General features: G+C 45.3%; 10 protein-coding genes across 21 annotated transcripts in view; 4 read left to right on the top strand and 6 right to left on the bottom strand.

The window, feature by feature from the left end:
• Positions 1 to 14,647, bottom strand: part of adamts17 (ADAM metallopeptidase with thrombospondin type 1 motif, 17) — a 91,369-nt gene extending 76,722 nt beyond the window's left edge. For both annotated transcript variants that reach the window (XM_053879560.1, XM_053879568.1), the window contains exons 1-3: positions 14,507 to 14,647; positions 14,044 to 14,384; positions 4,625 to 4,811 (exon numbers count right to left, since the gene is read on the bottom strand). In XM_053879560.1, coding sequence (XP_053735535.1) covers positions 4,625 to 4,811; positions 14,044 to 14,384; positions 14,507 to 14,564 — 586 coding nt within the window. In that variant the 5' untranslated portion in view covers positions 14,565 to 14,647. The remainder of the gene's footprint in view (positions 1 to 4,624; positions 4,812 to 14,043; positions 14,385 to 14,506) is intronic.
• A 3,482-nt stretch (positions 14,648 to 18,129) lies between these two features.
• Positions 18,130 to 33,659, bottom strand: cers3a (ceramide synthase 3a). 2 transcript variants are annotated; one of them, XM_053885720.1, is made up of 11 exons: positions 33,478 to 33,659; positions 29,930 to 30,131; positions 27,359 to 27,476; positions 26,168 to 26,286; positions 26,039 to 26,096; positions 25,920 to 25,970; positions 23,823 to 23,915; positions 22,844 to 22,972; positions 21,825 to 21,931; positions 21,557 to 21,710; positions 18,130 to 20,207 (listed from the first exon to the last, which is right to left on the bottom strand). In XM_053885720.1, the coding sequence occupies exons 2-11, from the start codon at positions 30,100 to 30,102 to the stop codon at positions 20,010 to 20,012; spliced, it is 1,200 nt and encodes a 399-aa protein (XP_053741695.1). In that variant the 5' UTR covers positions 30,103 to 30,131; positions 33,478 to 33,659; the 3' UTR covers positions 18,130 to 20,009. The 2 variants fall into 2 exon arrangements, with proteins under 2 accessions (XP_053741695.1, XP_053741704.1); XM_053885729.1 differs by lacking the exon at positions 33,478 to 33,659 and adding an exon at positions 30,198 to 30,262.
• lins1 (lines homolog 1) lies at positions 33,648 to 42,329 on the bottom strand. Of its 3 annotated transcripts, none has more exons than XM_053885688.1 (7): positions 41,982 to 42,329; positions 41,826 to 41,915; positions 41,390 to 41,522; positions 39,444 to 40,004; positions 37,669 to 37,855; positions 35,683 to 36,196; positions 33,648 to 33,762 (listed from the first exon to the last, which is right to left on the bottom strand). In XM_053885688.1, the coding sequence occupies exons 1-7, from the start codon at positions 42,318 to 42,320 to the stop codon at positions 33,712 to 33,714; spliced, it is 1,875 nt and encodes a 624-aa protein (XP_053741663.1). In that variant the 5' UTR covers positions 42,321 to 42,329; the 3' UTR covers positions 33,648 to 33,711. The 3 variants fall into 3 exon arrangements, with proteins under 3 accessions (XP_053741663.1, XP_053741672.1, XP_053741680.1); XM_053885697.1 differs by having other exon boundaries at positions 37,669 to 37,852; XM_053885705.1 differs by lacking the exon at positions 33,648 to 33,762 and having other exon boundaries at positions 35,453 to 36,196.
• Positions 42,330 to 42,364: 35 nt separating this feature from the next.
• Positions 42,365 to 51,339, top strand: asb7 (ankyrin repeat and SOCS box containing 7). Of its 3 annotated transcripts, none has more exons than XM_053885756.1 (5): positions 42,365 to 42,396; positions 43,830 to 43,929; positions 44,942 to 45,153; positions 46,231 to 46,836; positions 48,884 to 51,339. In XM_053885756.1, the coding sequence occupies exons 2-5, from the start codon at positions 43,892 to 43,894 to the stop codon at positions 49,021 to 49,023; spliced, it is 996 nt and encodes a 331-aa protein (XP_053741731.1). In that variant the 5' UTR covers positions 42,365 to 42,396; positions 43,830 to 43,891; the 3' UTR covers positions 49,024 to 51,339. The 3 variants fall into 3 exon arrangements, with proteins under 3 accessions (XP_053741731.1, XP_053741715.1, XP_053741723.1); XM_053885740.1 differs by lacking the exon at positions 42,365 to 42,396 and adding an exon at positions 42,709 to 42,913; XM_053885748.1 differs by lacking the exon at positions 42,365 to 42,396 and adding an exon at positions 42,953 to 43,070.
• Positions 51,340 to 61,337: 9,998 nt separating this feature from the next.
• aldh1a3 (aldehyde dehydrogenase 1 family, member A3) lies at positions 61,338 to 79,153 on the top strand. Its single transcript, XM_053853848.1, has 13 exons — positions 61,338 to 61,450; positions 61,522 to 61,626; positions 63,066 to 63,206; positions 68,064 to 68,193; positions 69,933 to 69,994; positions 71,959 to 72,087; positions 73,403 to 73,516; positions 74,721 to 74,823; positions 74,917 to 75,101; positions 75,712 to 75,876; positions 76,390 to 76,547; positions 78,254 to 78,328; positions 78,405 to 79,153. Exons 1-13 carry the CDS (start codon positions 61,358 to 61,360, stop codon positions 78,472 to 78,474), a joined length of 1,530 nt encoding a protein of 509 aa, XP_053709823.1. The 5' UTR covers positions 61,338 to 61,357; the 3' UTR covers positions 78,475 to 79,153.
• A 1,429-nt stretch (positions 79,154 to 80,582) lies between these two features.
• lrrk1 (leucine-rich repeat kinase 1) lies at positions 80,583 to 132,301 on the top strand. Of its 6 annotated transcripts, none has more exons than XM_053853843.1 (38): positions 80,583 to 80,724; positions 82,101 to 82,184; positions 89,644 to 89,834; positions 91,057 to 91,228; positions 92,481 to 92,660; positions 93,664 to 93,800; positions 93,899 to 94,125; positions 95,920 to 96,047; positions 96,130 to 96,293; positions 98,097 to 98,234; positions 98,835 to 98,947; positions 99,198 to 99,268; positions 100,400 to 100,529; positions 101,778 to 101,890; positions 101,972 to 102,186; positions 102,312 to 102,476; positions 103,441 to 103,613; positions 103,689 to 103,812; positions 108,259 to 108,418; positions 108,491 to 108,669; positions 108,730 to 108,827; positions 108,902 to 109,073; positions 109,134 to 109,297; positions 109,560 to 109,699; positions 110,798 to 111,068; positions 111,562 to 111,731; positions 112,285 to 112,482; positions 112,562 to 112,701; positions 113,801 to 113,938; positions 116,742 to 116,936; positions 117,322 to 117,473; positions 120,877 to 120,994; positions 121,311 to 121,427; positions 122,933 to 123,130; positions 124,076 to 124,290; positions 126,028 to 126,435; positions 127,624 to 127,719; positions 130,527 to 132,300. In XM_053853843.1, the coding sequence occupies exons 2-38, from the start codon at positions 82,121 to 82,123 to the stop codon at positions 130,702 to 130,704; spliced, it is 6,012 nt and encodes a 2,003-aa protein (XP_053709818.1). In that variant the 5' UTR covers positions 80,583 to 80,724; positions 82,101 to 82,120; the 3' UTR covers positions 130,705 to 132,300. The 6 variants fall into 6 exon arrangements, with proteins under 6 accessions (XP_053709818.1, XP_053709817.1, XP_053709816.1 ...); XM_053853842.1 differs by having other exon boundaries at positions 102,309 to 102,476; positions 130,527 to 132,299; XM_053853841.1 differs by having other exon boundaries at positions 108,902 to 109,297; positions 130,527 to 132,301.
• Positions 132,302 to 132,449: 148 nt separating this feature from the next.
• chsy1 (chondroitin sulfate synthase 1) lies at positions 132,450 to 184,200 on the bottom strand. The gene is made up of 3 exons (XM_053853846.1): positions 183,458 to 184,200; positions 174,740 to 175,235; positions 132,450 to 135,431 (listed from the first exon to the last, which is right to left on the bottom strand). Exons 1-3 carry the CDS (start codon positions 183,754 to 183,756, stop codon positions 133,839 to 133,841), a joined length of 2,388 nt encoding a protein of 795 aa, XP_053709821.1. The 5' UTR covers positions 183,757 to 184,200; the 3' UTR covers positions 132,450 to 133,838.
• A 503-nt stretch (positions 184,201 to 184,703) lies between these two features.
• On the bottom strand, positions 184,704 to 187,280 carry selenos (selenoprotein S). Its single transcript, XM_053844380.1, has 6 exons — positions 187,040 to 187,280; positions 186,241 to 186,369; positions 185,957 to 186,063; positions 185,806 to 185,889; positions 185,477 to 185,549; positions 184,704 to 185,162 (listed from the first exon to the last, which is right to left on the bottom strand). Exons 1-6 carry the CDS (start codon positions 187,140 to 187,142, stop codon positions 185,077 to 185,079), a joined length of 582 nt encoding a protein of 193 aa, XP_053700355.1. The 5' UTR covers positions 187,143 to 187,280; the 3' UTR covers positions 184,704 to 185,076.
• A 774-nt stretch (positions 187,281 to 188,054) lies between these two features.
• snrpa1 (small nuclear ribonucleoprotein polypeptide A') lies at positions 188,055 to 193,607 on the bottom strand. Its single transcript, XM_053874452.1, has 9 exons — positions 193,399 to 193,607; positions 192,993 to 193,140; positions 192,000 to 192,078; positions 191,465 to 191,511; positions 191,300 to 191,402; positions 189,899 to 189,978; positions 189,507 to 189,582; positions 188,443 to 188,533; positions 188,055 to 188,285 (listed from the first exon to the last, which is right to left on the bottom strand). The coding sequence occupies exons 1-9, from the start codon at positions 193,478 to 193,480 to the stop codon at positions 188,131 to 188,133; spliced, it is 861 nt and encodes a 286-aa protein (XP_053730427.1). The 5' UTR covers positions 193,481 to 193,607; the 3' UTR covers positions 188,055 to 188,130.
• Positions 193,608 to 198,948: 5,341 nt separating this feature from the next.
• cd81a (CD81 molecule a) lies at positions 198,949 to 220,321 on the top strand. Its single transcript, XM_053852799.1, has 8 exons — positions 198,949 to 199,116; positions 207,523 to 207,637; positions 215,458 to 215,555; positions 215,637 to 215,711; positions 216,425 to 216,541; positions 217,127 to 217,225; positions 217,535 to 217,618; positions 218,602 to 220,321. Exons 1-8 carry the CDS (start codon positions 199,051 to 199,053, stop codon positions 218,662 to 218,664), a joined length of 717 nt encoding a protein of 238 aa, XP_053708774.1. The 5' UTR covers positions 198,949 to 199,050; the 3' UTR covers positions 218,665 to 220,321.
• The last annotated feature ends 3,232 nt before the right edge of the window (positions 220,322 to 223,553 follow it).

Raw genomic sequence — 223,553 nt, 5'->3', positions numbered from 1 at the left:
TGGAAAATGCGCGGCCGCGCTTCCCACTCCTGCCGTGTCGGCGTTGAACTTGTGAGGAGCCAAGCGTGGACCAGGGAAGTATAAAAAAGATCCCTGTTGTGATGGAGCAAGATACGCAAAATATTGCTAAAACACATGGCTGGTATTTACACACTTGAGTTAACACCCTCCCCACATGATAAAAAGAGGTTTCCTCTCCCACTGGCTCCCACAGCCCCGCGCCGCCTGAAGAGGAGGCTGCAGTTATTGCCCCAGTTATGAACATATGGAAGGAATTTATTTCTACAGGTTGTTATAAGTGCTGGTGGTCTGTTGCTGGAGTGGTGTTATGTAACACCCCGGGGGGGGCGGGGCTATACTCCGAAGGTCAGACTGCTCCAGCGAGCGAGGCGTTTGATAGTCTGAAGGGGAAGCTTTGTGGAAGAATGACATTGTCTCCCTGCTAACATCAACATCACGGGCCGTAAAAAGGAGTGATTTACCGCCACAGTACTGAGAGCCGCACTCGCTGAGAGCAGCTTATCCATGAAGAAGGCTGAGCTGTTTCACTGAACCAGACAGTGATGTAGAACATCAGTGCAAACGTAAATAAATCCACTCGCAGTTCTTCACCCTATAGAAAGTCAGGGGCCCTTTGAGGTCAAGTGTGTCTCACCACGCTTCTGGGTTTTGCCCAGCAGCAGATCAGAGCTGGCTTTCTCCCAGTTACGCTACAAACACCAGCCACTTGAGAAGGAAAAGGAAAGGCGGCGAATTCCTTCACCTACACAAATCTATAATCTTGGCCGAGAGACGCCGGAGGTAAGGAAAATATGCACATTATTAATGTGAGCGAGGGGCGTCGGGTAGCAGGGAGACTCTCAGCAGGTTGTGACAAGAACCCGGGCGCGAGGAGATCCACGTTAAATGAGGAAACATCTGCGCTCCCCTCCTACCTACTGCAGTCGGATAAAGATGAAAGGCTGGCGATAGACCTGCTCAGAGACCTGTCATTTACGGCTTCACGCCGCTGCGATGGACAGATCTTGGAGATCCACACGCTGGACTTGAAACCCCATGTTCAAGTCTTTTTCTGAGGCAGGTTTTGAGCACATACGGACTTCAATAACCACAGCGGGGTCAAAGGTAATGCGATGAAAGTCACACAAATCTGTCAATTCCCAGAGCTGCATCGGTCGAGTGATCATTGTGCTGGTCAGACCCCCACACCAGAAACCCCAGTCACTCGAAGACCTTCTCCACTGTCTTACCCGTCCTTACAGACATAGATGGTAGAGGACCTCCTGAGGACTCCTTTCATTTTATTGGAGGCGAACACACAGTGTTGGACTGGTGAGGCTTCATGAAACAGTGTCTTCCCTTTCAGAGCCCACTAGATGGCGCTCTCTGCTCTAAAGTTTCAATGAAACCTCATAACCAAGCACGGCACCTTCGGAGCTCTGAACGTGAGGACACTGTTTCATGAAGCTTCACCAGTCCTTCACTACTTTACAAGCATTGACCTCTTCTGAATTCTAGACGACAGTATTACCAAAGTTTTACTTCACACACACACAAAGTGAACACACACACCAGACTCTATCCATGTCCAGAGCCAGTGTCTCCAGAAAAAGCATCAGCTGACCGTCACGTGATGTGACGTATCAATGACGAAATGAAAATTTGTATGATTTAAAATCTGCCAAATACTGAATAACTATACTATTTAAAAAAAAAAATGCATACATAGTTGAAAATACATTTTTATGCATGTTTTTCGATGAAAGTAAATTGTTAGGTTATTGAATAATTGTGACTTTTTTTATATATATTCCAGCCTTTGTTTTAAAAAAATAACAATAATAAATACAATAATTTTTAAAAGCACAAAATAGAAGGTTTGTTTGGTTGTAATGAAATTCTATTTTTACTTTAAAAGAACTGAAAACTCAAACACTGTATACAGACTTTGAATGAGATTTTGCACTGAAGCGTTGCCATGACAATACTCGGAGCGGGTCCTGCTTGATACTTGACACCGTGGACAACAAAAAAACGATCATTTCCACTTGTGATGAATTACTCCAGTTCGGTCACCAGCCGACCGGGCAGCGAGTTAGAGAGTCGGGGTGTCACCGCTGAAGTGGCACCTCTGAGAATGGTGGAGTGGGTTGCCAGAATTTCATAAGTGATATTAGTAGACACTGCATTCCTTGTTTGTTTAAACCCTTTTATTTCAAAGGGCTGCTTCTGAACCATATTTAACTTCACAAACACATCACTGGTCGTATAAATCATGTCAAAAAAACCTACTTAACGCTGATCTGCACTCATCATTCAACTCAACGCGGCGAGTGGTTTGATTCAGGTGTGTACATTTGCGTGTTCTTTGTGCTGTTTCCCGACCTTTTTAGTTGTTGTTGACTGTGTTGACCTGTATGACAAACTGCTCCATCAGCTGGACCAAATGATCTCCTGTTTTAAATTGCTACTGCAGCACACCAACAAACAAACCCTGTTTCCCATGTAACCTTCAATTTACCAACATGTTTCTGAGGTTTTTCAGGGACAGGGGCGCGAGTGAACTTGTCCTCTTCAGGGGAAACTGCTGATAAAGTCAAGAGTATGTCTCTGCACAGCTCAACTAAGAGTCTCCTGCATCATGGATGTTTGTGGTCATGATGTCACATGTGGTTCACCTGGAAAAGGTGCACGGAAAAAGCTTCCCAAAAAAGTTAATCAGTGTCTGACTTCTTTCTCTTTCTCTCTTCTCCCTTCAGTGGTGGCCACAGCGGATCATCCTCCTCCATCTCCCCCTGTCCTCTGCTTCCTCTTCTCTCAAACCTCCAAACCTCATGTCCTCCTTCACCACCTCCATCCATCTCCTCTTTGGCCTTCCTCTCCACCTTCTGCCTGGCAGTTCCAACCTCAACATCTTCATCTACCAATGTATTGGCTCTCTCTCTCCTCTGTACATGTCCAAACCATCTCCATCTAGCCTCTCTGACTTGGTCTCCTAAACACCTGAGCACATGTGCTGTCCCTCTGATCCTATCATCATCCTGCTCACTCCCAGAGAGAAGCTCAGCATCTTCATCTCTGCTACCTCCAGCTCTGCCTCCTGTCTTTTCCTCAGTGCCACTGTCTCCAAACCATACAACATTGCTGTCCTCACCACCCTTTTGGACACTTTCCCTTTCATCCTTGCCGACAGCCTTTTGTCACACATCACACCTGACACTTTTCTCCAATGATTCCATCCTGCCTGCACCTGCTTCTTCACCTCTTTCTCACACTCTCCACGGCCCTGGACAGTTGGACTGGCCCACTGCCGCTCCACTCTTCATCCACTTCAATGTCCTTCTCACTTCAGCCTTGCTAATCTCTGCTACGTCCTGATCTACGATGACATTCTCCTGAAACTCATGGGTCATGTTTCCTGAATTCTGCAGAATGACTTCATCGCTGTATAGTGACTTCATCACAAAGCAACAAGCTGTGTCCAAACCATGTACAATATTGAAGGGTTGATGAGGTTTCATGAAACAGTGTCCTAATTTTCTGAGGACACCAGATGGCGCTGTCTGTTGTAAAATGTTTGGACTTGCACTTCAGGTTGGACTTTGAACTTTCTCTCTGCTCTTGCTCTTCATATACACACAAAACTGTTTATGAACTAGGTGCAAGAGCAAGTAAATTTATGGAGTCAAATTGCAAAGTGCAGTTTTCTTGTCGTAAAAGTTTGGGGATAAATTGTTTCAGTGATCGTGAAGACAGACCTCTACTCACACTAGTGACTGGCTGATGGGGCTTCATGAAACAGTGTCCTCGTTTTCAGAAGTCAGTAGGTGGCGCACTTGGTTTAAAAATGGTGCGAGGGTTTATTGAAACAGTTGTGTCAACACCCAAGATTTTAGAGCAGAGAGCGCCATCTAGTGGGCTCGGAAAATGAAGCCTCAGCAGCCCATCACTAACCCAAACCATTATCTGGAGTACAGCACTCCAGGACAACGCTCGATCATACTGATGGTGTTAAACCGGTGTCTACCAACCTCAGAGGAGGAAACTCCGTTTGCGCGGCATTGCGTGGCTAACTTCAATTAGCATCATCGACCTGGTTCCTTATATGAGTTCATGGTGTACATCGGCTCAAGTTATTGTTTGATTTGGGTCTGAAAATAAAATTTGCTGTGTCAGTGGAACGTCTTTTTCATTAGTAGCTCAGTTAATATGTTCCTGAACGTATTTGTGATGCCTTCAAGAGACGTAAACAAAAGCCGTCAAGCTGCAGCTGTCCATCAGCAGCAAGCAGTGTTTTCGCTCCGCCGTGAAGGGAGAGCGCAAAAGAGACGCTGATCACTGACGATTTTCTTACGTTAATATCTTGAACGTTCCCGTCTTATTCTGATGACCGCACACGCTTGACCCCGTCTTAAAGGGGACTGCACACTGCCTACCAGGTCACCAAACAGACGAAAAATGCTTTTAAAATACAGGATTTACCGACACATGTAAAATGACGTCAGTTATCGTAGTACATTTCGGTAAAACTTCAGTCTATCGCCCAGTCCCAGAGGACACTACACTGTTGAAGAGGTTCAGCGATATCTGACACGGACGAACGAGCACACGCACTTGAACTCACCATCTAGCGTCCCACAGTACTTGTGCGAGTCAGAGTCGGCGGGTGAGCCATCGGCGGGTGAGCCACCGGCGGGCGAGCGGCGCTGTCGCAGAAGTCTGTGTTTGAGGCCCGAGAAGGACAGCACACGGTTGTCTTCCTGCAGCGGTGAAATAAACAGAGTCTCCTCTCCCATCTGGAGCAGCCCCATCTGTGAAGCAGAGTCACGAATCAGAGCTACGTCGTGCACAGCAGTCATTAAAGGAACATCCTGACGCGCTCATTCACGCGAGGCGCCAACATTTCAAATAGAACATGATTTATTAAGCAGTCACTAAACGGCACTCTTGGAAAGGACCATGGCGTTGAAAGAGAATCCAACATCAGGGTCCCTGTCGAAGTATTGGAGGCCAATTCTCCAGCGCAAGACTAGACTTAAATCGAGAGCTTTTTCTGTCAAGGCTCCTCCACTCTAGAACCGCCTGCCACAGGACAGACCTGCCTTTAAACCCCTTATAAAAACTCACTTTTACAGGAATATTGTAATATTCTCCTAACATTTCCTCAGTTCTCACTCACTGCCTAGACGTGAAAACATTCTAGAAAATGCTATATAAATAATATATAACATCAATAACGCATTATTATTATTATTATTATTATTATTATTACTACTACTACTATTATTATGTGGGAAATGCTACATTATGAATATGTTGAATACATTGGTCAGATTCATGGCATAACCTCATATTTTTATTTCATTTATTTATTTATTTTTATTTTTTTATTATTATTATTACTATTAGTAGTAGTAGTAGTAGTAGTAGTATTATGTGGGAAATGCTACATTATGAATATGTTGAATACATTGGTCAGATTCATAGCATCGCCTCAGATTTTTATTTTATTTATTTATTTATTTTTATTTTATTACTATTAGTAGTAGTAGTAGTAGTAGTAGTAGTAGTAGTATTATGTGGGAAATGCTACATTATGAATATGTTGAATACATTGGTGAGATTCATAGCATTGCCTCAGATTTTTATTTCATTTATTTGTTTTATTTTATTTTATTAAATTATTTATTATCATTGTTTTTCCATGAAAAAATAATCTGGTCTTCCTGCATGTCCTCCTTTAATATGCTTCTTAAAATAATCTCAGAAATCCATTTAATTTTATCAAATGAAAAAAAAAATCTTTTCCATATTTTCCATAATAGTTGTAGCATTTTGTCCATAGTTTTGCTCCATTACGGCTCAGACGTCATGCGCCATGTTTATGTCGGACGCACCACTGAGGTCTTGTGTCAGAATCCGGGGGATCCAAGGTGAACTGAACTCTCCCTGCCCTCACCAAGAACATTGTGTTTCCATCCCTCCAGAACACTCTGACATCACTCCTTGCATCTGTTATCTTTCATGACACAATTATTTTTAGAGGCTTTTTCTCAGCTGGAGTGATGAGATCCTGGTGAGAACGAACGCCTGAGACACACGCTGGCTGCTCTCCCAGGGTTAGTCATGTGACCAAGCGGTACTCGCTCGGTACTCCGACCAGATGTGGACAGACAGCGTCAAGAGCTTGTCATAAGGGCTGAGGCGCAGAGAGCGCGTGCAAACGTGGTGGAAACACGGGACGCCCTCCAGTCCTTGTGGAGCCATTTGTTGAGGAGGATTCTGGAGGATCCCTGCCAGCAGGTTGAAGACGCAAGTCTCCAACACACAGGAAAATTGTCCAAATGACACCGTTGCTGACCTGGCTGATTTCATTGGTGTTCAATCATTGGTGCGCTCCAGCGGAGCCAGAGTCCTTTCAACATACGCACGTATAAATTCACCGACGAGTCCCCAGTGAATTTGCTCCGGCGGCTGCTCTCGTACAGTGACGTGACCATAAAAGGAACCAGCTGGGCTCATATATACTGTATATACATGTATAAACCTCACTCTGAACAGGGTAAATGTACACGCTACACGCAGCTCGCTGGTAGCTATCAGCTCAGGGAGTGTGTTCCGTGGATGTTTCACCAATTCATACATGGATAGGCTTGTGTTTTTCAGTCGCATGAAGGCGTCCACCCACTAGTCAGCAGCAAACGTGTCCGACAACAAACTCTCGCCAACTCTACGAGTTGTCGCATCATCCAAGCTACACGCTACGACTTCAGCAGGTCGCTGAGTCTTGTTGCAGTCATTGTAAGAGGAGCCACGCTGGAGTCACATAGATGTACATACATATGTGTATATAGACACGTAACATCCGACTCACAACCTGCCTTTTTTTTTTTTATTCAAAGTCCGGCAACATGTACAACAGTTACGGCAGCACAGTATCCCAGCATCTCACTCTCACACAGCCATCTACCACTACAGTAGCACCTATAACCCTCGCGTCGGCTATTTTGAATGGCATTTGACTTACGTCCAATCTGACTTACGACAGGTTGGTTGGAACCGATACTGGCCGTTGGATGTGATATATATATATATATATGTATATATATGTATATATATGTATGTATGTATACATATATATATATATAGAGAGAGAGAGATAGATAGATAGATAGATAGATAGATAGATAGATAGATAGATAGACAGATAGATGGCAAGATAGATAGATAGATAGATAGATAGATAGATAGATAGATAGATAGATAGATAGATAGATAGACAGATAGATGGCTAGATAGACAGATAGATAGATAGATAGATAGATAGATAGATAGATAGATAGATAGATAGATAGATAGATAGACAGATAGATGGCTAGATAGACAGATAGATAGATAGATAGATAGACAGACAGACAGACAGACAGACAGACAGACAGACAGATAGATAGATAGATAGATAGATGGCTAGATAGATAGATAGACAGACAGACAGACAGACAGACAGACAGATAGATAGATAGATAGATAGATAAATAGATGGCTAGATGGATGATAGATAGATAGATAGATAGATAGATAGATAGATAGATAGATAGATAGATAGATAGATAGATAGATGGATGATCGATAGATAGATAGATGGATAGATGGATAGATGGATGATAGATAGATAGATAGATAGATAGATAGATAGATAGATAGATAGATAGATAGATAGATAGATAGATAGATAGATAGATAGATAGATAGATAGATAGATAGATAGATAGATACTGTATAGATATATAGCTATATAAAGCAGGTAGGCTGCTGCAATTGTGATACAGTAAAGAACACCACAGGACCATGATACACACAGCTGGCAGTTATTTTGTAGCTTAAGGCAGCTGTCCGTCACTCAGTGGGACTGTGTACCCACACTGAAGGTCTACTGTAACTTGGACTTTCTTTTATATTTTTTTTAAATAAAAAAATAGCACTCAAACATAACAATATATCGCTGTACTTGCAGCAATAAACATTGTATTGTCACTCCTGTATCAGGATACATGACGCTAGGTTTCCACTACATGGAAACAGAATTTTTTTTCCGTTTTAAAGTGGAAATGTCACATTATTCATGTCATTAAAACGAAGCGGAAACAAGGCTTGCACAATCAATTTTGATTCACCCCTGTGATTTCATTTTCATTTTCATTCACATTTCATTTACAAACCAACTGGATTTGCATCACATCTGCAGCTTTCCTTCGTGACTTTATACTCTCAAGCGGCGCTGCAAGCCACTACTTTCTGAGTTCCCACAATGCTCATGGCTTCACCCTGAGCCAATGACGAAGCACCTCATAGTCACGTGTTTCACTCTAGTGATTGGCTCGGCGACAGAGTTGAAACGGACGGAATATGGATGAAAAACCAGGCACTAGTCATGAAACTCTGCCCACCAATCCAGGGTTTCAACATATTAACTAGCGTAGCATGGCAGAGGCGCCACACCTTCGGAACAGTGGTCTCTTTTTAAAGATGGATTCTGATCAAACGTATTAAAACAAAGAGGAAGCATCGAAACAAACTAAGCTAAACACTTAACACATCATGGAGGTGGACACGAACATGACGGTTTTCAGCATGTTTTCACAGAAGAATCCCAAAAGAAACAACATAATGACTGAAGTCATTCATACGTCCGACCGGAATCCACCGGACATACGAAGGGACAGACTCCGTGAAGACGACTTGGATTGTCGACAAATTCACTTCTCGTGATTATAAACTGGCGTTTTCACTGACACCAATTCAGTAAAATTCAGCAAAACGTTTCTGTCTCTATTTCTCTATCACATCTTGATCGGCTGTGTTCAGTTAGGCGCCTCCACAGTTTCAGAAAATCCTCAGCACGACCCACCCACAACTATTTTTCATGTGTAGTGCTGTCAGATATGCACAAGAGGAAGCGGAAACATCGTAAAAAAAAAAAACAGATGACATGAAACGCATCATGGGGTGGACATGAACATGACGCTTTTCGCTGTATTTTAACGGCCTTATTGGACATGAGGCAAGGAAACCTTAGGCTGACCATTGAAATGAAGCCAAGAGAAAACCCCCTTGATTCAAGACAAGATGCTGAAATGAAGCAGTGGAGCTACGTTCAAACATTCCTGCTGTGCTGGGAAACAAGAGCTGTGCGCAGGGAATTAAGACGAACCACGTTGTCCTGGTTAATCCTATTTGAGCTGCTCCACTGATGCAATTGTTGGAAACACACCGCCCAGGTGTTTGGGGTGTCTAGAGTGAGTGTGACCTGAGCCTCGGCCAAGCACAAGCCGCCCCTTTAGACAGTCAAATAAAACGCACAGTATATGGAACAGTTTGCTCCGAAGACAACAGGGAACCTTTGTCAGTGCAGGAGTTCCTGCTCCACTGATCCCACTGATGCACAAGACACCTGGCAGCTAGGATGAGAACAACAACAACAAACATGGAGGAATCATCCCTGAACCAAAGCAAACAAAAGCATCTGTTTGCTTTGGCTCAGGGAGGTTTTTCACTACACAATGACCAGGGTTTCCACTACTCTGAATGGACTTGAAATTCTTATACAAATACTTTCAAGTCATATATATATATATATATATATATATATATATATATATATATATATATATATATATATATATATATATATATATATATATATATAAAACCCTAACAGAAAGAATGAGCTGAGTTTGGTCGTCTTTGCCGTAATTTTTTTTTTTTTTTACTAGTTTTGCAGACAACGCTCACATGGACTGAAGTATCCTGAGGACTGCAAAACATGGAAAAATGGACGCCCAGTTCTTCTCCGTAGGACGCCCTAAATGTCCCATCATTAGTGCCTGTATGGTGCCCGACTCGTCGTGTCACCACTCTAGTTTCAATGTTGAGGTCAGTGTTTTTGCCCATAATATAATCCAAATTTGCAATTTTTCAACACTTTTGCAGCCGTAGCTTCGCCATATTTGTTTTACCAAAAATCGGTTACGAATGTAACCGGTCCCCAGCACACAGCGCTTGGCGAGCGCGAGCAAAATAGCTTAACTGGGATCAAACTTCACATGGTTCTATTTATTTAATCCAGAATCACACATTCATATCAATTTGGTTTGAATGAATGTTTCAATGAGACACACAGCTGATACAACTGTTGTTTATCTTGCATAAAACAAACATTTAGCTTGTAGACAAAACAATCATTATAAAAATATGTATTTTATGACATGTATCAGGGTCAACTGAGTCAAACAGATGCCCAGGAGACTCCTGCATCTGAAAGTGTTTCTGTGGCTGCAGCAGCGTCAGATTTTAGATGTTTCCAGCGTGTTTTTTACAAAGCAAGTTGTAAAGTCAGTCATTGACATGGCGTGTCTGGAGGGGAATGTTTCAACCCTGTTTCAACATCCGAGCTCACACTTCTTTAATAGGAAACAAAGGTCTCAACAGAAGACAACATTTGTCTCAGTTACAGACGGCTAAAAGCTTCACTCCATCCACCCATTTCCTTGGCTCTGCCGCAGTTTTTCAGGTTTGGCAGTTTCCTGACAGATTGTGGGTCAAGATATCGACATTATTTCCCGCTGCCAGGCTGAAAAAATGACCTTAGCACTGGTGTCCTCGCAGTTGAGCCACTGACTGTGAGTGAATGGGAGAACATCAGTTTCATGTGGTGGTGGGGAGCTGAGTGAGCATGAAGACACATTGGTTGGCTTTTTTTGTCTCTGGTTGTTCCTCCATTCTTGACTAAACACCTCCTTGTGAGGACCTTATGGCTGGACCCCACAAGTCCAAGCTTTAATATGAGGAGGAAGACATCAAAATGACTGGGTCATTAGGATGTTTAGGTTTAGGTGGGGAGGCTGGGGAAAGGGTTATGGCAATGAGAAACCTCACAAAGTCCCAAAGTGTTTTTGTAAGCGTGTGTGGGTGTCACCGAGCATTTCAGGTGACCCCGGTGCCAAGTCGTGTGCTCCTTTTCCCGCAAGTATAATTGCCTGCAGCAGCTGTAGGGGCCAGCAGGGGGTCAAGTCAAGTCACCAAAATGTCAGTCAGGGGTGACAAGTCCGTCTGGCTCTCAGCCAATCACAGCATCACTCTCACTTCATGAGAGGTCTCCTTCCTCTGGCAAATGCAGACGGCGCTCTCACACTCCACAGCTCCTCGGTCCAAGTGTGTTTTCAACATTAGCGGGGGAAAGACCAGGCAACCCAAGTCTTGCTCTGTGACTCGTCATTCAACAGATGTTCTCCAGGATGAGTGAGCAGACTGTGACTGTTGTTATGATAAAGCAACTACAGACAGTCACTGCCGGCCTCCTTAAATGACTTGACGGGCCGGAGCAGGCCCCAGGGCCTTACGTTGGACACGTGTGGGCTAATGAAACGGAGGTGTGAGCAGCAGGTCACCCGTCAATTGACCTGGAGGTGCGCATGCTTTTCCTCTGAACAAGAGTCCCTCCTCACGAGTCTCTGCTGGGACCAGGACGACTCACACACTGAGCTTGTTTGGCGCCCGGATCAGGGTTAAGCTAGGCTAAGCTAAGAATTCCAGTCAACAAAAATGGCTGCTCTATGTGCTGCTAAAGTGGATGCTATCCCAGTGAGGATATCTGTGACTCCAAGAACTACTTGTCGACACTTCCACCTGACAGAAAACACAAGTTTAGGGTTCCACACCTTCAGAAACACATCGATCTACCAGGTACCGACAGGTCTTCTGGTAGCAGACATGCTTTTGACGACAAAGCATTTTCACAATATCGAGACCAGTGCTAACTTGGAAGAAACCAAACATGAATGGTGACTCGAGTCAAAGCTAATAGAGAGTCAAAGGAGCTCTGACTGAAACCAGCGGGCAGGGCAGGACAGCTCACCCACAACCAGCAATCTTGGCAGGAACAGTGAAACCACATGTGAGATAAATGGAGCCTAGCTATTGAAGCAACAAAGTTTTTTTTTCCTCCACACTCCTGATAACATACAGCCTCCACTCAGGCAGCTGTTAAAAAGAAAGAAAACAGCTCAGTAGGGCTGAGTATCGGCAGGTATCTTGCAATACGATACGTATCCCGATACAGGAGAGATGATCGGTATCGGTTCAGACCAACCGGTCGTAAGTCGGATTGGACGCAAGTCCAATGCCAGTTTTCAAATGCAGTACAATGTCATGTGCTCTGCATTTACTTTGTCCGTATTTATGTACGTTTCTACAGAGCTTATGGATACAAACCAAACGGAGCAGTACCACTGGAAACCATGGGGGGCAGTGTTTCTGTTACTACCCGATACGTAGCTCTACTGAGACACGGAGAAGACATAACAATGGCGGAAACTCTCCGTCCTCCAGTGGCGATATATTTAACAGCCTCACCGACCACCGCATCCTACAACGCTGCCTCTGTTTCCTCTTTAGTGCGAGAGCTACATGATCAATACTCTTCCACAGTCGCCATGTTGGTTTTGGAGTTTGTTGCTGTCATAAACTTATGACTCTGGGCTGCTCCCCCTGGTGGATAGATTGGTGAACAGCGATACCAACGTAAAGAAGCGCCGTTATTCCTACGTCAGGATTTTCCCAGCGCACAGGGTCAGATACTGCTCAGATACTGCGGAAGCGCCAGGGAGATTTCCCATCTTTTGCATCTCTACAGCAGTATTTTATCCCTCACATAGATAAAAAAAAAAGAAAATTCATCAGCCCAATCATTGATTCTAACTTTATGACAAGGTTTGGACAAGTGGTCGCACTTTTATCACCCAGGCGTGTAGTGCACTGTGAAACTGCAGGGCAACAACAAACTCAGATGTGTGCACAGAATAGTGTACTGCATCGTGTCATTTCCTTAAAATAATTCAAAACATATTGCTGAACTTACAGTATCACCACTGCAGTATCGGGATATGTATGGTATCGCAAGACACCTGCCGATACACAGCCCTGGTAGGCGATAAAATGAGGGAAGCTACAGACGACCTGAGAGGGGGACACATCCCTCTGTGATTTAGAGGATTTTATGGGTGCTCATATGAAAAGGAAAATTATTGCCGCGTCAGCAAAAGTAGAAAAATGTAAAGTGCAGTGCATGAGAGCTGAATAGCACCACATGAGTGATTCAAATGTGTCATTATTGACATGAACAGGTGAATCAGGGTCATACATTTCTGATAACGTCGAACATTTTCTTAAATATGCTCAGAAAATATAGTGTCGCACAAGACCTGCAAAAATAGCACCATAGGTTTTTTTAGACAAATGGATGAGTCTGAGAAAAATAAATAAATAAATAGCCTCTGTTTCCACCCCTTTACTCAGCAACTGAAAAAGGCTCACATGCATGAACAGGTTGCTCCATGAGCGTCACTCAGCTGTTAAAATGAAGAGTGGAAAAGAGCAACCAGGTGGATGAACGTACACTTTACCTCTTAGCTTAGCTTGTTTTAAATAGAAAATAGATGTATGTTTTTCATGTAGGGGACCTCGGCTGTTGGAACTACTATTTTAAAATGGGAAAGAAGGGGGATATGAAAGTTTTATTTCATTTATTCAAGCGTTTGTTTTCTAAAGAAGCGCATCTCCGCAGAGGAGAGTTCCAGATGTGACCACCAAATCTCTGCAATGTTGGGAAATTCATTCATTGACAGTCAGTTTGTTGCTGCAGCCCCACTTGACACACTATATCACAGCTCATAACTTGCCTGCTGGAGACCCGAGTGCTGCTATTTATGATGAAGAAACTCTGTGTGTGCAACAGACAGGAGATGTGAGTGTTCGGGGGAGGCATGGAAAACTCTTGATGTTTATATGTGTGCTACTTGACTTTGATATAAAAGGTTAGCGTCATTGTTTATAATGAAGAAGTTCATAAAAGTTTGTTTAAATTTTTTTTTTTTTTTTTGAATGAACATGTTGGAGAAATTGGTTTTGGACGACCGCAACATCGCAGCCAAACCTCCCAAACTTTGGTGCGTGAACAAGGCGCAGGAGTGATGGAGAGGTATTTACCAGGCCGCCGCAGGTGCTCACCGACACCAGAGAGTCGCGGTGGTTGAGGATCGAGCCCGAGTAGAAGCAGCGGCGCTGCGCGGAGACGGGCGCCGTCACCGCGCTCCCATCCCCGCGCCTCTCTTCCACCACCAAGTCCCTGGACAGAAACGCGGCGTCCCGTGTCAGGTTTAAGCGGAGCTCCGTTCCAAAAGCGGGCAGCGACAGAAGTATGTGGTCGGGGTCAGAGTTGGCGGCCCCGGGGGCGTCCACGGAGCGCAGCCTGCGCGCGGGGCGGCGGGAGGACAGGTGCGCCTCCAGCAGCCGGGGAACCACCTCATCCGCCTCCATCTCCGACTGGACTGTGGAGAGAAGAGCGTCAGAGAGGGGGCCACCCCGCACCCACTCGTGGGCAGAGGTCTCTCGGATCACGGTGCGAGGCATCTCAGCGTTGCCTGCCCTGATTCAAAGAGTCAGAACTCACCACTGAGCGCCATCCAGGCGAGGCACAGCAGCAGATGCGCGAGGCGGCGGAGGCGCATGGTGGGAAGGAAAGACGGCAGCGACTCCGCGGGGGTTGAGGAGGAGAGCAGAGCTTCGTGGAGCTCTGCCTGCCGAGCGCGAACTTTCCTCAACTTTGGAGAAGTTGCACTTATCCCGGCTGAAGTGGCTGGAGGACACGCCTACCGAGACAGGCCCCGCCCACCGCCGCCTGTGATTGGCCCCGAGCGAAGACGCCCTGAGCCGCCATCGGCTCGGACCCGCGTCAATAACGGTCGGGACTTGAAACCCTACACGTGGTTGCATGCAGGAGAAAAGAGGCGCGTGTGTGCGCGCGCGCGCGCTCCAACGAAGCCCAGACGCGTCTGAATTCACGTGATTTAGGACTTTTAAACTTTTGTTCACCGTCGATCTGAGTCAACTAACTCAAGACTGTAACGGAGTTAACCGTGTGATGACTGTCGCTCCGCTTGTCCCTGGTCTGCAGTGGTCAGTACCTGTGGAAAGCCGAGCGAGGAAACGCACTTCAGTTGTCTGTTTATAGTTTTGAATGGTTTGTGTTGGACTACTCCGACCAGATTTAAAGGAACAGTTTTCACCCAAGTCTTGCTTGAACATCCGACCATTGTTGTTGTCAGTGGAGGAGCAGATCTTCAGGCGTGACGTTACCTACAGCAGCGTCAGGGTCATGAGTTGCCTGGGCTCATCCCAGCGGGAATGAAAGCTATGAAGCTGCTGCCTCATGTGACGCGATACAACAGACCTCAAATCACCTCAAATCACGTGTCACTAAAGCATTGCAAGGTGTGTAAAAGCAGCTGAGATGAAGAGTATTTTTGACTTGCTATCTGGCGCAGGAACACACATTACTCACTCTTCTCATAGAAACACCATTTGGTCGATCACTCGGCGCTGACGTTCACGTCAGAATAGCCATAACACATGCAGCAACAGTGGAATAGTCAAGTGTGACTGACTGGCTGTGGAAACACAGGGACTAAGTTAAACAGCCAGAAACAAAAGAGGCAGTAGGTGGCATCCAGGCATTGTCTCTGACAGCAGCAGTTACTGACGTGACTCAGCAGCCAGTTAAAAAAAAATCACATTAAAAATAAGAGGCCTTCACATGATAACACCCACTCTCTGTCATAATCTCACGTAAACAACCGGCGCATTGTTTGTTGCACCCTCATTTTTCACTGCTTTTATTCGCCTGAGCACGATAAGAGGAGATGGCAGGAAATAGCTGGGTGTTGCCCCAAAACGAGCCCAGTGAAGTCAAAAGGTTTATCGGAATAAATGTACTGTTTGGAGCAAGTCGGCCCGCAGGCTTGAACGGTGCATTCAGGTCAGGCAGGAGAAACAGCAGCCGGGACCAAATGTGGCATCAGAGAAGGCAAAGAGCAGCATTCGGATCGGGATTGTCACAGAGGAAACATCTCCAGTGCCAGGACGAGAATATACATGATAATATATACACACCAAGCTACATGATCAGAAGGAAATATAATGAAAGTGGAGACTAGTTTGTACATTAATAAACTGGTTTCTTAGTGGAAAAGCTGGACTGATGTAGACTGATGTTCTCACTGACCCCGGCGCAATGTTGTTTTATCACTGCAAGACGATGCGGGCCATGTTTATAAACGTGTCGACTGGGTGACTCAAAAGTAGTTGGTGAAAGACACATGAGTCGTGTCCTCATATGACCCCCGAAAACAGTTACAACTCGTGATGGGCAGATGAGGCATCACGAAACAGTATTGCAGGAGCAGTGTCCTCATTTTCAGAGGCCACTAGATGGCGCTCTTGGTTTAAAAATGATGTGAGGTTTCATTGAATTCAAGTCCAAACATTTTACAGCAGGCAGCGCCATCTGGTGGCCTCCGGAAATCAGGACACCGTTTCATGAAACATCATTTTGTGAAACAACTAATTCATTTAAACCTCACATCATTTCTAAACCAAGAGCGCCATCTAGTGGCCTCTGAAAATGAGGACACTGTTTCATCAGCCCTGCAACGATGTTTCATGAAGCCTCATCGACTACCACTATATAACACATAGATCAAAGGCAAAAGAGAATATGAGAGGCACTTGTGAATCGTACTGCTCGACCTGGATGAACTGGACCTGAAAAATAGTTGTAGTTATACAAGCTGTGCTGGTGTCGAGAGCCGGCAGGTGACTGAGTCTGAGCACATGATGGGGGAAGCCAGAGTTGGAGCCTCCAGGACAAGGCGACGGCAACGTGGCTCAGAATCCATGTTCGCGCAGGATCACTTAAGTTCGGACCTTTGTCACTGTAAGTTACAGCTTCCCGCCTAAAAGTTCCAATCAAACAGGTTCTCAAGTGAGAGAATCTGAGCTCCACACAGGTGCTGATGGCTGGATTCAGACCAGCCAGAGCAAGTGGTCTGCTGCAGCATCACCTGGACCTGACTGTGAGATCATGAGTCAGGAAGTCAGGGCCATCACTCTCGCTGTGTTTTCTGCGGGAAAATCACTGTTTGCAGTGGAACGTGTCTGTCAAAGCTGGCTGCTGGGGGGGCGTCGGCGCTCAGAGCCATCTGACCACAGATGGCTCTTTTATGAAAGCAGAGGGAAGTGATTTTCCAAGCTGATAGAGCATGGCCATGATCTGCGGCCAGCTCGCGCACACACACACCAGGGCTCACCCTCGCCCCACCCTTCTTCTGTACGGAGGACTTCCGAGGTTGTTCACCGGAGGCTGTTTATTCACTCCCACCCAGCAGAAAGAAACACACTCACCGCTTCCATTCACCAGCGACTGGGCTGCTGAGTGGAAACACAGCTGCTGACGTTTACAGGTCATGCTGTGGACCAGCTGAGCCCAGCGAGACCAGCAGCTGGTCCCACCGTCCCGACTCCGCATGGACAGGAGAAACCCTCCTGAGATGTTGAGTTTGCAGGTGAGAGTCTAGGGAGTCATGGAAAAGAGCCAGTCCGTTATGAAAACATGGTGCCTCGGTTAAGTTAAGTCTTTTCTTACTGACTCAGCCGAACCAATGGGGTGTCTGTTATCAGCCAGTGTGGTGCAACTCTCTTCAGCTGACACCGGAATGGTTCCCCTATCTGAGCAGGATTGGTGGGAACAAAGACTGAGCTACACGGTTTCATATCTTCAGGAAGATTTCAGATCATTCCTGAGACAAAAAACAAGAGCAGGTGAAGGCAGATGATTTGACCTGCACTTTCTGAATTACTTCCATCTCACAACCAGTCCAAAACTAAAAGATAGACGAAAATTACAATATATTATAATATATAAATTATAATATATTATGAATGTATTTTTGTGAAAACACAGGATGCAACTCAGATATGATATATATCATATTCTGTAACTTTCTGGATCTTTTAACCCTCTATTTTTATTGTCCTTTTTAAGATGCTTATGGACGCCATCTGGTGGTCAAGTGTACAACTAAAACGTTTAACGCTTAAATTCCCGGAGCTCGGTGTACGAGCAAGAAAAGAAAAATGGCGTCACGTGTCCTCAAAATAAACAATGTTTTCTGTGATACAACAACTTTACACATAGTCACTTTAATTGTCAAGATAAAAAAAATGATGTTTTATTAATAACTTGTCATTCTTTGGCAAAAACTGAGCTCCAGAAAGAAAAGACACAAGTATCATTTTATCAGGGAGAAAGCAAGTCACCAGCAGCACATCTGCATCAGGAACCACAACCAGTCAACGGCTGTCCAGGCGTCGAGCACAGCCAAGTCATACTGTCAGAAATAACCGGTACATTGCACTGCAGTGAGCTTTGCTTCTTCAGAAGGCGGTTGCTTGGATATTCCTCCGCAGATGTGGCGTGCATGTAAACGTGAGGTCACATGGTAAGACGGGACATAAGGTACGCTCCTACTGTGAGGTGTCCAATCACATTCATCAGCTGTGAAAAATATGAATATATTCAAACAGATACAAAGCGATAATTCACAATGAATATTTTGTCATTTTTCACACAGAACTGGAAAGTCCCACATGATGAGTACCAAACACATTACACACACACACACACACACATCGTCTCGGAATTCGAACAAATCGGACAAAATCGAATCGAACAAAAATTTCGGGATTTTTTCCTTCTGATTTCCAACAAAAATCCAGAACTCAAACGCCCCCGAAAAAAGCCGGAAAAAACATAACATGCGCAGCCTCTGTGTGCAGCTCCGTTTACTGACAGTTCTTTCTTCATATTGAGGTGTAAAACCTTTCCTGTCTCCGCACTGGACCGTGGTAGAGTGTCACAGGGGAGGTGCTGGAGCGCTCACTCCAGGGTTTGATGTCCTGTTGTGGGCTGGAGCTGGGACAGGGATGAGGCCAGTCTGGGACAGAGCGTGACTTGGTTTATGACTTTGTCACAGCCAAACTGCACAGAAGCGCACATTCAGAGCTGGACACGCACCGGGCACCTCTTCACTTCTGGAGAGACGTCACTCACAATTTTTTTTAAAATATACAAGTAACATCCGACTTATGACCAGGATCGGTTCTGACCAACCGATTGTAAGTCAGATTGGAAAGTTATATCGTACGTGATGCTGGGCTGCATCTGCTGGCTGTGGACGTAAGTACGGGTGGACGTAAGTCGAGCAGGTTGTAAGTCGGATGTTACTTGTATATATTTTATTTATTTATTTATATTAAAGGCAGAATTGGCTCAATAAAAATCAGGATTTATACCGACCCCATAGTTTTACACACCACCCCGTACTGCTTACATGTTTTGTCTATGAATGTCATCATTCAGGAGCCAAGGTCTCCATCTGGCAAATTCCCGCAACAATTTAGCCTGATTTATTTGCTCTTGCGTGTTGTTAGATAGAGGGCCGATTAAGTGGGGCTGCAACAACCAATTGTTAATATAAAAAATGGATCTCATTTGCAGTTTGTTATGTTGTGCTCTTCAACAGTGCTGCTGTCATGCTGAGTTGATGTTTACCACCCCGTATCGTGAGGGGAGCAAAGAGAGTCGTGATGGGTGGATGAGGCTTCATGAAACAGTGTCCTGATTTTCAGAGGCCAACAGAGGGCGCTGTCTTCAGCCCTCACTGAGACCTCACATCATTTCTAAACCAAGAGCACCATCTAGTGGCCACTGAAAATTCGACCACTGTTTCATCCACCCTGCAACACTGTTTCATGAAGCCTCACCTGCCCATCACTAGTAGAAAGGTTGAAGTACGATGATGTTTTGCTCAGGTCCTACCAGTCGTGCACAATGTGAATGTTCTGGAGGATCTAAAAACAAAAGTGGAAACAGCACCAGTTTTGCTGGGTGACCCACTGGTTCGTAACCAAGGGGAGGAGCTTAGTGGTGTCACCATGCTCAAGCAGTGCAAGTGTCAGCAGGTTGTTGCGCCGCGGACCTGACATCCAATAAGCAGACCACACACATCTGGAGCGAGAGTGTGGCCCGGCACCTGAGAGTGTGATCTCGTGCGGAGTCAGTCAAAGACACTAGAAACAGTCTTGGACAGACAGAGGTTCTCTGGCATGGATAAACGTCCGAGGCAGCCATTCTTGTCCTTCTCATCCACGGAGACGCCGTTACCCAGCTTGTGCTGATCTTCATCACCATCCTCAGTGAGGCTGCCATCGTCCTCTTCCTCCTCTTCATTGTCACTTCTCTCGTCCCTGGTGAGCTGAGAACACAGTTGACATATATAACACGTTTTCACCACAAGTTAGAGTGACGCGTAGATTTGTCTTCAGCGTCCTTCACTGAGGGCGTTTTCATCATCAGTCCTCACAAGAAGATTAAATGTGAGTTGTTGGTTCAAAGAGACGACATCACCTCCATGTTAGCAACCGTTAGCATGGTTGCTAAACAGACATGCGCAGCTCAACTCAGACTGAACCAGAGGTGGACCTGAAGATACGTACACGCATGCGCGAGTGTTGACTGTGACACTGTCTTGTGCTTATCGTCACGTAGGAGAAATGTTTCCCATACACTCTGTAATGTAGACTATTTAAAAAATGCTAATCATAAAAACTCATTCACAAACTATCGCGATATAACCATGGGTGCATGAGCTCACCAGAAACTTTCACACGTACTGTACGTGACCAACTTCCAGTTCCAGCACCCGAATTTTCCGGACCACATTGTGCAGGCGGACCAGATCGGACAGTGACAAGCGCGACTCCGTGCTTTAGTTACTCTTATTGCTGTATATCATTCCTATGATACGAAGACAACAGTGTTCCCGGAATATTTTATTTCCTTCCGAAACTTGAAACCTGCTGAAGGAAGTGTGTGGCAGCTCCATGACGGCGTTGATTTTCTGAAGTGAAACTAGCTGATCAGTCAGCACGATCACTGTCTACAGAAGTTCAATATAACAGTCTGAACCGGCTCCTCGCTACCTGTCAACTTCCATTGCTCATCCTCTATGATCATAGGAACCAGAGGGACTGAAGAGCTGACAGCGCCACCCCTCGTCACGGAAGTGAACTACTCATAGTTCAGTGATCTCTCCGCTGCTTGTAAACCAGGAGAACATGACGCAATCGGACTCAGCAACGTAATTGAGCTACAGTAATATCGTAGACGGGCTACGCTCAGCATGAGGTCATGCAATTTACATTTACGTTTCTTTAAGTGACATCACCGATGACTCAGTCTCAGGCTGGCAAGTTATATAGTGCATAATGTTACAGAATCTTTTCACCAATAATGTAAAGTGAGGTGAAGTTTAGCATGCAACAGTTAGCTCTTCTAACGTGGAGAAGACTGGCGTGCATGTTTTTGGCAAAAGTTTTGAGTGTTGGAGGAACCGTTTTAGAGAAGGTTTTGGAGTGTGAGGGGTCTAAAAATGCATCACATGACCTCAAAGGCATCTTGTCATGAGCTGGTCTCCATACCACCCAGAGATATTTGGTGTCCTGCCATATTGACAGCATCATCATCATCATTTCAGCCAGAGAAGCAGTCTACTCCATTCACAAACTCTGACCTCTCTGGACTGAAACCTTGGCAGAAACTTACATTGCCGAACAAGAACTTCCTGAGCATGCGGAGGATGAGGTAAGCCCAGAAGGCGTGCAGGCACTGCAGCACCAGCAGCATGGCGTTGAAGAAGTAGTATCCAAAGAAGGCTGGGTAGTGCTGGACCGGGTAGACCCAGGTGCAGTAGATGAGCCTGAGGAATTCATTGAGTCACGCACCATCATGATTTACAGCGTCATCCACTGCACATGTCACTTTTCCTCCACGTGAAATGCTCATCACATTGGTGTTTCTGGTGGTGACTCACCAGAAGGGGAAGATGACCAGCCGAGTGACCATGAAGACCAGAGCGAACAGAACAAAGAGGGCCTGGCAGGTCTTTTCCCACTTGGCGTAGTTGAACAGTTTGGCAGACTGTTAAACAGAAAAGTGCAGCTTCAGAAATACTTCATTTCCAACCATGAAAAGGTCAAGCCAGCGTAAAACAACCGCTGTTCCAGATAATCCTGTTGTTACAACAAGAGTAGCGCACTATGTGATGAGCAGCACTTGTTAGTGTGTGCAGGAGGCATCTGAAATGTCAGACAAATACCACATTAGTACTTCCACAACTCTGTATTTGTGTTTTGGATCCCACGTCACACGTCATAGTCGCACACCCATCTCAACAAACAGTGCGAGTTTTGTGTATCACGACTGCACTTGAAAACACTTTGCATAGCCATAAAATGAATCAAATTTTCATGTTAAAATGTTAAAGGGGCCCTACGTTCCTTCATCATCATCCTACAACATACGCTGAAATGCAGGGTTTCTGCCAGGACTATTTGAAACTGTGACAGAGCCGCCACCGTGGAAACACTGGAATATGAACGATGTTCATGCAGTTCTGATAAATGTAGTCAAAAATCAGGTGCTTTGTTGGAGGAATCAGGTTGAACTATAGTTGTATTTGCAGTACCAAGTGTGTTGGAGAGTCCAGTTAACCAAGTGAGCATGTGGGAGGAAACCAGAGCAACCAGAGAAAAACTGTCCGGCACGGGGAGGAACTCCACGCACGTCCAGAGCTGGACTGGAACCTTCTTGTTGAGAGGTTTTGTTTTTATCCACACATGGTTTAGAACAACTCAAAAGGCTTCAGTCTTTACTGTGTTTGACCAGTTGGTAGCAGGGAGCCAGGCATCCCAACAAACGTGTCATCACCACACCGGTGCTTTTCAAAGAGGCGGCCATGTTTGAAAACCAGATACAGCTTGATGAATTCAAAGATTTACAATGTATTTAGGATGCAAAATAATCTACCTGCACCTGAGCGTTGAGACGTACCTCCAGAAGAATGTCCGAGGCGTCATGGACAAGCATGACCAGAGTTCCAATCCTAATGTAGTTGACACACCAGGAGAATGAAAGCAGTACCAGGGTGGCCAAGTGGTGGATGATCTGCTCCCTGAAGTCCTGAGAGGGAAGAAGCAAAACATGATGTAATTTCAGCAAGTATTGGGAACGTTCAATACATAAATTGCGAAAAATAGCAATGCGAACCAGCACATCCGCCAATTCAACTGCCCCTACATGCTATGTCCGTATGTTCCTTGTGCTTTTACTTCCAGTTTTCTTGTGTTTTCTTGTTTCCTTTTCCTGTTTTTCCTCCAGCTTCCTGAGAGCGATCTCACCTTGACCACACCTTGATGCCAGCTCACGTCGCCAGATGGTTGCTTCGTGTACCTACGGTAACTCCTTCGAAACTCCTTTCTCTAGTGCTTCAGATTCCAATTCTGTGCGTGCTTGACTTTCTTTCACTCGCCTCCTTAGTTGTTGTCCTCACGCCACTCTATTTTGTTTATCACCGCTTGTTTTTTTGCTCGTGTGAGTGTTCTGTTTAACTCACCTTTTTGTTTTCTCTGCATTGTAGTTATTCCTTGTGTGTGTGTGTGTTTAACTCTGCTACCGAGCGCTTTCTGTCATTTGGGCCTTGAGTTTTCTTATTCGCCTGTTTTCTGTTTCAGGTTTTTCCCGACCCCTGTTTGTTCGACTCGCGCCGCGTTTTGGTGCTGACGTCCTTGGTTCCCTCGTTCCTGTTTGTCTTTGTGTCACTATTATTAAACTAGTAAACTCCTCTGTAAACCCTCAACAATTCAGCAACTGTGTCTGAGCCGGGACAATACAGTTGTAGGAATCAATGCAGGATGTGATAAACCCAGTGAATCTAAGAAAAGAAGACTCTATATCACAATGTTATGGGAAGTAAAGTGCTGTGGTGAGCATTTTCTGCATCGTGTCTCCCTCCCGGTTTCAAACCGCTCACCTTTCTCTTGACATCAAAAGTGACGCTGACAAGCAGGGACCCGTAGAAGCTCATCTCCAAGATGTAATACCAGTACTGGGACTCCAGCATGGACTGCAAACACAAACACAGAGAGTTTCACGTAACCTGACGCCGAATCACAGCCGCACCATCTAAGAGGCGCGTCCCTCCGGGGCCCAGCTCTCAGTCCCAGACACAGAAACCGTAGAGGATTCTATTGTTGACCTGGAGACGCGGCTTTCCCACAGACCCGGCCGTCTCTCATGTGGATCAAATAAACCCGACTCATGGGAGCGGGTGACATCATCATGACATCATGACATATAGATGACAGCGAGCCAACACTAGAGCACAAGGGGTCGGTGCCCATGTCTCCCTCTGTGACACGCCTGCAACAAACCAAAACAATATCTGTTGATTCTGAGGATATTCAAGCAATTTCCCAGCAGATGATCACAGGCCGCTGAGGTGCGAGCCAGAACCAGAGTGTAAACACAAGTTATTCAGTGACTTCTCCACAACTCTCCGTCAATTTTCATTCCCGAGTCGTGATCCAAGTCAAGAAAAAAACAAGTTTTGATTAAATTCTATTTGAATGCACAGTCTAAAGCTGTGACATGACACAGTGTAACAATTTAGTGTTGAACTAAAAATAAAACTCTATCAGCAGGGGAGTTTCCAGTCAAACACCTGAGGAAAGTTAAACTGCTTCTGAAGCACCAGGTGCTAAGAGCTAGTGCTAAATCACTAGCTTCCGGGGAGCGACTGCATTCAGAGCTTTGTCAAGGATTCTCATCACAAACCTTTTTTTTTTTGCTAAGTTTTTCTGCGGCTGCGCCATCAGAGAGCAATATTTCCTGTTCCGGTTGCTCGCGAGGAGCTTTTGTTTGCTCCACCATCCATTTCTCCATCCACGTGAAGCGAGCGCGTCCTCTTGCTCTGAGCTCATATATCAGGTAACCAGAGCTGTGTTCAGTCAGCCCATGAAAACAAACAGAGCTGCACATGTGTTGTGAATATAGCTGCTACTCAGCGACCAGAAAAATCTATTGATGTCAATGCAAGAGCAAATCACTTTTTTGAGTTCCGCCCCAACTTTGAGTCCGAGTCGCCCCCTGCTGTGCAGCCTCGCACCTCTGCGCCTCAGACAATGTCCTTTTTTTCTTGGTCTAAGTAGGTGCCCCCATATGTGGGCCCCCAAGTCGACACACCGAGACTCGAGACTGCACACTTCTATCCCTGATGTAGCAGCGACAGAACAGGACAGAGGTCTGTGTTTCAACTGCTCTCACACTGTAGGAATCTTCTCAGTTTATCACTGCTAGGAGACGCAGCGCTAACATATAATAGTGAGCGAGGAGGCAGCAGCGTTGATGCTCTCTGCATTATTGGAGTCAGAAATCAATGAAGAAGCATTTTTAGTTCAGCTCCAGTCGCATTTGGTCATCTAGTGTAACCATTTTTAATGAAGGATGTTTTTCACAAAAGGAACCCCGTGTTTCTTAAGGAAGTCGTCAACAGCCGGGCGACGCTAGTGTCCGAACCTATTTCCTAGATGCCTTATTTCTTCGTCTCTTTTTAACTGTACGAGTCATAGTCACTTCAGATATGAAGTGATGACAGAGCTCCACCACGGTTCTAACAGAATGTGGCGTTTCACAGCCAAAACTAAACATGAAAGAGAGTTATCATGTTTATTTTACAAGGAAATAGCAGGAACAAGATGCGTAATACGGAACATCTTGATTTTTCCACGCCGCTCACACAACACCTTGAACAAAGTCAATGAGATTAAAGAAGATTTTTATCGATGAAGTACAGATCCAGACGTCAAACTTTATCAATGAATAGTCTGCTGATCTTCAGTAACTTCAGAAAAAAATAGTCTTTCCTCCTAATGCAGAGAGCCAGCGCAGAGTCCCGTGACACGAGAAGGGATCAAGGCAGCCGCCAAAACCCAACTCTCTTGTGTTCACGTATCGGACCTTCGAACTGAACGCGCTTTGTCTCGAGAAAACAATCAAGACCTGAGTTCTCCTTGTCTAAAGCCTGTGAGAGAGGATTACGGACAGAAGCTCCTCTGGAACTGATACAAACCTGCTTGGGAAACCCGGTCCAAACTTCACGATTGTCGTAGAACCATTCTTTCTGCGAAGAGACACAGCGTTGGTTGTTTGTCACGAATGCTACACGGCAGCGGTGTTGCTGAGGCTCACGTCTATTAATGCTGCGACACCACCAATGACGGCTGAGAGGTAGAACACGAAACGCCAGCTGCACAGAGCAAACGCTGCTGAAGGCGCTGTGTTCATATGGGCCACACACTGACTGGTTTGGTGACACACCTTGCCTCCCTGAACTTCTTCAGCACGCCTGGACGGTCCTCGCTGCGTCTGCGTCTGAACCAGCGCTCCACTTGTCTGACAGACAGGCTGCTTTTCTTTGACAGTCCGTCGATGTCTGCCTGGGGAACACAGACGTACACGTGCGTCAGGACTGAGAACAAGGTCATTCAAATGGAATTTTCCACTGAAATACAGTCGTTTTGGTGCTTAAAACGGCTCTAAGTGTTCGGTGCCGAAAGATTCAGACAGGTGAGGTCTGGGAAGCGAGAGCTATTCAATCACTCTGTGGAGCGACTCAGTCCTCCAGATAATCGGATCGAAAGGATTAAAGGGACAGGACTGGAGCCAGGTTTGGAGGCTTTCTTTGCCTCTTAAACTGATAGCCGGAAAGAAAGACGAAACCAGGTTCAAACCTCTCAGCTCCCCGTTGCATTGAACACATGCCAGAGTGAAAGTGTGTTTGGGTCTGGAGGAGATTTGAAGGTTTTCAATCGGGTCACAGCACCGTGACCTTTCGAAACACCTTTAGAATGTAGTAATGACAAGCCTTGCTGCTGCAGATGACGGTATAAAGGCATCGAGTTCAGGACAGTTTTAAACGGTCTAGATCCAACCTATGGGACAAAGCTATACAGGTCCGGGCACAAGTGAATTCAAATTAGTGTAGTTCATCCAATAAAAGACAGCAACATTTTTACCCTCCAATGACCCTTAGATTTATTTAAAAAAATTGGTGACCCTGACCTATATAATAAATAAATAATATTTTTCATCTTATTTTTTTTATATATTTTTTGGAAGAAAATTATATATATATATATATATATATATATATATATATATTTTTTTTTTTTTTTTTTTTTTTTTTTTTTTTTTTTGTGATAATAAAAATATATTTTGGGATTTTATTGACTAAATAAATAACATTTATTAAATAAAAATTGTATTATATATATATATATATATATATAAATGTAAAGAGAAAACCGACTGTAGGTGGAAAAATGTTGAGATTTTTGAGGATTAAAATAGTTAATGAAAATAAATGTCACATATATGATGTTATTTGATTTTTTTATACTGGATCCAGAAGACGGTGACTAATAAGTCATGTATAAATGCAAAAAAAAAACAAGATTCATGATTGAAAAATTCTGTCTTTTCTACGCCCAGGATGTTCCACATTATTACCTGCAGAGGACTTCTACTGCGAGTGGTGTAGTACAATTCCAGGATGGGATTGGCTTCCGCCTTCAGACACACTTTCTGTCTGATCCCAGCTGCGGCAGCCAGAGGCGTGGCGATCCACCTGCCAACACCAAACATGAATCATCACGGTGGTCATCAAAGAGCTCCTCTCTCCATACGCTCCGTCATCGGTGGGGAACCGCCGGCAGACCCAGTCGCTAAAACATGCTTGTGCTTCTGCTGCAGTTCAAATGGGAAAAGAAATGAATCAAACAAGAAATTGGCAAGAGAAAAAGACATTAAAAGTCAGTTACAAAGTGTGTCACATCGAGTTAGAGTCATTTACAAAGATAAAAAATGGGGCGAAAAGCAAATCCATATGGTTCGGAAGTGCCGCGCACTGCAGTGGACGCTGTGCATGAAAGGGTTAAAAACATTTGATTTTTTTGTTTTATTTGTGATGGAACGTCAGATCATCATCATGTGTTGATCTCTCGCTCGCTGGGTCAGTTTTAGAATTGTGTCCTCAATAACGTTACCCCACACGTGGACATGCCTTTGGAAATGCAGCACTGTTGTTCTTATTGCTTTTCCACTGTTTGTCTTGAGATTTCCATGCCATGTACAGACACTATCTGTGGACCAATTGGTATTCAAATATTAAACCCACCACACGTAGCCGGCATTCAAATCTAGCATCCAGGGGTGATTGTCTTTGCGCCCACATGGAAATAGTCAAGTTGAAATTGTTAAAAATGAGCTGAGAGGCGGCCCTGGGCTATTTGCATTTAACTTGTCAGGTCGGTCTGAAAAACACACAGAGAAATGAAACTGAATTGCCAGCACTTTGTGGTGAGTGAAAAGCTTTAGCAGCTCTCTATGAACCTGCACATCTTTGCTTCTCTCTTTCAAAATAACAGACAGTATTTTTGGTACAAAGTATATGTTTAGTGCTGTGTATTGTCAGGTATCTTGTGATAAGATACGTATCAAATATCAATGGATTATTTTTAATATTAATATAGCTGACATAAACGAGACAAAATCACTCATTTAACTATTGCAATATTTCAGTGAATTATGGATACACTATCCTGCCATCAAGTATCGCGATCTGAGTGTATCGATATTTCCATACACCTCTATTAGACACTCAGTCAGACGTGTGTCACTCCATACTTTCATGATGGTCACTTCCATTGACAGTGAGGAGGTGTTGAGGAGCAACCAAGGTGAGGAGATGATCTCATGGATTGGCTGCCATTCTTTCTCTCCACTCTACTGTAGAGCTCCAGTGTGTCGATGCGCTGATCTGTCCGTCAGTCAAAGCAGCGCTGCTGTGGTGCGCGGCGCTCCTCTTCCCACACACTCACAGCCAAGAAGCCGCTCACATGCACAACTTCCAGCTGTTTTTAAAGCTGATGCGCCTCTAACTGGACCACACACTTTCACCACAGAACCATGGAGGGAGGGAGGGAGGGAGGGATCCTTGTGGGAGCCGCCACCATGCCAAAGACTGTCTGCACCGCAGAGCTAACAGAGCTAACCTGACGTCTCACTTCAAAACTTTACTGATACTCATGGACTGTCAAAGTTCGCTTGGTGGTTTAAAAGTTGGTGAAAAACTAAATGTACAACATAATAAATGTGCTCCAAAATGTGAAGAGAGAAAGACGAATTGTTTATATGAAGCAAGTTCAGGCAAAGAATGCTAAGGATTTGTCTGGAAATTCAAAACTACAATAAAATCATGCAAAAGAGAAGTGGTCCAATCCAAACAGTTATTTAAAGTCAGTAAATACATCAATAAATGCTGATATATTGTTGCCATATTGCCGCCCCTTCTGGACACATTTGAAACTAATACATTTTCTTCAATTTCTTTCTGCCAATATCCTGGCAAAATAACAAGCAAGTGTCAGTAGCTACAGTGTGTCATAAATGAATAGGGATTTTCTATAGGACTTTAAGCACCAGTGCACTTTGGCCCAGGTTCCTTTGGTGGTGTGACCCGGGATTTTTTCAATGAACCAAAAGTGCCGTGGCTAGAAACAGGTTGGAAAACACTGCTGTAGCATATGTTGACTTAGTCACATGAGTTTGAAACAAGCAGGATCATGAGAGCATTGATAACTGGTGCCAAACCCAAGGCCCTGTAGCTAGTGACGGGTCGATGAGGCTTCATGAAACAGTGTCCTCATTTTCAGAGGCCAGTAGATGGCGCTCTTGGTTTAGAAATGATGTGAGGTTTCATTGAATGAGTTATTCAAGTCCAAATATTTTACAGCAGACAGCACCACCTGGTGGCCTGTGAAAATCAGGACACTGTTTCATGAAGCCTCATGGAGCCATCACTACCACAGTGCTGCCAATAGATTGACCTTTATGATTCCAGAAACCTGCAACATAACGTTGCCATGTTGGCTGCAAAGCAAGGTGCATGTGTAGTAAGAACTTCACAATGCACACTGCTGTCACAGCTACAAGAACTGGATCTGTTAAAACGTTCTGTCGAGTGTTGTTTTAGCGTGACCATTGTTTAAGAGCATGTGAGCGTTAGTTGCCGGATCTCACCTTTCAAATATGTATCTAACCAGCAAGAAGACAAACATGTAAGGAAGCGTGACGTAGAGATGCGAGGCCTTGGCGTAAACCCTTCCGTCCCGGTCCTCCAGGTCGGCCCACGTCAGGTTGACAGGTAGCCAGATCCGCTCCCACCAAAACCACTCGTAGAGCGTCTCGAACATCCCGGCCCCCGTGCAGCACCAGCCGCTCCCTGAAAACAGGATCGTTCCAGGTCACACATGAAAGTTTGATCCAAGAGAAGACAGTCGATCATTACCCTGCACAGTTTATGTAACACGGCAATATTCGGAGAGAGCACCTGCTGTTCTACACGCTACAGTTACTGCCGCGCACATGAAGGTCTGTTTCCAAAACAAATATTGACAGAGCCTCCTCTCTGCTGTTCTCCAGCTCACGTCCCCGCCTGGTCCAACTGCCTGTCTCTCTGAATGAAGAGCAAGACTGGCAGACAGAGGCTCCACACTGACAGCAAGCGCTTGGACCGCAGCCTAGCAACACATTGCAATACAAAGCTCCCAATAATGGAGTCAGTTTGTGCAGTGTGTCCTCCTGGGAATAAAAGGAACATGAAGGCTGCTGACCGACAAGAAGTCTATTCAGAGGGTCTATCTAGACGGAGTTTCTTCAGTCTCCCAAACAACAGGAGCACTCACAGGACTGTTAACATTCTCCGTGGTGGAAACTCACCCCACAGCAGTGGGAAGCGGGTAGTTTCACACAGGCCCTGGACATTGGCAGCGTCAGTCCTCTGCTCCTAGTCTTCACATGACCTCCATATCTTGACAGGGCCATTGTTGAGGAACACAATCATGGAGTCTCTTCCAGTGTGTCGCACATTCATTTATCTTTAAGGAGTTGGGCCTTACACTTGCCAGAACTTCAACCACTGAGAGGCTGGTGTCATGCTGCAGTTCCTCTTTCGCTCTTTGGTGATGATTTTTGAGAGTAAAATACAGACTATAGAGGGCACAGGAATATTAGCCCCAGCCACTAAATGTAAGAAGGAAAACAGATCTTGTTCCTACATGAGCTGCAGCGGTCTATAAGCTGCGGGTGCAGTGGTGCTGTCTGCACCGTAGAAAGGCTTAAAAATGCATGAGGATCACTTCTAAACTAGTTTGGAAAACGGGCTCCAGCATGGAGACTGACTCATGAAACAAACTGGCCAATGTTCTGAACTGGAATCATCAACTCCTCACATCTTTTATTGACATTAAAGCGCTCAAAATGTGTCCCAAGTTCCGACACCACAGCCGGTCTGAACCCGCCCACCTCCCAGTTAGACATCTGTGCTTCACATCAGATCAGACAGGTGATGCGTGATTCAATTTAGTTTAACGTTTCATATTGTTATGATCTTAATGAATACGTGTGTGCGCACATGAACATACCAGTGATTCTTAACCATGGTTGGGCTGCGAGCGTCTCCTTAAGGTGCCTCCTTAAGGTGCCTCCTTAAGGTGCCTCCTTAAAAGTTTTTTTGTTTTACAGCTTTGGGCCATGAGACACCCAGTTTTAATACATGAGCCACATATGGTGGCAGTACAGTAGTGTCTCACTGAATTGACTTGACAGCTGCAAATCTGTGATAGTTACCAACTATGGAGAAGTTCTTGAATTGAAAAAAATGATAAATACAGTGATGTCGTCACCCCAACAGTGCAAACTGTTCTTGAAAACACCTGTTTTGAATGTTTTTTTAAATGTAATCTCCATTACTTGTGTCTTCTTTTGAGTTTAAATATTATTATTATATTTATTTTATTCAGTTTTTCCTATTTTCCCAACAGTTTGCATCAAGTGTATTTTTTTTCCCTTTTTTGACTTGCGCCTGGTTCTGCTGCTGGTTGGACTTTTCGATGACGAGTTTTCGAAAATATCTTTGCAATGATCATAATTCACAAGGTTATGGTTTGTTTACGTGTAAGAAGATTAAATATGGTTATTGATCACAAATGAAATCAAGAGTCTTGAATGGGCCCCAGGCCCAATTGTTCTGGGAGGTGGGCCCCGAGATCCAAAAGGTTAAGAACCCCTGAACTAGACCCTCCGTGGGAGAGGATGCTCCGATGTGTGGGGCTTTGGCTGCGAGAGATTTTAATCTCAGGTGTGGAGTATATCTGGTGAGTGGTGAGGCACTGCGGTTTGACAGAAGAGGGTTTCCTCCTGACCAATCACAGCAGAGTGGGCGTGGTTCGGAGGACGGAGATTTCAGCTCTGAGGAAACAAAGTCTTCTTTGTGGGCGGGGCTTAAATCTTTGAAATCATAGACATCTTGGTGCAAACAGACATAGGTTCAATAGGGGTCTAGTATCATTTGAGAAGGCACTCAACCCAGTGAATTCTTAAAATAGCCATGTCTGTTCTGCAGAGTGGAAGCTCTGTAATAATTTCAACTGACATTGAAAACTGCAGCCACAACTACATGTCAGTGATACTGGTACCACAAGTGATGTGAAAACCATTTTCATGGAGGCCTGTGGAAGTGACTGTGTTCTGAGGGGAGCAGGTTGTTGTGTGCACGTCAGCAAAAGAAGCCGTGCCTGTGCTGGCTGAGCTGCATCAGGGCTCCTGCATGTTCAGCACATCTCAGCCTTTGTTGACCTCTGAGGAGCACAGCGCTTGTTGTGAATACACCGCCGCCACGGCCGACGGACTGAAGCTTGCTGAAGGGATCAGTAGTCAGCTTTTTGTTCATCCACTTTAGCGGCATCGCAGTCTCATTCAGCGCATTACATTGTTTATTTTAAGGTGCAAGTCCTTGAATATTGTTTATATACTATATATATAAGTATTTATTGTGCTAAATTTACATTAAAAAATTGCCCCCTGATGTCAACCCACCACATTTCATCAGTTGTAAAGGTGTCAAATCTACTCAGGTAGGAGGTTGAAGCCTTACCATACCATATCATACCGCTTGGTTTTAGATACCTCCAGGAGCAGCTGCTCAGCTGACCTCAAGGGTTGCGTAGGGGGTTAAAAAGCACCGCGAGGTACTGAGGGGCAAGACCATTTAGAGCTTTAAAAACAGACAGAAGAACTTCCATTCTAAAAGTCAGCCTTGCATCGGGTCATAAGGTCATGAAACCCCTCGCCAGTGTGAAGTGGTATCAAGCGCGTGTCTTGTTGTGACTTGGCTCCCAGGAAGGCAGGTCCTCGAACGTGTCAAGCGGAGATGGAAAACAGTCCCTGAAGATCTTCGTCCCCTTCCACCACTCATCTCAAAGCCAACCTTTTGATCCCAGACCACACATCTTCGATCCCACGGCATCTTTGTGCGGATCTCTCCTGGAGAACAGGGCGCCTATTCATCTCAACCCAGCCGTGACAAAGCTCCCCAGAGCCCGAGAGCAAACTTCCCCAACAGGAGGATATGTCTGGATTAGACGTGCCTCCGCACAGCGCTCCTCGCTGCGGGCCACCTCTTCCAGATAAAAGCAGCCAGGATTGTAAATCTCCCACAAGTGTCACTCATCTGTCAGCTGGGATACACACACACACACACGGGGCAAAGCCAAGGCAAAGGCACTCACCTCAACTGTGGCTTCCTGAAGGTTGGCGCTGCTGGTTCCACTGCACTAGGCTGCTGCCTTTTCTCTGGCAGATGGACATGGATATGAAATCCTCTATCCCTCACTTGGACAGGCGGCCGACCGCACTCTGTTTGTTTGACATTCTTTCAGGTCACACCCAGCCACTATTACCTGGGAAGGTTTCCCTCTCTGCCCTCCAGGAAGTAAAGGTAGACCAGCGGATTGCCACAACACTCATCCACACGCTCCCTCTCTCTGGGCCGGACTGACGTTCTCTTGTTTGTTCTGCACTCAGGTTAGAGCAAAAACACACAGTGACGCACACGTTTACACAAACATATACAAGCAGCGAGTGTCACAGTCACATAAACATATATGAATATACCTGAGAAGCACGCACCACTGCTGAGCTGCTCATCTGCACCCACATCCTTTCCATTTGTCCAATATTATTGTACTATATTTATCTCACCTATATCTTTTTTAGCATTAAATATTCATATTGGCCATGACCTCAAAGGGACAGTATATAGGGCATCTTACATTGGCATTGAAAAGAAAAATACTGGCTGAAAAACAGAGTATTGGCTGAAACTTTTTATATTGAGGTAGAAAACTAGAATGGTATTAATTTTTTTTTTCGTTATATTCATTTTCTCAATGGTAATATTGGTTTTTTTCCAGTGCCAATGTAAGCTGGTCCCATTCTAGCGCCATAACAGTAGGGAAAGGGAGTCAAAGGAATGAAGACGGAGTCATGGTTTTCCAGACTGTAAGGCCCCTGCAATACAGTTACATCCCTGATCCTGGTTTCAACTTTGGGATTCATTCAGGGTTACAAAATCCATGTCACGTTCAGTGTCAGGTCTGAACGCTATCTTAGATTTTTCCTACCAACCTATATAATCTCTGCTCAGATGACTTCTCCCAGGTGAACAAACAGGAAGGAAAACGGTGGTGTCGTGATGGAAATGCCCAGGCTGCAGTCGGACCCTTCTCTGTGGCCTCGATCTGTTATGAATAGAGTCAAACGGACTTGAGTTGCTCAAGGCGGGTGGGATACAAACCTCCATATACTCAGCCTGAAAGCACTAAAAAGGGATCCTGCGGAACACCGACATATGGGGAAAAGAGGCTACTGAGTGGTCCGTGGCTTGGTGCTCGTAACACCTCCAGCTCAGTGTTGTCAGGGTGCCATGAGACTGGGTCCCCTTCCTCAAAGAAACTCCTCACCACCACCAGAAACACCACTAAAGTGCTCTCACATAGACCACACGGACCTTGAGCTTGTGGGACACAAATCAAATAAGTTTGATTCTCCGCTGTCTCCGCTGCATGTAGAGAGCATGACGCGCTCGGACTCAGGATTTTCCTTTTGCAACAGTGAGGCATGAACACCTAAAGCAAGTTACACCAAAAAAAGCCAATAAATCTACGAATGTAATGTGGTCACTTCAACTTCTGAACTACCACATCAGAGAGGTAAGACAGTCACATCGGTCGACTCAAGTCCACCTGGGTGGTTGCTCAAGGCAAGGATGACTCCTACACCAAAGCAAACTGTGAAGTACTAATGAGTGTAACATTAACTCAGCTACCTTCAACCTCGCCGGACCTCTGGTTTACAGTCAACTCTCCTGTGTTTGCTTTAGGTTGGGCGTGAACAGAACAATGAGGGCTCCAAATATGGCGCACAGGATGGATTCTGTTTAGTTAATACAAGTACAGTACAAAAGTACAGTCCTGTTGAGAGCTACAGAATCCAAACACTTTCACTGAGGAGTCAAGTCATCGACTTGAACTCACTTTCTACATTCCAGTACGGACCAGAGGCTGTTCTTTGTGTATGCATTTTGAATTCTATATTCATGACTTAACTTAAAATATTTTTAAAAATGTGACACTCCAACAAACTTGTCCAACTTTGTCCTGAACCTGACAACCTAAGGTGTCTTCTGGACCATCCCTTCCCACTATCTCCATAAAAATCAGAACCAAACTCAGGAATGTCCTTTCATTGTATAAAACTGAGCATTGGTATTTACACAGCAAGCAACCATGTGACACCACCCGCTGGGAGTGTGAGTCCGGATGAAAACGTACAGACGTGTATTATAGTAATAAGCAGTAATTATAAAGTCCTGTTTTATTATGAAACTACATTGCATATAAACTTGAACTGGGATACTATTATTTCTTGCTGACCTCGGTCAACAGCCTGAGGAGAGACGTTGGGTTGTATGGAAATAAGTTCTTCGCGTGCAGCCTGGTCACCACCTCTCTGAGCTGCCACAGACAGTCCACCGTCCGAGCCAATGTCCGACACGAGACAGGGGACGACCCTTGTGAGACCTCCATGACCTCCGCATCAGACTCCTCAGAGCTATCGTACTCCACCAGACGAATCCCTGGATCCACACCGCCGGTTTGCTTGTAAGAGGTGGCGGCCATCTTGACTACAGGCCGAGTCCTGGTGGGAGAATCCACTTGAGGGATCATTTTCCGACACGCTTGGGTAAATCCCTGCCGGTCGCTCAGTAAGTACTTCAGGTAACGCACAAAGTACTCCAAGAAGCAGGTTTCCATGGAGATGAGGAAGTCCAGGAGGATGCTGTGGTCGTAGGAGATGCTCTGGAGCAGGAGCAGGAAGTGGCAGTGCGGGTTACAGCCAGACTCACACGCATCCCGTCCCTCACCGCTGCCCGGGCCGATGGACGTCCTGCAGAGAAACACAGCTGCTGTGGTCAGAGCATCTTCCCTCTCCTCAACATCTTCTGCTATGGCTTATTTTTACCAACATGGCTCTGCATTTGTTTGACAAGAAAATGCAGATTCAAAGGACAAAAACTATGGCACAAAAAATATTGGAACTGGTGGATTGTGATTGGTGGATGTAAACAAACATGGCTGACCTGCAGATCACTCTACAGGCTCTTTCTGACCCTCTACATCTCGACCCTGTGGAACAGATCAGCAGCTACTGTTTTCATTGGCTGTAGTCATGAACAACTCCGCTCACACACTCACAGACCTTCCCCACTTTTACCTCTCAGACTCCGCCCACGCCAACCTCCCTAAGGCTCCGCCCTTGTGAGGAGCTCCATAACAAACCAAGTGCTCACCACACGCTGTCAGCCCAGAAACACCGATCACAATAATAACAAAGATACTTATCTATTAACAAAGATACTTACACTATTTTTTTGAAAACCAATTTACAAAGGACCTTATTTCCCGTCATGTTATTCCAGAACCGGAAATGATCGCAACTTTCGGCACCATTGTTTTTAATCGGCCACAAAATCTGCCGATCAAATCATCTAATCCAATCCTGGAGGGACTGACACAGTGCCTGCAAGTTAAATCCCATGATCTAGTGAGATATATTGAACAAAAATGTGACATTATCAGGGCCATGAAAGGAGCAATCTGGTGAGCGACCAGCGAGCTGGTCTCCTCTGTAAAGTGGCATGGGCCGGACTACAAATCCTAGGATGTTTAAGCAGATACAACACTGGGACAACAATGTTTTTCTGGGGATGAGGTGGATTGTTCTGGTTTATATCTTGCAATGGTTTAATCAGGGAAATCCAAATATACATATACAACATATACAATGCTGTTGTACTTTAACACAGGTGTCTGGTGAATGTACTACACTAAATACATTTTTAAAAAATAGTGGATACTTTGCTCTTTTACTGAATCTACTGCCTACAATGGTAATAATCTGTGCATTTCTCAAAGGCGTTTAAAGAGGCCCAAACCAACTGTGTCAGTAAAAATGATCACACAGCAGTGTGCGTGCGTGCGTGCGTGCGTGCGTGCGTGCGTGCGTGCGTGCGTGCGTGCGTGCGTGCGTGCGTGCGTGCGTGCGTGCGTGTGGAGAAAACTGAAACATTTTGCGAAAATATTAGAAAATGTACGTAAGTCCCGCCCATCACAAATGCTTTGCTTCATGGGAGCTTCCATACCTGTCCACTTCCCGATTGAAGTGGACAGGTTCCAAACCACTGGGTAATTTCCTGATTTAACTCTGACACTAACTTAAGTAGGTTTTTGCGAGGTCATTTTTTATGTTTAATCAAATAAGGTTTTGCAGCACGTCCTCCACCTATGCTGAGCTGAAGACAAACCAGCACTGAGATCCACTTCTGAGAGAGACACCTGCAGTTTGAAGGTAGGAAGTACCTGCAGTGGAGGAAGATGGAGAGCAGCGAGGCTGCCGCCTCCATCAGGTCGTCATCCTGCTCCACGAACAGCAGTGTGAGGAAGCAGCAGCTGTGGCCGACCTCCTGCATCTCTACGCCCTGCTGTCTGAGGAAATGCCACAAGGTCTGGAGGGTCTCCAGGACAGGTGCCACACCAGGACTCCCTGCTGAGACATGAGCAGTGTTTTAGTAGCACACACTGAGCTACGGGGTGCTGCTGAGAGAGACAAGTGACATCTAGAGTGCAGGCGGATGCTCTGGAGAATCTGAGACACCTTCAAGTTCACAGTGTGACAGTAGAAAAAGGTCCTCCGTGGGTTGAATTCTGACCTCTTGGCAATTGTTTTATACCGTTTCCGTGCCTTTTTCTTCAAGGTGCAACCATCTGCACCAGCAGATAAGCTGATAAGCCACAGGGTGAAGCTGAGGGTGAGAGCTACAGATGTTGGGAGAAGTCAGCAGCAGTGTATTGAACAGCACCGCAGATCTGCTGCTCGTGCTGAGGTGACTGAGATGTAGAAGCCAGCGAAGGTCAGATGGAGTGTCTCCATCCATCTAGATCAGGTGTCTCCAAACCTTCCTGGACTGCAGGCTGCTTCCAACAATGCTCACGTGATCAACCCCCACCGTTTTTAAAGAGAGTTTCAAAACGTTCTAACCCATGTTGTACACCGTCCTGAGTCAGACTCGTCCAACTCAGCTTCCTGTCTTAGTGTCAGAGCATTGTCTCTAAACTAAGCTGCTTGCTGTTGAAGTAGAATTATTACGTTCCTAAGTTACAGTTTAGAGACAAACATTAATATGAGAAAATATTGTCTGAAATATCGGTGAGTCAAAAATGTAATTATAAATATTGTCATCAGCTTTTATTTTGTCATGTCTCTTCCTGTGTTCCGCCTGGTCCCCCACCTTCCCCTTGTTTTAGAGTCATAGAAAATCTGCAGTATTTTTCCAAATTTACATTTTTTCTGTTATATTCTCCTTTTTTTTAATACAAATTTCAGTGACAAATAGTGTTTTATCATATTATAAAAACCAGAAATGTATACAAATTAAATGGAAATGTACTGGTGCCGTTTAGAAACAGAACAAAACTGTTTTGTTTGTTTTTTTTTTGCCAATATAGCCAGAAGGTGACTGATACTCTATTATAGGAGGAAACCAGGGAAAATCCTTTCAGACTGGACCTGGGCAGCATTTGAGCAAACAGGAGGTGGGCACACCGGTCCTCAAAAGGTCTGTGTGGTGCAGGTTTTTGTTCAACATCAGACAGACCATCAACTAATGCTCTTCTGAGACACCTGACTGGTGTCGTGCAAGTGAGTTCTGGAACACGACTGCCACCTGCTGTCCTATAGAGCTCACTACAGCCAATGACACTAAATGATATTGATAAACTAAGAGGCTAGGCGGAGGTCTTCGCTCTCCTGAGTGCTTCTCTGGTACATTGTACATTCAGCAGCTGAAAACTTGCTCCCTAAGTATCTGGTGGATATATAGTAGATGGACTCCTCTTCCCTCTGGCAGGAGGCTACGGTCGATCCAGACCAGAACCTCCTGTCACAGGAACAGCTTCTTCACCTCGGCTGTCAGACTGTTGAATTCGTAGTGAGCCTGTTATTTTATTTTATTTTATTTTAAAGCACTATCCTAGTTGGTGGGATCCCCACTGACCATGACAATAAAGCTGATTCTGATTCAATAGTATTGACCTCTGGCCCATGTCATCCTCTCAACAGTGTGTTCTGCCCTCACCTGATGGAGCTCCAGCCTCAATGTGAACCTCAGCGGCCTTGAGAAGGACAACGCTGACTGCTCTCAGTATCACGTAGTCTTTCTTCTGTTCCAGGCTCTGACACGTGCCTCCAAAGAAAGAGCCGGTTCTGACTTCAAGACCCTGCAGCCACCCAGCGGTGACTGCACGCAACACGCTCTGAGCCAGCAGCTGCACGTCCTGAGATCGGCGAGCATTTCTGACTCCTCCTGACAGCCACTCTTCTCCAGGCTTCTGCAGCAGGACTCTCTTCAGGAGCAGCAGCGCTGGCTTTTTGACGCGATACTGTGAGCAGCGGGTGACTGTCGTCAGGAGGGAGGAGGCGTGGACGTGCGTCAGTCTCTGACTCTGGAGGCAGACGTCGGACGTACACAGAGCAGCAGAAGCCGCCAGAGCCTCCAGCAGGTTCAGCAGGGTACAAAAGGTGGTGGACCAGTGCCGGTGCTCCATCATTGGCACTGACTCCTGCTCCAAAGGAAGGAATCGGGAGCAGACAACACAGACGCTGGTGTCGAACATCTCCAGAAGTTTGACTGCAAGATCTGTTAGACAGAAAACACCAAAACTATGAATCCAATTGATGCGACCTTCTGGAACTCTCTCAAATCCGTCCACCTTTTGTGCATTCATTTTTTTGTTTCAAAATAAAATCAAATAAACAAAGTTTTGATTTGTTTTTTGTTTTTTTCGTTTTGAAACAAAACACGGAAAAACAAAACAAAAAGAATTTTTTAAGTTTTTTAAGAAGTTTTTTCCATTTTCCATTTTGAAACAAAAAAAAAACAAAAAAACAAAACAAAAAACGCCATTATGTTTACAAGTTGAAACAGAAAAACGGAGAACGGAAAAAAAGCTACATTATTTTATTTTGTTCCGGTAATACTTTGCTCACAAATCGATCCGGAAACACTGTCCATCGCAAACTGGAGTTGCAAGTGTGGATTAGTTCAGTCCACCATGGAGAGCTACATTCTGTTCTGTTCTGCAGAACAGAAAAAGGTTTGAAAGCTTTGAAAAACTTTTGAAATTTTAAAACAAATCAAAACTTTTATTTGATTTTATTTTGAAACAAAAAATGAATGAACGAAAAGGGACACAGATTGTTTTTGGTTTTGTTTTTCCGTATTTTGTTTCAAAACAAAAATATATATGTTTTATTTTATTTTTAAACAAAAAATGAATGAACGAAAAGTACACGGATTCTCTCAGATGGCGAAGCAGTTAATACAATAGTTAAAAACCCAACAAATGCAAGTGAGAAAATAGCAAATGCTGTGGACTTAACCAACACTCCAAGCACTTTAAACACACATTCTTATACACTTTATAAATTATTGACCACCCTCATTGATTTTTTCTTCCATTCCCCTGCAGGACAATCAAACAATAATAATAAAATTTAAATCAAAGAATATAAGTTAAAGACAAAAAAAATAGGATTTCAAAATTTAAACGTTGCCAATTTACTCACTGGCCATTGGTAATAAAGAAGAGCCCAGGACCTTTGCAACATGTGAAAGTACAGCTGGCTGGTGTGTGTGCTCCAATTTATAACACTCAAAACCCCACAGTCAAAAAGCACCATGTTCCTTAAATTTCTAAGCTGGGAAGATTTTAGAGCAGAAAGTGCCATCTACTGGCCTCAGAGAATGAAGACAATGCTTCACGACACCTCACAGGCCTGAAGGGAAAACCACCTAGTTACATTTTTTTTTAAACTTGCAGAAATTTGAAGTGGATTGTCATAGTTATGTTGGTCCAGGTCTCCTAAAGTGCCAAGACTAGAGAGACCCAGCCAACCACAGCAAACTTATTTCCCTTGCAGGGACATACACATACACTCTAAAAATAACAACTCTGAGCACACACATTCTCCGAGTCACATATACACGGTGATCACCATCAAGGTTGTCATCGGGAGTTTTACCTGGATGAGATCCTTTCAGCAGCTTCTTCAGAACTGAGGTCAGTGACCACAAGCAGGCGTCCAGCTCAGAAGAGGGGTCAGAGGTGAGGAAGGCGTGTTGACACGCCTGGAGCCAGGCCTGACTCACCGTGCCCTGAGAGAGAATTATAGACATCTGTTTGTGGATGACATTGATAGAAGAAAAGCTCATTGCTCTTACATTTTCTATGGTTGACATGGATCAATGTGGAGATAACTGGTGTCCCAAGATAAACATATAAAGTCATGCATGTCACTTCCAGGGCTCGTGGATCAATATGATCTGATCTCTGATACTCAATAGAAATGTAGGTGTCACTGAACAACTGGAGTTGGTCTTCTCATGTTTAGAACGACCAGCAAAGGTGATCGACTTCCTTGGAGTCATTCCAAACTCCGTTAACTTTCAAACACTCACAGACGTGTGGAGCTGATGGGAAACATATGAAGACGCCGCCTTCGTTGCCAGGTGGCTGACAATCTGGTCTGGAGAGCGGAAAGAATCAACCTGCACAGAACGAAGGGATGAGCAAACAAGTGGCGCATTGACGCTGAACGCGTGGATCCGCCTTACAATGGGACACATCAGGTCCATGCGACCAAACAAGAGCCGCGTCAGCTCCTCGCAGTAGGAGGCGAGCTGCGCAGTGGAGCTGCGCGCAGCCAAGCTCGACACCATCTTCTCCACCAGAGTCAGGCTGAGGCGGCGCAACTCGTTGCCATGGCAATACTCTCCGGCTTCAGCTCTGGACGCGGCGGAATGAACGGCAGAGGCGAGCTCAGCCACGCGCTGGCGGGGACAGGAAGACGACTGGAGACTTGTAAAGCACCCGGTGAGGCGCTCCAGACACTCGGTGTCGGACCAAGGACCCGCGGCGGAGCATGACTCGGAGCTAGTGTCGCTCACCTCCATGACGCTACGGTCGCTTCCGTACCACGTGACCACGCGGAAGTTACGACACCAAGCATTCCAGTGAAGCTTCCAATTGGTAAGGCGTTATAGTTTTCAAAATAAAGGATCACGAGTCGTCATCGTAAATAAATATTGTTTTAAGCCGGTTGTTAAGAAGTTGTTGTATTCAAGGCTGAAGCCAAACAGAGCACGCCTTAAACGGAATATAAATAAATAACCCGGAAAGGTTCTCTGAAACATTGAACGACCACCTTGTACATATTAGCTTAATGAACATTTAATACGCTCTACTCATGTCATTTCATCATGTTTGTCTCTGTTTGAGCGTCAAGTCAAGTTTTATTGTGGAAGGGCGTAACCGGAAACGGCATTGTTTTTGTATGGCGTCTACGTCTACATGGCCAGTGACACTTTCTTTGTCAATCTTTGTATTAACAATCCAATAATGTGACTGTAACACTGACAAGAACCACCGACGCGCCTGGTAGATGTGGACAACATCCCGTTTAGCACCGGACAGTCCGCGACATGCAGGTCTGACAACTGTGCGGGAGCTGATTGGCTAAATTACATGTCAGCTCAACGTCTGTGAAGTAAGTCTTTGTTTTATGGCCACAAAACCTCTGGAAGCGGACGCATAATAACGTCAAACCACGAACAGTTGGGTGCAGACAGTGTTGCGTTCTTGTTGAGTGTTTGTTTTTGTGTCTGGAAGAGAGAACGCCATCCAACACGACGAGCTATCGGCTAGTGAGTTTTGTAGCCTCTCGGCTAACCGGGGTTAGCTCACATCTCCACATAAACAAAGCGCCAACTATCAAAAACGCTGCCTTCATTGCACTGCCACAATATTTCAGAAAATCCCAGTCTTAGCCTTACTTCATAGTGTCGTCTTCGTGTTTAGTTCCGTCTGTTCCAAAATGACTACATGACTGTGTTTTGTTTGTGCTTTTTTTGTTGTTGTAAACGCAGTGTTTCCGCCTCCCATTTTTCTACTATCAAACCATAATTCAGCTCATATTTTTTAAACAGTTGGTGTTGTCCTGTAGTCATTTGTGTTATGGGGATGCGATGCAACCGTTTGCTTTATGGGAATTTGCCACTTTGAAATGAGGCGCTTGTCAAGTCAGCTCGATTTGATTTCAAGTTTTATGTCAATTTCCTGTCCAACAAAAATGTGAGTCAAGTAGAGAAGTACGCAAATAATGAAGTAAAAAACTAACAAGAAAAAGTTTTTTCTACTCACTATAAAATCTCATCTAAACTGACACAGTTCTTCATGTAGTCAAAAGACAAAAATGAACATAAGAAATAAAATAAACCTGGAAAGAAGTGCATTACTTCTGTACAGTGCAACCAGAGAAAGTACTGTCTGTGACTGAATGTCTACCTAGTCAGCATATGTGACTAAAACGTTTTGTGAGTCTAATCTCATTAAAATGAGCTTGCCATATTTGTTTAACACCATATAATGTGAAACTTATTGCCCCTCCATTTTGTGTTTTTCAGGGAGCTGTGCTTAAGACCTGAGTTCAAGCAGCGAGCCGTCTTTGTCCTGGTGCAGCTCCGATATGACTAAGAGAAGTCCGTCTCTCCAGCTGGTCAAGAGGTAAACACTTAGCACTGTTTCCGTGCAGGAGTTCGGTGTTTCCTTATGGGGTTTTTTCTGACTGCAGTCGGTAACTTTTTAGAGAATTTAGTAGCGTGATTGTGGATTTCTCAGTCTGTAAAATAGGCTCTAAATCCATGAACAAATGTGTCAGTATGTATCTATTCGTTTATGAACTGTGACCAATCATTGTTTCCACTGAGACGGAAAATGGTCAACAAGTGCAGCAGTTTATGAAAAAAAGTGGACCTGCAGAGTAGGTGGGGAAAAAAATATAGCGCCAAAGGCCCACTTATGATCACCATTACATACGGATCCAGATACGTACAGGTCCTTCTGTCCGTTCTCTGCCTTCATTTGCACCATATTTCTTTATGTTGCCACAAAGCTCACAGATACGGACCACCAGAAACCATGGGGGGCAGTGTTGCCGTTACTGCGCGATACATAGCTCTAATGAGACACGAAGAAGACATGACAATGGTGGCAATTCTCCATCCTCCAGTGGCGATGCATTTAACAGCCTCACCAACCACCACCTCCTACAACGCTGCCTCTGTTTCCTCTTAATTCTAAGAGGTTCATTATCAATGCTCCTTTTACCGACGCCATGTTGGTTTTGGAGTTTGTTGCTGTCATAAACTTTTGACTCTGGGCTGCTCCCCCTGGTGGATAGATTGGTGAACAGCAATACTAACATAAAGAATGCATGGAAGCATGTGATCGGTGATGGAAATTTTGTCGCAGAAAAGGAGCATAAATGGGCCCCTTATGTAAGTCATAAAGTTATAAAAGTTGTTCAAAACTGATCACAATGCTGTAGCAAATGATGTGTTTGTCATTAAGGGCCAGTAGCACAATTAGATATCAGAAGTGTCCGTAAAACCATTGTTTTTTTGTCATAATTTCTGTGATAATAATTTCATTTATACTTTTCAACTGACAAATATGTGTGAGTCTGTACATCGACACCACTGTGTTCTAAACGATGATGCCATTTCAAACGTGACAGGATGCTGAACCATCACTGCAGACGGAACCCAGAGCTTCATGAGGAGCTGCAGATCCAAGCTGCGGTAGCTGCCGGCGATGTCTGCACCGTCCGGCGAATGCTGGAGCAGGGATACTCGCCCAAAATCCGCGACGCTAACGGCTGGACGCTGCTCCACTTCTCAGCCGCGAAAGGAAAGGAGAGATGTGTGCGGGTCTTTCTGGAGCATGGAGGTCAGACTTATCATTGTCCTATCAGACCACCAGCTACTTATGTGTTTGTTTACATCTGGCGTGGTGAAACAGCATCACTGGGCGCCGTGACAGCGAAGTTGCTGTTATTTAGCCGTGTAGTTTATATTTTAAAATTAAGTGCGGATGCTTCTAATTATCCAGTCTCACATCATTTCTCTCTGAGATAGAGGTGTTGATATGATGGCATTAAATCACGAGCATTTAGGACATGTTTGATATCTACCAACGTGAGGAGAGCACATGGATTACAGCACATTTTTTCTATACGCTACAGATCTATGCTGACTACTCGTCCATCACTCAGCGCGCTGTGTTGCACACAATGCTCCTGTTCCCTCACACTTACTGCGAAGAAGCCGCCAAAAATGTTGTTTTTAAACCAGATGCGCCTCTAACTTGACCACACACACCTTCAAAACTTGAGAGCTAACAGAGGCAACAAAGTTAAAGGCTGACGTGACGTCTCCCTTCAAAACTTTGTTGACACTAGTAGACTATTGAAGTTTTCTCCGTTGTTTAAATGTTGGATAAAAACTAAACTCAGAACTAAATAAATGCGCTTCCAAAAAGTCGTTGTTATGAAGCTGAGGCAAAGAATTAAAGATTTGTCTGAAAATAAACTAGAATAAAATCATGTAAAATAATCAACGCAGTTATTTAAAATAAATAAATAAATAATGATAGATATTGCCCACCACTTTCTGGAGACATTTAAAAAAAAAAAAAAATTAAAGTATATTTTCTGCAAATTGTTTGCAAGTGGTAGAACAATACAGCCAAGTGTCTTTTTCACAAATTAAAAGGGATTTTCTGCAGGACTTTTAACATGGCACAGTTGTGCTTTGGCCGAGGTTCCTATGCTGGTGAGCCTCTGGATTTTTTTCAGTGAATGAAGTGAGTCGTGGCTTCAAAAAGGTTGAAAAACACAGGCTTAGATGACGTTTGCGTGTTTGCTCTGATTGTAATTGAGCGTGGTCACGTCTAGAGGGCGGTGTCTTCCACGCTATGCAACAGGAAAACTCAAAGCTCTTGTGTGTCCACCCTGTCTCTCCACAGCCGACCCCACTGTGAAAGACTTCATCGGGGGCTTCACAGCGCTTCACTACGCCGCCATGCACGGCCGAGCTCGCATCGCCCGACTCATGTTGGAGTCAGAGTTCCGCAGTGACATAATCAACGCCAAAAGCAATGACGGCTGGACCCCTCTGCACGTGGCGGCCCACTACGGCCGGGACTCATTCGTACGACTCCTGCTGGAATTCCGGGCTGAGGTGGACCCCCTGAGTGATAAGGGGACCACGCCTTTACAGCTGGCCATCATCCGGGAGCGCTCCAGCTGCGTGCGCATCCTCCTAGACCACAGTGCCAATATTGACATTCAGAACGGCTTCCTGTTGCGCTACGCCGTCATCAAGGGCAATCACTCCTATTGCCGCATGTTCCTGCAAAGAGGGGCCGACACTAACCTCGGCCGCCTGGAAGACGGACAGACCCCGCTGCACCTGTCGGCCCTCAGAGATGACGTGCTGTGCGCGCAGATGCTCTACACGTACGGGGCTGACACCAACACCAGGAACTACGAGGGCCAGACGCCTGTCGCCGTCTCCATTAGCATGTCGGGAATCAGCCGGCCCTGTTTGGATTATTTGCAGGAAGTCACCAGTAAGTTGACTCACACAAGGATAGACACACTCACACAGATACACGGGGGGGGGGCGTGTGTTTCATCACCCCTTTATTAAATGTATTGCAACAGTCAGTTTTTGAATCTATTCAAAATAGTTTTATTTAATAGTCAGTCTGATCTAAACTCGGGGATTACTGTGAATCCTGGACTATCAAGTACTGTGGAACATTAGCCCCGCCCACAAAATTTAAGACGGAAAATAGATCTTCTTCATCCATGAGCCGCAGCGGTGCAGTGGTGCTGTCTGCACCGTAGAAAGGCTTAAAAATGCATGAGGATCACTTCTAAACTAGTTTGGAAAACGGGCTCCAGCATGGAGACTGACTCATGAAACAAACTGGCCAATGTTCTGAACTGGAATCATCAACTCCTCACATCTTTTATTGACATTAAAGTGCTCAAAATGCGTCCAAAGTTCCGACACCACAGCCGGTCTCAGCCACTGCTTCTGATCTCCTCCAGGGGATCGACTCTGTGGGCGGAGCTGTGGACACGCGGGAGAAAACAGCACATTTTGAGCGCTTTAAGGTCAATAAAACACCTGTGATGTCATGGGTTTGATGTGAGGAGGCTCAATATTTTGGCAGCATGAGGCTCTTTAGCCTGGAAAAATCTATATATTAGCTGCGACGATGAATAAGCCGCAGGGTTCAGACTGAGAGAAAAAAGTACAGGAAATTAGTTTTTTTGTTAAAGTTTTCTTTGTCAGATCCATTCAGTTTTACTGATATTAGTTTAACAAAAGGTCAGTTTCCTGCGAAACAAAGCCTTTTTCGGTGACTCATTATTGGCAGAACAAATTCACTAGACTGAAGTTCACAAACGATTCACAAATGAGGCTTCACCTTTAGGAAGCTTCACACCATGGTGCCAACTGTTTTGCAGGCAACTCTGAACTCTTGAAGTATTCACAGACCCGTGTTATGGATGGTGACCAGCGGTACATACTGTGGTTGGTGGTTGTAATCGGATTGTGCGGCAAGAGAAGGCCAGGCCTGAGTGGGGGACATGATGAGAATTGAAATGTGAGAACAGTGTAAAGTAAATTTGGGCAGCACGCCAACTGTAGGCTCTGGTGACCTGTGTTCATTGAGAGAACAATCCCACATTACCCGGAGCATTGTGATGCCGGGGCAACAATGGCAACATTCCGGAGGCCGGCCTGTGAAGGTGAATCTGAGAGAGCGGCGCGGCCGCTGAGAGCAGCTCTTTGAGAGCATCAGTCAGATCGCATGTCCGCCGCTCTATTGATGCCCCTTCTGTGTCCTGAATGAACTCATCTGCCAGTGCAGCTTCTTCAAATGTGGAGCCAGAAGTCCACATCAGCAGGTGACAACTTTAAGCGCGATCCGTCCACGAAGAGGGATAGAGTTACCTACCAGAGTGATTGACTCAGTGGATCTCTGGTCCCTTTGTGGCCTTGAGTCCGTTTTTTTTTTCTTCCACGTTCCGGCTCTGTGAACTCCGCTGAGAACCTGCGTGTTGCCTTGAGTATTTATCAATTAAAATAGTGATGCCTTATGTGACCGTCACATTGGCAACATAAGCCATGGAGACAATGCTGTAGTGAGTAGTGATGTTCGATTCCACCGATTTTCTTCTGTAGTAATATTCTCCGATACCGATATGTGACTACACCTAATCATAGCTTAAGAATACAAGGGCAGAAACGTCGGGCATGTGGTTTATAAATATATTTAATGATCATGTGATGAAATGTTTCTGCTGGCCAACAAATTCTAGCAGTAAATCCTAGTGATGGGTCATTGAGGCTTCATGAAACAGTATTGCAGGGTTGATGAAACGGTGCCCTCATTTTCAGAGGCCACTAGATGGCGCTCCTGGTTTAGAAATGATGTGAGGTGTCATTGAATGAGTTGTTGAAGTCCAAACATTTTGCAACAGACAGTGCCATCTGGTGGCCCCTGAAAATCAGGACACCGTTTCATGAAACCCTGGTTGCGAGGAAACGATGAGAAGCGAGACGACCTGGCCCTGCTGTAACCTGCGCTCTTCCTCCAGGACAACCTCGGAGCCTACAGGACTTGTGCCGGATAAAAATCCGCCACTGCATCGGCCTGCAGAGTTTGAAGTTCCTGGAGGAGCTTCCCATCGCCAAGGTCATGAAAGACTATTTGAAACACAAGTTTGACAGCGTGTGAGTGCCGGGGACTTGAGCAGAGACTGGGAAGCTGTGGTCATCTCAACAGACTATGCAATCACTTCTGCGTCTTCTACACAGGTTAGTTTTGTACATCCACATCCAGACCGCACACGATTCCCTCTTGTTTGAAACGGAACAACCTCAACACCATCGAAAGACCTTGAAGGACAAAGAGACTTTGTCAGTGGTGCACGACTGTCGCTCAGTGCCAGTTATTTTGATGTTCTCGGCAGCGGCCGTCCGTCGTTCATCACCGTTGTTTTTTTCTCCACTGTTTTTGTTCAATTGTGGTTGAACATTGAAGCTGTTCAGTGACTCTTTATCACAATATTCTATCAGTTCTCACCAAACTATTTGATCGACCATTGCTTCGGAGCACTCAGAGATTGTTGTAGGACTCTGGTGAAGCGCGTTTTTTCAAAATGAATCGTTTACTTTTGGAAAGAAAGAGTTCATTTTTCACAACAGGTTTTCTCAACTTCTTTTTACGTGCACAGTCTGCTTTATAGAAGCGGTTTCTAGAAGAAGCAGAAGTTTCTTTTGCACAGTTATTATTTCCTGATTATTTATACACATAATTGCCCCCCCCCCAACTTAATAAATCGTACATTCATATTAGACTTGAGCGATGGCTCTCAATTCTCCATTGGTGTAAATACAACCAGATATTTTTCTACGCTTAATTTAATTTCTCTTTGTTGTGTTTCAACTTTTGTAACTCAACTCTTAATTGTTTGATGTGTTTCGAGTGTTTTTTCTTCTTTTGTGTGTCTGTGTGTCTGAGTCACACAACCTGTTGTAAAGGAATGGTTTGCTATCGAGTGTTATTATCCATAACTCATAATTCTGTCCTTCATGGCGGAGCACCAGCCCTCGCAGGCGTCTTTGTTGTGTGTTTTTGATGACTGTGAATCTCTCCCTTTCGTTCTCCGCCGATAGTTTTCATCAGGAATGTGCCACATCAGGCCTTTCTCCTTCGTGCTGTGTTGTTGTTTATCGTTGGACTCGGACGTCCATTCCGGCATTTTTGTGTCAATTTGGCTCCTCCCCCACCACTAAAAACACTTTTAAATTCCAACAATAAATCGCTAACCTCCTCTTATTTCAGTGTCTGCATCCGTCACCTGGGATCAGTAGCTTCTTCTCCGTTATTGTTGCGTGACGTCTTGTATGACGGGAATCTCACGCAGACCTTTTGATTGGAAGTCTCAGCTGCCAGTTTCCATGTTGGGTCTTATATGTCTCCAAATGTGTTTCAGAGCTCAATCTGTGCCAGTTTCGTTGTTCAAAGTCTTTTTTTTTTGGCTAAATTAGCTCACCATTTCATGAGCAAAACCAAAGTGATCCGGAAAGCTGCAGGAATAATGGCCACAGTGGTGAAAGATGAGCTTAAAAGTGCAACACAGTGCCACACATAACTCAGATCGATTTAGAGGTTTTAAAAGCAGGGTCATAGTTCAAAGTCACAAAAATACTGAAACAAAATATGACAATAATAACAATATGGTTCCAGTGGCGACGACGCTGAGCGCGTGTAACCAGTGACAACAAGTGTCTTGGCTGCGAAACCCACTCTCAGACACAGGTACAAATGAGTAACAAAAGCCAGCACTGACAAACCCCCCAAAATCTCAACTCTCACCGCAAAACTGACACTAATGTGGCATCATTCTGAAAAGCAGTGAGTAGTAACAACCCACACAGTCACAGAGGTCAACACGCGTGTGTGAGTGATTGTTTGTATTTGTCCTCCTTGAGCTCCAACAGTATTAACGGCATGTTTTGTGACGATGATTCAGTGTGATGTGTTGCGTGGAATGGCTTGAGATGCAGCCACTGAAATGGCGTTTCAGCATTTCTGTTGTGAAAGGAAGCGAAGCCATAAAGTCCTCATCAGGCTCAACATAACAAACCACCACCCACACAGTTGTTTACAGCTTAGCTCGGGAGGGAGCTGTTTGAAGTCCTACTGTTGCCCATATATCTATATACCTATATATGTTACGTTACGTGGCCAATATGATGCTGATTTCAGTCCGGTCCACTTCTACATTCCTGGAGTCTCTGCAGCTGCATGGCCTCACTCACATGTTTACATCCGCTGCAGCGGCGGTTTCGGAGGGAAGGAGTGTTTCAGACGTAGACTGCCTTCTCTGACCAGTTCCTCGTAGACTGGGTTCTTGTGTGGTGCCAGGGAAGTCTTCACTCTCACCTCATGTGGCTCTCAAACAGCCCCAAGTCTTCCACGCCATCAACTACTGAATGTACAGAATATGCAGATTTACAGATGTTTAAATGTCTAAATAAAGTAAAGTTCATGGTTAAGGGTTGTTGGTTTTCTTTTGGTGAGCGGAGGAGCGTTGCAGTGGAGACCAAGACATTATCGTGGCAGGAGAGTGTCGAGTCCAAGGCATCTCAAATTGATACTTGCTGAATGAGCGACAAGTGGGTGCAGGCCGACAAGAGACAAGACCGAGAGCCTAAAAAAGTGGTCTTGAGACCAATACCAATCTCACGTGCTAGCAGAACTTAGCCTTGCTCAAAGGCAGGCCTGTGTAATGTGTGGTTTGGGGACCACATGTGGCCTGAAGTCAGAATAATCTACAAAATATCACATGCTTTCATGCGATCTTTACCTTGGTATTGCTGTTCACCAATATATCCACAAGGGGGAGCAGCCCAGAATCCAAACGTTTTGTGACAATAACAAACCGACATGGCGACTGTGGATTGATCATGTAGCTCTTGCACTAAAGAGGAAACGGAGGCAGAGTTGTAGGAGGTGGTGGTTGTGTCTTATGAGAGCTGCGTATGGGGTACTAACCACATCACTGCCCCCCATGGTTTCCGGTGGTACTGCTCCATTTGGTCCGTCTCCGTGAGCTTTGTGGAAAACGTGTAGAAATACGGAGGAAATGAAGGCAGAGCAGGGACCGAAGGAGCCGTCCGAATCTTTTGTATGCACTTCAAAATAAATAAACAGACAAAAATGGAAAAAACCTTAAACCTCAAATAATTCCTCTTGAAACATTTGACCTTTTTTTTCTAATCAAATGAAGCCTCATGATCTTGGTGCTGTCTTTCTTTTTGCTGGACACCATTTCCCGTCCAAGTCCCTTTTTATTCCAGTGTTGTCGTTACATCTATGGGATGACAAAAAAGCATAATCTAAACAGAATTTTAACTTGAGTGCTGAAAAAGCCAGACGAATATGCGAACATGGCACTCCGTCGGGCATCAGTCCAGTTCGCAGTATCATTTTACCGAAGGCATTTTCTTCTTCTCCACTTCTTCTTTTTGCCCTCCAGATGCCTTCTGTAAAGAAGCGGTTTCTTCTTTCGCCTTCATTTGTTCCCATCAGGACTCAGTGCGCCGACACGGTGCGGCGCAGAGGTGACCTAATAGTGCCTCTCATACACTTTACCAAAGATCGGGACCTATCGGTGAACGGGTGACTGGTAACGTTACATGATAAAACAATGGCATCCCTCAGTGGGCCAGCCCGCCTTCAGACAGCCCGCACAATGGCCGCTTTGTTTGCCGTCTGCCGGTCTAAAAATATCTAATGTTTCGCTGGCTCTCACCTGATACTGTGCGCTCGCTGGTCAGGAGTAAATACAGACAGCTATCCAGCACCAGGGCAAACATGCTGCAAACATGAAATAGTGCTGATGTCGGCAAAATCAGAGCAGAATGATGCATTTGTTTTTCCCTCCGGATGGATTGGCCAACGATCAGTCCAGATTAGATTAGATTAGATTAATGGAGGCCTCGGCTCCGTGGCTTCACAACGAAGCGTCGCCTCATTCAAGATGCAACCGCCTGTAAGTTATTGCCGCGGGATGAATGAAACACTTTGGTGGAGCAGGAAATGAGCAGACATTCCTGGATCTGCCACTGGCTCCTCTCCAACCCACTTTCTCAAGGGAGCCTTTATCTGGCGGCCGCGTCCAGGAGACGGTGGCCGGCGGAGGTCAGCAGCGTGACGTCCGGCGGCCCTGTGTCCAGCGCCGCGGAGACAATGAGTCCCTGTCTGCTGCTTTGCGACCATAACCAGCTGTTAGCTGTAGCGGCTGATGAAGGCTCCATACTGTGGTGACAGCGCCCCCACCTTGTTGCCAGATGACCAGGTCAGTGAGACGATACAGGCGGCGAGGACCTGAGCCCACCTCGGCCGCACCTGTGTGCTCTACTGACAAACACACACACGTGCACGCACCTGCTAACCTAGGGGCAACATAACTGAGCGTGGAAGAGGCCAACTTTGGTTGGACGTTCAAAGAGTCGCATGTGAGGTGCCATCACCCTCAATAGCAAGCTCAGGAACGGTGACCTCCCATGATGCTCTGCAGGCCAAATCATAGTCGTTGGTCACTAAATTAATGAATTTTGCGAGCAGTCTGTCTTCATGCTGCCAAGAATGAGCCACGTCGCATCAGACCAATGAACTCAAGGACTTTTTATTGACAAAAAAGTGCTAAAATGCGCTGTTTTTGTCAATATCTTTTCCCGCTTCTTCCTCCTCCCACTTCTCTGCTGTTCCCCCTGTGCTGTGCTCAGCTGACCAGCTGTGGAGGCGGAGCCATGAAGCAGTGATCAACCACTGGACTGCAAAGCATCATGGGAACTGTTTAGGTCACCGTAACTCACCCTGGTAACGGCAGTTTTGATTGGATGTGGTGCTCTGTAGTTACAGACACTCCGTTATTGGCACCATCCCACTGAACCAGTCCGTGCCGAACGTATGTATCACGAGTGTGATACCATCTTTATGCCTGAAAAAATGTTAAAAAAAAAAAAAACTTGACTCAGTCTAAATTTCTTGGTCTTCACTTTCCATTTCGTAACATCCAACTTACGACCGGATCGGTTCCGACCAACCGGTCATAAGTTGGATTGGACATTAAGTCGAATGCCATTCAAAATGGCCGACGTGAGGGTTATAGGTGCTACTGTAGTGGTAGATGGCTGCGTGAGAGTGAGATGCTGGGACACTGTGCTGCCGTAACTGTCATACGCGATGCCGGGCTGCTACGGGCTGCGGTGCCAGACATTGAATAGAAAAAACAAATTAGCATCTGCTGGCCGGTGACTCAGATCTAGAGGAAAGAAAAACCATTCCTTTAGTTACAACTGTGCAAATGGAAGCGTCCTACTCCACTAGACCAGATCCCCCAGGGACGAGAGCCAAGAAGTAGAGGAGGACAACCACAGAGGTTGATGGTAGAGCAGGAGGCTGCTGCAGATGAAGGTGGCTGAAGCTGATTTGCTGACAGGAAATGCAGGAAGACAAAGCAGAGCGGGGCCAAACCTCAGGCTGTGGTCAATAGAGGCGGGACAGAGCTTAGCCGTGGTGATGAGGGAACTTAAGTCTAGCCTTTGGCCAGATTTGGCACACTTCAGTAAACCTTAAAGCATCAGCCCAAACGTATGTGAGCCGGGGGGAGGAGGTCTGCGGACACTGTTGTGAACCCTTAACCTCTCTCATCCAAACACAACAGACAACTTCCAGGCGTCTTCAGTCAGGAAGACTCTCCTGGAAATCCTGGCCTCCTCCACACAGTCGCTTCACCGGGTCTTCTTTTAAAGTCAATGGAATCAGAGTCACTCTCAACCGAGTGTCCCATGGATAAGGCTCTGAAGTAAAGTGGCCAAATATCATCCGCATCGCAGGTGTCAAATCCAAGGCCCCGGGGCCAAATCCTGCCCACTGGGTCAGTGAGACGGCTGCCTTCAAATGAATGACAGTGGAGAAGAACATTCACGTTCGCAGAGTGATGAATGAAGATGGTCAGCGAAGGTAAACTATTCAAATATTGATGTCAACAAACCGACGGAAACTTGGAAAAGTTGATATGGAATGAAAGGAAGCCATGTCCGTCTTTATGTGCATGTGCTTTATGAGCCTTCTGTCCTCTTTTGCTACACTGTCTGTTAAAAAGAGTATTTCGCATTTTATATTTATATTTTTGTTCTTTACAGAGCATGTTAAGTTACGAACAAAATATTCCTCAAGTTTTTCCGATTCTGATTTTGAAGTTGGATCAATCCTGACTGTCTTCTCTTATGCCAGATTTATCCTCCATAAGTTGACGTTTTTGCTCAGTTTCCTGATAAAAGAGTGACGGACAGTTCAGTAAATATACATACATATCTTCATCAGCCCGTGACTTTGAAGGTTTTGAGACGCCGCTGTGTTCAGCGAAGTCCTTCCATCGTCACATGACAGTAATAAACATGGCTGCCCTACTGTGGCTCTGAGCAGCAAGACTCCCACAGTGAGACCCAACTCTCATGCACCCCAGACCCCAGCGTCCTCTCCAAATCTCCAGGTGTCGCGTTCAAACGTTACACAGCCAGAAGTACTGGGTTCAGCAAAGAATTCATGGAAATCCACACAGTGAACCATCTCCACTGATAACTCAGCAAGTGCTGGCCTTTGGTCCTCGACTGTGAAGACGTGTCACTGAGACGGCAAGTTGATCTACGTCCCACCTGAAGCAGTGACGATAGGCTCTTTATCTGGGCAGCTTTGGTCTCTTTCTCTGGGTGAATCCACTTGCAAATTGCCCTGATCTGCCGGCACAAAGCGCTCACTCACTTCGTATCAAAGGATAAAAGGCCGCGTTTATGTGTGTGAAACTGTCAGGAGTAAGAATCTCTTCTCCGGATCAAAGAGCGCCAGGACGGCCTGACAGAGGGTCGCCGGCCAGACAATCCATCTCTCGGGAAGGTGAGTCAAAAAGGCTGCTGGCTTGGATCAATGTTGAGCGTTGTGTTTCCCTGGAACTGATCTCCCGCTGAGTCAAGTCCTCTGTCGTTTTCATTGAGAACTAAGTTCCTCTTACCAGGTTCATTCAACGTGTTTCTTCTTTAAAACATCCGTTTCTTCAGGTTGCAACAAAAAAGGCTGCCTTTGTCGTCAGAATAGGACGCAAAAGTCCACTTTCCTGACGTCAATATATGAGGCCATGGAACTGAGGGGACGGGTTGGGTTATTGGAAAGTACAAAAAGTTAGAAAGTCCATGGAAAAAACAGCCAGGCAAGAACAACATTCCCTTTGGACTCCTCCAGCTAAGGCACCTGTTAAAGTAGTGCTCTGCTGCTTCACTCTCCTTGCTTTGGTTCCTCTGATACACAGGTGGGCAATTCAGTTTCCTGAAGGGCCACATTATTGACTGTAACGGCTGTGAGGGCCATCCTCAAAAGAAAGACAGCGATGACGACAAAAGATGATGGAAAAATATCTATCAAAACATATACTATATACAGTAACACAGACAAAATGCAGCTGAGAAGATTAAATGTTCACGTCCGTTTCTTTCGTGCTTTTATTTGTGTGATTGCCAGTTTTGTCCTGTGTTTCCGTTTCCTTGTTTTCGTCCAGCTTCCCGAGCCACACATCTGGCGTTCATCAGCTAATCCTCGGTGCCAGCTCCTGTCGCCAGATGGTTCCTTCACGTTCCCATGGTAAACTCTCCTGCGACTCCACTCTCTCATATTTCTCCCTCAAGATGTTTCTTTGTCCTTTTCATGTGAATATCATCATCCTCGCTCCCATGGCGTCATATATTGACGCTTGGGGAGGTGGACTTTTGCGTCCTATACTGACGACAATGGCAGCCTTCTGCTCCGCATGTTGACGTATTGGCAACGTGACAAAAGATGTAGGTTGGGGTTAGGTCAGCCATGGGATGGCGCTCCATTCACTCTTCGTGTAGAATGCACACGACTCAACACGCGTCCCACCACACTAAGCATAACGTGATTTTTAAAATGTTTTTATCGATACATGGGAACATTTATTTTGTCCTCCTTTTGTTCTAAATAAAGATTTGTATATCTTGGGATTATTCATGATAAACATAAAAAATATCAATATCTGAATGGGTCGGATTGGATTAAAAATCATTGCTGGCCAAAGTAACCGCCAACAGAACATGAGTAGCTCGTAACGTGGGGTTTAGTTTCGATCTGCCAAGTGTTTGTACATTGTTTGTCACCTTGTGTGGGAAGGTGCCTGCTGTCCTGGCAGACACCCTGTTAGTTTAGGCAAGTAGTGTGGCTTCATTGTTTTTAAATTAACAGTATGTGTATTCTCACCGATCTAGACTTTTAAAATCACATAAGACACGTTGTCCTTGCTTGGAATAAAAGAGTGCTTCACTCAAATGATACAACTGAACAGAGTAGTATTTAGTTTAGCACACTTTTTTACAGTGAGTCATTTTCTGCCTGGTTCTCGCTGCTGAAAATAGTTTTTTTTTTACTCTTTATTGTGTATATTTTTGCTACAAACAGAGGGGTCCACATCTCATCTGAGCCTGAAAGAGGTCTTTGTCTGGCCCCGAACACCTGGCTGGCGATCCCCGTGGTCCGAACTCGGACACTTCACCCGCTTTCCCTCTCCTCCCCTATCTGTCCATCTTCTTTAATCTTCCCCTTTAAATCGCTCCGCAGCCCAGAGGAACAAAGGACGGCCATGAGAAACTGGGTTCGGCTCGGAAAAAAGGAAAAAAAAATGTTTGGCGCGATCTTTGGCGGTCGCGACTTCGCATGTAGACAGACGTACCGGACCTTTACCTTCACACACGGTTGGACGGGGGCAGCACAAGAACAGTTGTGTGTGTTTCACCAGCAGAGTCACTGCATTAGCAGCCCCTTTTTCCAGCAGAACTTCTGACATTAGACATGACTAAACTCCTTCTGCGACGAGAGAGCGAATACAGGCTTGTTTGCTCCAGCATCAGCGAGAACATGGGGCCCAGAACCACGTCACAGAGGAGAGTTGCGTGGTCCACTGTCTGCTGATTGTAATTGACCTTGAGGCTCCCTGAAGGAGACTTGACCTCCATTAGAAGATGTGCCAATTAGTGTGGTCAGTGGAGCCTGCAGGAGAGGGTCACCTGGCCCTGCTTCCCACAACAAGAGGGGCGTCTTATCTCCCGCTCGCTGGAGGCCGGAAGGCTGCTGTGCTTCTCAGTGGAAGCCAGTCATGGTTTACTAATAGCTGCTACCTGGAAGGAGCACGAGGCTCGGTGAGTGATGGAAACACCGTCGTGTTTGAGGCTTGTTCAAACCTCTCATCATTTCTTGTGTCTCTGAAGGGGCTGTAAATGCTTCACCGCCGTGCCAATGACCAGGTGCAGGTATCTGCTCTTCCCTGCAGTGTCGAGTGCCTGTGTCACAAAGGTCGCAGTTCAATGGTCCGCCCCCCCACAGCAGGTAGTCACCACTTCAACACACAAGTTTGTTTTGTTTGTTGAATTGTTTTTATAGAATTTGAAATTAAAATTCTTTGTCTTACAAAGTGAAACATATTAAGCCTTCTCATCTAAAATATAGTTATATTCTGTACATGTAGATATTTATTTATAGTAATGAACTACTTCACTAAAGGTTTGTATTTGTAACATTTGTGCAAACCTCAAAAGTCATTTGTCAAGGAAGCACTCAAAGGTTTGGCTCTTCATAGGAGCAAAATATCACAATTTATTATTCACACACAACTCAGCCTGCGTGTACAGGGAGGAAAAAAGTGATCACATGTGCGAGCAATTCAAGCAATACGCTCGTAGCAGGTGCTTTTATGTGTAATTGAGCAGACATGGCTGCAGTGTGGCGAGTACCAACAAGGAATTAAGAGACAATTGAGTACTTCATTCTCTGTCAGAAGGTTTGTCAATTGTTGTCCTTTTGAAATGGTATGTTGTCGTACTTCATCCTTCCTAAGTGTTCGTATCAGCGCAGGCCCAGACAACAGGTGCAGTCACACATGACCACTAAACAAATGATCTCATGCTTTTATGCAGCTGTTTTGATGTTTGTGTAGGTCGACACCATTCAGGGTCAGTGACATGGTTCCACTGCATATGTTAGTGAGTCGCTGTTAGTTGAGGAAGAATTTCCTCTGACAGTGATGAAGCACCAATTTCCTGTGTCAAAAACCATTTTAACTGTCATGGAATTTTGAGTTTTGAGAAGAGGACTATCCCGGTTCTGAGGGAGTTAAATTAAGGAGCAAGACGGAGGAAAGCATCTCCCTCGGTTTTGAGATTCGCCGGCACCGACCTGAGGATAGAACAATACCCAGACTACCCAGAATGCTTTGCCTAGTTCCAGCCAATAAAAAAAATGGCGTCCAAAGCCACAAAGAAAGCGAGTTCTCTGTTAATGGAGATATGAGTAATAGGAAAACCATTGTCTTATCTCTCAGCCCATGTTGATGCAGGAGTTCCTGCTCCACTGATCCCACTGATGCACAAGACACGTGGCAGCTAGGATGAGAACAACAACAACAAACATGGAGGAATCATCCCTGAACAAAAGCAAACAAAAGCATCTGTTTGCTTTGGTTCAGGGAGGTTTTATGTCCAGGGTTTCCACTACTCTGAATGGACTTGACATTCTTATAAAACTGACATTCTTATCCAAATATTTTCAAGCCACGAGGACAATTGAATTTTCCTCTCGCAGTTGACTAAGTTGAAGAATGGGGAGGACAAACGTACGACTGTGGAACACAACCCTTAAACACGACGCATGTGGAGCCGCTGGTTTGTGACTTCCTCCAACTGAAATCCAGTCTCTTCTTCTGTGCTGCCTCCTGCTGATTTGCATCGTCTGGCTCCATAGTTTGCATCTGTTGTCTTTGACTTATCCGGCCAAAGGCTTTCCTGACCCTCCGACACACACACACACACTCTCTCAGCCTCTTCCCTGGCTCTCATTAGGGAGTGTTAGAAAGTTGCTGAAGTGAGAAATGAGCCAGCGAACGCTCGCCGTCCTCATTAAACTGCGACATGAGGAGCGACAAGAGGCGATGACGGGGAAACAATGGCGACGCTGGAGCTTTGTTTGCATGTGCCCTGCTCCATTCAGCTCCACCAGGCCCAGGTGCAAACACTGGCTCGAGCAGGACCATCACAACTCATCACACCTTTGCATGGCTGACGGCCGCGCGGCAGTCGCCTCCACTGGAGCGACGCAGCCTGATCAAAGCCGCCGTCTTGCAATGTAAATATGGAACTGCAGGAAGGATTCACACACCCCGCCTCACTCTGCTGCGTTTGGCTGGTGAGCCGCGGAAAGCTAGCGCCATGGGTCAAGGGTTTTGGTTTTTTTTTCAACAAAAGTTGGTGCTCATGAACAGGAGCCACTCTTTTGGTTGCTCAGGGGTATTTTGAGCTCCACTCTACCTTGTGAGGACCCTAGTCTAATGCTGGAAAGCTGGAACGGGACAAGAGTCAGGCCACGTCACGTCCACCTGCAAACTGACTCCAGCCAGTCCTGCTTTGTTATGAAGGAAATCTGAAGTATTATAGCAAGGGCTAACATCAACTGAACATGAAGCATGTAGTTAGCTTTTTTTATATAATAAAAAACTTCAAAGAACCAGCTAGAAAGCCCCTCAGAGAGTGCAGGCCTCCTCCAATATTGTGGAGTATTTATTTCATATATTTACTGGGGTCATTAACTTCCAAATTCAAATGACCTCAGTGGAACAGCAGGTGTCAGTAGTGCTCTGGAACTTGCTCGCACAGCACACAGACTAAGCAAGGAAGAAAGCGGAGCTCATTCTGCAGCCACACTGACTGAAAAATCCTTCTCAAGAATGGAGAGATTTTGAAAACATTTTGAACTTTTTCGCCTGTGGGGACTGGAGGGTTGATGAGGCTTCATGAAACAGTGTTGCAGGGTGGATGAAACAGTGTCCTCATTTTCAGAGGCCATAAGATGCCGCTTTTGGTTTAGAAATGATGTGAGGTTTCACTGAAGTAGTTGTTCAAGTCCAAACATTTCACAGCAGACAGCGCCATCCGTTGGCCTCTGGAAAACAGGACACTGTTTCATGAAGCCTCATCTACCCTTCACTAGCTGGTGGTAACAACTAGCTGAAGAGGGTTCATTTCTCCACTGGACGACTAATAAAGTTCTAACATTTTTAACATTTGAATTTGTGCTGTGTTCTTTTGCTTGTCGAAGATTCTGCTGACAACCATGCTTCAGTTCCAGGTTTGAACTGTGGAGGCGCTGTGTTTACAGCGGTGAAACGACCAGTTCACTGCTTAGAAACCGTGCCTCCGTGTTACAGTGACTGCAGGGGGGTAACAGTGCTCTATAACCCCGGGTGAGGCGATCATTCAGACCGGGGCCTCTTCAGCACGGCATGCGCTGCAGGTCCCTGTAAAACAAGATGGTCCACAGATAAGAGCTGCTGATACTCTCCCACAGAGGCGGAGTCCCGGCTGCTGTGAGGAGGGACGGCCGCCTGTATATAAAGTGCCCAGATGGACGGAGCGCACAGACACCGGCTGGGAAGTGAATCAGGATGGCTCACAACGGCACCGCCGAGAACGGAACTCCGGCCCCGCCTGGGACCTTTCCCCAGCCCGTCAAGGTCCCGGAGGTCAGGCACACCAAGGTAGGGATGCAGCCCGCAGGGAGCCAGGCTCTTCAAAGTCCCGCCGCAACATGGTCTCATTTGATTCGCAGATTTTTGTCAACAACGAGTGGCTGATGTCCAGCAGAGGACGGAGCTTTGCAACCTACAATCCTGCCACCGGAGCCAAGATCTGTGACGTGCAGGAGGCCGACAAGGTACCAGAAGACGCCCCATTATCATGAGAGATTCACTTGTTTTTATATGTAATACGTGTTCAAGTTTTACTGTCGCACCATCAGAAATATAACAGTAATTACACCATTATGAACGTGCTATCTAATACTTACATGTTAACATGTGAGGGCTGAGGGACAGGCGAGGTTAACAATGTCTCAAAATAATGTCTCATATAATCTTTGTTTGTTTTATTGTTACTTCAATATACACTTTTCTTCTTTTACTTTTCTACTGAAGACCAATATATTTAATTAAAAAAAAAGTCTGGCGGCTATTAAAAAAAGCCTTTTGAAAGGAAATGTAAACATGTTGGTTCATATGTGAGAGAAGTTACGTTCATAGTTAGAGATTTTTTTTTTCGAATCCAAGAAAAACTGCCTTGTTACTTAGTAATTATACTGTGAGCCACCAATGTCTACAATATATAGACTATCTTTTCTATCTCAAAATAAAGGTGATCATCATTACTAATCTGGAGACCAGAACAAACATGTAAAAATATTTGTCATCATTTATTTTATATTATTTTTATTTACCCTTTTGCTAAAATGCACAACAGGAATTTGACAAATGGTTGGATTAATCTGATTGTTGCAGAAACAGCACTCCCCAAATATACCTTTTAAAAAACGCAAAAATCTATATCGCACTGTAAAATCAAATCAAATGAAGCATGATGAAATATTAGTATAAATATTGGTTGTTGTTTTTTTGTTGCCACTATTCAAAAACGACATTTGATGAATAGTTAATAAGATAATAATAAAATAAAAAAACAAGGAGTAAAGTACTAGTAAACGGTTTCCTTACATGCGATGTGCAGGGTTAATTATTGTTTTTGTTCAAAAACCAGGTCTACCATGAAATGTCCTGAAATTTTTCACTTTCTCTGTGGTACGTTAAATATGTCAGAAATGATCAGAGCACAACCAAGTGTGAAAAATTCTCAAGCTATATCATCAAATGCTTTATTTTTATTAGTCACATGAGGACGTCAGCAGACTGTTTATTCAATGGGAAATTTTTATTTTTATTATTTAACTGATCCATTATAATTAAATACATCAAGTCCACCGAAGGATAATTATATATGAAAAAAATTAACAATGAATTATGTTGAATTCAGTTTGAATTTGATGTTAAATTCAATTGGAATTTAATCTTATTTAATTTGACTTTCCGTCACTATGCGTCAGTCTGCCTCTGTGGTTTGTATTTAGTTACTGCAGATATGTAAAGAGGTGATCAGGAAAATGAAATTCAAATTTTTATCAAACTCATGAAAGAAGGCGGCAACAATCCCACGACAGAATAGCAGTGAAGTCAAGTGGTTTGGTTTTCAGAACCAACCTGAATCGCTGCTCCCCATTTGAAGACGTGTTTCGGGGGTCATGCGATGTTTTCGGAACCTTGACAGGAGGATGTGAACAAAGCGGTGGCGGCGGCTAAAGCGGCGCAGCACAGAGGCTCAGTGTGGAGGCGGATGGACGCGTCCAGCAGAGGGAGGATGCTGCACAAGCTGGCCGACTTGATGGAGCGAGACCGGACCCTGCTGGCGGTCAGTGACAGAAACCCACAGCACCACAGAGTCATGGACAGCTGCTTTCACCACAGACGGATGGACAAAAAAAGAGGCACTAAATAGCATCTACATCACAAAAGATTACATCTACATCACTGTACTATTACTGTTTATGAGCCAAACGTTTGTTAAAGTATATCGATGACAGAAATTCAACAGAGCAAAACGCTGCTAAGGCGTGGACTCTGACGACAAGCTGAGATTGTTGTTGTCTCTAAACAAGCTGGGCGGGAATCTGACGTTTTTTTCGAGCTTGATTCACTCTTGGAAAGCCACTTTATTAAAACCCGATCTCCATGATTCTGAGAGAATTCCTCTCATCCGTGTACAGCTGGGATACAGGGATCATATCCTTCGGTTTCAGTGCTGCCAACATGACAACATCCTCCATCAGAGCTGCTCTGGCACGACACCTCACGCTGGAGATTTAAACCCCACCACTGTATATGAATTTAGAAATCAACCTAGGGACCATCGACATTTCCTGCTTTTTAACTGAATCACGAGTATTGTCTCATTTCTCATGTCAAAAATTGACATTCAGAAGTCACAGTGGTCATATTACCTGCCTCACACAGTGACTGTTGTCACTCCACTTTTTGATACAAAGGTTCCAGTATTTGGTGAGCGCATGGGAATTGTATAGCACGCTGCAACACAACCAAAACACAGCAACATGAGCTGACATTAACACATCTGCAAAAGCCGCAACACAATCAAACACTACAACATTTACCCGCAACATAAACCACGACGGAAGTCACCACAAACAGGACAATATATTGTAACGTGCAAGTGGCATTCATTGTGTATTATTTGTAATTATTTGTCGGTGAAATTGGAGCGAATGTACTACACATGGACTAGTGGACACGGTTAAAGTGTCAAACATAGTAGATTTGTGAAAACCAGATTGCGTCACCGAACATTTAAACGTGCTTTTCCGAAATCTTTTTCTACTTTCTTCCTCAGTCATTTGCTCCTTGGCAACAGTAGCCGCGGCTCTTGCCCACTAACTTCTGTTGTGGTTTAGCAATGTTGTGGCTAAATGCCGTTGCGTTGTAGCGTCTGAATTTGTTGTGGCTTCTGCAGATGTGTTAATGTTGTTGCGCTAATTTTCATTTGCTGTGAGCTTTCCCAGCCACCATAGAATTGAGTAAAGAACAAGGCAAAGTAAAATATGTTTTCTTTGTTTCCCCTTGCCTCACGCTCCCCCCTTGCGCAAGATGCCTAGTGCATTGAAACCCCTAACCCGTCGACATGCAGTGCAGAAGGCTGCCATTTGGCGTCAGAATAAGACGCGTCAATATATGACTCCACGGGAGCGAAGACTGGTCACATAAACTCACAAAAGTACAGATAAGATACGTCCATTGCAGGGGATCAGACACCCAGACAACAACGAAGACGAAAATGATTTGATGCCTGGAAAACAGTTGGGTAGGAAGTGAACAGGGTGCATGTCTGACAGTGAGATGATAGGAAGTGAACAGTGTGTGTGTCTGAGAGTGAGACAGGTAGGAAGTGAACAGGGTGTGTGTCTGAGAGTGAGACAGGTAGGAAGTGAACAGTGTGTGTGTCTGAGAGTGAGACAGGTAGGAAGTGAACAGGGTGCGTGTCTGAGAGTGAGACAGGTAGGAAGTGAACAGGGTGTGTCTCTGAGAGTGAGACGGGTAGGAAGTGAACAGGGTGCATGTCTGACAGTGAGATGATAGGAAGTGAACAGTGTGTGTGTCTGAGAGTGAGACAGGTAGGAAGTGAACAGTGTGTGTGTCTGAGAGTGAGACAGGTAGGAAGTGAACAGTGTGTGTGTCTGAGAGTGAGACAGGTAGGAAGTGAACAGGGTGTGTCTCTGAGAGTGAGACGGGTAGGAAGTGAACAGGGTGCGAGTCTGAGAGTGAGACAGGTAGGAAGTGAACAGGGTGCATGTCTGACAGTGAGACAGGTAGGAAGTGAACAGGGTGTGTCTCTGAGAGTGAGACAGGTAGGAAGTGAACAGGGTGTGTCTCTGAGAGTGAGACAGGTAGGAAGTGAACAGGGTGTGTCTCTGAGAGTGAGACAGGTAGAAAGTGAACAGGGTGTGTCTCTGAGAGTGAGACAGGTAGAAAGTGAACAGGGTGTGTCTCTGAGACTGAGACAAGTAGGAAGTGAACAGGGTGTGTCTCTGAGAGTGAGACAGGTAGAAAGTGAACAGGGTGTGTCTCTGAGAGTGAGACAGGTAGAAAGTGAACAGGGTGTGTCTCTGAGAGTGAGACAGGTAGAAAGTGAACAGGGTGTGTCTCTGAGAGTGAGACAAGTAGGAAGTGAACAGGGTGTGTCTCTGAGAGTGAGACAGGTAGGAAGTGAACAGGGTGTGTCTCTGAGAGTGAGACAAGTAGGAAGTGAACAGGGTGTGGGTCTGAAAGTGAGACGGGTAGGAAGTGAACAGGGTGTGTCTCTGAGAGTGAGACAGGTAGAAAGTGAACAGGGTGTGTCTCTGAAAGTGAGACAGGTAGGAAGTGAACAGGGTGTGTCTCTGAGAGTGAGACAAGTAGGAAGTGAACAGGGTGTGGGTCTGAAAGTGAGACGGGTAGGAAGTGAACAGGGTGCGTGTCTGACAGTGAGACAGGTAGGAAGTGAACAGGGTGCGTGTCTGAGAGTGAGACAGGTAGGAAGTGAAGAGGGTGTTTGTCTGAGAGTGAGACAGGTAGAAAGTGAACAGGGTGTGAGTCTGAGAGTGAGACAGGTAGGAAGTGAAGAAAGAGTGTGTCTGAGAGTGAGACAGGTAGGAAGTGAAGAAAGAGTGTGTCTGAGAGTGAGACAGGTAGGAAGATGAAAGGGTGTGAGTCTGATAGTGAGACAGGTAGGAAGATGAAAGGGTGTGAGTCTGAGAGTGAGCGCTGCTGATAGGTGCAAGCAGGATTGTGAGACTGGGACGGAACTTGTGACTGGAACAAACAGCAGAGAGAGAGACGGTGATTTGTGAAACACAAAGGTGACCAGCACCTATGTGTGTGTAAATTGAGCTGAAAACAAAACTATACTCACGGAAAATTGAGAGTGAAGTGAAGTCACCAAAAGCCAGGGCTTATTTTATACTTGTGATTTTTGACTGTAAAAGTTGTGCATCACTGTTTTCGCCAGATGACAGCCTGACGTCATGGCCGCACCTTCCCTCGGTAATGACTGCTGGATGTTCCTCTCGCGCTCCGTCAGAGACAGAAATCCCCACCGTGTCCTGTGTTCGGCTGCCAGCTCCTATTAGGACCCGTATCTGTGAGAGGCCTCACCAGCAGTCGCGTGTGACGGATAATTGTAAACATGCTGTGGTGCGACGCTCGGCTCCAAACCATGTTGGGGCAAATGAGGAGCAGAAGCTGAGGCCAGAGAGTGTCTCGGTGGTGGAGTCAGTGTCCGCGGCACCACGGCACTCGGTGGTTCGATATTAGACGACAACAATGAGACGTGCAGGCCCTTCGTGAACAGGTGGCAAGAGTCGTCTTCTTGTTGCAGCTTGGACTTCATGTCTCTGTTAACAGACCTTCCCTGTTCATATTTAAAACCTAACTAATAACAATAATATATGTAGTGTAGTTCGATGAAACCGAATCGCCTGCGGAGGACTTGGATGATATGATATTCCTTCGGGTTTGGCGTGCTTATCCAGAGAACGCTGACATAAGCAACCTTCCCTGCTGTCACGTCCTAGCAACAGAGAAAGTGCCCCATAAACTCAGCCAGGCTTACGTAACTATTGTTGGACTCAACAGCAGCCGTTATTAGCCTCATTATATCTGAGATGTGTCAGGCCCGGTAGCAACCTGAGGAAGTCGTGTCTCGGAAACTTACCACACTGGCCATATTGTGTTTCTCCCGAATGTGTTGAAGCGCAGACCGCTGCAGTTATGTGGGTGTTTCTGACCTGCTAATAATGTGGAGAGGAAACATCTGAACTTGTTTGCTTTGCAGTATTTAGAAGCAAATATATTCAACTTGTTGGCGCCTGCTCTCATGTATTTGCCAAACAGCCTCACTCAAGTATTCCCCTGCTCTGATCCAGGTCTTCTGATACTGGGCATCAGCAACCATATTGGTTAGCAGCCACGCACTGTGTTTAGTGCGAGGCACATCTCTGTCCAAGTCAGTAGGTGGTGCATCTAGTGAGCACTGAAAATGAGCCTCACTGTTTCACGAAGCTTCACCACCTTTCAGGCACCTGTTCTTTTTATACATCACTTGTTAAATGTAGTCAGATACTTTTCAAATGATCTCATGGATGCATGGAGACTGACTCTTGAAACAAACTGGCCAATGTTCTGAACTGGAACCATCAACTCCTCACATCTTTTATTGACATTAAAGCGCTCAAAATGTGTCCCAAGTTCCGACACCACAGCTGGTCTCAGCTGCTGCTTCTCGTCTCCGCTCCTCCAGGAGATCGGCTCTGTGGGCGGAGCTGCCGACACGTGTGACAAAACAGCGCATTTTGAGCGCTTTAAGGTCAATAAAACACCTGTGATGTCATGGGTTTGATGTGAGGAGGCTCAATATTTTGGCAGCATGAGGCTCTTTAGCCTGGAAAAATCCAGATATGAGCCGTGTTGCTGTATAAGCTGCAGGGTTCTAAGCACGAGAAAAAAGTAGCGGATTAACCAACAAATATTATTCAAACAAACAGTTCCATTTTCTCATTTTATTTTATTTTAAATTAAAACCACAAAAAATGTATGTCACCTTCATAATGTGTTTATTGAAGTTTGCATGCAAGTGAAAAGTGCTGAGTAGCTACTAGCCAGTATGGACATGAATGCAAATGAGACAGCATGTTGACCAGCGATCGTCCCGCATGTCCAGACTCTGGAGTCTCTCGACACCGGGAAGCCCTTCCTGCAGTCCTACTTCATCGACCTGGATGGGAGCATCAAAACCCTTCGGTACTTTGCTGGCTGGACTGACAAGATCCACGGCAAGAGTCTGCCTGTAGGTGAGTGTCACAAAAATGTACACTGTTCCAGCGTCTCAGATACTCTGTTGAAAAGTGCTTCTGCGTCGGTTTAACACCCTGACGTGGAGTGCATTTATTTCAAGGAGTCACCAAATATGGTCGAGCAGATTCAGATTCATGTAGTCAAGTCCATCAAAACAGACTTCTATGCTGATGATATCACGGCACTGTTCAAGCTTTGATCTGAAGTCAATGAAAGACAGGATCCTGGGATGCTTCCTGTCGACATCTCAATCTCCTGAGTAAAACTGCTCGGCCGAGAGCCTTGTCCCGCCCAAGTGAAGCGAGCCCCTGCCTCAGAGCGACAGCGGTGATCAAGAGCCGCAGGTGACGCCGCTCAGAGCGGTTATTGTCCTCAGTTGCGGGTGGTATTTGCTCCAGTCTGCTAATTCTTCCGCCCTCTAGTCAGATCAGGTCAGAGCATCTCCTCCGGCTCGCAGACAAAACATGCGAGCTTTTTCCTCACGATTACATCCCAATAGTTTGACTGAGAGGCGACAAAGGAAGAGGAAGAGATGGTGATCAGTGAGGTGCAACAGCCAGTCGAGGATTTGCTTCGCCTCGCCGACTCAAGTTGGATAATCCCCGGAGGAGCAGACTCCAGGAGGAGATGCAGAGATGAGAGACTGTTTATTTGTGCGACTAAGCTCCAGTGCAGTCTCCTGATAAATCAGCCAGGGGGTTGCTAACTCCCCCACCCCCTTTTTTTTTAAATAATGTTTAGGACTGATGTTCGCTTCTATGCTCAATAAACTGATGACCCCAAATAGTCCCTGAAAATAGGTTTTTCACCCAAAAATCTAAAAGTCATGCAGAGGCACAGGGGTGGTAACACCGGTCCCTAAAGTGCAGGGGATTGGTTCCAACCCAACTAGCACACACAGCAGTCTGGTGCTGCTTGTTTCAGATGATACCTCATTGGTTGTGTGCTTGTTGGGTCGGAACAAAAACCTGCACCTCCCCAGCACTTTGAGGACCGCTAGCATCTCTGTTACCAAACTAACCCCTAAAAATGATGACTGAAATCTTGAGGATGGATGGGTCAATGACTACCTTCTGGAGGAAGTCAGTGAAAAGTCCATCACTCTCTGCTCACTGATGCACAAGACACGTGGCAGCTAGGATGAGAACAGCAACAACAAACATGGAGGAATCATCCCTGAACCAAAGCAAACAAAAGCATCTGTTTGCTTTGGTTCAGGGAGGTTTTTCACTCCACAATGACCAGGGTTTCCACGACTCTGAATGGACTTGAAATTCTTATAAAATTAAAATCCTTGTACAAGCTTGTATAGCTATATATATATATAAAGCAAGCATTAGTAATGAAAATATATGTTAATAACAGAGATAATACTTGATATCCAGAGGCCAAGCAGGAGGTAGTGATCATGTTTTGGCGTCTACATGCCAGCTGTGTGACATCATCAGCAGTCACACTGCTTGGAATGCACTTTCTGGTCATTGTTTTTCAGTGATTTTTTTTCATTATTTATTCATTTTAACAAGGGGCTTTACGAAAGCTTTACTGCAGTGTATCAGGTTCGGACTGACCCAAGAGTTTGAGCCTCTGCAGTCCAGTGCTGGAGGACTGTTAAACTTTGAATTTTCAAACCTCCGCTCACAGAGGACCCTCACGGTTTTATGTTCCATGTCATGTTCCATCATGTTGTCTGTCTCTTGTGAGCTCAGGATGTTCAAGCTCTCTTTCATTGCAGATGAGAACTTCATGTGTTTAACCAAACACGAGCCTGTTGGAGTATGTGGCGCCATAATTCCTGTAAGTCAATGCTTCTCAGTTATTGTCTATACCGTAATAACAAGTGTTATTACAGTATAGATTGAATATGGATTCAGAGATGCTGCTGCTCATGGCTCAGTTGAGAGAATAGAGCCGCCACACAATATTGCTCAGTCAGCCATGGTTGCAATCGTGTTTGTGCCGTACTTCACTGGGTGATCTTTCTGACTTCATCCAACATTACGCAGAGTTGCACAAACGCTTGAGCTTGTTTGCTACTTAGCTTATTGCATGGATTGGCCGCCATTCTTTCTCTTCACTCTACTGTAGAGCTCCAGTGTGTTGATGCGCTGATCTGTCCCTCAGTCAAAGCAGCGCTGCTGTGGTGCGCGGCGCTCCTCTTCCCACACACTCACAGCCAAGAAGCCGCTCACATGCGCAACTTCCTGCTGTTTTTAAAGCTGATGCGCCTCTAACTGGACCACACACTTTCACCACAGAACCATGGAGGGAGGGAGGGAGGGAGTGATCCTTGTCGGAGTCGCCACCATGCCAAAGACTGTCTGCACCGCAGAGCTAACAGAGCTAACCTGACGTCTCACTTCCAAACTTTACTGATACTCATGGACTGTCACAGTTCGCTTTGTGGTTTACAAGTTGGTGAAAAACTAAACCCACAACAAAATGTGAGGAGAGAAAGAAGAATGTTTTTTATGAAGCAAGTTCAGGCAAAGAATGGAATAAAATCATGCAAAAGAGAAAAACCATAACAACAGTTATTTAAAGTAAGCGAATACATAAATAAATCCTGATATATTTTGCCATATTGCTGCCCCTTTCTGGACACATTTGAAACTGATACATTTTCTGCCATTTGTGTCTGCAAATATCCTGGCAAAAATAACAAGTGAGTGTCAGTAGCTACAGTGTTTCACAAATGAATAGGGATTTTCTATAGGACTTGTGCACTTTGGCCCAGGTTCCTTTGGTGGTGTGACCCGGGATTTTTTCAATGAACCAAAAGTGCCGTGGTGCATTGTTGATCAAAAGGCTCTGGTTGACTGCAGCATCAGGCTGAGTCAGCAAACCAAAAAGTGCTCTTCCTCTTTTCAAACACTTATTTTGTCATGGAAAGCTGCTTCACATGCTGTCAGTCCTTTCATTGTAGCCGAGGCCGGCGCATTGTGCCACGGACAAAACCCCCGATGAACACACATCTGCACTTCCCACCATGTGACTGTCAATCCAGAGCAAGGTCTGGACATGAGAGTGAAACTCTGCTAAATGTAACGGAAACCTAATCTTAATGCCAGCTCTGCCCCAAACAAGAGCCGCTCTCTTCACATCCCCGCCGGGCGATTCCTGCAAGAGCACACAGCTCCGATTCCCACCTGCTTAGATCTTCTTTTACACGCTGAAATGAAGGCACTTTTTTTTCTCTTTTGATAACAAGAAAATCAGATAGAGGGTGGGGTGGTGTTTGGTGCGTTACCATCTTGTATTGCAAAGGCACCCAGACGTGAGGGTATAATTTCGACGTCTTGACAGAATGCGACCATTCAGTTTTTTATCTTCGGAGCAAAAGCTTATAACCTCTAATGTTGCTTTGGCAACAAGGGAACAACACGCCTGTTGTTGGACATGAGAGATTATATCATAAAAGTGAACCTTATACTGAAGGATGTGGTGCAATTACAGCTGGCGCTCGCACAACATGAGTCATTGTCAGAAGGCAAATAGAAGCCTTTCTCCCGACTTGCCAGCTCCATAATGGGCACGAGTCTTTCCCGTTAGTGTTGTTAAATTTTACAATGCCCAAACAATAAATACGCAGCGCTCACACATAATGCCGTCTAATCTGGGTTTGAGTGGCCAGTGACTTGCTTCCAATTTGGGAGGAAAATCCGTGACAGCGCAGGACAATGTTTGTGGGTGAAATCACGCTTGGAAGGCTGAGGCTGTTTATTCATCGAATTCCTTTTGTCTCCTCTCCCAAACGCCAGTGGAACTTCCCCCTGCTGATGTTCACGTGGAAGATCGCCCCGGCGCTGAGCTGTGGAAACTCCGTGGTCATCAAGCCGGCGGAGCAGACCCCCCTGACTGCCCTCCACGTTGGATCGCTCATCAAAGAGGTCGGGTTCTACTGCTGGTTCTAGCTTGGAAGCAGTGTTGCCACAGCTGCTTTGAAAAACTGATCACCCCTTCAAAAAGTCACTGAGTTACTTTACTGATTACTTGAATTCAAAAGTAACTAAGTTAGATGACAAGTCACTTACTACAGCTCTCATCGCCTAAACAATATCTTCTATGTCAGTTTTGAGGTTGGCGTTCTTGAGGGTCCAGCGTTTTTCCATGTTTGGGGTCTTTTTTTTCCAGTTCTATGAATGCACAGTCAATGCTTTGCTTTGACACACTCGAAACCATTGGAGCGAAAATCACACACAAAAAGCAACAAGTATGAAAAACAAAACAAAGTGATATATTGCCATTTATATAATAAAATGGAAGCAATGATTTATTATTGTTTTACTATTTTTTAACTACAAGGCAAAAGTTTAGTGAGTCTCAGTGTGTCAGGTCTCCTGTTCGTCGCCTGGAGGCAGTAGTTGCACTTAAGTGGCTGCTGTGACTCGCCTCTACGCTCCGTCGCACCAGAGGATCATTTTATTTCTGACTTTCAAGAGAAAATGCAACATCAGTACATCACATCAGCACTGTTTCTTCCTGCACCAAAGAAAAAGAATCTATAAAAGTCTAAAAATCTAGCATCCATGTCTTTTAACTAAGTTTTTTGAGTCCGCACGTTCGACACATTTGCGAGGCTACTTTATTTCGCTCTCTTTAACCGGATTATTTCTGTGCGTTGGTGGACTCCGCAGGGTTAATACTGTCATCTACAGCAGACACTAACTCAAAGTAGTCTCTGTGTTTTCAGCTAGAAACCTGCATCTCTCTCCTCACGCCTCTGTTATTTACTGCCGTGTAGCCGGCAGCTTGACACGTGAGCTGCAAACGTAACTGCCGTGTCCCGCACATTACATCATGCCCAAAGACGCAGTTGTAGAAAGCCAATGGTAATATTTTGCTTCCCGACAATCGCAACAACAATAACACGCAGTGACTTAGAGAAGTCACATTAATTGGATACCTTGTTTGAAATAGTAACAGGTTACGTTACTCATTACTGAAAAAGGTGGTGATACAAGAGTAACGCGTTACTAAGTAACGGAGTACTGGCATCACTGCATGTAAACAAGGTTTCTTCATCCTGTGCCTTTTCTTTATTTAGCCAGCTCGGCTTTTATTATCACGGTGCTCTGGGTTTGTTTGCTATGTACGTACAGTATGAGTCAAACCCCAGGATGGTAGAATTACACGCAGACCTAGTACGACTACTAAATGTGCCGCACATTTTTCAGAACGTCTTTTGTGTCCCGTTTGTCTCAGGCAGAGTTCCCTCCTGGCGTTGTAAATATCGTCCCTGGTTTTGGTCCCACCGCGGGAGCCGCCATCGCCAACCACATGGATGTTGACAAAGTGGCCTTCACTGGTTCTACAGAGGTCTGTGCTGCTCCATTGAAAGACTTGAAATGTCAAATGAGAAGTTACCGTCGTTCAGTGGGGACAAGTAGTGATGGGTCGGTGAGGCTTCATGAAACAGATGGCGCTGTCTGCTGTGAAATGTTTGGACTTGAACAACTCATTCAATGAAACCTCACATCACTTCTAAACCAAGAGCGCCATCTAGTGGCCTCTGAAAATGAGGACACTGTTTCATCCACCCTGCAACACTGTTTCATGAAGCCTCATCTGCCCATCACTCGGGAGAAGCATCTGTCCTAGTTATGTTTTTATGACTCTGCCTTCCCCTTGTCTGCCCAGTCAAACGGTAAAAAACATTTGAACCCATGATTATGATGCCAAAACTTTACGTGAAATATCATGAAGACCATAGAACATAACAGACGAGCAAAAATAAATATCCAAATGCATAAATAACATTTAAAAGATCATAATAATCTGGGCGCAATAGTTACTGTGTAATAGTTACTGCTTTTGCTTTAGCTGTCCTGAGAGGCTGTTGCAGGTAATGACCTTTTTATGCTTATGGTGTTGGCAGTAGTTGACCAGGTTTTTGGCCTTTGTAAATAGTGAATTGGTTCAGTGTTTGTTTTTTTTTGATGAAGCCCAGCAATTGATGTTTTTAGCTGTTGGTGAAGACCTGAGGCCTTTTTTAGTTGGCATGACAATAAACTTTGTAATGACAGCATGAAAGCCTGGAAGACTTTGTTGTCAAAGTCAAGCGCTGAAAGCGTTATTGCCTCCTGTTCTGGTGGCAAATGGAGTCATAGTGCAGTGCCTTGCTGTGTTAAGAGAAAAGATGAACAGAAGTGCATGACTTTCTGTTGACACCGTGCTGTTGTGCAGCAGCAAGGGGGTTCGATTCCAGAGAAGAGTTTGGCGCAGACCACACATGTCCATTTTGATTTGAGTGAGTTGAGTGTTCGCCCCTTACATGTGGAGGGTTCCTGTAGAATCTCTGGATTGTTCCCACAGTCCAAATACACGCAGAAATATACAGTGTTTTGTTGGTGACTCTAAATAGTCGGTGACAGCAAGTGGCTCTCTAGATGTGTAGGTTAACTGCTGACTAGTGATCAGCTGTCATGAGGCAATATTGCAGTGTCAGGCCACTAGATGGCGCTCTTGGTTCAGAAATATGGTGTCTAACTTTAAATAATGATTTGAACTCTTCACCCAACAGGTCGGGCAGAGCATCCAAAGCGCAGCAGCCCATAGCAACCTGAAGAGAGTGACTCTGGAGCTGGGCGGCAAGAATCCCTGCATCGTGTTCGCAGACTGCGACTGTGAGTACGGAGACTTTCAGTTACATCTGTGACCGGACGTCCTCCTGCTGGAGTTGAGGTATTTCAGTGGTGTCCTTGTGTTTGCACGTGCAGTGCACCTGGCTGTGGAGGAAACCCAGAAAGGAGCTTTTTACAACCAGGGTCAGTGCTGCACTGCGGCGTCGCGTGTCTTCGTTCAAGACAGCATACACGAAGAGTTTGTACGTCTCAGCGTCGAGAAGGCCAAGAAGATCGCAGTAGGAGACCCGCTGGATCCTCGGACGTCGCACGGACCACAGGTAGGAGTCATGTGGCGGGCCTCAGTCGCACGACTCTTGCTGACGTGTCTATTCAACCGTCCTCCAATCTGAGAGAAAAACACGTACTGTGTTTCGGTCTTGACAAGATGACCAGATAAAAACCATAGAACCCTCTCCAGCGTTTCCCGGATCTGACCCAGGGCCTCCTCCAAGTCAGTCATGTCTATAGCACTTCGTCAGGGAGGCATTGAGGGGCAACTGGTTTCTGGAGGAGTTGCGGTTCTCCTGAGTCTCTCTCATCGGATTAGCTCACCACCCAAAGCTCAGTAGCGTGGCTGACAATTGTATGGTATTCTACCCACAAAGTAGTTTTCACTATTTTAAACAGGCAGGTCAGAGGTTCCCTTATGATGCTCAGTCCAGGCAGCGGTGGCGATATTTACGATGAACTAGTGGAGGACGGTTCAAACACACTTTGTAAATCAACATGTCTACAGTTATTAACAGTCAATTTTGCGTTATTGTATTATTACATCAAATCACTTGGACGCCACAGAGTGCGTTTGCAGTTTGGACACAATTATAACTTCGGTGATACGGTTAGAAAACGCATCTTTAATTTACAATCAACTTCCTCTTCATGCTTCAGATCGATCAGCAGCAGTTTGACAAGATCATGGACCTGATAGAAAGCGGGAAGAAAGAGGGCGCCAGGTTGGAGTGCGGGGGAGCTTCGGAGGGCGAAAACACCCTGTTTATTCAACCGACCATCTTCTCCGGAGTGAAAGACCACATGCGCATCGCACAAGAAGAGGTGAGCTCAGCATGCAGCCGAAAACAAATTGAGAAACCCTGACATGGAAGGGAATTGCGCCACTGAGCGCCAGAACCCAAGATTCCATCGCTGTTGAGAGACCTTCTATTACACGATAATTACAGCTGAAATAAAACAGAGGTGTGACTTCAAGCTAATGAACCTAATGTGTTTGAACTCGTTTTTTTTTAGCAACATTGTGTTTAGCAATGAAGGAACTGAGTAACATCATAAGACGATCCAATGAATGCTACAAAACAGACTACATTATACGCAGAACTTGCAGAGATGGTGTCTGAGAGGTACTGACTTCCTCTCTGACGCTCTGTTTTAACGCAAGTTTAAGTTGATAATGCTTTCAAGTGCATGGATTTGACAACTGGTTGGAAAATGACGTGTTTTTGTTGTCAGTTATGTTCAGTTTTAGTTAGCAAGAATGCATCTGCGATGTTCTTATTCCCACACACAAGTGTGGGCCTCGCCTCAAAGGCAGTCGTGTTCTTCCTGTCACAGATCTTTGGTCCGGTGCTGTGTATATTCACCTTTAAGAGCCAGCAGGAGGCCATCAGCCGAGCCAACAGCTCCCAGTATGGCCTGGTGTCGGCAGTGTTCACCTCCAGTGTGGACCGAGCTCTGGCAGTGTCTTCAGCCCTCGACACTGGCACCGTCTGGTGAGTCCCACAACTGCAGTCAATGCTGTTGCTTCTTAAAGAAAATGAAGCAATGCAGGATCAGAGGTTTTCTTTCCATGTGTACAAAAAAAAAGTATGTTTTCATGGACTGCTTGAATGACAATGAGATTCTGACTCGGCTCTTATAAGTGGGTCAACCGCCCCCGCCATCTTGTCACCATCACAACATCCAGCCGTCCTGCAAAGGCTCGGCATTTCTCTTCCCATACTGAAGCTGAAGAGCTTTTCAACCTGCATTCAAATGGTGCGGCAGCAGGACCTACACTCTGCCTCAAAATTATTCAGACCCCATGAAAAAAAGCGTTCGGTTTTAGATTCTTCATTTACAAAAGATATAGTTCCTGTGGAGCTCATGTCTTATGTAGCTTACGAGTGGCTGAACTGTTCATAAGCCAGTAAATATATGGCCGAAAGTTGATTCTCACCCATGTTCAGAATTATTCACACCCCTGGCATAATCTCAGAAAAACATGTCTTGCACCTGTTCCATGGTAGAGTGTGACACCTTTGTCCATTCCGGGCCTTGGTTGTTTGGTTCCGGGGTTTGTTATTGACCTCTCGACAGCTTTTCCTAGCAAGTCTGGGGGACACCTTATGCTTCCTGTCCCGCCCTCTGAGGTTCTTAACAGTGTTCTATTGCTGGCTGATGATGCTCTGCACTCTTTGATATGGCCTTGGATCCGTCTCCTGTACTGTCAACCTGCACAAGACGTTGACGCAGATCCTTGCTGAGCTCCTTCTTCTTGGACATAATGGTCAGAAAGTGAGAACGACTGGAACATTTTCCGTTTATTCTCTCCTGGAGAGGCATTGGATCATCGCTGGACAATTGGTCAGCAAAAAAGAGTTTATTCCATAGGCGTCCCGACAAAAGCCGGTAAAAACATAACGTGCGCGGACCGACCAGCTGACCCACGACGCGCTTTGTTACTGTGTATAACGCAGCCTCTGTATGCAGACGTGTCCCGTTAGCTACATTTACTGACTGTTTTTTCTTCATATTGAGGTGTAAAACCTTTCCTGTCTCCACACTGGACCGTGGTAGAGTGTCACAGGGGAGGTGCTGGAGCGCTCACTCCAGGGTTTGATGTCCTGTTGTGGGCTGGAGCTGGGACAGGGATGAGGCCAGTCTGGGACAGAGCGTGACTTGGTTTATGACTTTGTCACAGCCAAACTGCACAGAAGCGCACATTCAGAGCTGGACACGCACCGGGCACCTCTTCACTTCTGGAGAGACCTCACTCACTCGGCAACCCCTCCCACATGCAGCGGCCACACACATAGAGGAACAGCGCACCTGCAGCAGACACTCTACATTCACTCCTACAAAAGCCTCTTTTAAGGCTTGGAACGCATTATTGCTTTTTCCATTCATTGTAATGGGAAAAATCGATTCGGATTTCAAACAAATCACTTCTGGAACGGCCGCCTGGAACGGATTGTGGTCGAGAACCGAGGTGCTACTGTACAATGTTTTTTCATGGCTTATGAATCATTTTGAGGCCGAGTTTGAGGCGAAGGTCTTGCTCTGAATTTGAGTCACTTGGAACTAGATTTACACGTATTTAGCGTTGTAATTCAACAGAACCGACTTTGTGGACGATCTGAGATTATTTCATACTTTAATTGATGATGATAAACATCTTAAAATTGTCTATGAAATAAAAGCAAATGTCTGTCTTCAGGGTAAACTGCTACAATGCCCTCCACGCCCAGAGTCCATTCGGAGGATACAAGATGTCAGGAAACGGACGCGAGCTGTAAGAACGAGTCGATCCTTGACGTTTTGGGCGATGAACTTTTTGTTTGAATAACTTTGTGTGTTGCACCCTCTAGTGGCGAGTATGCGCTGGCGGAGTACACAGAGGTGAAAGCAGTGACCATCAAACTGAACGAAACACTGTGAGAAGTGTTGCATCACATCACGGCCTTCATCCTGCATCATGCACAGAGTTCATGTGAAATATACTGGTCACATATGTGTTCAAGATCCATGCGCTGCTTTACAAAGCGTACTGTGTTTTTATTGCCACCATTGGAAAACAGAGCAGCATGATTTAAATGAATACCTTGCGGCAGTAATAGTGTAGTGGCTGTCACACACATGTTCCAGAGTCTTGTAGTCATGATCAAGCTACAGTTTTATGGCTGATATAGAAGATATAAAGGCTCATCGTGCAGATGAAATAGGTGTCATGACCATGGTCTGTGTGACATCTTATTACTTTCAGATGAACGGATGCTGGTAATATATTGGTGACTGAAACTGTGCATAGTCTTTTGTTGTAATTTATTAAATTCCCTATAAAGAACTAACCGTGATGAAGCCCACGCTCAGAGGTCCACACTGCGATTCATGTTGATGTTCCATGCATGATGCCGGCGGAGAATGTGCCTTGTTCATGTTTGAGGACCGCCTGTTCTCCTCAGCCTGTTCCGGTAATATTTACCTCTCTAGCTCGTCGTCAGTGTATGGATGATGTCACACACTGACAAATCAGGACGCGGTCGTTTTATACAGATTAACAGCTGTTGTTTTGTATATTTCTTCTTCTATTTCTAGACCTTCTGAATAAAGTATGATGAAAAGCGTGTTGCTGTTTTTGCCTCACGGGATGTTAAACCTGCTGGTCAGTTACCTCTCAGTGATGCAGCTAACTGTATCGACAGCTTAACCAGAGTCAGTCAGCGTTACACGAGTCATCTCAGCACGAATTAATAAATCATGTTATTCACCAGGAAGACTCGACTGCACTTCACCTTATAAAGGAAGTATCAAACTCATGGCCTGGTGGCCAAATCTGGCCCTCCAAAACACGGCCTGTATGGAATTTCTGGTCTATACGGCGCAACTTTTTTCTTATGTCTGAACTCTGCAGTTAATATATGGATTTTCCAGGCTAAAGAGCCTGGTCACATCAAACCCATGACATCACAGGCGTTTTATTGACCTTAAAGCGCTCAAAATGCGCTGTTTTCGCCCGCGTGTCCGCAGCTCCGCCCTCAGAGCCGATCTCCTGGAGGAGCAGAGACGAGAAGCAGCAGCTGAGACCGGCTGTGGTGTCGGAACTTGGGACACATTTTGAGCGCTTTAATGTCAATAAAAGATGTGAGGAGTTGATGATTCCAGTTCAGAACATTGGCCAGTTTGTTTGTTTGTTTGTTTTTGGACTAATATTCCACTCTAAAGTCCAGAATTTATGGAAATCGATTCATGACTGAGCTAAATAGTGACAGCAAAGTGCACAAAAAGCTACACCACATCTGACACCTGTTGGTGTTGTGACCCACAGCGTGTTGCCATTCAAACAGGAAGTTTTCAAGTGAGCAGAAAATAAAGGCTTAATGGTTTGTAATGTAACATTTGAACTGTGAGACGCTCGAAGGGACACGGATGAACAATGCAAGATCAAATTCATGTTTGTGCCTCTTGTGTTGAGAGGTGAATGGTGAAGGGATACGATTTGTTTTGGTGTTTTGAGACTCACCAATGAGATGCTAACATCAGAATTTAAAGTGGGACTGATACTGCATTCTCTTTTGGCTCATTCCTTGTTAAAGGAGTGCCAATTCAGGAGTCTTCAAAATGTATATGTTTGACCTGTGACTTTAACTACATTTTGGCACCTTGTGTTCTTGAGTTTAAAACCCCTGGAGGCCATTATACTTGAGTCATAAGCATCAAAAAGAGTTCCACTGGCCAATTTCTTTTTTGTTTTATTGCTGTTATGAATCTACGTATCTCTTCTTTCTGGCTGAAAATAGTCTCTATCAGCTGAATTGTTGTTCACAATTCCAATGACAGAAGTGGAAAGCAATTTTAGTCATTTTAATTTATGATTAAGTTCTTTATTGCCCTCTTACATCTAGCAGTTTTCATGCTGCTGAAAGGATGCGGTGTATGTGTCTAATTGCTTTTTGAATAATTGAAAGAATCATCTTTAAAAAAAAATAAAACTAGCATTAGGCAAGAACAAAATGTGCGCGCCACCGTGTTTTATTTTGAAGGATACTTCCGGGATGTCTGTGCCTACTTGACGCGCGCGTTTGTCCGGGAAAGAGTTTGCATGCCGAAGATCAGGAAGTGTCACGGATTGATGAGCGAGTCTGACGAACACCTTCGGACATGTCGCTGACCGGAGCTGCTGCACCAACGGTGAGGCAGCACTTCAACTGTATCCACCGGAAGCGTCTGAGCTCTTCTGAACCTTCGCGTTGACGCATGTAGAGAAAAGCTGCAGTTCGTTCCTGGTTCGCGGCTCGTGCGTGTCAACACACACTGGACTGTGACGTGTTTCGCTCTCAGATCCAGCCGTGTGAACGCGGTGTCCAGAAACGTCTTTGAAAAAGTCCGTCCGCGCTCCGAGCCCGCGTCTGAAAACTGTCCGTCCAGGAAACTCTGAGTCACTTAGTGTCTGGGGGAAGCGACTTCTGTTGTTATTCTGAGTGCAGACGTCTTACAGAGCATGCGCAGTCCTGGTGCCGGGGCCCTGGACCCACCGCGGGAGATGGTCAGGAGTAGTGCTGTCATTTTAACGCGTTCATTCGATTTATTAATTAATTTAGCGCAATTAATCATGAGCATCAACGGTTCTTTATTTTGCCTCATTTAGAGGCGTGTTATACTTCTATTATTCATTTTTAATTGCTATATTGAGCTTAAGTTTTTTTTTTATTATTATTGTCATTAACAATAATAATTTATGGATTGTTGTTATTATTATTCTTTATTTATTTTTCTTTATTTGTTTATTTATTTTTGTTAGTATTTATCTGATATTTATTTATTTTGGACATATAGTTTTGGTTTTTGGAAACCGGAGGCCTCAGACTGAAATTTCGTTGCCATATTACAGTCATATGCTTTTGTGCAATGACCATAAAGAAAGTCTAAGTCTAAGTGCCTATTTGAGACAGCCTTATTTTATTTCAGAATGGTATTTATTTAACTGAGTTGCTGTATTTGTATTACATTTTTGAAAACCATCTTATTTTATTTATTTAACTGAGTTGCTGTATTTGTATTACATTTTTGAAGACAGCCTTATTTTATGTATTTCACTGTATTGCTGTATTAGTTTTACATTGTTGAATAATGCACCTGGCCTCACTGGTTTGCGGATGTGCTTGACCTTTACTTTTGGAGTTCATTCATGAAGCACAGTTCACCAATAAAAAATTGGATTTCAAATCTTCTCATCTTACTGTATTAAATTGATTAGTCATGCACTACAATTTTTTAATATCCTCAAATTCTTCATCAGGAGACCTTTAGCAGATATAACATAAAAATGCGATTAATTCGATAAATTTTTTTTAATCGACTGACAGCACTAGTCAGGAGTTATTTGAATCGCACAGAAAAGTGTGACTCAAAACCTGAAAATAAAATCTCTTTGGCATCACCTGAGATGACGCTTGCTTTGTTCAACCCAATAGATTCCAGTCATATTCATATGGAATCTTTTGTCACAACATAGAAGTGTGTTGTTCAGATGAATGTGACTGTGCTGGTTCTCCTCCTCTGTGCAGGACTGACCAGAGGAGGAGGAATGTTCTACTGGTCGGTTGGCAGTCCTCCGGACTCTGGAGGCAGCGAGATGACGCAACCAAGCAGTGAGTACTGTCACTGGTCCCTCTCTGACTCCTCTTCATCTGCCTGCCACCATCATCTCCAGACCTCCGCCCAGCCTGTGTGTGTGTGTGTGTGTGTGTGTGTGTGTGTGTGTGTGTGTGTGTGTGTGTGTGTGTGTGTGTGTGTGTGTGTGTGTGTGTGTGTGTGTGTGTGTGTGTGTGTGTGTGTGTGTGTGTGTGTGTGTGTGTGTGTGTGTGTGTGTGTGTGTGTGTGTGTGTGTGTGTGTGTGTGTGTGTGTGTGTGTCCACACAGCAAATATAGCCAAAAGAGAACTGAAACCACTTCTGTTTGACAACCACAAGGCTTGTTTGTCGCTGCCTCATGTATCAAGCAAATGGACTCCACAAAAGTCACACACACTCACAGAGATGTTGGTGGGAATAGGAGCAATTCTCCTGTAATGGAGAGATGCACAGCTGCTTGTCATCATTTTTATTGAATACTTTTTGGTTACATTGTTGATGACTGGATCTGCTTCACTTCTGCAGTGGTGCTACATTGGAAGGCTGATATTTTTGCTGTTATGTGTCATGGGTGTCTGTGTTATGTGGATGAGTTCCAAGAAGAAGCAAACAGACGATGGTAACGTCCTTTATTAACTCTGCTTAACTCTGCGTAACAATCCACCTGCTGCAATAACTCCTGATCAACTCTTCCTGCAAGTCTCTTGCTTTTTTTTCTTTCAATCTCATACAACACAGTGCCTCCTTGTGGCCACCATGTAGCATGTCATTATTGTGAACACAACAGTCTGGTTGTCATGCAGTGGTTTGTATTGATATGTGGCTGTTGGTGCTGAGGGGTGGCTCCATTGGATTAGATTTTTTTGCTTCGGATTTCGAATAAAAATCCAGAACTCGAACGCCCCCGAAAAAAGCCGGAAAAAACATAACGTGCGCGGACCGATCAGCTGACCCACGACGCGCTTTGTTATTGTGTGTAACGCAGCCTCTGTATGCAGACGTGTCCCGTTAGCTCCATTTACTGACTGTTTTTTCTTCATATTGAGGTGTAAAACCTTTCCTGTCTCCACACTGGACCGTGGTAGAGTGTCACAGGGGAGGTGCTGGAGCGCTCACTCCAGGGTTTGATGTCCTGTTGTGGGCTGGAGCTGGGACAGGGATGAGGCCAGTCTGGGACAGAGCGTGACTTGGTTTATGACTTTGTCACAGCCAAACTGCACAGAAGCGCACATTCAGAGCTGGACACGCACCAGGCACCTCTTCACTTCTGGAGAGACGTCACTCACTCAGCAACCCCTCCCACATGCAGCGGCCACACACATAGAGGAACAGCCACCTGCAGCAGACACTCGACATTCACTCCTACAAAAGACTGTTTTAAGGCTTGGAACGCATTAGTTCTTTTTCCATTCATTTGGAAAAATTGTGGTCGAGAACCGAGGTACCACTGTATTGTCAAATGTAGACCAAGGACTCGCGTAGCAGATGGCGCTGTGTCACTCCACAGCGCCATCTAGCAAACGCACCACAGACTGCATTCATGATATAGATCCATATGAAGTGACTTCATATGGATCTATATCATGAATGGCTAGAAAGGCCAGACACATGGGAAGTGTGGCCCTGAGTTTTATGCTGGTTAGCTCTGTGCTAACATGTTAGCGCTCTCACAGTATAGCTCTGGAGGATGGTAGCTACTGGAATAACACCATCTATGCCGTGGATGGTCGTCCTGGGCTGTAAAACTGCAGGGAAAGTAGTTGGATATTGGTTATGTAATCCAGCTGCCATGGCGTCTCTCTCCTGCTGCATCTGCGCTTTGGTCTGTGATAACACAGGTTCTCAATCACTGAAACTATTTAGCCCCCAAATATTACTGTCAGAACCTGTTCTGGCTCCTTGTTTTTGCATGTCCACTGCTTTGTGTATTGATAAAAAATGAAAACTACTCTTTATAAATACGCAAATACAACCCTGCATACAGTTAAACCTTCTGAACATTTTTTCCACGTGCAATAGCGTCTATCCTTTGTTGTTTCCTTCTCTTCTCACCAACCGTTGGGAGTCGTATCTTCAAAGAAGCCGAGCACAAGCTGGTTTAGTGAAGTATTTTAGATGTGTCCATCTGTGGAACTACTGTTCTGTCTCCAAGTAGACTTGACAGTTTGGGTATTTTTGTCAGAAATCAAATTAAAAATTGTAATAAACAGATGAGCAAGAGTCATGAAGAGAAATCAGGGCGTGTGGCTCTCAGGAGCATCGTCCCCCACCACCTCCCCCCTCCTCAGGTTTCTCTCTCTGACTGGTACCTCCCCCCGCGGTCCCTCCCTCAGCAGCCTGCTGGAGAGTAGGACAGATGCTGCAGCCTCCCCGGCTAGTGTTTGGCTATGCACTGAAGATGGAGAAGGCGAGGTGAAACTGTGAGATGTTTCGGAGGCTGGAAGACGTCGAGGATGTGCAGATTTGCTCTTAGCAGGTCAGTGAGGGAGACGGAGCGCGCTGCTTCTTTGTTTACGTGCTGCAGCGTCTTCTCGCTGCGATGTTCTTAGTTGTTGTCGTCTGGAGGTTTGCCTGGGTTCCCATTCAAACATCGGCCAGATCGACAGGTGCCTTGGAAAAGTCATAAGCTGGTCGACGCCGCCCGAAAAAAGCGGATTCTTTTTCTGATTATGGTGATGGTGTCCCACTTCTCTGAAGTGCCTCATGTTGATGGTGTAGTTGAGGGGTCCTCAAAAGGCCAGGGTTGGTGCGCGTTTTTGTTCCGCTGTCAGCCAAAACAGGCAGCACCTCTCTGACCATCAGACGCCTTGTTGGTTGAACTTTCTCTGCTTGATTGTTTGGAACAAAAACCTGCACCCCCGGCTCTTTGAGGACCTAGGTCAATCCCCTTGCCGTGAGATCACTGAAGTGTCATGAAGTTCTATGATACAGAAGGCATGAACAGCGGAGAACTGTCCTGCATCTTTCTTGCCATTGGAGGATCCAGAATCCAGAAGAAGCTTTGATGCACTCCTTTTATTTCACGTGGAATGGTTTAAAAAAAGAAAAACAAGATAGCTATTAAGCTGTAGGTAGCTTTTCCCCCTCTTGTTCACCTCCTTTGATCCTCTCTGGACGACTCAAATTCTGCTCCCGACCTCAGCAGCCGTTGTGCCTCTCTCTTGTTTACACACATTATGCTCCATTGAAGTCCCTGACTTCCTCGTACTTCCTCTGTCAGAGGCGGTCTTCAGATCCTCAAAGACTATGCAACTCTGTACTTTCCTCTACCAACATCCTCAGAGAAAGTAACGGATCTGTGGTGCTCTTTCTTTGCATCATCCACGCTCATCCTCTCCGGAACTACTCTCACTTCCACCTTGCTCATTTCTGGTCAGCCATCATCTCTTCCTCTCCTCCTCCTCTCTCTCTTATTCCCTTCATTCCTCAGTCCCCTGAAGTATCCATCTTTCTCTCAGACTCTTTGCTTGATGACACATCCGTCATCGACCTTACCTTCCTAAACCTGCTGTGTAAAAATGTGTTAAGAGTATAATTAGATGCAATGCTAACTGCCATCCAAATAGAATAAACTTCATCGATAGATCGACCGATTTATCGGCGCAGATATGGCCATAACAAGTGAGGAGTGAAGTTTCCGTTGTGGGTTTGAGCTGTTCATTGTTCACTGAAAAGAATGAAGAAAGGGAAGTTATATATTTATGAATTTCAATGTTTTCAGTTCTTCTCATTTCTTTCTCAGTATTATAATTGTTTAATAGGTTTGTGTAATAAATAAAAAAGTGGCTTTTGTGTGTGAAAAATAAGAAATAAATCGGTGCACCTGGACAAAAAATGTTGTTGATGACACTTGGAGGAAAATTGGAGGAAGTCAAACACAAATGTTTTTTTTATCGCATGTACAAGATTGAACATTTTTGTGTGAAACTGTCACCAAGTTAGAAGCAGCTTAGCCTTCGTGCAGGGTTAATGGCAGGTGACCCATGCCATTGATCCCTTACAAACTCATTACCCACCATAATTCCTGGCTCACACCACAAAATTGAAGTCCAAACAGAGACTTGACTGTCTGAATGTGTTGAGTTCTAACTGCAGAACTGTTGACCACAGTCATCTTTTTGTGCTTTTGTTTCTGTTATCTATTCTTGGAAAGATAAAAAGTCTATAAGACACTGTTTAATATCCCGTTTGGTCGTTTCATTGATGTCAGTTTTCCCCACATTTTTATGCCTAACCTTGCATTGTACGTCGATCATTTCTTCCTCTGCACTGACTGTCTCTGTTTCTCTGGGAAATCACGCAACTTGTCGTGAAGCTGCGCAGACGCCGACCTGTGGCAGCAACAGGGAAACGGTTAGACGAGAAGCTCATTGTTTTATTCTGGCACTTCCTCTAATACATGCCTGGTGGTCCTGATGACAGTATTGTGGAATCGCACCATAATTCCTGTAAGAAGTCTTTTAAAAGCAAGTTGGCCAGCTCCACAAATTCAAATCAATAATGTTCTATTGAAAGTGACCGTGTACATGCAGCTCTCTTGGTTAAGGAGACTTGCTGTACATGGTGCTGTCCTCCAAGCAGAACTCACCACTTGATCTCATTACGCTGGTGTTGGCTTGTATTGTGTTCCACCATTAGCGCATGAACATCATACAACTATTGTTTGTACAACCACAAGGTGTCAGTTTGCTTTACCGTACCCCAAAGGCAACTGGCTGCACAGACATTATTCTAGGTTAAAAACATCTCCGCCAGTAGTTCACTTCATGCCTCGAGGTACAACATCATTTGTAGTTTTTATTATTCTGTGCAAGACGTGACGGAAAAGTGGTGATATATTGTCACTGTTAGTGGTGCACAGATCGCCTTTTTTTCCACAAATAATCACACACTCAGGTCACTATTTAATGTTTATTTATTTTTTTATATTAATTATGCAAACCTACTAAATAACAACAATACTGAACAACACTGTGTAGAAAACATTGCAACTTGTAAAGCAAATTAAATAACATATGAACAATACAAAATGCAAAGTGATTAATATATAAAAAAAAAAAAGTTTTAGTGAAAAAAGTTTTCAGTGAACAATGCACTGATCAAACCCACAATGTAAACTTCACCCATCACTTGTTAAGTAGCGGAATGTTGCCTTATCACCCGACAGGTCACTTGTCTTCTCGCCGACTACATATCCAGGGAATGCGTATCTGGGTTCCAGGTGCTATTAGCTGCTGAACACTCTGGTCTTTGACAACAGAACACGGCTGCTTGGTTGCCTGCGGTTAGCTCCGGTTAGCTTAGCTTTCGTTGGTTAGCCTCTTGGTAAATTCGGAGAACTGCATTTCGATTGTCATTTTCCTGGACGGTGAAGTGTTGCCAAACGGCCGCCATCGTGACTGGTCTACTCTGCAGGTGGGGCTGCAGCGTGACAACAAGCCGCTTTTTTTGTCCCTTTTACATCGTGATCTAAGAACAATTTTTAAAAACACAATTTTTAAATTATAAAATAGCACATTATTCAAATGAATAAATAAATAATTTTAAAAATCGTTGTATATTTGCCATTTGATTGGCCGATCATGGTGACTTCAGAAATGCACCGATAAATCGGCCGGCCGATCGGTGAAGCCCGAGCCCCGTATTAATGCCTGGTCAACACAATAAGCAGCTCATGTGTTCCTTCTACAAAGAGGGATTGCATCTGTAGCAATTTTCATTTTGTCCTGCTGCTGTAGAAACCACGAGCAGTTGAGCTTCCCTGGTGTAAAAGCATGTTAATGACTCACAGGCTAATATAGGACTCATGGCCACAGTGAGTCACAGTGACAAAGCATCGTACACACTTACAGTACTTTCCCACTGTGTTTTGTTAGAATCGCCCCAGAAGTCTATGCTACATGCTGTTTAAACAAAAGGATGGTGGTGTCATTTGATCCATCTCAAGGTCTTTTCCGGACTTGACTGGTCAGCCGATTGGAGGAATATTGATTTAAAAACTGGGAGCCTAATGGCTTCTCTCCTTCCGGCCGTCTCATATTCCACCGGCAGCACTGTCTGCCTGCCTCTCTCACTCTTAATTATTCATAGAAAATCTGCAGGGTGGGATGCAGCAGACACGTGCAGCCCAGATGCTGCTGCAAGTTGGAATGTCACCGTCCTGGATGCAGTGGTACATGTGGCTGTTAAGGTTTTGTGATCAAGACACACCGCGCTCTGCCCAAAAGATACGCTTTGAATGACAGGGTTATGCTGCGCCTAGAAAGGGCAAGAGCATGGCCCTCAGGCCAGCCTTCACTTTTTGGACTGCAGGGCGTGTTCAGCTGCATCTCTGCCAGTCAGTCTGTGGACAGCCAGCGTCACAGACATCTCAGTTCTCACCAGGATCTTTCCCAGCAGTGGCTGGTGTCTCCAACCCAGGATGGGGGCAGCAATGTTTTGAAGTTTGACAATGCAGAGAGCATTATACACCCTTCATTTAGGTCCTACTCTACTGATGGTGAGGGAGCCCTGACATTGGAGTCATATTTCACCACGTATTGACCAAAAAAAGCTGTAAACTCACCCATTGCTGGGGGGTGGGGCTGACGCACTGGGGAGAAGCCTGCAGATGCCTTGCTACATCGCAGCGTTTATGGAAACCCACCCATCCTCGATCTGAACCCTTATGTCTGTTAGAATCTTTTAATCCATCTTCCAGTGGAAGTTCTCTCAGACATGGTTTTTCATCACATTCAGCAAAGTTGCAGTGGGAAACGACAGGAAGAACAGGGCGTCTTTAGGGCATTTCCACGACTCCCTGTTCGCTAAAAAGCCTGTTGGAGGTGGTGCAGATCTTGGTGCCCTTTAATATAAAGTGTGCACTTTGAGCCTACTTTAGGTTTTTACAACTCTTGCAGGCCACGTAACAGTTTTTTTGTGGATTTGCAAAACAAACAGAATGCGCCAGGATTCATGTAGGGTGGTGTTTTTTGCTGGAGCTACTGGAGGTCAGGCGTTTTTAGCTAGGAGGGTGTCTGGGTGTCTGCAAAATATGAAAAAATGGACACCCGATTCTCGACCGTAGCTTGGCCGCCAGATTCCGCCGGTATGTGGCGGCATGTTTTCATGTTTTGAAGACGCCCAGACGCCCTCCGAGCAAAGAGCCTGCTGGAGGTACTGGAGGTCCACCTGGAGGTTTGGAACTCTCAGACCTCTGAGTCACTCTGAGTTATCAAAAACTTTTTTTTTTTTGGTTTTCTAAATTGTGTTTTTTTTAATACGCTGCGCAATTCTCCACTTCTGCTGCGTAAGCATCGGGAGGCTAAATGGACCACTCACTCGTTCCTGCTCTGTGCGGCCTAATCCATTTGGCTCCGCTCTGGTTAATAAGGTGACCTACTTGCTGCTGACTTGTGAGATGGTGTGGCCCACCTGCTCTCATGGCTTTGCACTTGCTGCCTTCTGATTCCAACATGCCTCCGTCGTGTGTCTCCAGGCCCAGGGGATGAGATGGGAGCCAAGATTTCCTTGGTGGAGAGTGCTGCCCCCCGCCCGGCACTGACTCCTTCTCCCACTCTAGAGAACATCCAGGCAGCATACGAAGGTGGAGAAGAGGACTCTGCGCGGGAGCTGATCCAGCAAGCCTGCTGCGTGGAGTGCAGCGCCGGGATGCCCCGGATCGGCGGGGTGCGTACTGCCATGCCCTACCTGAACATGCCTTTGATGTTTACTGGAGCTTTGGTTCCATTTTGTTCATCATATTTCATCGTCATCGCTTGCGGCAACTTTGTCTCCAGTAATGCACAAGTGCCACTGCCATTCTATAGTTCTCTGAATCCAACTCAGAGTTACGCTTCCGTATTTGATCCGGCAGCTGTGTGAGAATTCCTCTGGTGTGTTGCAAATAATTAAATCCCTTCTGTGTCTCCCCTCCGTTCCTTTGATGTGGAGCTCCACGCTTCCTCTGGGGCATTTTTTTTCCTTCTTACATTCGGATGGATTGGAACAGGCAGCAGGGATTTGGCCCACTTCTTTCTGTGCCAGTATTATGGATTACTCTGCCAAAAACTTCCCCGACTAACTCATTTCAAGGGAAGTACAAGACGCTTTAGCGCTGTTATGAACAAGCCTTCCAGCATTATCGGGGGTTCAAAAGCATTTGAATTGACAGTTCCTGCCTGTAGTTGACTCAAGAACTCCTTTGTACACCACGCCATCGTACTCTACAACTCCTCACTTGGGGGGAGGAAGTAGTAAGGTACACTACGCTTTACCACATAGTAATGGACACCTGCTTTTACAATGTGCAATAACCATCCCTACGGTGCAATAACCCTTTTTAATCTAGTTTAATTTTTAACTTTTTTTTTTTTTTATTATATATATATATATTTTTTTAATCTTATTTTATTTTCAATTGTATTTTTACTTCTAGGTTATTAGTATTATTATTTTTATTTCATTTGTATTTTTTTTTTATTCTCTGTGTGATGCTCTTCCTAACTACATGCCCTTTCTTGCCTCTATTGTTACTGGAAACGTAAATTTCCTGGAGGGAGTCATCCCAAAGGGATCAATAAAGTCAAGTCTAAGTCTAAGTCTAGTGTAAAATACATGTTTGTTTGGACTTTCAGAGGAGAAAAGATTGTGTAGCGTTCACGTGACTGCTTTAGTTGAGTCAAGCCAAAATGAAATAGTTCAGAGAGAATTCAACTGATCATTATATGAGGCTCCCTTTTTCAGGAGGATTCTCTTTCTGATATTTTGAATTAGACATGGCAGTTGTGAGGCAACTCATGTCTAACTATCTTCTGCACTTCAATGGCAATACACACATACAGTAAAGTGCCCTCGCACTGGATCCTCATGGTAACTTCTGAACCTTACGCCAGGCCATCTGTTTTTGCAGACGAGTCTTCTGTGTGTGGCCGTGCAGCACGGAGACCTGCAGAGTGTCTGTTACCTCCTCAAAGAGGCCCGAATCCCTGTTTCCCAGGAGCCGTCCAGTGGCAACCCGGCAATCCTGGCGGCTTACTACGGTCACACCAGTGTGGTCCAAGAGCTGCTGGGCGCCATGTCAGGTACAGTAGGGGGCGCTTGAACGTGGCTGTGGCAGAGGGAGCTCCTGCCCTTGCACTTCCAGCCTCTATATGGGATCCAGCTGTGCTGAGAGCAATCCATGCTGCTTCTTATTGGTGGTGGGTTGACCAGGCCTTGTCAGCCCCCTCTGCCTCCAAACACTGCCATGGTGCATGTCGACAGCCTCTCAGTACTGGACGCTGCTGAAGAAGCCATAAAATTCAAGCCATTTATTATTTTTATTGACTATCAAATGGATTTTTGTTAATAATAAATTAATTTTACTCTGCTTTTTCTGAAGGCCTTCGCTCTTTATGTTGAGGAACTCCAGCAATAGTTGGATTTGTCAGATTCCAGTCCGTTCGTCTCTAGCTCAGCACTTAAATAATCTTTTAATAGTCTTCTCTCTGATTTGATGGTGATTTTGATGCCAAAAAAACAGTTGTGCGTTTCCTTCTCAAGTGCTTGGATTGTGATCCCAAATTCCGTCAAAATGTACCAGCACTTTTAGAGTGTAAAATGAAACCTGGACTGAACTGTCACCTTCAAAACAACTGAATTTGAACCAAATGCTTGAATCTTAAAACCTTCTACTCACTGTACCTAAGTTATTGTTCTAGACTTCCTTCTTCAATGACTGACTGGTCACAGACCTCATGTTCGACAAAGACAGACTACAAATACAAACGTAGTCAACATGTTTCCACTCTGTTTAAGCGTGTCAAGTACTCTTCAACCTGGTGTGGAGTCACATGAGATGGCAACTTATCAACTTACCATCCAAATCACAAAAATGCGATAAGACATTACATTGAATCTTGATTCTTGGTGTTGCCCTGAGATATTGTGCTATGTTCTCAGATGGCATTTGACATGTCAGTCTCTGACAAAAATGGTCATTGAGCCTGAGGCTGGACTCAGGAGCCAAATGTGAAGCATACATGGAGTCCACAGGAATCTTTCCTGGTCATCCCCCAAATCCATCTTATCCCATTTCTCCTCCTGAACACGTTGTCAGAATCTTTCTGTAACTTTGAGAGTTATGTTGCTCCTGCCTTTGTGTCGATGACTTAGTGGGGAAAGTAAAAATAAGTAGATTTTCTTTCGCTAGCAACATGTCTGTCATTGCCACTAGTCTGTTCCTCTATACTAGGTGAGAAGTCATGATCAGTTGAATGAGGTTTGGCGTGACCTCATGAAGTACTGCGGCTTATTCTGATGTTTTGCTTCATTGTTTCTCCATCTGCCTCTCAGGTCCGCGCTTGAGGAAAGACCTGCTCAACTGGATGCTGGCCACATCTTGCCAGCAAGGTCATCTGGATATGGTCCGCCTGCTGGTTCTCACCTACAGTGCCGATGTTAAAGACTGTGCCATCCACACTGGGGACTTTGCCGTCATCAATGGCCTCCCGCTCTACGCCGCCGCGCAGGCAGGTATCAGAAACCAGTCCCTCTTCAGTGGCGCAATCCTGACCGGAGGGTTTCGCTTCAGGGCCACAGTGGGTGCAGGTGTAGACAGAGTATAGGAGAGGCAGTTTTTATTGATGCTCAAAGTCAAACACAAGTTTAAATGAATTTATTTATTACCCCACTTTCATTTACCCGCATAAATAGATGACTTCATATTTGACATGTTATTAGTGGTCAAACAAGCTAAACAAAACAAACAAAGGGGTCAGGGAGCCTTGGCAGAGGCAATAATCAATTATGAATACATGTGTTCAGATATTTGGCTGCTGACTGATAAGCTGTAATTCCCAGTCTATAACCTGCTGGTCTGAACCCTGCAGCTCATACAGCGACACAGCTAATATATGGATTTTCACAGGCTAAAGAGCCTCATGCTGCCAAAATATTGAGCCTCGTCACATCAAACCCATGACATCACAGTCGTTTTATTGACCTTAAAGCGCTCAAAATGCTCTGTTTTTGCCCGCGTGTCCGCAGCTCCGCCCACAGAGTCGATCTCCTGGAGGAGCGGAGACAAGAAGCAGCAGCTGAGACCGGCTGTGGTGTCGGAACTTGGGACTCATTTTGAGCGCTTTCATGTCAATAAAAGATGTGAGGAGTTGATGATTCCAGTTCAGAACATTGGCCAGTTTGTTTCATGAGTCAGTCTCCATGCTGGAGCCCGTTTTCCAAACTAGTTTAGAAGTGATCCTCATGCGTTTTTAAGCCTTTCCACGGTGCAGACAGCACCACTGCACCCACGGCTTATAGAGCACTGCTGCTTATGCAGTTAACAGGAGTTAAATTTGTGAGTAGCAGTTGAATAGCTTCATGTCCACTGCATCCACCAAAGGACTCAGGAGGATGGTCAAAATAAGTTCAGCTGCAGGAGGCCGTGCCAACTGCAAATGGGAATTACGGGATAATGAGGAAGACAAAGTCTGTTAGTTAAGTCGATGACTATCGTTGGCTGTTTTGTGCATCAAAGGAAATGAGGATATCGCAGACTTCCTGCTGCAAAGTGGTGCAGCGTTCTCCTCGTACACGCTGATGGACCACCCGACCTTCAGCAGAAACCTCCTCAGGAAAAAAGTCCAAGAATTGGAGAGTGTGGAATCTGAGCAGGTTGGTGTGACTGGAAAGTAACTGCTTGCCTAAGAAGACGTGCTCCCTCGCCCGTCCTCCTCATCCCTCTGATTGGTCATAATGCTGATTCACCTCAGTCTGTGAGAGTGTCCTGGAGTGGCCTGCAGCTGCCCTGGCTGGAGCTGGACTGGTTCATGGACTTCTCATCAGGCATCACCCACTTGGACCTGTCGTCTAACCGCCTGGCCACGCTGCCCTCTGTGGTGCCCTGGGGCCTCATTCACCTCTCGGACCTCAATCTGTCCAACAACCAACTGAAGCAGCTGCCCCCTGCTGCCAGCTCCCGGGAAGTCATCTGCACCAGGTACATGCCACCGTGAAGGCTCTGAAAAAGGCTGTTTCATACCTTCTGCTCTTAGAATTCTCTAAATGCACTGATAAACTAAAGCATCGTATGACGGCAGTCCAGGTCTGAATAGTTTTGACCAGTACCTCGTATTTGCTTGTGGACAGTCTCATAAACAGGTATATTAAAAGATGGTCTCCATTATGTAGTAAAAGTGTGATCGATTCATGTATTAACTGAGGCAGCAGCTCAAACTACTGTGTTGCTGTAAAGTGGAAGCTGATGGAATAGAAGGGCTAAAAAAAGAAACCATCCATCCATCCCTGCCTTCTTGGTGAGGGGATGCTGATCATTAAAGTCGAGAGGGATGCAAAAGCGATCGGACTGGATCGAGCATTGATTCACAGGTCACATTTATTTGTTTGACTGTTTAAATGAATGTTGATAAACTGTGAAATTTAAGGACCATCCTTTTTCGGTCAGAAACCTGTGAAAGTAGAGTTGCGCTTATAGAAGAAATACGTTTATGCCCTCAATAATTGCACTCAGTGGTTGTTGAAATGCTGTATTCCAAGTTTCTTATTTTAATCTACAAATCTTTCACCAAAATCACCCTGATTTTGACCCCCATCTGTCCCGGAAGATCAAGTTTGCCAGTGAACTTTCAGTTTAACACCCTCTCCAAGCATTGTGGTGCACACTTCCTCCACATGTGCCGATGCACTTCCACAGCAACTTTGTTTTCCCTCATTTGTCATGATCAATTCCCTTCCCATATATTATTTTTGCCCAGATTCCTTCATGTATTCCAGTTGTGAGACTCATCTGATCACGATTAATGGCAAATGAATCACACATTTTTTATCTTTTCTAAATGTTCTATGGAAGGAATAGCAACTCCAGACTTTCCTCATGCGAACATAACAGATACTGCCATTTATTGACAGTTAACTCGGCCTTAGTGCGGTTAATCGAAGTGAAAAAACAAAAAAATCTGTTGACAGCCCTAGAAAAAATTAGATTTCTCAAATGTATTCAGTACTTTTGTTTGCTTATATACATCTAATTTTGTGATCGTAGATTACTATACAAATCCTGTTCTGTTGTGAAATCGTCCTTTAAAGTTTGGACTTGCCATTTCTTGTCTACAGTTGCAGATGTTTACTCCTGGGGGCGCTAACATAATACGCTACAACAACATGAACTGTTTTTTACAACAGTGTATTTACACAAATCGGGTACATTGCCGTCCTCTGCCTCTGGAGTGAAGTGAATAGTCTTCATGTTTGGCCAGTCAGGTCCATGCTCATACATCTATAATGTGCCACACTGATGAATGGAACAGAATATTATCCATGTATTATTCTGAAGATTCAGATATTATTTTAGTAAATTTTTTCATATGTCTCTGGCGCCCTCTACTGAGCAGCCGCCGCTGGTTGTCCCTAATAATCCACATTTCCAACATCTAATTTGGTGTGGAGTCAGGGTAATGTGTTCTCCTTTGCACCTCAGCAAGTACAGATTATTACCAGATAAAGAAGGAATTATATGAGCGAAGAAGTAACCCAGACTCTCTTGTGTTGTGAGTCAAAGGTGAAGGAAGACAGTTTGTGTTTTAAACCCTGGAGAATCACTGTGCTAAAAGTAGCTGTATCAAAAGAGTTAAACAAGTTTCTCCTCTTAGACTGTTGGATAGAGTTTTATTCGGGCTGCGACTGAAATGTTGGCCCCTTGTGTGCCTGACTGGACTTGTCACATTGCCCATCCCCATATTTCTCAACACCACCCTGTGTGCTTCTTTGGCTCCAGGTTACAGCGGGTCAATCTCTCCCAGAACCTGCTGACCAGTTTGCCGCTTCCCCTGCTCCACCTGACCAACCTAGAGAGGCTTTCTGCAGCCAAGAACCAGCTGACCGAACTGTTTGAAGTCCCTGCCTGTAGGTCCCAGACATATGCCGCAGTGTCAGACTTAAGGTGACTGGAGAGTTGTGGACACTCACTCGCTCCTTTCTTTTCAAGCGACCAACTGGATCGGACTCCGTTGTCTTGAAGAGCTGGATGTGTCTGACAACTCTCTGACCAGTCTTCCCACGTCCATAATGCACTGCCTTAAATCCCTGAGCGTCCTGAACGTGAGCCGCAACAAGCTGGCAGACTTCCCGGACCCCTGGGCCTGCCCTCTGGTGACTCTCTTCTTCTCTTTCTTCACTGGTGTCAGTGGCTTTTGATTTGCTCACACTTGACCTTGTGCCATCATCTATTTTGCATCATGGGTGCATGCATTAGTCATGTCTTTATATGGATTTAGAGAATGTATACTGGATGTTTATGATCATGTCTGGCAAGTGTTTAAGTGGTAAACACTCATAATACATTTTTAAAACCTGGTAGTCACAGTACAGGATGATACACCTCCAGAAAGCCGTGTAAACGCATTCTTCTTATAAATGGACTGGCGATGCATTATAGATGAGACATTTGGTGAGTGCATTGACTGAATTCATTGTTAATAGAGTATCGTTAATCTTCATATATTTCATTTTGCTTCTGGAGTGCGGGTGTGGGCTTGTTTATACTGCTGTGTGGGGACCAATTCTTGACAAAACACTATCCTCGTGGGGACCTTATGTCCTCATGGGGACATTTTGCCGGTCCCCACAGGTAGAAAACTTCAAAATAACTGGCTCAATATAACTGGGTTTCAGTTTGGTTCAGAGTCCTGGTGAACCAGGAGCCATGTGTTTTGGATGGTTAGGTTTAGGGGGAGAGGCTGGGGAAAGGGATATGACAATGAGAAACCTCACAATGTCCCCACAGGGATGTTCGTGTTCTTGTACTTCTACCTGTGTGAGAAGCTGTATGAGTTTTTAATCGACAGAGTGAGGATATTTTGGCTGCTCACTTTGTCAAGCCTCAGTTTGAGGGTTAAAACTACAAAATGAGTCGACTCTTCAAGAAGGTTCGTTTGCGCTCTGGCGCTGCCAAGAGGACATTAAATATAAGATTCTGCAAGCATGAACTGAAGCCCAAAACATTCAGTAGGATTGTCATCAACAATACAAGACATAGATGGGGGTAAATGCTATAATGGTGTTTAGGAAGACATGGATAAGATGCACACACACACACACTTTTATTCAAAAATTGATTTTTTTCAACTGTTTTTGGACTCTGTTGGACTCTGGACTCCCTGTTTCTTTTCTTTGACAGAATTTCCCCCGCAATCTGTGATCCATCGTACTGACCTTGTTGGCAGAGATAAGATCGAAGTGTGTGTGTGGGTGTGCGTGCATGTGTTTAAGCTTATGTATTCTAAACAGGACTAATTTGGGGGAAACACCTCCTTGTGGGGACCTTATGCCTTTGTGGGTCCCTTTTGCCGGACCCCCCAAGGTTAACACGCTGGGGATGAGAGGTCCCCACAAGGAAGTCAGCTGAACTGTAAGCCAGTTCTTGTTTGTTATTGATATGGTGTGAGACATAAGGTTAGAGAAGGGTCTTCATGGACCATGATGTTTGCTGATGGTGAAGTGATTTGTAGTGAGAGTAAAGATTGAAGCTTAGGAGAACCAAGATAGAATTTGTATTTGTAGATGACAGAGGAAGGAAGACCGGTGAAGTTGCAGGGATTCATGGAGCTGAAGAGGAGAGTGTAGACGGGGCGGCAATCAATTTATGATGTTTCAGGAAACAGTAATTCCAGAGGTCACTCGGTGGCACTCAGGCTTTGAATCTTTGGCTTTGAACAGTTCTTTTGGTGTAAACGCCCCTCATTTTTCCATTCATTTAGAATGGGATAACTAGGACAAGGCAGGTTGTGTTGAGACAGGTAGTGAGGTGAACGTGTCACAGGAATACGCGAGAAAGGGAGCGATGTCTGTGGTGCTGCTGCTGTTGCTTCTGCTGTGTTAAGAAACCGAACTAGACTTTTCTCTCCTATTCACTGAAGCTGCTGAATAGATGACTCTGTCTCTCTTCCACGGCAGACACTCTGTAAAGCCTCTTCCAATCTCATCACGTGTCTTCCGGAAACCATCTCCATCTTCTGGAGGAATCAGCTGCAGGAGGTGGACTTCTCCGACAACTGCCTGAATGAGTTGCCCTCATACATCTTTGAACTGGAGGTTTGACTCTTCAATTTTTAACACCGGAGTAAATCACTGCAATGTCCTACCTGACCAGCAGGTGGCGGTGTTGTTTCAGGTTTCGGGTCCTTTCGTTCGCTCACTGGTCTCAAATCTCCGTCGGTTTTAACCGATTAAAGATTTACTTGTTCACATTTGTCATCCAGAACAGATAAACTAGGGGGCGCTAGAAAGTTGTGTTAGTCTTTCACGTGACTTAAATGACTTATTATGATTTAAAAAAACACTCTTCAATTTACTTACCTCATACTGTGATCATATGAATTGATCGTAACATCTGAGCCAATAAATCCGTCGGATTGAATCCGTCCACGGTATCGTCCTTGGCGTTGCATTGTGTGAGGCTTTTATACACAGTTAAATATTTGTGACCTGAAGGGTCTCTGAGGACTGAGTGAAAGCAAACACAAGGGTCTTTCATTGGCCGGCTCATATCATGATATATATGGAATCTATCCAGCAACACTCTCCACCAGCTGCTTTACGTTTGGCTTCCTAGAAAAAGATAAATGTTAGTGTGTGACTTTTCACCATCTCATTCCACCCCCCACACCCCTTCCCTCCCTCGACCCCCTCCAGTCTGTGCTCTCATTGAAACTCTGTGGGAATAACATTGCCACACTCCCACCGCTCGCCAAGTGGAGTTGCTGTCAGCTCAGGACACTGGACCTTTCTAGGAACCAGCTGGGCAAGTGAGTCCAAACACACCCACACACATACGTCCGCCGCATGCTGTTTTCATGCATACATCTGTGTGTTGATACTCGGTGAACCTCAATTATCCACAGGTCATTGCTTTGCCAATGGGTTGACCTGAACTCCTGCGTTTTTGTCTCCAATATTGCTGGAGAAGATGTCAATTAAACTGAGAAGAAACAGTTGTTTTTTTTTTTTTTGCTAAAGTTGTTGGTTCATGGATGATTGTGCATCTGTCACCTTCAGAACAGCAGAGAGTCCGAAGACCAGGAGGCTGGCCTTCTTGACCACGTGGAGTAAAAGGGATCCAGAACCAGGTGCGACGACTGTCTTCAGTTTGCAGCTCACCCGAGTGACGGCGTGGAATAAGTTAAACCAGTAATGAAGCTAGACACAACACTCGCACGTCCATCCAGAGTTGGGAACATGTCTCCTCAGTCAGAATGAGGAGTCAAGTCAGTCAAAATGAAGCCTTAGAACTCTGTTTACGCTGGTCATGTTGAGAACTGTCAGGCTTTTCTTTTGATGGTGATACGTGTCTACCTCAGCCAAGGAGGTAATGTGATCATCTGGGTCTCTTGAACTAAAAAACTGCTTAAGAGACTTGAGTAAAGGCAAAGCATGGGTGAGTCGCGCCAATCGGCGCCACATTTTCGTCACCATCTCTTTCACTAAAACACAAACAGCTCTGGATTCCTGACCTTGCTGGGGCAGCTTAAAGATAAATGAACATGGTGATAAGCATGTTGAGAAACGTTACTCTCTCTGCTAGAATGAAAGATGACCTCCTTCACATTACGAACAGTAACCCAGACTTCCCCGAACTGCTCTTGGAAGACGGTCACTTTCAGTCCAAACCAAAGCCATTTATAACCTCCACCCTCGCCTGATCCATTTCTGACCCGCGTCACGAGTCTGCGGTGGATAAACAAGAGAGAGAGAGAGGAGGATGGACAGACTGGTCACATGTTGTCTGTTTGACAGAAGTCACTCCTCAGGGTTACACACTAAGTGATGTGGGTTCACACTTTCCAACCAGTGGATGGCAAACTCATTTGTAGATTATAGTACAGAAGAGTACAGAGTACATTTGTTGTCAAATGGATTTAGCATCTCTCCTTGAATACATACAGTTGGAGAGGTCAGTCAAAGAGGTTAATAAATAAAACGCCTTATCTGTGACCTGCTTGCTTTTGTCCAAGGTCAGGTCCTGTGGGCTGCAGTGACTTATGAACATGACCTTCCTTCTCATACTGTCTCTGGGGGTGGGAACAGGCCAAATAATTTAAAAAATGAAGTTTGTTTTTGGAAGTCAACCTGATCATTTAGGAGCATTTTCACCTCTCAATCCTTCAGATAGCGGTTTGATTCCGGCTTCTCACTTCTCTCGTCAAACACCTTTGTGGTACTGAGGCAAAATAAATGACCTACTGTGTCTTTGTTTGCAGCGTGTCCCATCGAGTTTCCCAAACTTTTGCGGAATTCCTTAGAGGTGTTGTTTCTGAACGACAACCAGTTGGAGTGTGTTCCTCAGTCGGTGTGTGACCTCCTCGCCCTCAATGAGCTCTACCTGTCCAAGTAGGTACAAGTCTCCCTCGCTTTCTGCTCTGTCTCCACGCTAAAGTCACACACAAGCACACGTTTGTTTTGCTGTTTTTGTGAGGACCTCTCATTGACATGCTCCTCTCCCCAGCCTCTCACCCTGAACCCAAGCATCATGGCTCACCTTAACCAGGACTCAAACTCAAATCCAATTACAATGACCCAGTTATTTTGAAGGTTTAATCCTTAAATTGTGACTTCTGGGGACTGGCAAAAATGTCCTCACAAGTAGGTATTTGTTCACCAAATAGTCCCCACAAGGATCGATATACAAATACACACAGGTTTGTCTTGCTATTTTTCTGAGGACCACTCATCGCCATAACACTTTGCGCAGCCTCTCACCCTAAACCTGACTGTCCAAAACACATGAAGTTTCAATCCTCACATTGAGGCATAACTTTGTGGGGACCACAAAGCAAAAATGTCCCCACAAGTCGGTGTGTTCCTAGAGTTGGTATCGTAAGTCAGTATAGCTAAACCAGGTACAGTTACACACACCCATACATGCTGTTTATGTGCTGATCTTAACAGAAGTCTGTAAAGCATTTTATGGAGTAAGTGGTCATCCGGGACCCACTGTCCATCTGTCGTTTCGTGTTTGTTTGCCAAGTTAAGCGCTTCTACTTTGAGCCTCTCCTGGGTGTCTGGATACCTCTGATGAGAGACCTGCCACCCTGCTGCCTATATAACTGCTGTGTGTTTGCTGGAATTAGAATTATCAATTGGAAACATGAGAAGTGTTAGCCTCAGCTCTGACTGGCGTCCAGTGGAGGAGAACCCTTTATTTTTAAACTGTTTTCCCACACACATTCCTGTCAGGATGGCTGTTGACAGAACTCATGTCACCCAGCATCTACGTGAATTATTGGGTCAAACCTTCCTCCTGAAAGATTCTCCTGAACTTCAACCTCCTCAGGAGCAGGGAAATTCAACATATTTGGAGATTACCGCCTTAAGCATTTCAAACTTGTCTCTCACCAACCATGGAGATAAATTGAGTCCCTGGGAAATACAGCGCCGGTGTGAGGTCTCGCTTCCTCCTTTGCAGCTGTTTGCAGCTGTTCTTCACCAGTTAACAGCTCTGCTCTCGCATGCTGCCCTGCTCAATAATTCACTTACCCTGGTTGTTGTCGGATCCGATTCCTCTTGTCCTTAAAGTCACCCTGGTCGGCCCTGTCATTCATAAGTGCAAAATACATGATGTCATTTCTTCTGATGCAGTAACCCTGGAATCCGTGAGCTTCCTGTAGAGCTGGGCCAGCTGCCCAACCTCTGGCAGCTTGACGTTGAGAACCTCAACATCAATAATGTGCCGCAGGAAGTTCTCAGTGAAGGTTTGTACCTTCAGTTTGATGCTTTGTGTTGGTCCTCCTGACAGCCGTCTGTAATCTCTCTGTTGAAATGGTGTCCCTCAGGTCCGGTGTCGGTCCTGGCTTACCTTCGCGCGCACCTGCGTAAAGCAGAACCTTGCAAGCTGCTGAAGATGCTGGTCATCGGTCCACCCAGACAGGGGAAGAGCGCCGTGCTGGAGGCGCTGCAGACTGGCCGGGCGTCGCCCTTCACTCCTGCTGAATGCAGCATCTCAACAGCCCCCTGGGAGCTTGACAGCCACCACGGAGGGAAAGCCTCTGTAAGGAAGCCAGGGCTGTGTGGATATTTTCTCAGGCAGAACCTGGCTTTATGATCAATGATCTAGAGCGTAAAAGTTCTCTCTTCGTGCAGACACCGCTAAAAAAATGTCTCGCTTTCCAGCAGAAGAATTCAGTGGTGTTCAACGTGTGGGACATCGGAGGACAAGCCAGCATGTCTACAGTCAACCAGTGCTTCTTCACAGACAAAGCTCTGTACGTGGTGATCTGGAACCTGGCTCTGGGTGAGGAGGCTGTGGCCAGCCTGCAGACCTGGCTGCTGAATATCGAGGTGAGGCCTTCACTAAAGGCCCATTGATGCTCAACATTCCACACGGATCTGGATACGGACGCAGCCTTCTGTTCATGCGCTGCGTCCATATTTCTGCAAGTTTCCACAAAGCTTGCGGGGCAGTGTTGCTTTTACTAACCAATACGTAGCTTTAATGAAGAAGACATAACAATGGTGGAAACTCTCCGTCCTCCAGTGGTGATACATTTAACAGCCTCACCGACCTCCACCTCCTACAACGCTGCCTCTGTTTCCTCTTTAGTGCAAGAGCTACATGATCAATACTGACTCCACAGTCGCCACGTTGGTTTTGGAGTTTGTTGTTATATGTTATTGATGGAGAACGCATCAATGACAGTTTGTAATAGACTTGTACAATTCCGCAGAAGCATAAATGGGCCTTTATGCAAACTATGACTGTCTATATAATTGACTTGTTAGTGCCGGGTAGATAAGGTATCATAAAACAATGTCGTAATTTTCAGAGGCCACTAGGTGGCGCTCTTGGTTTTAGAAATGATGTGAGGTTTCACTGAATGAGTTGTTCAAGTCCAAACATTTTACAGCAGACAGCACCATCTGGTGGCCACTTGATATCAGGACACTGTTTCATGAAACCTCATCAACCCTTCAATACTGTGTCATGAAACCTCATCTACTCAGCACTACTTCTCATGAATGGGCTCAAATTTAAGCAATTCTTTTGCACTTTGCATACTTGTATTACATTGAATTTGCAATGACTTTTTCGGTTTGATACATTGATAGATGGCTTTTCTTTGACAAACACATTAACTGTGTTTACTTGCTTATTTATGGTCAGAAACATGGCTACAAAGCCATGTGAAATGCGCTACTTGGTGGAGGATTGTCTTATTTCTTTTGAGTAAAATGGCAAAAAACACAAATAAGATCAGAATAAATAAATCAAATAAGATGTTTCATTCTGTACTGTGTTTCGAAGGCCCGAGCTCCCAATTCTGCCGTGGTGGTTGTGGGAACTCATCTGGACCTCATCGACACCAAGTTCCGCACCGAGCGGCTGGCCACACTCAGGGCCTACATCCTGGCTCTCTGCCGCTCTCCTTCTGGGGCCCGAGCCACTGGCTTCCCGGACATCACCTGGAAACATCTGCAGTCAGTTCAGTGCTCATCGCAACCAAGCGGAACAACATTTTCATTTGGTGTGTCTGTGTGTGTGTGTGTCCTCAGCGAGGTCTCCTGCAAAACTCTAGAGGGTCTGGATGGGCTGAAGAAGCTGATCTTCCAAGTGGCGCTCTCCATGAGGGACTCCAGCAGCAGCTCGCTCTATGGAAGCAGGCTGCTGGGCAGACTGGTGAGTGGTGACTCTGAAGCCTTCCCTGCTTTCTGTTGCAGCTGCACTTCACAATTTGATGCAGTCTTCTGAATGCCACCAAATCCGACCCTCTAAAATTGGACCTCTAAGTAGGTTCACTTGGCTCCAGATTAAATTCAGTATCAAATTAAAGTGCGGCAAAACGAAATAAAAGACGGGAAGCGCAAGTGTTTTTCTGCTTCAAGCAGAGAAAACATAGTGTGCCTTGTGTTTTGAGGAGGAATAGGTGGTTGAGGAGTGACCACTCTAACTAACCATGCTAAAAGTAGCCTTCCACAATTGGAAGGGAGACTGAGACTAATGAGTGTAAATTTGTTGGACCCACAAGTCGGACTTTAGAGCTCCTGCTTCCACCACAAGCGTAGCCATCACAGCGCAGCGTGGCACCAACTTTAGCATTGCAGACGAGGATCTCCTCACAAAAGCTGTGATTTCCGATGAGTGATGTACCTCGACCGGATGCTGTCCTCGTAAAAAGCCAACAGATATGTTAAATGCTCCGTGGTTAAAGCCAAAGATGCCATAGAGCAAGCAGAACCAGTTAGAAGGCAGCGCCACAAAGTGCACAAACACGACAGTCCGATCACCTTTTACACTGCCACATCTTCAACCCCTAGTGATCTTTCCTCCTTAAAGCAAGAAGTTAAGAATAACGAATAATAAAATGCACATCACGTTTGTTCAAAGTGCTTATTGTGGTTGTATTCGTGCATTTAAAAAGAGCATTATTCGCGCTTTATAAATACACACAGCGGTTCATGGGCAGTAACAAGGAGCCAGACAGTAGTAGATAGTTTCAGCGATTGAGAGCCTGTGTTATCACAGACCAAACTACTTTCCCTGCAGTTTTACAGCCCAGGACGACCATCCATACGATACAAGTGCATGCAGTAAATGGTGTTTATGCAATGTCTTACCCTACTTTGAGGGTCTATGATGAGATGCGTTTCCAGGCTTTCTATCATTTAGCTCTCTGTCTGTCTCTTCAGTAGTTATTGATACTTAGTTATTACCTCATATTATTCTATTCTGGTCGTTCAGCCGTGATGGTATTTTTTGTTTGTTATTCAGAGGTACCGGCTTAGCTGGGTTTAAGACTGGAATGGCGTCCAAACAAGCAGAATTTTAGATCAAGTAATTGAAATCCTGACAACCTGCTGGGAGGTGTGGAAGCCAGGCTCCGTAGCTAAGCCTCGACTCCACATGTCGCCACTTAATCTCTGGTTTTAGCCTTGCTCTTTCCATTCTGTCAGCTTTATGAGGCTGCATGCGCCGAAATAAGTGTTTACCTTCACGACAAAATAGTGCTGTAGACAAACAAGCCGTTTTTTTGTGTCTAATAATCTTGCTGACATTTGGTACTTCAGGACATTCCTTCCTCCCAGAAACCCAGATGCAGTTGATCTAATCCTGTTTCACCGTTTTATAAGGACAGAAGCTCGTGCTCGGTCTGAGTTAAGGAATGAAAATGTTTGTTTCTCAAGTGTTCTGTATCCTCACAGCTATAAATAGCCGTGTGGTATGAATCTGTGCTGCAGTTAAGCAGCTTCTTACCTGCTTTCAGCTGCAATAGTAAATAATAATAAGCATTATGGAGCTTGTTTTCAACCCCTGACAATAAGCACTGAGGGGTGAAGTGCTGGTCATCAGGCTGGCTACTGTAAATACTGAGCTACTTCGACGAATTGCAGGTTAATTTACTCCGTCATCTTCATTGTGATTCACTTGAAATGGCTGGGTGTCATGTCCAGGACAACTTATAATCTGACCCTTTTTTACTTCAGGGTTAGGGCACAAGCTTTGTATCATGTACTTGCTTAGTGTCTTAGACTTAGACTTAGACTTAGACTTAGACTTTCTTTATTGTCATTGCACAAAACATATTACTATATGATGGCAACGAAATTTCGGTCTGAGGCCTCCGGTTTCCAAAAACGAAACGAAATGTCCAAAAATAAATAGATAGATAAATAATAATAAAATAACAGATAAGTGCCAGTCCTGAGGATGAACAAATAAACAGTATTGCAGCTATTGTCCAATGTTCAGCAACCTGACAGCACCAGGAACAAAACTGTTCCTGAATCTGGTGGTTCTGCATCGGATGCTGCGGAACCGTCTGCCAGATGGCAGGAGGGAGAACAGTGCATAGTTTGGATGAGTAGAGTCCGCGATGATCCTTTGTGCCCTGGATAAGCAGCGAACATCTGCTATATCCTTGATGGCAGGGAGCGGGGTCCCGGTGATTTTCTCCGCTGTCCTCACCACCCTCTGCAGAGACTTCCAGTCTGATGCACTGCAGCTCCCAGACCAGACGGAGATGCAACTGGTCAGCAGGCTCTCGATTGTCCCTCTGTAGAAGGTGGTCAGGATGGGGGGGGGCAGGGAAGCTCTTCTCATCCGCCTCAGGAAGTGCAGACGCTGCTGTGCCTTCTTTGCCAGGGAGGAGGTGTGGAGTGACCAGCTAAGATCATCTGTGATGTGCACACCCAGGTATTTGGTTGTACTCACCACTTCCACAGCCCTGTCGTTGATGTAAAGAGGGGCATGGCTGTGTCTTGATCTCCCGAAGTCCACGACAATCTCCTTCGTCTTGTCGAGATTCAGGGCCAGATTGTTCGTCTCACACCAGTCCACCAGATGTTGCACCTCCTCCCTGTAGGCCAGTTCATCATTGTCCTGGATGAGACCCACAACCATTGTGTCGTCCGCGTACTTCAGGATGTGGTTGCTGCTATACTTGGGGCGACAGTCGTGGGTCAGCAGAGTGAACAGCAGTGGGCTGAGGACACATCCCTGAGGGGAGCCGATGTTCTGGGAGATAACACTTGACGTGTTACTTCCTACTCGGACAGACTGGGTTCTGTTGGTGAGAAAGTCCAGCAGCCAGTTGCACATGGAGGTCTCCACTCCTAGTTGCTCCAATTTATGTACCAGGTCCTGTGGGATGATGGTATTAAAAGCTGAGCTGAAGTCCAGGAACAGCATCCGAACCAGAGTGTTCTTCTTCTCTAGGTGCTCCAGGCTCAGGTGGAGAGCAGTGGAGATGGCGTCCTCAGTGGAGCGGTTCGGCTGGTACGCAAACTGGAACGGGTCGAATGATGCGGGGAGTATGGAGACGATGTGGTCCTTCACCACCCTCTCGAAGCACTTCATGATGGTGGATGTTAGTGCAACGGGGCGAAAGTCGTTCAGACACGTGGTGGTCGGTTTCTTAGGCACAGGAATAATTATGGCCGACTTGAAACATGGAGGGACGACCGCCTGGGTCAGAGAGGTGTTGAAGATGTCCGTGAGCACTTGGGACAGCTGGTCAGCACATTCCTTAATCAGTCGTCCAGGAATGTTGTCAGGGCCTGCAGCTTTACTTGCGTTCACCTTCCTCAGAGTTCTCTGCACCGTAGTGGTGTCCAGTCTGAGCGTCTGTTCGTCAGAGTGTCAGTGTCTGTAGTGACTTGAGCGCGACATGATTCGAAGCATTTCAGCCCGTATCTTGTCGTCTCAGTCTTGGTGGCTCGGCCAGTGAGCTTGCCATTGGTCATGCTGGGATGGGTGTGAGCCGCCTCTTCTGGCGTTTGGCAGATTTCCACCATCCTGGAACTGATCTCTGAGTTTTGGATGGAAGAATGTTCCAGGAAAAGTGCCACTTGTTTCTTCCTACCGTGATGGACTTTAGCGGAGGACAGTGTCTAACCGCATCCTGGGTTTGTCATCTAGTTGCGATTGCTAAATCAGTGGGTCGGAGCGTCGTAATCCCACATTTGATTCCCAAACCGAAATTGTCCTGATCCCTCTGGCACAGCAGCATGTCATTTTGCTTTTCTCACGACGGCGCAGAAGTAATGATTCCACGTCCTTGTTTTCTCGCAGTGCCGGCTACATCGCTTTCTTTTATCACACCAACAAGTTGTTGGGAATAAATACACGCGTTGTACTAAAAATCTGTTTATGACCTTATGGGTCTGTAAGTTGACCATCATTTGAGGAATATGTCTGAATGTTTTGTTGAGGCCTGTTCAGTACTGTTTTTAAGTGGGAATTTCCCGTGTTTGATTGAGCCACATCTGGAAGGGTGTTTTATTTGTTAGGGAGGCCTTTTGGTTTGGACCTGTTGAGAGATGAGGCTGGTGTTGGATGCAGAGTGTTGGAGCTGGAGATAGAAGAAATAATGAGCTTCGTGGAGGTGATAAAGGAGGAGCAGAAGAGCGCAGCTGTGGCTACAGAGGACGTCAAGATGGGTTAAGATGGAGGAGACTGACTTGCTCTGGCTCTCAGGAGAAATGCTGGAAGAAGGTGGTGAAGGCTACTTTTAGTTTGATGCTCTGCAAATAGAGCGTCATGTGTTTACATAATCTCCGGCTAATTCGACCACGTTTTTGTGCGGCTTGTTGTGAGAGGAAAGTGATGTTTCGCTGGTTGCTTCAGATCCCCAGGAGCTACCTGATGCTTCAGGAGGCAGTGCTGGCGGAGAAACAACGGCGTGCCGGTGAGGGAGAAGTCCAGTACTTGACCGACGTCCAGCTGGAGAGCATCATTGAACAGAACCCAGGAAGTGACATCAGAGATTATGAGGACCTGCAGAGCGGTAAAATCGACACCCAAACAGAAGCGGTTGTGATTCCTTTCCCCTACTGAGAGGGCTGTGTCTTGTTTCCAGCCATCCACTTCTTGATAGAGACGGGAACCCTGCTGCACTTCCCGGACACCAGCCACGGCCTCTGCACGCTCTACTTCCTGTGTCCTGTGTGGCTGTCCGAGTGCTTGGAGAGGATCATCCACCTCAAGTCTTCCCGCTCCGTGGCTAGGAACGGCCTAATCCGAGCGTCAGACCTGAGGGTGAGGCTCTGCTTGTTGCATGATGTTGTTCGGCGTAATGACGCGTTGAATGCTCGGCAGATGCTGCTGGTCGGGACTGGTTTCACCGACCAGACGGAGGAGCAGTATTTCCAGTTCCTCGCCAAGTTTGAAATCGCTCTGCCAGTTGCCAACAACAGGTGAAGAATCCTCTTCATGTCTGAAGTCAAGAACGTCTGGAGAAAGTGATGCGATATTTACGTCTCACTTTCAGCTACCTTCTCCCTCATCTCCTGCCCCCGAAACCCGCCATGGACATCCACTGCTTCCGTCAGCAGACCACCAACACCCTGCAGCGTCTCTTCAAGATGAGCTTCGTCCCTGCTGGCTTTTGGGAGCGCTTCATCGCACGCATGCTGATCAGCCTCACGCACATGGACCTGCAGGTACTGGCGACTGAAGCCTCAATGAAAACGCAAACCAACTCAGAAATGCTGTCGATCCAGTCGTTGGAGACCAAGAGAAACGGCCACAGCAGCAGGAGCTCTGTCATCTACAACTTCAGCAGTAGCCAACAGAGGAACCGATGTAGCACCTTCAGAGTCCGACGTAGTCAGACCATATACTGGAAGGAGGGGCTGCTGGTCTCCTTCGATGGAGGCTACCTGAGGTCAGAGCAATGAATCCCTCATTCACGTTCTGCTCCACAGCTGATGGATGCTTGATCAAGTCGTCCTTTGAGTTACATTTAGAGCACCATTCTTTTGCCTTTATTTGCGAGTTAACTCAGCTTTAGTGCGATTTATAGAGATAAAAATCCATTTTTAATTCACTCAGTCACTGTGAGGACCTGCTTCCGCTTCTCTTGGGAGAGACTTAGCAGGCGAACTTTGATTGTGTGTTTTAAGGCAGTGTGGTGTTGGCTTTTGCAGCGTGGAGTCATCGGATCTTAACTGGAAGAAGAAGAAAAGCGGCGGCATTAAGATCATCTGCCAGTCGGAGACCAGAGACTTCTCAGCCATGGCTTTCATCACCGACCACGTCAACGCCCTCATCGAGCAGTGGTTCCCAGGTCAGTTCACGCCCACATAATTCATGTGTCAGTGACTTGGTGAACAGCTGTCCACTGTCCCAAACATCTGCTGGAGTTCCCACACTCGCTCAGGATTCCTGGAAATGGTATGGAATCATAGAAAGTGTATATGAACAGCAGGAGCAGCTGTTTTTCATAGTTTATAATAAATTCGATTCACATAAGAATCACGATTCTCATTTGCTCATTGATCCAGATCGACTTAAAATGTCCCAAAATCTATTTTGGTTCTGGATGTACACACGAAAGATGTGGAAACAAAGATGGCGCCATTCTTGCAAAACAGATTTGATTCAAAGCAAGATTGGAAATCAGATCAGACGTTGTTATAAATAAATAAACTAGTTTTGAATCTAAAAATCAATTTTGAATCGAATCATGGGCCAAAAAAATCTCAATGGAATCACGAAAGATTAAAAGATATCACCCCTCCTCGCTGAGGCACCCGAGAAGTCAAGCAGCTGACATTTTTCCAAAAATCGAAAAACAAAAACCAGATGAAAACACTCATTCTGAGCAAATCTGTACTTGAAACAAGTGTAATTATCTGTCCATGCAGCAAGATCATTTCACCCGAATAGATTTCTTGATCTAAGATTAGCATATATATCGGCATATACTACAATTGAAATCTGTCCATAAAATGAGCCAAAATATGCAGGTTTTTAGTTGACATTACTTCATAAGTAACTTTTGGCGGGCCATACATAAGTTTAATATCCTCCATTTAAGAAGAAAATATCTGTTTTTTATGGTGATTTTGCTGAGATTGTTACTTTTAACATCCTGAAAATAGGTGAAATAAATACAGTGTGATGGGTTGTAATATGGCTCTATCTTAACATGCTTGAAATAACTTTCTGATACTGTGAATAAGTAACAGCAACAATAGTACTGTGAACGGAGTTAGAAGGTGTCAGCTACTTTATTACTGGGTTTGATCAAATATTGTCACAGCTTCATCAACTCATATTCACATGTGTCTGGTCTGTTTTTTTCAACATCCTTCGATACATTCTGATAAGTCAACATGTGGCTCCCTCAGTGACCCTCCTGTCTTCGCTTCTCCCTCCGCAGCGCTGACAGCCACTGAGAGTGACGGCAGCCTGGTCATAGAGCAGTACGCCCCCTGTCCCCTCTGTCAACAGAACAAGAAAGGTTCGGACCCGGGTGGAGAGGCGGGAGGACGTGACGGAGGAAGGGAAGGAGGCGTCCACTACTTCAACATGGAGGACTGTGTCCTGGCTGCCGTGGAGAAGGAGCACATTATCTGTCCCCAGCATCCAGACCAGCTGGTTCCTTTGCAAGAGCTTGTTCCAGAGCTCTTCATGACCGACTTCCCTGCACGGTAGCACAGCATCATTATTACACTGTGTTTGTTAATGGTTCATTCCTTTAAAGGTCCAAGTGAATATTTCACCCTCCACCTCACAATCCAATAAACTGCTTGCATGGCTACAGTCAGTGGCCAGTAATGGGAAAACATTTTGCTTTTTTGTTTGGAAACAGTTTTGAAAAAAAGATTTATCCATGTGATCTATATTTTAACTTTATTTTTTAAAGATAGTTAAATTATCTTATCAATTCTACAGTCCTAATAATTCATGTGGTTACAATTTCCCGCCTGTTTCAGTCTATAGATCAGTCTTTTTTAAATATGATCTTCCTGACATTATTGATGCAGAGACTTTGAAAGAATGTTTTGAACAGCAAGAACACATAACAATTCATATCTGAGCTACATCATGAAGATGTTGTGTACGTGGTGCTGAGAAATGCAGAGGAGCTTTACTCTTTTTGTTATACGTGCATGATGGATCTGCGTGCGTTTGTTTGTCAAGACTCTTTTTAGAGAAGAGTGAGCTGGAATACTGCGAGGACGACAGCGCCATCATCGGTCAAGGCGGCAGCGGGACAGTCATCTATCGGGCAAAGTACCGCGAGAGGCCCGTGGCAGTCAAACGCTTCCACTTTAAGAGGTGTCGCCAGCAGAGCAGCAGCTGTGGCCCAGGTACATTCAGAGATCGTGACCCATCACATTCCTGGTGTATGAATTTGTCGCGCTGTTGGATGCAAAAAAAAAAAACCAAAACATTAAGTCGAGGGCTCAGGGCAGGTGGGATGCTTGCATTCCTGCCGGCACAGAGCTCTGAACAGAGGCGCAGCTGTTCCACAAGGAGAGGAGTGAGGGGGGCAGAACCACAGGGGGGAGTGTTTTCCCAGCTTCTTCCCTTCCCTGCTTCCTGTCCGACAGGAAGTATGCTATACATCTGCAGAGGGGATCCTCTGCATCCAAGTGTCGTGCTGCAGTGGCAGCTCTGGTTCATTCACGCAGAGAAGTGAGAGTCTATATGACCTGCGGGAGTCATGATCTGAACGTGTCACTCAGCGCTGACGTAGCTGCACTAGTTGGCAGAGCAAATCCTGGGTGGCACGCCTGTGGTCGCTGTGGAATATAGTGATGCAGGAGATGTGCTTGTGACCGTTTACTTTACTTATGCTGTGTAAAGATATGATTTGTTGAGTGCTTCAGAGCTGCTGCATATGTTTCACTGCTGCTTCAGACACTATGCTGAAACATCTCCAGTCCGCCGACGCCTGCCGCAGCTTCTCCGAGTTCCGGCAGGAGACCAGCATGCTGCACTCTCTGCAGCACCCCTGCATCGTCTCCCTGATGGGCATCAGCATCCATCCGCTCTGCTTCGCCCTGCAGCTGGCGCCGCTGGGCAGCCTCAACACTGTGCTGGAGGAGAGACGCAGAGGTACGGGACGCTTCTCCTTCCTTCCGCCCACCTGCTCGGAATTCTTGTCGGATAACATGGAACTCCTCTGCGTTTAAAGGCTCCGCCTACATGCCTCTGGGTCACATGATGACGTTCAGAGTTGCTTATCAGATCGCGGCAGGCCTGGCCTACCTTCACAAGAAAAGCATCATCTTCTGTGACCTCAAATCGGACAACATCCTGGTCTGGTCTATGGAGGTCAGTGGAGGTCCAACCACTTAAACATGGCAACACTGAAGCCGCAGTGACAGTCACACATGGGACGGTTTTTCCACATCCTCAACTCATCCAAATTGTTGCGACACAACTCTTGAACAATACTGCATGATCGGCAGATTAAAGCAGGAGTGGTGCTCCAAGCTCTGACTTGGAGGCAGATGTGTTCTGACTCTGAAATATACAGAGAAGGGAAATAGTCACACACATAAACAAACATGAGGTGGGACGAGGATTTGGAAACAGGAATACGACCTAATGGGAGGCGCATTTATGCTCCCTTTACGTACGAAATTATATTTGTCTGTTTCAAAAGATGTTACCACATGCTTCCATGGTATAGCTGTTCACCAATATATCCACCAGGGGGAGCAGCCCAGAGTCAAAACTACAACCTCCAAAACCAACATGGCGACTGTGGAAGAGTATTGATCATGTAGCTCTTGCACTAAAGAGGAAACAGAGGCAGTGTTGTAGGAGGTGGTGGTTGGTGAGGCTGTTAAATATATCGCCACTGGAGGACGGAGAGTTTCCGCCATTGTTATGTCTTCTTCGTCTCTCATTAGAGCTACGTATCGGGCAGTAACAGCAACACTGCCCCCCATGGTTTCAGGTGGTACTGCTCCGTTTGGTCTGTATCTGTAAGCTTTGTGTAAGAGTGCAGAAGTACAGCGGAAATGAAGGCAGAGCACGGACGGAAGGATCCGTCCGGATCCATATCTGTACGTAATGTTGAGCATAAATTCTGCTCCCCAGAAGGTGACAAATCTTCACGATTAGCGGCTCCTGCTGATAATCCAGAACACCGCCAAAGTGAATCATCTCTTCTTTGTTTCACATTTCCTGGAAATGTCATTGAAATATGTTCTTCTATTTTTTAGTTATTTTACTAACAGATAAACGCTGACGCTGATTAAATAAGGTCCTTTTCCGGAGGTCATTGTCAAGGACCTTCACATGGGCTGTGGCCCAAATTTGTCCCGGTCGAATGTGATGTGAAAGTTGAGGCACATCTCTTATGGCCACATTACAGCGCTGTATGATAAATAATAATGTTAATAATGTGACCCCTGTTTTCCAGGTGCAGGACTCGGTCAACATCAAGCTGTCAGACTATGGCATCTCACGACAATCCTTCCATGAGGGGGCGTTGGGAGTGGAAGGCACCCCAGGATACCAGGCCCCTGAGATCCGGCCTGGCATTGTCTATGATGAAAAGGTATTTTCGGATGATAGTCGCCGTGGGGAAGGTGTGTGCTGGCAAGTTAGAAACACTCCGCATTCATTGGGTTTTACTCTTACTAAATGTTTATTCAAGTCACAGCGTGAGGTAGCGCCGAGCTGCCCTCGACGTGTGAGAGTGGAACATCAGAGCCGCAGTATTTATTTGCTTTGTCACCGTGGAGGATTTACAGTTCGATTGCTTCCACTGACTACTTCCTCTCTGCTGCTGGGTGCTACACCGTCTGATTATAACCACATGTTTGAATCAGTGGACAGCAGAGATGCCCATTTTAGTGTCTAGTTTTTTGGACTATTGACTTGTTTTTTTTCATTTCAGATTGCTTTATATTTATTTTCTATCATGGTGTTTTTCTCGAGTGTGTAAGTAGGAGGAACTTAGCTGTTGAACTGAATGTGTTTAATAGGTAGAAATGTTAAATAGTAATGTTTAGTGTAGCTTCCTATGTGCAGAAGCAGAGAGATCTGACAGACCTGCTGTGCTAGTTGCACAACACATCCTGAGGATCCTGTCCTGCTCAGTTCACTGGCTGTTAAAATGATTTAGGAAGGTTTGTTTAATAAAAGGCTCCATAAATCCCAAAAGCCTTTTTCTCCTCTCGCTCCAAACACAGTGTTGGATGTCTAGTGTCAACCTGGCCTGCTGTGTGGCCATCGGTCCCTGGGTCTGGTCAGGGAGTGGGATTGCTCACGCAACACAGAAGAGATTATCAGAGACACAACCACATGGTAGAGGGCCTCACTGACTTTACATTTTGAGGTTTTTGTAAATTGTAATTCTGTGCGTTGACTCACTAAAGGGGGAGAAGGAAGAAGGTGCAACAGCGACACAACAGCGTGTGATGTGTTGTGCAAAAATGCGTTGGCAGAAATGGTTCAAGAGAAGGCGAGAGGAACTGACCAAGATATATATATATATATATACATATATACATATAGCAGAAGCACATTTAAGTGTAAACTGAATAACAAAGATCAAGATCATTGAGATAAACATGAAAGATGAATCTGTCATTTAAAACCAAGTTAAGCCAACGAGTCGATCATGTGAACCTTTCAGGACTCGTTTCCTCTTCAGACTGTATTGTATTGTGAGCATGACACGTGCCTGCTGGCGTGCAGCTTTGATTTTGGGGGTCACTGGCAGCTGTGTGCTCCTCTTGGTCTCTCGCTCTTCCAGCTCCTGTGTGTCTACTGCCATGTTCTTCCCACAATGGGGAAATCTTTGTTGTGACGGAAGCATACACACATTAAAGACCAAAGTTAAACATGAATGAACACTATAGAAACAGAAGACATAGTATGATTACAAAACTTTCAAAATGGTTATATTATAATTATTAAAAGTATTGATAAATAAATTGAATTATAAATCATCTAAATGCCCAACAGTCAGTAGCGAGACCAGTCAGAGTTCACCCCTGTGCAGCCTGACAGCAGTCAAGGGTCCGACTCCGGAGGTGCTGCCCACCACTGTAAAAGAGTGCGAGAGAGCGGTGGGCGGTCGCATCCGCCGCCAGCTGCGGCTCTTGCCTCTGCCTGGCCTTTCTAAAAGACATCTCCCGCCTCCGTTCATCCTCCTCTACTGCTGAGCCAAGCCAAGGCTCGGGAAGCTTTGCGCTTCAGTATGAGCTCTCTCTTTCTGGCTGAACTTCTGAGATGATACTACTACTTGAAGTGTAGTACTACTTGAGAACGGGCTCCAGCATGGAGACTGACTCAATGTCCTGAACTGGAATCATCAACTCCTCACATCTTTTATTGACATTAAAGCGCTCAAAATGTGTCCCAAGTTCCGACACCACAGCTGGTCTCAGCTGCTGCTTCTCGTCTCCAGGAGATCTGTTGAGCTCTGTGGGCGGAAACAGCACATTTTCAGAACTTTAAGGTCAAAAAATGCCTGTGACGTCATGGGTTTGATGTGACGGGGCTCAATATTTTGGCAGCATGAGGCTCTTTAGCCTGGACAAACCCAGATATTAGCCACGTCCCTGTATAAAGAAAAGTTCTAAAATGAATGAATACAGATATGGTTTTATGTTTTGCGTTTATAACCCAAGTGTGACATTCACCACACCTTCAAAATGACTCATCTAGTTTACTAAACATACGCATTTCATTTATCACCTGACAGTATAGAACACGGCATCTTGACAACATTTGTTGATCTTTGATTCTGTCCCGAAGTGCAGCACCTTTTCCAAGTTTAGCGTGGCTTAGCTGCACCTCTCTGCTGTGACTAAACCGGACCACTCTGCTTGGCAGCCAGCCTCTTTTCTGTTGCCAATCGTGAGTTAGATATCACAAGATTGTGATGCCTTTGCTTGTGATAGCTTGCTCGTTTTTGGAAGACCAAGTCCCCCCACCTGCTGCTATCTGCTGGCATCCAGAGAGGAATCCTCTCACTCCTCTGCTCCTCAGATAAGTTTCAAGGACAAGATGGATAAGCTGGGGGTGATAAGAGGCGCGCTGTGTGGAGTCTGTCGGTCCGGCTCTCAGCAGGGGCCTGACTTCAGTGTCACCTCCTCCGTGGGTCGTGAGGGAGAAGATACATTTGCCAGGGTCTGTCGGGTCAATGCTCGGAATTTCACAAAGTCTAGATGAGATAGTTCTTTATGTAGTGTTGGGGCTAATGGTCTGAAGAGTTCAAGGTAGATGACACTGTCTAAGTGAAAGTGCGTGTAGAAATCCATTGTGAAAAACAAAGGATAATAAACAAGAAAACAAATAATTGAGCTAGTGAATGAAGATCGCCTCTCTGGCCTGCTCCTCTCTTGTAGGTGGATATGTTTTCCTACGGCATGGTTCTGTATGAGCTGCTGACTGGCTGCAGGCCAGTGCTTGGACACCACCATCTTCAGATCGCCAAGAAGCTCTCCAAAGGCATCCGGCCGCCGCTCGGCAGTCCAGAGGAGGTTCAGTTCTGCAGCCTCCAGACCCTACTGACGGAGTGCTGGGACACCAAGCCAGAGAAGGTGAGGTGCCGCTCACGACCAGCCCTGTCTTACGCCCAATTTCCACCCAGTCCGGAAGCGGTGGGGTGGCGGACTGAGCACTTCCACAGCAACACCATGTCAGTGGATCAACCAGCTAAAGATGCCACCTGGACTGGCTTCTCGCAAATGGCTGAGCTCTTCACCGAAACATGTCCCCAGAGAGATACCTCCTCTACCCACACTGCCGGTTCCTGATCCCCCATCACTCAACCTTCATGATCCTCCTCTCTTCCATTATACATAGATTCTGTCTGTGACCAATGTCCTCTGTGTGCAGGACCTCTGAAGGGTTTCGTCACTCTCCCCCACTGTTCCCGTTCCGATGACTCTCCTGACCGTTGTGTGTGTGAATGTGTTTGCACAGAGGCCCGTGGCAGCGCAGTGCGTACGGCGGATGATGGAGCCCAGCTTCCCGTGTCTCCGATATTTGATGCCATGTGACACCCAGTCGCAGCTCTTTCTGTCCCCGCTGCAGGGCTACAGTGCTGTGTTCTGGAGCGGACTGGACCAAGACAGGTCGGTAGACATTTTGGTGTGGTTTGACTTGAACCTCTCAGTCCATAGTCTGTCTCTCTGCAGTGAGTCATAATAGATCATCATGTTTATCTTAAGACTGAATGACCTACCAATGATACCGTAGCATCTATTGAGACTGAGTGATGTCCATTCCAGTCACATAATGGTGAACGCTGTTGGTAACAGGCAGCAGGCCTCAGCCAAATCCCTCACTTGACGCTATAGCATTTGAAATATCATTGATAGCAGTGAGCTACACGGAACAGCGGGTGGCAGTCGTGTTCTTGCTCCAGACAGACTCCTCAGTTCTTCACAGATTCTTCCATAGATTCAGATGACTATTCATGGCTCCACCTCAGCTTATCTGCTGGCAGGAGACACAACACATTCACCCTGAATCACTGTTGGAGCCCACAAATCTGGTGCATATTTTGCTTCAACAAAACTGATGGTTGTTATTCCCTGGCTCACTGTCTTCTTCCCTCCAACTGTCACGTGGGAAGTGCAGAAATGTACCTCAGAGCAACACAAATATGTGGACAAAGTGTTGGACGGAGAAACTGCTCAGGTCCAGCGACAAATATTTGTGCTTCCTTACCTCTGACCCGTGGCTGAAGTAAAAGGGCTCAACCTTTTGTCCACAACCTCGCAGCCCGTATTTAACAGTTTAAAGACGCCTCCCATCCATCAGTGCCCTTCAGGCCGTCCTCATGTCTCTGGTCATTAACCGAGAGAGGGGGCACCTACTTTTCCTCAGACCCCTTTCAAGTCTGTGGCCTGTCTGGTTTTCAGAGTGGATCTGTATTTGATGGTGCAGTTAAGGCCCGGTCCAACAGGTCTGGAACCTCCTCTAATGAGGGCGCCTACCTGGGCCCTGCTGCAGTGCGTCCCGGGGAGCCCCGTCCTCACACACACGACGTGAGGGCAATGGCTTCCAGCTGTCTGATGTGAACGCTCCATTGTCTTCTGGTGGATTACAGGTTAATCTACATACAGTGGAGCCGCTTTCATCCTTTGATACAGGTGGCGTTAATGACCCCACTCTTCCTGCCATTAACTCGTTCGCCTCCCCCACTCGCCCCGAGGAGCTGGGAACTGGCCCAGGGCCTCCAGTTCTTTCTGCGCCGACAGATAAAGAACCCCCGCCCGATTGTGACCTTCCTCTCCCACTCACATTTCCACAGGAGACTGCAGCTGCTTCTCCTCACTTGAGATTAAAAACAAGGACGAGTGGCTTCTCCGAGGGCAGCTTAACCCCTCAGGCGCCAGTTGTTTCAAAGGCATTCGACTTTGATAGCACCGTTTGAGAGAGATGGGAGTGAATTCACTCATCTGATGTGTGTGTCGCCATGGTCTCTTACAACTTTTACGGATGAAGGTACTCTCACTCAAGCAACAACAGTGGTGGCTGGGCGTCATGCTTGTATTTTCTCCTGCACCTTCCACAGTAGCTGCATCAATATTCTGCCTTGGATTCACTCTCTCAGGACACATAACTGCACCCGCCCTCATCTCCTCGACCGCTCACTCTACGCCAAAACTTGGATATCAACTGACACGTGTCCTCCATCACCTTGTGTAGAGTAGTGACTACAGCAGGCTCCAGGTTCGCAGCTTGACTGATGCGACGATGGCACAATAGGGGTTACATTTTTTAAGAGAAATTTGCTGCGAAGTAGCAATAGTTTTCTTATGATCAGATAGCTGCCACGTTTTTTTATGAGACCAGGGTCGTCCACATTCTGGAAACTAAACACAATCCATCCACACACACACCCATCCATCCATCATCCACCCATCCATCCATCCATCCATCCATCCATCCATCCATCCATCCATCCATCCATCCATCCACCCATCATCCATCCATCCATCCATCCATCCACCCATCCATCCGTCCATCCATCCACCCATCCATCCGTCCATCCATCCATCCACCCATCCATCCGTCCATCCATCCATCCATCCACCCATCCATCCGTCCATCCATCCGTCCATCCATCCATCCATCCACACACACACACACACATCCGTCCATCCATCCACCCATCCATCCATCCATCCACCCATCCATCCATCCATCCACACACACACCCATCCATCCATTCATCCACCCATCCATCCATCCATCCATCCATCCACCCATCCATCATCCACCCATCCATCCATCCATCCATCCATCTATCCACCCATCCATCCATCCACCCACCCATCCATCATCCATCCATCCATCCATCCATCCACCCATCCATCCATCCATCCATCCACCCATCCATCCATCCACCCACCCATCCATCCATCCATCCATCCATCCATCTATCCACCCATCCATGCATCCATCCACCCATCCATCCATGCATCCATCCACCCATCCATCCACCCATCCATCCACCCATCCATCCATCCATCCATCCACCCATCCATCCATCCGTCCGTCCATCCATCCGTCCATCCATCCATCCACACACACACATCCGTCCATCCATCCACCCATCCACCCATCCATCCATCCATCCATCCATCATCCACCCATCCATCCGTCCATCCATCCACCCATCCACCCATCCACCCATCCATCCATCCATCCATCCATCCATCCATCCATGCATTCATCCACCCATCCATCCATCCATCCATCCATCCACACACACCCATCCATCCATCCACCCCTCCATCCATCATATTCACTCTCACTGCATGTATCATATATAGATAAATGCTGGCCTCAGGGCAGATTAACCCGAACCTCACTGCCGTTTCGGCTGCTGTTATCAGTGTTGTCATTTAATCAGACCAGAGCTGTAAGAGAGCAGGACCTTTCCCTGCGCTGTGTGAGAAGATGGCAGCTGGGTGTTCTGCTGTGCTGTTGCATTGCCAGGCCTGATGCCTCTGCTTCACCAGCATTTGAGCTCCACAAGGAAATTCTGAGGTTTCTGGAGGAGGAGGAGGAGGGTGTCGGTGAACACAGCACCAAGTTCACTTTGTATTTTATGATGGTGTTCTTTTGTGAGCAAAATGTTTTGATCACAAAGTGACACTGAATTGTTTGTGGGCGCCCATAAATACACTTAAAGTATGAAATTGTTTGTCCTATTTCTAACATTACATCATCCTGGTGAAAATTAAAAAAACGTTTCCTAGCATTTACCGTGATCATGTACAGAGAAAATACTTTTGGTTTTTAATATACAGATTAAAGATTCTTCACCTTTAGACTCGTGAGTTGCAAAATGATTCACTAAACATTCTGAAGCTACATTTAGTTGTGTCTCAGTGTTATTTTTCTGCGTCAAAATGTTTTAAAAAACATCTCCCTTCCATAAGAATCTTTCACAAATGAACAAATGAGTAGTGTTCCTGTTGGTCAGCGTCACTGTGATTGTGTGTGTGCGCTCAAACGCAGGAACTACAGTGTGGTCAATGTCCAGAAAGGCTGTGTGGAGGTGAAGAGAGTGTCGTGTCCTGGCGGGAAAATCAGCTGTCAGATGAAGATGGGCAACACATTGTGGATCGCCACCGAGGTACAGACACACTACCAGCTCCACTGAAGCACTTTATGTATCTCTGAGATGTTGCTGCGTCTGGTGAGCAGAACAAGTGTTGGCTTTATTTGGTAGACGTTGATTCTCAAAACCCTCTTGCTGAAGGATAGTTTGAGGAACCACATCAGGCAGCCTGTGTTACACTCAAAGAAGACAGATCAGCTCACACCGCAGGACAGAAGAGGCACCTCCAGCTGTAGCATTTCAGTCAGCCATTTTAGTATTTTGAGTTTTTTTTCCATCCTCTAGAAAAATGCAGCAAGAAAGTCCAACGTTGCACTTGTTTGTTTGCCAGGAACAGGAGGTCTTCATCTACACTCTGAAGGACATGTGTCCCCTCAGTCGGCCACAGAGACACCTCTCCAGTCCAGCCGTGGTCACGTGCCTGCTCGCTGCTCCAGCTGGAGAACAGGTACACAGAGTCGCACAAAGATAGAGTGCTCACTCGCACTGAATTCTAACGTCAACAAAAAGACCCGTGTGTGTTTAAACAGAACCACCTGACCACAAACATCTCACAAACCCAGGGAGGATGAAAAGAACGTATGAAAGATCATTTTTATTTGAATCGAAGCTGACTGGCTGAGAGGCTGGAGGTCTGAAAAGTCTTCATCACGTGGGTGGTATAGATTTGACTGAAGAGCAGAGGACACTGGTCTGTAAACTGACGCCAAAAAGTGACGCTGCTGTTGAACACCTCGTATCACAGATGACGCCAAGATGGCCCTGGCCTTCAGGAGTCATCTGTCTGTCATCCTTCAGTGGAAATGTTCTTCACATCCAGCCCAGACGAAGATAACTCAGAAGGTTATCTGACACTGGAGGCCAAGTTGACACCAGATAATGGCTGCACTCGAGCTGTACTTTGTTTTAGTTTTTCTCTGACCTCAGGTCATTCACTCTGGGTCAGTTTAAATCTGAGGACCCTTTAAAGCCCTCTGTGCTCCACCGGCTTCAGAACTCATTCCTCACTGTGACATGGGTCTTCTCCTCGACTCTGAAGTGCCAAGGAGCAGTCGCATCACGCACCTCAGTGGCATGTCATGGTGCCTGATCTCCACTGCCACCCTCCTCGACCCTGGTCTGGTGCGACCATGGACGTTCAGCGTGACCTTTCATTTTGAGTGTCACATTCTTAAATGTTGACTTACATAAGAGTAGCATTTAATACAATTATTGTTGTAGAAGTTCTCAAAAAGTGTCAGAATTCCTGTCACATTGTCAGCAGAACAAGTCCATTACTCCCTCCAACTGCGCGAACAGACGTTTCTGGTTAAATGTCCCTTCGCAGGCTCTTGATCTGTCACTGTGTTTCATTTGCTGTTGGCAGAATACAATTTCAAACATTTGTCTTCCACTTTTACTTCTTTGTTTACAACACTCTTAGCATGCAGGCAGACTAATGATGGTATTTCTGTTGTCTTCGCTTGTCCATAGTCCAGAACCGACGGTGATCACTCAGTTGATCCTCTTGTGTCGGAACTCAAGCTCGATCCCTGTCAGGGCTGCTGCAGCGTGTCCTTTCATTAGTCCATCCTCCGGGAGTATTTCCCACAAAGGCCAGTCTGGGTCCTGGACGTGAGGTCATCCGCAGGCCTGGAGGGAGGTCGTCCGCTTTATTGCTGCTGTCAGTGCCAACACTTATGGCTTATCTGCTGCTCGTAATTGTCCCTAAACCTCCCTGTGGAAACCCACCTGACCGTGAAAGTGGAGCACTTAACTCGGTCCGTGTGGGAAAGCGCTCTTTGTGCGCTGACCTCTGACCCTGGATGCCTGTTTGAGGTGTACTTCTGTTTATAATGGAGAGCCAGGTTGCGTCTCCAGACTGTGAGAGCCGCCGACCGATTTATGCTGGAAGTCAGAAGCGACGTGTAGAAAGGAGCGCTTCCACTCTGAATGGGTGTGTCTTCCTCTCAGAGCCTGGCCCGAGTCTTCGCTGGGATGTCCGACGGTCTGGTGACAGTCTACTACCTGGTCGAGGGCCTTCCTGAGCAGGGCGACACCTACTTGTGCTCTCACACTCTAAACAAGACGGTGTTCGGCCTCAAGGACTCCGATCCCAGGCAACGACCTTGTGCGGTGAAGAGTATGGTTTTAGTCAGCAGCGGATCCCAGGTGAGCCACGGATCCTTCAGCTTTCACCGGTTTCCCTTTCAAATGAAGTTGAAACATGGCATTGAACCGAAGAACATGCCTTCTCTGTGTATTAAAATTAGGGTTGGTTATCGGTAGAGATGTCCTGATACCGATACTGGTATCAGTGCTCACTCATACCTAATGCCGTGTTCCCTCGCTCTATTCTGTGGCTTCAGTGCATCACAGGAGCTGTCTTCCCTCCTGCAAGTGAAGCTGGTCACCAGCTCTCATAGATAAATGACTGGATCTGGTATCAGGTTGTTTTTTTTTCCCCAAGAACCTGACAGGTTCGATCCAAACATCTTCAACTTCACTAGGCGTGACATGCCCAATTGTCTTTTTCATTTCACAATCATCGGTCAAACATAACGTTCAGCCAGTATTTTTGTTTGGTTTGTTAAATCATTCCAGTATTTTTGCCATGTTTTCTGCCGTGCTTTTATCTATGCTGTTCAAACTTCACACTTCAGTAAAGGCAAAAGAGCAGTGCACTCAGCACTGTGGTGTTTTTAGCTGTCAGTATGAAGCCGGCCACATCCATCAACAGTATGACCAGTTTTCAGAGAGACAGGTAGCAGGTATCCAATTCATTTTAATTTTTTTCAACAAAACTAGGATCTTTACTTTGCCACATCAAACACAAGACTGGGAGAATGTTTTGAGGGGGTGAAAATTGGAACATTAAAGTCACATGACAGAATAAATGCTCAATTGACAGGTTTATATCCACAAGTTTATTAGTTTTGACCCATAATTATGTACGTGATTAAATCTATGCTTTATACATATATACACTTGTAAGAATTGGCAGTGAATCTTGGCTATTAGTTTTTAAAAAATAGAATTTACTTTTAAGTCTCAAACAAACCAGTTGATTCCTCACACACGTTTGAGCCTCCTGTTGCCGTCTGCTTCTTTGTCCAGCTCTGGTTCTCTCACGGTTCTGGCCTGCTAGTGGTGGACTCCGTCAGTCTGAAGGCCTTGCGAAGGCTTGAGCCGTACAGTCCGCCTTCATCAATCGTCTCCATGGCAACCAGCTTCAGCCTGTGGGGACAGGAGGCGGTGTGGACCCTGGACGACTGCAGCAACACCCTGCTGCTCCACCACGCCGCCACCTACCAGATCTGTGCCCAGTACTGGTGAGTGATGTGGAGATCACAAGGTTGAATCTCAGATCATTTTTCCACCTTGAGCTGATATTCAAAGATGACAAATTCATATGAACCCGATCGTCACTGGCCCGCCGCGGCTTCAGGCGTGATGGCATCGGTGTGAAGCCAAAAAGACTGGTGGAAGGCAGGACTTCCCTACTGCTCTGGCAGCACCTCCGTGATGAGCTGCTCTGAGTGTCGTGTCTGCTGACGTCTGACTGGAGGTTCGGTTGTAGCTCTGTGTTCAGCTAACACAGCGAAATGTCTGAGGTGTCGTCAGCCCCTCACACAAAAGTGGTTCTACTGTACAGTGAGCTCAAGACCTTTCCCACGAGGAAACCTCAGCTGCTCTGTGTCGATGTCACGTACGTCCATAGTGAATGATGATGATGATGATGGTGGTCACGGGAGGATTAAATCTGTGTTTTTCAACCGTTTTGAAGCCACAGTTCACTTCCTTCATTGAAAAAATCCCGAGGCTCACCAACAAAGGAACCTCGACCAAAGCACAGTTGTGCTTAGTCCAAAGTCCTGTAGGAAATCTCTTCTCATTTTGGCTTGTTACCTGCAGAAACAAATTTCAGAAAATGTATTTGTTTAAAAATATCTCCAGAAAGGGGCGGGCAATATGTTTGATTTCATCACAGTCTTGAGAAAATTCTTTGAAAGTTGAAAAAGCTTTATTGTCTGTTCCAGTGAAGACAGAAATTTGTTTTAAAACTCCCACATGAAGAGCCACTCTAACATGCTAAAACACTAACACTAACAGCTATCGCCAAACACCGGATGACACATTAACACAGCACATTTTTTTGGTCCTGCATTCAGTTTTTGGCCAACTTTCAAACCACAAAACAAACTTTGATGGTCCACGGGTGTCAACAAAGTGAGACGTCGCGATAGCCATTAGCTCTGCAGTGCATACGGTCTTTGGCGTTGCGGGTCTGACAAAGAACTCACCATCATCCTGTCGTGAAGGTGTGTGGTCAAGTTGGAGGCGCATCAGGTTTCAAACAACGAGTGATGGAGGAGTGATGCCTCAGCATAGATCTGTAGTGTATAGACTAAACTGAGTCATTTCTCAGGGACAGTGCCAGTCACATAAAGCAGGTCCCCCTGCTCTGGTCAGGAGGTCCCTGGCTGAAACATAAATATTGGACCTGAACATCCTCTTTGCCTCAACTCAGGATCAGGGATGAAACATAAAAGTTCATGAGAAGTCTGTGCCAGGGGTCCCGAGAGGCCGCTCTTGAAGTGGCATCCACGTTGCTGGTGAGTAAGTGGGAGGCAGAGCGGGATCCCTGATGCGGGTCTGTGAAGCCCACGAGGTCACTGATGCCGAGCTGCACAAACAAAGGTGACAGTGAGTGAGTGAGTGTGGCCCTCCGCTGCGCCGCCTGCATCCCAACTGTTTACACTGAGGGCAGTGACCTGCAGCTTTGCTGCCTCGACCCGGCGGATGTCTGCCCCAAATATTTAGCTGCCGGTGACACAAGCTGTCATTAGCTGCGCCCCTCAATAAACAGATGATTTACAGGGTGGCGAAACCAGTGGTATCCCCCATGTTGAGTGAAGAGGTTTAGTGTTTCTGATGCAGCAAGTGTGAAGGTTTGTTTCAGGACAGATTCCTCTCCTCCGTGATTGACAGTGTCTCTCTCTCGCGCTCTATTATGTGCCTGATGGATGGATTTGCTTTATTTGTTGTTGAGCCTCTTCCTCTTCCAGCTGTGGCGACAGCAACCCACTGCGGGACGTCTTCACCGTGCAGCGTCCGACGGGACTCCCCTCGGTGACGCCGGAGCCCCAGGAGGCGGAGCCGGAGCAGATACCCGGGGAGGTCACCGTGACCCACAGCAAGGAGGCCGGCACTCAGATCATCCAGCGCCAGGACTCACTGACCGACTACTGCTCCGTGACGTCGGACCTGGGCTTCAGCTGCACCATGGACACGGCGTCACCGTCCATCAGCACCAGCCCTCCACCGGCGTCAGACTTGGAGGAGGGTGGCTTGGACAAGGAGGAGCCAGGATCTGCTCAGTGTGAGCAGAAGACATCAGAGAGCGTGATGTCCACTCCCCCTCAGCTGCAGGCCGTCTGTGTGCTGCCGGTCAATGAGGCTCTGTGGATCCCCAGGTATTAAACACAGCCGCTTCTACAGTGCTGCACCGCCATGGAGCGGAAGGTCGGCCGGTCACAATAACGTCTTTAGCTGCACCATAAGTCGTCTCACAAGTTATTGCAGATAAACAATATTAACGTCAACATTATTTTGAGACCAAATTAGGCGTTAAAAAATTAGTCATAACATAGTAAAATGTTGTTATTTTTCATCAATATTTTACCAATGTAGCTGAAATGTCTTTGAAACACTTTGAAAATTTATTATTATTATTATTGTTGTTGTTGTTATATTATTATTATTAGAAGCCGAAAGAACAATAATAATAAGATTATTATTAGTAGTAGTCGTAGTATAAGAAATACAAACCTGCCTCAGTTAACAAACCTGAACTGAGCTTAGTCCAACCGCTCAGGTGGTTGTGTTCAGGTGAACGTACATGTGTTGCAGTTTTTGAGAACACGTTTGTCAAACTGTCCAGGTTGCTGTGCTCACCTCACGCATCAGGTTTGAAGCCTAAAATATTCCCACACCAGGCCTGTGGCCTGTGGCTTTGCAACCGTGTTTTTTCCTCCCTTTATTGAGACAAAGATGCAGCACTTGAGTTGCTCCTCGCGGGTCTCGCTAACTTGCTAAACTGAGCTAGTGCTCGCTGGACGACTGACTCCAAGAGGGTTCACTCATTCTGCTGAGGCATGTGACCGGACAGTGACCCCTCCTGTCAGCGGGTGAAGCCCAGCCACTTAGTAGTTGGGTGGGAGGTGGAAATGAAACAACGTGTTCAAACTCCAGGTCTGGGGGCCAAATCTGCTCCGCTAAGTCATTTAGTGTGGGCAGCTCGATGTTTAGCTCACAGTTAAAGTCAATGCAGAATGGGATTCTTACAGTGGCCAGTGACCAGACTCCTGTGCCTGAGCTGAGCTAAGCTAAGCTAGGCTAAGCTAAGCTAAGTAACAGAAATGACTGGAGGCAACGTTGGTACGGACACAAATGAAAAAATTATTGGGAAGCGGGTGGATGTTAGTGCTTCATTTGGAGTCTCTTCCATGTCTTGATGTCATGCAGGATTCAGGCTTGAAGAATGAAAGAGTTCCTCTTCAAGCAGCGCCATGTTGTTAGGGATTTGGGCAGAGTTTGGCCCACTTGTTGAAGGTCCACATGAAATTCACTGTAACCCAGATCATTGTTGCTGATGTCGGCAGGCGCGGTGGCGACACACTGGTCATCGAGATGCAGCTGGACGAGAGCCGCGGTCGAGTGGTGGCCGCGCTCAGCCCACCTGGATGCTCCTCTCTGGGGTGAGTGTCGCAGCTGCCAACATTCATCTCACATCACTTCCATCCTCCTGCTCACCAGCCAACCCAATAATATGCTCATGAGTGGAGTCCGCACGCCCAGCTGCCGCTGCTGGATCAGAACCAGGGCTTGGTTGGACCAAGTCTCTGCCTCAGATGCCTGTAATTTTGAAACCTCACGGTCGGAGCTTCTGTACCAGTCATTCCACTGCTGGAAAAGTCTCTCAGATGTCCAGTGAAGCCCAACTCAGCCCAGTATTAACCCAGTATATGATCAAGTCCTTGCTTGAGACTTGAGGGTTAAGACTCGGGACTTGCTTGAGACTTCAGGTTTAAGACTAGAGACAAGCTTGAAACTTGAGGGTTAAGACTCAGGACTTGCTTGAGACTTGACAGTTAAGACTCAGGATCTGCTTGAGACTTGAAGGGTTAGGACTCAATCTTGCTTGAGACTTGAGGGTTAAGACTCGGGACTTGCTTGAGACTTCAGGTTTAAGACTAGAGACAAGCTTGAAACTTGAGGGTTAAGACTCGGGACTTGCTTGAGACTTGAGGGTTAAGACTCAGGACTTGCTTGAGACTTGAGGGTTAAGACTCGGGACTTGCTTGAGACTTCAGGTTTAAGACTAGAGACAAGCTTGAAACTTGAGGGTTAAGACTCGGGACTTGCTTGAGACTTGAGGGTTAAGACTCAGGACTTGCTTGAGACTTGAGGGTTAAGACTCGGGACTTGCTTGAGACTTCAGGTTTAAGACTAGAGACAAGCTTGAAACTTGAGGGTTAAGACTCGGGACTTGCTTGAGACTTGAGGGTTAAGACTCAGGACTTGCTTGAGACTTGAGGGTTAAGACTCGGGACTTGCTTGAGACTTCAGGTTTAAGACTAGAGACAAGCTTGAAACTTGAGGGTTAAGACTCGGGACTTGCTTGAGACTTGACAGTTAAGACTCAGGATCTGCTTGAGACTTGAAGGGTTAGGACTCAATCTTGCTTGAGACTTGAGGGTTAAGACTCTGGACTTGCTTGAGACTTGAGGGTTAAGACTCTGGACTTGCCTGAGACTTGAGGTTTAAGGCTCAGGACTTGCTTGAGACTTCAGGTTTAAGACTAGAGACAAGCTTGAAACTTGAGGGTTAAGACTCGGGACTTGCTTGAGACTTGAGGGTTAAGACTCGGGACTTGCCTGAGATTTGAGGGTTAAGACTCGGGACTTGACATTCCATGTCCCAAGAGCCAGAGAATGTCCACACGAACCAGGTCGTCGGGCCCCCCGGCCCCGACTGCTACCTAGTTCGGACCGGGACCTTCAGCATGCGCTGGGTCGGTTTGCAGCCGAGTGTGAAGCGGCCGGGATGAGGATCAGCACCTCCAAGTCTGAGGCCATGGTTCTCGACCGGAACACGGTGGTTTGCTCTCTCCAGGTTGGTGGAGAGTTCTTGCCTCAAGTGGCGGAGTTTAAGTATCTCGGGGTCTTGTTCTCGAGTGAGGGAAAAAGGGAGCGTGAGATTGATAGACGGGTTGGTGCAGCGGCAGCAGTGATGCGGTCGCTGTATCGGACCATTGTGGTGAAGAGAGAGCTGAGTCACAAGACGAAGCTCTGGATTTACCGATCGATCTACGTTCCCACCCTCACCTATGGTCACGAGCTTTGGGTCATGACCGAAAGGATGAGATCGCGGATATAAGCGGCTGAGATGAGTTTCCTCCGCAGGGTGGCTGGGCGCACCCTTAGAGATAGGGTGAGGAGTTCGGTCATCCGGGAGGAGCTCGGGGTGGAGCCGCTGCTCCTCCACATCGAGAGGAACCAGCTGAGGTGGCTCGGGCATCTGATCCGGATGCCCCCTGGACGCCTCCCTGGGGAGGTGTTCCGGGCATGTCCTACCGGGAGGAGACCCCGGGGAAGACCCAGGACTCGCTGGAGAGATTATGTCTCCGGTCTGGCCTGGGAACGCCTCGGGATCCCCCGGGAGGAGCTGGAGGAGGTTTGTGCGGACCGGGAAGTTTGGGCTTCCTTGCTCCGAATGCTGCCTCCGCGACCCGACCCCGGATAAGCGGCAGAAGAAGGTGAAGGTGAAGGTGACTCGGGACTTGCTTGAGACTTCAGGTTTAAGACTAAAGACAAACTTGAAACTTGAGGGTTAAGACTCAGGATCTGCTTGAGACTTGAAGGGTTAGGACTCAATCTTGCTTGAGACTTGAGGGTTAAGACTCTGGACTTGCTTGAGACTTGAGGGTTAAGACTCTGGACTTGCCTGAGACTTGAGGGTTAAGGCTCAGCACTTGCTTGAGACTTGAGGGTTAAGACTCGGGACTTGCTTGAGACTTCAGGTTTAAGACTAGAGACAAGCTTGAAACTTGAGGGTTATGACTCGGGACTTGCTTGGGACTTGAGGGTTAAGACTCGGGACTTGCTTGAGACTTGAGGGTTAAGACTCAGGACTTGCCTGAGACTTAAGGGTTAAGACTCAGGACTTGCCTGAGACTTGAGGGTTAAGACTCAGGACTTGCCTGAGACTTGAGGGTTAAGACTCAGGACTTGCTTGAGACTTCAGGTTTAAGACTAGAGACAAGCTTGAAACTTGAGGGTTAAGACTCGGGACTTGCTTGAGACTTGATAGTTAAGACTCGGGACTTGCCTGAGACTTGAGGGTTAAGACTCAGGACTTGCTTGAGACTTGAAGGGTTAAGACTCTGGACTTCCTTGAGACTCGACCCTGTGTGACTCACTCCCACCTCCGGGACAGATAATGACTCGGTGTGGGGCCGAGTGCGGGAGCGTCCCCCTCCTCACACGTGTCTCTTGTCCCCCAGGAGCCTGGAGGAGGCGGCGCTGGTGGCGAAGGACGCGGTTGTGTGCGGCTTCCGTCAGGAGAACAGGGAGTGGAGCCTGTGTGTCTGGAGGAGCTGGGGCTGCCGCGAGCTGGAGCTCTTCTACCGGAGCTACGAGGATCTGGGCCGCATGGAGACCAGCATGAGGAAGAGGAGGTAGCTGTCGTGCACGCGCCTGGCGGCCGGGAGCCCCAGGACACGTGCGTGAGGACTGGTGAAACCTACAGCGGGTCTGCAGAGTCGGATGAGTGTCACCGTCCGACCGCAGCCGTGTCCTGCGCCACACTCTTTTGCTGACGCTCTGTTTTAGGTTTTTAACTATTTACCAATGACGTGACCTGAGAACAAACAGGAAGTGGAATCCCTGCAGCCGCAGACAGCAGCGCTGTGATTGGTTGCTTCACTCCCACCGGAGGCTTCGGCTCACGTCGCGCTTTTAAACAAATCCATCCACACTTTGGGAAATCGATGACGATTTCACGCACAAATCTTTGTTTCCGCACCTGAACCACGGTGGTTTCCTCATGTCGCACTTGACACGGGCGCCAGGGGGCGCTGTAGCGCACGATCAAGCTTTTAAGGTGACGGTGGCGGGTTTATTCCCCTATTTCATCTATTTATTCAGCGCGTTTTCCATTTTTAAATCGTGTTTTTTACCTGGTGCGTCTGTGCTGGCAAGTGCATGTGTAAATACAAGAGATGTAAAAAGTGATTATTTTACTGAATAAATCTTTTATGACCTTTGCCACCTCGGTTGGGTTTTTCTCCAGCGTCCCCGGCTGATGACATCACAGCCTCCACATGCAGTGGTGATTCTGTCGCACTGTCACATGACCCGCGGTTTGGGCGCCGCCATCTTGTCGCGGCATCACCCTCCTGTTCAACCTTCCCAAGCTTTGATGGAGCTACAGAAGCTGCAGAGAGCGACGCGTCTGGGCAGAGACTCGGCGTCGAATAAAGCGGTGGAGAAAGTCTAACTTGAGATGGTGAACAAACAAACCACGGTGGAGTTTCTTGGTAGGAGGTCGGTGCCAGCCGTTTCCCCAGCCGCCGGCGAGATGCCCCGGCGTGCCATGAATGACACTCTTGTCATGACGGACGACTCGGGTTCAGGCCGGGACTCGTGTCTTCTCAGAGCTCAGCAGGGGCCCAAGTTTCTGAGACCTTCCTTTTTATTATTAATATTCATCCCGTGGTCTTCTGGGACGGAGCTTGTTTTACATTTGTCACGTTACGGCCAGCAGGCCGGTACGGACTGGTCAGGTGAAAGCGCTGACTCAGCGCTGCGGACACTCGCCCTCTGTGAGTCCTGCTCTCCCAGTGGAGACAGAAGGACTCTGCTCTCCTCAGCTTCTCTCTATAGCACGTCTTTGCTTTGCTGTACGTTGAATCACAAACATTCATCCACCTTTCCATCTCATCCCCCCCCTTCACCAGTCGGAGCCTTGCTCTCCAGGGTTTGTCGGCCATGATGGTGACATGCTCAGCTGGAGAGACCGCTTCGCTCCTCGGTGAAGAATGACGTGCTCATCCGGGGTGAAACCTGTTCCTGACTTGGTCACCAAGTCTGGCAACCCACCAAATTTTTTTTTTTTAATGAAAGAGCAAGGACAAATCTGGCAACTTATTTTGTGCTCCAGCTTTCTGTGAAAAGGCTGAGGCTTCATGAAACAGTGTCCTGATGTTCACAGGCCACTAGGAGGCGCTGTCTGCTCTAATGTCTGGATTTGCACAACTGTTTCAAAGAAACAGCAAAACACTACTGAGAACTGACATATGCTCTAGAATATTTTTTGTTTGTTCTTTTCTTGTAAACAATGAATACAAACATATCACTTGTATCTGTGTAATGCAGTCACACCTTTTTTTTCCTGAGCTTTTTCATGTCACTGTCACTTTTTTCAGCCATTTATCTTCATTTAAAAGTGTTTTTCCCCTCTTTTAGTGAATGACAAGTCTGATATAATCCATCAATCGTGTGACTTAATATAGAATTTGGAAGTACTGTATTATTAAATACGTTTTGTAGGATATTCTTTGACACTTGCTGAATCCTATTCATATTTCCGGTCTGTTTCACAGCCCCTCAGCATCTCAGTATAGACTGAGGCCCCCAGCTCAGGATGACGTGGTGATGGACTGGTGAGGCTTCATGAAACAGTGTCCTGATGTTCAGAAGCCACCAGATGGCGCTCTCGGCTCTAAAACAACCGCTTCAATGGACATCATCTCACATAATTTCTAAACCCAGAGCACCACCTAGAGACTTCAGAAAATGAGCACACTGTTTCATGAAGCCTCATCAGCCCATCACAGTGAACAGGGAAGAACGTACGAGGGTGAAACTAGCAGCCAGTCAGCTGCAGAGACCTGGACCTGTGACCTGGCCCATCACCTACAGAGGGCAACCCTGGCTGTTGTGATGTGTCCTCACGTCACTCACATGAACAGAAGGAAGGGAAACGTCCAGCCGCAGATTCTTAACTCCATTTATTCGTCTTTAAATAGAAAACCTTCCCCCACTCAGTTCAGAGAACAAGTACAGTTTAAAAAAAAGGAGAATTAAAAAAACACGGATGACATCACAACCTTTGCTCATCAGTCTTCATGATGCTGGAGTGCTACAACACACGGTTCCTGCTGGAGGAGGAGGAGGAGGAGGAGGGAGGGGGACACGTTTGGCCCTCCACCTGCAGGCACGGGTCACAGACCGGGCTCAGCCACGCCACACTTTTGAGCTTCAGCGTAAAAAGGACTTGATAAAAACAGACGGCGACGACAGTGACGGAAGAGCCCAGTCCAGGAGGACGCAGCAGAGCACGAGAGGCTTCAGCCCGGCCCGTGTCTGTGACTCTCACACGCTCGCACACACGCGCTCGCTCTCTCTCTCACACACACACACACACACCTGACTGTGCAAACTCTTTGGTGATGACGAGTCGACGAGCGCCTGGCGACGCTACACTGATACAATCTTTCCAAAAAGGAGGCGACAATCGAGAGTCGAGGACCATCTGCACCTTCAATAAATTAGACAGCAAAAGGTGAATTGCAGCAGTTGTGTTCACAGAAACGGATCATCAGGCGACAGTGTCGTCGGGAGGAAGTGACCGACGGAGTCCGGGTCTTTGTAAACATTCACGAGCAACAGCTGTGTTCCAGGCAGCGCGCGGCGCCTGGAGGAGAGCGTCCTTCACCGAGGGCCCCTGCCTCCAGGCTCCTCCGTGACAGTCCTCCATTTCATGAGAAATAAATAAGGTAGTGAGCAGGCCACTAGTGGGAGGCGGGCCTGGCTCACGCTGTTCTGACCGAGCCGTTGTTGGCCTCCAGTCTGCGGAAGCTGTGGTCGTTCTTCTCCAGCCAGAGCTCGGCCAGCTGCTGCGTGGAGCCGTGCGACGAGGCCTTGGAGCCCAAGCACATCTTGTACTGCTTGGCCTCCAGGTTGGGGTCGCACATCACCGGGTGGTGCACGTGCACGATCCCCGTGTCCGTGCTTCTGAACAGGCGGATCCCCGACTGGACGAACTTGTTGAAGAGGTCCACGTCCTCCAAGCCCCAGCCCTGGATGGAGGTGTCGAAGCCGCCGGCCCCCAGCAGGTCGCCTTTGTAGACGCAGACGATGCCGAAGCCGTAGTTCCTCCACAGGCCCGTCTTGGAGGTGAAGACGTAGTGGTTGTTGCTGGGCACTTTCCCGGCGTACACCACTTTGGGGTCATACTGGCTGAAGATGATGGGGAAGTAGGTCTGCTCCCCGAGCGCCGTGTTGCCCCGGCAGCGCTTGAGGAAGTCGCTGGTGAAGAGCAGGTCCACGTCGCAGTAGAAGAGCAGGGAGTCGTTGGTGAAGTGCGAGGAGCCCACCTCCAGCGCCAGGGCTCGGGAGAAGACGCCGTTGACGGGCTTGATCTCCATCTCGGCGCGAGGGTATTTCATGTGGTACTCCCTCATCAGCTCCACCTGCTTGACCCGCTCCGTGTTGTTGTCCGTGCTGAAGAGCAGGATGAGCAGCTTCACGTTCTGGTTGGGGATCAGACAGACCTTCTCGAAGTTGGCCATGAAGCGCACAAAGATGTCGTAGCGTCCCGACAGAGGCACCAGGATGTTGACCTTCTTCTCTTTGGGTTCCCGTAGATCCTGACCAGAAGCTGCCAGCTTGAAAGGCACCAGCATCTTCAGGGAGTTGGAGAGGAAGGAGAGGGAATCGGAGTCCTTGTTGATGTGGCTGGCCAGGGCCTGGGCGTCCATCTCCTCCTCCTCTCGGAACTGGATCTGGCTGAAGGTCTGCTGCAGGTAGGCGTGCCTCCTCACCGGCACCGTCATGGTCTTCCCCTTGTGCTTCTTGTAGAGCAGCAGCAGGTCCAGCACGTACTCGGCTCCGTAGAGGGGGTTGACCCGCCGATAGCCGTACTGGATCTCTTTGAAGTCGATGACTCTCCCCCGGGTCTTGGCGTTGGCGTTGATCATTTCCATCACCTGCATGATGATGTCGTCCAGGGCCTGCCTCTGGGACGAGTCCATCCCACGGCGAGGCGGTTGTCCGTCCGACGAGGAGAACAGGTACTTGCCCGTGAGGAACTCCCACTCCAGCACCTCGTCCCGCTGCTGCGGCTGGAAGCGCATGAACGAGGGCGGGATGCCCAGCTGCAGGTCCTCGCGGCTGGGCTCGGCCGCGCCGTAGCGGCCCATCTGCACGATCTCCCGGTGCAGCTGCACAGTCCGATGTCGCAGGTCCGCGATCTTGCGGCTCAGCATGTAGCTGTGCAGGCGATACTGGTAGGGCGGGTTCTTGTTGGGGTGCAGGGTGATCGCCCGGTGGATCTTGCTGTTGTGGAGGTCCCGGATGTAGCCCTTCTTGTTGGGTTCGTAGTTTTCATAGAAGAGCTGCTGCATCTGCAGAGACAGAGGGACGACAGCTTTAGCAACCCGGACCAAGAGGTCAGAAGGTCAGAAAAGTCCCCAGCACCACTGATGCCACATGACGTGGCATGTAGCATGATTAGCTCACTGCGATTCACGATACAGAATGATGGATGAGGCTTCATGACACAGTACTGAAGGGTAGATGAGGCTTCATGACGCAGTATTGAAGGGTAGATGAGGCTTCATGACACAGTAGTGAAGGATTTATGAGGCTTCATGACACAGTACTGAAGAGTGGATGAGGCTTCATGACACAGTAGTGAAGGATTTATGAGGCTTCATGACACAGTACTGAAGAGTGGATGAGGCTTCATGACACAGTAGTGAAGGATTTATGACGCTTCATGACACAGTACTGAAGAGTGGATGAGGCTTCATGACGCAGTATTGAAGGGTAGATGAGGCTTCACGAAACAGTGTCATGATTTCCAGAAGCCATCAGATGGCCTTGAACAACTCATTCAATGAAACCTCTCATCATTTCTAAACCAAGAGCGCCATCTAGTGGCCTCTGAATATGTCACACTGTTTCATCCACCCTGCGATATTGTTTCATGAAGCTTCAGCTACCCACCATCACTACTGAACAACATTCACTCACAGATACTGAACGTCCAGTTCAAAATCCAGTTCATGACTTGTGTCTGTTGTCATGTCGGTGAGACTGATTTTGATTAATTAGTCATGTGGCTACCCTCCGACTAGCGAAGGTACAAGTCATGCACACATGTACGACCAAGTCACAAAAACAAAAATGGCATCAACTTGCAAAGGACCTCTGTTTATTAAAGAAAAAGCCTCCACACCAGGAGCACTTCCCAACGGTCGGTGACTGGAGTTGAGTAAAAAGACACGTCTGACTGGTCAAGTCGACAGGTCTCAAGTGGCAAGTCACAGTCTAGTGCCAACTAGTGCCTACCACCAAAAACTACACAACAAGAAGTCCTCACGTTTTGATTGTTACAACACAAAGACAGTCCATGTTTTTGTGTTATTTGAGGACCTGTCATTGCCATCACCCTTTCCCCAGCCTCTCACACTAAACCTAACCATCCAAAACACATGGCTCACCTGAACCAGGACTCCAAACTGGAACCCAGGTATAATGACCCAGTTATTTTCCAGAAGTTTTCATCCTCAAATTGAGGCTTAACCTTGTGGGGTCCCCACAAATGTACAAGGTCCCCCACATAGGTACAAGGGCCACACACATCAGTACGCTACAAGGTGCATTGGCAAGTTCACACAAACAGCTGTTGCTGAATCAAACACTTGGACACACGTCTTCTCTCATTACACACATGTCCAACAGTGCTTGTCCCACTCTCTGCAGGATGTTTTCTTTCCCACATAAATTTCACGTTCAAATGGCACGATTTTCCTATATGTTAAACCCTGGGCGACTCGCAGGGGAAGACAGGAAAGTGCAAACCACCAAGGATGATACTGCATCTTTGCTGGAAATTAACAAATCCTCCCCGAATCGCTGGCAGCCCGGAGCGTAAACAGTGCGACAGCTGCTGGTGAAGCGCGAGCGTGAAGTCGGCCGCGGTCAAAAGAACAGGCAGCATTCCTGCCACTGCCCCGGAAGAAGTGCACGTCAGTCCACCTGGAACCCCCAGAAGAGCTTATGTGAGAGGACGGCTCTGGAAGGCGGCCACAGGCCGGCTCCCCGGGGAAAGGGCCATACATGGAATGGGACTGGACAGGAGCGAACGCCGGGGAAAGTAATACCTCGCTTCTGAATCACAGGAACTGCCTGAGTCACTCTTTGCTTTTCCATGGTTTGAACTGCACCGGCAGCCTGCCAGTTGAAACACGGGGTTATTAATGGAAGGCAAAGGTAAAAGGTCAGTCTGTGACAGTGCAGCAACAAAGGGAGCTCTTTGTGCCGTGGTGCGCGGGGCCATGATGGTCCCCCTCCAAAACATGTCAGAAACTACAGAAAATGAAACCTGCAAATGTAGAAACCAGACTTGAGTCGCGTGTTTCTCGTGGCTGCGAGGCGAGAGAAACCACAGAGCTGAATGTCACTGCTGGCTGTGAAACACCTGGCACGTCGCGTCGCCATCTCTCCTGCGGCTCCCGACAGCGTCGCCCCAGTGGCCCACAACTTGTAACCCGCCACTCAGGATGTTTATCTCTCCCTCCTGCGGCTTCATAATCTCTATCCATCTGCCCAATTATTTGACCTGATCTTTCGAGGGCGTCCGGAATGACTTGTGACTCATTTGTCCGATTCCTTCACAGTCATTAAGCTCACAACACCCAGGCAGGCTAATCGACTGGAAGGGCCAGAGTGGCCCCAGCCAAAGCCTGAGATCAGGAGCCTCCTAGCGGGCTGTCGAGCACCGACGACCAGGAATAAAACCGCTAAGCGACTCGCTTAAAATGTAGGGATGCAGGATATATCGGCATCAGTCCAATGTTTAAAAACGGGCCGTAAAGGCAACCAATATTTAGATAAATCTAGTTGCTGTATGTGTGTCGGTCGCCGCATTTCTTCACGTTGTGCAACGTTTGGACCAAGAGGAGAAAAACGTCTATGGTGTGGATGTTTTTCACGGTTTTCACGGATGCATTAGGAGGAAGTCCATTTATGCAACAAACATGATACCATCCCGAAGTCCACAAGCAACTGCTGGAAGCTGGAACCATGCAAACGCTAGCAGGCGGGGAAAATGACAGCGGAAGCCGCCATCGCAGCAGAGTGTGCCCAGTACAACAAGTACTTGACCAAACCACAAAAACTGACCGGGGACAGCGCAAATAATTTCGCGATATTTCAGATTTAGTCTTTTCACAGATTTACGCTTTCATGGAGTTGAGCTTAAAACAATTAATAAAGCTCTGGTTGGGAAGTTGAAACGCAACACAGATGGTTACTTGTCGTATGATACTTCAAAGGTTATAATAAAGGAAAACATTTAAAAAATCATTTTGCATGATTGTCAGTTTTACAATTGATTTTTTAACCTCAGAAACTCGTAGAAATATATCGGTACATATCGGTTCTCGGCCCTTTAGTGATAGGTTTCCTGAAACAGTGTCCTCATTTTCAAAACCCACTAGATGGCGCTCTCTGCTCTAAAATCTTTGGGTTGGTCTCATTGAAACCTGACATTATTTTTTAACTGAGTGCGCCACCAACTGACTTATTGAAATGCGGTCACCGCTTCATGAAGCCTGTTTATCACACCACTAGCCGTTGCATAAATAATAATATCGGCCAGAATCATATCGGTGCGTTCCAATTAAACTGTCAAAGAAAAGGCTTCACTTTTTACAAAGTAGTAAATATACCAACTATATTTTCAATATACTTTTGTTTTCCATGTTTAAAACCACTAGAATTAAGCTGGATTTGCTATGTAGCCTACTTGATTAATAGTGCTAGCAATAAAAATAAACTGAAATTGCTTCGCCATATACCTGAGCTAAAACCATAAGAAGCCTTTTTGGAAGAAAACCAGCCTGAGTTGAACAGCTAACGTCTTCATCTGTGCTGACACAGGAGTTGACGTCGAGTCCTCCTCTGTTCCCTGGTCGTACACTTGGAGGAGCTCCTGGGTCGTCTGTGGCCCCCGGGCAAATATTTGAAAAGACCAATGTACACGGCACAAGACAAGCTCTTTCTGAAGCAAAGTGCTCGTATATCTGCTCTGCCGTTGGTCCCATGTAGCGTGACACCGCCTCCAGACCGCACCGTTTGGAACACGGCATTTCTCCGAATCCGAGAATTGAACTTCATTAAACAGAAGACAATTGATGCAGTGGCAGCGGCGGCATCCTGCGCACGGGTCCTCACCATATTTGGAACCAGTCTGAGTGGGAACCTTCCAAGCCGCCGACAGACAAACACCATTGACATAGAAATGATGCATGGAACCATCAAGTCCTGCGTTAAACAACTTCATCTTTTATTTTCAAACTTAATAAAGCCATTCTTCAGTCACGGTTGCCGCGGAGACACAACACAAACCACAGCCATGGAAAAGTGCTTGGTCTGTGCTTTCGAGCACAAAGAATGTCGTCATAGTGACTCAGTGCGGCCAGGAGTGACCTAGAATCCTTTCACCAGGAGAACTCAGTGACTGGGACCAGTCTCCATTGGGGATCTTGGGAAAGCACCTCAGACCAAACGTAACAACAACAAAAATGAGAATACATGTCGCCTGCTGGTTGCTGTGTCTTGAGAACGTATAGATAAAGTGTCAATTCAGCGTCTAAAAAAACAGTAGTTTTGTCGACCCAGCAATTCGAATTAGCAGTTTCACTTGGACTATCGGAGTTTCACAATTCGACATGGGCTCCCAGTGTTGTCTGCAGCACTGTCGATGAATGTTTCCAGCGTGTGACTCGGGGCAGCAGCGGGGCGTGACGCAGCAGCTCTGACGGACTTTAATCTGGGGAACAATGGCAGCGCCTGCAAATCTAATTGGAGCCGCTCTTATGTGGCTGTAATTGGCTCTTTTGTAAACACGGCTGATCTGTCCAAACTAATTCCTCCACAGGGGGGACCTCGGCAGCGCTCCATAAAAGTTTTTCTTTGTCTACCTCTGTGTGTGTGTGCGTGCGTCATGAGCGCTTGTTATATTGGCGCATCCCCTACATGACGGCCCCTTCATTCTTACGTCTGTGTTGTGGTGAAGGTTACAAGGCATTAAAAGGAGGGGTGCAACAAGTGCGTTCGCGAGTCACTGAGAGCTACTTGAGACAGGACTGAGCACAACAGCAACACAAATATTAATATTAGACCTCAAAAATAGGGAACTAGAACAGCACAGAGAGAGTGCGTAACTTCACTAAGGAACATCACGTAAGTAGAGCGTACAATCAAATCGATAAGAAACTTCACAGCCCCCTGGCGGGATCGGAACCCAGGCCAACATGGGTGAGAGTAGCACACTCTTTCCAGTGTTTTCGCACTAGTGTGACGTGAGAGTGCAAGGTGAGCCGTGAGAAATGATACAGAGGTGGGTGATATGATGACAATAAATCGATCAATCTACCAATGGGAGGAGATGACATGGATTTGGTCACATTCTTTCTATACTCTATAGATCTATGCTGATGCGCTGATATGTCCGTCAGTCGCTGCAGACATGCTCATGATATGCGGTCCTCCTCCTCCCATAAACTCACAGCGAAGAAGCCGTAACTTCAAGTTGTTTTTAAACCTGACATGCCGCTAACTTGACCACAGAACAATGGTCCTGCGACGCCCAAGACTGTCTGCACAGCAGAGCAAACAGAGCGAACGGCTAACATGACGTCTCACTTCAAAACTTTATTGGCACTCGTACGCTGTCAAAGTTTACTTTGTGTTACTAGTTACTACACACAGAACCAAAAACATCTGCTGGGCTCGGAAAATTCCGACTAGAAGCTTCACAAAGTTTCATGATGCCTCACTAGCCCATCGCTACTAAAAGGTCAAGGGTTCCATTATTGCCAACATTCCTGAAAGCGTCACTGACATACATGATATGACAATTCAAGTCGAGTTCATGTTAAGAAAAAAAAAGAGAACCCAACGGCGACCTTGAGAAAACTTACCAACCACATTTGATCTTTTTAAAACTCAAAGCTGAGAAAGAGTGAGCAATTTACGTGACAATTATCCTGCTAGTGTCATTACATTTTACTTATTGAGGATAAGGCTGAGCTTTAATTGGGAGTTTTGATGTGGCGGAGAGCAGAACGTGAAGCCCCCGACTCCACGGGCGAGACTGCTGCCATGTGAGCGACTTTATGGATGCCCTCTGACACGTGGCACAGACAGTCCCACTGTGTGCAGCGGAAGACGACCGGCGGCTTCTGCTCCATAAAAAAAACTTCAAGCAAAACTGAGACAGTTGGAGGTCCATTAAGTGGGTCGAGTTGGAGGCATCGCGTCACCGCAGCAGTCACCGCAGCTCCCTCTACAGAGAAGACTTGTCTGACTAAGCAGTGTCCTTCAGGAGAGTCTGCACCACTCATCACTCTCCACAGTGAACCAGGACTCCCTGAACCAGAGCTAGAGACACACAGCATGACTTCATGTTCCTCTGCTGGACACGGACCACACGTATCCACTCATCTGTTCCATGACACAGCAGAAGAGTGCGGTGAAGTGCCAACTTAATCCAAAGCTCCATCTCACCAGGTAGCATTACATAACGCTGCGGCCTTTAATGGCGATTCAGTTCTAGTAAACCTTCCGCTGCTGCTGCTGCTGGCAGGTCCTGCTGCTGGACCCCCGTCCCAGGTTCATAAACTCACTCCCCGTAAAAATGTTACAAGAGAAGATGAGATGAGAAGCCTTTCATATTTGTATCAGACTACAGCAAAAAGGTTTAACAGTGCCAACTTTACTGCACCAGATGACACAACACCCTGCCACTGACTCGCCCTTTGACTGGGAAGCGAGGGCATCGGCTCAAACCTCGATATACCAAACCCAGCTTGGAAAGAACAGAGCTATTTATTTCAAGCAAAAATGGTAATGAAGATGACGATGAAATGCAAACCGATACTGAGATTATTGGTCTTTTTGTCAAGTCAGCGATCACAGCAGCATCTACATGCTGACCTGGCAACATCCTCTCAAGTCAAGTCAAGATGGACAGGTAAGGCAAACTGACTTGTAGACTCAAAGAGGAAATTAACCGACAGCTTTCATTCAATCGAGTGTACGATGACCAGGGGTGGCGCTGTGAGCTCTTCAGTCCTTCCACTTCTGCTGTCAGTAGAAGAAGAAGAGGCAAAGCTGACGGGTAGCGAGGAGCCGTTCAGAACGAGAGATTGTGATTACTACTTTAACTTAAGAGCCAGAATCAGCACTTTGGAACGATGGTTGACCTCTGTCACCATCACTGAACCGTCATTATTGTCAACACGCTTCCTTCGGCTAATCTCGCAAGTTTCTGAATCAAACTCAATATTCAGGAGACTCTGTTGTCTTTGATAGATGTGGAGTAACTAGAGCACGGAGTCGTGATCACCAGCATGATCCTGACTAGCTTAGCAACTAACATGGAGGTAATGTTGTGTCCTTAAACCAACAAATCACGTCCTCTAACCTTCTTGTGGGAACAAACGATCAATTTCTGAGCCGTTCATGTACACGTGTTCACTGTATTTGTACTTATTTTGAGTTTATGCGAGCTGTGTGTGCAAAGCTGCACCTGTTGTGTTCAGAGCAGCTACATCTTGTGTCAAGCTCAAGGTTTGTAAATATTTTGGTCCTCATAACTAGACCGTCAGGACACTGAAAAGAGCAGTCATTGGCGAAGAAGTGAACTTTAGTACTTTGAATTCTGCTGAAGACTTCAAGAAATGAATGGATATGCCCAGGAACTTGGACTGTATTTAAAACTTTGTAAAATCTGTCGTATAGCCTGATGAAAAATAAGTATTGTGGAGAAACACTGAGAGCAGCAACCTGTGAATCGCACCCAGTGACACCACGTGTCACATGCACCAGCAGCAGGATGAGACAGCCAGAATGACGGTGCATTTGAGTAAAAACAGAAGTAAAATTACTCCACTTCCTGCCTGATACAACTGATCTGATAAGAAGGACACATATTTTAACACTTGTCAGAAACACCCACCCATGTAGGTTGGAGTGTATAGAAGTTGCACACACTTGAAGATCGTGTCAAAAAGCAAGCCCATGTATAGGGGAATGGAAACGTGGCATCGGCTCCGTGACTGCTGCAGCACATCCATATGACTCTGTCAGATGCGCATATATAGATGCAAAATAGAGAGGCGCATGTCAAAGTCATTAAGCAGCTCGCATCGCGCACTTTCCGTCTCTCTAAAAAGCTGGAAGGAATGCCAAAGTCTGCCTTTGAATGTCTTAATATTGAGTTGGGCAGCACACATCCAACCCACCAACCACGCCGGTCGGGTTGGTGCGGTGGTTCAGGATGTTTCAGCGCTGTACTTGCTGTGCAGCAGGAAGTGGGCGATCACAGAAAACTGTACTTTGAGAATGAAACAAAAAAAAAGAAACGATGGAGGGTGAGAGGAAAACAACAAGGATGCCGCAAATAAGCATCAAAAATACTACAGTACATCACACTGTACTGTACTGCGGCGCTTCTTCAAGCCATGTCCCCAGTCTGCAAAACATGTTTGGACCCAGAGTGACCCACTCTGGTCATGTAACTTTGCATCAGTGCCAAGGCTGTAGTCTTCTATGAAATAAAGCAGGCATTACTGCAGAAAAACACCCCACGGCACCCGATCTAGTATCTCCCTGCCTCCACTGTATGCAGCTCATCATTCATGAAACCAGCGTCTTCAGTCTGTCAAACCAAGCCAGGGCGGATCCACCACCGCTCTGACATCAAGGAGAAGGCCTAAATTAAAACCTTCTATAAAAGTGAAGCCAACGACTGGCCAATATCGGTCAAACTTTTTGTTTTTTTTTATTGTTGAAGGTAATTATAGCCCTGCCGAGGGGAGCCGCATACTTGCGGAGTGCTGGTGGTCCGCGCAGCTAGCATTTAGCGTGTGCCGCCCAAGGAAGCTGGTGGAAGAACAGGAACTGCGACGTGGGAGGAGAAAGGCTCAGAGACAAGTGTTTCCACACACTGGCTCACAGGGCTGAAAGTGAATATGTTTATTCAAGGCTATAATCTACACCTCTGTCCCGGCCCTAAACAATCCTGTCCAGCTAAAAAAAAACCAGAAGCCCTCCTGTTTAAGCTTCCATCATGGACGGTCATGGCACCACAGCCAGCAAGTCCACCTTGCACCATGAAGAGGACTCGAAAATATAAGTTGTGAGCAGGAGTGCGGCGGCAGTGGCTCATGACCCATGTACTGTTCAGTATCCAGAGGTTCCTCACTATAGTCAACAGGTTACACTAGTGATGGACTGATGAGGCTTCATGAAACAGTGTCCTCAGAAGATCAGTTTCAGAACTCAGTAGGTGGCGCACTTGGTTAAAAAAGGATTGAAATGAGGTTTCATTGAAACGGTTGTTCAAATCCCAAGATTTCAGAGCAGAGAGCGCCAGCTAGTGGGATCAGAAAATGAGGACACTGTTTCATGATGCCTCACCAGTTCTGATAAAGTCATGGCTCCATGTAGCATCTGGCAGGAGCCTGCTTTGTAACACAGCAGCCACCAAAAAGTCTCTCTCTAAATGCCAACTCTAAAATACCTCACTTGAAACGTACCCCAGCGTAGACTTGCTTCAGCGTGAATCCACAAACATAGCTAGCTCTCAACATAGCTCGGTCAAACTGCTCCTCACTGAGGGTGAAAGCTGAGGGTCCGAGGATCTAATTGCTCAAAGGTCCAGCCAAACCTCAAGCCTGACTTGTGAGTGTGTACAAAACAGAGGTGAAGCCGGAGAGGCAAGGAGAATTCCAGCGTGGAGCTCAAACATGCCGGGGACCATCCTGCCCTCCCCTCCCCCCCCCCCCCCCCCCCCCCCCCCCCCCCCCTCCAGCCTCCCGGTCTGCCCAGGAGGGGTGATGCCGGGAGTAATTACAGCCTTGTCCCCGTTTGATCCCTGTGACTGTGAAGTGGCCCCCAGGTGAAGGAGCAGCCAGCTGCGGGCTGATGGAGAGCCTCCTGCTCCAGATGTCATTGCGGACAGTCACCAGGCCTGGGAAAATCTTAGGGACCAACTCTGAGTCCAACCCTGTGGGAGGACGGCAGTAAAAGACTTAAGGTTGAACAACCACTTGTTAAGAAAAGCAATGAGGTCAGCGACTGGTGACTGATGTTTCCAGCATCATGCAGGCACTAAAATATTTGCTTGATTTTTCCCTTCCGTGGTTTGAGCCCGACGTTTCAGGTCCACCAAACATGTATTTCATTGGATGATAGGGGTAAGATCAATCGCTGAGGTCTGGTTTTCGCCTTCTGTCTTGCCGACATTTGCCGTCTGAGTGCAGAATGATGCAGTGGAACCACTGTAAAGATCAGTGTGACCACAGCACAGGCCGATGCCAGGCAGCCAAGGTGGAGGTTGGGGTTAACACTCTTGCATCAGAGTGTCACCTGGATGCTTGGCAAAATCCAGTGCCAGTTCTACAATGAAAGCTGGCAGCGCTGGTAGTAGCTGGGTTTAAGAAGATTTGTACTATCTTGATAGCGGTATTTACGGTAAGAGCCCATTCACACACGCCACCGGCGGATTGTTCACTCCTCAAAACAACCCTTCTCCGCGCATGAGTCCGTACTGTGCCACAGGAAGACCAGCGTATGAACGGCACCGTACCAATGGCTGCTCATGTTTGCAGGTAAACCGAGGAGATTTCTGCATATGGATAGGCACCAGATCAGGGCTCGGAAAGTGGATGGATATTTGTGCAACGTCGGGAGGTCGGGGGGTGTGTTGGTGGAGACGGATTTTTTATTGTGATATTAAAGACTGTGAGCTGAGATGATTATGAAATTAGGCTCCAATTATAAGCCAAGCCATCCAAGTTTGGTCCCTTTTCTTATCGGGTTCAACACCTCTGTGGGAGGGTTGTGATGGGCAGATGATCATTTATGAAACTGTCCTCATTTTCAGGGCTCAAAGAAGGTGCGCTTGGTTTAACATTGACGGGTGGAGTGCCATCTAGTGGGACACCAATTCAAGACGCCTCAGCAACCTGGCACTACTGTTGAAGGACTAAAAAAGCCGGTCCAAGCAACATCGATTCCTAACTTCAACCATGGTGGGTTAATGAGCTTTTTATTACCGTAATTTCGGGACTATAAGCCGCTACTTTTTTCTCGGGTTCTGAATCCTGTTACTTACATAGCAACGCGGCTAATATACAGATTTTTCCAGGCTAAAGAGCATCATGTAGCCAAAATATTGAGCCTGGTGACATCAAACCCATGACATCACAGTTGTTTTAAAAATGCGCTGTTGTCCGCAGCTCCTCCCACAGAGCCGATCTCCTGGAGGAGTGGAGACGAGAAGAAGCAGCTGAGACCAGCTGTGGTGTCGGAACTTGGGACACATTTTAATGTCAATAAAAGATGTGAGGAGTTGATGATTCCAGTTCAGAACATTGGCCAGTTTGTTTCATGAGTCAGTCTCCATGCTGGAGCCCGTTTTCCAAACTAGTTTAGAAGTGATCCTCATGCATTTTTAAGCCGTTCTACGGTGCAGACAGCACCACTGCACCCGCGGCTTATAGACTGCTGCGACTCATGTAGGAACAAGATCTGTTTCCCTTCTTTAAGTTAGTGGTTGGTGCTAATATTCTGGTGCCCTACGTAGTCAGGGATTTACAGTATTATCTTTTTGTAGATATTTTCTCAAAAGAAAATCTTTTGCAGTGAAATGTGTTGACATTTCAGCTTGTCCTTCAAATGCTGATTTGATTCTAAAAAAGCACAAAAGGCATAGTGGCTCTAACATGAAGTTTAAAAACCAACAAAGATGAATTGACCATCGCTGTTATGTCTGGTGACACCAACCAAGCGGAGCTAAAAGCACGACAGTTATCAGATGCTTACCAGTGTCAGCTTTCTATCACGGCTGCAGGCGCACAACAAACAGCTCTACCTCTGACAGAAATGTTGTTGCTGGACGAACACGTGCCGCCACGCCAAGCGCATTAGCAGCAGCTCAAGAGGAAGAAAACTCTCATTGTTTTCAGTGAAAAAAAAAAAAAATCACGTCTACAAACTCAGCTCCTACATCTACATATTTTCCCTGGTTAGCCTGTTAATCTGCCCAACACTGTAAACACACATGTTGCAGACACTGCTCTGTGTCCAGTCAACGCAGCTGCCATCTGTAATGTTTGGCTTCAAGTGTTTCTTTTTGTCTCCTGTCCATATTTGGAGCAGAGCAGATGCTGAAGCATGAGAGCCTCCAGCAGTGCCAGTGACTTCATGTCCCCCACAAGTCTGCTGGCGTTTGGCAGCCTGGCGCTCCGTCCCATGACTGCGCGCTTGTAACATAACTTAATTACTGCGGATAAATATTGAAATTCAAATGACAAAGTACAATGTGGTCAGTGTTCCACTATCAAGCTGCATCTTTACTTGAACCATCCATTCTCAGACTCAAAAGTCCCTCATGAGTGTCACCTGGTGTTCGAGGAGAGATTGTCTCACGAGGTTATCGTGAACTTTCCCCTCACAAAACGCATCATAATAAAAATACTTTGATTTTGCACTGCAACAAATGAGGTTCGACGTCAGGAACAGAGGCCAGTTCACAGCAGCTCTTACAACACAGAGGCCTTCAACAAAATGTCAGCAACTATCTACTGTATTGCATGGTGAGACGCTGAGGGGCAGTTTAGCACTTGAGCTCGAGGAGGAGTTGAAAGGAGGGCCGTGAAAATCCCTTCTATTAGGGAGAAAATGAATCTTCTAAACTGGTCAGTATAGAAAGTCACTATCGTCTTCTTGGTGTTAGCAAAGCCTGTTTACAGTGATGGCTCCAGAGCCTGAGGCTGCGGACTGCAGCACAACTCCATCTTTGTACATGTTTCCACAAGGATCCAGCCACAGTCTTTTACTCAGCAGTGGAGTCCAGAATGAGGCCACATGTCCCACAGCCGTAATAATCGTCTCAGAGTCTAATTAGAAGTGTCTTCCTGCAGACAATCTGTGGGAGAATATTTTAGCCTCGGGACACACGAATAAAAGGATGTTCACATGATGTATTCCAGCTCGCTGTGATAATAAATCACCAATAAATCCTGAAAAAATTGTGCGTATCTTGTGTGGAAGTGGTGGTGAAACACCCAAGGTTTATGTGAAAATGTTTCCGTTCCGCGGTGGGACGTGATGATGTGCGACACCCCAGATTTTGGGTGCTTCCACTGAGCCGCGGTCAGAAGCTATTGTAGCTTATAGATGCGACTTATGGAGCAGTGTGAAATCCTGGAGTGTTAGACCACACTTCTAAATATCCCCGTCAATTTCCCTGCCACAGTTCTGACGGAAGGATAACCTGAAAACACAGAGTCTACTGGAATCACACTAGTCCTCGACATGAAGATATAAAAGGGAAATTAGTTTGAAAGCAAGTCAATTGGACGCAAGAGGATTTTGGAGGCTTGACCTCACCAGAATCTGAGGGCTTTTAAAGACTACTGTTTCCACTCAGCGGTGCAGCAAGTGAGTTCATGGAAAATGAGTTTCAGTCTGCAGCCGGTTGGAAGGAAGGAATGGGAGCAGCAGGGTGCAGACTGGTCAAAGTACCCGGCAAGTGGTGGTGACATGAAGGGTTTGGCCAATCGCAAGCAGTGTTTCCTCTGCTATAAATACCGAGACACTCTGGGATTTTCATACTCTTTAGCGCAAGCACCAGCACTCATTCATACGGCAGAACAAATGCTGAATGATCTAAATACTTGAGCCCACACAGCAATGAAACATGTGTATAACAAAACGCCAATAAGATGAAGTCGCAATGCAGTTGAATACATCAATCGAATCGAATCACCCTGAATGAATGAAGCCTGTTGGAGTAATTTTGTTCCCTTTTTGTTTGAGCAAAGCCTGTTTGTTTTAGGAGCAATGATTGTTCGATAGAATCTGCAAAATGAGAGCCACCACTGTGCAACTTGGAGGAGCAGAACTCTTCTCACACACGATGCCTGTTTATTGACCCCGGTGTAGAAGTGTTTAAGTCTGTCATCCCCTCGCACAGACGGATGTATCCATTTGCTTCTTTCATGATCCAACAACCAGACAGTGCAACAGCATCCTTCTGTCTCCGACATAGATGACTGCCGGATGATGAATCACCTCTTCCCACCCAGCCGGAGCAGAACGACAACTTCAGGGATGGATTCCTGCAAGCAAAGTCAGCAGTCTGCTCCACCGGGGCTAATGACTTTCCAGTGGCCTCCTTCTCGTGTCTGACAGGCCTATGACGACGCTTCTTCCACTCCAGGGTAAATCGACCACAATGCAATTACTCTGACCTAAACACATATGGCGGCAGACGCGTCATGCGATATGCGACTAGTGCAATATCGAAATGAGATCATCAGATTTTGGGCATTTTCCCTCTTATGAGGATGGAAATCACTGCGTTTGACAGCGGGTTTAGCAAAAAGCAGCAGTCATTCTATCGCCTTGGTTTTTTTTTCCCAGACTAAGGCACACTACATGGCTGAAGACAAACGTCCTGCTGTTTATCACGTTACGGCCGGGGGTCCACCCCGCTCTCTCCGTGGCATCCTCACCTCTCCCCAGCAGTCATACTCCTTCAGCAGCAACCTGAGCCTCCTGCACCGGCCTCCAAACCCGGCAGACAAAGGCTGCCTTCTAATCCCACAGAACACTCCGCTGAGGCTGCCGCGCATTCCTGCTCCTTCAGGTGCAGCAACACACTCCAGCCCTATATCAAACCAGCTTCCAGTCCAGAGCGCTCAACAGGTCCATTAGGCTTCCGTTTCCAAACATTGGTATCCCTCCCCCAAAGTCCCTGAGCTCCCGACATTCTGAGAGTTTGACAGAAAATCTGAGCTGTGTACCTGAATATGTGCTTCACCACATCGTCGATCTGTACAGTAACAAAACATGACTGGACGGCAGACAGACATGATGAATCTGAACCTCAGCTAGCACAACACAGTGATCGACAAAGTGATCTGGGTTTGCACCCAATGCATAGTCTTGCAATTGCTGTGCGGCACCACAACCACATGTACAAAAATACAAGTGGCCTACTGTTCCCATCAAGACAAGCTGAAGGAGCGACCCACTAATGTTATAGTTCTGGGGAGATCAGGTTATGAATGCCGACCGGAAGATTCATGCTCTATGTTATACAGTATGTGCTCTGCCCTCAAACTGGCATCGCTATTGGTTACCTCCACTCCGAAGCCCAACCCGCGGCTCCCGAGCCGCATGAGGCTTTTTCCTCAGTTTCATGCGGCTCTTCGCCAAATGAGTTGCCGAACTGGCTGCGATTTTAAAGACTTTGACTTGCGTTTAACTTTGAAACGTAACACAATAAACCTCACTGAAGCCCCCACTCCCGGCTTGGAGCACGTGATCCACGCTCGATTGACTTGACTTAGTTCTACGTTTCACTTTGTCATTCCCTAAACTAAAGGTCTGGTGTGTGTTTCACCTGTGATTCATTGTTTATTGTCGTGAAGTCTGTTGAATTCAGTGGAGTGACCCCCTTCACACACACAGACCAGAGCCACATGGTGGCATGAGCCAGGTAAAAAAAATATAAGTAAAATAAATGGTGCACACATTTCTATCTACGCCGCTTGATATTTTGAGGTGGATCACAGTAAAATGTATGAATTTTAAAAATACATGCACAAGAGACCTACGCCAGACATGAACCAGCAACAATGTGACACACAGGGATGAGCTTTAACCGCTATACTGCTGCTAAGTCACGTGACCAGCTGCTCAGGTGAAGCCTCACAGCCTGACATGTTTGTAGCATGTGGCTCTGTTCAGCAACACAGTAAAACAATGTGGCTCTTTGCCTCTGACTGGTTGCCCACCCCTGCGTTGGAGGGTCTCACATGTATTCATAGAACTGCAGTTACATTTAAGTAACTAACATTTGTTACTGTTCTCCACTGCAAGGGGCTCTGACTCCTGACTGATTAGACTCCAACCCAACTGGCACACACAGCTTCAACAATCAGGTCTATGAACACTGTTATCTTTCATTCTCAGCTGCTTGTTTCATCTGACACCTGATTGGTTAATCCGTGTGTGTTTGATCGGTTGGAACAAAACCCTGCAGAGGGCTGGAATGAGACCCCTGATGTACAGCTTTGAATTGACGTTCCCAGATCAGATGACGCACTGCTCATCTCAAAAACAACACCATAACTACTTGACCATGACATAGATGGACTGGAGTCTTGACAAAAGCTTTGACTGCATTCAGCAAAAATAAACAGGAAAACACAAAGCAAGCTTTAAAACCAATAACAACTTCTTCTCCAGTATAAATGTCTGTTTAAAAAATGATGTTCTAGTCAAGTTCAAGTTTATTGTGGTCGGAACTGAGCCAAACCACTTCTTGTTTTGGTTTGGAGAATGGGGCGGGGCAGCTGTCTGGACCAACATGTTCAGCACACACCAGACCTACTGCATTGTCAGTCAGAGAAAAGAGCCAAATGATATGGTTCCCGTTGCAACCAAGAATTTAAAGAACGGTTCCTTCACACGACACTTTTAGAGACACATCCCCTGGCTTTTATTTTATAAAGGCCAAGCCTCATGTCTAGGTTTTTACTGGGCCATTACGGTTTGGTAAACGGCAATTTGCTTGGGGTTGTGCATTCCATCAGAAAATCCAATGCTGTGATCAATTATCTGTGCACCGTGCGTCAGGGCTGCTGGATCTTCCTGTTGCGGTGAAGACGGCACACTTGCGAGCATGACACTTAATCGATGCTGTGGTTGTGACTATGAACGTGTCTGCACAATCTCCCGTCAGCCGCGAGGCACTTGAGTCTGCGGTGGGAAGGTAGGGATCTGACACGCTTCCCCTAGTCAACCTTCTCACTACATGCAGAGGGAGCGGGATTTCATGCAGATATTTACACTGTTTAGCTGTCAGTAAGCCTCACTTTAATGGCCCCACTGGACTCAGTCGCCAAGTTCATAAACAACCACACTGTGATTCCCGCGATCAAGGACATCAGGCCGGGTGGCTAAAAGGCATCAGTGTTGCAAGGGGTGTCAGTGCCAGCTCTTGTGTGATCTACCTCAGAGGAGGAAACACATGGCCAGGACTTGTACGGTCATTGTAAGACTCTTAGAACTAATCTGCTATAATTGGATGCTGGCAGCTTAACAGGGCTGCGGTGATCAACCGTGATGGGTGCCGTGATGGATGGAGCCTGGTGAATGGACCGGGCCTGGACGTCTTCTGCCCCAGCTCCACTTGGCCTCAGCCCATCAATGTCAACAACAAGAATGACTCAAATTTAAAAAATACAAGATCAAAGCGCAATATATCCATGTATGCATAAAGCCGACAACCACAGAAAACTGACTACAGACTTTCACAACAGTGCGGATAAGTCACACATTGGGGGCAGATAGTGAGAGAAGGACCTAGAAGGACCAACATCAAGGAGAGCACAGATTTGGAAATAGGGTGTTTAACCCAGAGCCTTTGGAGCCGCTCAACTACCAGAGTGACGTGGTGGGTTCAGCAGGCTCTGGAGATCTAGACCACTCGTAGTTTGTGGAGGGTTTTTGGAGGCAAGACGAGGAGTGACTGACAGTAATCTAGATGGTGGTGAACAGGCAGAGCAGTGGTGCCAGTGAGCTCATTAGTGACCTAAGTGAGGACTTGAACTGTTCAAACAGATGAGAATAGTTTGGAAAGATGTCGTCTCCTTTTGAACTTTTGATGGGGTGATGTTCTTCTCTGCAGGTAACTTTCACTTCAGGAGGAGCGAGAACTGATTCCCCTTGTATTTTATTCGTAAATTGCTAGATGTTTCAGCTGTAGTTTTTACACACTAGCTCTGACTAAAATCACTTTAATTCATACATGTTCTATCTAAACCAGTGAAAGTTTCACTGTTGTTTCATCAACTATCCGCCCCCGTGTTGAGGATGGCGCTGTCCACAAGCATCCAGCTATGACTGCTATAAACATAGTTAAACATGATCATTAATGTAAACTCAGTAGTGTGCAGTGAAATACAGGGTCATTTTCTTTGTTGCGACTGTGGGATCAAAAGTTGCAAGACCTTCGGCTGATGGTCAAAGTGATAAAGAGCGAGTTTTAAAAAGTTAAAGTACCACATTATGGAACTTACCCAACGCTCTGCTGATACTGATCTTCACCTTTCAGGTTGATTTAAAAGGCAAGTATAACCTGAACCCACTTTCGCAATCTTTCTCATGACAGAACATCGAAACTGTCGTCTAGTGACGAAGGTTCTGTCCTCTGACGCAACCATGAAGTTTGACGATTCAAAAATATTTTATTAACTCTACTTTATTTCGTTGTACATCCAAAACAGTGTTGCTTTGAAGACCATCATTGAAATAAGAGGATGATGGCATAACAGTGCAGGTAATGATGGAGGCTCCCAAAACAAGCAGGCTTTTGTTTTTGACCATCATTTATCCGTCACTTGTTTGACAAGAGGGTAGCTTGAGCAATGGTAACACGCCACTCATACAGACTAAAATCTGGAGAATCACTACAGAGAATCTCATGCTTTGGCCGTCTTCCTGATACAGTGCTATTACCATGAGGAACTTAAACCGTTTGAGCGAACTGCAGTCACCCACATTCACCTAGAGAAGTGTGTTTTACGAGTCTGACCCACTTCCTACAGTCACTCACGTCACAGGGGAATCCACTGCGTGGGATTTAGCTACAGCATGAGCCCATGGTCCACAAGTTGGAACCACCTTATGTCGCATCAAGGGTTTTTAGATCATCAGAGGGGCAGAGTCATGACAAGCATCTTCCCGAAAAACCACGAGCGATGCTGGTGTCAACATCAACAAGTTGGAGTGAAGATGAAGTGAGATGTGACCTGAGGAATATCGATGTATGCGATGAAAACCCGCTGCAGCAAGAGCAATACCATCCACTTCATGAGTCCTTGCAGAGGAAATAAGACAGAAGACTGCCGATAAATACGTCTAGGCATGGATGGATAAAGATTATGGCTTACTAGTTCGTGCACTGCCCCCAATATAGGCCACGGTCAGCAGAGGAGCTTAAAACTGCTTTATCTGCCCGCCAGACAAGTTTGTCATCCTCTGCTGTGAGACTGGAGCTGAGACGCAGCGGAGACACACTCACCACTCATTGGCTCTCTGTTGTCTTAGTGAGGACCCTGATCATATGTTGCCCTCATCACATCTTTCAGAATATTCACCATTGACAGCAAATGTAAGGACGATTCCCGCAGGTGTCAGTGGAGAACAGTTTGGGTTACCACCATGGCAACGCAATAAAATGTCATAGCACCGGGGGCATATCTTGCACTGGATTACAGCACAGCTGAGGCATAAAAAGAATGCATGTCAGCACAATATAGCTGACTAGTGTTCTTGGAAGCTCTCTCCCTGTCTTAGCCAAAGTTATCCACGAGTCACCCGAGTGGCTCATTCTGCTTTAGGGCCGGGTGGAACCGTGACACGGCATTGAATTTTGGACATTTTGTACACACAAAATCTTTTGTTTTTCTTTGGCAATCGTTTGCTCTGTTTACCCGATGTGGACTTGTTTCAGGGGAAAAAAACAATCACACACATCATGTGGTGTTGCAATGCTCTCACCAAAACAGAGAAGAAAGTGTGGTGCTGTAAACATCCACAGAAGAAGAACAACAACAGCACGGACATGGTGAGAGACATGACACATTAGTGTTGACCGACGACGAGATTGAGCTGCTATTACAGGTCACTTTCTGTAATAGCAGTGGCGTTATGTGGAATGCGAATCTTCTCCGCAGTATCCATTCTCTTGCTACAGCCGTCTTTGACAGTGATTTTGTATTCGGGGCAAAAAAAGTTCAGTGTTGTTCTGGCCAGTGAAAATAAATGTAAGATTTGAGTGCAGTATTGTGTTTCTCTCTGTCACATAAAACGCCAATAAAACTAGCCCATCCGCACGCAGAAGCTGCCTTTGTCGTCCGTATAGGACGCAAAAGTCAACTTTCCCAACGTCAATATATGATGTTATGGGAGTGACAATATGAAATGCATGTATGTTTGCAGTTCCAAATGTGGAAAAGTTCAAGTTGTCCTTGAACCAACTAAGCATGTCAACAACCTGAAGGGAGATGAAGGCAAATCTACACATCTGCAGATCAGCGTCACACTCAGGTTTGTTGTTCACTGCAGACATCAGCTAAGACCAAAGAAGTTATACTCACAGTTACACTTCTCAATGGTCTATAATATTAGTAGACTGCCTTCACATCTGAGGAGCAGTTTGTTGTTCAGCACAGCTGAAGCTGGCGCAGCCGCACATCTCCCAGTCCCACCATAGTCCTGCTATTAACCCCATGATCCAGGGTCCTGTGGTCCCGCAACGAGAAATTCCTATTCCTCTCCAGTAGCCGGACTAAGCTGTTTACATGCATTTTTCAAGTCCAGACTGAGCCGGACTGACACAATCATCTGAGTTTCTGAGCGACATGTGCTCATTGACTGATGCAACACTGGCATAACATTTTATAGAGGCCATACCAATGAAGTGCTGCCATCAATCCTACCGCCTGCTGCAGGAGACTCATGGGAAAGCGCTTGATGGACAGGTAGGTCGATGTAGACGAGGTGATAAGCGCCGCCGCGGGCGGACTGATAGAAACAATTTATCTGCAGATCAAACGCCAGCTTTCTTCCAGCCGTCACATCACAACGACCCGAGATGCTTACGCTTGAACAACTAACATACTTTACATTCCAGCAATGATGCACGCACCTGGAAACACTCCAAACGCTGCTTTTCCAGCCGCAAGCTTGTCAGCGCCGCCGACCAACTGTTTGTGTTTGCTCTTGCAACTCGCACACATCTCAATCCTTTTAGCAGGGCTCATACATTCTCACTGAGGCGATGATTCATACTTAACCAGAAGGAAAATAAATATATATATATATATATATATGTGTATATAGACACACAAATAGTTATTTTTCACTGTGAACTGGATTCAACCTGAGACAAATAATCAAGTGGCGTGAGAAGGTCTTGCCAATGAGGAAGACAACGTCAACGTTAAAAGGAAGTATATTTCTTTGCCTCTCATTAAAAACAACAGTCTTTCATGTACTGCCAAAGCAGTACTCGCTGATACAACTTAATGGGTGACTAAGCACCATTTCATTTTGACAGTTCCCGAGGTTTGTCCAACAGAGCTTCTGCTTCATAGTGTACCTGAAGTACAGGATCCAAACATGCAGCGGTTTGAGCTGATTTATGCTCCACACACACACACTGCGCCTCGTCTCCTCACAGCGAGGACAACTGGATCCGTGTTGCTCAGCTCTCCAGTTTAAGATGAGCCAGAACCTCCCAGGCTCTGGCACCTCTCCAGTGATGTTGCTGACGCCACAGACTGCGCAAGCTCCTGGTGTTAATCACGGTTGTTATCAGTAAATACATGCCATATGCAAAACTAACTGACATCAGGGAGTTGGACAGACGTCCGAGAGGCATTTCTTCCTGTAATCTGGTGATGACTGAGCAGGTTTTTCTCCTTACACACTACAGACTCCCAGAGTTGTCTACATTACAGCAGAATGACAAGCAGGAGGCGGAGCTTCGGACTGGTCCGACTCTGCTCTCCAGTTTGATCAGCGGGTATTTAAAGAAGGACAGTCATCAAAACACAGACACACAAAGAGACGTGCAGTAGAGGAAAAATAATGTTTAGCATAGCACCTAGTATACCAGATCGTCCCATACTCCATGAGTACATGGAGAGGCTGGAATTGAAGTAGGGGTGGGCGATATGACGATATTTGATTGTGAACGACTCGAACATGACCCGCCAAAGTAAGGAGATCATATGGATCATCTGTGATGCATTCTATGAGCTATAGATCTATGCTGACGCGCTGCCCGACTCTGCCATCACCAGCCTCAGAGTCGCCGTCGGAGCTAAACAAGAAGCTCAAAAACACAACTTTGAGTGTTTTTTTCTTAACTTAATGAGCCTCGACACGCTACACCTCACAGCCACGGCTGAACGATGTGAGCGTTCCTAGTCTGACGCACTTCGCCAATGACTGTCTGCACTGCGATGCTAACTGAGATAAAGGCTAACCTCTCACTTGAAACCGTTACTGACATTCATTGAGCATCAAAATGGAAACACTCTGTGGAGCTTTAACTGTTATGAGGCAATCTGAGCGAATTAATGTTCAAGATTTATCCGTAAAATCTACAAAACCAGTATAAAATGTTGCAAAAGAAGGTAAGTGAGGAACTATTTCCCGATGTCTTCGCTGATAGTTTATTAAATTACATGTTTATTGACAGCCATTTGCTCTTCATCAGAGTATAGTTGTTTACCTTTTGTTACATTTAGGTTCTTCGCACATGTTGGCAAAAATATGTGCTTTCTCCTAAATTGTATGTTTTTTTCCCCCATTTCACATACAGAATTGGTTTGGTTGCACTGAGTAGAAACTCACTAGTTTAAAAAAAAATGAATGAAAATTAGCTCTTATGAAAAGCACTTGAATACCGCTGTAATTCAGCTTGAGATCAATGAATTGAAGCTGAACATTGTTTGGGCAGCTACATGTGCTAATACAGTGTGTTTACAGTAAGTCTCACACCCTCATAACATTGGCAAACAATGACTCTGAGGCAGACGACTTGCGCAACAGAAACTCAGTGATGGCGTAAATCAATTCTCAGGATGATGACATGGCCCACATTCAGGCCTATTGAGTCCTGTCACAATTACGTCGCCAGGCTTTCTACGATCTTCAACTCAATTTCCTGCTTACAGACATAAAACTGTCATTAGACAGGTTTCGCAAACCCAAGCGTTATTGCGAGGCCAAGCCACTGCATTACGCAATTTCATATACCGTTTAAAATCAAAACGCACCTTTAAAATGTATGTTTATTTATGGATGAACTACATCTCTTTTATTTAGTTCCACAAATTATTTAACACCTTTGAACCAGATATAATTGTTACCTTAGGTCCTTTAGAGCAGCTTTGAGTTGAGTAAATTATCGTCTACTTATATTTGACCTTATGGGAAATTAAAGTACTAATATGTACTGTTGTGAAAAGAAAAGTCCAGCACGAGGACTTTGTGGAAGTTTGTTTTCCGTATCACAATACATATTAATGTCTGTCAACAAGAACATAATTGGGAATAATGGGAAAAATCAAACAAGGCAGTACAATATTATGTGCATGAAAACATTATTGCTGTGACGTCAGACCACTTTGCCTTTCATTTCAGTTTTCAACAGAGGAATGAAGAGCTCCATTAATGAACAAAATAACTCCAGTGTGCGGATGGAAAATGTTATTAGCATTAAACACATGTCACAAATGCAACTAAAAAAAACAAAAAAAAACTATGTGCAATAACAAACCACTGAAGTTTACATCTGGATAAGTGCCACTTTCTATCATTACGCTCTTTTACTGCTGCTACTTGTGCATATACTTTTTATTTATTTTTTAGTGCATGCTTGATTGTTTTTTTTTATATATTCTTTTGTACATTGTTTGCACCAAGGGAGTAGCGCTCAAATTTCGTTGTACACTGTACAAGGACAATAAAGGCTATTCTATTCTATTCTATTCTATTCAACAGCATGGCCAAATGTGTATTGAATATCAATATAGTCCACTTAAAATATCGATATATAATACTGCACGAGTATCGAGTATCGCAATATTAGATCATATCAATATTTTTTGACAGCCCCAGTGGCACAAGTACACATTTTTTTATTATTATTCTCAACTCTAAAAGTGCAACTTCAACTGAAAAATAAATCTGGACATAAGGCCACTTTATCAGCTAGAATAACAAACATGAACAGACAACTGTAGTGTGTTAACGCACACAGAACCATTCCATTTTCAGATGTCATGCTATTGAGTCAAATTAGTTCCATCAATTTAACTTAAAATTCACAACAGCAGATGGAAAAAAGGTGAGGAAAAATCCGTGCTGGGCTGATAAAACAACGTATTAAAATTCAGCATCGCCAACAGCGGAGCTGCTGCAGGAACAGGGAGTAACAGCAGAGAACAATGGCTCACTGATTCACAGCCTGCTGTCCAAACCTGCCAAAGACCCCCTGCCTGGACGCTGACTGAGTAGCTCTGACACACACACACACACACACCCTGAGGGCTCCGCACACCAGACCGCGAGGGATGTGTTTATTCTTTGTGTCCCTGACAGAGACCTCCACTGCCACACCGCCAATTTGATGCTCTTTGACAGACTCAAATGGATCCAGATTAGTGGTGAGGACCCCCTGCACTTCCTCTGGGAGACACATCCTGCTGAGGACACTGGCGCATCAGCAAGAACAAAGGACGTCACTCTCCCACTGAAAACAGACATGACTGGATTACATATCAGCCGGATGACGTCGCTCTGCTCGAAAACTGATGAAACCGACTGTATTATTGCGTCTTTGTTCAAACCATTCCATTCCGAGAGAAAATTGAAAAAGTGATGATCCAGGAATGAACAGATGCTTAGATGTGAGGACACCATTTGGATTGGGAGTCAGGGAAACTGCCTTAGTTGGCAGCCAGGGCACGAGAGGTCACAGCACTATGGACCATTGGGTCCAAAAAGCAGTTGTTCAATCCATTTTTGTGAAAGAAAAAAAATGAAAAACACAAAAATCATATTTTCATTACTCCGTTTCATAAAGGAATACATAAATAAATACATTGTTTTTCATGCAGTAGATGTTGCGCAGGGAAGTGAATAACAAAAACAAAAAACATGTTCAGGCTGCAGAATTAAATGGAATATTTTATCTCCCACAGCCTCCTTCAATGCTTACTCCAACAAAGAGTTAGGACAATAACATCTGTGGCTAAAGGTACTGACCACACACATCACATGCAGAGGTCAAGGGGAGTAGAAATACTTGAATGAATGGCCGCCCTGGAAGGCCACGGTAGCTTCATTGTGAGGCGCACTGTAAAGCTCTGTCTACGAACAACCTGTAGCTCTCCATGTTCCTCTTCGCTAGTTTCTGTTTACAGTGCGGTTCACATCGGATTCCGTTGTTCCTGTTGTTGTTTTATGGATATGTTTCGAAAACCTTTTTTTTCCTTCAAAACAAAGTGAATTAACGAATGATACCCAGACCCAAATAACAATAACTTCATAAGAAATAGACACTCCATCATGAAATACAGTGGCCAGTGAGGGACATGAAACTGCTCTGCCTTTCGCGTTTTCACGTGACAAACACCGGTACCGCTAATGGCTATCAACGTTACACCCCGGACCAAGTTTGAGAAGGACACACAAAGGATAATGAAAAGAGCAGCAGCCTGGGATTAAATCAAGAACACGGACTGATGGATAGAATTTGAAATCATGACATGAACTCGAGATGTTCAATAAACTCCAAACGAAGATGATCGACTTCTGCCTGTTTGTGGCCTTGATATAAACGTGCGAGCCCAAGCGCTGCCCCGTGACACTTGTGAAGCAGCAGAACATTTGGTTAGGAAATGCTGTGAACTTGAGACGTCAAAACACATTCAATGAACTCAAAATCCATCTCTGGTGAGTGAAGAGACTTTTGCAAGACGATTTTTTGAGTGACAAATATTGGGGCTCGGAGTGTAGCCGCAATAATCAAAGGATTACTGTTCTCAGGTTTGATTCCACATTTGAGCACAGTGTCAGGGGAGACATTAAAACCAGAAGTGTTGCTGTCCCGCATGGTGCATTAGCATCACAACAACCTGCACTAAAACTTTCACTGCCCACAGCAGCAGGAGCTAAGCTAAGCCACCAACCTCACTGTGACCATTATGGAATTTCGAGCTCAGCGCATCTGTTAGTGCGGCATGCTTCTAAAATGATGACAGGTTGACAAACTGCAATTGTTTTGGATCCTTCATCCGGGCTTGAGACATTACAAGATGGAGCGAGCAGACAAAAATGCAGATAATGAGCAGGACTGAGAGTCCGCTGAGCCAGCGCCGAGCTGACAGCTGCTCGGCCCAATTAAACAAACTGAATGGGCTAATCCTCTGCTTAACGCCCAGCACCGGGAGATGATTGCCTTGCTCTGGCCCTCTGCGCACACTTCCATTAATACATTATGGATTACAAATAAACGGAGATGAAACCTGTTCAGGCCTATCAGCGAAACGCCACACTAAAGGATGCCGTCACGAGGACTGGCGGTCAATTCTTGCTCTATCGTAAGCAATAGTGGCTCTCTGTCACCAAGCACGACTCACGACTCTACGAGGTGAAGCGGTTGTTGTCTCCTGGACAGAATCAAGAAGGAAAGTGCGGCAAAAATGATGTTCAAGAGAATCAAAGTGAAGACAAAAGGATGTCAGCTGCCAAAAGTCTGTCACAGAAGATGAACCATGACGTCCCAAAATGTAACACACAGCTGCCAGCGTTCTGCTGTCAGCTTTCCTCAATGTCAAGAATCTACCATGACTACTTGTGTTGGGGAATGAAAAAAATATATATGGATTTTTACAGGCTAAAGAGCTTCATGCGCTCAAAATGCGCTGTTTTCACCCGCGTGTCCGCAGCTCCGCCCACAGAGCCGATCTCCTGGAGGAGCGGAGATGAGAAGCAGCAGCTGAGAGCAACTGTGGTGTCGGAACTTGGGACACATTTTGAGCGCTTTAATGTCAATAAAAGATGTGAGGAGTTGACATCTGATTCCAGTTCAGTTTGGCCAGTTTGTTTCATGAGTCAGTCTCCATGCTGGAGCCCGTTTTCCAAACTAGTTTAGAAGTGAGCCTCATGCATTTTTAAGCCTTTCTACGGTGCGGACAGCACCACTGCACCCGCGGCTTATAGACCGCTGCGACTCATGTAGGAACAAGATCTAGTTTCCTTATGTGTGGGACTAGAATTCCAGGCTCTATAGTCCGGAATTTACGGTAAATCTTCCTTCATGTTAGAGAGAGAACAGACACAAAATGTGTGATTAATTTGCAATTACTCACTAGTTAACTCCACTTTAGTGCGATTAATCAAGATTTAATCTATTGAGAGCCCAAATATAAACCTGAGCTATCAATCACAACCCACTAGAATCAAAGATGGAACTAAATATTTTTTTTCTTCTGAAGGCAACTGACTTTTAAAGCATCAAGCGGATATCACAAATCAAGCACAGAACTTCCAGAGTCCAGTTGAGTTTTCAACCAGAGAAGCAGTGTGTGGAGCAGATGGGAGAAAAGCTCGGCCTCCTGTGGCTGCCGGCCAGAGTTTTAACAAGCCCTTTTACCAGAGTGGCTTCACATCCTCAGTCCTTGGCTCACCCCCAGAGACAATGACACAATGATGCATCAGCTATCAGCTGCACGTTGACTCTCATTAGCGCTACACAACTCTTCATTAAAGCTGCTGACCAGCTGCACCGTCGATGGTCACAACTTTTGGGGGCGGTCACAGACCTTCCAACCATTTCCAACCATCAAATTATTTCACTTTGAACAGAGGGAGACAAAAGTGAGGCGGGAGACAGCGGCCAAGGGAATGACGCAGGCGTACAGTGGCACAGCTTTAGAGAGCTTTAGAGTGCCAGTAAATGCCAGCAGCTTTGGCCACAGAGGCAGGAAGGAGAGCAGCAGGAGGAGGACAAAGAAGTCAAAGCGGCTGCGAGCATGTGTCTTCTACGTTCACGGCAATAGGTCACACTCGCTCGGAGTTCAGTGTCTCAACTGTGAAAAGGAAGACACTGAAGATGTTTGGCGAGAGACTATCTTGTAGCTGATATAGTTCTGCAAGGCAGCAACCGCTTCACCACATACTGCTTCAATTATCTAGCAACATCTGCGACATCTGCTAGCTATGAGCTTAGGAGGACTGCTGGACAGCTGACGCCTTCCTGTTTCACACAGTAGCGCAACTTTTAGCATTCGAAACATGAATCGTCTCGGCCGCTGTGATTCCCATTCATAACCATAATCGAATTGTTCCAGCTCATGAAAGCACAGCTTAAGTGGAACATTCCAAGTTGGCCATTGTTCATTACACAGCCTTTACACAGAGAAACAGAGCATGATGTATATAGTGAGTCAGTTACTTGCCATTATTCTCACTTGACCTACAAGCGATCGTTGCTGTTCGCTGGGGGCTCGCTGTTTCACTGAATCAAAAATGGATGATGAAAAATAATGCCTCGATAGCAGCTCATGATTCAGCACAGATCAGTCCAGGTAAGCTTCCATCACATGTGGAAAGCACAGTCACTGCTCATTTCAAAACATATTATCAAATCCTTATTCAGAATCAGCTTTATTGCCAAGGTCAGTGAGGATCCCACCAACTAGGAAAGTGCTTTGAAATAATGTGCAAACATGAACCCCCCCCAAAATGAATGAATACAAATAAACAGTAATAATAAAAATGAACAGTGATAATAGAACATGAGTCATGAACCATGAACATATATGTTCACCTCAGTCTCCCTGCACCAAATCTCAAAAATCCATTTCAACTTAAGAGTTGAATTAGTCATCCGCCATGTATGCATGTCCGCCCCCAGAGCGATGGCACTTCTCACAAGGGCCCAACCATTGGATCAGAATTAAAACACCCCCTCGATGCATACAAATCTGAATGACATCCCTGCGAAGAAAAAGAAAGTAAATGGCAGCCATCTGCTTCAGAAGTCTTGGCAGAGATATTAGAGAGGGGAAAAAAAGAGATGAAGAGGAGGTGGTGAAGTGAAAGAAAAGCTGGCACCCTCCAGAGTCTGGCAACCCCGGTCAGTGTGGCTTTTTGAGAACCACCAGACACAACGATGGTTGTTCATCTATGGTGATCCCAAGCAGGTAGCTTGACACCAGCACATGCAATGCTCACAACATACAACCTTTAATGGCTGAAGGCTGTGCACGTGAATTGGTTAAAGTAGCTACAGAATGAAGTAGTTCACTGGGGGTGATTATCAGCATTTTCACAAACCCGTCCAATCCAGTCCACAAACCCAAATCTCCTTAATTCCACTTCACGTGACACTGCGTATTGTCACAACAGTGCGCCAAACAAGGATTGTAGTCTAGTATTTTTGTTTAGTTTGTTAAATCATCTCACTATTTTCGTCATGTTGCACTTTTATTTGTGCAGCCAAAGCAGCTGAGCACAAAGTAATGTATGTTTTTAAAGCAGTTCCCATCCATACTGTAAACCAAGCCTGGGCGATATATTGGGAATTTACGACGATAACCAACATCTTTATGCAGATGGCGGTAAAGTCTTTTGTCGTCTGCTCTGTCAGGCAATGAGCATGCTCCTTTAAGACAGGGTGGTCACGTGACTCCACCCATCGAGTCAGAGTAAGACTGGAAACAGATGCCGAAATGCTGTTTATGTACCACACTGGGCAGGGGGTTATCTTGAATTCATCATTATTAAGGTAAACAAGCCTAATTTATCGTCATATGGATTTGGGATTGTATCGCCCAGCGCTACTGTAAACATTCTTAGCAATTTTTAGTGGAAGGTATCCAGCGACTAAGGCTAGATTGTTTTTCTGGAAGGTCATGTAACCATGAAAAATGCAGGTACATGCAGATTTAAGTCAAGACTCTTAAATATTAAGTCAAACCCAGCGACAGGACCAGTGGATCAGTCAGTAAACAAGCATTTGCAGAGTGTCGTGCAGCACTGCCACGGCTTAAATGAGCGTCGCCAAGCCTTGAGAAAAACGGTTGCTTTTTAAAGATGAAACCTCAGGAGATCAAACGTATTAAATGGAGTGGAAACATAAGACAAAGGGGATAACATATAAGACATCATGGAGGTGAACATGATCGTGTTGGTTTTTGGTGTGTTTTTAAACAGAAAAATCCTCGAAGAAAACTTATAGTGACTGAAGTCATTCGCTCGCAAAACTCAAGTCACGCATTCTGGTCGGACATATGGAGACACGGACCTGTGCTGACTGGTGAGAGATTTACTTCTAAAAAAAAATTTAAAATGCATTTTTATTCTCACCAATTCAGTCAAAGTCAAAACTTTCCCATCGCTTCTTTTTTTTGTCAGGGCTCTGCAACAGTTTTGGAAAATCCTGGCGGAAACCCTGATCTATATTTCACGGTATAAGAGCTTTAGTTCCGGCTGCTTCTGCGTTTACTTCTATAAGCACCGCGGAGTAGAAGTGGGGTAGTAGGAAATGCGCTGTGTAAAGGAGTTCGACTATTGCTCCTAGTGGTGTTAATGCATGAACAGAAAAACCAGGGATGAAGAACCTTTCACAAAAGCACGTTCACATCAACCACGTCAGGCCCGGCAGCAGATATTTGCAGAGTCTAATTAACTATTACACGGCGCTGCATTAGCTCGCGGCAAATCTATCGGAGCTGCAAAAACATAATCTGACAAGCAGTCGTGCCACTGCGGCACTATCATTAACACAAGTGGCACCAGGGACTTGGCGTTAATGAGAGGCCTGTACTTCAGAGAGAGGGTGTCCTTTCTCACTCGCGCATTAGAAATGATCACACGACAAGTCAAACAACTGCGTCCACGCTTCACACTCGTCTGATCCAGGGGCTAGAAAGCATCACTTCCTTCGCTCTTTGCTCTGTGATTTCCAAAGGAAGCAGACTCGCCACCACATTTATCAGATTAGATATGAATCCATGCGCAGCTGGCTGTGAAAGAGAGTCTAATTAAATGCTACAAATTGAGATGGAAGGGAGGCGGTCAAGCCTGCCGGAAAAATAGGAAGTGAGGAGGGCCTACAATGGTGGCCTTGTTGGCAAGAGATGAGTGTGGGCCACTCACAAGGGCCCGGGGTAAGGAAGCGGACTTGTAGAAAATGAGGCTTGGAACTTCCGTTTGTTTTGTTGGAGCTTGTTTTAGAACCTTCATGTCAAGCGGTTGGCGGCAAAAACTGCCCGCGGATCATCTCAGGCACGATCACTACTAACAGTAAGCGGGTCACTGGGCCACAGCGAGTCTCTGACCTGTGATCCTGAGAGAGGCTTACAAGCACCTCTGACCTTGTCTCCTCCAGGAGCAGGGCAGGACAGCCGACCTTTCTTAGCATCTCCTTCGATCAGAGGAATGTGTTAAGGCTTTGCTCCTAGCGGGTTGCTCTTTGGAATCCCAATGCCAACAGGACAGTATCCTCAAAAACTGCTCTCCACACATGCAGCCAGGATCTAATCTGCCACTAAGCAGCTTCATTAAGAGCCGTCTTCCAGGTATTTGTAGTAATGTGTCCATGTTATTCTGACGGACACTGCATCAACAGTCATGGAGCCCATCTTTTGAAACATATTCAGATTACAGTTTGGCGTTTCATACAGCACTGTTGGTATTACTGCTGGCAGAGCAACCTGTCCCCTTGTGTCCTCACCACCTCCAGTGAGCCAAGTTTCAAGCCTGGCCTGCTCAGGCAAGTTGACAAAGAATACATGACTGGGTGCCTGATAAGCACCTTGTTTTTATACTTTAGCATTTTCCTGGGACCAGGAAACACTGTTAAGCAGATGATACAGCAGCGTTTTAGATAGCAAACATCTAGCAAAGGAGAGTACATCATAATCCATGATGGTGGTTGTGAGGTCCCACTGCATTATTTTTTGAAATTACAGTTTCTATAGGTAAAAACAAAAATGATGATTCTGCAGGAACTGCAAGAGAGTATAGACTCCCAGATATTCCCCTCTATGGAACAGACGGCTAAGTACATGACAACTATTCTAACCCAATACATCATCGTACAAAAAAAAATAGGGATGTACCGATACCATTTTTTTCCCAAAACAAGTAGTGTACCAGTACTTGCATTTGAGTACTCACCTACTCACTTACACCATAACACATAGTTACTTTGAGTTTTTTAACAACCTTCCTCAGCATGTTTTCTTGTACACAGGTGACGGTCACAAATTTCACTGCAGTACAAACATTCAAAAATGGGAAAACGCCTTTCACCTTTTCACCTTCTTCTACCGCTTATCCGGGGTCGGGTCATGGAGGCAGCATTCGGAGCAAGGAAGCCCAAACTTCCCGGTCCGCACAAGCCTCCTCCAGCTCTTCCCGGGGGATCCCGAGGCATTCCCAGGCCAGACCGGAGACATCATCTCTCCAGCGAGTCCTGGGTCTTCCCCGGGGTCTCCTCCATGCCCGGAACACCTCCCCAGGGAGGCGTCCAGGGGGCATCCGGATCAGATGCCCGAGCCACCTCAGCTGGTTCCTCTCGATGTGGAGGAGCAGCGGCTCCACCCCGAGCTCCTCCCGGATGACCCAACTCCTCACCCTATCTCTAAGGGTGTGTCCAGCCACCCTGCGGAGGAAACTCATCTCAGCCGCTTGTATCGGCGATCTCATCCTTTCGGTCATGACCCAAAGCTGGTGACCATAGGTGAGGGTGGGAACGTAGATCGATCGGTAAATCCAGAGCTTCATCTTGTGACTCAGCTCCCTCTTCACCATGACGGTCCGATACAGCGACCGCATCACTGCTGCCGCTGCACCAAGCCGTCTATGTATCTCTCGCTCCCCTTTTCCCTCACTTGAGAACAAGACCCCGAGATACTTCAACTCCACCACTTGAGGCAAGAACTCTCCACCGACCTGAGGAGAGCAAACCACCTTATTCCGGTGGCTCTTGGGAAAATGCCATATAGTGGTATTGGTTTTGTGGTATCGGTGGCCATTCTGAGAGTACAAGAACTCAAAGCTGGAACGATGCCTAATATCGGCATCTGGCATCCCTGGAAAAAACATGACCAAATACTAAAATTCTAGAAGCAGCAATGACACTACAGGCTAAAACAGTGCTAAAAACAGTGTTGAAAGAGTTATAGAGGACAACCAAACAGAAGCAGATTTTTCATTTTCAGAGACGTACTCAGTTAAAATAAAAAAAACCCGACATAATTGTGGCAGGAAACCAGCAGTTCAACAGTTTCTAATTGACTTGAGTGCACAACTGAGACAAGCAGGTCATGGCAACAACCAAGCAGGCAGCTCACACGTATATTCTGCTTCGCTTGCGATTTCCATCCAAACGAGTCAGAAACCAGCAGAATCACCCTGATGCTTTGACTGACAACATGAGTGTGGACAGAAAATGCCTGTTTATGGAACCGCATGGGTGGAGAGCAGCAGAGGGCGATGATGTGAAAATAACGGTGAGCTGAATTGCAGATTTGGGAAGCTGGAACCATTTATCACAATGATTACTTCACTGTTTGGCCCTCTCATTTCCAGGACCCGATAGCTGGAGGAACAACACGCACCGCATGCGGCGCTTCAAGACCTGGTGAACTCGCTATTGAGCAGCAGCTCTGAAATGAGCATCAGGAGCTTCATGACCGGCCGATTAAATTCAAAACGACACCCAATTTTAAAAAGCTACTTTTAAAAACTATGAGCAATATTTAGCCCTTCTATACACATTATCAAACAGAAAATAAATGGCGAAGCCACATTCTAATAGAGTTGCTATATATATTTTTTATTGATTTTTTAATGATTTAAAAAATGGCTACTACTGTGTAGCAGGCACTGACACCATGGCCGAAATCCCATTCAGTCAAATGCATTTTTTTCCCTCCCAGCAAAGTCCCCCTCCACAACCAACACCATGAGTTCACCCGAGAAATTTGAGCATTTTTCCACTGGTTTTGTCAACATGAAGCTCAGTCACCTTCAGTCGAGCAGGTGGACTGTTGAGGAGATGTACAATGAAAGAAAGACGTACAATGGACTCGGTTGTCCATCCATCCACCCTTAAACTCCTACACATCTCCGCCATCACCACCCCACGTTCATGCTAAAGATACCTTTATTAGTTCCAGCACAGGTGTTGATATGTGGAAGCCAACTACCATGCTCATCGCAGGCTCTCACTCGATAGTCGGTGGAGTGAGAGCCAGATGGCAGGACAAGCTCTACAGGGTCACAGTGAGTGTTTGCTAGCTTCTACCTTTGATAGTTTAGTACCTTGATACATGTGACGTTTGAGTTGCGGTCCAAATTATGACAAGCAAATAAATCAGAAGTTAGGCAACTAACTGAACCAAACTGACATATCATTTAAATCGAGGTACTGGATTTATGTGATCCAGGACAGGAGGAAATGCGGACCAGAAAATAACTGTAAACTTCCATTCATGGACTGACAGGAAGGGCTCCCTATATTGCACAATCACGTACCGCAATATTTGAGTGTATCAATAGCTTCTTACACCCCTGGCATGTCATACACATTCCTTTTGAGCATGTGCTTTCTCTTTGTACAGTGAACAGGCAGAATTGTTTGGCAGTATTATGAAAATAAATCTGTGACACAGAGTAACTCAATTACATACATGAAACTGAATACTTGCAGCCAATGCACATGCAAACGTTTTCAGTGCATGTGCCTCAGACTCTGGCTTTCCCAGTGTAGCAGGATCAATAATTGGCACCGCTTCAAACGCTGCCAGGTCATTGATACAGTAGCTGCGTAGGTGACTGAGATAGTGTGTGCATGATCTTAAAAAAAAAAGAGTGAGAAGCATGTTGAGGCAATGGTGAGAGAAGTGTGGGCGGCTGACTTCCTGTGTATGAGCCTAGCATGCACAGTGTCAGCTGATGTGAGAGATATATCTGCCGGCCTTAAGGCGGCCGAGAATACGTGAACGGAGGGCGACAGATAAACTTAGCAAGGATCTACAGTGGCATTTGACATGAGTTCTTCTGAAACACTCACTACGTTCTTTCACTCACTTCCATGTGACTTCAATTTTGGACACCATGCTGAAAGCACGAGTCATTAATATCCTATCTGATGGAACATAAACGAACAAAAACAAAGATCAGTTCAGACCATCACTGGGAAACAGAATATGGCAAATATGTCCTGATAAGTCAGCGGAGACAAGGTCACGCTTTCATGCACCCAGACCTTTCTCATCGATTCATTCCTGCTTTCATTTCTTGATGCTTTTCTTTTTTTGTACGGCAATGTGAGCCGTATTACCACAGGAATGGCTCTTTATTTTTAACTTCAGTGTAGTAAAGCCAGATGAAACCCATCTCTGCTTTTTATTGTGCTCAAAAAGATTCTTCAAATGTATTTGTCATTTTTAAATTGAGAACTGCTGGATTTCCAAGTGGACAGCTTGAGAACCAAAGCAGTCGGCCAGAATTTCAGCAAAGGGTTTCGAGACATTTTCCCTCAAAAAAAGAAGAGCCATTATGCAGAAAGCAAATCTCTGTACAAAGGTCTCCACAGCACCACGTCAGCCAAACCGATATCACATTAGGTACAAGCCTCAATCACTAACTACAGCATGTCTGTCACTGCTATGACCTGACCTTGATTCACTGTCTTCCAGCACTGACAACTCGTTCGCACAAGTCCCGGGAGTGATTGAAGCTGATCCAGATCAGAGGAGTGGTGCGTTCACACGTGAGCTCTGACAGGGTCCAGGTCCATTTACAGCAGAATATCAACTCCCATGACAGACTGCTGGTCACTGACCTGTCCAGTGGTCCGAGCGCACACTTACACTGCTCTCTCTTTTTTGGACGTGAATGGCTCCAGTTATGAAGATTCTCCATCTACTACAGCTGCACAGATGCCAGTTTTTTGTTCCCAAACGGACTAGGAGTACTTGCATTTGAGTACTCGCCGATATCGAGTGCTTATTACCAGACGACTGATGCACCTTTATTAGACCGATCAACATCCTGAATCAATGTTGGATTTTCATTCTTATCTGCAGTGACCTGAACTGAACTGTTTCCGACAGCAGGACCAAATAAACGTGACTCTGACATGCAAGGGAATATGCATTTCTCTCGCTTATATGGCCCACACATTCCATCCCAAAAATGTAATGGAATTGTTGGCGCTGAATCCTGATCTTAATGGAACACACGGTGCCTGAAAAATCCCGCCTCTACTGAGAGCATTGCAGAAAGCTACTGTCACCTGCTGCCCCTTTAAGCTCAGTGTTGCATTTCTTTATGGGGTCAGGGTGACGAAATCGACTTAATATCAATATACGGAGCAATTACAAGGAACTGGTACAAAGTAGAGGCACCAACTGTGAACGACTGGATACATATTGTGAATATATAAAACATGGAAAGGAGGACCTGTTCATGGACACTTGGAGAAAATGGACGATTTTTGAAACGTCAATTGAGACAGGAGTAAATTGGTAATACATGATACTGAAGGACTGAAGGACTATAACTATAATTCATGTAACAATGGCAACATCTGCTTTTTTTGTCTTGTCTATTATTATTTTATATTGTGTGGTTTTATATATACAGGAAAGTATACTGTCTTTGAATTGTCAATTGTCACTTTTTGTCACATATTTAAAAGTTAATAAAAATGTCAATATTTAAAAAAGAAATCAATATACAGGCGCTGGTTTGGGTCTGTGCTCTCCAGGTGTGTTTCTAGTTATTGTTATTAAATTAAGGAATTACGCACAGACCAGCTCAACTTAAAGTGGATTAAGGTGCCGCGTGTGCGTTGGGAGCAGCTGCGCTGAGCAGTCTGCGAGCATCCAGATGCCACAGACTCAGACGCTGATCATTATTTATTGCATTAGTGCGACTCATCCTCTATAATGCTGTCTGTTGTACCTGCACCCAGCAGCCACTTCAACTTCAACGTCCGCCTGCTTCTGACCGTGCAGATGCCAGCAGTGGTTTCATGATCTTGTGCCGTGATTTCAATTTGCATCTGGACAATCTCATCTCTCAGTCAGGGGATCCCTGTCCACCCGTGTGCTCCTCACTCACCACACTGTAATGACAGAAGCAAGAACCCATCTGGGCTTCTATATATAGCGCTCTCCATCAAGCTCCTGTGTGTTGAGAGCAGACACTTCCCTCCATAAAGGCCCTTCATCACCGCACAGGGACATGGCTGCCATGGAAACAAACTCTTATTAGAAAAGGCTGGACTCCCGTCCCGGGCCGTCTTGGATGAGCCAAGTCTCACAGCACAAGGGCACAAATACAGTGATCACATTTCTCACATCAGGGACAGAACCAACAGAAGTGTGGACGATGCGGGTCATTCAGATGCTCTTATGTTGACATCAGCAGTTCAGGAGACTTTGCGGTGATGTACATATGTAAGGTCATGTAAGGCCATCAGACGTTTCAAGGCATATCCTAATAACAGTGTTATTACAGGGTGTTGGGGAGTCCTGAACTACAGCAGGTTGAACCACTTAGTTTGACTACAATTTGCTGTAACTAGCTCGTAACCAATTTAGGGGTCTAAGAAAATATAGATGTGCTCAAATATCATGACACTTAATACCGCAATTTTGTACCAACATTTTTGATGAACTATCACAATAACTGTCTTGATATTTTATCGCTGTCTTTATCAATATTTAATACACAGATACACAGATATGCTGCTGCATTTGTGACGCGTTTAACAGATGTTTACTTTGTGTGCACAGGAGTTATTTTGTTTATTAGGGATTCATTTCTCAGTTGTGGTTTATAACAATAAACTTGTTCTCATTCACATCATATTGTACCGCATTAATTGATTTTCCCCCTTAAAATGATGGCTCTCATTACGATACATTGCTGAACTCATCGCCACTCCTGTATCGGGATACGCATCACATCACAAGAAACTACTCACGCTACAAACTACAATTATGATCAAGAACATGATTTTAAATACTACTTCAGCTCAGTCGTTCCTAACTTCCTTGTACGACCCTAAAAGCTGCTTCAGTTTCATGAAACTAAACAAGTGCTCCGATGAGTTAAAGAGGAGCCCGGCTGCGGTGTGGTCAGAGTTCATGTGAACACGTTGCAGGTCTGTGGCAGAGACAAGTCCAAACCTGAAGAAGACGCGGCGTTGCCATACGTTCTCCTCTGGTGACGTCAACTCTGACTCAACACGGGGCCAACTCTGGCGGCCTGCTTTTTTGTATTGTACTGATCAATTTCCTTGTCAGCAGCACGTTCACACAAGTCTCAACGAAGCATTCAGACATGCAGCTCAATTTCCAGTTCATGATCGGCTCCACTGAAAAACCCATTTCCTGCATCACAGCTACACATCAGTCTGAATGACATGGGTAGCGTCCTTCCGAGGACATTGGTTTGTGCGCGGCCGATTTATGCACACATAGCCACGTAAGGCGGGTGGAACTATAGCATACCAGAGCATAACACCCAGCAATAATGTGGAATAAACAGCATACAACAGCGGAGCCAGGATCCGCCTGTGGAATGGCATTTTGTAAACTGATCCCTCTTTAGACCGGTGACCCGGAGTGTGACCAAAGTTCAGCACTCCTCTAGCCACTTCTGAACAAGTCCGTCAACAAGGATTAATCCCCAGTGTTGACAGGTCCAGCGCCTCAGAATCCAGGAGAAGGGGCAGCGATTTAGGGAGATGGTCAATTTGAGCACAAGACTAGGCGAGATAATTAACTACACAAAGGGATGAAACAGCAACAACATAACTGGAGTCCACACCCTTCAAAGAAAAACTTTACACACAACTGAACAAGAGAAAACCCCACTTTCTTAAAAACGGTCATATGGTGAACTACAAATACATGAATCAAGCCATGCGTCTTCTGGAATGTTAACATTCAGAAGGACACCAGCTTCAAGAGCAATTGTTTTCACTTATTTTCCAGTAACATTTGCTCGAGCAAACCAAAGACAGATTCTGTAAATCTCGACCAGAGGAAAAATATTTAACCACAATGTCATCCTAAAAAAAAAAAAAAAGGTCATGTAATGACTAAAGAGATAAACAAAGTCGTCTGGGCAGCAGGCGACTTCAAAGGCCAGGTTATTGTTGGGCTTGTTTTTACAAGGTGTCAAATGTCCATTTGTCTCTATTGTCATTTCCAAGTGGCCACACACTTCCCTGGATGTAATGGTCGGTGACGAAGCAGGCTTTTTCTCTCCGCCGCAACAGAGACGAGGGGAGGGATGGCGGTTGTTTGCACAAGAGGACAAGCTTTTAGAGCCCGGCGATTTGTTACCAGTGGGAAATATTTTCAGCCAGAGCAGAGAAAAATGGAGCTCATTAAGCCATGCATATTTGTAACGCTGCTCTCCATGTTGCTTGCAACATGCCAGACAGAGAACTGCTCTGATACAAATGAAAATGGCAGACTGGTAAAGGAACAAGAAAATGAATGGAGATCTGTCTCTCGGCGATAAGGAAAGACTGATGATGTGTTAAGATCTTTCTAGAGTGAATGTCCCAACAAGACAGATTCTCTCTGCTTCTCACACCGTCTTCCATCTGTGATGCTGTAGACAGCAGTGAACTAGCATTTTGGCCTCCACTTGACTCACATGACAGGGACTCGCCATCATTTTGGATTACGGGCATTAAATAGGTTTATGAATCAGATTTGTCAGCGCACGTTTGTGTGGCAGAAACCCAACAGTAGGAGTGTCAAATCTATGTCTTAGAATGAAGCGCCAAAGAACTAACATAATAAAATACCACTTCAGATTCTCCGATTAATGGTTTGTTTACATGCCGCTCTCCCTGACAAAAGCTCATGACACGCAGTGAAAACGTTTGATTTCAGGGGTGTGAAAAGGGGACACGAGCCGACACAATGCTCAGCGACATCTTGACTAGTGACGTTACACACAGCTTGAAGGAAACAAGCCTCACCTCATAAGACCAGACGCACTGAACGCCGGCGAACCTCCTGACGCAGCGGCCGACCTCCACGTCCTCGTGCGTGGTGTACATCTCCTGCAGACATTCCCGGATGTGCGGGACCATCCTTCGGAGGACCTCCCGGCTCATGATGACTCCAGGCCCTCCCATACAGAAGTTCTCCCCTGGCTCCAGAGCCAGCTTGCCCAACTCGTCCCGGGCCCCCATGCCCGTCTGCCCCAGAAAGATGGCCTCGCTGCTGTTGAGGCTGCGCAGGAAGCTCTCCAGCTTCTCGCTCTTGATGTAGACGTCGTCATCGGCCCGCATGAACCACTCGTACTTGTCTAGATAGTGGTCGTGCATGTACTTGAGCATCATAAAGGACTTCTTCTGTGGGGGGTAGGAGTCATCCACATTCCGCAGAGCCACGATGGGAATGGGTATGCTGGTGTCTGAGCCTTCGCTGGAGAAGAACTCCACACGACCAGGTATCGTCTGAGCCCACGTCCTGTAAAAGACAGTTGATACACTTTTTACTTCTACGAACACAAAATCACATTCTACACATTACAATACCAGCCAGGCTTATAGCTTAAGTGGTGTCTGGCCACCGCAAAGCTGTAAAATGTGAGAGATTGGACGTTTTAGTTTTCATAGCAGGACGCTGAAATTTCCAGTTACTCCATGTATAATGTCCAACTGAGGGTGTCATCATACAGAAGGTTGTTTCCTCCAACAATTTTGCTGAATATGATAGAAATTTGCAGACTCTCAACCCTTTTGCAGCCATAGCAGGCGGCATATTTGTTTGCGGGCGAAATTGCGCTGCGCTATTGTTGGGACGTCTGATGACAGGAGGAAAAAGTTCCGAACCTTAAACAATTATTTGCAAAAGTAACTGCAAGCCACTGAATCAGAGGAGCATTTCTGTGTTTTGTAGGGCACAAAGCAAACTTGGAGAACTAGGGTCAGGGGAGGTCACGCGACGCTTGCCAAATGTGAGCAAAAAAATAAAAAAATCATATGGTTCGGTTTATGGTTGGGGGCGGGGCTATGGGCAACCTGATTCAAGGTCCTAGATAAAAGACAATACAGATGATACAGTTGCAACACAGGCATCAAGTAAATCTTGTGGACCTTGCATAGCATGAGGTCATCAACAAGTGGCACGCTGGGCATATTTTCAGGATGGATTCACTCACAAGGTCCACGTCTCATGGCCAAAATTTCAGTGTCATACAAAAAAAAAAGTACTTTTCCCACTATTGCAGATCAATTTAAACAGACCCGAAGCAAACAAGCATATTATCGGTGACGCACCAACCACCTACATTCCAGTGGGGCACCCATTTAAAAAGTAAGGCACAGCCATGACTACATTTCCAGCAAATTATATCCATAGATCACCATATCACACCCATAAGACGTGCTCCCTATAAATACCTCTGTAATAACAAGCAGTAGAAGGAAAGACGTGATTCACAGGAGCAAAAACAGATGCTTCCCTTTATGTCTGTACCCACTTCTTTTTCTTTTCTTTTAGACGCGGCTGCCTCACCAGGTGATGAAAAGCTCAAACTACACAAACCTCATCCTGTAAAAATGTGCGACAGAGAAGGACAAGGGGCCTGTTTACACTACAGTTAAAGACTTTTCTACTACTTATCCCGCGTCCACAAAGTTGAACAGCATCAGGCACCAATTGCTACTATAGTAATGAACACCAACACTCATTGTTTCAACACAATACTTCAGACCCTATAAAAAGCTAATTCAGTGCTCAGTTGAATCCCTCGCGCTGAACCAGAAACCTAAAATAGTCCTGCTGGAAGGAAGAAAAGGGACAGAATGAAGATGGAGATAATGACATGTTGTAGACGATTGTGCGGAGAATTTGAGCTATATTTAGCACGTCTCAAATGTAGCACTGTATAGCGATGGAGCCTAGAAAAGATAAGTAGATTTGAAAGACTAACAGACACATACGTTGAAAACAGAGAGAGATCTTACAGTCAAACACCATTCAAAGTTGAACTTGATGGTTTACTGTAGTTTAGCATTAATTTCAGGAAATGTTAAACACTGTCCAAATCATGGACCGAACGAAATTTGTATCAGATGGCAGACACCTGTAACTTCAATATCAGCAGCATTTCAGTGCGTGTTTGTATTGGAGGTAGTTTTTGGGCCATTTTTCACATCGCAATCTGCCTCCATTGTATCGGTCTCTGCCGATATTTGTCCAATTCTGCCCCATTGTGTTAAGAATATAGCGTGCCACACATCTGTGTAGACTTATTTCTACTTCCTCCCTTAATCTGTTGTAGGAAAAAGAAATGGCAGAAACAGCAGCAGACACTGTCGAAGCTTGGGGGAAAATACGGTGGTGTCTGATGTTGCCTTGATGCTCATGGTCCCACCACGAGCGAGTGCGATGACGCCCAGTCATCATCCAGGGTTTCTGCTACGTGTAAACGAGAGTGGCGCACTGCCACGGCTTCAGAAAAATGATCTCTTCATAAATATGAAATCTCACGTGATCAAATGTATTGAAACAAAGTAGAAACATCAAAACAAACGGACAACACTCAACACACCATGAAGGTGGAGACATGAACGTGACGTTTGTTGGCGTGTTTTTCACAGAAAAATCCAGAAAGAAACATCGTCAGGACTGAAGTCCGTTGCTCACGGAACTCAAGTCGTGAATTACGGCCGGACATGTGAGGAAGGCTGCAGACTGGAGAGAGATTTACTATTCATGGTTAAAAACTAGCATTTTTATTGTCACTAATTCAGTAAATCTGAAAATAAGCTGCATTCCATTCGGGGGGGGTTTTTTCCTAGCGGAAACCTCGTCATCATTGCTGCTTGAGAGATGAGGATGAGTCACTGTAGGTCAGAGAAACATCTGTAAAAAGTTACATAAGGTACTGCGGCGGCCGTCAGGCGACGTCATAACATACAAATTAGATGACTGAGGAGATTTATTCTCTTCCCCAACAATGGGTCACGTTCAGGGTTCTTGTCTTTCACAGTTTATCACCATATCTACAGTACGCCATAAAAAGTCCAGGGTTAACTAAACTAACTAAAAGGGTTAACTTCATACAGACAATCTCAGATGTACCGATGCAGATCTGCATAACACTTTAACACCAGCGCATCCACTGGTCAGTGAATCATTTCCAACAGGTTACCAGCAAGACGCCAAACGTATTCAGGCACGAGAATTTTCATTATACTTTAAGAACCTTCAACAGAGTCAGACCTCCTGAAGTGTGACTTTGAAGGTGCTAATGTAGGATGAGGTGGGTTAAAAAAAAAGAGACACCAAGGGGTTAAAGCTGCCGTTTGATTTTTTTTTTCTCACAAGTTTCTTTCTCAAGAACTACTTGCTGATTCATCCTTTCTGCTTCAGGGATCATCACACAAAAGTGAAGCTGTTTCCACACTGTGGGAATGACACTACATAAATATGTCAATTGATATGAAAGGAGTTTTCCTGCCTGAGCAGAACCAGGAGCCAAACCTGCGGACGTACAGTATGCATGTGGTGTACGGCACTAAAGCGCGGCACAGAGAAACGGATCATTACGTGCAAGTGCCAACACAAGCAGCTGATGAAATTTATGATCTGCAGACAGAGGAGGCTTCAGAGGGAGAGAAGGAACAGTCAATGTCTTTGTTATTATTTATACCCACCTTTCAGCTGAAGCTTCAGCTGGAAAACTAAAAATATCACGCTGTGGCCAGATGAGTTTCCTGGTGGGTTATGACAGACAATGTGGAATTTAGATGACAAGACCAGGACGATAAGGGCTGCGTATCGGCACCTATCTTGCAATACGATACGTATCCCGATACGGGAGCGGTGATACGATACATCGTCATATATTGCGATACTATTGGCTCAGCAATATACTGTTATTACAACCATCATCTTAAGGGGGGAAATCTGACGATGCAGGACAGTATTATGAACATGAAAGCAAGTTTATTGTTACGACCTAACTTCAGTTAAGACTGTCAGGTATATACCGCTTAACAACCAAATAACAGTGTGTACAAAAACAAAACGTTCATATCAAACATGTCACAAATGCAGCTGCATATCGAAGTATATATATGTATTAAATATTAATATAGCCAATATAAAATATCGGGACACAAATAACACAAGTATGGAGATATTTCAGCAAAAATATTGATATAATATCATGCAGTCAAGTATCAGGGTATCTGAGCATATCGACATTTTCTTACACCCCTAATGTTTAGGTCACCAGTGTGGACAATTCAGTACATTTTAGAGTGAAGCAGGGCGTGTAACAGACTTCATAGGGCGTGCGGAGCGAAGAGTTCATGGTAAATTAAATAAGTTGCTATTATTTGAGGTAAAAAGAACCAACACATCACTACATTTCCGCAACACAGAATTCAAAATTCAGGAGTTTCAGAACCCTACTGCACACAGATATCAGCAATGGCGTGAGGTTACTCGTCTCCTTCACATTCTAATTGCCACATTTGGCATTTTAAAGTCTGGCAAAACCCAATAACTTTTTTAATACATTCGGCTGCTATAAAAAGGGATATTTTCAAGACCGTACAAACAACAGGCGATTGTTACTTCCAGTTAATCAAGTAAAGGTGATCGTTCCACTTCTGCTGAAGAGTGTCATTAATCATAACTATGGAAGCATAAGGTACTTAGGTTTTAGTCAGTTATGACGTGCTGCCATGGAAATGGATGAGGACAATGTTCCGTGAAATAATGTTTGGAAGCTTCATATCAACTAAACACCCCACAGATGAGACATTTATATCCCAATCGCTGCTGTCTACATTATTAAAAGGACATCTCACCAGAAACCCAAGGCCCGCTTGTCTTTTTTGAAAGTTCGGGTTGACTTCTACCTAAGACAGCCTTCCTGCTCCCTGGTTGTACATAAGTACGAGGGAGATATAGACTGCCATTACTTTTGAAGTTAACCCTAACCCTGAGGTTAGTATGAGGGTTTCCCTCACCTGCGGCAATAAGGTGAGGACGATACGTATTTGGTCCTTACTTACTACCTTTGGTCCGTACTTTTTATAAATACACAAAGCAGCCAATCACAAGGAGCCAGAACAGGTTCTGACAGTAATATTTTGGGGGCTAAATAGTTTCAGCGATTGAGTTTGCGTTATCACAGACCAATGAGAGAGACGCCGTGGCAGCTGGATTAAATCACCAATATCCAACTACTTTCCCTGCAGTTTTACAGCCCAGGACGACCATCCATGGCATAGATGGTGTTGTTCCAGTAGCTACAATCCTCCAGAGCTATACTGAGAGAGCGCTAACATGTTAGCACAGGGCTAAGCAGCGTGAAACTCTGGCAAAAGAGGCTTTTGTCAGGCCACACTTCCCATGTGTCTGGCCTTTCTAGCCAAGTGACTTCATATGGATCTATATCATGAATGCAGTCTGTGGTACGTTTGCTAGATGGCGCTGTGGAGTGACATTTGGCTGCCTGATGCTAGCATCACCTACGTGAGTCCAGCAACCAGTCCTTGGTCTACATTTGACTATAGTTGGTGTTTGAACATAAAAGCTTGTCACGAGTATTAAACTGCGTTTGATGGTGCGTTTGATCGGCTGCTCTGTTGAGCAGGGAACAGATGTGACGTTGCATCTTGCTGTCATCAAAATGTGGTTAAAAAAAACATCAATGTTTAATATTGTCACAAAATAAATTAGCAATATATTTCAGGATCTATTTTTTCCCAGCTCTAGTAGGAATACACAGGTTGGCCACATGCAAAACAGGAGCTCAGCCATCAGAGGGGGAATCAAAGCAAGACCACTACTCCTATTGAGTGACTCAGTCTTCTGCACGTCCAAGACTGAGGAGGCCCCAGTGCAGATCCAGGACACGCTGGAGGCTCAGGCACATTTAAAATGAAGCTGCGGTTTTAATGCGGAAATCCTGAACTCTCACAAACTTGTGTCAGCATCTTTGTGCAGGAGTCCAGCGTGCTAATGCTTGATGCTATTCACCGTCTAAAGCTTGAGTGACAAACATTAAACTTTGCTTTTATCTGGGCTGTGTGTGAAATTAAACGGTTCCAAGCATTAAGCGAGAGTTGTCTTCAATCCAGACGTCTCCTCATTAGGAGTGAACCCCCTGGAGGGAAAAGCTTTCACCAGACGAAAATCGGCCGCCGCAACATCAATGCTTCTGTTGGCATCTGAGTTTCGGAAGAAGATTTAGGCCTAATTCCAACTCTAGAGTGCCATTAAAAGATTCCAGCCAGTGAAAATCAGCAATGTTTTTCCACAACGTCATCCCTGAGGAACAAAAGTAGCAGAGCAGGTCCAGAGCCAAGAGAGGAGCGGAGCGGCAGGGCAAACTTGGACAGGAAGTACAGGCTCACTGGCAGATATTTCAATGGTATCAACAACCACGGACGCTCAACAATGGTGTGGCAGAGTCTACCATCGCGGCAGACTAACTACACCATCCACAGCAACTAACAATAACACATTTAGACATGCAGGGGGCAGCACTGTGTGTCGTGGTCAGTGCTACAGCCTTTCAACAAGAGAGTCGCCAGCGTTCAAATCCAGCTTGAGGCAACTGTGTGGTGTGGCGCAAACTTCGGTCCTTGCAGTGTGTTGGTTTTCTCAAGGCACTTTGGTTTCCTCCCACAAAACATGTGACCGGAGCCTGTCATTTAAACTACACGTTAAAGAAAAAACTTTTGGAAAAATAAAGCCTGTTTCTCTGGCCAGTTCTAAAAACTGGAACTGGCTGTGAAGGGGATAAACGAGAGATAATAAATGAGTGAGGAGCCAAAGTAATTAACAAAGCAATTAAGCACAGTAGCTTAAACAAACCACATAGCGCCATTATCTTCACGAAACAATGAATTCAGTGAGAAACCGCTGAGAAATGCTGTCGGACTAACAAAAATCTGACGGCTGTGCGCTGGTATATTTCACCACATCGTGACATGAAACCATGAACCACGCGACACTGAAAAGTTGAGCTCCAAAGCAAATTCTCGTTCTATAATTACGGGGTGCAAACCCGGATTTTCAGGCAGACGTGGTGCGCAAGAATTTCATGAGTCATTACCAAAATTTAAGCGGAACCGGACCAACTTCAAATGACTGACTCAAATAGCAACCCTACTTCGGGAGCTGGTTCTCGCATTAGTTCTGCTGGTTCAAATCTGCAGGAATTAAACTTGCGGTTCAGGGGATGTTGAAGGATCTTTCCATGTGAATCCAGATGATTTAACAACACAAATACGCTGCAGCTAGGTAAGTGCTCATATTTGACTGCATATCAAGATGTTTATTTTGACATGCATTGATGTTTGCTGATGATATAGTGACCAGTGGTGAGCGTGAGCTCGAGGGGAAGCTGGGATATAACTAGACCTCAACCAGATCAGCTTAGAAAGGGGGTTTAATTCTTCAGGGCTGATGGTGTAAAACATTATCGCTGAGTTCCTCCAGATAAAAACAAGGACAAAAAACAAATCATAATAGAACGAGATGAACTGTATGTTGATGGCACATGAGTAAGACAATATTCAGTTGCGAAAGGCTCCTGTTACATGAATAGGATTATTACTAAAACAAATACACATAACAAAGAATGAAAGATTGGATTTGTTGATCATCTTCTACCTTTTTCTTGCTATCAAATCCATAGCAGAAAACAGGAACTGGCCTGTCACATCACTGTCTACATACATTAAAAAAAAAAAACTCAGGTTTGGATTGGGGAGGAAACTAGAGCGCCTAAAGCCACATAATGTAGGAGAACACAACACAAATTTCTAGACAGAAAGGCAGACACTATGGCAGACTCACTCACTGAATCATCAGACGCTTTCACGGTCAAAGCTCATGAACAGTAGAGCGTGTGAGAGTGGAAGGACCACAGGTGACCCCCAGCCACACAGGTAGACCTTGCAGTCCCAATTTATCTTCAACTCCAGAGTTTGACTCATGCTCAGCGTCACTAGCAGCTTAAAATATTAGAGCGTGAATCTTTGTCTCAGGAGGCAGAACAGTGACACACGGGATAGATCAAGATATGATGCCACATGGAGCAGCCAGAGGGTCAAACGGGGTTAGCAGAGTGGAAATCATAAGCAGCGAGAGACTAAATACAGACTGATACAACCGACCCTGAAGGAGGTGTTTAAACAGCAACATTGCAGCTTAAATCAGGTTGATAAAGAGGAAGAATTCTATCTCCACTATCTTCAAACAGGGTGAGCATCAGTGTCCTACTGTAAAATTCAACAGTTTCCAACTTAAAATTGATTTTATTGTTGCATTTATTGAAAGAAATAAACGAGATTCTACCTCAATTTACTTAAGGACTGGTCAAAAGTGAAATTTCCAAACGCACAGCGTCGGTGGTGAAAATCTTTTTGGTTCAATTGTGAGGTTTAGTGGATGACTACACGTGCTTTATCAGAAGGTCTGAACAGGATCCAAGCTGAAGATGGAGCGGGACCATTTGGGCAGGCTGAGTAGAAAGAAAGAAGCCGGTCGCTCAGGGTGACAGGAGTCACGGGCATTGAGCCGCTTTTCAACAAAACACTGTGCAACATTAGGGCTGCTGGTAGGTGGTCCCGAACCCAAATGAGACCCACGCTGAACACAGAGGCCTCGGTGCCGCGGCACCAGCACCAGGTGAGCCGAGCACGTACACGTACCTGTGCGCCGCCACGGCCCGGTTGTTCAGGTACTTCTGGGCAGTCATGACTCCGACGAAGAGGAAGCGGCTGGACCGCGAGCCGGGCTTCTCGGTCGCCGGTGAACCGTTATCCTGCGGTGACCACAGCGCCGCGCCGTACTCCTTCCTCAAGCCGCAGGCGGACGGGCTCGCCTTCCGCTTGTGCCCGGCTTTCTTCAGCTCGCTGGCCCGCGGCAGGATGAGTCTGGAAGCCAGCGTGAACCCGACCACCAGCCCCAGCAAAACGCTAAACCATGCTCTCCGGCTTCGACCTGCCATTCCCGAAAAAACTTCACCAGCTCGTCCTGGCTCCGCGCGCAGACCTCGACAGGCTCCTCGTCCGCGCAAAACGAGTGATTTCAATGACAGTAAAGGGGAGCCGGTGCCGTGAGTGCTGTGCTGAGCTGAGCTCACGCGCGCTCCGTCGGGTTCGAGAAGCCCTTTTCTCTCAGCTGCCTACGTAGCATCACCGCCGCCACCTGAACGCGTCTGAGCCGCCGCTCTTCTGCCGCCGCTCCTCCTGCTCTGCGACTCGTCCGTCGCCGTCGACCTTCCGCCAATGTTCAACGCCCATCAGCAAAGACGCTGGGTTTTTTTCTCCGCCTCGAGCAACGGGTCCGTCCTCGCCATTATCTGACCATTCCACCTCGGTCTGACCGTCAGAGAGGTTTAACAGGAGGTTTGAACCAAGCGAACTTCCGTAGCAGCGATGTGACTGGCTGCCTGTGCGGCTCCCCGCGAGCCACCGCTGATGCCTTCACTGCACCTCGAAAATCTCAACGCTTCACTTCATTTGCCGCCGTGCCTTCACGTGCATTTCTCACACTTTTAAAACGTCTACTGTAAAATCCAATAAACAAAAAAAAAGGAAATTTACACGACGCCTTATACAATCTCTCATTCTTCACCGAATGTTAAGATTAATATTGTTTGCAAAAGAGATTAAGTACTTGAGACGTAGTTAATAAGAACATTGTAATAAAACATTGTATACATAGGTAAGTAATGATGATCAAATTACAGTGAGGAGTGAACTGGTTAAGAGAAAAAAAGAGGAAAATAACTTTCAAGACAAGATTTTTACAGCACAGAGATGACCCCAAAACGCAACATCGCCGCATCGTGTATTGGTCACCAACTAGTCCATGGCACCCTCCAGTGGACGCTTTACCAACTACCATCGTTACAGTCTTCGGTGCATTGATTTAAAAAACCTCCATCAGAGCTGATATTGTCAATGTTTATTCCATTCACAAACTGCATACAAATGTAATCTCTGCATTTGTTATGTATTAATCACCAATATGTCATTCTTCTTACTCAGAGACGCGGTAAAATATAGAAAAATAAACACTGACCGCGAACGTCATCGGACAAACCTGCCGGTCAGTGACCGTTTACAGGCAAGGCTTCATTACAAGCTCACATCAGACAATGAGGACAGGAAGAAAGGAGAGTCGTTTGGTCACTACAGGACATAAGTGTGTAACTGAAGAAGGTGGAGACAGGGAAGGATCTGGAGAGTCAGTGAGCTTGGGTTCAGTCGGTCAGTGTGGACTTCAGGGTGTCAGAGATGGTGGTCTCTGACTGACTTTAACCTCATCCACCAGATGATGGACCTCTTCTGCCAGGCCTCCAGGAGCACGAGCCGCCTCCTCCTCCTCCTCCTGCCAGGGGGTTGTAGTCTGAGACACAGGGGCGCACAGGTCAAGACCAAATCGACTCATTTCTAGCTTCGTCCTGCGTCATTTGCAACACAGTCGAACCATACAAGGATCCAACAAGAATTCATGTACTTGCTGCACCAATTCCTTCAATCTTCACGACAACATAGAAGTATAATCCAGTTCCATAACATTAGGACCACCATTCAGGTGCCCTTCTTTGTTTAACAATTGCTGTGATTCATGTGGTTTGGCTACATGGTTGTACATCCAAAATAAAAAACGATAACCGCGATGTTCTTGAACGTCTGTCATGACACCACGTTTGCACCTACCAGAGCTGCGGAGAGGCTTCTTGTCAGTCTTTGGTTTGAGCGACGCCACAGACGAGCTGCTGTCCTCAGCAGGCTGCGTAGGACACCACACACACACAGACATCACAGTTACATAATCGCCTCAAAATAAATTGTAATATTGCAGCCCTCTTCGTCCAGTCCTCCGTTACAGTCTCCTATCTTATCTGGCATGGAAAACGAAACATGGAAGCGAAACTAGTCTTCACCAAGCGGCTTTGACAAAATACATGGGCCGTCCACTTCTCCACTCTGGTGGACAATACAGGACCATGTTACGCATCACTTCAGGAGCCTGGAGCTGAACTGACCTGGGACAGTTTGGCTTTATAACTCTTCCCCTGCTGCATGCTCTCCCAGCTCTCAATCTTCTGCTTCCTCCTCTCTTCTTCTTGCTGTTAGAAAAGAAAACAGTCATGGTTCAGCTCATCACTAACAAGACCTGTACTTCCAGACATTTACCTGCTGCTGCTTCTCCTTAAAGAGAAGAGCCTTGGCATCCAGCTCCTCCTGCATCCGTCGGCGAGCTGCCTCCATCGCCTCCTGACGTCTGGCTACGAAATCTGCATCTAAAAATGCATCAATATGATGGTGGATGTTGAGCAACTTGATGCATTAAAGTTAAGAAACATACAATAATGTGAACAAATATCATGCTACTGTGGAACTCACAGTAGACTGTGTGTACTGTATGCTTCGGGTGAATGGTCAATATGAGTAGAGACAACAAAAGAATGGGAGCAGACCTTGTGTCCCACTTGTCGTTCGGTTGGATGCTTGAGCGGGTCTTCTTTTGCTCAGGTGTAGAATCAGGAAGTAGAGGAGGACAGATGCCGCCAGCAGGTACCATCCATACACCGACAGCAACTCCCCCGCTGCAGAGAGCAGAGTGAAGCACCTCATGTCATCAGCAACATCCGAGCATCAGCGAGGTTCACATTACAAAGGAAAGGCTAAAACTAAAATAAAAGGCAAAGGAATAGCTGGTATGTGTTGTTTAACTAGGCAAACACAGAGCACGACGAGCACCAGTGCCCTCTCAATTCACCTTTCACTTCCTGGTTCTAAAACACCGGAACAAAACCAAAATAGAATCATCTGTTCCATGTTTTAGTATTGCAATTTTCCGGTAAAATACTTCGGAATCCGCTCATTAAAGTGTACATGTACCTTATATCCTAAATGTATTGGCAAAGACTTGTTTATATCGTGACAAAACTACAGCACGACATTAGCACAACAGACGGAACCAACCGCTGTTCTGGCAAAATGAGACGATGCAGTCACAAAAAGGAGCTTCTCTAGTGCGGAAGTTGCGATAAGCTTCGGACGGACGTCTTCATGGTTAAACCTGGCCGGTGACACACCGACTGTTCAGCAGGCAACATGACTAAGCTGCACTGACAGCTACACTGCTAACCACAGCCTGAACAAGTGTTCGTCAGCTTATCACGTCATTCGCCGCAAACGGCCCACTTTCTAGACTCGATTAACAATACTGTTTCGTCTCTTTTCTTTTCTTAAGGTGTATGAATGTTGAGTTACCAAACACCGTGAAGTAGCCCAGGTCCTGGTTCTTTACTGGGCCCGGTTCCGTTTGAGGGAAGTGACCGTCATCCACGTCTGTAATCTCCACCTCATCATCCATCCTCCTCACTTGCCACTGACGGAGGTTGTTCTAATGTCGACCCGGTCCAACAGCGTCACACGGGACAAACAATGATGTTCTGCTGCTTGGGTTTGTTGTCGATGTCAGCAGTACACTACACGGTCTGGTGTCATGATCGCCTCTGCGCATGTGCAGAAGAGTCGCATATTGATGACGCCACAATCGCTGCTCCAAAGGGACACGAGCAAAAATAGATATTTCCAACATTCGCTTGCGTTCTTACCATCCGAAGTCAGCCAGTGAAAATGACTTACGTGCATTCATATCACCATGGGGATAATTTCAATTTCTGGTCATTTCAATGACGCGCTTGATGCAATAAGTACAACAGTTTGGAAATCGAGCCCAGCACTGACACTGTAGGACGCCGTAGTGATGTCATCAAAGGCGCGACGCTTCGGGACATGCTCAATCATCACCGATCGTGATACCAGAGCTCATCGTGCACCGTCTGTCAAGTCTGAGATAAGCTGACGTGTTAACATGAGTGGAACTCAAATACTCAACTTTCACAAGATTTCTTACATTACCTTAAAAGAAAGTTTATATATATATATATATATATATATATATGCATGGACACAGGCTTGTCTCCAACAAATCAATTTGATTTCTTCGCAACAGAACAAATAAATTGTGTGAAAAACAAATTAGATTTTCTGTCAACTTCCTATTTTCACCTGTGCCTAAAGACAGGTAACCATGGCTTTACTGAATTTGTGCCTCGGTTGGTTGTTCTTCAAGAGTTGCAAGGGGCGAAGGAATTTATATGCGAGTACTGATATGAATGTCTCCATTCAAGACATTATTGGGCTACATCTACAGTTCAGTTCTGTACAACAAACAAAGTCACTAGCATCAGTAGGAAATCAGGCAGAGTTAAGAAAACAATATCAGTTTAATGTATTTAAACAAATTACAAATCAAGCTTAAAAAAAAACATAAGAAAAGAAACTTCTCAGGATCCTCATGATCCATTCACATGGGGCTCTTCTTCCATCGCTTCCACAGCTTGGCCGTTATCCATCTCTACAGTCACTCCGGCCATGTTGGTTTCCATCTGTGCCATGTCACCTTCCTCCTCCTGCTCTTCTTCTTCCTCCTCCACCATATCACCAGCACCTAAGGGCAGGTGCGTCCAGGGAAATAAATCATCTATAAATAATGTCTTTGGAACTTGACAATACATTGCAATAGTTGAATTGCTCTTTTCAAAACGTGTACAAAAGCTGCTTGAAAGAGGAAAACTGCAAAGGTATGGTGAAAGTTGTTGACTGACCTCTGAGGTCTCGGCCGGGGATCTGACCAGCCTGCAGCATCCCCTTCAACCGCTCCACCTCTGCTAATGACGACGCATTGGCAATGGCATTCTGAACGGAGAAACAAATACAACACCAAACTGAGTACAAATGAAGGATGCAGAAGAGCGTGCTCAACTGGCATGGCTGCGAAATGTTTTCCAATATCCAACACAAGTTAGACCAGATGCTCGAGGGTACATCTTAAATGACTACAATGTGACCATTTAAATGTGTGATATTGTCTTATCATAAGTCAGCTATATTCAACATAGATACTTTGTGACGTTACTTAAGAGTGAAAGAGATTCATTCTTCTATTGGGAAAGTCTAACTGGATTGACGTCATAACAATAAACTTGTTTTCATGCCCATAATATTGTCAGATTTTTCCCCCTAAAAATGATGGCTCTAGTTACAATATATTGTTGAAACAGTATCGCAATACATCGCATCGCCACTCCTGTATCGGGATACACAACATATTGCAAGATACCCACCAATACACGGGCCAAGTCCTCGACGGTTGCATCTGCTAAAATGACTTCTAGAGGCAGTAGAAATGGGCATGACGTACCCTCTTCCACCCTGATATAAACCATGTTCATATGACGTTTGTGAGCTCGGCCACCAATGTGTTTTGGGTACACCAACACATACTTTCCTTCAGCAACATTTCGTGCTAAAATATGGTGTGTATTCATTTTTTTTGCTTTGCTTTCAAATCTCTATCGATTCTCTGGATCAGAACTCGACCACCAAGACTACCAAATTGTTTGAATATTGATTACTAGCTAAGCACCTGTTAGCATTGTTCCAATTTCTTAGTAAAAAAAACCCACCAATTTTGAATAGCCTCAGACAGAAGTTAGATGCAGCAGCGTGTCGATACCATCATGTGCTTGAGCAGCATGTCTGCTTCAGTTCTGCATGTTTCTCTCTGGCACTCATCATAACACATTTAAATCTAAATTTCTCACATCTCTGTAGGTTCAAGTCCACATGACCTTGTAAAACATCCACGACAAAGTAAGAAATGGCAAACCTTAATAGCCTCCACATCTGAGTAGGAGGGTCCTGTCTTCTTCTTCTCAAGCTGCTGAGCTGCCCCCGGCGTGAACCTGGAGAGAGCAAATCAGAGTTAAAAGAGGAGAACACGCTGGGGCTTCTCTGACCCTTGCACCAGTGTAGTCATGTGTAGTATCTTTTCTTGATCAAATAAACTGATACGGCGGCTCAGACAGCAGATCTGGGCAACACTGGCGTGAGGATCTCACGGGCCCATTTGTTTAAAACGCTTGCCAAATATGTAGTTGTTCAAAATAAGACAAGGATGCGGTAGATCTGAGTGAACAGTCGTTGTTGACTGGAACACTGAAGTGCTCCATGGGCCAGTGGTTGCGAGGAGCTGCTGTCTAGAGCGAGCGTTCGTCTTACGTTTTGGGTTGCTTGGCAATATCCTTTGCAAGCTGAGCACCTCGTTTTCCCTTGAACATTTTCTCCGCCTCCTGCCGTTCCTATGGCGACAACCACACAGTTAAGATGAAAGCAGCAGTCATGTGACCATCGGTCCGGGTGGACAGAAGGTCTGAGAGGAGAACGCACTGCATGGAATGAGGTCCCTTCCTGGAAAACAAAACTCTTGCAGCACTACAAGAGTAACCGGAGCAAAAATGGCACAACACAACGATGTCTTAAATACCCATATAAACCTGTGAAATAAAGGCCAGTGCAGACAACCTGCCAGCCGACGACTGACACATAGCGGCAGGTGGCAATGTCCCATTGCAAAAGGAGGTCGATGTCAAAAATCACCATGTGTACAGCATTACTGGCCATGTTGACTGCACCAACACAATGTTTTTTGTGGTCCGGTAAGTTTAAACTCTTTATACTAATCCATCTGTATCTTTCTGCAACAGTACTGGTCTCCTGGCTTAAACTGAAGAAACAAACGAAGAGACAATAAGTATGTGTGTTAGCTAAAGGGTTTGTTGAACTGTAGCATTTCCCACAACGCACCATACAATGCTCTTTTCAGGCCTTTCAAAATGGTATAAAGAGTCCAGGGCAGCATGATAGGGCGTTTGTTTTAACAAAATACTCAACAAAACAAATCTAAACGTATGAGCAGTAGCATTGGGGGTCACACATTGCTCCTCAGTTCTGCCTGTACTAGCGTCTCCTCACCCACACCACGCCCACTCAGTTGTGACTGGTCAAGCATAGGAAGTATTAAGTTCAACGCCGAAGTGGGAGGAATCACATCACAGACTCAAATACTGAAAATGGGTTTCACGTTTAACGTGCATGCCGACCAAAATACCAAAATATCACAAGATGTCACCTTTGCTTAAGAAGTGCCCTAACAACATTTACACACAGGTCAGTGCCTACAGTATATGCCATAGACACATTAACAGGGTGTCAGAATGTGACTCCAAACTTAGCTAAAAATGGAGCCACATCTGACGTTCAGTTCCCTGAGGTGTCACATTAACTCAAACAGCTGTGTGGTGCTGCTTCAATGAACGATGGTCACAGGTAAAATGGTCTTGTGAGATCGACATGTACTTTGTGAATACACGCAGCAATGACATGTATATTCCTTCAGTTCTTGGTAAATCCTAAATTCAATGAGCAACGTCATGACATTAAACAAAAATGATTTGTTCATTGAACGTCCTCCGACCTATTATACTTCTGACACCTATGTGTCTACAGCAGCATCACGTCCATTAGATCTACATGACAGTTACAGACAAAAGCCACTCGCACACCAACCCCAGCACTTTCACTTGGAGTTGTGCTGCGGCAACATGGCTCAGCTCCACCCACCTTCATCTTCACTTTCTGGAAGTCCAGCACACGAATCTGAGGGAGCTTGTTGATGACATAGAGCCGGTAATGTTTCTTGTTTGTGACAGGATTCCTTAAAAGGCTGCAGCGAAGACACCATTTATTAGAGTGAAGTTGAACAATGCTGTTCATACCGAGTCCTACCTCAGGAGGGTCAGCGTCTTAATTGAGGCCAGAGGGTCCAGGTCACCCTGTACAACAGAGAGGCTTATTGCATCATTACAGAAAAGAATCATACATAGTATCACTCTGCACTGTGTCTGTGACATGCGCAATGGTTCTGCAGTGGTCGGTGCATAAAAATAAAACACAAAAAGGAGTTTCTCTGAGCTTCCTCCATTCCGCCAGGGTTCTAGATATGAAACTCTTTGAAGGGACTTTAATAGTCAAAACACACAATGTTGATGACAACAAACACCTCAAAAATCTAGAGGTGGAAAACCCAGGCTTAAGAAAGCTATTGTGATTTTAACTCTGCATTTAAGGTCAAGCAACCCAGGCTGAAGAGTAAAGCCATGAAGAGTCAACTATGGTGGGAACATATTTATTCTTTCTTTATTTTCTTACTTTTAGTCCCCCTGGCCACAATAATGGAGCATAGTTAAAACAACTCAACAGTGATCAGGATAATCCACGGCTCACCAGTTAACCTAAGGTTTTGACATTAAAGTGAACTCACCAGATCCTGAATGTTGTTGTTTGTGAGGACCAATTCTCTCAGACATGGCAGCGCAGTCTCCAGATTCTCACCTAGTCGGCTAAAGACACATAAGAACGGGGATTGAGAATGAATATGATATAAACCGGGACATACATTAACAACTATACAACTGGCTTGATCGGAACTGCATCGACAAGTACAGTGGTACCTCGGTTTTCGAACGTCCCGGACTTCGAACAAATCGGAGTTCGAGTGAGATTTTTTTGCTTTGGATTTCGAATGGAAATCCAGAACTTGAATGAAGCCGGAATAAACAACGTGCTCACGATGCGCTTTGTTACTGTGTATAACGCAGCCTCTGTATGCAGACGTGTCCCGTTAGCTCCATTTACTGACTGTTTTTTCTTCATATTGAGGGGTAAAACCTTTCCTGTCTCCGCACTGGACCGTGGTAGAGTGTCACAGGGGAGGTGCTGGAGCGCTCACTCCAGGGTTTGATGTCCTGTTGTGGGCTGGAGCTGGGACAGGGATGAGGCCAGTCTGGGACAGAGCGTGACTTGGTTTATGACTTTGTCACAGCCAAACTGCACAGAAGCGCACATTCAGAGCTGGACACGCACCGGGCACCTCTTCACTTCTGGAGAGACCTCACTCACTCGGCAACCCCTCCCACATGCAGCAGCCACACACATAGAGGAACAGCCACCTGCAGCAGACGCTCTACATTCACTCCTACAAAAGCCTATGTTAACGTTTGGAACGCATTATTTCTTTTTCCATTCATTGTAATGGGAAATATCGATACAGATTTCGAACAAATCGCTTCTCGAATGGCCTTCTGGAACGGATTGTGGTCGAGAACCGAGGTACCACTGTAGTACATGAACAACATTAGTAAAGCGTTGCAGTCCATCTACTTTCACAACAAGTGTGTAACACAGTATTTCTTGTAAGATCTAGAGCTCAGTTCCCAGATTTCCGACTTTGCTAAAGAACTAGTCAGGGCATTACCAGATCCTGTTGTTGTTCAGCATCAGCGTTTTCAGCCGCTTGAGCAATGGAAATCCATCCAGCTTCCTTATTTCATTATCCGAGAAATCGATAGTGTCAAACTGGTCCAGCGTGGCTCCGAGGTTCTCCAGTACTGGGATTTTATAGCCTGTGAATTGGGGATAAAATCACAAATGAAGGGAAAATACGGTTTCAACTGCTCCAACTATCGCGAGAGTTCATCCACGCAAACTAGATGGCGCCTTAAAACCACTTACTAGAGCACTTACAGAAAGACTAGTTACTTGGAACACGAATGTCCTTTATTACGTAAAACATTGACTCCTTATGACCCGAAAACTTGCTAACGTTTCGTAGAGTACGGGGGTAAAGTTAACGACACCAAGGCCCGGCGACAGTATCTTACCGCGCAGATCGAGTTCTCTGTCTCGGACCGGGTTCGTGAACTGAGCAGCCTGCTCGATCAGCTCCGCGGACAGTTTCACCATGTTCAGAGTCTTTCAAGCGAGCCAGACGATGATTCTGCTGTATAAAGACGAACCAATGGATAATGCGAAGCGCGGACACGCTGCCACCCGGAACAATGCTCGGCCTTCTTCTTTGCGTGGATTTTAACTGGCGGGTGGGAGATGTACTAGCGCCACCTGCTGGATAGGAGTGTGAAACGATAGACTATAACGGGACTGTAACGGCAAGTAGCGATGACATAGTTGTGGGTGAGTATTTTTCAACAATCGTGCAGACGGTACCTTCCTCTAATGTCTCCTCTCTGCCCCATCTTTCCCTGAGGTGCAGCAGAGAGTTTAAGGATTTTCTTCAGGATTTTATTTGTCCCAGTGATGTTTAAATCACGTCAAAAATATAAAGCAGATGATTTAATTCCGAAGGATTTACAAAAGGATACAGGTCATCATGGATGGATCTAACCAAGAGCAAGCACTAGACCAACTTACTAGCCTCAATATTCATTTTTCTTTGCCCTACACATGAATTATCTAAATTATATTACCAGTGTATAAATCAGGGATTAGACCATCATGGTACCGCTGTCCTGCATGTGAAACGTTTCGAGTGCAATGACTACAAATGGACAGCAGATGGCAGTAGTGCTACGGAATTCCTTTAACACACGCCACAAGCTGAGAAGAAGATACCGCTATGTTTTGATTTAGAAGTCGTTCCCAGGTGCGGAAATCCAAACCAAATTCAAATCACTTCGAAATGAGCGTGTTTCCAACAACCAGAGCTGAAAGTTTAATTGAAATACACTGGGGAGTTTTTCTGTTCTTCCAAGCAAAACACACTCACTAATGAAAGCCTGACACGTAAGGAATTATGCAGCCTTAATAAGACACGTCTTCATGTAAACTTAAATAATGTTTTAACTTTTAAAATTAAAACTTTACCTAAAAAATCCCAAACTGTTCATGGTGAGCCTGACTACTATCAAGGTGAAATTTCGCTGCAGGAATATGAAATAAACTCACAAAAGATATAATAATGTAATAATAATGTATATAATAATGTAATAATAACAATAATAACGTGTATTAAAAATATTGTAACACTGAAGATCCTTAAGTTTAGTGTGGTATTATGTTGGCTAACAGCACTGAGAGTTATAATAACTATAATGAGATTTAACAGGAATTAATATAGCAACATATTCTCCAATTTCAATACAGTTTTCAAGCTCACTTCCAAAAGTGTTTTTTTTTTTACAACCTTGTCATGTTTATTGAGCTTTCCCAGTGTCTGCGTTGTCGTTGTGAACATTATTCAGCTGAATGTAATGTGCTGGTCATCACCTCGCTCTTCAAGCAGTGGCGTAGCCAGTCATCCGCTGTGATCTTGTTGTCTTCCAGTGTGACGCTTCCAATCTCTTCATTGGAACTCCTTGTTGGATTTGGGAATCTCTACTCCTTTTTTTTTTTATCTCGAACAATTTCTCTGTTTTTTGCAGTTGTTTGTGCGTTGGAAATAATCACATTTATTTCTTTGTCATCTCCAAAGTTGGACAGTGATGATGGAGACTGTCAAACGTCTCTTCAGATGCAAGACGCTTAATGCCCGTCTTTGATGAAAAGTGAAGAATCTTTGTGGTGCAGGGAGCAGGACACCATCTCCAGCTTCCTGTCAGTCTGCCTGCCCTGCCTCCGTAGAAGCAACACATCAAGCAAGGCCCTACTCAATGACTGAGGTCTTCCATTCAGTTGTGCAACAACAGCGGCATCACTGCTGTTGCTCTGTGTAAAGGTCAGCTGAGCTTGCTGAGTTGAATGGAAACTCACTGAGGGCACAACACTATGGTTCCTTCTGTGAGTTTAGTTTAGAGGGAAAACAAAGAAAGAGTATATTGTATTTGCATTGCAACTACTACAATGGCATGATGTCACCTTCTTATGAGTGGTGCCCCCTCAACCTCCCAAAGACGTGAGTCCATCTTCGAAATATCAATGTCGGAGGTTCTGCTATCTGTTGGCTGGTGTCTTCAGTCAAGCACGAGACCCTTACATCGTGTTTATAATTCCTTTTAATTTGCTCTATCATGTCATCTCATAAAATAATTATATTTTAGTTTGAATTCAGTGATAGTCAATCATTTAAATATTTTAGATTTTTTTTCACATCCTTCAGAAGTATATAGATATTTGTATTTAAATCTAGTCATATTGATATATATTTCACTTTTTATCAAATCTCACAGCGATAATAGTCAAGGTTGTCAATCCACTCTGTTTTAACCCTAACCTGTTCAGCATATTTAACATCATTTTGTTTGAATATGTACTTCTAGACATACCATTACCATATGACATACTTATCTATTTTGTACTTTTGCAGCAAAACCTCATCAAACTCACAGTGATAGTAGTCAAGATCAGTGTGATCACTGTGAAATAATCGAATGATTTCAATAATCTCTGAGGGATTTTTGAAAAACAGTGTTTTATTCCTATGATATTTTGTGGAAATATATTCAATATATTTTGAACTCAATTATAACCACAATGACTGTAGTCTGAGTTATCATAAAAAAGAACCCCTTTCATTTTACACTGCATTAAAAATAGTATTTTCAAATTTTATTTTTCCTACAATTGAAGAAGAATAAAGAAGACAGCCTTTTCATATTAAAAAAAATAAAATAAAAAACAATCATGGGTATTTCATACACTTCCTGGCTGCTCTCATGGACTGTAAGGTAAAAGTGCATGAATAACACGCAACATTTCTTGGACAGATTGCTTGTTGATGTTTGGGAAAAGGCGCTTCTGACAGCGTGTAATCACAGCCACCAATATGGACATGATCGGGGATTATTTTCGTGATGAACACGATGTGCTCAGTTTGAGATGGGACGTTGTGAAATCACAGTGATGAGATGCAAATTTCACACGACAATAAAGAAAACTAAATTATGCCTGGATAAACAGACATATTTAACATCGTCACTAAATACATGTGCACTGTGACATACTTGTTTTACTTACCTTCATGTGTGATACTGATATGTCACGCATGAAATTACCTCCTTTTCACCCAAGTTTCATAATGAAACCGTCTATTAATGAATTATATGGCTTCATATCTGCAGCAATGGAACTGCAGATGAGTCTGGCTCATTGCTGAGGAAGCGGATGCTCACCTCTGTCCGGCTCAGGCTACAGCTCCGTGGTCTGACTGCATACATGTTGCCTCTCGCTTGCTGATCACTATTTCCATCTGGCACCTAAAATGCAGCCTCATGACTCACAAGTGCTTTAGAGGTGGCGACATTTCGGAAGCACTGAAAACACGGCTGCTTTCCTTCCTCCTTTCTTGTCAGTTTGTGGCCGAGGCAGCACATTCACATTACATTTGGCACCTCTAGCCATGGTTTGGCCGATTTGAATGACAACGTAGGGACAACAAACTTTTGTCCTGATACTATTATTCTCCTGACACATTTTGTGTTGCAATTCTGATTTATTGCGATTCTCTGATTGGTATTTATTATTGCAATTTAAAATGAATTCATTCATTTCCTTCACTCAGCCTTTACTATGTATAAATGCTCAAAGCAGTTTATCTTCAATAAGGGTTTGTTTGCAAAGCTCGAGGACACTTTCTGTCAGAGTTCATACATCTATCCTTGTTAGGACTTTTGGAGGTTTCTCATTGCCCTCTCCCCCTAAACCTGACCATTCAACATCCAAAACTTTAATGTTAACATCTTTTATGTAAAGTTATTTGGATTTTTTTTAACCCTGAAATTAAGGTTTAACCTTGTTAAGACCAGCAACTAAGTCAAACCGCAAGGAGGTATTTCCCCCCCCACAGGAATAGATAAACCAATCACACATACACATGGGCATCTCTATCTTTGAGAGGACCTCTCATTGCCATAACCCTTTCCCCAGCCTCTCCCCCTAAACCTAACCATCCAAAACACATGGCTCACCTGAACCAGGGCTCTGAACCAAACTGAAACCCAGTTATAATGACCCACTTATTTAGACATCGTCATCCTCAAGGAGGTGTTTTTCAAGAAATGGTCCCCACAAATAAAGGACACACACACACAGGAAGTGACCTTTAATAAATGATGTTACTTCATCAGCGTCTTATATCATGCTCATTTCAGGGGCTTTCAAATGGATTAGATCTCTGTGGAGCAGGATTGTTGATTTCATAAAAGGCACTAAAAATCCAAGCATGTTAATGATGCTCAGGATAAATGATTATTTCTCCACTGAGGGACTAATAAAGGCCATCAATCGAACCTCCTTTGCACTGTGTAGAAGACCTCCTCCTTCCTGGATTCCTGTTTCTATAATTCATTATTGTTATCATAGTATGCATCCTGTGTGCACACTTCTTTTTCTGTTATTGGATGCAGGGACACAAAGAATTTCACCATGCGTTGTATCGCATATAACTGTATGTGTGCCAAATAAACCTCTTGAATCTTGAATCTGGATGAAAGGCGGAGCCTGCTTCACTCCAGTGTATATTGGAATACGACTGGAAACCAGAATAAAATCACAATCGGAAAACTTTATTAATCCCAAGGGAAATTATGTAAAAATAATAAAGAACATTATTGTGCCTAAGAATGCAGCTATTCCTTCATTGGAAGCATATATATTACAATATAAATACATGTACACACACACACAAGGGAATTAGGAATGCACTTGCATCAAGTGATTTTACAAAAACAAGTTACTCAGATCGACACTGTACATACGCACTGACAAAGCGAGGGAAGGGGGTTGAGCAGGAATATTAGAAAGGATGTGGGAAAAAAATGTTTAAGGCACCAAAGGCACAAAATGGCAACCTAAAAAACAGGACTTCTTTTTACATGGCATGGGCCCTTCAAAATATAATAATAAAAATGGAATTTTCTGTATTATTATCTACAATAAATGGTCTAATCATCCGCAGGCTATTATTGTTGTTACTGTGTTGAAGACGGGAAATAGATTTTGTTTACAAAACGTCTCTGTTTCCTTCCATATTGTGCCTGAAATTCTCGCGGGCGACATAGAGGAACGTCATCGCGGTCGTGCTCAAAACACTGCTGCTTTCCTCCTGGTTAGTTTTTATTTTGGATTCTGAAGACATATTCAACCTTGAGTTGAGAAGCCCCCTGGTTCTTGCAGGCGACCTGTTGCACACGGTCACTGTGGAGCCATTTTCTGTGCTGAGCTAACTGACGTTGTCTTGATCAATAAGCCCCCAGGGAATCCATCTACTGGGCCTTATCTCAGCTATTTCTTGTGGCGGGACAGTGTGAAGTCATTCGAGATCACGGTGAGATAATGTCCCATCACCATCAGGCCTCTCGCAGACCAGCCTCATGACACGGTCTCGGGAGTGAGAGCGCGCATGCGTGCCGGGCCACAGTCCGGCTGAGCGAGAGTGGGAGGGGCTGGGTGTGGCCTCCGTCATCCGAGCCTCCGCCGCGGCGCTCGTCTGCTCACAGTCTCCCCGTTACACTCGCTGCGAGCACACGCGTGACACCACTCCGCCAGTTCCACGACGACTAGCTCTTGTCCGGCGCGCCACCATGGGAGTCGAAGGCTGCACTAAATTCATCAAGTACTTGCTTTTCGTCTGCAACTTCATCTTCTGGGTAAGCGCTCGTTTTTTTGGTTTGCTTTGACCACAGTGTGTTTTTGTGGTCGGGACGCCTCCTCACTGGGGTTTGTTGAGGCTGCTAGCTTATCGTGAAGGAAACAGGACCCAGTACCTGCTTCTTCTGAGCACAAACATGACAAACACGTACTGGCTGCGGATGGTTACGAATGTATATTCGTCTATATGATCAAAACAGGTGCCTTGCTGCGTGATGTTTTCAGCTCCAACTACATTGACGTCCTTTGTTATTCATTCATCTCACTGAATATGGAGGCTAATGAGGTTTATTCGTGTCTCCAAATGCGTTTGATAAACATGCCAAACCGGCGGTTCTAATTGGTTTGAGCTGGAGCACACGAAGTTCACAGTTGTACGAGGTTTTAAACCCGAAGCAACTTGTGGTGCGGGGGTTAAACTAAGTCCTCCGAGATTGTGGCACTAGCTAGCTCGTCCCTTCTGAGTGGATTGTTTATACGGGGTGCACCCGTACGCGCGTGCGAGTGGACGGGCTGGCACATTCTTGGTGAGTCAAGACTTTGTTGGTGACCAGTCATGGAGACATGTTAGGTTTGGGCTTCTTTAATGGCATCCATTAAAGGTGACGGAGCACAGGTCACGTGTTGTGCCTTGGAAACTTTGACCCAAGTTTGGAGTCATGTGTTGAGGAGCAGGAAAGCTGGCGTTGAGAAGTGTTCTGTGACTTTGGTGATTCCATCAGCAGTCTGGTGAGGAGCCGCTGGGGCTGTGGCCCGCCAATGACGTCACTTCTGAGGCTGCTGCAATGGCTGAGGGATGAGAAGAGACGGGTGTTTGCTCATCATCCTCCTCGGTGTGAGTTTGTCCTTGTGTAGGGTGACGACGTGATGATGATGAAGGGAGTGCTGCACATTTTTGAGGAGTCTAGACAAATCCGTGTTGTGCCATAATTGGCGTTCTGCAGGCGGACCACACATGGTCCACATCTGGCCTCATCTTGCACACAGCATCCACTAAGGAAAACAAAACAATCGTGAATGTGGAAAAGGCTGCTCTACTTTCACAGTGCTCATTATAATGTCCAGTACTGTTTAACGTTCACAGACATCATTTTTCTGCTTTGGTCTTTTTGACCCCGCCCCTTTTTTTTCTTCCAAACCCTCCTGATTGTAATGTTCAATTGCGCCAAATGTAGGGAGACTAATGGCGCACAGTTGTGCCCTCCATTCCCACTGGAAAGGAAAGAAGGAAAAAATGTTATCTAATAAGTTGGTTTAGCAAGGTTGGAGCGAAAATTTGAGTCGCTACACGCTGGCACTGTAGTTTTAGATCTTTTTTCTTTAACCTTATTATTACTGCGTGGTGGTGGCGAGACTGACAAAAACAATCCGACTCATGTGTCGCGTGCTTGCTCTTTATTTGCAGCGGCATGCTTGGTGCAAACACAACACTTTCATCTCAGAATGCAGGAAATAATGTTCCTGGAACCCACTACAATACTTGCGCAATTGCCAACGGCCCTTATGAAAAAAAAAAAAAATAGGACATACCGCTCCATTATTTCCGTATTTTTACTGTCCGTTGGTCGGCAGGAAATTAACTTGTGACAACTATTTCAATGGTTGATTTGAGCGGAAGTGTTGGTTTTGAAACGCCGTTATCATTCCCATTGCCACAGCTTGCATCAGTGTATCCGTTTGGGGAGGAGTGAGTTAACGGGAGCACAAGACTGCATTATCCCATTTAGATGCGAACTGGGGGAAAGAACAAAAGCGTGTTTATAACCAATTTGAATCTCTTCATTTTGACACAGACTCCAGATGCCTAGCTTTTTTGTACATGCGTGAAGGAAAAGTTGTCATGTAGCTGAAACAGATTTTTGTATGACTTTCACATGATCTTCAGCATTGTTTTTGTTTACAAGGAAATGCATAATGGGGATCTGCATTTGGGTGGTGAATGAACACATACCGAAACAAGAATGAGAACATGATCAAGAACATATCATGCAGTATCAACTATAAGCCAATTCACCTTATAGTTGAGATAATTCTTTATTTGCCTTATGCATGGCAAGGTGAGAAATTGTAGTTGGAGCTTCAGAGTTCTCTCCCAGAAGGTCTGTAACTGGGAGACCCTGTCAGGGCTTGATAGATTTGGACTGTGCCATCTTGAAATTGAATTCTGAACTTTGCTAGGAAGACAATGAGTGCTCTTGAATTCCACAAACTTGTTATTGTCCCTTCTTACTTGGTAATGCGATCCTGGTTTGGGCCTCCATCCCGATGTTCCTGGCCTAAGAGGCGGCCCTGGCCACCTTGAATTTCATCAGGTCCTCCTGGAAAGTTACCAAAATTGGTTGTGCTCTCACTTTGTCTTCAGGTTGCTGGCAAAGATTTCTTCTGGCACAGAATATATCATTTTCCTCACTCTTCCCATCAGCTCTTGAGGATCTGTCCTTTCTCTGTGGTTTGCTTCACTTTGCCCTCTGATTCCACCACTTATTTGATGTTCAATTTATGTGATTGATTATGGAACTCGCTTATTTGTTTTGCATGAGTGTACTAAGTGCATGTCTGTATCTGTATCAGCGGACATCCATCCGCCCATGCCATGTGCATGCCATTTATAGCGTCACTACCTTGATGTGTGATGCGGTGTAAGTAGACAGACAAATTGGTGATGAAGGAATAAGTTTTTCTCTTTTCATTGTTATACATTCCTATCCTCATCTGTGGCCTTAGACATCCACTGCTTGAGTAGCAGTGGATGAAGATGGTGGACGGGTAGCTGAGGTTTTCCCCTGTGTAGGCATATGACAAGCTCAAAGGTGAACCAGTCCTTGACTGCACTGAGAACAGTCAGTTGAGATGGCTAGGGCATCTCCAGGATGCCTCCCTGGGGACGTGTTTGTTCTGAGTATGTCTAACCGGGAGAGGCTGTGAGGTAGACCCTGGACACACTGGAGACTTTCCCTTTCTCCCAGAGTTCTCCCAGAACTAGAGGTGGTTTCTGAGGAGAGGGAGGTCTGACTAAGTTCTAAGTATTAGAATATTGTTTGTGCTTTGTTTACGTCCCAATACAATTTTAATATATATTGCAGTCTAAGTATTCTGAAAATATCATGGGCAGTGCAAGTGGCTCCCACTTCCCTCTACACAGATGTATAACAGAACCTTTGTTGCAAAGGTTTGTACCCTAAAGTATATAGTGTGGTCACTACGTGATTTCATTTCAACATGGTTTTATATTCTGCCACTCTATATTTGGCAAATTCCTAATATCTTGTGTGAGTTTTTCATGTTAAAATTTGTGATCTCTCAAACTCTGAATGGGAAAATGGGAAAGAAACATAGTAAGACAAATGAAATAAAATGGCACAAGAACAGTTTTAGTTTGAGACATGGCGCCACCTTTCAGACACTCGTGGGGTTTGTTTTGGGCAGCTTTTATGAGACAAATAAAAGTGAGTTGCACTGCCAGCATGGCTGTAGGAGCCAGGTAGACGGTAGTCCGTACTCACATGTATATCTATATTCTGGATGCTGACTCACTTGAACAGGGTGATGACATTTAAGTGTGGCTGAGACCCAAATAGCATCCAAAATGGTGGTCATTTCTGTTGTTTTACTGGAGTTTGCGTTCCCCATGTTGCTGATAACTATCTAGCCACTGTTACCCGCTAATGCTGTTAGCGTTTTCTGATTTGTCTCGCATTAAGTTGACCTCTTTATGTTCAGTGGTTTAGAAAGCTCCATAAACTCAATCCGTCAATGTTCAAGTACCTGTTATCCATGCGGAAAAAGCCCTTAATGAGAAGTGTTTCCTCCACTCCCGAAAGTGATTCTAACATGATGAATGTGCTTAAAGTGCATCACAGAATTTTGACTGGCTCCACCTCTCTTTTTAACACATAGGCCACTTTAGAGCTTTTAGTTTTATTGGCTACTCTAAAGAGCTTTGTGAATTGATCTGTCAGGGCAGACAAGTTCAGTGCATCTGTGGCGACGCCTCCACTGAAATCTGCGCTCATTCAACAGCCTGCCTCTTTAAAAAGGGGAGACCTCCTGTTTCCATAAATCACTGTGGACACTGAGAGGGTTAGAGGTTAGGAGGGGTTGGGAGGGAAGCCTCTGCTGTGTTATAGGAGTCTTATGGGAAAATGAGGTCCCTGCCCCATCCCCCACAGCTTCCACTTCAACATGTCCGACATTCTCCAACGCCTGCACTCACAGCAACATGCAGAAATAGAATGTGCGACTGAACTTTGACTGCGTGGACCACACACCGTATACCGTATAATGGAGAAACAAACCTTTCTGATGTTTTGTTGGTGGAGAAATGTTCTTGCCGAGGAATGCGTGATTACAGCAGCCAAATGAGCTACACATGGCAAAGTCATAACTTCATCAGTAGGGTTTTTAAATAGTCCTTGATGGTATCTTAGGTCGTACAGAAAGCTTGGGTCTGACATGTCTTTTCTCTGCGGGGTTTCCGCTACAAAAATGAAGAAAAAAAAAAGTCTCTTTTAGTGGAAACATTGAAACACATGGATAACCCGTCATTTCTGTTGACATGATGGTTTTGTGTGTTTTATTTAATGGAAAAATCCCAAAAGAAACATCATTATGACTGAAAAGTCTGTTGCTCAAATCGCACATTCCAGCCGGACAAATGAAGGGACGGATGTTTTAAGGAATAGCCGAGTGAGCGTGAATGTTCTATACAGGGCAAAGAAATAAACTTTCTCTTCACACCAATGCAATCATTCTGCAGGAAGCCACAAAGAGTTGTCATTTGGTTCTCACCCTCAGTTTTGTGGTTTTGGAAAATGACTGTGCTGAATGACTTGTCAGCTGTTGAGCGTTAAACTTCTCATTTTAACATTAGGTCTTCCCTCAGTTTCATTGGAAGGGATTTTTTTTATAGCCAGGGGTGAAACTGTGGACACATTGCCTCCCACTTTTTGCTGATGAATCATAGTGGATCATGACATCTTTTGTAAACATCCAACACAGAATTGGCAAGTGGTCAGGGCAGGGATAGTTACCTCATTGTAAGGCACTGACTCCCCTTGTATCTCATACTAAATTGAGTCTTTAAGTAGTATATATGGGGTGGACCCTACATATTTAAAAACGCTTAAAGTGGGTCAAGATTTTAAGTTTTGAACTTATTTTTAATACACGAAAGTAATTATTTTCTCAGTATTGCTCAATAAATATGGTTACTGAGATTCTCAGTCATGTGCCGTGTCGATGATATTTCAGAGAGTTTTCTTGTATCGGCCCAGCAATCACATGATTTACTTCACCATTTCACGTTGTATTGTTGCCGTGAAGTCATGTTTTTGAGCGTAGCTGAGAGTCCGTCTGAGCTATCCACACAGGCGGACTCGCAGATATTTAGCAAGTCCATAACCAGTGACTGACTACTGAGTCAGTTGTAACTCCATTTAATTTAAACGTTAACTATGGAGTAATCTGTCCGATGATGTCACACACGGAACTGAGCAACCTCTGACCTTATGCAACCAGTATTAAACATTAGTCATGAAGGGAACAGAAACACTGCTGCTTCCTCACTCACTTTTATACATTCGTGTGTCTCGGCGATCCCGCAACGCAGAGGTGACGCGTCTGCCCCACTGTAATGTCCATGTTTCACGGCTGCTGACATTCACCCAGAGAAGTGCTACTTGTGAACACTTCTTAGTAGCGATGGGCTGATGAGGCATGAAATGGTATCCTGATTTTCAGAGCTCCGAAGGTGGTGTCCTTGCCTTAAAAATCACTTCGAATAGGTGCCTGAAGTTAACAACTTTAGAGCAGAGTGTCATCTAGTGGTTTCTCTGAAAATCAAGAGACTGTTTCATGACGCCTCATAAGCCCATCATTACTATTAAGTATATAGCCAGCATTGAAAGAACCTGGTTCAGACATAATATTGCTCAAAAATGTTAGATGAAGTTCATCCATGTTTCCAAGAGGAAAAAAATATCATGCCATTTTCCTTCAGTGTTTTTATTTTGGTGTGTCACATGCACAAATGAGTTAGTTATTTAGTTAAAGAACAGACAGTTATTATTTAAGGTATGTGCACATTTTGTTTTAAAATATCATATTTTTATTGCTCAGTATCTGAGGTGACATGCCAGCAAAGTTCACTAGGGCATGGAGATAACTACTGAACAAAGCACTCTCATTATTTGTACTTTTCTGCTTTTTACTGAATTGAAATAGAAGCTTTTGAATTACAATTGTAGCCACTTGTTTCTGATTTGAATCACAACCTAAAGAATCAGAATCAAAATCAAATCGTGAAGTTTTTAACAGCACCCACCTATGTCTACAAAGGACACCCATTCTGCAAAGTTTACTGTTTGGAACCCCTTTCTGTGACGTGTTGCCTCTGAAAAAGGAGGAGGCAGATGCCTACTGTCTCACACTTAACACTGATGATCCAAAATTTGGAGGTCATAGGCGGGGCTCATGCTTTAATGTTCCTGAGAGTCTCCTGATCTTTCTGTGAAGCTGTTTGTGGGACTTGTTATTGCCGAGTTTATGAAGGTGGTTGTAGTCAGTGTTGTGTCACCACAAATGAAACACTGCATGTTTCCATGTAGTAGGCATGGTTTTGTCTTCAGTAGTTTAGCACACACTAGTTGTGATATAAACATTTATTATTTAGCCTTCTCTCAACAACATGACTCACCCTTGTGGTCAGTCACATGCCTCTGATAGGTCATTAAAGATGGTAAGTCATTCTGTGGTGTGGCTGGGCCTCTGTATATGTTCTGTGCACTTGATGTTGATCTTGTTGCTAGGCAGCCTGCTGTTCCAAGCTGTTGAATGGGCTGCACCACGAGGTCAGGAGGGAGTTGAACTGGCCAGTTGATTCACACAAACTAGTGGGTCCGATTTCTGTCTCGCATACTGTAGTAGTTATTCGCTAGTATGGAGATGATGACGTTAGAATAGTGACTGAAAGGATGGTGGGTTGTTTTCCCGCACTTCAGCTCTGCTGAAGCAGTTATATTTAGGATCTACTTGTCCAGGGCCAAACAAAGGGGCTGAGACAGGCTTAGGTCAGGGTCAGCCACCCTGAAGAACAACACATCCAGTGCTACTACACAGCATTGTATGAGCAGGGTTTCCCCCGAGAAGTGTGAGAGTCGTGGAAGAAATTCAACAAAGGCTCGCTGTCATGTTCTAACCTCAAACCAACCGCAGGAGGTGGCAACAACAGAAGGGCTGCCCAAGAAACGCATAGTTACGAGCAGCTTCAATAATTAAATCATTAAGTGTATTAGCGTTTTCCCAATTTTAACCTTTGAGTTCAATTCTCATTTCATCCTGAATGGCTCATGACTGTTGTTTATGGGTATGGTGAAGCTACAAGACATTGCAAGAGCCACATCCTGCTAATTATAGGGTTTTGAATGGGATCCGGTAAGATTCCCAGGTCCAAAAGAAACCTGTGTCATGTATTTCTCATCAGCTATCACTGTATTGTCATGACAGATATCACACAGCTCTTGGTTCCTTTTTTTAGTTTTCCAATGTCCACTCAACAAGCACAAAGATCGAATTACTGGGAGGCTAAGTATACAACCTACACTGTATATATGCTGTTGACGCTCACAGAGAAAACATATTGAGAAGGGCAGGGCCTTTATGGTTTGTCAAATCATCACCTACACAATACAGTAGGTTTCCCGTAGGTTTCCCGCAGCACTTTATTGTCTGGGCTAAAAGTACAGTAGTTCTTCCATTAGCGCTCAGGCTAGCTTTTTCGTCCTCACTCATCGTCTTACACATACGCAATTTAATGCCAAATTAAATAATAGAGGAAACGTAAACAGAAGTTAGAAAAGTGGACATGCAGCACTGAATAGATATCAATAACTGACTTAAACTGGAACTCCCACAGGACCCCACTTTGCACATAATTCTTTGGTCTTTTCTACTTTCCTATATTGGTCAAATGACCTGTGACCTGTGATCGCTGAACTTGAATCCACTGGCAGAAGCTCCATACAAAGGCGTCAGAAAGGAAGTTGAATTTCATTTCTACAAAATGAACAATGCATGTATTACTTTTTGTGGTGTTGACATTATTTTTTTAAGAAGCAAGATTGCAATAATTGAACAAAAAAATTTGAACAAAATCTTTTTTTTTAAATGTAGTTCAAAGGAGGACTAACTAACCCTTTTGATTATTCTTTTATTTATTTTTTTATTTCATGTTAATCAACTTTAAATACATGTGAAGATGAAAGTCAAACTTTATGAATCACTGTGATAAATACTTAAAACCATGGAGCTTCTTCACGCACCATCATCCATTCCTGTTACAGGATGAAATATTCTGATCTGGGAGACCTATTCTCAGCTAAAATGTATTTTTGTTTTGTGTGTTGCAGCTTGCCGGGGGTGCCATCCTGGGCGTGGCTCTTTGGCTGAGACACGATCCCCAGACCAGCAGCCTTCTGGGAATTGAATATGAGGGAACCCAGGCCCCAAACACCTTCTACATCAGTATGTATGGTCCTCATCATCATTGTCTGTGCTTGTTTGCTCTCATTACGTTCAGTATTAATTCTTCATTTTGTACCGATTTGTACTCTCGACCACAGATGAGTGTAACACGGTTGATGCATTCACGTAATACCCTTTGAGAATTCTGTTCATTTGTTCAGATGATAAGACATGACATGAAGCTGAAAGTCTTATTGCCCTGACAAAATCACTGTTGAACCAAGTTCTATACTTTATAGTGCTTATTTGACATGCTGTGATAAAATAACATGGGATAATCCTATTCATATTTTTCTTAGGGACGGTTTCATCTGTTTAAAATGAATCTTACTGCTTCAAGTGTTGCTTTCGCAGGTGTGCGACTTTAATCAGAGATTTTCCAGCTTCACTGTTTTGCGGCCACCAGTTTCTGAACTGGAGATCTAATCTCTGCTTTTATTCGTGGGCGTGCCACTGTGTTATTGTCTCAGCAGGATAGGCCTGGTCAAGATCCAAGTTTAAATGAGATTGGTGACCCCCTAACAAGATGCTCTGTCCAGATTATCTCTGAGGGTGGTGTGAGCTAAATTCAGACGTTATCAGACTGTATTCATACAGTCACTTAATTTAAACAACTTAATGTTGTGTCGCTGATAAATGTCACCCCTCGCCCCTTCCCCAATTAAAAATTCAATTCCCAAAAATGAGTCCACTTCATGCGGACTACTGGAAAGATTTGAACTTTGAATACCTGCCAATGTGAGCGAAGCACGTGTACACAAACCACCCTGCTGAAGTGAAATACTTGCAGCGGTTTCCCACCTGGGGCCCGGGTTACTTCATTTTTTCTTCTATTTTTTGTCTGTTGGTCACTTGTGACTGGTCCAAATGTTCACCAACACTGAGTAGAGAGGAGTAGGAGGGGCTTTCTCGCATGGACAGGAGGGACATTGGGTCACTGAGTCTCAAATGCATTCTTGTATTAGTTTGAAAATATCTCTTCGCTGGAGCTATGACGTGGATATGTTTCTGATGTTAAATGTTTTCATATAATGGAGAACAACAGTTCAATGTTTAAGACATACAGAAGTAGGAAATCCAGGGTTGTGTCCTGTTAAGTATATTCAATTGAAATAAATAGCTGAAGCATTAAATATTAATATGAACTACTGATAAATAGTATTCTCTCTTGCTCTGTGATAAATATCTCTTAAATGTGCTGACACATTGACATGTCTAATGATAATGCATCAATGTGAATTATTAATGTTCTCTTAGTGTGTATTGTCAGAGTGATCAGCAGTCGTCAATATTAATAAAATGTGCATAGAACGGCGTAAATGGAATGTCATAGATGATAGACACCATCTTCATGTGAACGTTGATTGAACGATGATAGTTTGACATTGACACTGCCTGCCAGGAAGTCGATCTAAACCCCTAATATAACTTTCAAATGTGATGTTGTGCTGTTTGACAGCATGGTAAAAGTTTGTTTTCCCTGAAATAAAATAATAGTTGCACGCACATTTGTGCTCAGTGAACGGTAAACACCAATTGTGCTGTCTGGATACAAGCTCGACATGTGGGGAATAAATCGTCAGTGATAATTAAGTACCCAATGAAGTGGTCACTTCATTAAGTCTTCTGCCTCCAGAAGCAAATTGGATTCAAAAAGGCACATGAAAAAATGTAATGTTTTTAAAGCTTGTGCAGTTTTCTGTCCAGATACATGAGATTTGTATTGTCGTACTTGAATCAGCTTCAGCAAATTTGATTTAGTGTTTGTCTAATCTTTAACGTTAGTCTGATCTGTACTACACTGGTGCTGTGTAATTTGTTTAACGTAGTCATTATCGACTGCAGCGAGTCATTCAGTTCCCTCCCTCATCAAGCCACACACACGCTGCTGCTACAGTCTGAGATCGGTATTGAATCGGACTCTTTTCTCTGCAACACAAAATTGAATTTAATGAAATGTTTTCGGTGATATATCACGTCTACGGCCATATTGGCATGCTATTTGCCCAAATAAATAATGTTTGTTTAAAAATCGCAGCAGAAAAATGGCACCCGAGTCATTTCGTTTTTAGCCAACTATTACTCCACGAAACAAACTAGTCTACGAGTGTCAAAGTTTTGATGTGAGACATCAAGTTTGCCGTTAGCTCTTGTTAGCGCTGCGGTGCAGAGAGTCTTTGGCGTGACGCGTCCGACAAGGAACTCTCTGTCATTCTGCTGTGAAGATGTGTGGTCAGCTTGGAGGCACATCAGGATTAAAAACAACTGGATGTTGTGCATTTGACCGGCGCACGCAGCACCGCATAGATAGAAAGATATGACCGAAGCCGTTTCATCTCCTCATGTAGGTAGATGGTGAACACATTCTAGTCCATGATTTAATGTCATCATATGGCTCACCTCTATCTCCGCACAAATGAGGTGAAACTGGATCATTTCCCGCGGCTCACCTGACACTCTCTCGCGGCACACCGGTTGGAAAAGACTGTCAAGTGACTATTAATTCAGGAATATTAATGGGAAAACCTGCTGGTCATTCAAGATGCAGCTTGATGGTTATAAACATTAAATCCATTAAATTGATTGTGTACATACTCGTTTTTAGACAAACATTCCTGGGATCTTTCAAGCTGGAAAAGGCAGGAGTATACAACATTTTAGCTGGATAATGGACTGTAATGGAATGTGTCCGGTTACTCTTGAGTACTCACACATGCGAGCCTGTACTGCAGAGTGAGGCCACTCATCTGCACATAAGAGGTTGGTGTGAAATTGTCGATGATGGCAGTAGATTGGGCCCCCAGGTGTCTGTGAGCACTAGTGAAAGATGACACAACTCTGAACAAACAAGGACTTTGCATTTGCGTCACCCTGAGTCATTTGTCTCCTCGGGAGAAGATAAGATTGGCGTTATCTGTTAGAAATGCAGTATTGGGGATCAGTCCACAGTAGAAGACAGAAATAAGGGAGGTGAAGAGGAGAGTGCAGGCAAGTTGGAGCAGTAGTGACCCGTAAGAGACATGGGACGTCGGGCTGTGAATGTTGCCCTTTAGTGTTATACAACCTCTTGGTCGTTATTTTGGGTGTGATTTTTATTTTTTTTATTTTTTGGGAAAGTTTGCTTCAATGTGGAATAACTGCGTGTGTCATGAGGAGTTGCTCGCAGCCTCCATAAGGGATTCACTTGGACACAAAGGTCCTGGAGTCAGGGCTTTCCACTGCTCCTGCTTCTCTTGTCTTCGCAAACAAAGCCTGCAGTTAAACCATTGCTTTAGTTTGCGTCAGATATCTTTTAAGTAAATCGACTCGCTTTCTTTTTTTCTTCAGTTCTGTTGATGAAGGTGTTGTTGGCAGCCCTTTTGTCTTGCTATGAAGCAGCATAGCTGTGGCGAAGTGAAAAACCCCCTCACCACAAGCGAGCAGAACCTCTTGTACATTCTCTCCAGCAGCCTTAATGAAGCCTCCTACCATTACATAAAGCCTCCCTCTCATTCCAGAGGCGAAAAAGCCCTCTCGGTTTAGGAAAAAATTCCTCACTTGGCCCTCCTTCCCTACCCTGCCTCCTCCTCAGCGGCCCCACCCCTCCTCCTCCCTCCTCTGTGAAAGTTTTCTTCTCCTTCTTTCTTTCCACTGCCCTCCTCCCCTTCGTTTCCCCTTCTGGTTGTGGTTAGTCTTCAAGTCATTCTGTTTTTTTCCTTCCCTTTTCCACTCCCACTCTTCCCGCCAATCTATCTCGATCTGGCATTTGTGCCCCTGTGCTCGGTCTCCATTGCCCTGTTGCCTGGAACTTTTCAGTACTGAGCCCCACATCTGCTTCTCGACATGCTCACAATTAGCCAGCAGCTGCCCACTCATTTCTGAATCCAGTCGCTGGCTTCTGAACGTCCCGTTTGCTCATGTTACTCACGTTTGTTATCAGTAAAAATTACAGGACGTTAAATGTCCTAATGTTCTCTTCCATCAGGTTGTGTTCTTTGAAGAGTCTTGTCAATTTCGAAGGCATCTTGGTCATATCATCTCAAAAACTGTATGTGTGTATGTTAATGTGATCTAAAATTACCGCAGAAATGACCGCTCAGCCCTTCTCTCCCGCCCCCTCAAACAACACTGGAGTGGCAATTTTCGGTTGGTCTTGACCTATACACCGTATAAATAGCATCTGAGTCAGAGCGCTATCCATTGACAGGGATTTTCTGAATGTGCGGGCAGGTTTCGAAATCAAAAAGATGCGTGGGGGCGGAATTGTAAACTGAGACGAGCCATGTTCCACGTCTTCTTGTGTAACAGAGCATCAGATACCAGAATCTGTACTGCGTTCTCCGTCGCTACCAGCATCTGCTGTATGTTGCTTATCTGTCGCCTCGGACATGTCATTGCATGACTGTGTTTTGGGGGGTTAAAAGTGGAAACGAACCCGGTATGTAAACACGCATTAGCACACTGAAGGGCAAAGAGATAATGAGGTTATTTTACTTCTTTCTAGAATGACCTCATGAAGACTTTTTTTGGACACTTGACTTCATAAGACAACGTACAATTGAATAAACTTTTATGCCACACCTATTGCGCTTCAGGTGACAATTTGTCGTAGCTGGGCTTCCCTCATAATGAGACGGCTTTGCCTGTCTCAAGTCCGTTTTGTATGTCTGACCGGGTACACGACTCGAGTTCCCAGAGCAATGGACTTCAGTCATAATGATGTTTTTGGGGGGATTTTTTTCCATAAAAAACACTCCAAAAACCACCATGTTCATGTCCACTTCCATGCTGTATGTTATTTGTTGGTTTTGATATTTCCATTTCATTGTAATACGTTCGATCACATGAGATTTCATCCTTAAAAAGAGACCATTTTTATGAAAGCATGGCGGCTCTGATTTAAGCCGTGGCGGCGTGCCACACTTGTTAGTATGTGGTGGAAACAACATTTCTAAAGGTAGTAGACTGAAAACAGTTAGATATGAAGGCACACTGTAAAAGAGAAATATCTCGAGTGTGACCCAAAGTTTGGGGTGGAAGTAAATTCCCTCACCAATCGGTGGGTCTAGTGAATTACAGAATTTTTACAGATATGATAATCTCTCAAGCAACATGTTGCTGGCTAGGCATCACAGCTCACGGTGGTGGCCATAAACACCACTGCTCCTCCACTGCTATTCACACTCTATTTTGACCTGCAGCTGCTACTGCATCTGCTGCTATTGCCACTTTTTTTTTCATTCCCAACAAGCAGTGTTTGACCTGTCCCCAGACCCGGTGAAGCAAAGCATCTGGTCCAGTATGTGCTGTTTGTGGACGTCGTGCGGGTTCGCTGGTGTCACTACAGTATTTACGTCACAACTTTCAATAGACAGAAGAAAGTTACAGGTGTCTGCCATCTGTTGGTGCAAAGTAGTACCTGACTATACTAAACGTCAGACAGCAATATAACATGATCTGATGGGCCCTTTACTGGTCTGCAACTGCAGGAAGCGTGACTGCATTGAGAGAGCTATTCTACATTACTTTCCTCTATGTCATAATTAACGTCTAAACATCATGAGAAACAGGACATACCAACATGGTAAGCGCACATTGTGTGGTATACAATAGCCGGGTAATTTTAGCAGCAGGCTCCACATCTGGTTAACGTATTAGAGGGTCATGTGGTCTTTGGTTTGTGTCGTCATCATCTTGTTTCACCTTGCTGTCTGGTTTGCAGAAGCATAACTATTTATGAATCTTTTTTATTCTGTAAAAATGCAGAAGTTACACAAAGCATTTTGTGTATTTTGTGTAACTACTTTCCCAGTAGTTGATATTTACTTTGTTTTTGTTTCAGTTCCATGAGTTGCAGGCTGTTAAATATGACATGATGGCGGTGGTAAATGAAATTATTGAGGGCATCAAATGGGCAGAGAGAGGGCTTCTGGTGCGCTCAGACAGTGAGATGGAAAAGGTGGTGGAGGAAGGAAGAGCCTGGAGTCCGCCTGGAAATGGAGGGCAACTTGGTCACTTGCCAGCATATCGATTTCAAAATTAACGTTGGTGTATGTGAGTGCGTGTGGTTCTGTGTGCGGAGTAAATATGGGGTGGGGTGTGTGCGTGATAGTGCACCATTTAGTGGTTTAAAATCGAATTATGTCCCAACGGACGGGCAGGAGCAGTGATGGCAGAGCTCCACTCCCGGCCTGATCCCAGCATAGCAGGAGAAACAGGCTGCTGTTGCTGTGCGCAGACCATTACCAACATCATAACGTCTCTTTAATCCCATTATACTTGTTAGAATATAATCATCTGTTTCCGAGGAGTTTTGCCTAATGACGAGACCATTTTCTGTTATCGTTCAGGTTGTTTGCCGTGATGTTCTTTTTTGCTCTCTTTCTGTTTTAATTCTGTTTTAAAAAACAGCTGTTGGATTTGGGCATATTGAGGACGTCACGAGCGACTGGTGCTACCAGCGCTCTTTCATTCAAATATCATTCAAATATAATTGGCATTTGTTCATGATAATAGTTGTCATGATATTTTCATTCTTTCTTTTGCTATGGGCTGTTTGCTTTTCAGTTGTATTTCTTTATTTTGAAAGCCAGAAATTTCAACGGGTACCTGATGCTTTAGGGGTATAAGAAAATATTGACATGCCCATATACTTGTTTGTGTGATATTGTCATGATGTTTTAAGTCGGCTAGATCACTATTTAATGCATAGATGCTTAGATATGCTACTGCATTTTGCAACTTTTTGTATACTGGAGTTAATTTGTTGATTCAGGGAGCGATTCAGTCCTCTGTGTGAAATTAAACTGAAACTATAACTGGATTGACCTCATAATAATAAACTGGTTTTCACGCACAGTCCTGTATTGGGATCCGTATCGTATCACAGTAACACATGTATCGTCACAAGATAGCTATTCTGTTGTGTACAATAAGGTTTGCAAAAAGAATGTAAAAAATTGAAGCCATAATTTGAGCAGAAAATCAGATAAAATGACATGTTTACTTTGTCTTTCTCGACAAACTCCTATGACATAACCATCAGGAAAGTGATCACGGATAGGAGAGGTGGCTGATGTAGTCAGTAGTTCAGTCATCCATGAGATAATCTGTGTAGAAGTGACGCTTTACTGGGTAATTCCACTTGTTACAATGTTGAACACAACGCGTATCACCCTGCCTTCATCGGCTCAGTGGCATAGGAGCCTGTTTGACAATGTAAAACCAAATATTTTGGCTTCACTGGACGCAGTAGTGGGTCCTCAGTTGTGCTTTTGTAGCGTATATTAAAAATAGGAAACTACTAGGATTGATTCGTTGGTTAGACTCCAGATCAAGTACAAAAAGTTTAATCTTTTCTCTTTAGTTCAGTGTCCGCTCGGCCCACATTCTCCTCTCTGTTCTCGACCAGACATTTTCCAGCTTCCGTGTCTGACACCACCTTTCACCAGCTCTTTGACTGGAGTTCTTTTCTCTCTCCGGCTTCCACCCCGACTGTCTAGGGGATAGACTGCCGTGTGAAAACTAACTGGTTGTTGGAGTGGATTAACAGCCCTGTGGTGTTTGCCCCACACTGAAATATTAACCTGCACTCTTTGGATAGTGGAGTGGATACTGGTGAGGATGAGTGTTCTTTGGGAGAAATGAGGAGAAATGAAACTAAGACTTCTCTTCAAGAATGTGCCATTACTCACTCGCTCTATAGCCAAGGTAAACAACAGGGCTCTCTGCTGTCCGGGGGCTGTTACTGCAGTCATAGTGCCTTGGTGGTTTTGAATGTCTGAACAATGTAAGTTGATCGTTTAGACCAGATGCTTAAAAGCTGGGTATTTGTTGTGCAGGTGTCCACATCCTGATCGCTATCGGGGCTGTGATGATGGTGGTCGGCTTCCTTGGTTGCTATGGTGCCATCCAGGAGTCCCAGTGTCTGCTGGGAACTGTGAGTCATACTCTCCTTTATTTTGATTTCATCGACTCAAGCAAAAGCCTGCGTCCAATTTCGTCTCATCTGTTTCCACAGTTCTTCGCCTGTCTGGTCATTCTGTTCGCCTGCGGGGTGGGAGCTGGAATCTGGGGCTTCATGCACAAAGACACGGTGAGACACAAACACAAGACAATGTTAACAGTAGTGACGGGTCAATGTGGTTTCACGACACAGTCCTGATTTACAGAGGCCACCAGATGGTGCTGTCGGCTGCAAAAATGTTTGAACAACTACTTCAATGAAACCTCACATCATTTCTAAACCAAGAGCGCCATCTAGTGGCCTCTGAAAATGAGGACACGTTTCATCAACCCTGCTGTTTCATGAAGCCTCATCTACCCATCACTAGTTAATAGCACTTTCTTCCTTCATTCTGTGGTCCATGTGACGGCACATGAATTTATGACCTAATATTTAGCTTTGAGTTGGTCAGGGACACAACATCACTGATGAGAGAATATTAATAATCTGACCACCTGGTTGCTAGTGATTAAAATAATAGTTTTAAAGCTAATTATTTACAGTGTAATAATAATGTATCCGCTAAAGCAGAAGTCATTCGCCTTATCACTGGAATGCATGACTTTCCATGAGCTTGTGAATGTCAGTGAAGTAGTTTTTGTGTAGAGTCACTATAACAATGGATATTTTTTGTAAAAATGCACCTTTAGATTTTGAATGACTCATGTGCCTCTGAAATTATTCCATAGCTCACAGACTATCTAGCATCTCATGAGCTGTTCCTTCCTTTGTTTCTGTCATGGGAAAGTGATCGCAAACAAATAAAAACAAATCTATTGAACTTGTGTACCTATGTGTTTCAGGTGTCGAAGGAAGTCATCAACTTCTACGACTCGGTGTATGACAAAGCCATGACTCAGGGACTCACCGACCAGGAGACCAAGAAAGCAGCCTCCGTGCTCAAACTCTTCCATGAGTCGGTATGATCATTCACAGCATTTCTAAACCAAGAGCGCCATCTAGTGGCCTCTAAAGATCAGGGCACTGTTTCATCAACCCTGCGATACTGTTTCATGAAGCCTCACATGTACTGTGGAAGAGTCACCTCTGCTTCAAAATCTGGGTTTGACTTTTTTATCGGGTCCACTGATGCTCCCAATGCTAGGATGCTAGTAAGTGTTATGGTTAGATGGGAGCAGAGAGCGCATAGCATCGACTTGTCTGGTCTGTCGCTCCCTTGCTGTCTGATTGGCCTACTGGTCACATATGTGCCATTGCAATCTTGCTGTTTTCGGCCTGCAGAGAAAACATTTTATCTGTTGCTCAGAATAGATGTGTAGTAATCCCACGGAGAAGAGTTTAAATGCATGTGACTTAAATGCAGCTATTAATTAGCTCAGAAAATATTTCATGCCGTGCATTCTATAAATAAACATATTCATAATTTTGTAATTAATGTATTATTTGAAGCACGAGTACTGCGCTGCGTGTGCCTTGATAATAATGAGATTAAGACCACAAGTCTTCTTGACGTTGTTTTGACTCTCATCATCCGTGTGTTGCAGCTGAACTGCTGTGGAAAAGGGAAGGGAACCGGGTTTCTGACCCGCCTAACCGACACCATGGGCCTGACTGACATCTGCCCCAGCTCTGGCAGCACGTTTGTAAGTCTCTCAAGTCTCTGTCTGCATCAGTGACCGGCTGTGTCTACACAGGAAGCCATTAAGTGATGCAAAAAGACTCGAATCTCAGGCCCGTTCTCAGTTTAGTTTCTTTCCTGTTTCTGATATTTTATCATGCATTATTTATGTCTTATTTGTCAGCACGTGTTTGCCTACAAGTCAATTGGCTCATGTGGATCAGATGTTTTTTTTGTTGTTCTTTAACATCATTTTTATTATGAGGGAGAGAATGAAAAGTGTTTTGGTTTTTTTATAAGACATGAAGTGACATGCTGCCGTCTCCACCTCCAGAGCTGCCACGACAAGATCCAGGACTTGTTTTCTGACAAGATTTACCTGATTGGCATCGCTGCCTTGGTGGTTGCTGTTATTATGGTGAGTTGTAGTGTCCTTTAACGCTTTAAATGAATGAAGCAGTTATTCTAGAACACAGTGGCGCCCAAATAACTACTGTAAATTCTGGAATATTAGCCCGACCCACTAACTTTAAGAAGGAAAACAGATCTTGTTCCTATATAAGCCGCAGGTGCAGTGGTGCTGTCTGTGCCGTAGAAGGGCTTAAAAATGCATGAGGATCACTTCTAAACTAGTTTGGAAAAGGGGCTCCAGCATGGAGACTGACTCATGAAACAAACAACACGGACAACAAGGAACCTTTGTCAGTTCCTGCTCCACTGATCCCACTGATGCACAAGACACGTGGCAGCTAGGATGAGAACAACAACAACAAACACCGAGGAATCATCCCTGAACAAAAGCAAACAAAAGCATCTGTTTGCTTTGGTTCAGGCAGATTTTTCACAACACAATGACCAGGGTTTCCACCACTCTGAATGGACTTGAAATTTTTATAACATTGAAATTCTTATTCAAATATTTTCAAGACATAAAAAGAGCTTTAGTTAGGTGATATAGAAAGTTGAATGTAGCCGCCATTTATTGTGCCATTGTCAAACTGATGCAAAATAAACAATATTTTGTTGTTTACATGTATGTTTGGCTCCATCATTTGATTCAGTAATATACCACATTCATTCCAATTGAAAATTGTGCCTTCCTGTGGCAAATATTCTTATTAATATATCATATTAAACTGAGAATAACTGAGATTAATTAACCACAAATTCTTCAATTCGATTAATTTCTAGTGGACTAGTTATTTCTCTACATAAAAATGTTCTTGTTGTTGTTTTGCACCACTTGGGGGCGCTGTTGTATCTGTTAGCTGTACTACCAAGCATGAACTGTATGACACACAGTTCATGTATTGAAGCCTTGAACAGAAAGGAGATGATGGTTCATATCTGCAAATGGAAGTGTCAAATTAACGTTTGTCTCCGTGCGCTCTCTTTTCCCAGATCTTCGAGATGATCTTCAGCATGGTGTTGTGCTGCGGGATCCGCAACAGCCCGGTCTACTAAAGTGCTCCATCATCCAAGCTGCTAATGAAGGATAAATGACCGGCAGTTTGTTTTTTTTTCTCACTTCTTTTATAAGCAGAAACATATTTAGCTTGCTGGATGAAGACGACACTCCCATTTTTTATTTTTTCATAGCCGTCCATAATTCTTTCTGTTTCATTCTGGAGACCTTTTCATCTGTCTTCTAACCTGAGGTAGTGTCATACAGCAGTGCAGTCCAGCCGGCGCGCTCTTTGTTTTAGCTCATAGTTGTTTTTTATGCTTGTTACCTTCTTGTACTCTCGGTTCCTAGATGTTTTTTCACTGTTTGATGTATAAACTGTACATAATATATCTATTAACAGTGCTTTATGACTGCCTGAGCATGGGTGTAGTAGAACTGTAGAAACTGTAACCTTCCTGCATCCTGCTTCTTTTCCCCTCCACTGAAGAAGACGGTAGATCAGAGCCGCTTCACCCGCTGGCTTCAGCTCACCAACTAACCACAGTGTTGTCTTCCTATCAAACACGTCATTTCTGCAGGGACTGAGGGGTTGCGGGTGCAAATCTCGGAAGCTTGAACCAAAGTCTCAGTGGCCTGATGTCTGTCGCGGGTTCTTTCTGCCTCCCATCGTGCTGGTCGCTCTGCATGACGAGTCTATTTCCCAGAAAATGCGCTCTCATTCCCGCTGATCTGACCTGTACCCCGTTCATATGCCGAGAATTGGAAAGGAAACTGCCATTTTGTTCTTACGATGGATGATTCGCATTCGTCGGAAATAAAAAAAATAACCGAGGCCTTGTCTAATTTCCCTGTCCCTCAAGTTGCCGTTAGCATTCAATGCTAACTTCCCGTCCGCCCGAACATCGACCTCACTGTCCGTGGTTGCCTGAATGTTGGAAAATGCCTTCTATTCTGCTTGTACCGCTTTACAAACTCAAGTGTAACCCCCTTTATACGTCAGACTAACTGTCATTGCCCTAGTGCTAACTGTTAGCTAAGTTGTTGCTGTCTTGTTGAACACTCCCCTAACAGAGCAGATGTTCAAGTCTCTGTCAAAAGCTGCCCAAACGTCAATGAAAGCCACTTAAGAGGAGATGGGTTTGTGATGTAACATTTCGAAGGGTGGCAGAAGTATAAAACATGGAGACTTATTTTACCATTATTAGACTTTTAAACGGTTTTAAACGACTATTTTCTTCTTTGTCATTTTAATTTGATGTGTCCAGACTGTAACCACATTTAAGCCTTAAATCTGTCGCCACCCAGAAGCTTGCGTCCCAGTGAAACCAGTTGACCAGGCACTGCTCGGCGTCCTCTCCCACTCGCGTAACGCATCGTACTAGCGCAGTCGTGTTGAGCAGAGAAACGGTCTGAAGTGTCCTGTAACAATTCCAGTTGTACTAATTAAAGTCACGATGGCTGTTGGAATGACTTGCATCTCTGTGTATTATGATGTCTGTGACTGGTACGTCATCGAAGGAACCTGGACCGACGAGGTGGACCATTGTGTGGCAGTGACGTCAGGGCTTCAGCCTCAAAACCATCTGGTGGTTCCTGACAGTCGAGTCTGCTGCTGCCTGGTCAATAGAAAGTCTCTCTCTCTCTCCATGTAGACTTTGGTTTGCCCAAATATAAAGGGATTAAATGTATTTTACAAATAAACTAACCAATGGACTTGTCGTCTTTTTTGTTTGTGAAGGCCTCCAGCTTTTGTTGGAGCTACTGCCTTCTTCATTCTTCACTTTTAAATGGTGTTGGGCTTCATGAAACTCCTCATTTTCAGAAGTCAGTCGCTGGCACTCTTCATTGAAATCCGAAGATTTTAGAGTAGACGGTGCCATCTGGTGGGCGCTGAAAGTGACTCTGTTTCATGAAGCCTCACCAGCCCATCTCTACTCTTAAGGCATGTGAATTTACTTAGCAACAATATTGTCCTTAGATTATAGATTGTCCTTTAAAAGTGCTCTGCAATCATCATTTTTTTAGGCGTTTCAAATTGTATTCATCCCAGTGGGGGAAATCTGTGTCAAACTATAGTGCAATACTGCGTTCTCTTGGTCTGAACGTGGCTTTGGATGTCTCTCTCTCTCTTTCTCACACAAACAGCCGCACCTATTCTGTTGTGGGTGGTCAAGGCTGGGCTTTGGTATGTCAGTTTATGAGTGCGACGGCACCAAAGAACATTACAGAGCCGCATTGATTTTGTTTGTTGGAGCCGTTAAAATAGTCTGATACACAACACACAACCGAGTCCAGATGAAATACGTACTCTTTAATCTTTTAAGGAAGAACATTGTATTGCCGTCTGCCTCCTTCCACCTCAGCACCCTCATCTTCACAGTCCGACCTCAAACATCCCTCTCATCTTCACCCTGCAACCTTTTGTCGACCAAGTGATTCGAGGCACACCAGCTCCTGACTGACTCACCTTTCCCCACGTCTGCGCTATAAAGTCCAGATGAGCCTCGACAGTACATCTGCAGAGAGGAATTCCTTTGAAGCTCTCCACCCCGAATCACAGTGTGGTACCTGATACACTAGATCAAGATGCTGTTTTACTTCACTGTGTGAGAAAATACAGACGAAAAAACACTTCAAATTGTATTGTTTTAGAATTCATACCCCTATACAAAGATTAAAGGAAAATTCTTGTGTCGTAAATACATTAATATGAGGCTTCATGAAACAGTGCCATGATTTTCAGAGTACACTAGAGGGCACTCTCTGCTCTCAAATCTTTGGATTTGAACAAGCGGTTCAATGAAACCTCACATCATTTTTGAACCAAGTGCGCCACCTACTTAAGACGAGGACGCTGTTTCATGAAGCTTCATCAGCCCATCACTAATCTTATTGGTCAGTGTGTAAAACACACAGACGCATATATGCCCAGTAATATTTGTGAATTATTTTTCGCTATTTTTGAATGAGCCGAGCAGTTATTCCCGTGTTGCGGTGTATAAATAGGACTTCAATAATGTGTGTAATTGACTAAATTCTGCCGTCTGTTTGTCCTTTATCTATTATCCTCCTCCTCCTCCTCTTCTTCCGTTGCTGCGACTTTATCTCCACGCACCCTCACTAACTGGCTGCAGTGTGCCGTGTGAGTGATGGCCAACCGTCATGGAACATTCCAGATCCTAATGAAGACCAGCCCTGGTGCTTCAGTACCTGAAACAATGTTGACCAGAGCTGCGAGAAAGTCTTGACCGAATTACTGGAATTACAAGACCACGACGTCTTTTTGTGTTTTGCAAAACCCACTAAGAAAACACTCAGCTGACAGTGATATTATGTGAAAATAAAGCAAAAAATGGCTCTTATTTAATGTAAAATTCATTCCATGTTAAAGATTCTGGATGTGTCTCAGACTTCTCAGCATCAATTTTTGATGCCAATGTCATTTTAAGGCAGTGGTTCTTAACCATAGGGTCGGGGCCCTTGGTTGGGCCGCGAGCGCCCCCTGGAGGGCCGCTAGAAGTTTTATATTTTACACCTTTGGGCTGCGAGAAGCTCAGTTTAAACACATGAGCCACGTATGGTGGCAGTAGTGTGTCACTGAACTGACCTGACAGCTGCAAGTCTGTGGTAGTTACCAACTGTGGAAAAGTTCTTGGAAAGGAAAAAAGAAAGTGATGGCGCCCCCAACAGCTTTATGGCGATACTTACACTTTACTTATATCTTCTTTAGAGTTTACATTAAATATATTATTAATATATTATTTTTATTTTATGATATTTAGACATGGTTTTATTATATTTATTTTATTCAGAATTGTATTCATTTTTCCCAGTTTTCTCAACAGTTTGCATCAAGTGCATTTTTTTCCTTTTTTTTCTTCAGTAAATTTGAAGAACATAACTTGCACCTGGTTCTGCTGCTGAATGGACTTTTCTGAATGACAAAGAAATATCTTTGTGATGGTCACATGGTTTCAAGTTATTTCACAAGGTTTTGCTTTGTTTATGTGTCAGTAGATTAAATATGGTTGAAGATGAAATAGTCAGTCATGAATCACTTCTATTACTTGAATGGGCCCCGGGTCCATTTGTTCTGAGAAAGATGGGCCCCGAGATCAAAAAGGTTCAGAACCCCTGGAAATATGCACAAAATAGTCAAATGAAAAGATGGAAAAGTATAATAAAACAAATAATTATAAAAAAAAAACTAAAATAAAATAAAGGAACTTATATTTCGTTTGCACTCATATTAAAAATAAAATGGTCAGTGATCAGTTTTATAGTTTTACGCTGACTCTCACATAAACACAGCCGCACTTGGCCCCGGCCTGCTCCAGACCTACCTGGGAAACCTCCTCAAAATTCATTCCATGGAGGCCAAGAATGAGTCTCTCAGGAGGTCATGACCTCTGTGAGGCGGAGTCAGCAGAGGTTTCACGTGGCTCCTGGATTCCGCAATGTTTCCGTTGGCTGATCTCTGCCAATAAGCACAGTGGTGTCTCGGCAGTGGCCAGTCCTGTGTGGGCCACCTTGTGTGGACCCCTGCTCAAACCTGGCCCTGGCTCTGGCGTCTTGGCTGTTGTTCTCAGATGTCATTTGGTGGGAGCGTGTGTGAGCTAACATCTGGCTAACAGGGGCCCCGCCCCTCTGGGGCCCCTCCATCATTCAGGCCTGGCACAATCGCAACATTCTTCTCGCACTTTTCACTTGCGATTCACTGATGTTTAACCCATCCAGTGCTGGGCGCTCCGTTCCATCGCAGTCGTGTGAAGGCGATGATGTCAACTTGATAACTGATGTCGTTCTGCAGAAGTGGTTACGCCCCGCTATGGAGGGATGGAACATCTGCGCCTTGTTTAGAGGCCCTGCAGGGGGCGCATGCGCGTGGAGCTCTCGCGAGCCTCTTGCTCAACAGCAAAAAGACAAATAAAAGCAATAAAATGAT

Source organism: Synchiropus splendidus, chromosome 1 (assembly GCF_027744825.2).
Source record: "Synchiropus splendidus isolate RoL2022-P1 chromosome 1, RoL_Sspl_1.0, whole genome shotgun sequence".
Classification (NCBI taxonomy): Eukaryota; Metazoa; Chordata; class Actinopteri; order Syngnathiformes; family Callionymidae; genus Synchiropus; species Synchiropus splendidus.
The sequence above is the reverse complement of the archived record's forward strand: the minus strand, read 5'-3'. Positions and strand labels throughout refer to the sequence as shown.

What these genes read in the sequence shown, in the direction of transcription:
- lrrk1 (XM_053853840.1), top strand. Translation starts at nt 82,121, where the DNA reads ATGTTCTACTGGTCGGTTGGCAGTCCTCCGGACTCTGGAGGCAGCGAG. An exon ending in TCTAGGAACCAGCTGGGCAA is followed by an intron (nt 98,948 to 99,197) that starts GTGAGTCCAAAC and finishes TGTCACCTTCAG; the next exon opens with AACAGCAGAGAGTCCGAAGA. An exon ending in CCTGGCTGCTGAATATCGAG is followed by an intron (nt 102,477 to 103,440) that starts GTGAGGCCTTCA and finishes TGTGTTTCGAAG; the next exon opens with GCCCGAGCTCCCAATTCTGC.
- cd81a (XM_053852799.1), top strand. Translation starts at nt 199,051, where the DNA reads ATGGGAGTCGAAGGCTGCACTAAATTCATCAAGTACTTGCTTTTCGTC. An exon ending in TCTGCAACTTCATCTTCTGG is followed by an intron (nt 199,117 to 207,522) that starts GTAAGCGCTCGT and finishes TGTGTGTTGCAG; the next exon opens with CTTGCCGGGGGTGCCATCCT. An exon ending in TCAAACTCTTCCATGAGTCG is followed by an intron (nt 216,542 to 217,126) that starts GTATGATCATTC and finishes CGTGTGTTGCAG; the next exon opens with CTGAACTGCTGTGGAAAAGG.
- aldh1a3 (XM_053853848.1), top strand. Translation starts at nt 61,358, where the DNA reads ATGGCTCACAACGGCACCGCCGAGAACGGAACTCCGGCCCCGCCTGGG. An exon ending in TGCGCATCGCACAAGAAGAG is followed by an intron (nt 75,877 to 76,389) that starts GTGAGCTCAGCA and finishes TTCCTGTCACAG; the next exon opens with ATCTTTGGTCCGGTGCTGTG. An exon ending in CTCGACACTGGCACCGTCTG is followed by an intron (nt 76,548 to 78,253) that starts GTGAGTCCCACA and finishes GTCTGTCTTCAG; the next exon opens with GGTAAACTGCTACAATGCCC.
- selenos (XM_053844380.1), bottom strand. Translation starts at nt 187,142, where the DNA reads ATGGATGATGAGGTGGAGATTACAGACGTGGATGACGGTCACTTCCCT. An exon ending in AACGACAAGTGGGACACAAG is followed by an intron (nt 186,064 to 186,240) that starts GTCTGCTCCCAT and finishes ATGCATTTTTAG; the next exon opens with ATGCAGATTTCGTAGCCAGA. An exon ending in ATAAAGCCAAACTGTCCCAG is followed by an intron (nt 185,550 to 185,805) that starts GTCAGTTCAGCT and finishes TGTCCTACGCAG; the next exon opens with CCTGCTGAGGACAGCAGCTC.
- snrpa1 (XM_053874452.1), bottom strand. Translation starts at nt 193,480, where the DNA reads ATGGTGAAACTGTCCGCGGAGCTGATCGAGCAGGCTGCTCAGTTCACG. An exon ending in CTGAACAACAACAGGATCTG is followed by an intron (nt 192,079 to 192,992) that starts GTAATGCCCTGA and finishes ATGTGTCTTTAG; the next exon opens with CCGACTAGGTGAGAATCTGG. An exon ending in ACAACAACATTCAGGATCTG is followed by an intron (nt 191,512 to 191,999) that starts GTGAGTTCACTT and finishes TCTGTTGTACAG; the next exon opens with GGTGACCTGGACCCTCTGGC.
- asb7 (XM_053885756.1), top strand. Translation starts at nt 43,892, where the DNA reads ATGACTAAGAGAAGTCCGTCTCTCCAGCTGGTCAAGAG. An exon ending in TCTCTCCAGCTGGTCAAGAG is followed by an intron (nt 43,930 to 44,941) that starts GTAAACACTTAG and finishes CAAACGTGACAG; the next exon opens with GATGCTGAACCATCACTGCA. An exon ending in TTATTTGCAGGAAGTCACCA is followed by an intron (nt 46,837 to 48,883) that starts GTAAGTTGACTC and finishes CTCTTCCTCCAG; the next exon opens with GACAACCTCGGAGCCTACAG.
- chsy1 (XM_053853846.1), bottom strand. Translation starts at nt 183,756, where the DNA reads ATGGCAGGTCGAAGCCGGAGAGCATGGTTTAGCGTTTTGCTGGGGCTG. An exon ending in CGGGCCGTGGCGGCGCACAG is followed by an intron (nt 175,236 to 183,457) that starts GTACGTGTACGT and finishes TGTCTTTTACAG; the next exon opens with GACGTGGGCTCAGACGATAC. An exon ending in AGTGCGTCTGGTCTTATGAG is followed by an intron (nt 135,432 to 174,739) that starts GTGAGGCTTGTT and finishes CTGTCTCTGCAG; the next exon opens with ATGCAGCAGCTCTTCTATGA.
- lins1 (XM_053885688.1), bottom strand. Translation starts at nt 42,320, where the DNA reads ATGGAGGTGAGCGACACTAGCTCCGAGTCATGCTCCGCCGCGGGTCCT. An exon ending in TGGACCTGATGTGTCCCATT is followed by an intron (nt 41,916 to 41,981) that starts GTAAGGCGGATC and finishes CGTTCTGTGCAG; the next exon opens with GTTGATTCTTTCCGCTCTCC. An exon ending in CCCATCAGCTCCACACGTCT is followed by an intron (nt 41,523 to 41,825) that starts GTGAGTGTTTGA and finishes ATTCTCTCTCAG; the next exon opens with GGCACGGTGAGTCAGGCCTG.
- cers3a (XM_053885720.1), bottom strand. Translation starts at nt 30,102, where the DNA reads ATGTTCGAGACGCTCTACGAGTGGTTTTGGTGGGAGCGGATCTGGCTA. An exon ending in GGACCGGGTTTCCCAAGCAG is followed by an intron (nt 23,916 to 25,919) that starts GTTTGTATCAGT and finishes TTGTGTTTGCAG; the next exon opens with TCCATGCTGGAGTCCCAGTA. An exon ending in CTGGTCATCTTCCCCTTCTG is followed by an intron (nt 21,711 to 21,824) that starts GTGAGTCACCAC and finishes TGAATTCCTCAG; the next exon opens with GCTCATCTACTGCACCTGGG.